We start from the raw sequence: 248,232 nt of genomic DNA on the forward strand, positions 1-248,232 counted from the left end.
GAATGAAAGGAGAAAACTCAGAGATACAAACCCACACCCCATGATATCAGTGCTATCAGTGGAAAAAATACAAATCTTAAAGAGATGTAGAATAAACCAAAACATCACTGTCACTTGACAGGGTCAGCCACAATGCATTCCATAAATATTGCTGCTTAATGGTCTACATTGGCTCCAAAGACTGTCAAGATAAATATAGTGAACATATTATCTTTAACATATTTTAGCATGAAAAATTGCCTGGATATTGTTTCTCAATCCCTCATGTTGACATGTGTAAATTAAATGAATTGAGTAATGGCCTTGAAGTAATGAGTGTCTGGTGACGTGCTATAAACAGAAACACTTAAGAGGGCATTGAAACCTTTAAACGCACTGTGTCAATTACTTTATATTTTATCTTTACAGATATCGGTCAGGATCCAAGAATATGGGTTTTGTAGTTTTTCTTTACTATTTCTTACAAAATATAAAATCTATGTGGGTTAGGTAAACTGTGGCTTAAGTTGTAGGTGCTTGCATAGAAATCATGGGTTTATTTTAGCCTCCACTATAAAGTGTGACTGTCATTTTACTAGTGTTCAAATCTGCTGGGTCCCAAAACCTTAGCTATTTTGAAAGTGTGACAAACCTTTCCAGGATTAGGTAAGCAGATGGGTCCTCCTAGAAAGAGGAGAGTGCACACTCTATACCAGGCAATCATAAACCATACATATATAGAAATCTCAATTGTTTGGTTTTGAGACTTTTTAAGTGTGGTTTGTCCGATATCTGACTGATAAAGAAAAAGGTAATTGAGGCCAATTGGAGCACTACAACCTCAGCATAAAACTGCAACTTTCTGGGCTGCGGGAGTTTACTGCTGCACTGGGATTCTCTTTAACCTTACTCACTAAATTATTGAAGCGCTTAAGACAAAGTTTCAACTACATGCATAAAATGTGCAGAATATGTTTACTCTCCTCATATTTGACCACTCTCTCTGTGCAGTTAGGTAGCAAGCTAATCAAGGTGCAATATTAATGGGGGGGGGGAGAGGGGGGTGTTTAGATCGATATTAGAATCCAAGTTGAGCAACACTTTTGGTGTTTATAAGTAATAATAATAATAGTAATAATAATAATCCTTATAATAATAATAATAATCCTTGCATTTGATATAGCGCTTCTCACGTCTTCTAGACGTCCCAAAGCGCTTCACAGAATATGCTGTAAAGTGAATTGACTGTATATTTGTGGGCGAAACGCAGCAGCGAATTGCACACAGGGGTGTCCCACAAACAGTCGTGGATTGAAAATGACCAATTTTTTTTTGCTTTTGTTTTTAGGAGGGATTATTATTAGGCGTGTGGAGTAAGGAAATTTGCCCAAGGTTTCGCCCTGCCTGGAATTGAACCCAGGTCTCTCGCTTGCAAGGCGAGTGCTCTAACCAATAAGCTACAGGACTCCACAAATAATAATAATAATATAATAATCCTTGCATTTGATATAGCGCTTTTCACGTCGGGAGGATGTCCCAAAGCGCTTCACAGAACACACTGTAAAGTGAATTGACTGTATATTTGTGGGTGAACGCGGCAGCCGATTGCGCACAGCAATGTCCCACAAACAGTCGTAGATTGAAAATGACCAATTTATTATTTTTTTTTTGGAGGGATTATTATTAGGCTCTGTGTGGAGTAAGGAAACTTGCCCAAGGTTTCGCGCTGCCTGGAATTGAACTCAGGTCTCTCGCTTGCAAAGCGAGTGCTCTAACCTCTGAGCTACAGGACTCCACAAGTGCAAATAAGTGCAAAAGAGACAGGTTCTTTGAGTTCTGAATAAGAATTGGTTGTCAAGCTATGTTCACCTACAAAGTACACAGTGACTGCTCTTTACAGAATATCCTGTACAGCATATTACAATGTCTTCCCCTGGGATTATTACAAAAGGACTTGTATTTCTTTAGAGGTCCTTATCAGATGGACTGGATAGGTTAGCACATTTTTTCACTGGAGAAGAGATGTTTAATAGAAGACTATAAAGGAAGTGGAGTCCTTTAGCTCAGTGGTTAGAGCACTCGCTTTGCAAGCAGGACATCTGGGTACAATTCCAGGCAGGGCGAAACCTTGGGCAAGTTTCTTTACTTCACAAGCCTAATAATGATCCCTCCAAAACAAAACAATAATAAATTGGTCATTTTCAATCCACTACTGTTTGTGGGACACTGCTGTGCGCAATTGGCTGCCGGGTTTCGCCCACAAATATACGGTCAATTCACTTTACATTCTATTCTGTGAAGCGCTTTGAGACGTCGAGAAGACGTGAAAAGCGCTATATCAAATGCAAGGATTATTATTATTATTGTGTTCAAAATTATAAAAGGGTTTGATGATATTAGCATAAATACTGTTCCCAATTGTTGGGGAGTCCGCAAGCAAGAGACACAAATATAAGATAGCAACTATGGGATCTGAAATAATTCAGGAGGAGCTTCACGTAAAGGAAATGGTGAACGTGGAACTTATTGCCCTATGGAGCGGTTGAATCAGAGAGTGTAGATGCATTTATGAGGAAGCTAGATATACACATGAGGGAGAAGGGAACAGAAGCGTAGGGAAAAAGGAGTGGGTGAGATATGGGAGGGAATAAGAAGTGATGGAGACTCATGTGGGTTATGAATACTGACATGGACTAATTGTGCTGAATGGCTTGTTTCTGTGCTGTAGTCTATGTAAATCTGTACAAACATTGAAATTTCCCAAAGTAATACTCAAGTAACCCTTCGCAAAATTTCTTGAATATTTGACAAAGTATTTAACTACCTTTTCACAGTTATAATTTATGATCAAGTTTTACCTTGGGATATCCAATTAAATCAGCAGGTGAAATGTAATTGGAATATCAATGTCATAGACAATGCATTTGAACATCAATATTTCAACACCATCATCCAAGTGGTCTAAATTAAGGTTTGTCTGAACATGTCCTTTTTTTTAGAGATTTTTCATTCCCCCATTGCCATCAATTTACGGAGTAAAGCATTTGAGGGTTCAAAATTAAATTAGAAACTTCCCTCCAGTAATGGCTTTAATGAAGAGTTAACTTTGGTTCACTAGTCAAGCTAAAATAGCCTCGAACTATTTACGTTGCTCAATTTTGAAAAATAATTATCAATCTTATTTCGGGGATTGTTGGGGTGGGAGGAGTGTTCACCCCTCTAGTCCAGTGATAACTATTGATTGTTTCAGATCACACCTGAAGACCTTCCTCTTTGACCGTGTCTATGGTCACCTCCCCTATCTCCCTGGCTCGGTGCCAAGCTCTTCCAATGTTAAGCACTCTGAGATACTAACTCACATGAAGGACATTATCTAAATCAAATTGTTTTTGTGGTTGTTTTGGTTAATGAGATTATTATTATGGGTGGTAAGCATCCCAGAGTGCTTATCACTCATGATAATATCAGTGGCGACATTGTATACCACAATTTTGACCTGATAATACTGATGCATAAAAATGAATATATAATATGTAATAATGACAATAATAACAAAGTATATTTCATTCACCCTCATTAATATCTCATTGGGATCAGCAAGGTTAATAATAATCTTTGCATTTTATATAATGTCTTATCATGTCTTTGAGACATCTCAAAGCCCTTCACAGAACATACTGTCAAGCAGCCAATTGCACACAGACAAATAGTCGTGGATTGAGTATGTAATTATAATAATAATAATCCTTGGATTTGATATAGCAATTTATCACATTGTTTAAACCTTTTAAAGTGCTTCACAGAATGTACTGTAAAGTGAATTGACTATATTTTGCAGGCAAAGCGTGGCAGCCATTGGCGCACAGCAGTATCCACAAACAATTGTGCCCCTGAAAAGCATCCGCCAATCGACTAACAACTAGGTTCCAACTTACTGCTAAGTAAACAGAGGCATGTGGAGTGAGGAAACTTGCTTAAGATTTTACCTGCCCAGCAATCGAACCTGGATCCTCTTGCTTGTGAGGCAACTGCTCTAACCAATACATTACAGGACTCCATGATTATTACTTAATTATTATTCTTCTAGGTGGCAATTGTAACTCCGAAACTGAAGCAAGAACATATTGTGGTGTAGAAACCAAACGTATTTACACTTAGTAAGTGGTGTGTTTGCTTGAACATCCACAATGAACTGTAAATGAAAACGCTGTCACAGGTACTTTGTTAATGTGACCCTTGGTGGAAATGAACACTTTAAATCGTGGCTTTATTTTCAAAACGATTTCCTAAATGAGATTAAACATGGTTCAGGTTGAGCAAACAAGGCTTTGGCATCAAATCTGAGAGTAATGTACTTCTGATGTGTGTTTATTGCAAATTAAAACCAGTTATTAGACAATTAGCAGGAGCTTTCACATAGCAGTGATCTTTGTATCAGAAAGAACCCATCAGAGCTAATATTGTAGTTTTAATTTGAAATGGCACACTTAGATTTAACATGCAGTTTACATTTGAAATTCCTAAAGTAAGAAATGGGAATAAATATTCGAATGTGCTAGAGGCACATCCAATATGTGAATATAGATATAGATTCAATATAGATTTGGCAGTAATGCAGACAGTGTTGGCCTGCAACTCTAATCTGTTGTGCCTTTGGACATATTAGATATTAATGGAATTTCCCTATTGTAATCGAGCATCGCCAAAGGCTCCCTATGTAATATTGACCAGAATTTCCATGCCCTCTTAAAGATGAAAGAGCTTTCACTCATTCTGCTCCCACTCTGTAGAATTTTATCACGAAGTCCCTCTGCCACTGCCCCCCCCCCCCCCCCGCTTTCCCCACTTTTAAAGCCCTCCTTAAGACTTATCTCTTCACGCACAATTTTGGTCATCTTTCCTTCCATCCTCACAGCCCTCCCCAGCTATGTGAAGCGCTTTGAGATATCCTCTGTATGTGAAAAGCATTGTATTTATGTACATTGTATTGTGTTGTGAGACAGGTTTACCATGTATTTCTGACAAGAACTGAGATTGATGTAACATTTTTCACACTGTCGATTTTAATTGCATTTTGTGTAGCCAAAGTATCATGCACTAAGATGCAGAAAAGGTTCAAAGTATCAAATTCTAATAACGCTGAGTAAATTGACACAATTTGCAAATTTACAATATCATATTGAAATTCTGGACACGTTTCTGTGCCACTAAAAAAGCTCATACAAGTCAATGTACGGTTCCATTGTTCAGCGATCATTGCCTTATTAATATCAAATGACAGAAAGATACACGGTTTCAGATATGTTTAACAACCAGAAAAAGTCATGTGCATGTATTCTCACTATAACATTACTTAAAGGTGTCAGTCTGACTGATTTAAGTATCAGTCTGGCTCAGTTGTTAGCACTTTCATCTCTGAGTCATTTACAATATTCAAAAGACCTGTTGTGATGAAGAAGGTCCTTTGACCCATTTGATCTCATTGTTCCAGAATACCCATTCACCTCAATCCAGTTTATGGGCCTTTTTAGCAAAAAATAGCAGCTAAATTTTCCTGCATAACAATTTAAAATAAATCAGTTGTTAGATATTTGACCTAATAGGATACTATAGCAATTGCAATTATTCTTATTTATTTCACAACTAACCTCACTGTGGGTACTTGTGAGTCAGCATTATAGTTCACATAAGATCGAACGTCATGACTGAATCACATTGATCGTGGGGCGACCTATTTTCTACTAACAGACCTGGTAGCAACTTAGCCCAGTACTATTGACGACCTTTCAAAAGCCAATTAAAACAAAATCCACTGGACCGCATTTCAATTTTACAGATTTGGGCCCTGGCTGTCTAACCTCTTTCCCAATCTACATTGCCCAGGAGTTTGCCCAGCAATTGGCTCACAAAATATACAGTCAATTCACTTTACAGTATATTCTGTGAAGCGCTTTGAGACGTCTCAAAGGCGTGATCAGGCGCTAAATCAAATGCAAGGGTTATTATTATTGTGTACACACAGACACACGCACACAACAGACATACACATACACCTGCACATATGTGCATATTGTAAATATACACACACACAGATGTACACATGCGTATTTGCTTGCTTCAGTCAGTTGCCCACTGGTAACAGATCCTCATTTGTACTATCCACTACCCACAACTTCAGTGCCTTTTCTGCACGACACAATTTACTACAATATCAGGCAGAAGCCTCGGCATTCTGTTTGAATGCTTGGTGATAATGCCTTTTCCTGGTCACTGTGATGCTCTGCATCAACAACACTTGCGGCACTTAGAAATATATGGTACATATACATAGTGATACAGCAGAGAAACAGGCCAGTCAGACCAACTAGTCCATGTCATGACATTCAAAATCTACGGCACACTTTGACAAGAGAACGTAGTTTTTCCCGGCCAACAATCCTCCACATAGAATTGGTTATTCACTTCATGGTGTTTGTGTGACATTGCCAGGTGTAAATTGCCTGCTGCCCTGTTCACCCAAAATGCAGTCACTACATTTACAGTAAAACCTGTGAAGCACTTTGAGATATCCTCCCAATGTGAAACACCCAATAACAAATGTAAGGATTGTTATTTAAGTTAGTAAGATTAATATGCCCTGAAGCTTTCTATGCCCTAATACAGCATCGATTACAACAATTGAGTTTTAAGTGCAGCTAAGTATTGGACAATAATGTAACTCAGTTCATATCCTTTAAGGCGGTACTCAAACTCAAGCTCCAGGGAAAAAAAGATGACCCAAATAGTTTTGAAACAAATTAAACCTTCAAATCAAATGATTGCAGTGAAGTTGATGGAAGTGATCACTTCCACAGACAGTCTTCACAGATGGACAGAAAACATTGATGATTCCTAACAGATTCAACAGGATAATTAACACAGTGAATCTGTTGCAATCATGCATTTTTTCATTACATAAGGTACACAACCTCTTGCCTTTAAAATTATTGACTTTCATTTTTGGTTAACTGAGTGCCTGAAACATGTGGAAGTTCATCACCATGCTTAAGAGAATCCGAACTGGACAGAGTGCACTACATATGTCTGCAGAGTGTGCCATGTATGCTACCGACACATCCCAAAATGATGCAATTTAGTCCCTCGCTCTCAGGTATTCTGTGAAAGTATGAGGCGTAATACAACTTCAGATTTGCACATTACTGTGTGGAAATTGACTGCCGAGCTCACCTGCAAAACAGTCACTACACTTTACAGTGAAATCCTGTGAGGTGCTTTGAGACATTCGAACAAGGTGATAAGGGGCAAGGATTATTATTATTATAACTATTTGTGGATACAGCTATTATTGAGTTTTTCCTAGAGTGCGGCTATCTTGTTTCAATGTAATCAAATATTTCACTCACAGGCAGTTTTTTATGCCAACACATCTGAATAACTTTCCCAATTAAAGCTGCATCAATTTTTTTTCTGGGTCTCTCGTGGCTTAGACCAGCATGAGCCCCATGCAAATGCAAAGTAGTTACAAGTGTGAATGGATTTTTCAAGGACTGAAGAAAACGTGGTGATGGTATTATGGAATATGGAGGTATATATCACCCAGAAGAGTGGGTCTAAACTTCCCTTGGGATTGTGGAACCATGTGTTTCTGCAGGGAAAAACTAGCTTTTATAAAGCACCCTTCAAATTGGATAATGTCTCAGCCAGAGCGCTTCACAATGATAACATTCATGGCTGTTGGGAGGAAGCAGGAGACCATAGGTGCTCTTGAACAGGTAGGTTATTAGTTGGGATTTAAAGACAGATGGAGAGGGTGTGAGGTGGAAAGGTAGAAGTAGTTTCAAAGAGTGCAAGTTGTATTGTCCTTCAACTGAAGAAAGTGTATGAATCTTATTCAAATCTTTAAATAGAACATAAATTGGAAGCTGAGTTCAGGTTACTGCTTTTTATGATTTCCTGTACTGCATTGCACGCCTTTAATGGTTTGTGACAGCTGTTAGGATGAACAGATGCACAGATGTCTTTTCAGACTCCTGGGCATCAATACTATCAGCACTCTCAGCAGGTGGAAAGATTGGCATCATACACTGTAAGCCGCTGTCCTCTAAACATGCTCAGTACAGTATATAATTTCACTTGTTGTCAATGTAGCTGACAGTATGTGAGGTCAGTCATCAAAAGACTCTGGTACATTGCGTTCCATTCACCATATTGCAATAAAATGTGAAGCACATTTGTTAAAGATCTCCAGCATATAGAAAATCCCACACAGTGAACATTTTTTATTTTGTAAAAAAAATGAAAGTATGAAAAAACGGAAATAAGAAAACAAAATATTAAAATTGGTCAAACGGTAATTTAAATATATACATGTACAACATATAAAAAAATCCTTGTATTTGATATAGTAACTTACCATGACATTAAGACGTCTCAAAGCTCTTCATAGGATTTTACTGTAAAGTGCAGTGACTGTGCATGAATGAAATTATGATTATGTCTCTGAGAAAAGTATTAATTAATATTCTATAATAATTGATATGCCCAAAAGAGGATCTTGGTCTAAAATGTGATGGTTTGCAACAAGATTTATTAAGAGCGACTATAAAGAACACACATTTTATTGGTTTTCTCTTTAATCCTGTTTGGCTGACGAAATGTCCACAAGCTTCACTCTGTATCTCCCCTCCCATGCTATGCTTGAGAACCCTTGATGCTGATACTGAGTACAGACATGAAAAAGGAATATGGGGGTGTAAAATGTGACATCAAATGCGATCATTATAACTGCAAACATGGTCATTAAAGAGCCTACGTGCACAGATGTCATGTCACAGTCATAGGTAACAACATTATCAGCAATCTCAACAGGTGGGAAGCTTCACATCTGAATGTTGTAAGCTGCCGTCCTTTAAACATGCCCAGTTCAGTATGTACTTTCATTTGTTATCATTGTAGATGACAGCAGGATGGCATCAATAATATACAGTCATTCCTTTCATTTAGACCACCATTGCAAATAATAATAATAATAATCCTTGCATTTGATATAGCGCTTTTCACGTCGGGAGGACGTCCCAAAGCGCTTCACAGAACACACTGTAAAGTGAACTGACTGTATATTTGTGGGCGAACGCGGCAGCCAATTGCGCACAGCAATGTCCCACAAACAGTCGTCTTTAAATTATAAAGAAATCTGCAATTTAATCTTCGGTGCTTTTAGATTAAAAGATTATTCCTGATCCATTCACAAAAGATCCGGGTGAAATTCTTTTTTGAGTATGTAGGACAAATAGTACTCTTTGAAGCAGCAATTAGGAAGGAGATAGCACATTGCAGTAGATTTTTTAGATTTTGCCTTAGGTCTCTTGTTTTCATTGCTCTTGTAGCTTAATCTACTACTGAGAAATGGGACAGATAAGATGAAAACTCAGAATAGCTCAGCTCATTAAATGATAAAGCCAACAGTATCAAGCCACGTACCAAATTTCAATCACCACGACCATAAATCCTTGTGGATTTTAATCTTGCTAAACGGACAGCGTTCAGAGATGAATTTGATACAATTTTTGTGCTGCCTTACACTGCAGTATGCCAATCAGGCTCAAATTTCATCTTTCTAAAAGTCAGGATCAGATAGTGCTTCGTGCATTGATTTTGGACAGGTTTGTGGACATGGTGCGATTACCATGCTGACAATTTAGTTATGAAGAGACTAAAGAATGTGTCACTGGACGTCTGCTTTCACTTACAGTATTGTTAATCATAGACAGGGAGGAAGAGACAGCTGCTATTGGACTTTATTAAAACCGCATGTCATCAGCGATGTCCATGACCCTTAAACGGGGTGAAAATTGTAATGTTTCTTAACAGACTTCATGTGTTCATTTTTCATTGGTCCAACTATTATGGATTCAAGGCCCATTTTAAGAGTTCAGCAGATGTTAAACGTCCAACGTTAAACTGAGGTCTTGTTTCCCAGTTCAGGTTGATGTTAAAGTTAATGACTCCACTTGAAAAGAAAAAGGAATTTTTCCAAGTGGCCTGGCTAACAACTACCCAGATAATTTGGCTATTCAATATATGGTTGCTTGTGGGACATTGGTGTACTCAAATTGGCTAGCTCATTTGATTACAAATGTACAATCAATTAAAGTTCTCAGCACTGCCATTGTTTTTACCGCTGTCTTTCACTGCCACACTTAACACAGTCTGAGTTAAATCAAAAATTGTAACATTTCTTAGATTTAATAGGTAAATTTTCTCATCAAATCTGAGTGGAATGACTCCCTGCCCTCAGTGACTGGTCTGCTCTTCCGGGTCCTGCCAATGAGCCAGGCTGGCTAATTGTCAGTACCTGATGGCTGTGCTGCCATCAGCAGTGCCCTGGAGTACTGCAGACCTGCATGGGTCAGGAACTGTTGAGTGGTGGAGAACAATGCTTTGGGGTTATTTTGGCCTCCAGAATGGCCTGGGAATAGAAAGCCAATGACCAATTTTATCTGGGGGATTGTTGGCTAGGACACCAGCAGAAACTCCCTTCTCTATTCGAGCATTGACATGAGATCTTGGATAGATAGAGTTCAGTATCTCATCTGAAGGACATCACGTTCGACAACGCAATGCTCCCCCAGCACTGCACTGAAGTGTCAGGCCTAGACTGTGAGCTCATACTCAACATGGGCTGGAATCCACAACTTTCTGACTGCGAGAGTGCTAGTAACCAACCAAGGCTGGTACCAATAAATGGATCATTTTCTGGATATCAGATCCTTTTTCTCCACAGAGAAACAATTGTTATAGGTAAGGGAGGCAACATGCAAAATGTCAAAATGCTTCCCTGTAAGCCAAAAGGAAATTAACTTCACATTTTGAAGAGCGTTAAATTCACTTGGACAAGCCAACGAAACAAGAATGACAGAAACAAAACCATTAGATTAGCCAGGTAGTGACATTCAATATTAACTGACTGAGTGCTTGAGTGTGTGGGTTATTGTTTGAACCTTAAACTCAGGGGATTCTGAAGTGACAGCAACAATTTAGCAAAAGAGAAAGATGTTTATTGTTGAAAAATGTTAGCAGATCTTCAAATGAGGAGAAGCTCCATTAAATTTCCCACAGCAGCTTGATATCCTATGTCATCTGGTTTCTATGGCATTCACCTAAGTAATTGGCTTGTGCCACAAATACACCTGCTGAACATGAAAGAAACATTTGCATTTTGAACTCAAAGTACCGGAGAGTGGCAGTAGCTGGAAGAAAAAAGTGAAGAGATATGTTCTAAAGGTGTCTTTATGAAAGGGAATCAAATGATATGTACTCAGATCTCTACACATTTCAAAGTTTAAAAAAAAATATCCTTTAGTTTGATATAGCGCCTTATCACATCATTGTGACGTCTCAAAGCGCCTCACAGAATATATTATAAAGTGGATTCACTGTGTATTTTGTGGATGAAACGTGGCAGCCAATTGCATGCAGCAACGTACCATGAACAGTTGTGGATTGAGTTGTGGACACTTTTTTCCCCCGATGTCCTGGCCAACATTCCCCCCGAACATAAAATTGTTCATTCACTTCAATGGCTAATTATGGGCATTGTTGTGCACAAATTGGCTACCATAATCGTCAGGTAAGGATTATTTCTACTTTTGATGTAGTGCCTTTCATATTGGGAAGTTATCCCAAAGTCTTCACAGGATTTACTTTAAAGTGTCTGTATTTTGTAACTGAAAGAGGCAGCCAATTTACACACAGAAATTTTCCCACAATCAGCCATGAAACAATTGATCAAGTTGAAGTGTGGGATTGTGGCCAGCATACCAGAAACTCTTTTCTGTTTTCAAATAGTGCCTTGGGATCTTTATCATCGACCTGAACAAGCAGACGGGACCTCGGTCTCATCCAAAGCCACAGACACTGGATTTTACCCTCTCATCCAAAGAATAAGCACGGTTTTAAGCAGTGTAGTCCTGCAGCACAGGGAGTTCAGGTTTAGATTTGGTAACGTGGAACATTGCATTGTGAGGAGGGGGGAAATTACAATATGCTTCACTGATAATTAACACAAATGGAGAGTTTGGGATCACTATGTCTGGTACTTAATGAATTGTTCAGGCAGAGCGCCCCATTGACTTCTCGAGAATGACTTTATTTGTCAGTGTGTTCAGCACTGCTTTTAAATAACGTAAATTATTTATAATTCTAGCTGCTGGAACAGCTTTTAATTTCATTTTTATTCGGCTACTACCTGAAACAAATGCAATTTTTCACATTGGAGGCTTTGGATGAGCCAAATTGTCACTGAAATGATAGCCTCTATGAGGTCACAGGTTCAAAGGAACCACTGCCTGGCTGAATAACTGGCTTTCGATATAAGTTACTATAAAGTTATCAAGTTGTCTGCTCCCTCCACTCCACAGGCACTGGCTGTGCTCCATGTCCCCTGCCCTGCCCGCTCCACCATCGGTATTCGGGCCTTCAGCCATTCTGCTCCCACCGTCCATCCCAGAACTCCATCCCAGAGCCCCTCCAACTTGCAGCTTTCATAGCTACACATTCTGTAATGACATCCATCAGAACAGTCTTTATACTGTATAATGTGGTCAGAATCCAAAGAATATTTTTTTTTGGTCAGCCATCACTCCCCCGCAGTATTATGAGTATTCGAACGAAACTGCATAAGCTTGGAAATTTATGTTTGTCAGGAATGCAATAGGCACTCTCTCCCAGAAGGATGTCCTTTGCTCATCTAATCCCAGGAAGTCTCAGGCACAGGTTAGCAAGAGCCAAGGCGTAAGGACTGTGCAATAGGTTACTGCTGGAGTTCGACCAGCTAAAACCATGCAGCAAAATAAAGCATTTCAGTAGTACCAAAGTAGAACTTGAACTTTCATTCAAGGCAGCAAAACACACTTAAATTGAGATTAGATCTTTATACCCCCTCCCCCTCCCTATACTGTGTCCAACACCTCCATTGTAAAATGCTTCAAGACATTATCTTATGTGAATGGCACCATATAAATGCAAATGTGTTAGCCTGGCTCAGTGATAACATTCTTACCTTTGAGTCAATAGGTTCTGAGTTCAAGCCCCACGTCAGGCCTTGCAATCATATACTTTAAGCTGACACTCCAATGCAGTGCTGGGGGTCTTTGTATTGCCGGAGGTACCATCCTTTGGATAAGATCTTAAACTGAGGTCCTGTCTGTCTATTCAGGTAGATTTTAAAGATCCGATGGCACTTTTCGAAAAGCGAAGGGAGTTCTACCTGGTGTCCTGGCCAATAATCCCCCAAATGAAAAGATTGGTCACTCACTTAAGGGAAGGAAAATTGGATAAGATATGAATAACCCAAGAGGAGGTACTAAAAAGGTTGTCGGTGCCCAAGATAGATAAGTCACCTGCTCCAGATGGGTTGCATCCTAGGTTACTGTGGAAAGTAAGGGTGGAAATAATGGAGGCTCTGGCCACAATCTTTCAATCCTCCTTGGACACTGCGGTGGTGCCAAAGGGCTGGAGGGTTGCAAACATTACTTTGCAGTACAAAAAGGCGCAGAAGGATAAACCCCGGAACTACAGGCCAGTCAGCCTAATGTCACTAGTCGGGGAACTTCTAGAGACTATAATCCGGGATAAAATAAATTTTCACTTAGAAAAATATGGGTTAATAAAGGATAGTCAACATGGTTTATGTTAAAGGCAAATTATGTCTAACAAACCTGATAGTTTTTTGATCAAGTAATGGAGAGGGTGGATGAAGGTAGTGCAGTTGATGTATTTTATATGGATTTTCAGAAGGCATTTGAAAAAGTGCCACATAAGATGACAACAACAACAAGATTACATTTGTATAGTACCTTTCACGTCGAGAGGAAGTCCTGACACTTTGAAAGACACTTGAAAGCAAAAGAGAAGCTCACAGTATTAAACATGGCAGCATGAACACAAAACTGGCTGGAGACAGAAAGCGGAGAGTGGTAGTGAATGGTTGTTTTTCTGACTGGAGGGAAGTATGCAGTGGTGTCCTCCAGGGGCCCATTGCTGTTTTTGATCTATATAAATGATCTGGACTTGGGTATAGGGAGTACAATTTCCAAGTTTGCAGATGATACTAAGATAGGAAAAGTAGTAAACAGTGAGGAGGATAGTAGCAGACTGTAAGAGGACATAGACCGCCTGGTAAACTGGATAGGCACGTGGCAGATAAAGTTTAATCTGTTTTTAGTTTTCAATGCGGATAAATGCAAAGTGATGCATGTTGGGAGGAAGAATGAGGAGAGGCAATATACGCTGATGGTAGAATCTTAAAAGGGGTGAAGGAACAGAGAGACCTGGGGTTCATATAAGTAAATCTTTGAAGGTAGCAGGACAGGTAGATAAAGCTGTTAAAAAAAGCACACGGGATAACAGCAACAACAACTTGCATTTACGTAGCACTCTTCACACTGGGCATCATCTTAGAGAGCTTAACAATGGCGGAGCCTGAGGCTGAGACAGGTGAGGATGGCCTTAGAGTAGTTCAGGCGAGAGGTGACAAAGGCATGGACAAGTGTTTCAGCAGCTTTTGGGGTGAGGCATTGTCGGATATGAACAAGGTGGTGGAGGTGGAAGAAAGTAGATGCTAGGCTTTATAAATAAGGGCATAGAATACAAAAATCAGGAAACTATGATTTATAAAGCACTGGTTAGGCCTCAGCGAGAGACTGTGTTCAGTTCTGGGCACCACACTTTAGGAAGGATGTCAAGGCATTGGAGAAGGTGCAAAGGAGATTTACCAGGATGGTACCAGGAATGAGGGACTTCAGTTATCAGGAGAGGCTAGAGAAGCTAGGATTATTCTCCTTGGAGTAGTGAAGATTAAGAAGAGATTGAATAGAAGTTTTCAAAGTTATGAGGAGATTCGATAGGGTGAACAAGGAGAAACTATTTGTGCGCGAAACCGGGCAGCCAATTGCGCACAGCAGTGTCCCACAAACAATCATGGACTGAAAATGACCAATTTATTATTGTCTTTTTTTGAAGGGATTATTATTAGGTGTGTGGAGTAAGGAAACTTGCACAAGGTTTCGTCCTGTTTGGAATTGAACCGAGCTGTCTCGCTTGCAAGGCGAGTGCTCTAACCACTGAGCTACAGGACTCTATTAAACTACAGGACTATTAATCTTTAGTTTCTGGTTCCTTTATGTATTATCTTAGATTTAGCCTTAGATCTAGAATGCATTGCCTGAAAGGGTGGTGGTATCTGATTTGATAACAACTTTTAAGAGAGAAGTAGATAATTATTTGGGGAGGACAAGTTTGCAGGGCTATGGGAAGAAAGCGGGGGAGTGGGATTGATTTGGATAGCTCTTTTCAGACACGATGGGCCAAATTGCCTCCTTCTGTGGTGTATAATTCTATGATTCTGTGTTTCACTCCACAGATGTTTGTGGGGCATTGCTGTGTACAAACTGGCTGCCGCATTTTACCCACAAAACACACGGTCAATTCACTTTACAGTATATCTTGTGAAGTGCTTTTAAACCACTCGACAATGTGTTAAGACGATGTATCAAATGCAAGGATTACTATTAATAAGTTGTTGTTAATAAGTGAAAATCCATCATTTAATTCAATAGATGATGCATTTGTTATCTCCATCTAGTTACACAATCACACAGTTTATTTAGAACGCCTTGGAAATAACCAATTGTAATCTGTGTAGAATAGATGAAAGAGTTAAACCTAAGTGAATCACTCTTTTATTTTGCTATAAAACTCTTTATGCTTGTACCAAGGAGCGAAGTTTGAGCAGTTTAGAAACATCAGCCCAGCCTAGACAAGGTGTTACACGTTAGACACATTTCCAAATGTTTTATTTTTATTATTCAATCATAAAGTGCCTGTAGTTTCCTGCAGCTTACAGGATATAGGTGCCACCTGAAGCAGCAAAAATCAAATTAAGCAAAGAAAACCCTGTGTGTTTGAATCCTAATCTATTGGATCTCAAACAGAAGCTGTAGTTGGGTCATTCTCATTGGCCTCAGTGACTTTGAGGTAAGGAGGGGAAATCAGACAGATTTCGTGCTCTTGATCTATGTCAACGATCTGGTGTGCTTATCTAGACATGAGGTGAAGAATTTGCTGTGGAGCACTCCCCTTTCCCCTCATTATCCTCTCTCTTCCCACTTTCCTCTCATTCCTCCCCCCCATGGTCACATAACGTGCTACCACTTACTGTAGAGAATGATACATAACTAATGACTGATTGGGTGAGATATCAAAGGATGACTGATGTTTACAGAACACTACAGTAGAGAACCCATTAGCTGGGATTGCAATCAGCTCCAGACTGGATGTAAAAACATTCCATTTGGAGTCAATTGCAATCACAATTACGAATATCAAATCACTTTTGCAAATATAAAATCACTTTGTGTGTCTTTCTTGCTTTCTCCTCTCTCTGTCCTCCACCTCCCTCCATCTGTCCCTCCCCTTCAAATTTTGGGGAATGTGACTTGATTTCCACCATCACCAAAGCATTATATACTGATGCTTCAACCCAATGTTCCACTGCAATGTCTACTTTTGCAAAGATAGCCTGCTAGTGCCAACAGATCTCTTTTCACCATGTTCCAGATTCATAATGTCACTCAGTGCCTCTTTTCAATCACATGAAAATGAGCTGGATAAGAAAAAATAGCACCAATAGCAGTCATAAGAGTGGAGGAAGTAACAATTAGAATAATAAAATCCTTGCTTGTGATATAGCGCTTTCATGTCTTCTAGTGCTCTGCCACTGAGTTACAGGACTCCTGTAAAATATAATACAATAGCAGGCTTAAGGGTAACAAGTACACGTAATACAATACAATGTACAGCGCTTTCAGTTGGGAGCAAGTCTCAATTGAAAGAAATTAGTACCTGTCGTGAAACTCCAGTGGAAAGCTCAGACGGTGCTATTAAAATTAATGATGTTTGGGACTTTGCTCCTTTTCTCCCATTTGCATAATGATTTTCTGGCAACACACAGTGACATACAAGCAAAGTAATCTAGTGGCCTCAAACAGGCTTCATGCTGTGGTTTCCATGTTGGTTCACCTTGATTTGATGCAGAATTTACACAAAATATCCACAATTGCTAACAGCAATGTCCCGCAAACCACCCTGAAATGAATGATAAATTTTATTTGGGGGATTGTTGTCCAGGAAACCGGGAGAAACTCTGTTCTTTTTTCGAATAGTGCCATGGTATATTTAAGATTTATCTCAACAGGCAAATAGTCGGAATCACCTCTGACAATGCAATCCCCCCACCCATCACTACATTGGAATGTCAGCTCAAACTAAGTGAGTTCAAGTCCCATTGTGGGGCTTGAACCCTCGACCTTCTGACTAACAATAATAATCCTTGCATTTGATATAGCACTTTATCACATCTTTGAGATGTCTCAAAATGCTCAAAGTGCTTCGTAGAATATAGTATAAAGTGAATTGACTGTATATTTTGTGGGTGAAACACAGCAGCCAATTGTCCACGGCAGTGTCACACAAACAGTCGTGGATTGAAGTGACCAATTTATTATTTTTTTTAAAGGACCTATTATCCCCGGAAAAGTGATTTGCCCATCGACTAATAACCGGGTTGCTGCTTACTGTTAGGTAAACAGAGGGGTGTGGAGTAAGGAAACTTGCCCATCATGTTGCCCCTGGGAATCAAATCCAGGTTTCTCGCTCGTGAGGTGAGTGCTCTAACCACTGAGTTACATGGCTCTGCATCTACAGGACTAAGAGGCAAGAGTGCTACCAACTGAGCCAGGCTGACACACGTGACAAGGGCAAGATATCAAAGCTATAAACAAAAGTAAGGATTATTATGATTGATGTTCCCCTCTCTCCTGCTTAACATCCAATCCTGTTTCTGTGAAGTGCTCTGAGATGTTATCCTATTTGAGGGGTACTGTATAGATGCAAGTTGTTGATTTCTGCACATATGGACACAGAGGCACAAATACAAGATGCTGTTAGTATTCTACTACACTGGCTTGTTTCTTTCAACCCCAGCTCTATACAATTTATTTTAATAAATGAAATCTCTATTCTGGACAAGTTGCAGTTAACTGGGAACAGTTGGCTAACACCGGAGTTATTTGCATGGAGTCAATAATGTTGATTTCTTAGTCAACTGGATGAAATGCAATCAATGAAAAAGAGAGGTCATTATTCTAGTCTCTTTTATATAACAGATGTTTTGTTGACTAGTTCTTCGTTTATGATCGATTTAATCTTGAAATATCAGTTAATTCTGGACGGGAGAAAATCAATAAACCACTCAACAACACATTTATCGTTAGGCAGTAACTATACATAAGTAGGTTCATTAAGGCTTTGCAGGTATATTTCTCTTTGGACTTTTCTCTTGGTCAACTTTGCTATGTGTTTTTTTGCCTTCCAGGTTCTCCTTATCATTGCCTTTGTTTTCTGATCTCTGGTAGTTTTTCTGTCTTTGTCCCTCAGAATTGGGCGAAGGTTGATAACTAAATCTAGGGTTGGTGAAGGAATTTCTCTCAACATCAACAATTTTGAATGTGTATAGCTCCTTTCACATGGGGAGGACAGCTCAAAGCTCTTTACAGAAATGATTGGGAGCTCGAGCTGGGGTGGGGGGAGGAGAAGATCATAGTCGAAAAGAAAGTCTTGAGGGCTTTACAGGAAGGGAGGGCAGTATCTTTCAATAGCAGCTTTGCAATCCCAGTCCACAACACAAAAGTGAGAGTAGTTACCACAACTTACAGTAAATCATCAACTTCCAAATAGAGGCCATGAGATTGGCTGGTTTAAGATAAGGACATTTCCTCTTTCGTGCAATAAATGGGTGTTTTACAATTACAGTCGAAAAAGTGAAAAATATTTCCACGCTTCAGTGCAGTCTTACTACAAGTACTAAAATTCAACAAAATCCACTTTGCGAAAAGATGCATGCTACCGTGACGCATTTCTGCTGTAACACACAATGTAATAGAAAGAGAAAAATTAAAATGGGCTCCTGTCGGTCGGGCCTTTAGTCTCTCCGCCCCATCCGTTGGAACTCCATCCCACAGTCCCTTCGCCTCTCTCCCTCCCTCGCATCCTTCAAGGTGGGTCTCAAGACCCTTCTCTTTGACTGTGCATTTGGCCACCCTCCTACTGCTACCCTCCCTGCCCTCCACCACCTCTAATCCCAACCACCCCTGCCCGGGTCCAAATCCCTGACTGTCCAGCGTCTTGGGATATCCTTTCGACATGAAAGGCGCTATACAAATGTAATTTGTTGTTGTTATTGTTGGTCTAGATCTCTGTCCATCAATTTCTTTTACGACATTTCAAGCTTGGACTCGGCATTGATGCCTAGCCTCAAACATGAGGAAAATGTATCTGGTTTACTGGTGTCCACAGAACTTCAGCAGGCTTCAGGAGATATTTGGAGCAAAATAATAATAATTCTTGCATTTGATACAGCGCTTTTCATATCTTCTAAACGTTGAGTAAGGAAACTTAGCCAAGGTTTCGCCCTGCTGGGAATCGAACCCAGGTCTCTCACTTGCGAGGCGAGTGCTCTAACTCCTGAGCTACAGGACTCCACTGATTGACACCCATGTTGTTGTGGTAATTGCTCCCCCCTACCTCTGTGACCCCTTAACCCCCTACCATCCCGTTCGCTCCCTCCGCTCTGCGGGCTTCAGCCTGCTTCACGTTCCCCGCCTTGCTTGCCCCACTATTGGCGGGTGGGCCTTCCATCACTCTGCCCCCACCCTCTGGAACTCCATCTCGCAGTCCCTCTACCTCGCCCCCTCCCTTGCCACCTTCAAGATCCATCTCAAGAACCACCCCCACTTCAATCGTGCTTTCGATCTCCCTGCTTCCCCCACTGCCCTCCATCCTCCCCCACCCTGACCCCCAGCTCAGGTCCATAATACTGTTTGTCCAGCACCTTGGAACGTCTTCCTGACGTGAAAGTTGCTATACAAATGTAATTTTGTTCTTGTTTTTCTTGGGTAATTAATTTACTTTTTGACTTTTTTTTCCATGGGGCCATGGGGTGTAAAAGGAGCAGCCAATAAGACATGTTTTGGACTACATAAAGAGAAAGAAAAGAAAGTTATCCTCATTCTGAAATTGCTCATACTGTATTGTCTCATACTTTCAAATATGCTTCAGGCTAATCTGGTATAAGATCACAAAGTACCCTATTATATTCCTTTCACATTAGTCAAAATCCATTTGGCTTTATTGATCACATATATCACGCTACCTTATACCACTGTGTGAGCTACACAACAATCACCATACTAATTTGCAGACAGGGAAAACAAATGATACTATCTATTTAATGCATTGGTTCAAATAAATATAAAACTATTGAACTTTTATTCAAATGCGTTTCCATTGGGAATTCCCACTGAGTATTCTGAGCTGGTAATTAGTTGAAGTCTTAAGACACAATAGCATCTGAGAAGTGAATAATTAGAGGGCATTATTCATTAGTGGCACCAATGAATTTAAACTAGTTTGGGCTGTAAGTTGAGAACATGAAATACATACTGAAATGAAGCCATAGGTAATGATCAGGAGATGGAAATTCAGTTTAACATAAGCGAGAGAAATAATAATTTTGCTTATATATAAATTATATATGAATTCATTTTACAATATATTCAGTGAAGCGCTTTGAGATATCTCAAAGAAGTGATAAGGCGCTATATCAAATGCAAGGATTATCATTTAACCCAGGAAGGAGGAAAACAGCAGATGAAAGGATTTAAGTGTGATTCTGTTTTAATAGTTAGAACTCTTGCATTGGTTCAACTCAGCTCATCATCTTGACTGACGCTCCAGTGCAATGTTGGGGATGTGATGCATTGTTGGAGGTGCCGTCCTTCAGATGAGATGTTAAATCAAGGTTTAATACGTTGAGTCCTGTAGGGTATTGGTTAGAGCACTTGTCTCACAATCGAGAGGATCTGTGTTCAATTCCTGGGCAGGGCAAAATGTTGGGCAAGTTTCCTTACTCCACACGCCTCTGTGTACCTAGCAGTAAGTAGGAACCTGGTTGTTCGTCAATTGGGGGGTTTCTTTTATGGGAGTAATAATCCATTCAAAAAAACTAACTAAATAAATAAAAATAATAATTTGTTCTGCCCCTGTTCCGATGAATGTTAAAAATCCCATTTCACTAGTTGAAAAGAAAAAGGAGTTTCTCCTAGTGTCCTGGCTAACAATCCCCTGATAAAATTGGTCATTCACTTCATAGCTGTTTGTGGGACATTGCTATGCGCAAATTATCTGCAATTTTGCCTACATAATAGTCATTAGAATTAATAGTAAGTCCAATGACCAGTTGGAGACATCTTGATGAATGGATAATGATTAAATATCAAATATATTGATTACTATTTGTTCCTTCATAATTTTAAGGAGGAAAGAATAGATATGTAAAAAATAAAGACAGAATAATCCTTCAAATTTGTACTGGTACTTTCTTCACTTGAGCTATGTTGTCTAATCCCATTTTCCTGCTTGCTCTCTGTAGCCTTTAATATTATTTTCTTCAAGCATCCAGCATCTAAAGCAATGTTTGGGACCACTTTTAATATTATGAAACAATCCCTCACTGATAGGTACAATAGATGTCAAATTTACCTTATATAGCGCCTTTCATGTTAGGAGGATGGCCCAACAACAACGTCAACAGCAAATTACACTTGTATAGTGCCCTTCACATCAGAAAGACGTCCCAGGGTGCTGGACAATCAGGGGTTTTGGACCCGAGCTGGGAGTAGGGTCAGAAGGGGAAGAGGCCGGGTGGGCTAGGGATGGGAGGCAAGAGAGGGGGTGAGGCGGAGGGATTGCAGGATAGAGTTCCAGAGTGTGGGGGCAGAGATGCTGAATGCCTGACCGCCAATGGTGTGGCGGGAAGTGCGGGGGAGCTGAAGCAGGCCGGTGTCTGCCGAGCTGAGGGAGTGGACAGGCTGATATGGGGTTATGAGGTTGGAGGGGTAGGGGGGAGCAAGATCGTGGAGGGCCTTGAAGGTAAGAACAAAGATTTTGTACTCGATTCTCTGAGGAATGGTGAGCCAGTGAAGCTGGTCAAGAACGGGGGTGATAGGTTCCTGGATTAGGGTCTTGGCAGCCTGCGGTGAGAGGCAGTGGCAGAGGCGGGCAATGTTGTAGAGGTGTGGAAAGGCAGAATGGGTCATGGCATGAATTTGGGGTTTGAAGGAGAGCTGAGGGATGAAAAGGACACCAAGGTTTCAGAATGGCTAGGTGAAGTGAAGAGTGCAGCCATGAATAGTGATAATGTCAGCGGCTGAGGTGAGGAGGCATTGCTGGGAGTCAAGCAGGAGGGCCTCTGTCTTACCAACATTGAGCTGGAGGAAGTTGGCTCTTATCCAGGACTTAATGTCAGACAGACAATTAAGCAGGACATCAACGGTCCTGGAGTCAAGGGTGAAGGCAGAGAGATAGAGTCAGGTGTCATCCGCATACATGTGGAAATTGATCCCATGCCTGCAGATGACATCGCCGAGCTGAAGCATGTATAGATTGAAAAGGAGGGGACCGAGGACAGAGCCCTGAGGGACGACACATGCGACATTCCCAAGGAACTTAACAGTACTGGCCGGACAGCTAAGTGAAAGGAGGGGTGGGAGTCAGTGAGGAGGGGAAATATTTGTAATCCAGGGTACAGTAGGTCATAGAACTAAAGATCTATAGAAATGTACAGCCCAGAAGAAGGCCATTTGGCCCATCAAGACTGCTGCCTATTTTAAGAGCAATCCTTACAGTCCTATTTACTTGCTCCTTCCCCATACCTCTGCAGTTGACTCCATTTTAGGTGACCCTCCTTTTTAGGAGACCCTCATCCACTTGTTCATCACATCCAGGCTGGACTACGCAAACTCCCTGCTTATCAGCCTCCCCAACTCCTCCCTCCACAGGCTGCAGATCATCCAGATCTCTGAAGCCCGTTTCCTCTTCCACACATGCTCCATGACCCTATCACCCCATCCTTGCCCGGCTCCATTGGCTCCCCATTACTCAGAGGATAAAATTCAAGATCCCGGTCCTCACCTTCAAAGCCTTGCTCCTCTGTACTGTGAACTCCTAACCACCTACCAAGCTGCCTGCTCCCTCCGCTCAGCGGGCTCCACCCTGCTTCACGTCCTCCGCATTGCCATCCCCACCATTGGCGGAGCCGGCCTTCAGCCTCTCTGCCTCCATCCTCTGGAACTCCATCCCACAGTCCCTCCACCTCGCCCCCTCCCTTGCCTCCTTTGAGACACCGTCTCAAGCTTCCTCTTTGGCCTGCAATCGGGCATTATTCTATCCCTACCCTCCCCGCCCTGCACCCCTCCTGATCCCAACTACCAGCTCGGATACAGATCACCGACTGTCCATCGCTTTGGGACGTCCTCCTGATGTGAAAAGCGCTGTACAAATGTAATTTTTCATTGTTGTTGTATTTATCTAGTCCCCTTTTATGAGCTTGCTAATTTGGTAACACTCTTGCCTGCAAGACAAAAGGTTGTTTGCATAGAGATCGTTGGCTAACATGACACTCTAATGCAGTGCAGAGGAAGCACTGCATTGTCAGAGGTGCCATCCTTCAGAAGTTAAATCGAGGTCTGGACGAGTTAAATATTAGTACTGTAAGGTGGAGTGACAGTGTTTTTGTGGGTGAACAAGTATTCTGTTATAGACTTGACTATGTCTTCAAATATGTATTCACACATTTCCCATGAGTTGAAATATTGGTGGAGTTTGTGTTCTTTGAGTTAAAAAAGAAACACATATGAAACATCATAAACTTTGCCCTTGAATTGAAGTTCCCAGGTTACAATTCATTAGAAACTTTCTCTTGGGAAATTAAAACTATTGGATAGTTGCCGATCATCTGTAATTGGATAAATGCAATCGTAACATTTGACACAATAAGGACATACAGAAAAGAGAACAGAAAATGTTTTCATGTCTAAAAACATCTTTACAACAAAGCACATTAAACAATGATGAAAGGAATGAAAAGGAAATTGCAGATACTTGTTCTCCCTCTACAGTTGTGTTATATTCCATTGGAATGGATAATGATGGTCTCAGCTCTTCTACACTAGAGATTAGTTTTCTCCAAAAAAATGTGATTTGCCTTTAATTCATACAATATTCATTTTGAATATAAGATGTTTGTGAAGATATTCTTGACTGATCCAGGATATTAACGAATATGAAGTAAAGGTGAATATGAGATAAAAAATGGTGAATTTGTATGGTTAATTTTTCTGTACTGCAGGTTAGCAATGAGCAACTGCTTACCGAGTCATATTCCACTGATATTTCAGTAATTGACCACCCTCTCAGCTCCCATCACCAGCTCAGGTGCCAAACCAAGATTGTTAAATGCTTGGGACATCCTCCTGACGTGAAAAGCGCTATAGAAATGTAAATGTAATATTGTATTTGTGTACATGAAAAGCAGATATTGCCAGTAGAAAGAAAAGGTTGTGGTAAGTCAGAGTCCTCTATTCAGTCCATCGTGCCTTTGCAGGCTCTGTGAAAAAGCTACCAACTAGCCCACAGCCCCGCAAATTTTCTTTCCTTTTAATGGCAAGTCCTTTCCATTGTTTAAGTGCAGGCACAGTGTGTGAAATGGGTTTATTTTGTATTCCCAAATTGGAAGCCAGACTCCACTGGCTCCCAATCACCAAACAGATGGATTTCAAGATCATCTCACTCATTTTCAAATCCCTTCATGCCCTCGTCCCTCCCAACCTATCCGACTTGCTTACCACGCCCTCCAAATCCGCTGCCTCCGCTCGGCTGGTTCTGACCTCCTATTTGTCCCTCATGCCCTCCGTTCCACCATCGGTGGCTGTGCCTTCAGCCACTACACCCACTACACACTCTGGGACGCTCTCCCTCAATCCCTCTGCCGAGACCCCTCCCTCCCCATCTTCAAATCCCATCTAAATCCCTAACGTTTTGATCATGCTGATGGTCACCGTTCCTTCCCTCTCCCCTTGGCTCACTGTTAGACTCTCTGTGAAGCGTTCTGGAAAGCTATCTCGTATGACAGGTGCTATATAAGTACAAGTTGTTGTTGTGTTTCCAAATAGTGCTTAAGTAGGTGGTGCAAGTTCTTGAGCCACTGAGGACAGGCCTTAATTCTGTGAAAAAAAATCTGTAATACAAAACCCCCCAAAAAAGTTTCAATTGCGTTATTATGTCATAAGACTAACTCAAGGTTTCCCCGGTCATCAGTGTCTTGTGAACTAAGTTCTGTGGTTACCAACCTGCCCTTTGAATCTTACCCCTTTCCCATGGTCACTCATTGCTTACCAGCATTGACACCAGTGAGACAAAGGACAAGGAGTGTGTGATTCATTCAATCAAGCCTGTTCTGCCCATTTTTTACAACAGGGTAAATCTTGGCAGACACCGTTGGAAAAATGATTTCAATAGCATCACTGAGTAAAATAGTCAACAATTCACAGTGAGCAGTGAGCACAACGCAGAGAAAAGTCAAGGGCAATTTGAATGGTTCATAATTTAACCATTCCATGCAGGGATTCCAGGTTGTATATCAAAATACTGTTACTTAATAATAATAATCCTTGCATTTGATATAGCACTTTTCACGTCTTCTAGACGTCCCAAAGCGCTTCACAGAACACACTGTAAAGTGAATTGACTGTATATTTGTGGGCGAACGCGGCAGCCAATTGCACACAGGAATGTCCCACAAACAGTCGTAGATTGAAAATGACCAATTTATTATTGTTCTTTGTTTTGGAGGGATTATTATTAGGCGTGTGGAGTAAGGAAACTTGCCCAAGGTTTCGCCCTGCCTGGAATTGAACTCAGGTCTCTCGCTTACTCTAACCACTGAGCTACAGGACCCCACTTGAAAATCATTGCATTGTGCATTCGTGTATTCTCAGTAATTGCTAGTGTACTTTAATTACCTCAAATGTCGACAGGATGAGTGATGCGTTAATAGGTGACTAGGTGATTGAGTGACTGACAAATAGGGTGAGTGATGGATGTGCAGGTCAGTACATTATTGGGCAAATTAGTAAAGTGAGAAGACGTGTCACTGAATGAGTGAGTAATTGGATGATTCGACGAATGATGGAATGATGACTGAGAGAGTACATTCCTTCAAATGTGCCATTATAGCATCCATCATTTCATGTGTCAACAGGAGTTTGCTTGCATTCTTTTCTTATCTTGCATCCATCCAGTTTAAAATAGAACAAAGGGTATGTCAACCATTAGACTGGTCATGCTCAAACAAAATAAGTGCTTCTAGGTCTATCTAATTTCAGAACTTCTCTCCGTCTGGGTTTATGATTCCAGTGGGTAAGGTGCCACCTATTTATTCCCACAAAAAGTGATATTTTTTAATCTCTACAGATCCCAAACTGATAGTTCCCTTCAAAACAACTCCAATGTACAGAGGTTCAGAATCCCAACAAAGGAATAATGAAGAGAGCATTCCTTCTACCTCAAGGGGTCTAATTTACAACATTCTTTACTAAGGAATCCCAATAGAATTCACATTGATCCACCAGAACGCTACTCGAGAAGTATTGCATATGGCATTGGAGAGGACTTCTTGAGAGTAGGCATGTCCTTCCGGTACTGTGCCCGTTTGCATAACTTAGATTCCTTATCAAGTAATTCCTTTAATAAATACTCTAAGTTAGACTCCAGCCATCATTTAGCCCGCCATAATGTTGGGGAAGATTTTGTAACTATCTGCTAACCTCCGTGATCCAGTTCACAAACTCCTCACCTCTGCCAACATTGATTGGTAACATCCTGGAGAACAGAAATTCATAAAGATTTTGCTTTTCCATTTCAAGGTCCATCATTAGCAGAATAGAGCTACGTCTTCATGTGAAATTCAAAATAGTTCAGGAAAGTTATTTCACTCTTTTCAGCTCAGGCTGCAGTCAGTGAATAACCAACTCACTCCTCTCTGCCAGCACCTTCAAACCCACCCACAAGACACCTCAATAAACAGTATGTTTCACCCACAAAATATACAGTCAATCCACTTGACAATATATATTGTGAAGCACTTTGAGACATCTCAACGACGTGATAAGGTGTTATATCAAGTGCAAGGATTATTCTCACTTGGCCACTCTCAAAATCTTCCAGGGAACATACCTATCTGTCACAACACAGATATCGCAAGAATGTAGTCATCTGAAACCAACCTAATTTGTTACACTGCAAGCTGAAGGTTCATTGTAATCTTAATAAAGGTTCTTGCTACCTCTAGAGACCAAGAGATGCATTTCACCGCTTCCTCAGAAGCCAGACTTAAAAAGGGCAATCTCATTGACTCATTATTGCATTTTATTCCATCTGTCTGTCAATTAATACCGCTTACTGTTGAGAGGTTCACTCCTCATCTTATCCCTGTAACAGTAAATAATAAACTTTACACTGCTGCAGCTATTAATGCAAAAGTGAGTTTTCCCCTTAGTGCAGCAAAATCTCAAACAGCCCGACAGATGGCTGATTTTATTTTACTTTGAGCAACAAAAGTGAAAACAAAATGTAAAGTGAACCCAGACAGGTACAGGTTGACCACACGTAACAAAGATTGAAATGGACACTGCAAAACACGGAATCTGCTGGCTGCTCATTCTTATATTTCAGCATTAGGTCTGCCAGCACTGAGCTGGTGGTGAATTTCAATCCAAGGCATTAATCAAACAGGCTTCTGCTCTCGTAACAATGCCAAATAGCTTGATCACTCTGGTTGATGCCTTAAAATGGTGCTTCCGGTCGCCTCCACCCTCCCTCCGTCTCGGAGTCAGACTCTGCCATTGTTAAGCGCTCTGAGATGCTCCCCCACATGAAGGGCGCTATATAAATGCAAGTTGTTGTTGTAGTATAAGACCCAATGAGGATTTGCCCGAAACGCCACATTATTATTATAAGATCATAAGAATTTGCTAGGCGAAAGTAGACCATCTAGTTGGCCTCCTGCCATTTGCTTGATATGTCGTCAGAGAGTCCCAAAATATATACTGCTTATGTACATTAATAATAATAATATTAATCCTTGCATTTGATATAGCGCTTTTCATGTCGGGAGAACGTCCCAAAGCGCTTCACAGAACACATTGTAAAGTGAATTGACTGTATATTTGTGGGCGAACGCGGCAGCCAATTGCGCACAGCAGTGTCCCACAAACAGTCATAGTTTGAAAATGACCAATTTATTATTGTTTTTTGGAGGGATTATTATTAGGCATGTGGAGTAAGGAAACTTGCCCAAGGTTTCGCCCTGCCTGGAATTGAACTCTGGTCTCTCGCTTGCAAAGCGAGTGCTCTAACCACTGAGCTACAGGACTCCATTGATTGTACATGAACTGCATTTTCTATCAATGGCATTTCTAACAGCTAAAAAGAAATGATCGTATTATTCTGGGACCAAGGTGTTTGTTTTGCCGTGCAAATGGTTGTTGAAGTTAAAAATATTAGCACAATTTGTTTGGCTGAAAATGCAACAAACCCTGTCCTTCCCATACCCTAGTGAATGCTGTCTCTGTTTGCAAACTTCCCCAATAACTCAATGGGTAAATGCATCTAGTGGTGTGTGCTGAGCTGGACCAGGGATATCTGAGGTTCGAGATCAGGGTCTTGGATGAATTACTGTTGTTAATATTTGCTGTGGAGATGAGATTGTGGTATGGTTAATGTTACTATAGCTGGCTACTTCCTTGTCCTAATAACTATTCAACAAGCTGCCCCCGATGAATGTCTGTTAATGTTGAGTGTTTTGTCTTTTACATTATCTGGACTGCAGCATTTGTTACTGACATCCATGGGTAATGTTAGTGAATTAGCCTCGGACTCCAGTTATTTAATTGGAGCTGAGTATGCACAGAACAAATGCCGCTGTGGGTCTCTTCGCAGTTGAATCCTAATTTTATTTCTACAGCAGTGTTTTGTATGAGGACAGGCACCATCACACAATCCCATCTTGTGGGAGGTTCACATTTCATCAAATGCTCCCATTCCAGTTAGACAATTAATTGGCTTCTTAAACATTGTTTATTGAGCCCTGCTCTGTGGAACTGGCTTCCAAAATGTCTCCACCTCACTTACCCTCTTCAAAATCCTCCAAAAAGCTTACATTTTGACCAACATCCCTAATTTTTCCTTTACTTCTCTCTACCATTGTTTGTTAATTGCTTTAAGGCATTCATGGTACTCGCTTTATAAATGCAACCTGTTGTTGCATAGAATTATACAGAATCACATAGACTGTGTTGCATGGAATTAGTCCACTTGGCCCAACTATTCCGTGCCAATGTATACACTCCACAAGAGCCTCAATCTCTCCTAATCCCCTCTCCCACACACCTCCCTTATACAGCAGATTTTTGCATATCTTTTAACTTCAATGTTCTGTCATTTCGCCATTCCACTTAATGCCATTATACTATCAAGTTCATAACAACTCATCATTTCAGATTATCCACCCTTCTCATTACAACACCAAGCTGTTGGTTACATTCAGTGTAAAGAAATACTTCCTGGCATCTGTTGTAAACGTGTAAATGTTCTACACAACCCTGAACCTATATCTTCTTGACCTACTGTTGTGGCTTGTGTGTCAGGCTGGCACACTTTCACCTCTGAATCAGAAGGTTGTGGGTTCAAGCCCCATGTCGAGACTTGGAATCACGTAGTCTAATGCAGTGCTGGGGGGGTGTTCCATTGTCGGTGGTGCCGTCCTGAGATGAGATGTTAAACCGAGGTCCCTTCTGCCTTATCAGGTGTATACTAAAGGTCCCATGGCACTATTTGGAAAGAGAAGGGAGTTTCTCCAGATGTCCTGGCCAACAATCCCCCAAATAAACTTGGTCATTCACTCCATGGCAGTTTGTGGAAAATTGCAAACTGGCTCCTGCGTTTTGCCCACAAAATACACAATTACTGTGCTTTTCAGTATATTCTGTGAAGCACTTTCAGACATCTCTACGACATGCTATATCACACTCAAGAATTATTATTATCTGAAAGTATTCTTTCCTGTTCAAAAAGGTTTATCAAGACCCAGGAAAAATAAATGAAAAATAAAGTGCACACATACTCCTGGGAACATGCATGTTATGTAAGTCAGGTCCCTGCGTGCTAGAATCCTGCAGTAGTGTATCTGTTCACCCTCTTTGTAACCTTGGGTACATTAATAATGTATAATAATTTCAACTTGATTTGAAAGGATTTTAGCATTGTTGTATTCCAATGGTAACCTCTTTCCCCCACTAGGAATTTGTCTGATTTTGTTTTATTCTGTTATGAAAAGAGCTGACTTGAGCTGATAAAACTGCAGCCACTCCAGTTTAGTTATACTGTAGTATACTGCAATGGCCAGTCAGTAGGAAACAGAACAAGAAGGGAGCCTATTAATGGAGCATTGGAGTTGAAATGAATAATCCTTCTATTTGATATAACACATTATCACATTGTCAAAAGGTCTCAAACTGCTTCTCAGCATTTTACTGTGGAGTGTAATGACTGTATGTATTGTAGGCAAACAGGGCAGTCAATTTGCATACAACAATATCCCACAAACAGCCATGAAGTGAATGATCAAGCACTTGTTGGGGAAATAAATACACATATACAGTCAGCACACTTGACACTAAAATCCTGTGAAGTGCTTTGAGACGTTGCGGCAAAGTGATAAGGCGCTATACCAAATGCAATGATGATGATGATTATTATTATTTTTATAAAACAGTGTGAATGGCACCTCACATCAAGAAAAATGCCTTAGAATGTAAAGTGAACCCTATGGAGGTTATGCCAACTTCAGATATATACGGTTCTCTGGAGGAGATGAACTTTATTTCCCAAAGTGCCTTTTCAAATGTGAGACATGCTTATGGTTCCATTTTCCAAACTGGTGTTTTTTCAACCCAATTCCCTTCATGGAAGAGTACTTGGCAAACCTTCGTTCGTTTGATCACAACCACGTAAAGCACATTATTTTGATCAGCTTCATGCTGACAACTCACACCTTCCTTGGCTCTCTTTTTTCAAACATTTTTACTTGGAGGTGGCATCCTTTTAGGTGAGGATCACAACTGTTTGGGGAATGACAAAGAGCCAAGCGGAGCTTGATATTTCATTACAAGTTTTGGTCTCTGTAGTCTGGTTCCTTAGGCAGGCGAGTCCACACTACTCCAGGTAGTGATGACAGACCAGCCAGTCTGGCTTATCAGTAGGACTTGGAAGGGAAGATGAGTCACTGGGGGCAGGGATTCCACCCACTCAGCTCCTGTTAACTTTGCACACCATCCTAGCCATCCCAGCACAGTAACCCGCTCTTGCCAACATACATCTCATACTCTTCAGAATTAGATAAGCAGCATGTGCATTCCACTAGAGATACAAATAAATTCACATGTGTAGGTGGCATTTAGTCTAATTTGCATACTTTTAAACATGGTGATGGGTTTCTGCATATGTCAGGCACCAAAAAAAATTAAACTCGCTCTACTTTTTTTAAAAAATTGAAGTTAACACCCCCCCACCCCAAAACAAAATCACTAATAAAAATGCATTGAAAGATTTCTGTTTTCCATGACAATCTTATCACAGTATATTCTGTGAAGCGGTTTGAGACATCTCGAAGATGTGATAAGGCGCTATATCAAATGTAAGGATTATTATTATTGACTTGTTCAGAGCCTGTCCAAAAAACTCCCCATTTCACCCACAAAATACATATATCATATCACTTAGTTTATAGAATATCCCACAAAGCACTGTGAGATGCTTTGACTACGTGATAAGGCACAATATCAAATGTAAGGATTATTATTATTCTCCTGTTAAACAGGCACTCTCTTCAAGTGCTTAGCAAGTCTCTTGTAAGATTTCTGGAATGCATGAGGGGTGCTATATAAATGCAAGTTATTGTTTGGGGAAGAGGGCAAAATGGAAAACAAGGAGAGGAAAACAATTAGATCCAGTACAAGTGATGGGATAAACATTCCATTGCGACTCATGTTAATTGCACCATGTATTTGCAAACAATTGTGATATCAACCTTTTGCGTACTGCAAAGGAGCCCCCAAATCTCAGAGATAGTGGAGTCCTGTAGCATATTGGGTAGAGCACTCGGCCACAAATTACGCAGTTCATTCACTTTACAGTATATTCTATGAAGCGCTTTGAGACATCTTAGCGAGTGATAAGGTGCTATATCAAATGCAACAATTATTATAGATAGGAGCCATTCATATTAAGAAGAGTTACTCTGCTGAGAGGCATTATACCCCAGCCCTCTCCACACAACCATTTGAGGTAACAAGATTTACTATAATCAGCCAAAAGAGCAGCAGCTGAAATGTTGTGAAAGTCTGCTGAAATGCATTACACCAGCATGTAGGTATGAGATGTGCAGGTCATTCAAAGTGAATTACGAACACATTTCCTTAGAAAATGTATGGGTCTGCTTGACATATAACCTCGCAGCATATTGTTACACCGCTAGGTACATTACTGCATCATAAATATTCTCTGCCAGCTCCGCTTCTTTAGATCTACTTTATAAAGGCTAATGAAGCCAGCAAGTAATTCACAAATGCAAATAACGATAAATCCTACGTGGCAGGAGGTCTAATCACTGTTGACCTGGCTTCTGTGGGATCCCATTAGTATTCCTCAGCACATTATGTTCAGAAGCTTTCACCCAGCCCACCAGCTGAGAAACTGCAGTGCTGGACACATACACACACATTGTGGAATATGTATTTATTGTCATTCTTTCCATTCCATCCACCCCTCGGCCTATGCTGAGCTGTGAGCCCCGCACAGCAGAGCACTCGCCTCGCAAGCAAGAGAACTTGGGTTTGATCCCCAGGCAGGGCGAAACCTTAGGCAAGTTTCTTCACTCCACACGCCTCTGTTTACCTAGCAGTAAGTCAGAACCTGGTTGTTAGTTGATTGGTGGATTGTTTTTCCGGGGGGGTAATATCCCTTCAGAAAAATATATTTTAAAAAAATAATAATTTAGTCACTTAATCCACGACTGTTTGTGGGACACTGCTGTGCACAATTGTCTGTGACATTTCGCACACAAAATATTTCAGTCAATTCACTTTACAGTATATTCTGTGAATTGCTTTGAGACATTTTGAAGACATGATACGGTGCTATATCAAATGCAAGGATTATTATTATAAGAAATAGAAATGACAAGTCAAAAGAAAGACAGTCTTCATTCACGAATAACCCGAATAAAATACTGGTATCAGAATTCCCCCAGGTCACTGCCCACTGTAACTGGACCCTTAATAGCCCTGCCTGATTGCAACAGCAGAGCCAGAGAAAAAAATCCTATAATTCACTTCAATTGGCCATAAGAGGTGTTTCATAACAACCAGCAGGTGGAGAAGTAACTTGCTACATGGCAAGAGAGGCTGCATTGGATGCAGTTTCCATTACAGAGCAGAACACAAGTACATAGCTACCAGCAGCAGAAGCTTTAGCCTACAGCAGCAGCAGCAGCAGACCCTCAGGAGTTAATGAACTTATACAGTGTGGACTTCTCTCCTCCCTTCATCTCTCTGATTCTCTCTCCCTCTACTTATTACCCGTGGGCAAAACTAACCTCTGTCAACTAAGTGCTCTGACGCCATCCTACTGGCAGCAGGGGACCATCTCATCAATTCTCTCTGTCTCAAATCAGAGCAGCAGGCTGAGCCTTGCTCTCCATCACTCTCTCTCTCTCTTTCTCTGAGCGTCTTCTCTCATTTGTTTTCAACCTGGGTTAAAGGATCCACAGCCTTTCATTAACTGGGCACTTGTATAAATGACTTATAAAGCCAGCCTGTGCACTCCACTCAAAGCCTCGAGTTGCATGGGAAATGAACGTTACAGGGAAGCACCTTCCACCACTGCTTGAACGCCCTGTCAGCCTTCTTGTACCGACTTGGGCAAGTACACTAATTTATCTCTTATTTGCATATATATCGTGCTGCGAGTTAGACATTGCAACCTTTGCAGATTAGCAAGGAATCTGCTTCAAATTTGATTCATTTCTTGTGTGGTCATTCATTTTCTTTCTCCCCCCCCCCTGTGCTTTATGTTGCTCACTAGATTTAACTCATATTCCTTGGTAGTAAGTGACTCGGTTTCCATGGCTGGATTTTGTTTTAATGTGAAGAGATGGCTCAGAGCTGACCTGTGTTGTCTGTGCCTGGCATCTGTTCATGTGAAATCTCTGCTTAATGTATTTTGTTTTTTTGCTGTTTGGTCAAGAGCAGAGGGCAGATCACTTTGAAATCAGATATTCAAGTGTTGTCTCATGACATGATTACTTTAATTTACTTTTTTTGTAATAACGAATCATTTGAATGAATGGTTAAAACCCAGGAGAAGAGGCAACATGAGAATAAAGTTGTTTTGTAACTCAATAGTCAGAAATCAGTTTTTTTTCTTAAGAGGTACTGTGTCACATTAACTCAAAATTGAGCTGACATAACTCAGAGAGAATTAAAATGTTAAGAAATTGACTTTCTGCTGTTTAAAGTCAGATCTTGCGCATTCGGGAGTGTGTATAGTCTGCGAGAAGCTGCAATGGATTAAGATTCTTCATGAAAACTCTCATGAAAAGCTTCTGTTAACTCTGAGGTCTGAGAGTAGATTTCAACACAGAAAGTAAACGAACAGTCTACAACAATAACAACTTGCACTTATACCCTCCCTGCTTTTTAAGGGCAAGTTGTTGTTGTGCAAATCTAGCCAAGTTTGCTCTGTGAGGACTTTTTTCAAAAAAAGACCAAACAAAAAGGACAAAAATTCTTGTGAATTTGTCTGATTTTTCTGTAAACACTCCACAGCAGAAACGTGCATTGTTAATTCTTCAAACGTTGACCTATGAAAACTGCAGTAAACGCCGTTTGTATGGAGACGCACAATCTTTCTGTACCGTTAGCAAGAGTTGCTGTAACTGTGTTTGATGGGCAGTAGTTTGATGTCTCTCTGGGTTTGTGTTTTTCTTCAAAAAAAAATCCCTGACAATTGCCTACGTGTACGTTCTCAGACAGATCATGGCAATGTTGCACACTACATCAAAAATCTGATGTGCTGGATGAATAGAGATGATGGATGGACTGTGGTGACTATTCAGTAAAGCTGATTCTCCCCCTCCCCCCTTTCTCCATGTTTGCTGAATGTGCTACAGGAGTAACGTGTTGATCCAGTTAACAGACAAAAAAAAAACTCAGCTTCTGCCCTCTCAAACCTCTTGCTGGTATCTTAAATAACCATGTCAATAGATGTGTTTTTTTTAAAAAAATAATTCACAGTTGCACTAATTCAGTGAGCAGAGCACTAGCAGGGGATTGACTGTTCAACTCCAATTGATGATCAGGAGTTTTATTTAAATAAATCTTTTCAATTTTCTAATGACTCAAATCTTTTCTTTTATTGGGAAGGGGATGGGTATGAAGCAGAATAAGGGAGGGAGCGAGAGAACTTGTGAATGGCTGCAATAAATTTAAACTAACTGCAAAACTGTTTGAAATATTGCAAGATGTCAGGCAGGCAGACAGATGTTGGGGACTTTGTCTTTCATAATAACAGTAATAATAATATTCTTGCATTTGATATAGCACCTTATCGCTATCATTCTTCTATATTTAGTGCATGTACGCTGTTTGTTGTGAGGGATACAGTATTTATATTTTAAAAAATACAGCTGGTAAAGTTGAGAGGATGAGATTGATTCTGTGCATTAGTTTTCAGTGCAAAATTCATTTCTGCCCAGGACTGTGACAGACTGATAGCAGTTTTAAAAAGACTGTTGCATGTAATATTTTGACATGCAAGTACTTAATCTGGAGCACAGCAGGGCTCTGCAGGGGGAAGGCAGACACTGTGTTGGAATCCCACTGCCAGTCTTTATTCATGTGTATCAACAGGGAGATTTTACTAATGAGATTTCTTTACCCTCCAAAGGATAACCTTGAAAACTGGTGCTCTTTAGCCAAATCCAATCGATATTGCCTCATTCATCACACACTTGTGAGTTATAAGGTGCAATGTGGTCACTGAGAAAGAAAAAAAACATTTCTGTAAAATGAGTGTTTTGGCAGAATTGAATACCTGACTTCTCCCCTCGAAAATAACCATTATTGCTAAAAGGAAAGTTTGCATGCAGAAACAATATATTCAAGCAAGGAAAGCTTCTGAGACTGATTAACTTTTTACCTGATTGACTTACTAACAATATTTCCTCTTGACTAAATGTCCATGGAAATGGGTATGGAACTTCACAGAGATTTATCTTATTGGGAATTCTACCAAATAAATGATGGCATATTTGAATAATCTGTAAAATGAATAAATTGTCATGGAATAAATGATTCAACAATTTATATAAGGCTTGTTATTGAGTTATAAGATCATGAACCGAGCATTGGTATTTGGATTTTTTTTAGATATTTTACATTGTTTCCACTTGTGCTATACATCTGTCTCCCAGCACCATGCAACACCTTGGACCCAATGTCCAATTGGCAACATAAATAAACTAATGCAATTCTATCATTCACCAGTAGGAGGTGCATAGGATCAGCATAGAGTGACCCACAATGAAGTGGTTGCCCTCCACTAGATGTGAAATATCATGAATTTAACCAAAATCTACCATCCTTTACGCTCACCTACAAAATACCGTCACTGCACTCCACAGTAAAACCTATAAAATGCCTTGAAATGTTTTGACGATATGATAAAGTGCTGTTTTGAATGCAAGGATTATTATTATACCAGTACAACAATAAGACTCAACATCTAACTGTTATTCAGAGAATTTGCTTTCAAAACATGCTTATAATGTGTAGTTAGCACTGTGTACATAGACAAACATTGCTGAAAATGCTTTGAAAGGGATGTTGACCAAATAACATGGGAATTGTTTGCCAGGACATCAGGAGAAACTCCTTTCTCTTGTCAAATAGTAACCATGGAATGTTAATGTTCATCTGAAGAAAATACACATGGAATTTTGGTTTAATACACTTTGGCTACCATCAATGTCATCTCTTTTGCGGATCTGAACTCCTCATCCTCCCCAAGCGCTTCCTCAGACTCACAGAACCTCTGCGTAACTTAGGCGTCCGGTTGAATCCCAGGGTTTTCCTTTCTACCCCACATCCGTTCCCTGACCAAGACCACTTTTTTCCACCTCCGTCACATTGTCCGCCTTCGTCTGTACCTCACAACCAAAGAAGCCCAAACCCTCATCCACTTCCTGTCTGGACTATTCCAATGTCCTCCTCACTCGTCTCCCCAGCTCCACCACATACAAAATCCTCTTACTCGTTTTCAAATCCCTTCATGCCCTCGCATCTCCCTACCTATCTGACTTGCTTACCCCCCCACTCCACCATCTGCTGTCTCCGCTCGGCTGGCTCCGGCCTCCTGTTTGTCCCTCGTCCACTCCGTTCCACCATCAGTGTCTGTCTGGAACTCTCTCCCTCAATCCCTCTGTCTTGCCCCGTCCCTCCCTATTTTCAAATGCAGCCTAAAGATCTTCCTTTTTGATTGTGCTTACGGTCACCTCCCGCCTTCCCTCTCCCCCTGGCTCGGTGTCGGACTCTGCCACTGTCAAGCGCTCAGGACACCTCCACGAAGGGTGCTATATAAATGCAAGTTGTTGTAAATGCCTCATATGAAAAAGAGGACATCCAACAATGCAACACTTTCCCAGACTCAAGCAGGTAATCGAACCTCCTGATCTAGAGGCAAGAATGCTATCAACTGAACCAAGCTGTGAGAGTTTGCTTAATGTTGCTTTAAGATGCTGAGAGGGAGAGATGCTATGCACAAAATCAGTTTTGACTCAGTCCATTTGCTCAGAACTAGAGAGTATACTTTCAAAATTAATCCAGTGAGACTAGAGTTTGGATACAATCAAACTCCTAAAAAGTATTTCACGTTGATGGTTTGATTTATTTAAAAAAAAGTGTGTGTGTGGCTATTGTTCAGGTCAAGACAATGTCAATAATTATTAAAACACTTTGGATTGTAATTTACAATGGTGCAATAATTACCATGCATTGCATTTTTCCTCGGCCAAATCTTTACTATCCAAGTTTTTAAATAATATAATAATCCTTGCATTTGATATGTCGCCTTATTGTTGAGATGTCTCAAAGTGCTTCACAGAATATATTATGAAGTGCACTGATAGTGTATTTTGTGGGCAAAATCATTCTTTGTTTACACAACCCAAACAATTTTACAATATGCATTTTGAGGGCAGTGAATTCCAAATCCTCACACCCCTTTGTGTGAAGAAATGATCTGACTATTGTCCAGTTTAAGTCTCATTTGTCGTCTTGTTTTTGCAACACTCCACCAGTGAGAAGAAGCCATCTCTCCATCCATTTTATTCCTCTTGTTATCTTAAACACATTAATCAGATCACTGCTTAGCCTGCTCGACTCTGGGAAATATAACTTATGAGCAGAAATACAATGGCAAGAGACAAAACCCTTCTGCATTTTTATATCTGTCTGTCTTAACCAAATGCTACCTATTTTCTAGCTGAATCAGCATTATATACAGTAAATATGTTATCTTGCCACGTATACAAAAAAAGGAAAAATGTTTATACATGAAACACTGTAACGAGAGCTGCACACTGATAGCATGTAAAGTTTTTTTGTTTATTTGTTTCTTTACCTTGTTTCAAGTAATTGTTTTGTCTCAGCTGCCGCAGTGGGGTCCATATGCTGTAACACAGTAGATTGGGAAAACTTTTCAAAGGGAGCAGGCATGGGATCGAGAGGGTGGATGTCAGATAAGCCTGCTTCGGCTCTTGTTAATTCACTATCACAAATTCAAGTGTGAATGTGAAACCTTGATATCATTTATTTAAAATTTGCTAAATTTCCAGTATTTCAATGTTTGCAAATGGGGAATTGTCTGATTTTGTTTGTGCTGACAGTTCAGCTCCCCTTTACTACTGTAAACATGGCATGTAAAGATTTTTTTACTTCCAATTTGATGTGAATATGAAATGACATCAAAATAGCTGTATCTATGTACCGTCTAGTGGTGAAATTCTTTTTTTCCCACAGATCTTAATCATTTATTTGCTTAGATTGTCATTTTATTTTGGTTAGATGGGTGTTTGACATACGAGGTGTTTAAGAGTTTCCAAACCAGACTGACAGTCCCACATAAGTATGTCACCTATACATGAACATTTCCCTGTGTCTGGAGAGGAATGCATACTCTCTCTCACTCTCTGGGGAGACGCACCCTATTATTTAAATCTGGAGAGTATTAGACACGGGTTAGTAAGAGTCATGGTTTGGGGAACCCAGAGTGTGCGTTGTGGTACTACTGGAGTCTGACTGGCTATAATCATCATATCCAGTCATAAATCAAAGTATGAAGCAACATAACAAGGAGCAAAAGCTACTTTCCCTTCAGTTTATCGAGTGTTGTCACATTATATAATGTGATGTCACCCCCTCCCCCTTTACCTTTGTTTCTAAAGAAAATAAGACTTCACAAATTCTGAAAACCTCCAGGAATGTCAATCACTTCCCACTGTGGAACCACCTGCACTAATTACAATTACATCGTCATATAACACAGGCTCACTTGTCTTCCTTCGGCTGAAGAAGCAAGTTGATTAGCAACATAGGAGTTTTTTTTATACTCAGTATCATAATGTACGTCATCCATGTTCACAGTTTATTGTAAAATCAACATTAACAGATTGAAGGATGTTATTACCTCAATAGGGGGTGGAGGTGGTAGTGGTGTTTCAGACGCACTTTGTTCCTGCTGCAATATTATGACATGTAAACCATGTAATGCACCCGTGTATGTCTCTATTACAGCAAACATTAGATCTATTGCAGTTAAACAATTAGGTGCAAAACATGAGGCAATGCTTATTTCACAATAGCCTACATTAATAAAACAGATTTTACGTGGAGTGTGTGGAGTAAGGAAACTTGCGTAAGATTTCGCTTGCCCAGGAATCAAACCCGGATCCTTTCCGCTAACACTGCGCTACAAGATTTCTGATTTGTACAATTAGCAAGCCCCCCCCACACACACACAATTAATGATTTTGATTGTGGACAATATACATTCTCAGTGTTCTCTACCTTTCTTCATCCAAACCACCTTATGAAATCTTTCTGGAAGATATACTCTGTAATGTTGGCAGTGAAAGGATATGGCTTGGTACCTGCAGTTCTCTACATATTAATAGCCTTCATCTTAATTCCACTAGCAGAGAGAGTCACAACATTGAGGAAGAACATCAAAGGGTGAGCCAATCTTATGCCCTCTCAGACCTAAATCAATATTGACTGTGAAAAGGTCGCCCTCTTAATACTGTACTTTGGCAGAATTAATTAAGAGGCACGATAATGGTGCAGATTTGAATCTCGGAAAAACATTATTGTACATTGCTGTATTTGATAATAGAACTATTATTTCTGCTATGCAAAACAAACTATTTTTCTAGTCCACTAGAGGGTGCTGATATCTACTCACTTGACCAAAGGAATGATCAACAGAAAAACAAATTATGGCTACTCATTGGCATATCAACTGGACCATGCTGCTACTTTCATTCAGTATTGCATTTGCTGGTTAAATTTCCTACATTTTATTTTCTTGAGCGAAACATAACATGTTTTATTGAAGGTGCACCTTTTTATAAACACTTCTGTTGCCAGTAGAAATAAGGAATGGCTGGCTGGGCATAAAGTTCATTTAGCAAATCTGCTAAATAACATGATGCAGTGCAAATGGTAAATTCATACAGAATGGTTTAAGGAGTTATTGTAATTACAGAATGGTTGTTCATTGTTCTGAGTGCAGTGTTTTGTTACTGAGAGAGGTAACTCAGTGAATCAGGAACATTTTCAAGTTAAGATGATTCTTTTATGTGCAATTTACCCTTACTTGTCTTCCACCAGATGTACTTGTGGAGTAAGTACTATTTCTAAGAGGTGATGGTTAGAAATGAGTCGAAGGAACTAGTGGCTTAGTTGTACTGACTGTTACAAAGTTCTATTACCTAATCTAATTTACCATCTCTAAATGCAACTTTACATATCATTTCATTGCATGTTAAAATTCTGTGAGTTGATCTGTTGCACAGTTTACTTCAAACCATCGTCATTGGGTTGCTATTCCCCAGTCTACTCTACCATCGTCATTATCCCTGCATATATAGTTTTTGCCTACTAAAATGCTGGGAATTGATCTGTTGCATAATTTACTTCAAATTGAATATCAAAACACTTCAAGTCCCATTGATTTGAATTCTCAATTCCCAGCTGTTTGTTCTTGTAAAGAGAAACGTGTTTTGCGATTTAGTTTTGACTGAATAAATAGCCTAGTTCATATCAATAAAATATTGTAGTTTCAGTCATTTATGCAATGTTGCTTTCTTTATTTGTTTCTTGGTATTCCTATCCTCACATTTGGGTGAAACATTTGGTTTATGTTCAACACTTACAACAGTAATAGCTGAATGTTCCTAATGAAAGCTTGTAAAAAGTACAGTGATCTTAATAATAATCTTTACACTTGACATAGCGCCTTTCACATTGGCAGGACCTCTCAAAGCCCTTCAGATGATTTACTGTAATGTGTAATCACTGCATATTTTGTAGGTGGCCGTCCGTTTCTCATTGAGTATCATTTATAGAGACTATCGTTACTAAATATTTTGTGAATTGGCTTGTAATCTTGAATTTAGTGACCTGAATACATTGTTTGAGAACAATCTATAGAAATTCATACATTTTGCATCAGCCTTCCAGAATCCTTTGATTATTTTGATACAGGACTACTGAACAACATTCCATCCATTAGCTGATCATTAATGTTTGCACTTGAACCTTAGTGTGTACTTTTAAGTTTGACATTCAAAGTATCAATGAGCATTCAGTCACGTGAGTCAACCTTTGCTCCTCCGGATCTGGCCTCCTCCTCGTCCCCCGAGTCCTCCAATCCACCCTCGGCGGCCATGCCTTCAGCCACTCCTCCTCGTCTCACACCCTCCCTTCCCATTTTCAGGTCTCTGCTGAAGACCTTTCTTTTCGTCCGCGCTTTTGGTCACCTTCCTCCCCCTCCCCGGGATCCATTACTGTGAAGCGCTCTGAAACGCCCGGCGTGGAGGGCGCTATATAAATCCAAATTGTTGTTGTTGAGGTGAGTACAATGAATATCAGATGGATATTGTCATGTATCACAATGGTGTTTAATTTGAGTCAAGCCCAATTGCTTTAGCCCTACATAACTCTTTGCTTATACCCTTGCTTATTTCATATTTAGAATATTGTGTCATTTTTGACACCCTGACTACTAAAGGATATTATACTTTGGAATGGATTCTGACAACAGTGTAAGGATGATTCATGGAATTTAACTTGGAATTGAGTGCAGAGAAGCAGATAAATTAATTTACTGGCATTTGGAAAGACTGAGGGGATACAATTCATGTCTTGAAAGCACACAAGACTTTGGATTAACATAGATGCAATTAAATGACATAATTAGGAAGCCTCGAGCCAGACTAGTGATCAGGAAAATGTATTTTCAAGAAAGTGGAGGGTATGTGAATGACTTCCCAGTAAAATAAGGTAATGAGGTATCAATTTTCTGTTTTACAAATCAGAATCAATGCTTCTAATGGATCAATACATAGTTAAGAACAGGATTGAAAATGATGAGTGTAGATGTCGCAGGTCAAATATCTATGGAATATGATTCTGTCTAAGTCAGTTGTTTGGAAATTGTGATTGGTTCAGAGGAAGAATTTTTCTCTAAACTTTCCAAAACAGCAATCCAACCATCACAGCATCCAGTTGTTTATTAAACGGGCTCCGCACCCTTCGATCAATCTTAATACTTTACTTGTGTCACAAACCTCCCTTAGGAGATTAAATAAATAAATTAAAGTGTTCGATAAAGCAAATTGATATGCAATATGTGGAAGGAAGAACCTTGATAGACTGAATGGTTTCTGGACATTCTCTTTTTTTAATCTTCATACAGTGAACCTGAGTCTAAATACCAGTCTTCACTCACAGGAACATCATTGCCTTGAAACTGACTTTCACAAGATTAAAGCTGGGTGGAATGTCAGACCTCTTCCAGGCTGATTGCTAGATGAAGCCACTCAAGATGGTGCAGGAGGAAAAGCAGCAAGCCAAAGTGCTGCCTCTCCTCTACAGAGATCACATCTCCGGTTCAGGCAATGAACATAGTCTTTGCTGTGAAGGTAAAAGGGTTCCAAAAACAGACGTTCAGGGAGAGCCAATAATAGAATGGATCCTTGCTATTCTGACCTGCAGATTGCCAGTCAAAATCTGTTGACAGCAGTTTCACTGCAGTAGTTTACCTCACAGCCATTCTATATGACCTATTTACAGTAACCCCTTTGTAAAATAAACAGTCATGTTTTGCAGTTATTGCTTGTGCAGCTGTGTGGAATTGATTGCCCGGTCCTTTACAGTAAAGTGCCAGCACTTCCAGTGTGACGTATTAAAGTACAAGCTCAGTACACAAATGAAAATTCTGTGTTAGAACAGTGAATAATTGGTAGAAGCTGGCAATAAAAAAGAATGTCATCAGTTTAAAGCTGCCATATTTTGCAATTGAAACAAGTCTAGTTGGGTACTGTACAAGCAAGAGGAATACACAATCTTTACAGTCTATTATTTTTAACAAGACAGTAACCTGCTAACTAAATATCTTTATAGTCAGCACTTTGAGATGCTATTCCCGGGTTTTGTGTGGGAGAGGACATGCAACTGGTGGAGGGCAAAAGTTGGGAAAGACGACAAGCAGGGAGTTAGCGTAGTTAAGCCTGGATGTGATGAATGCGTGGTTGAGGGTCTCAGCACTTGAGGGGAGAGGCAGTGATGGAACATCAGGAATATGTAGTTGAATTTTTTCTATTAATGTCTTCTCTCTTTGCTTCTCTGATTATTGTTAGTCAAAGTGGCAAAACTGAGGGAAAAGTTGAGCTCAGCAGCTTCCTGAAATTCACCTTACAGTACCTTCAGAATCGTCGCTCCCCTCGCTCAAGGCATGTCTCAAAACATACCTCTTTGACCACGTTTTTGGTCACCTTTCCAATCCTTGCTGCCTCCAGCTCTCAATCACCCCAGCTCAGATGCCCTGCCAGCAATCTCTATCGTTTGAGACACCCTCTTGAAAGGCGCTGCATGAATGCAAATTGTATTGTAATTGAATTGTGCTTGAAACAACATTGCTTTTAAAACAGGTAAGCTGCTTGGAAAATAATCCTGTAAGAATAGTTGGATACTGCAGTAGATTGTTTATTTTTTTACTGCATCCCCTGAACAATAGTGAGCAGACAGGGTTTCATACTTGGTCTGTTCTGTAAGCAGCTGTTGGGAACGATCTACTTTCCCTATGTCTCTGCACGTCCTCTGTTCATTTTCTCCTCAACAATACAGTTCAAATGAAAGTCAGATAATACCACAGTATGTGGGGAATATGCAGGAGGGATTTTACTGCCTGTCACTATGATAATAACCATAATAATAATAATCATTGCTGACATATAGTGCCTATACTATTGAAATGTCTCAAAGTACTTCAGATAATTTCTGGATTTGTGGACAAATGTTACGGCCAATTTGCACACACCAAGTTCCCATCTGCAACCATTAAAAGTGAAAGACCACATTTTTATTATCTGGAAGATTATTGGCCAGTAGACTGGGAGAAACTCCTTTTTTTTGACTAATGTCATGGGATCTTAACATTTATCCAATTGGCTGTCGCTTTCGCCTGCAAAATACACAGTGGCTCCACTTTGCAACGTGTCCTGTATCTCCTTTTTATCCTGGAACTCCCTGCCTCAATCCCTTCTCCTTGCCCCCTCTTTGCCAGTCTTGAAATAACATCAGAAGAATTCCCTCTTTGACCGTACCTTTGGCCACATTCCCTCTCTTTCTACCTTGATGGCAAACCACACCACTTTGAAATGCTCCAAAAATGCTACCCATGTGGAGGGCACAATGTAAAATGCAAGTTGTTGTTTTCATATGAAACACTGAGACATGCTGCTGACATGAACAGCACAATATCAAACGCAAGCATGAGGAGAAGGAAGAATGATTATCTGAACAGATGGATGGGACTTTAGTTTAACATCCCATGCAAAGGATAGCACTTTTGCCAATACAGAAACGCCTCCCGATGTGAAAGGTGCTATACCAATGTAATGTTGTTGTTGTCTACGAGAACTTAACACGGTGAGGTTTGGCGCCAAGCTGGCAAGAGAGGGGAGGTGACCGAATGCACAGTCAAAGAGGAAAGACTCAGGTGAGGGTTGAAGACTAACAAAGAAGGGGCAAGATGGAGGGACTGAGGCAAGGAATTCCACCCACAAATATACAGTCAATTAACTTTACAGTATATTCTGTGAAGCGCTTTGAGACGTCTCAACAATGTGATAAGGTGCTGTATCAAATGCAAGGATTATTATTATTACCCAATAGGTGCAAATCTGATACAAGAAGAAAAGTCTGTATCTCTTGAAATCTGGGAACAAAATATGATTGCCGAGGCTAACCAAACACAGCAATTAACTGCTGGGTGCAGATCACAGAACATTTCATTATTACCTCCCACATGCCTGCCTTCAGACTGCATGGTCCCTCTGAGTAACCGTTGGTTTTAAGTACCCTATTAAAATATTTTTTCTGAAGATACCCTTGAGCTAAATTGTCAAAGTGGGAGGTTCTGCACTGTACTAATGTTACCTGCACACAAACGTACTTGCAAAAGTAGCTAATCAAATAAAAATCCCAGGTTAGAATGTTTTGACCTTTGAGCATTGAGAAATGCTTTCACCATCTTTTTCCTTTAAATTTAGACATCAATGTTTGACATGATGACAATGAGGCAAGTGCTCTTTAATTTGTTTTTACCAACACAGAAAAATTAACCATGTCCAAGTACAGTTTTATGAACTAGTTTTACCTTGATGGTTTTTAGCTTTATTCAAATAAAACATTTTTATTGATTCATTTCTAATGGGCAATTCTGGAAAGAGTTGCTGTTTTCTGCTCATGATATAATCAGTAGAGCTCTACAACATTGCTCTCCTATCTCCATCATTGTTACCAATTTATATCCATTGTCGCATGATGAGCTCAGTATGTAACAGTAATGATAAAATAATAGTAATATTTGCATTTGCTGTGCCTTTCATGTCAGGAGAATGCTTCACAGGATGTACTGTAAAATGTAGTGACTGTATTTTGTAGGCAAACCCAGCAGCCAATTTGCACACAGCAATATCCCACAAAGAGCCATGACATTTTGTGGGTGAAGAAGTGAATGACCAACTTTATTTGGAGGATTGTTGGCCAGGAAATTGGGAGAAACTCCCTTCTCTCTTTGGATCTTTAACATCCAAAATTGAATGAGTAGACCAAATGTCAACCTAACGTCTCATTTGAAGGGAGACACCTCCAACAATGTAGCATATCCCCAGCAATGCCTGGAGCATATGAGATCAAAATCCCAATGTGGGACATGCACCCACAACCTTTCGATTCAGAGGCAAGAGAGCTACCAACTGAGCTAAGATGACACCTTAAATAATTTCCAGTATTTCTACAAGACTTTTTATAAGTTTATAATATGTTTGATGTTTTGCTATTATATCTAAATTTCCCTCTGAAATGCTGCATAGTCAGCAGTAAAGTTTGCTTAATTTAATAAAAACACTCCTTGATGTTTTACTCTTGGAATTGTACTCTTAGAATGAAACATCACAATAATAACAATAATTCTTGCATTTGATATAGCGCCTTATCACGTCTTCGAGACTATGTTCTGCAATAAAATGAGGCAGAGCCAGGAAACTGGGTGGAGTCACAGAACAGTACAAAATTACATCTATATAGCACCTTTCATGTTGGGAGGGCATCCCAAGACACTGGACAGTTAAGGATTTGAACCGTGGTGGAGGGTTTGGAATCAGGGATGGTGGAGGGCAATGAGGGTTAAAGGCTATGGAGATTCCCTTGTATCACCCAGTTTGCGCCCTAATACAATTTCTAGCTCTATCCCCATTGCTCAGTCGTCTTCTTGGGAGATGATTTTTCACTCTTCCAGTGGATTCCAGTTCTCACCTAAACAGCAGGGCTAGAACACTTCTGAATGATTCCTTCCAAGACAGCCCATCATTTGCAGAGTGGCTTAGCCAAGCTCCATACCGTTTTATCAAAGGAAGTAGAGGCGAAAAAAGCAGTGGCTCCATTAGGAAATAGGATTGTCTAAGCACTTTAATCCAAATTAGAAACTGGCCCTGCCAGCTAAAATCTCAAGCCTGCATTCTCTCCTACACAAGTGCCCCTTAGCTATCCTTGTTAAGATCCACTGGGTCTCATTTCCCTGCAGATAGATTCTTAAGATCCTCAAATTCTTCAAATGCCTGCACTACCTTGCCTCACCCTATCCTTGTGATCTCCTGTAGGTCTGCTCACCGCCAATTCAGGCCTGCTTCAAGCCCCCTACTACCTCCACCCCACTATTGGAGGGAAAGCCTTTAGCCACTTTACCCCATTTTGAACACTCTCCCTAAACCCCTTCAATTTGATTAGTTTCTCTCTGCTTTCGAAACCATCTAAAATTCATCTCTAAGAATAATAAATATAATAATCTTTGCACTTGATATAGTGCCTTATATCTTTGAGACATCTCAAAGCGCTTCACAGATTATACTGTGAAGTGATTTGACTGTATATTTTGTGGGCGAAATGGGGCAGCCGATTGCGTAGAGCAGTATCCCACAAACAGTCTTTGATTGAAGTAACCATTTTTTTTGAAGGATCCGCCAATGGACAAACAACTGGGTTCCTTCATGCAGCTAGGTAAATAGAGGCATGTGGAGTAAGGAAACTTACCCAACATTTCACCCTGCCGGGGATCAAACCCAGGTCTCTCACTTGCAAGGCAAGTGCTCTAACCACTGAGCTACAAGACTCGACTTTAACTATGCCTTCGGCCTCTTCCCACCTTTCAGCTTAGGCTCCCACTCTGTTTGTAAAATGAAAATTTAAGAATGGCCATGACTTGAGTCAGTGTAGGCCTTGGTGATTTTCTTCTATCTTCATCTGTCAGCAAAATACAGATAAGAAACTTCAGTGGACCAATTGGACTTATAATGAGGAAACTTCTAAGATAACCAGCAATACAATCATCTTTATGAAAGATGATACTGAGTGTCTCTGTGATTTTATTCAAAGGCTTAGTAATGTGATGAATCACTTTATGATTCCAAAATATCCCACGTAGGCACCTGAAAAGTAATTAAATGCATGAGGTGAGAGGGAAAAGGACATTTTGCTGGCGTTCAAGCAATAGGAGGTTATTTCTGGGTATGTGATAAACGAGGCTTTCCTGCTTATCTTCACATTGACAGTGCTTTGAAAAGGTAAATAGCATCAGTTAAAATCCAGACACAGTAACACAAGGTCCCATCTGCATGTTCAGACACTAAAGATAACTATGGCAATATTTAAAAGGAGGAGTTTCTCTGGTGTTCTTCTCATGACAAGTCCAGCGTTTTGGGATGTCCTCCGTGAAAGCCACTATACACATGTAATTTTGCTATTCTTGTTCCTGCCAACAATCCACCAGGTGAAATTTGTCATTCACTTAATGGTTGGTTGTGGGACATTGCAGTGTACAAATTGGCTGCCTCATAAGCCTACCAAATACAATCTCCATACACTTTACAGTGAATCCTATGAAGCTCTGTGAAACATTCTCCTAATATGAAGGACACAATATCAAATGCATGGATTATTATAATTGGAATGCACTGTATTGGAATTGGAAGAAGTCTCTCTTGTTTCACTCAAAGTTATGCTCAAATTTTTCTATATTCTCTGCAAATAGTCACCACACTTTGCAACAAAATTCTGTGAAGCGCTTTAATACTCTTTGATGACATTATAACGTGCTATATCAAGGTGTAAAAAAATATTATTTCTTATTACAACTAATGGACCTGCCAAATCAATGAGTAATAGCAGCAGTTTTTAATATATATTAAATATATATATATATATATATACTGGGTGAGAAAATGTAGTATGTGTTGTGATAATTATCACAGGTGATTTCTGTGTTTTGTAAGGGGAAAAAATTATTTTTGTTGTTTTTGTAATACTTGAAAGTTTAGTTAATAACATGGATTTGGAGCATGATTTTAAAAATAATTGTATGTAATAATAGTCATTCTTCCATTTAATACAACATTGAAGTGTCACAGGGAATTGCTGTCAAGTGTAGTGGCTGTATTTTGGATATTAACATCCACATATCAATGGTGTGATATACCTTAACGTCGAGAAATTTGAGTCCCAGTATGCCTGGGCTTGCAAGAAGCAAAAATACTTGTTCGGGTCTAAAACATGATCTTCTTAACAGGATTCCCAATGAGAGAGTTGAGTCGCAAATGGCCAATATCAGACCTGAAATGTAACTGAGTCGTAATCTTAGTCAAAGTCTTCAAGCCATTTTCACTTAAAATTTAAGATCTTGCAGAATTGTGGAAAATTCTTCCATATCGGTCTTAATTTAGAAGCTAGTTCTCTTTTCAAGGACTATGTTTAGTACGCGTGAGTATGCGGGCAGCAGAGTTTTGGATCAGCTGTGAAGTGAAATATCAATGAGTCAACACTGAATAAATAAACAATAATCAAAATGTACAGAGAACCAGAACTCCTCAGCAAGTATCTCAACCTGCCTAGTTCTATATATTAATGAGCCGTTGGTTGTGGATTAGCTCTTTAATAATAATCAGCTTCTAAATTAAGACTAAAATTAACTATTTCTGTGTGATCTTAAATTTTGAGACAAACTAGTCTCAGCAGGCTAACACCAGGTGGGATTTCTGACCTATTGAGTTTTAGACCAGATGATCCTGAAAATTGTGGTACATTCCATATCTATCCAACAACAATGACACATCACATTTGTATCCAGGTAGGACCACCCTTCCTGTAAGCACTTTGGATTGAAGAGTTAAGGAGTTAAGTCTGAAGTCCCTGCCCCCAGTGACTGGTCTGTCCTTCCAAGTCCTGCCGATGAGCCAGGCAGCCTGTGATGCCAATAACAGTGCCCTGGAATACTGTGGAACTGGCCTGCCACAGAGGGTGGACTTGATTCCAATATTCAGTTGTGAAACATGAGACCTTACTTACTTAATAGGATTAATATTATCTTCCTCCCCACAGTTTGGACACTCATCCCTTCCCATTGAGTAATGGTTCCACCAATTGGAATTAAGCACCAGCTACTTTCCTCTCTTTTAAAGAGCTTTCAAACATTATCAACATGATAAAGCATGATAATTTTGAACATCAAACCTTCAAAGGAATATTGAAGAGTGTTCAGAGAAAGGAAGGATAATAATAGTCCTTGCATTTGATATAATGCATTATCACATCTTCGAGATGTCTCAAAGTGTTTCACAGAATATCTGTAAAGTGTTCCCAGCGACTTCTCTTTTTGTTATCTGTAAAGTGAATTGACTGTATATTTTGTGGGTGAAACGCGGCAGCCAACTGTGCACAGTAATGTTTCATGAACAGTCGTGGATTGAGTGATCAATGTTCGAGGTTATAGAACTCAGTTGTGAAGAGTTATTGAATGGAATTTAGCTTTATTGGAGAAAAAGTGGTTTGACAGTGCATATTATCAAGGTCTTAACAGCTGAAAGGCGTGGGTAATGTAAATGCAAGGAACTTATTAAGATTGTACTGAGAATGTAGAACTAGATGAAATGAATGTAAAACTAACAAGCCTGAAGCAAGATGTGAAATTAGAAGGAACTTGTTTTCCTGCTTAGGGAGTGGAGATGCGAAATAGATTTGCAGTTGAAGAAGTTAATGGTGTGATTTGCATTCTAAAAAAATTCTGGAACATTTGGGTGAAGATACAATATGCGTGTATGCATTGCTGATGATTATCACATACTTTGCTGCATTTTTCACCTCAATCTATGGCTAGGAGTTTTGGTTGGCTAGGTTTGCAATATCTGAAATTTGACTAACGAATACATGGCACAGGTTTGTAAGGGCCATGGTTTAAGCCTCCAGAGAGAGTGTTGCATACTGGTAGAGTTTAACCAGGTTAAATGCCAATGTGACACTTTGCCCAATATTCATCCTTGATCTAAATTCATGTAACAAATAAAATTCATTTGATCCATATGATTGTTTGTATTATATTGCTTACACAGATTGGCTACCATTGTACAATAATGATTCTTTTAGATGAAAGACAAAATACAATGCAAAATTCAATTTGTATAGCACCTTTCACTTTGGGAGGACGACCCAAGACACTTTATAATGGTGAATTGCTATTCAAAGATTGGAATTAAAATGATAACTGAGATCAATTTGCAATATCTGAAATTTACTTGCCGAATACAGAGTCACTCTACATTATAGAAAATCCTTTGAAGTGTTTTGAGATGTAATCCTGACACGAAAAGTGCTATATCAAATGCAAGTATTGTTATTATTTATGAACATAGAAAGACAGAAATAGGAGGAAGCCATCTCACCCACTGTGTCTGTTCTACCACTTTATTAGATCTTAGCAGATTCTTTAATTTCAATGTCCCCGCCATTTGCACACCACTTAATAATTTTACTAATCAAGTAACTGTCCATCTCTCTTTTAATCCCTATTGATTCCACCTCTACAGGGACAAAGCATTCCATATCTTCACAACCCTCTGTGTGAAGAAATGCTTCCTGGCTTCAGTTCTATCTGTGTTGGTTCTGATGGTAAGACTTTGCCCCCATTGCAATGGATCCCTCTGTAAGGGAAAAGTGATGAGCTATCTAATCTATCCATTCTTTCATTATTTTACTTCAAACAAATCACCCCTAAACCGCCACTGCTCTAAGGAATATAATCCCAGTCTACCAATCCTCTCTTCATTGCACCGCAATATCTATTCAGTGATTAATACTGCATTAGGAGATGCCAGTCAGTGGAAAGCTGAAGAGACATTTGGGTATCTGTAACTTCCTAATTATTAAGTCCATAGATTCTCACTTGATTTATACTGAAGGTTAGAAGCCAGTACTATTCTCTATGATTCCAATATGAACACCCTATTAAACTTCCATTCAATTTTTGTTAGCCCTGAAATAATGTGAAGCAGTATCAGTTTTACACAACTGACAGTGCTTGTAAAATCCCCACATTAGGGTATTCTCCCATAAAATTCTGCGTGTCTGGTCAAAGAGATAAAGCAACCAGCTCTTACCTAATTCCCAATGAGCTGTAAATTCATTAGATTTATGAATAGGACAGAAGCACTGAAGTAATGGCCATTATAAAACCTTGGATTGAGAGACGCCAGTGGTCATTTATGTGAATATTTTTCATATTTAAAAATTTTTTGAGGCACATTATTGTGGTATTATGTCCCACTGAGCAAGTTACTGAAGATTCCTCCTGTCCATACATAGTGATTTTTCACGTTGCCAGAATTAAAGTAATGTACGGTGAACAAACCGAGCTCCTGTTCCAGTAATGGGAACTGCTCAGTCAACATATTTTAACTGTAGACCAAATACCTTAAGGGATTGTGATAATAGACAGCAATTTAAAACTGTGAATTGAATTCCCTGAACTCTGCTGAAAAGAACAGAAGAAGCTGATGAAAGCAAGATGCCTGTCCACTCCATACTGCTGCCTGAACAGCTTTTCAACTAGAGAGAATACTATGGTGACACTTGTGTGGTTTCAAAATGGTTAAATGGGATTATCAAATAATACACCACTTAGTTCCAACCGTGTCTAAAGAATACCCATATAACTAAACAATCCCCTCTTTCTCCCCCCCCTCACCCCCTCGACTTCTGTGGATGTGATGTATCCTTTCTACACTTTCGGGGGGAAAAAAATTTGCCTGCCACTGAGAAGCATCCAGAACAACTTTATTTTCATTTGTACAAGCAGCATTCATGTCCTGTGTCACAGAATTGAGTCGTTCGCCTTCCTTAGCTGCACTCACACACTCATCTCCACATTCAGGAGCCAGGTCTGAACAGAGAAATCCCATAGCTTCAGTATACAAGACCATTTACATTTATCTGGTGCGTTAAATGATTCCGCAAAGGATTTCTCTGGAAGAAGAAATATCCAATGATGTGATCATTATCACTGGTGTTATCAATCATAATAGCAATAGTCCTTGAATTTGATATAATACATAAATATTAACTTATAATAAAAAATAGAAATGTTGACAACATGGTAAGGTGTTAAATGCAAGTGCCTTATCATGTCAATATTTCTCAAAGTGCTTCACAGGATTTTACTGTAAAATGTAGTGACTGTATTTGTAGACAAACAGGGTAGACAATTTGTGCACAGAAGTATCCAACAAACAACCGTGAATTCAATGACCAGTCTTTACCTAGGGGATTGATGGTCAGGATATCAGGAGAAACTTACTCCTCATTGCAATTACAATATATAGTTTGGAACACTACATGTCAAGCAACTGCCAGGCTGGTGGAAGGCGAACTGGATAGACCTTGGTCTTCTTTCGCCAAGCAAATTCTTATGTTCTTATGAATAATGTTATGGAAACTTTAGCATTCACCTTAACTGGCATTGGTTGAACATCTCATCTGATGGGCAGCACTTCAAACAGTGAGGACCTCCAGTGCTATATTGATGTGTCAGCTTAGACTGCGAGTTCAAAGTCCCGACGTGGGGCTATCACAAAGAAAAACTCCATTATAACACACTTTGTTATAGCCCTGGTCCACTTATATCGCAAGTGTTGACTCCAACATCCACTTATCAAGAAGATCCAAAATATGCAGAGAAAGCCAGCCTGCTCCATTGGCGTGCATCAAATTTCAAATCACATCAAGAAACTCAACTGCATGAGAAGCACAATGATACATTGTGAAGTGTGGTGGAGTGGAGCTGGTTGGCTTTATGTGCTTATGTGCATTGATATCAGTGGTCACATCGTGAAAGAGTGATTGTCAGCCTCTCTTGAGCGACCACTTAAAAGACGAGTTGAAATGTAACTTTCAGCTGAAAATAATCCTTTTTGCTAATGTTTTGATTTGATCGTAACACGTCGAGCAATGTAATGCCAGCAGTTGAGTTTCTGAGCATTTATTTCATGTTAGTTTCACCTAATTAGACATCATGTCGAAGCTAAATACGGTACATTGGCTGCTATTTAATTTAGAGCTCCCGCATTCAGAAATAGGCCTTCAGCAAATTTTCATGCATGTATTATTTTATCAAATACATCTGAAACTCTGTTAACAAGTTGAGCATCTCATCTTTAGTTTTTCAATGACAGCAAAATTACAATTTCTTCTGGTGCTACAGTATCCACTCACTGATGGAAGATGTGAACTTTCCTCCAGGTTAAGTACAAAGGTTTGGCGGAAAGCCAATTTCAATTTTTAGTCCATCTGACACTTGCACATAGTGATAGAAATGTTGCTTCCATACCTGGAGCCAGAATTTCAGTGTTACTCGACAGGAGACTGAGCAAGTTAAGTTGATATTGAATTTTTAGCTGAACTACGATAATAAGGAGAGAGGGAAGGAAGGGAAGGAGAGAGGGAATAAGCTGCACTACGATAATAACCAAATTTTTTTTGCATGTGATAAAGTGCCTACACTGAAGCGTTTCCAAGTGTTTCCCAGGTAACTGCAGTAAAGTGATTATTATTGTAGGCAATGTGGCAGGAAAACATTGGATCGTCAAGTCCGGAGGTGACAAAGGTGAGGATGATGGCAGCCCCTTTGACGTAGTAAGGTCCCACAAACAATGATGAAGTGAATGGCCAATTTATCTGGGGAATTGTTAACCAGGACACTGGAAGAATCTTTCATTTTTGTGATAAAATCTTTAACATTGTTTACAAACGGTGTCTTCATTGGTGAACCATCATCTCGAGATTTGCAAAGTGGGTATTGTATATGTCTTGCATCGTTCTTGTTTAAAGAACATGCAACAACGTTTGTATTAGAGTATAAAATCTAACCTAGAAAGACTTCCACATTAAATGCAAGTCCATGGAACTAAAAATCCTTGCAGGCAAAGGTGTGGTGGGTGGGGGCGGGGGGTTATTTTCAGTGCTGGAATATTAAGGGCTGCATTTTTCTGATAAATTCTGTGGTGATAAAAAAGACTCCTGCTGTGCCCAGTGATAAAGATCCATGTCAAGACTAATGAAACCCTGATATGAAACTGCAAAAGTCACATGAAAATGATTAGTGAATATAAAATACTTGACACTCACGCCTGTCATTCTCAATTGGCTTCTGCCCAGACAGCAGCCTGGAGCACCTTTCAAGAATGTATGTAGCATTGCACCTCAGGCAGTGCAGCGTGACTTTGGCCCATCTCCCATTATGCAAAGCTTCTGTTCACTGGAGTGGAATAGAGGGTTGTGCCGAATCAACACACTGAAGCTGACCAAAGGTTAATGCCTGAAGGGAAAGAGTCAACCAGCTAAAGCGAAAAATGGGGTTATATAAAAAAGAGAAAGAAACTAAAATTATTGCTGTGGAGGTATTGCACATGTTTGCCTTTGACGCTTACAAATAATGATTTGGATAAATGTCTGCACTGCCCTATTTAACAAGGACCACCGCATTTGTGCCAATTACATTATTCCTTTATTCAGTGCAACCAAAACCATCATCCTCACCTTTGTCACTTCCAGACTTGGTGTCTCCAATGCCCTGCTTGCCGGAAATTTGGTTCTTCTGTTGACTCGCCTCAGTGACTGCATCGTCCCCAGCCTTGCCAGGCTCATTTGTCCCCAACAGAACAAGAACAAATTACATATTAATAGCGTCTTTCATGTCAGGCCGATCAACTTTTAAGATGTTTGTCCTTATCTTCAAATAACTTTCAAATAATTATTTTGTATAGCGTCTTTCATTTCAGGAAACATGTTAAAGTACTCCACGGGATATACTGTAAAATGGAATGACTGTATTTTGTTGCCTGACACAGCAGTCACTTTGCGTAAAGCAAGGTCCCACAAAAATGAGATGAAGATGATGACTAATTTTAAGTGGGAGATTGTTGGCCAGTGTTAGTTCCTCACAATGTAATACAAAGAGACTGACTAGCAGATTCTCAAATTAATGTTAGTACTTTATTCAATCAAGAACGAGTATTAAGGAGTTAAACCATGCATACACCTGAGACGTGCAGGTTAGATTAGAGGGTGATCAAGTCTTTCCACTGGGAGGGATGGTGACCGCTTAGTGGGTGTCCATCCCGTGTTGACGGATGATTTTTTCATCAGTCCTGTGTCTTGCTCTCCTACTGATGTATTGGGTTCACTACTTTATACTGTATTTGCATGCCAGCCCCTGACCAGGTCTTGCTTTCTACACATGACCAGTTCATGCTGGTTTCTTATCTCTGCTTTCCTTTCCGTACTGAAGGTTAATCCTTTTATATTCCTTCAGACCTCATGAAGCATCAGTGCTTTTAAATACTTTTATCAAAGCCCCTTGCTCATCCTGCTCTAAGAGCCATCTGTATCTGGAACAATAACATTCTACTTTTTCGAGGCTAAAAAACATGCGAGCTGCTTGAGATAATAATAATAATATTCCTTGCATTTGATATAGCGCTTTTCACGTCTTCTCAACATCTCAAAGCACTTTACAGAATAGACTTAAAGTGAATTGACTGTATATTTGTGGGCAAAATGCGGCAGCCAATTGCGAACAGAAGTGTCCCACAAACAGTCGTGGATTGAAAATTAGCAATTTATCATTGTTTTTGGAGGGATTATTATTAGGCGTGTGGAGTAAGGAAACTTGCCCAAAGTTTTGCCCTGCCTGGAATTGAACAAGGAGATGGTTTCAGCTGTACTTTTTGTCAGGATTTACTAAGTGTAATACAACATTATGTATAATAGCAATCAACAACAAGAATGTGTACTATACTACCTTCACGTGGGGTAGAGACTAGAGAGGAACTTAACACTGAGCCAGGATAGGATGTGCAGAAGGTCAGAGCAAGCTGAGCGAAGCAGGTGACAAACGGGATTAAAGTTGATTCACTGGGAAGAGATGTCTCTGAAAAGTTCTTTATAGAGATGTGTAACATTTTAAATATTGAGCACGTACACCCAGAACAATCCTTTTGGATGCACTGAGAGAAGGGAGACACAGTTGAAGAGGAAGTTCTTCGGGTGTTGTACAAGTAAATAATAGGGGAGAAGTTTTACCTCGTTCCTTTAGATTGTTTCCAATTCCCTGTTAGTGGGAATAGATTAAAGATTCCACGAAGATTGTGGGACTCTGGGATGGAGTTCCAGGGAGCAAGATCTGAATGGCTGGAAGCATGATGCTTTTCACCCCCCCTCCCCACTCCCACGAGATTTCAGAAAACACTAACTGACAACAGGATAAACAAATTATATTTATGAAATACAAGTTACAGTTACACACCTATCATTAATCAGGTGTTATATTTTAATGTGCAGAAGATTAAACTGGAAGAATCGAGCAGCTTTGTATTGTATTAAACCAGGAATAAACCTGTTAGTTTTCTGCTTTATTGGGATCATGAAGTTCCCACATTAGCTATATTTGTTCTTTCAGTCACCTTTCCCCTTTTCACCCTCTTCAGCTCCCACCCCCTTCAGCTCAGGCGCCTATCTAGCACTCCCGACATGGAAAGTGCTGTATCAATTATATTGTAAATACGAAGTATTTTCTCCTTGTAACAAAATATCTTCACGTTTTGCGATGGGCTGTCTGTCCTCTGTGTTTATTTTGCTCGAGTGACTTCCCAGGAGGGAAAATTTACTCGAGTCCCAAACTCATTTATTGGGGTGGTTATTCCTGACTGGACCTGAACCAGTACTGATGTGACTAGAACGGAGCAGTACCTCTTTGATAAATATACAGTCAATACACTTTGCAATATATCCTGTGAAGCGCTTTGAGAACGTCTCGAAGACACGATAAGGTGCAATATCAAATGCAAGGATTATTATTATAATATCACTGTCTACTGCTCTTCTCTCGGTTTTAATGCTGCTGCTTTCTCAGAAAATGAGAAAGAAAGGAGGGGAGGGAATTTCAGACACAAAGGAGTTAATTCTGTGAAAATTGAGGTTTTTTTGAATATCACCTTTTTTTAAAAAAAATCAAACTAAATACCAGTGAGGCCTCGTTATTGACATCCATATAAACCCTAATCTAATGTATACATAAGCTCGATGGTGAGGTGCAATAACTAGTTTCACTGTAGACGTGTATAGTGACTGGCTCATATCTTGCATTCTGGCTGTTTCCCAGCTTGATCCTGTGGTGGGAAGACAGTAAAGCGGGTGTTTTGGAGGGATGGGATGAAGGGCATTCTTCATCCAAACCAATCTTGTGATCTTAACAATGTGATATAGGCACTCGTTCCTGGAATTGCCTTCTCAGACTGTGCATATGTTGTCCCTGAATCCACTCACCTGTTCACAGATCAGTTGGGATCCCATACCCAGAGGCAGCAGTGCAGCAATGTGAGTTTTGGGAAGCATTCACACTGTCATGGAAACCAAACAAAATCACCAATTTTTAAAAAATTAAATTCAGGTGAAAATAGTGCTTTAAATTAAGATCCTTCAATGTGAAAAAAAATTATTCGTGTATTTCTTTTGAAAAAAATCTATTTTAATTAGTATCCTCTTGCCTTAGTTGGGAGCACTACCACCTCCGAGTTAGAGCTTTCTAGTTTCAAACCTCGCATCGATCTTTGAGCTCAAAATCGAGGCTGACCAAGGTTGACATTCCAGTGCAGCACTGGGGCAGCTCTGCATTGTCAGAAATGCCATCTTCCAATTAAACCAAGGCCTCTCTTCAGATAGAATGTGAAAAGCTACTTGTACTGTTTGAACAGAGTAGGCAATGATTTCTGACTATCTCGTGAACAGTAATCCTGCAGACTATTTGGTCAATCACAACAACAACCACAAATTACATTTGTATAGTGCCTTTCACAGCAGGAGGTCAGTCACCTCAGAGCTACTTGTGTGTGATGGACCTTTTTTGTGAGCAAAGGAGCTGCTTATTTGCCATCAAGAACACTTGCTAATCCTGACATTCAAGATCGTGAGGCATCTTGAGATGTGATAAGCAGCCATAAAAGTTCTATCTTAATGTGAAAATGGCAGAGGAGTGGAATGAACAGCTTGCTTCTGTTCTTATTTATTTTAACAATCCTCAAAACTCAAGGATATTACATTGTAGGTAGAATATTTTCATAATCTAATTTTTGTAGTAATCCTTGCATTTGATATAAGGAAGTTCTGTAGTTTAGTGATTAGAGCACTCGCCTCACAAGCGAGTGCTCTAATCACGAAAGCGGTTCGATTCCCGGGCAGGACGAAACGTTGGGCAAGTTTCCTTACTCCATTTGCCTCTGTTTACCTAGCAGTCACTAGTAACCTACTTGGTGGATCGCTTTTCCGAGAGTAATAATTCTTTCAAAATAAATAGAAAAATAAAAATTTGGTCACTCAATCCACGACTGTTTGTCAGACACTGCTGTGTGCAACTGGCTGCTGCTTTTTGCCCACAAAATATACAGTCAATTCACTTTACAGCATATTCTGTGAAGTGATTTGAGACATCTCGAAGAAGTGATAAGGCTCTATATCAAATACAAGGATTATTTTTATTAATAGCGCCTTAACATCTCAAAGCACTTCACAGAATATACTGTAAAGTGAATTGACTGTATATTATGTGGGCAAAACACAGCAGCCAATTGCACACAGCAGTGTCCTTCAAACAGTCATGGATTGAGTGACCATGTTTTTATTTTGTTTAAAAGGATTATTTTTCAACAAATCCAGGAGTTGGGGGAGAGGGAAGTTGAAGTTTGAATAGAATATACTCTGCTTAGATTTTCCTTCCTTTATAAGTGAAATGGCACATCTATTATTTCCATTGCAGTTATTGACAATTCTCATCTCCATGTTCATATTTCTGCCCAGCAATTTCTGATTTTTCTACCCAGTTTTGAAAATAAGTATTGCTGTTAGACAGGAGCCTGACAGTTCCTATTATGTAGATGTGTGTTGCCATCCACACAAATTGAGTGGGAGTCACATCCCAATTTATTTTAATCCAGAGAGAACAAAACTAAGATTAAACAGTTTTCCTGAAACCCACCAAAGATTTGCATGAATCATTGCACCTACGTTGTATAATTAATAATGCTGTGATCATTTGTTTGCACCTTTTGTAGTTCCACAAAATAAATCTTTATGAGAGGTGGGAAGGCTTGGCACAGGATAACGGTCTGTCACAGTTCCGCAGGAATCTGTCCTGAGCCTTCACTGTTCAAAACTAATAGGGGACTTGTAACAATATAATAATTATGTCCAGTGCCTTGGGATGTCCTCCCAACACGAAGTGTACTATATAAATACTAGCGATATGATTGCTGTCTTTAAGATTCTAAAGGGGCTAGACGATATAAATCATGACAGGCTGTTTCAACTTGTCCAGAATGGTAAGACCAAATTCAGAACGAATCTGCAGAAACACAATTTCAGTGAGCGAACAGTAAACCTGTGGAAAAGGCTCCCTAGTTGAAGCTGGAAGTGATGATTCCTTCAAACACAGATTCGATAGTTTTCTTTTAGGAAATAACATTATGGGATATAGTACATGGGTTGTTCAGGAGATATGTGCATGTGACTGCCAGGAAGGTGGAAGGCGAACTCGATGGGCTTTGGTCTTTTTTTTGTCTAACATTTCTTATGTTCTTATATAAATGCAATTTGTTGTTATAAAAACCACTGATGACAAAGTACACCTTGGCTATGCTGATCAGCTAGCATGGCTTTTGGCAGGACTTGGAGGAGCAGACCAGGTACTTAAGGCAGGGATTCTTCTGCAAACCAAAGCCCTAATGGGTAGGGATCTTCTAGCTGAGCAAGGACAAGCAGCAAGCTTGTCAGACAGTGTTTGCAGTAACAAGTTATGCGTTTTCATCAATGAACAATACAACGGCGCACAAACACTCTGTGGTACCCAAACCTTAGTTCTTGTCACCTGAGCCTAGTGGATTCCAGAATAAGGTAAGCAAGATGTGTGCTTCAGGGGAACAAATCTGCACAACGTTCCAGAGAGCAGATTGGAGAAGGAAACAGGGATATCTGTGCTCAATGAAAGATTATCCATTGAGAAAAGTAAACCAATTTTTGTGATTAATTCAAAAAACATTTGTCCCACAGAATGCAAATTTGTGTATCTATGAAGCAATATTTACATTAGCATTTTATAGCCTTTTATGTCCAAACACTGTAGAGCATTTTATGGTAATTATCGTCGGTAAGTGTGGTGACCACTTTTTGTGAAGAAGAGAGCCTGGATAAATAATTATGGTCACTTAATCCATGAGGGTTTGTGGACACTGTGTGCAATTGGTTGCCAGGTTTTGCCCACAAAACATACAGGCTATTCAGTTTACAATACTTTTTACAGAAGTGTTCCAACAGACTTCTGTTTTTATTTAACTTTACAATATTTTCTGCGAAGCGCTTTGAAACGTCTGGAAGATATGATAAGGCATTATATCAAATGCAAGGATTATTAGAAACCTGACTGAGGTTTTAATAGACAAACTTATTTCCACCAGTCAGTCATTAACTAGACAGCATAAATTATCAAAGGGGGAGATTAAGAGGACTTCTTTTTCCCACAGAGAGTTGTTAGGATGTTGAATATCCTGCTGGGAACAGGGGTCAAGGCAGGATCCATGTAATCTTTCTAAAGAAAATTAAAAATGAGTAATTTGCAGGGTTACGGAGAGAAAAAGTAAAATTGGACTCAGTGGATTGGCCTTTTACTAACATGAACACAAATGGCCGAATGTCTTGCTTCTCTGTTGTACTTTTCTATGTTACTATGTGTCAGCCTAGCTCAGTTCATGGCACTCTCACCTTTCAGTCAGAAGGTTGTGGGTTCAAGCCCCATGCCAGGACATTGAACTCACATATGTTGACATTCCATGACATGTGGGAGAACCACTTTGCTGGAGGTGTGTGGACCTTTGGATGAGATGGTTAAACCAAGGTCCCATCTGCCTGTTCAGGTGGACATCAAAGATTCAAAAAAGAGAAGGGAGTTTTTCTTCCCAGTGTTGGCCAATCTCTAAGTTGGTCATACACTTTATGGCTTTTGGAGGACATTGCTTTGCACAAATTGGTTGTTGGGTTCGCATACAAAAAACTCTTATCACTACATTCTACACTACATTTCACATCCTGTGAAATGTTTTTGAGACATCCTCCTGACACGAAAAGCGATATACCAAATGTAAGGATTATTAACATAACATGTAGGAGCAGGAGTAGGCCATTCGGCCCTTTGAGCCTGTCCCACCATTCAATCATGGCTGATCTTCTAATCTTACTTCAGCTAATACCATAACCCTGCCTTATTCCCATATCCCTTAATCCCTGTTGTTATTTGTTGTTAACAAATTATTGTTAATTTATTAGTGAGATTTCTATTTTTAAAAGTTTGTAATAAAAAGATGGCTATGTTCATCGATCAACGTCAGATGTACTGCACTCGTTAGGAGCTAACTAAATCGTTGATGTCTGCAAAAGTTTACAAAAATACTTACTTTGATGCCCTGTAAGTTGATGAAATAATGCATTACGCATTAAAATATCTTACTTCTGGCAAAAAGCCAGCAAAAAAATTGAGTGCAGTGAATAAATCTTATTCAGGTTATTGAAGATAGTTCATGTGTTGGTGACAGGCCAGTTTGATTTTCTGGTACATATTTGGGTGAAGATTTTTTTTCTTCCCTGACTTGAACGTGCAGTCAAATGTCAACAAGACAAGATCCTCCTGATTGTCTCCTGTCAATGCCTCCACACCTCAGGCGCTGACAGCGTCACCATCCATGGATGCATTCTACACCTCACTGAGCTAGTCCGTAACCTTGGCGTCTTGTTTGACCCTCAATTGATCGTTCTACCCCACATCTGTGCCATGACTCGCTCTGCTTTCCCCCACCTCCGCAACATTGCCCGGCTCTGTCACTGCCTCTCCCCTCAAGCCACCGAGCCGTTATCCATGCTTTCATTGCATCTATCATATCCAGGCTTGATTGTGCTAACTCCCTGCTTGTCGGTCTTTCCAAATCTTCCCTCCACAAGCTGCAGATCACCCAGAACTCTGAAGCTCACATCCTCTCCCGCACTAGGCTCCATGACCCTATCACCCCCATCCTCACCCGGCTCCACTGGCTTCAAAATCCTTGTCCTGGACTTCAAAGCCCTCCATGGCCTTGCTCCTCCTGATATCTGTGGCCTGGTAACTCCACAATATTGACCCACCCGCCCCATCATCGCCGGTCGGGCTTTCATCCTCTTTGCGCCCACCCTTTGGAACTCCATCCCACAATTCTGTCACTTGCCCCCTCCCTTGCCTCCTTCAAGGCCTGTCTCAAAACACTTCTCTTCGACTGTGCCTTCGGTCACCCTCTTATCCCTACCCTTCACGCTCGCCACGCCTCCTGATGCCAACCCCATCTTGGGTCCAAATTCCTAATTGTCCAGCGCCTTTGGATGCCCTCCCAATGTGAAAGGCGCTATACAAACGTAATGTGTTAGTGCAGCGCGCTTGCGCCCTGGACATCTAAGGGCATCAGAGACCTGTTATTGCTCAATCTCATGTGGTTGAATGCCACTTGTTTATCCCTCTAAGCAATTGGACTTCGACCATTGTTGTAACTTTAACTGTCAGATATGCTTCAGGTTTGAAAATCTTTGGATCAATATTGAGGTGAAATATTTTAATTATTTGTCGACCACTCCATTATCCTATAATGGATAATCTGATCTGAACCTATAGTTGACCTTTTTCATTTATAAGGCTTTTTTTGTGACATTGGAAGCATATTTGTTTTACTTTTTTCCCCCATTAAACTTATTTAGCCTGGCTCAGTTGGTGGTATTTTCGTCTCTGAATCAGAAGTGCTTCAATACAATAATATACCTATTACACTTAAATAGGGCTTCTCACGTCGGGAGGATGTCCCAAACCACTTGACAAGGAGCCTAATGTTTAGAGTTTAAGCTCACAGTCTAGGCAAACTATTAACTGCTGTTGATTGAATTTTCAATCAGTGTGATGATTATGACTGGTTGTTCCATGGATTGATATAATATGCAATAAAATATGTGAAAGAAATTCCACTTTATCAATGCAGGTTTGTTTAAAATTAAATACATCAATATATAGATTTTTAAAATCAACTGGTTAAATACCAAAGATGGATTATGGTGCTTTGAACCCAAGGCTTGCAAATCCTCAGCAGTGAAGCTGTATAATGCAGCCACATCTCTCTGTGAAAACAAATCTCTTGCTGATCCTATTGTATCTGCCTTAATGATGTTCTCTGGTAAATCACTTCAGAAGACCCCCCCCCCCCACCCACTCCTTTCACCCTCTCATCTGCCTACAAAAATATACAGTCAATTCACTTTACAGTATATTCTGTGAAGCGCTTTGAGACGTCTATAATCAATTGCAAGGCTTATTGTTATCCCCACTTTCCCAGATTGTTAATCAGGGTTTCTATTAAACTTCCTTTTTATGACCTTAATCACAGTTCCCAAAATGAATTGTGCCTGCTATTTTTATCATATTAATTTCAGTTTCCCATTTGGAACTATTACATTGATTTCCCCAAATGACATTTTCTTTGAAGAAATATTAAAACATGTCTCCATCTCAACTGTGGATAAAGTGAACATGTACAAGGCATACATAATATTGCTTCACACTGATGGTTTGTGTTCAAAAGAGGTAGTTTTATTTTTATATATATATATATATTTAAGAGATAGATTGAAAAGGGAGTGTAAGGGGAAAGCAGGCAAATAAGATGAAAGGACTCTTTTCTGGCTGTTTGTGGGATGCTGTTACATGCATATTGGCTGCATTGTTCGCCTACAAAATGCACAGACACTGTACATTGCAGTATATCATGTGAAGTGCTTTGAGACGTCCTGCCAATGTGAAATGTGCTGTATTAAATGCAAAGCTTATTATTTTTGCATCTAAAACTACTGCAAGCTATGCACACGTTATCACTTCAACAACTTTGTTCTGCTTGACACAACAAAACAAAATTAATGTGGTTAAGTGACCTTTTAATTTATGCCCAATTAAATCTCTCCTATGGGAAGACAATAGATGGTGGCTTGAAAGTGCATCCCACAGCTCTATTTTGTGATTAAAATGCAAGAAGCATCATTGCACTGAGAAATCCAGGCACATAATAATACACTTCACATCTTCCTCCCCAGTAAAACAATTATTGTAATCATTTCCTTCAGTTTTAAACCAGAGGTTCACAAATTCATTTTTGTTTAAAAAGTAGCATTCATTACACACTTGTGTATGTTGTACCAACTGGTCTTACACCGGCCATATTAAAGGTCAGGAAACCTGCCTGCTATCTCAATGCATCCAAAAGTATCATTCACTTTCGCAATCCCTTTGAAAATCTTGTATGTCTCAACAAGGTCCCCTCTGAGACTTCTCCTTTCAAGGCTGAAGAGCCCTTGCTTGTCTAATCGTTGCTTGTAGTTCATTCCTCTAACACTGGGACAAGATGACACGGGTAGATGATTGCAAAGGGCAGTTTCAAGAAATGCACTGCAAAATAATTCTTTACTCTATACAAATGTAATCTTGTTGTTATTTACCCAGTGGAATATAATTGATATTAAAAAAGAAGCAAAATGCTGCAGATGCTGGAAATCTGAAACAAAAACAGAAGTCACTGGGAACTCAGCAGGTCAGGCAGCATCTGTGGAGAAAGGAAAGTGAGTCAACATTTCGGGTCCACGAGCCTTAGTTAGAAGTCAATTTATAGTTGAGAATATAATTTATAGATCTTCTCACGTCAGAGAAAGTCTCAAAGCACTTCAGCTGGGGGTGCAAGCCGAAGGGTTTAGGAGGGGAAAGATGACTGAAAGCACCGTCAAAGAGGTGTGTCTTGAGAGTGGCCTTTAACAACTGGAGGGAGGGAGTCTGAGGGACTCTGGGAAGGAGTTCCAGAAAGTTTCACTGGGGGCAGATTGACTGAAAGCTGAGAAAGCTTCTCTCAGGAATGAAGAGAGGATAATAACAATGATACTATTCTGAAATGCTGAATTAAATGAGTTTCTAAATATGTTGCGTATACAGTAGTTAGCTTTTCAATGCTTTGTACTTTTTTTCAGTTCCTCCTACAACAAATTATTTTAAAAGGGTGCCAGTCACGGAATATCCATCACGATAATACTCCTTTGTGCGAGCAGAGTGGTACTTTCTCTGTCCTTTGTTAAACATGAAGTATAATTGCAATCATGTCGGTTATAAGGCAGAGATGTGCTTAGCATAAAACAAGCTTTTTGTACCAATGTGTCAAAGTGGGGTCTGGCACCTCTCCAGAGTGTATAGCTTTTACTGCCTTAAACATTGCCCATTATACATGTTTTTTTTCTTAACAGGTCTAGTAACATGAATATAATTCTATCCAGTACTTTATCATTATATAGAATTAGTTGTTGTTATTATATTTAGATGTTGTCCTATCAGATTGGAAGTTTAACAAAAGAAAATGGAACACCTTGATCATTAATACATTATTTTAAGTGGAGAAGTTGGTAGCACTCTCACTTCTGAGTCAGCAGGTTGCGAGTTCAAGCTCCATGCCAGGATTATGAACTTGTACGGGCTAGGCTGACATTCCAATGCAGCGTGGCATTGTTTGCGGCATCTTACTTTGGACAAGACACGGAAAACCAAGATCCTGTCTACCTTTTCAGGTGGACATTAAACATCCCATGGCTACTTGAAAGAGAAAGGAGTTTTTCTCAATGTCCTGGCCAACAATCCTCCAAATAAAATTGGTCATTCATTTCACCCTGTTTGTGGGAAAAATTCTGAAGCTGAAGGGTTGCAGAGGCTGTTTTGGGGCCAACGTCTTTGCTTTCCAATTTCTTATAAGGATTTGTGGGTCTTTTCTGTGCTTAGAAAGCAGACTCTCTAACCTCAGTGTGATGAATACAAACTAAGGACACTCACTCAATTTAATGAATAGCACTGTAATCCACAATTGTCCTGTCATGTTTCATTCAATTAAACCATACAAATGAGCAGCCGCAATGATATCAAAAGAAAAACGTTGATTTAAAACAAATGAATATTTAATAAAATAATTATCTTACTTTTTTTTGTTGCTGAGGCCTGAAACAAGGTTTAATTCAATGATTTGACCCAAATCAAAAGCTGAATAGTGGTCCCCTTATATTGTAGCTACTGAATATCTTTTAACTTGTACAATGGGTGGCACAGCAAACTAAGAATATCATTTTGCTTCCAGATACAAATTCAAATCCAATGGTTTCCTCTCTTTCGCTCCCCTTACCCCTCTCTTACCCAGCTTTTCAATGTGAAATAACATTGGACAGTTTTAACCCAGATCAAATAGCCGTAGTTCCAGATGAGAAAACTATTCATAATTCAATATCAGTTTCCATTCATATGGAGTACAGGATGAATAATTTCTCATAATAACGATAATCCTTGCTTTTGATAGAGTACCTTTCACGTTGGGAAGACATGACAGGATTCACCGTAAAGTGTAGTGACTGGGTTTTTTGTACATCACTGTTATTTCAACTGGCCTTTGAATGCAATGGGTGCAGTGTGTAGGTTCTTCCAATATATCCACCATGAACTCCCCATTGGGGCAGCTACCTTACCACATGCCACACATATGAATCTACCCAATTGCAAAAAAACCTCAAAATTCCAGTGATATTTTTTCTAAATTTTCAGATATCTCCACACTCAACTGTTATTCAGTGCACTTTGCCTTTGTGATCTGAATCTTCCCGAGCTAAAAGAGCAGTCACGGGTAAATGTATTCCCTGTCGCAAACCCCTTGAGCCCACACCAGACTTCAAGTCACAAGATGATGAATGATTAAAAAGGGAAGGGAGATTAGAGGCAGAGAAAATTAGATCAGGGATGGAGACATAGCTTTGGAGATGGCATTTTACCTTTAAACTTTAACAGAGCAAACAAAGGTTTCGACTGCAGTCTGCTTGGTAATTTCAGACCTACTTCATATTTGCAATACAATAAAATACTCTAGAGTCACATTCTACCCCACTCAATTATGAGAACTGGTATGAATTCCATTGTGCATTTGAAATTGGTTGATGTGTGTCTGGGGGACTTTGGCTATTAGTTATGGTTTGCACCGACATCACTGAGTCTATTCAAATGCAAAACTCTGGAAAAATAGATATTCTCCCCATCCCAGCCACCCTCCCCTCCAATTTTCCTTTGAGACGTCTTGAAGATGTGATAGGTGCTATATCAAATTCAAGGATTATTATTATTTCCCTCGTGTTCATGTGCGAAACCATATAGTGACTATCAGCTGGTTATTCAACTGCAGGTTTGGGGCATGAAAGGTGAGTGGACCCTATTCTATCCAACATCCACATGAATGAACTTCAGAGCTGAATAGTGAAGGTGGGGAGTGAAATTGCATCTGTCATTAGTATACGGTCATACTGTAAAATGTGTGTAATTTTAAACGTTGGTACTAAAAACTACTTTATTTTCATGCATGAGCAGTAATGAGGATTATTGTTGACTCCAAAATGTATAGTTGTTGTACAGTTTTGATAAATGAACGATTGTGCACAAGTTTAGGATGTGTTGCATTTCAGAGATTTGAATCTAATTCTTTTGGCATTGACATAGGTTCATATTTTAAGTACAGCAGTTAAATTTTTTTCAAATGTTTATGGGGCGTTGCTGTGCGCAATTCATTACTGTGTTTGCCCACAACATACACAGTGCATCTACTTTACAGTATATCCTGTGAAGTGCTTTGAGACTTCTCAACAATGTGATAAAGTGCTATATCGAATGCAAAGATTTGTCGATATTTCACCTCCTGATTTCATGCTGGTTACAGTTAATAGCAAAATTGCAAAATATTGTAGTTATTTGGTGTTAGCTATTTTATTACTTGTGCCATACAGTCTTGTGCTATTCTTCACATGCTAGTTCTTACTGTACGGATTTGCAATTCTTACCTTGCCCATTCCTATTGTTCAATACCCTTTTCTTGTGTACAAGCTTGGGATCAAAGGTAAGAGGGCTGAACGGGCTTCACCTGTACTATAAATTTCTATGTTTCTATGAGCAGAGGCAACAAACAGGTTGGTAAAGGTTTAGTAAGTCACAGAATAGGGAGGAGCAAGACCGTGGACGGTTTTAAAGCTGAGGATGAGGATCTTGAACTCGATTCTCTAGTGGATGGGGTGACAGTGAAGCCGGGCGAGAATGAGGGCAATCGGGTCACTGTGGGAGATGTGCAGGAGGTGAGTGAGGGAATGCCAATCAGATGAATGACGAAGGAGGTTTATTGGCCAGGAAGCTGGGAAAACTGCCTGCTTTATTCCATCTAGTGCTGCAGAATCTTTATCATTTACCTAAATCATCAGAACAGACTGGACCCTTGTTTAAGTTCCCATTGAGCAATGCAGAAGCATTCCCTCAGTGTCCTTCAGGCTCTGGTCTTAAGTGTCGGTCTAGATTAAGAGCTCAACACCTGCCATAGGTCTCAAACCTTTTGAACTCAGAGAGAGTGTTGCTAAATGAGTCTAACTGACAGAGCAGCAGCAGGAGAACTAACCTCTAGAGCGCTGAGAAGAATCCTGGATTCCTTATTTTTCTTATGCCCTTAAATCCTTCCTTACCATGGACAACAATTTAATTTCCTTTGGGTGTTGTGTCGATTTTCCCTCTTTTTGTTTTTCAGTTGGATTTGTGATTTTCACACCGTTAGCACTTTTATATAATATCCCCCATGTCAAAGAATTTACAAGGGTAGCTTAGATCCTGTAATCTTTCCTGCTTTTTCTGTTTGCACATTCCTTTATATTCTTACCATAGAAGTAGGTGTGAAACAACAATTGTCAGTCTGGCTCAATTACAGTTGTCTCGACTTTAGTTCAGAAGGTTTGGAATCAAGCCTTACATAAAACTTTAATCTTGGCTGATACTCTCGTTCAATGCTGGGTGAGCTCTAAATTGTTGGAGAAGCCATTCTTTCAACAAACTGTTAAACCAAGTCTCATCTGGCTGTTCAGATGGATGTTAAAGATCCTATGGCACTATTTAAAACGAGAAGTTTCTTCCAGTGTCAAGGCTACCAAACCTCCAGATAAACTTGGCCATTCACTTTGAAATTGTTTAGGGAATATTGTGTGTGAAAATTGGCTGTCATGTTTGCCCACAAATGCATAGTTATTTCACTTTACAAAATGTTCCCTGTGAAACTTTTTGAGACAGCACTAAGTCAAATATAAGGAATATTATCAATTGGTTGAAACAGCCTTGGTTCCTGTATAATGTGTCATTAACCTGTCATCAGGGATTCAAGTGAGGTGAGTGGCAATTGTACTCTTGGCATAAATTGGAATTAAATAACCAAGATCACTTAATGATCACTTATCAAACTATAGTTTTCCTTATAAAGATCCAATTATAGAGCTACAGTGTTGACAGTATATTTTGTTCAGTCAATCACTTTACAGTATATCCTGTGAAGTGCTTTGAGACATCTCAATGACATTGATAAGGTGCTATATCAAATGCAAGGACTATTATGTAGATGAAATTTGACAAATTATTAAATGTGAATTTAAGCCTCAAACCGATTTAAGAGAAACAACCCATGACATCTTTGTTTAACAAAGAGATGCAAGTTACATTAACATCCAATATAGAAATGAGGTTGAACCCCATTGTGTCCTTGGTGAAATCGTGATAATTATACGACAGAAGAAGGGCATTGGGCCCTGTGCAGTTTCAAGTTCGATGCTGCCCCGTGTGAAAGGCGCTATATAAATGTAAGTTGTTGTTGTCATTCTTTGGGTGCTAATTGTGACATGCTAATGTGTTAATTATCACAAATGATAATTATTACATTGCAAGAACATTCAACATTGCCAATGTCTGACCATGGATGTGATCCCCTCTCCCCCACCTCTCCATCAACTCTATTACAGAAGGTTGGATCCTCAGCGGCCAGTGGGTTTACCAGCTCACAGATCACAGCATTGGTGTATCAGTTTGCAGGATACAACAACAAAATTACATTTGTATAGCATAGCTTGACAATAAAATTATTGGACTTTTGATGTGATGATTATCATTGGTGATGATTAATACTTCACCATTTGACGATTTTCAGACAATATAATTACTTCAGTGGACACTTGGGATGAGGCATTCCAATGAACAACAGTCTAACTACTTCATGAACAATATTCTTCCAACCTCCTCTTCAATGTTCCAGTGATGATCATAAAATAAAAATTGCTCATGCGGTTACTGCAGTTTTTAGAAGTTGTCCTCACTCTTCACAAGTGAAGACAAATCATGCGTGAAAGTGAGATACTTGTAAATTAGTTCAGCACAATTTTACAAATTGATATTACAACTTCTTGTGTAAGACTTTCAGGTTATTAACCAAGCAGTACAAGTGTGGAATAATCCATTTCATCTGTTCAGGTTCCTTTATTCTCTTTCCCATCCTTGGTTAGATACTCATCATTCATTTTCAATGCCATCTGCAGCATAAGCACACTTTTTGATATCATGCTAATGTGAGCTGGCACCTGCCTAGACAGTTGTAGATCAACAGATGTCACATTACCAGCGAGCCTCACCGCCACAATCTCTCCGAGACATTATGTCCTTCTTGAGGCTACTCCAACTGTCGTATCCTTCCCCCAATGCCACATATTCATGTATTGATGCACCCTTCAGGATAGGGAAATGGGCTTTCAAAAAATAGTAAGCAAAGTGATATAAATGGAATGTGTTGTGGCTGTTCATAAGTTATGGAGTTGACCTTGTTAGGTGAAGTAAAGTCATGTTTCATATCCTCTAAATAATCAGACCATATCTATATATTGTACAAATTCAGAAATCGATTGGTATCTGAGTATGAATTGCAATCAGTGGAAATAATCTCTAAAGGTATCAGAAAAATATATTTTTTTTGTACAAGTACAAAAATAGCAACCTTTTTATGTGATAAAGCACCTATAACGCCATAAGTTTTAAACCAGCTTACAGTTAATCATTGTCAAATGAAGTAACTGAATTTAGAAGGACATTATGTGTGCATTTTATCCTTATATTTGACATAGCACCTTTCATGTCAGGTGCGCAACTCAAAGCATCACAGGATAGGTGCATAGGTGGTCTAATATACACATATAATAATAAAATAATAATAATAATAATCCTTGCATTTGATATAGCGCTTTTCATGTCGGGAGGACGTCCCAAAACGCTTCACAGAACACACTGTAAAGTGAATTGACTGTATATTTGTGGGCGAACGCGGCAGCCAATTGCGCACAGCAATGTCCCACAAACAGTCATAGATTGAATATGACCAATTTATTTTTGGTTTTGGAGGGATTATTATTAGGCGTGTGGAGTAGGGAAACTTGCCCAAGGTTTCGCCCTGCCTGGAATTGAACTCAGGTCTCTCGCTTGCAAAGTGAGTGCTCTAACCACTGAGCTACAGGACTCCATATATTAGTCCTATATTAGTACTACAAATCTTATTTGAGTTAAAGGAATTAACATAAATGTCTGCTTCAGTAAAAAGCTCATATTCAGGCTTGGTCAGGTGAAAATCCATGGATCACCAATCAGTTATAATTCCTGAGAACAGAATTCTTACTGCTCATCTGATGATCTTGCAAGTCAACACCTTTAAAGGGTTGGGTGGACCTCTCTGAGCTGTCAGAAGGTAAGCTGCATGGTTTCAGCTGATTAAACATTTCAGAACTGAGAAACAGATACTCTGCACCTTCCTGTGAGTTCTCAATGGCTGGAACTGAAAATTCATGAAGGGTTGGGGGTGGACAGAGTTTAAAAATGTCAGAATTCATGTCAAAATTCCCAGCCCACGGAAAATAAATCAAAATTCACCAAACAAATAAAATGATATTTGGTTATTAATTTTGTTATTGTTTGTGGGATACTAGTTGTTCATCCTTGTTCACTTGTTTGGTGTAATGTCTTATCCTTCAGGTGAGGCATTAAATCGAGGCCCTCTCTGTATGTTCAGTGGATGTTAAAGATCTCAGGGCACTATTCAAAAAGAGGAGGGAGTTTCTCCCAGTGTCTTGGTCAACAATTCCCCAAATTAAATTGGTCACTCAACTTGTGACTGTTTGTGGGAATTGACTGTATTGTTGACCCACAAAACATAGTCGTTTTATTTTACAGTATATTTTGTGAAGTGCTTTCAGACGTCCACCGGATGTGAAAAACACTCTACCAAATGTATTATTATTATAAGCTTTAATATTTTCCCATACAACATGTCCTATATTTCAAAGTCCCTCATTGTGTGAAGTGCTTCGAACTGTTTTAAAGTGAGCATCATCATATTAAATCCAAGCCTTTATACTGGTATTTCATAGAATGATTGTAATTGTTTTGAAGTTTACTGTCAGGTTATAGATTGGAAAAAAAGTGATATGTTAGGAGGAAAATCAAGTTTTGCCTCAGGTTTCACTGCATTTCCTTTGTCCTTGCCAAAGGGATTCACCGCATGGACCAGCAAATCCTGCAGAGAGATAGCGGGTGACATTCACAGTAACAGAACAACATCTGGCATTGGGAAAACAAACTCCAGCTATGTTCTTAGGTTTTCCATTGTGGTTAAAATCTCATATTCTCTTGGCTCATCAAGGGGAATTTTGCAAGTGCCAAGGCATGTTCCATTTCAAGTTACTATCACATTTTCATGTTGATAAATTTGAATATTTCTGTGCATTTTCAGTTTTAATTTTCCTTGGCAACTCCATCTGGGCCTCAGCCTCTGCTACAAATCATGAAACGGGGATAAGCTTTGCATGTTTAACAACAACTTGCATTGATATAGCGCCCCTCATGCAGGGCAGCGTCCAAGAGCACTTTGTTCAGGGAAATGGCGGGAGGGATGAGTGTTTGTTTGAACTGAAACAAAGGTGGTATGAGACCCACTTGAGAATAAATGATACATATCCCAAATTACACAGATTGAGTCACATTAGACGGTTCTGGAACTTAACAAGGTCTTGGTAATCTGGTTCCTGAGTCAGGCAGGCCAACAGTACTCCAAGCAGGGTTGATGATGAACCAGCCAGACTGGTTCATTAGCAGCACTTGGAGGAGCAGACCAGTTTCTGGGGGTCTGAGGTTTGTCCAACTTGGATCCTGTGAATCCTCTAAGCCAAATCCCTGAAGGTAGGGCAGTTGTAGATTGTCAACACCAAATTGCCAAACTTCTTGCTAGTTGTCGATTTGGAGATTAGATGAGTGGGGTGAGTCCCTCTGGGGAAAGTGTGCACTGCATCCCAGGCAAATAGAAATTTCCATACATATGTGAACCTCTCAATAGGCTAGTCTTCATACTCTTAAGCATGGTGCTAGGTAAGAGCTTTCAGTTATTTTGATGTTAAAGAACTATAATAAACGCAAGGGTTATTACTGTTATATTGATAGGGACAACAAGACTTATTGTTACCTCAGAGGATAGTGAGAATGTGAAACTTGTTACCTGAAGTGGTGATTGAATCCAATAATATAGATGCATTTAAGAGGAAGTTAGATATATGCATGAGAGAAAGGGGAATAGAAGGGTATGGGAGGGGAGTAAGGAGTGAGTGGAAACTCGTGTGGAGTATAAACACCAACAAGGACCTATTTGGGTTGAATGGCTTGTTTCCGTGCTGTACATTCTATATAATATATGTAAATATATTGGTAATCTTGGTCTTCTTTTCGTCTGGCATTTCTTGTGTTCTTATATAGGTAGTTTGGGACATATTTGCATGCAATCTCTAGGAAGGTGGAAGACGAACTAGATGGACCTTGGTCTTTTTTCGTCTAACATTTCTTATGTCCTTAAATAAGGATAAGTCAGAAAACAGCAATAAACTGAGAAATTCACTATCTGCTTCTTTTATAGAAGAGATGATTTTTCAGACGAGGTAGGAGAACCTAGAATAAACATTCACAATGAAGGAGTAGAACATTGACTGATACAGTGCTTCCTTGTATTGTGTTTCTTGGTTCATAAACTTTCCAAACTCAAACTTCAGCTTCAAATAAGTCAACTCAGTAAAACATGACAAGCTATAATGGTGTTTCTCCTCATGTCACTTGTGAGGTAATATTTCAAACCCATCAGATATCTTTATTCTATGAAAGTAATTGGTAATCTCACCTCTTACAAGATTAATATTTCAAATGCATGAAATTCAAAATGATGCTTCATTCATATGAATACTTAATGTTCAATAGAGGCACTTGGTATTGCAGAATTAATTTAAAGATACCCTCGAGGGTCTGTCAGGAACAGTGTGCCCACAGAACAAACCAAATATTTCAGCAGTGGCACTGAGTTCTATTTATTCATTCCCTAAATGTGAAAACCCATTTTAACTCACTCATGCTTGCAGTGACCACTTGGTCACTTTAGCTTTCATGAAATAAATGTCATAAAGTGCTGATCATTGGTGATATATATTCTATTGAACATGCTGTCATATACTTTTAAAAGGTGTTTTTAACAGAAATCATTAAATGGTTTTACATGTAATTTTTGCACATTGTAAAAATGTCTTTTTTAATATTCATACAAAATGAGGGAAGTTGAAGGTTTAATGTTAGTCCCATTGAAAAGTTTATTGCCCTTTTCAGCAATGCAAGCCTATTGCAGAAATTTAACTGATTAGTGTTGGAGATTAATTTCGCTGGGGCAAAAAAAGGATTATTTTCACATAATTCACAATAACAGTGTTTGCACTTGATATAGCACTGATCAACTGATCACGTTGTTAAAATATATCAGAGAGCTTCACTGCAATTACTGCCAAGTGTACTGACTGCATTTGTAAATGAAGATGGGGGCCAATTTGTGCACAGAAATGTCCATCAAACAACCATGAAATGAATAGCCAATTTTATCTCGGGGATTGCTGACCAGGACAGGACAAAGAGAAAAACATCTCTTTTTGAATAGTGCCATGAGATTGTTAACGTCCACCTGAACAGGCAGACAAGATCTTGGATTAATGTCTCATCCAAAGGGCGACACCTCTGGCAACACAACATTCCCAGCACTGTGCTGATCCACCAGAGCTCATGTCCTGGCGTGGAGGTTGAACCCATGGCCTTCACATTCAGGCATGAGTTCTCTCAACAAAGCCAATCTGGCACTTATAGTCATGTAGAAATTATTAATATTTCTTCAAAGGTTAAAGAGCAAGGCAAGGTCAGGTACAACAGAGTACCAGTCTTCGAAATTGAGGCATCTGTATGTGTGGCCCCTTTTAATGACTTTTTGCTAGAAGGAATCCCATTTAATAAAGCAAAGCACAACATATTCTAGAAATCATTATATCATTGTTGGCAGAAACTCAACCACACTATTGTATATCACTAGTTGTCATGTTAAGCACTGATATGCTCAATATTCAAATGACAAAATATCTAATCAATTATACAGACAAATTGCAGAAATCTGCCCGTTTGCCAAAGTACCTGAGAGCAGTTGCACACGAACCCGAACCACATGAAATACATCAATGTTGCTCCCTTAAAATTTGCAATGCTGCAACATAAATGAGGCTGCAGTATTCTCTCAACAACAACAAGATTCCATTTATAGAGCGCCTTTCACGTCGGGAGGCACCAGAGACACCGGGGTCTAATTTGTAGTTGGTTTAACTCACCATGTGAAAAATGTGCAGGCTGTGCTAACCATGTACAAACACATCTGTATAGAATAATAAGAATCCTTGATATAATATCTTTCGTGTCAGAAGGATGCCTCTGTGCGCTTCACAAGGACCGTTTTTATAGGTAAAGGAATCACAGGTGCTCTTAACTATGCTGTGTATATATAACAAGCTTTATATATTAGCTGTTAATGATATAATTATGAACCCTGCATGCCTTTTCCCATAATAAACCCAAGGTGCAAATTTTGCAAATAGGTTGTTAATCCAACATGCCAATTAGACCCGGAACAGATACCATTTCTAGAAGGTTTTTTTCTCCGGTTTATAATTGTGTTACGGTCCTCGAGTAAAGTATATATTGATATAATGCTTTATCATGTCTTTGAGGTGTCTCAAAGTGCATCACAGAATATACTGGAAAGTTAATTGACTTTGTATTTTGTGGGCAAAACACAGCAGTCAATTGTGCACAGCAGTGTCCCACAAACAGTCGTTAATTGACTGATCAAATTATTATTTTTTAAAATTTATTTATTGTTTTGAAGGGATTGTTACCCATGGAAAATCGATCCACCAATCGACTAACAACCAGGTTCCTACTTATTGCTAGATAAACAGAGGTGTGTGGAGTCTGGAAACGTGCCCAACATTTTGGCCTGCCCTGGAATGAAACCCAAGTCCTCTCGTTTGCGAATGCTCTAAACACTGAGCTCCAGGACTCCACAATGTCCGGTTCATAGATGATCAGAAGCCCTGAACAAGGCTTTGATCCAGGATCAACAACAGTGTTGGGAGGCTGAAGGAGCTGCAGGAGCCAACTGAACTTCACATTTTGTGTGAGGAACTGCAGTGAAGTTCCTTTTGGAGCCATTGCCAAATTGGTTCTGTTGAGATCAAGTAGGGATGAATGGATGGCCATCATGCACTGGATACATTATACCAATGAATCCAAACTCACATGCTTGAGGATTCAGACGACATACACAAAGTCTTGAGACTTCTTGAAATGTTGAGACTTTGAACAATTATTCCAGATTGACACCTCAATGCCGTAATGTGGAAGTATTGCATTGTCACAGGTACTGTTCTTCAGATGAGATGTAAAACCAAGAAAAGGGAATTTCTCCTGGTGTTCTGGCTAACAATCCCACAGATAAAATTGGTAAATCACTTCAAATCTGTTTATGGAACACTGCTTTGTGTAAATAGGCTGCCAGGATTGACTACCAATATACGTTGTTACACTCCACAGTAAAATGCTGCAAACAACTTTAAGACATCTCAATCGATTTGAAGCATTTGAACTGCATTTGTCTCAACCACATAAATATTTAACTTGCTTACCGTTATAGGTTCGTGGGAGATTGATGTGTGCAAATTTGGTCGGCACCGCATGTATGCAAAACATACATTCACTATGTGAAGCGATTTGGGATGTTGTGCTAATGTGAAAGGTACTATACCAAATGTAAGAATTATTATATTATCATCATTATTATAATGTGTCAGTTGTTTGTTTACTAACTGGATGGGTGTGAAATAGTCTTTCGTTATTTTGAACTTGAAAGTGGGTGGCTAAGAGCAATTAACCTCTTGTATATTAACATGGTGCACCACAAAATAAATTGTGATTTTCTTTTACACACAGTAGTAATAATACCAGAAATATTAATATAATAATCCTTGCATTTGATATAGCACTTTTCATGTCTTCTCGACTTCTCAAAGCGCTTCACAGAATAGACTGTAAAGTGAATTGACCATATATTTGTGGGCGAAACGCGGCAGCCATTTGCACACAGCAGTGTCCCACAAACAGTCATGGATTGAAAATGACCAATTTATTATTGTTTTTGTTTTGGACGGATTATTATTAGTTGTGTGGAGTAAGGAAACTTGCCCAAGGTTTCGCCCTGCCTGGAATTGAACCCAGGTGTCTAGCTTGCAAGGCGAGTGCTCTAACCACTGAGATACAGGACTCCATAACAGATTTCCCACAGTACAAATCAAAGCATAATGAAATTAGTCTCCTGGAAGGATTGTAAGACTGATTGGAAACCTAATGAGCAAGACATAAGCTGCTTTATTTTAGTTCACTGACTGTAAAGCAATTCTTCTCTGTAACATCGCCCGACTCCGCCACTACCTCATCCCTCAGGCCACTCAAACTCTTGTTCATGCCTTCATCACCTCCAAGCTCGACTATACAAATGCCCTGCTTGTCGGCCTTCCCAACTCCTCCTCCACAGGCTGCAGATAATACAGAACTCTGCAACCCGTATCCTCTCCCGCACCAAACTCCGTGACCCCATCTCCCCCACTCTCGCCCGACTCCACTGGCTCCCTTATCCTTCAGAGGATCCAGTTCAAGATCCTGGTCCTCACATACAAAGCTCTCCATGGCCTCGCCACACCCTACCTCTGTGACCTCCCTACCCCCCATCAACCCGCTCGCTCCCTCCGCTCAACCGGCTCTGGCCTGCTCCACGTCCCCCAACCCACCCGCCCCAGCATTGGCGGGAGAGCCTTCAGCCACTCTGCCCCCAACCTCTGGAATTCCATCCCCCAATCATTCTACCTCGCCCCCTCCTTAGCCTCCTTCAAGTCCTGCCTCAAAACTCTCCTCTTCGACCATGCCATCGGTCACGCCCCTCCCCTCCCTTCTTCCCCCTGACCCCAACTCAGGTCTGAAAGTACACTGTCCAGCACCTTGGGACGTTCTCCCGACGTGAAAGGCGCAATACAAATGTAATCTTGCTGTTGTTGTTACCGAATCTCATGTACTTCCTCACTTTTAATGTAGAGATCATGCATAGTCTGAACTTGAAATAATCCCTCCAAAAGCAAAACAATAATAAATTGGTCATTTTCAATCCACGACTGTTTGTGGGACACTGCTATGCGCAATTAGCTGCCACGTTTCGCCCATAAATATACGGTCAATTCATTTTACAGTCTATCCTGTGAAGCGCTTTGAGACATCGAGAAGACGTGGAAAAAGCGCTATATCAAATGCAAGGACTATTATTATTATAGCTTTCGTTACTTTGACTGCCATTAAAACTTTCTGCAATATCTTCCTTGGTGGAAGATTAGGAGGATTTCCATGCAGATGATCTGGTTTTAAGGTGACTTATTTGTCAACGGAATATAGGAATCGTGTCAACCATCTCGATAGTCTGGTCCCTGAGCCAGGTGGGTCCACAGTACTCCAAGGGAATGCCTATGACAGACCAGTCAGCATCGCTCATTTGCAGTGTTTGGAAGGACAGATTAATTGCTAGAGACGGGGATTCTTCCCACTAGGCTCCTGTTAACCTTGCAATTTTAAGCTCTAATGGGTAGGCTGGTCCTTGCTGGACAAGCAGCAGAAAAGATTGCTAGACAGTATTAGTAATGGCAAGCTATTGCTTTTAATTGGTTAAACTACAGCAGTACCAGAATGCATTCTCTGGAGTCCCAAAACAATGTTCTTGCCAAATTGCATATAATACTTTAGGATTAGGCAAACCGGGTGAGCATCTCTACCTCTCCAAGTCCTGCTGATGAGCCAGGCTGACTTGTCTGTCATCAGCAGTTCCCTGGAGTACTGTGCACCTGGCGGCACAAGAACCAGACTATCAAGGTAACAAATGAGGATTGACTTGATTCCTATATTCCATTGCCAGGCATGTCACCTTGAAGCCAGAATAATTTCAGAATACTCTCGTTCATTCCTATTCAAGCTATATACCACCCAGAATAGTATTTCTCATGGTTTCTTGGGTAACTCTCCTCAACAGAAAACTGTTATTCAGTTCATGATTTTATGTGGACATTGCTGAATGCAAATTGGCTGCTGTGTTTGCCTAAAAAATACATGGTCACTACACTTTACATGAAATACTGTGAAGCACTTTGAGACATCTTTCCAAAATGAGAAGCAGTATATCAAATAGAAGGATTATCTGTTAATTGTCTACAACAAATTTGTATCGCATTTTTTCTAATTGGGTTGCCAGCAGAATAACAGGAGGTGTGAGCCACATAGAACAGAGGACAAAAGCAGGACTGAGAAGGGAGGGTGAATTTTAATGCTGGTGATGAAGTAAGGAACAGATTTCCAGTACTCCTTAATAGATTCTCATGTTATTTATAGAAAGGGCAAGTCATCAACAAATAGGTTAAGGAACATTGCACATTTTACCTCATTATCTTCCATAGTGAAGCTCTGTGATAAAATATTTGAAAAGTTTCAGTTGTTTGCATCGTGCAAGAGTCGTTAGTCTCTTGTCTCTTTCTGGAGAAAATATGTTTTTAGAATCAGAATTATACAGCACAGAAGGAGGCCATTTAGCCCATCTTGTCTGTGCCGGCTCTTTGAAAAGAGCTATCCAAATCAATCCCGCTCTCTCCCCATAGCCCTGCAAACTTGTCCTCCCCAAATAATTATCTACTTCTCTCTTAAAAGTTGTTATCGAATCGACTTCCACCATCCTTTCAGGCAATACATTCCAGATCCGAACAACTCGCTGTGCGAAAATATTTCTCCTCACCTCCCCTCGGTTTCTATTAACAACTATTTTAAATCATTGTCCTCGGGTTACCGACCCACCCGCCAATAGAAAGTTTCTCCTTGTTTACCCTATCGAATCCTCTCATTATTTTGAAAACTTCAATTAAGTCTCCTCTTAACCTTCTCTGCTCCAAGAAGAATAATCCTAGCAGTTTAGGATTAATACGATTTTCTCCATTTGTATTCTCAATAATTAGGTTAGAGATTTATGATGTAACTTTGCAGCCTGTTACGATATCAGGCTAAGAGCTGGGATGGAATGCGTCACCATTTGCTTCTCGAGTCGTGCACTTTAACCTCGATGGATAGGGGGAACTTATTATTTGTATTACTGCACCGAAAAAAAATGTACTAATAATCCTAAACTGCAGACACTGCTGAGCTGTCAGCTCATATTTAACTATCTATTAAATGGGTATGGTATGTGCCCACCAAGGTTGGCTTGGTGCAGTTGGTAGCAGTCTTACCTCTAGGTCAACAGCTTATAGGTTCAAGCCTCGTGTCAGGACTTGAACTCTGGTCTAGGCTAGTGTGGTGTAGTACTGAGTGGGTGCAGTGTATAATATTAATTCTTGCATTTAATCTCATGCCGTTAACATCATTGAGATGTCTCAAAGTACTTCACAGTATATACTGTAAAGTGAATTGACTGTATATTTTGTGGGCGAAACACAGTAGCAATTGCGCACAATAGTGTCCCACAACCCGTTGTGGATTGACTGACCCCCTAGAAAGCGATCCAGAATCGACTAACTTACTTATTCCACATGCCTCTGTTCACCTAACAGTAAGGAAACTTGCCTACGATTTCACCCCGACAGGGAATCAAACCCGGATCCTCTCACTTGCAAGGCACACTAACCACTACACTACAAGACTGCAGTACTGGGTCCTGAGTATTCAAGTACAGTACTAAGCGGGGTGCAATGCTGAGGATGTACTCTATTGCTGGAGTTTTATTCATTTGGATGGGACATTAAACCGAGGTGCAGTCTGTCTGTTCAGATGCACATTGTGCTTTGAATTAATCATTTCTCTTATGACTGTAGGACTTTGCTATGCAGAAAATCATGGTTATGTTTGCCAACAAAAATGTTTTACTATACGTGACAGTAATTCTTATGAAGCACTTTGTGACATTTGACGTTATAAGTGCTTGGTTTGTCAAAATGTTGCTGATGTTGCTGCCTATCTACAGTGAGAAGCATAACTTCACCTGAAAATCTGTTCTCTCCGGAAAAGAACCTTAATGTGATCTGATTAAACCCTTCAAGGTTAAGCAGGGTTTTGATACAGACAAATTGTTCAGTACGTTCATGGATTCAAACATCAAAGGAAAAGCATCAGGAAGTTAGGGATGGTCAGGTGAACCATTTTCAAAGAATTAACTTGTAGAATACATTGCCAGGAAATGTCATTGAAGCAGTTAGTATAAATGGATTTGAGAGGCAACCAGAAGTATTTAATAATAATTATAATAATTCTTGCATTTGATATAGCACCTTATCACGTAATTGAGATGTATCAAAACACTTCACAGAATATACTGTAAAATGTATATTTCCTGGATGGAAAGAGATTGAGATATATAGTGAGAACACAGGAGGTATGGCTGGCTTTAAGAACGGATGATTTTGTTTGCTCCATGGCCTTAACTGGTGTTAAAATCTATGTTCCTATGACTTCTGCCATAAGTGGTGTAACAGAAGAAAAACCCTTTTCCAATTTCTCAACTTGATTTAAACCCACGCAACAATATTAAGATTAATGTCCTTGATTATGATGCTCTCCACCATTCCTGCAATAGAAAGTTCTGAAGGTGCAGATTGGCACAAACAAAATGTACCAAAAGTCTTATAGAAACATTATTGGAAAAATCTTTCACTGCTGACTCCTCAATCAGAATGCAAAGTGGCCAGACTTTCCTCGTTAATCTGAGCGCTAAATGATAATCAAATCTTTGAGGCATGGAAGTAGCAGTATTTAAAATGTATATTTTTATTGGATACTAAAGTTTAATGACAGCAACAGCCTATGTTGACCATAAATTGTTTCACAGTCATTACAAGATGCTGTGCCACAAAGTGACACTGTTTTGAAAATGCATTGTTTTCACAATTGAGATTAAATTGGGATTAAAGGTTTATACCTTGGATAATACTTCATTCTTGGCGATTAATGTATTAGGATTTCAATTAGTAGGAGCCCAAGGATACTTACATTGAAGTAAATTGTGTGATGTTGAAATTGTGTTAATTAACACAGATGTGCTAATCAACACTGTTATCCAATTACATAGAGTGATATGACATGGAAAACAACTCGTCCACAGAGGTATTTATGCTCCACACAAGCCCCTATCCTTACTCTCCCCCTCCTTTAACTCTCTATTCCCTTCTATCTCATATATACATGAAGATTTATCTTAAGTACATTGATGCGATTTGCTTTAAGTACTGTTTCCATTGTCACTAACTTCTGCATCAAGAAGTTCTTTATTCAAAATAATTATTTACTCAGAGCATAATTAAAAACTAGAATGTGTTACCAGGAAGGGCATCTGAGGTCAGGACACTGAACTCATTTAACAAAACAGCTTGAGACCTAATTGGAGGATGGCAGGGTGGGTAGTCTGAAAGGATGAGATCAAATGGACTTTTCATCCAAACTTCTTGTAATGCTGTGATATAGTATTGACTTTATAACTTTTTATTAAAATATGTTCATAATGCACTGAAAACTTAGCGCAGGACTTTGGTTGGGGTAAGAATTCAGGTTTATCTCTTGCTTCAGCTTCAGGATTGGTAATATTGAGCCTTAATTAACTCTGATCTCATTGTACATTTGGCTATTTCTAGATTAAGTACTCCTCACCTTTAATGGAAGTGCATTTGGTTGTGTGAATTTTGCAATATTTCTCAGTCAAAGTAAAAATGGAGACACAGGCATAGATTCGGGAATGCTGATCCAATTTGATCGATGTTTGGAGTGAGGTTCCCTGGAGTCGACGCAATGTTCTTGACGCAGTCCGGGCAACTGTGTTCTGGACGCTACCCTGCATGTGGCATGCTGTATAAATGTCAGTTATTGTTGGAAAGAGTGTTGCTTTCTGATTTTAAATGACAAAATCCTGTTTTTTTTTTAAAAAACTGCAAAATGGGCACCATCGATTTTGTTTTATTAGTCAGGAATGTTACCTTGCTTTTCTTCCCTGTATCAAATGTTCCAATTCACAAGAAGCTTGGTTTCTGTAGCAATCATTGTATCATGAAATTGGACAACATAAAGATCATAGAAAAAAAATACTCACCAGCTTGGAGTCTAATTTCCTGAATGCTGCTGAAACGTGCTCTGTCCAGGTTATTAAAATGTAGAACACATCAGAGGTCCATATCAACTTAGTTCCTGGAACAGAAGGCAAAATACTGCAGATGCTAGAAATCTGAAATAAAAACAGAATTTGCTGGGACACTCAGCAGGTCAGGCAGCATTTATGGAGAGAGGAAAGTGAGTTAACATTTCACGTCAATGGCCTTCATGCCTGACCTGCTGAATGTTCCCAGTGACTCCTGTTTTTATTTCCTGGAACAGGTTTAGCTCAGCCTATTTTCAGATAAACATTTGCAATAGTCAGTTTGGACTTCATTCAAATCATCAAGTTCGGCAGAAACATGTTCTGAATGTGCTCTTGATTCTTGACCGATCACACAATACATGTTTGTACAGGAAACACTGAGAAGTCACGTCTCGGTGAATTCTATGAGTTTAGGGTGAAACGAGTCAATTCACAGTGATCACTTAAATTCTTAAATCCAGCTAAGTGCAAAAGCGGTTTCCGTGCAACTTTTAAAAAGAACTATGAAAAAACAGCTTTTAAATTAAGAATGAATTTAAGAATTTTCCAAAACACTTAGATTTTACGACAGTGGTCTTAAGGCTAAGATCTAGTGATTTTTGACCCATAGATTCCTTGCGGCTCATCACAGCCCTTTTTAACTCGGTGAAAAATGGTACAAGCAATGTTTGCTGCATAATGCAAATCTCTGAACAGTAACAATCTTGCTGAAAATTGCTTTTTTAAAAATACCTTATATTTGGTTGTTGGGAGCAACCTTTATCAGGTGCCTTTATCTACCTTCCTCAGACCGAATGGGTTCAAGCAACCAACCTAACTCCGTGCTTGCAATCAAATTGCAATCGATTAATCTGATATAAAATTTTACTTTCTATTTAGGATGTCATGGTTAAATAAGATCACAAGGTCATTCCAAGGCATTTTTCTCCTGCTTTGTCATGGTCAGGAAAGAACATAAGAATTTGCTAGGCGAATGAAACCCAAGGTCCATCTAGTTCGCCTTCCAACCATACTGGCAGTTGCTTGACCTGTCGTGTCCCAAACTATGTACTGTATCCCGAGATATTATTTTCTAGCAGAAATCTATCTAATTTGTTCCTGAAACATGCAACATTTTCTGCTTCCAATGTCTCTGTAGGGAGCCTGTTCCATAAGTTTACTACTCGTTCACTGAATTAATGTTTCGGCAGATTTATTCTGAATTTATCTCCCTTTAATCGCAGGCTGTGTCCTCTGGTTCTACTGTTCAGTACAAGATAAAACAGCTTATCACGGTCTACATTATCTATTCCCTTCAGAATTTTAAAGACCAAAATCATATCACCCCCCCATCTTCTCTTCAGTGTGAACATGCTCAGTTTATCTAATAATAATAAAATACTGGTCACAAGGCAAGAACATTTTTGGAGGAATGATATGAAAAACATAGTTAACTATAACTATCTGGAAGGTCACACTGCCCTGCGATGTGTTTGCTGGGTGATAGCAATGGGAAGCATTTATTTCACTCTAGCTAGTATTTTTTAAAAAAAAGGGATTTGAGAGTGTGTACATTTCTAGGGGAGTGAAATAAAGACATTCTACTTGCTCGGCAGCCAATTTAATAACAAGTGAACACTATGCATTGCTTCCCCCCCAGTTTTCTTTCTTCCATTGTTTGTTTACATATTGTTTGCCTTCAAGTGGGAGATCTGGCCAGCGAGACCATTCACTTCAAACAAATCAATTTGTAGGCTTGGAACTGCACAAAAACAACCAACAATATTAAATGTATTATTTGGTTGCTGGGCGAATGGACCTATCATATCAATGAATGTTAGCATATTACAATAAATAATATATAATCCTTGCATTTTGTATCGTGTAATATCACTTCAATGAAACATCTCAAAGTGCTTCATAAGATTTTACTGTAAAATATACTGACTGTATCTGCAGATGAAGGCAGCAGCAAATTTGCATAAAGTAATATAATAATCCTAAATAATCCTTTCATTTGATATAGTGCCTCATCACATTGTTGAGACAAATCTCTTCAAAGGATATACTGTAAAGTGGAGTGACTGTATTTTGTGGGTGAAACGCAGCAGCTAGTTTGCGCACAGCAATGTCCCACACATAGCCATGGAGTGAGGAATTAACAGAGGAAATCAAGGCCAGGGTGCAAATTCTTCCCAAGACAGAGAAAAGTAAAAATGTTTATGGACAAATCGCTTACAAATATCCCACAAACAGCCATAAAATGAATGGTCAATTTTATCTGAGGGATTGTAGAAACCTGAACTGCATTGGATCAGCCTAGACTATGAGCATAAAGCCTGACATGATGTTTGAACCCACAGCCTTCTGATTCAGATAAGTGTGCTACCAACTGAGCCAGGTTGATAGCATTAAAAAGTACACTTTATAAATGTTTTCATACTTATTTAAATTTAATGAGATTGTGTTTCAAACTGAAAAGCAATTCCTCAAGAGCTGACCTTTAAATTTGTAAAACATTTTTCTTCCTATACTATTTAAACAATTTGTCAAAGTCACTGGGGCCACAGTTATTTTTTTTTGGCAATCTGCCTCGCATGAAACTAGCACAAGAGCAAAGGCCGGGTCAAAATCTTAGGCAAGTTTCCTAACTCTGCACGCCTCGGTTTACCTATCAGTAAACAGGAATCCGATTGTTAGTCGATTGGCGGATTGCTTTTCCTAGGGTAATAATTCCTCCAAAACAAATTTGGTCACTCAATCCACGACTGTTTGTAGGACATAGCTGTGCGCAATTGGCTGCCTCTTTGAGACGCAATAAGGCGCTGGGTTAAATGCAAGGATTTTTCTTATTTCAAACATCACCTACTGCTCTGCTCTCGCCTTGGCCAAATCATCCTTCTACTCCAGGTTAATCCTGGAGGTGAAGGGCAACCCCAGGCTCCTGTTCTCCACCACCAACCGGCTCCTCCGCCCGCCACGCCTCCCAGATTCTTTCCTCCGACTCCCAATGTGGGGAAATGTTGGACTTCCTCGAGTCTAAAATCGAGGGAATCCACTCAGCTGCCACTGCCCTCCCAACTTGCATCCTCCACTCCCTCATGCTCCGATCACTACCTATCCCTCCTTCCACACCTTTGAACCTGTCACCCCCTCCTCTATCATCACCACCATATCCTCCATGAAGCCCACCACCTGCTCCCTGGACCCCATCCCCACCCATCTCTTTAAATCGCAGCTCCACCTCCTTGCCCACTACTTGCCGACATCATCAACTTCTCCCTGTCATCTGGCACTGTTCCTACATCCCTCAAAACAGCCATTATCACTCCCACCTTGAAGAAACCTTCCCTCGACCCATCACAGCTATCCAGCTACCGGCCCATCTCCCACCTGTCTTTTCTGTCTAAGGTCCTTGAGAGAACTGTCGCCTCCCAGTTTCGCTCTTTCCTCTCCTCCCACTCCCTCCATGAGCCCCTCCAATCGGATTTTTGTGCTACCCGGTGGCCGGGCTTTCAGCCTTTCAGCCCTCACCCTCTGGAACTCCATCCCACAGTCCCTTCGCCTCGTTTCCTCCCTCGCCTCCTTCAAGGCCGGTCTCAAGACCCTCCTCTTCGATCCTGCCTTCGGTCATCCTCCCACCTCTCTGCCTTCCCTCACCCCTACCGTACCCCTGCCCCATGCTCGGGTTCTGACCAATGACTGTCCAGCGCCTTGGGACATCCTCCCGATGTGAAAGGCGCACTATAAATGTAATTTTGTTGTTATTTATTATTATTATTGGGCAGCTTTAGTTTAAAATTAGCAGAAAGGTTCAAAACCATTTGTGAATAGTAATCTTCGCCTTTGATATAGCATCTTATCACATCGTTGAGAAGTCTCAAAGCGCTTCATAGAATATACTGTAAAGTGAATTAACTGTATATTTTGTTGGCGAAATGCACATTTTTATTTTTGAAAATAGGCAATAGTTAAATACAAGTTGTAAGCGAGTTACCTCTAGATTGCTGACCTTCAGTGTGGTGTCTAATTAGAAACTTAGGAATATACAGAACCAGAAAAGACCTGTTCAGACTAAATTTATACAGAACCTTTGCCCAAAGACCCCTGTGCTATCTCTCACACATACTTATTTGAATTATTTGTCAAAGTAGCTCTAATTCCCTCCTGAGCAACGGTTAGACAAGATGAGGCTCGTCTATTTTTAAATGAAACATTTCGGAACGATCTTAGAGCATATAAGATTTTAAATGGATTCGAAAGGATAAACTCAAAGATATAGGTTTGGATTCACCAAGAAAGCAGAACACAGTGATATAGGTTTAGAGTTGGAAAAGGCAATTTCAGGACAGCAAGAAGGAAGTTGATGTGGAGTCCTGTAGCTCAGTGGTTAGAGGACTTGCCTCACAAACAAGAGACCTGGGTTTGATTCCCGGCAGGTCGAAATGTTGGGTAAGTTATTTTCCTCCACAGGTCTCTGTTTACCTAGCAGTAAGTACAACCAAAAAAGTCACCATGAATAGTAGAATGTCAGCAGTAAGTGAAGTTTCTCCTGCCCCTCAAAGATGAGAGTTAGTCGATTGGTGGATTGCTTTTCCAGAAGTAATGATTCCTTCAAAAAAAAATTGATCACTTCAATCCAAAATTGTTTGTTGGGCACTCCTGTGCACAATTGGCTTCAGCGTTTCGCCCACAAAAATATACAGTTAATTCACTTTACACTATATTCTGTGAAATGCTTTGAGACGTCTCAAGATGTGATAAAAGCGCTATATCAAATGCAAGGATTATCATTATTATTTATTATTCCGTGCAAAGCGCTTTGGGATGCCTCAACGACATGATGAAGCGCTACATCAAATGCAAGGATTATTATTACTACATAGGTTTTTCTTTACCCAGAAGATACTACATGGCTGGAACAGGTTAGGGAGGACTTTAGAACTTTGTTCTACACACTGCATTTTCACAATGTCCTGAAGATTATAGTGACCAGAAATGTATGCACTATCTCAGGTTACAGTTAAAATTATACTAGAAATCTGGCTATGAAGCCTCTTTCCCCTGACATCTCAACAAAACATTCACATTAAGTGATTATTAATATGCAAATAGAATTGTGTTGCAAACAAGATATTTCAGCTCAGAGTTCAAAGACAGTGAGCGTGTGATTCATAAAAGAAATGTCATGTTCATGGTTTTGAATTTCATTCTGTAAATTCACCATTTGAAGATAAACACTTATTTGATCCTTTTGGCCCTTCCAACATCCATTACACTCACTTAATTATCTTGGTTTTATTATTCAGCGTAGCATTACTTTCTGTCTCAATATCTAATAGATCCATTAATGATTTTACGCTTCTGCTAGATGCTTAGCAGTGAACGTGCTTGTGGAAAGTGAAGGGAATGAGTGCACAGGTCATGCCAATCAAAAAGTCACCATGAAACTTTAAATGTCAGAGATTTCTTATGAATAATTAAAACATGATAAAACTTTTTAAAATTAATTATAACTTGGAGCAGTAAAATAGCTCAGTGGTTTAGCTGATCAATGAAGGTTTTGTACCACCTGCGACAAAAACACAAATGCAATATAGATTATGCTGCTGACATTCTCCTGTGCGTGAGATGCTTTTCATGAAGTGTAGATATGCATAAAGAATAGTGGAATGGCGGGAATAAGTCAAGTTTCTCCTGCTCCTCAAAGACTAGAGTTAGCTGCCGTGTTCACTTACAAAAGGAATGTATTCACTACATTTTACAATGAATCCTGAAAAGCACTTTGAGACATCCTCCTGATGTAAAAGGCACTGTGTCAAATGCAAAGATTGTTATTATTGACATAGATTTTACTTAACGAGTGATATGTATTTGAATAATCTATCAGGCAAGGCAATAGAGGAAAAATCACTGGAGTTATTCAAATCATCATTATATGCCTTGACGGAGAGCTAATTGGGAGCAGTGGGAGGCATGAATTTCAGTGTTCCTAATGGCCTTTTCTCAATCCCCACTTTTCTCTTGTTATATTGATTATCTATCTGAAAACAGCTGTTTTCTCATTTTAAAAAAAATGCATTATTTGTGGTTTATTTGTGCATTATTTGTGCCACTGTGGTTCATATAGCTGCCCCAAAGTAAAAGCAATAACCCTACACTATTCTGTCTCTCGTGCGCCTCGTTTGATTTGTTTTGATACATAGATGTCCAATTCCTCCATGCTTCTATTACTTCCCTGCTCTTTATGTTGACCACTCCTTGTGTAAAAATAGTTAAATCTAATCCGGCTGTTCATCTCCCCTCTTCATTCTATCCACTTCCTTGTAGAGATTGTAACTATGTTAAACATATCATTAGAGTTCAGTTAATTTACACCTTTTAGGATCTTAATAATAATAATAATCCTTGCATTTCATATAGCATCTTATCACATTGTTGAGATGTCTCAAAGGACTTCACAGAATATACTGTAAAGTGGATTGATTGGATTCATTTTATATGCTCAATTACCATACATGTAACTCCCCCGAGCCTCCTGTCTGGGGTGGGGCTCAGGTCATTTCTAGCTGCCATAGCTTCTCCTTAGAACTGCCAACTTCTATGTATCAATGTGTTGCAACCAGAACCAATTTGGATAACCTTCTCATTCTAGCAGTTGATTTTCATTCCAAAAATGTATTCACAAGGATTAAAGACAGCTGCTATTTTCAAATAGGTGCTGGGATCATTTCCATTGGATTCAATAGCCATAAATCCTCACTTTCAAAACCATGTAAATGCTTGAAGTTACCCCCCCACCCGGTTCCAGCTAAGCTTTCCAGTAAAGTTACTTACAACTGTATCTTATGACGTAAGTGTCTTTATCCTGTGGTTTTCTTCATACTCGTCAATAATGTATGTTATCCTCTTGTGGGTCAGCCTGGCTCAGTTGGTACCACTCTTGACTCTGAATCAGAAGATTGCCGCTGAATTCAAGCCCCATATGGGACTTGATTTCACATCATATAAACTGATACTCCAATACAGAACTGGGGGCTAGGTGTTGTCATAGGTGCTGTCCTTCAGATCAGATGTTAAACCAATGTCCCATCTGACTGTCTTGGTTAAAGATCCCATGGCACTAGTTGAAAAGAGAAGGGAGATTTTTTTTTGGTGTCCTGGCCAACAATCCCCCAAATAAAATTCGTCATTCACGTCATGGCTGTTTCTGGGACATTGCTGTGTGATCTAGGCTGTCGGGTTTGCCTACAAATGCAGTCCGTGCCTGTCACAGTAAATCCTGTGAAGTGCTTTGAAAACATCCTCCCAGCGTGAAAGGCACTATATCAAATGCAAGAATTATTTATTTTAACGGGAAGGCACACTACAATCTTGTGCAATGTTCCTCTTAAAAGTTGTGCTTTATTTAAAAACTTTAAAAGTTTTGCATCTTTTACGATTTTTAATAATTTTTTTGATAAACTCATTTGCACCAAAGAACAGCATGTTTTTATACAATGCCAGCACTGGGCTGTGAGCTACTGCTTAATGTGTCTGCTGTCTTTACCATTGGGACTGAAGATAGTAATGACTGTTTCCATTCACACAAGAGGCCGATAGTATCATTTAAATTCATTCGGAAAACAAATCCTAACAGCTGTTGCACTAATATTAGTTAATTTTATAAATGATTTAACACAAGTTAAATCAGTCTCTCTGGGCACCAATTTGCCCACTCATCCTAGATCTTTGGATTGGTCTCTCTGTACTCAGAGATAGTTTGGCTTCCTGACAAATTCAAGCTGTACTCTTATATATAATACACACACACACTGATCACTCTGATGGAAAAGTAGCATCTGACCTGATTTAAAAGCTAACCCTGCATCCTCACTGCATCAGTAAATATTCATACCTACAGCTGCTAAAAGCAAATAAAGTTGCATTCTGATATCTTATAGGCTAAGACCATGAGTGTTCCGGGTCTTACTGATGCCTTAGAATTTGCTGTTGAAGAATTGGAGACATCATTTAGTGAGTCAGTGGCTCCTTTTCTCAGAGCTAAATTTATTCTTCAGTAACTCACGTTCAACAAACAATGGCCATCTCTGCATTTCAACTGATACTCCAGGTGGATGCTCCGTTCCAGTAATGGGAAGTGCTGCATTATTGCAAGCGCTATATTCTGGATGAGGTGTTGAACCTCAACAGGTGTTTAACAGGTGGATGGCACTGCTCAAAAAGAGAAGGGAGGTTTCCTGCTGTCCCGGACAGTATTCATCCAGATTTGTTTCTTCACCTCAAGGCTGGACTATGGGAACTCTCTCCTCGCCGGCCTTCCCGCCACCTCCCTACACAAGCTACAGGTCATTCAGAACTCTGCAGCTCATGTACTGTCCCGCACCAGGCTTCGGGACCACATCATACCCACCCTCGCTCGCCTCCACTGGCTCCCCATCCCCCAGAGGATTGATTTCAAGATCCATATCCTCACCTATAAGGCCATCCACGGCCTTGCTCCCTCCTACCTCTCTGACCTACTATCCCCCTACCTACCTGCCCATACCCTCCATTCCTCCGGCTCCGGTCTGCTCCACATCCCCCGCCCCAATCGCCCTACCATCGGTGGTCGGGCCTTCAGCCTCTCAGCCCCCAGGCTCTGGAACTCTATCCCCCAGTGCCTTCGCCTTGCTTCCTCCCTCTCCTCCTTCAAGGCCGGTCTCAAAACCTTTCTCTTTGACCGAGCCTTCAGCTCCCCTCTCGACTCTCTTCCCCCTCCTCGCTCCCTCCCTCCCTTCCCTCCCCTCACCATTTCCCCCCTCCTCGCTCCCTCCCTTCACTCCCCTCACCCTGACCATTTCCCCCCTGCTCGGGTCCTGACCCAACTGTGCAGCGCCTTGGGACGTCCTCCTGACGTGAAAGGCGCTTTATAAATGGAATCTTGTTGTTGTTGTTCTTTAGCTGGGGGTCTAACCATGCAGAAACCCACCACCGCCCTGAGGATTATTCAGATCAGTCTGAGAGCTCCATATAGGTATATCATCTACACATGAAAATTTCCCTGTGTGTGGAATGGAATGCCACTCTTTCTCTCTGGAGAGGAGAATAAGGTACAGGTTGGTGAAAGCCAAGGCTTAGGGATGCCAGAGTGTGTGTTGCAGTCCTGTTAGAGTTTAACCAGCTAAACCTGCATAGCTTGCCACTGTCTACCAAGCTTTCCATAGCTAAGATCACCACTCCCTGTTAGTGCTTTGGCTTGCAAGGTTAACCGGAGCCAAGTGGGATGAATCTCTGAGGATCAGTTTGCCATTCCAAGTCCTGCCGATGAGCCAGTTTGGTTGGTTTGTCATCAGCAGCGTCCTGGAGTTCTGTGGATCCACCTGACGCAGGAACCAGACTATCAACCCGCCACAGAGGGTTAACTAATTTCCCACATTCTATTGCCAAGCCTGTCACCTTGCAGGCAGCTCAGCTCCAAGGAGCCTCTGCTCAGTCTTCCCAAGGCAGATAGTCACTAGTTTGTCATTCTCCAGATAAGTAATCATCCACTTTATGGCAGCTTGTGAGACATTGTATGCAAATTGGCTGCTGTGCTGTGCCCACTTGTGTAGTGACGCCCTTGATCAGAGAAATGTACAGCACAGAAGAAGGTCTTTGAGTCTGTGCTGGCTCTTTGAAAGAACAATCCATTCAAACCCACTTGCCTTCACTTTCTCCATACCCATGCAAATTACTTCTTTCTAGAATATCTACCTTGTTCCCTTTTGAAAGCTAATCTGGATAGTGCCTTGATCACCACACATTGCAGGACATTCCACATCCTGGTACCTCTATGTGTGTGTGTGTGTACATATATATATATATAGTATATAAAAAAATCCTCCTAATCTCCCCCATTGCTGCCACTGATCTAAAATTGATTCTCTCCAGTCGCTGACTCACTGATTGTGTGGCCCAAGTGACATACATTATTATTAGATATTATATAAACTGCTGCACACATCAGAAGGAGGTCTAGGCATTCCCAATATAGGAGCAATGGTATACAAAGCTTCAAAATGGGTGCTTTCTGATGACTGAAGTACAACAACCCTCTTCATCAAGGCTGTCCATTTTTTATTTGTTTGTTTGCCCTGAAAGATTCTCTAAAGAGCTTATAATCTGATCTGTTTTGTTCTGGTCTGATTGAATGTGTTGCATTTTTAATCTGACTTGCCTTCCTTCCACAGGGAGGTCTGAATCATGCTTACTTTAGTTAGCTTGCTAACTTAGTTTAATTTGCTTAGTTAGTGCTTATGCTGGATTGCTTGCTTGCTTAGATATCACAATCATATGTGATTGTGTTATCCGAGACACTGAGGCCCTGGTAATCACCAGGTCGAGTGGGTGGCCAAGGACGTGGGTGGCAGAGTGGATGTGGGGGAAAGGTTGTGAAAGGAAATGAGAAAGAAGTCCGAGGAGATAGAGCAGGAGGGGGTGAAGTGAAGGTTGAAGCCAAAGTGGACTTGTGGGGCCCAGCAGGAGATCACCGTCAATTGACACCCAAGTACTACAACATCATTGACCTCCAATATAATCAAGTTGTTGATTCCATCCTGGAGTCCCTTCAACTCCCTCCCTCACTTTCAAGTTCCATGTCAAGACTTTCCTCTCTGTGCCTTCAGTCATCTTTTCTCTTCCCACCCTCCCTGGCCTGACACCCCCAGCTCAGATGCTAAGGTAGGACTGTTGAGGATCTTGGGACATCCTCCTGATGTGAAAGGTGCTATATAAATGTAAATTTGTGTTGTATTTGATTTCTTCATGTCACTTTCTCATAGTACTGTCAGTATGAGACAGAATTTTATCTGTAATTTATCAGCCCACTGCTGTGTGATGGTTTAAGAATTTGAAATTCATCTTACAACAACAAGATTTCATTTATAGAACGCCTTTCACGTCGGGAGGACTCCCTTACTGAGTTTATCATTCCAATCTTAACTCCTCTTGTGATTTTGGACTTGTGTTATTTGCTCAAACTCTGGATCTTTGCCAATCAACATAAACTTTCATGTCATTTGTTGTCAGGGTTTCTAAAAAAAAACTTGTTTCATACAAGTCAGTGAGCTCTTAGGTAAAATCTATTGATGAAAGTTGTCAAACAGCCAAATACACAATTTAGGTACTTTGACCAGTAAAACTATGAGTGCCATTGAAATAGCTGCCTGCTGTACAGAACATAATTATATTTAGTCAGACTCAAAGCTGTCTCTTACGTTTAGGCTATAAATTGCAATGTTTCTTAAGAGATTGTAAGCTAACACTGTTTATTTGGAGATTGTTTTTTTTGAGTGGCTGAAATCAATTATAAATATGCATCTTTCCCAAATCAGGGAGAACGATGGGAATGCTGAGAGGACACACATTATTGTGATATTGTCGAAATCTGTGGTGGAAAATAGCCTCTTAATAATCTTTCAAAAAAAAAAATAATAATAATTCGGTCACTCAATCTGATTGTTTGTGGGACACTGCTGTGCGCAATTGGCTGCCACGTTTCGCCCACAAATATACAGTCAATTCATGTTACAGTATACTCTGTGAAACGCTTTGAGACATCTGGAAGACGTGAAAAGCACTATATCAAATGCAAGGATTATTATTATATTAAAGAAGTGGAGTGAATATCTAGATTAAAGCCCATTAGGTTTTAACAGACGTAGACAATGAGAAGTATTTGGTGTGATTATTAACGCATCCTATCTATTAAGAAACAATACAATTTGCACCCCTCTATATTACAATTGCTTCACAACACTAATATAAAGAAATAAGTCTCTGGTGTACAAATGGGATCAGAATGCGCAATTGAAATGTCTGTACGCTGTGTTTTGCTTTTGTTGAAAATCATTCTTATCATCCTGTTTTGATTTTTTCAATGAAGTACACATGAAGGTTTGCAAGAAGTGGCATTGGCACATCTTAAAACACTTCACACAAATTAATGTAAAGTGTAGTAAGTTGTAGGCAAACTTGGCAAACTGTTTTGCAACACACAGCCATGAAGTGAATTTTACCTGAAATGTTCCCAAGTATAAAAGTGCAATTTAAGTGTGTGTTGTTTTATTTCACTCTTCTACTGTGATGCACTGGGTTGTGTTTCAGTTTGCAACAACAGAGTTCTCCTGTTTGTGCGTTTAGAATGATATCCCATTCTATTATCCAAACCTGCCTATGGCCCCAAGCAGACGTCATTAGGATTAGCTGAACTGATAAATGCAATTTAATTCAGAGCTTGCCCTTGGCTCAAAAATATCACTATTGCAATATTGTTTGCAAATCAGGAACATGCAACTTTCTGAAAAATACAGGAAAAAAGGATTTTAAAAGATTTCCATGAATACAGTTTCCATACAATTTATATTAAGTAGTTGTTAGTAATTAGTAAACAATCAGTGGTGCCAATGTTGATGACACAAATATCTGCAGACTAGTGCTCCGAGATTATATCCCACATGAAGAGCGGTATGCAAATTGTTGTCGTGGTTGCACTAATTTTGGGGGGTCAGCCAGGTGTCTCACACACAGGGAAGCCCATCATCATCCCCCACAAAAATACAAGTCAATTCACTTGACAGTATATTCTGTGAAGCTCTTTGAGACGTCTCTAAGATGTGAGAAGATGTTATATCAAATGTAAGGATTATTATTAAGGGTATCAAAATCAAACTGAAAATTCCATACATCCCACCTACACATGGAAATTCCAAAGATAAATTTGTTGAAATGGAATGTGCACTCTCTCGCTGGAGGGAAAGAGTGCACATTCCATTACTTAATTCCAGAGAGTATTAGGCACAGGTTGGCAAGAACCAAGGCTTGGGGTCCCCAGAGTGTGAGCTTGGGCCCTGCTGCAGTTTAACCAACTAAAACTGCATAGGCTCCCATTGAAAGCACTGTCTGGCAAACTTGCAGGTTAACGGAGGCTGAGTGGGATGACTCCCATTTGATTGTCACATGCCATGGATTGGTCATACTTTTGTATCAAGAATACTCTATCGGGTCCAAATTGTGATATTTCTCAAATGGTTTCCTTGATAAAAAGTTGTGTTGAACTGCAGTCATTCCAGTCAGAATCAGTGTTATAGACTTTCTGATACTGGAAGGAGTCACTGTTCATTTATGTAGATTCCTTATCAGAGGATCGCTTGAAGAAATATCGCTATTTCTAGAGCCCTATCTTATCTTCTTGCCAACCTATGCCTACTGCTCTCCAGAATTAGGTAAATAGTGTTCCCACATCAAATACCCAGCTGACCCAAAAAATTCCTCCTATCCATCCCAGAATAATTCTGTCCTCTTCTTAATAATAATCATTGCATTTGATATAGAGCCTTATCACATCTTCAAGATGTCTCAAAGCCCTTCATAGAATATAGTGTAAAATGAATTGACTGTATATTTTGTGGGCAAAACACAGCAGCCAACTGTGCACAGCAGTGTCCCATAAACAGTCGTAGATTGAGTGACCAAATTATTATTTTTTTAAATTTATTTTTGTTTTTTTAAACGTATTATTACCCCCTGGAAAAGCGATCCACCAACCAGGCTCCTGCTTACTGCTAGGCAAACAGAAGCATGTGGAATAAGGAAACTCACCTAACATTTCGCCCTGCCCAGGAATTGAACCTAGGTCCTCTCACTTGTGAGGCGAGTGCTCTAACCACCAAGCTACAGGCTCTGACTGATGCTGATGTGTGTTTTCCCAGGCACTTTACACCTCTCAAATGGATGTCATCATCTGTGAGGCTTGACAGCAAGATAGCAAGGATTTACAGAGGGAACATAAAAACTCCAAACTATTCGCGTATAGTAAACTCCTGAAAACTCATCACTCTAAGGGAAAAGGGCACCAGTTATATATATAATATATATCCATAAATGAAAGAGGCTGGGCTATTGACAACATCATGACTTAAGTGGTAGTGACAAGTTAATCAGGGCCAAGTTATCATGAGTTTATTGCTATACAATTGACACAAATTTTTTTCATTTATTTGGAATTGATTTTACTTGGAACTGTGCTCTTTTAAATATTTTCCATCCTGTATTGTAAATTTTCCAGTTGCTGTTGATTACATTTTCTTAACTAATTTCTGCGGTCACACAACGTCACAAGTTTAAAATCCAGTATTTCTGAATCACTATACTTCTCAGATAGCCCCAGGAGCATTTCAGACCTGATCATCGGCTAAATAATAAATAAATCCTTGCATTTGATGCCTATCATGGCGTGAAGTTGTATCAAAGCACTTCACATGATTTCTTATCAACTGTAGTGGCTGTGTACCTCTGCGACCTCCTAACCCCCGACCAACCTGCCCACTCCCTCCGCTCAGCGGGCTCTGGCCTGCTTCACATCCCTCGCCCAACCCCCTCCTTGCCTCCCTCAAGACCCATCTCAAAACCCTCCTCTTCAACCGTGCCTTTGGACACCCTCCTCCTCACCCCCCCCCCCGACCTCGCCCTCCACCCTCTCTGATCACACCCCCAGCTCGGGTCCCGAAACACTGATTGTCCAATGCCGTGGGAAGTCCTCCCGACATGAAAGGTACTATACAAATGCAATTTTGATGTTGTGGTGAGTAAACACAACAGGCAATTTGCACACATCAACATCCCACAAACGGTCATGGATCAAAGATGGTCCCTGATGATAAATAGTAAACTTGAGTTATTGTTGAACATTAGATCTAGTACATCCCCAGACCATATTGCCTGTTTGACAAACAGTATAAGCAAGCAGCACTTCTCAAAATATATCCCATTCATTTTTCTTACAAAGATTCTTCAAGAGTAATTGAAATCCCTATGATTAATGTTCTGTTTTTATTCAGGTTTCTGTTATCTGTAAAATTATTTCCCTGTTCACTCTCCTTCAATTTATGAGGTCCTCAACAACCAATATTAACCTCACGTTTACTATTATTCACCTTGATCTATATTGGCTCTGCTGATAGAACCAGTGCAGCTAAATCAGTTATTTCTGTGACTACTCTGTGACTTTTTCTCGCTCATCTTAACTCTCCACTACCTGCTTCATTCACTTTCAAAATAACCAGTCACTAAACTTTACAGTAAATGCCTTCTGCACATCACTCAAACCCTCCTCTCCACCATTCACAGCTATGCTTTCAGCCACTATGTCCCGACCCTCTGGAACTTCCTGCCTCAATCCTTCCACCGCACCCCCTCTTTGCTCACCTTCAGATCACACCTTTCCTCTTCAACTGTTTGGTCACCTTCCCCTTTTCCCTGGCTCTGCGTCAAACTACACCATTGTTAAGTCTCCAAGATGTTACGCCGTGTGAACAGCGCTATATAAATGGAAGTTGCTGTTATTAAATGCTATGAAGCGCCTTGAGATGTCTGACAAGTATTATAAGGATTATTATAATACTTATTATGCCTGTAGCTTCTGCAGACAACTGGAGTAAAATGTCACCCTATTCCATGGTCCCAGATCCACCCTGTAGGTTTACTCTTCACAACAACTTGCACTTATATAGCACCCTTCGCTTGGGGAACATTTTTCAATGTTACATTTCAGAATGTTCAGAATTTCAAACTCTTGAGTATTGCATTTAATTTTGATGTTGGTTTTCTGTAAGTTTCTTTTTAAAAACTGTGGAAAACGGGCTTCGAAGGTAAAACTGAATTCAGCAATTTACCAAATTTTGTACAATCTGGAAGCTATAGAAACAGCGTAAAACAGTAACCCTCTTAATGTTTATCTCGAGTATCCCATGAGCATTCTTGTTGACAGCCTTGAAGAGCTGATTCTGGATATTATCCACGAGTTCCACAGCGGTGGTTGTTGATCAGAATCAGCTCTCCTTACATTTGCTTCCTTCACATCTGTTGGGATGATTCTGGTATTTATTAAAAGATCATTATGCATATATTATGTAGTCATTAAATTTCATTGAAGACTGCTTTAGCTTATGGAACAGTTTCAATGGGCTGAATAGCCTCCTTCTGTTCCTGTGTTCCTATGATATCATAGAAATTTACAATGCAGAAGGACATCATTCAGCTCGAGTCAGAAATGCTAGAGAGTTAGAAGAAGTTCAGTATTCTTTCCTTTACTAGAACCAAACTTCACACGTATACAATACAGTGCCTTTCACAGTGGGTGGATATCTCAAATCACTTCACAGAGCTGACTGGGTGTTCAAACTGGGCTGTGGTGAGCTGAGCAAGGTTGGCAGGGGGAAAGGTGGCAAATGCAAAGTTGAAAAAGTGATGTTAAGGTCGGCTTTAAAAGTGGGAAGGAAAGCATAGTGTGACATTACTATAATAAGTTCTACATGGTGCAGGGAGAGAGACGGGAGAGATGCTGAGCCAGTTGTGCACATCATTCTAATGAGCCTTGCATTTGATAAAGCACCTTATCACAACGTTGAGATGTCATAAAGCATTTCACAGGATGTACTGTAAAGTGGGTTAACTGTATTTTATAGGCGAACAATGCAGCTAGTTTTGCGCACAACAATGGAGTGAGTGACCATTTTTATTTGGAGGGTTCATTGGCCAGGACACGGGGAGAAACTCCCTTCTCTTTTCAAGCAGTGTCATGGCATCTTTAACGTTCACCTGAACAGGCAGTTGGGACCTCGGTCTAACGCCAAAGGACAGCGCCTCCTTCAATGCAGCACACCCGCAACACTGCATTGGAGTATCAGCTTAGACTATGTGATTCCAAGTCCTGATGTTGGTCTTGATCCTATAACCTTTTGATTCAGAGGCAAGAGTGCTGATCCAGGACAAACACACTCTCACTTTATTAAGACCTGATCGCAGCCAGAATTTTGTGAATTCAAATCACGAGGTCTGAGTGGCGTGACGCTGACTCTGTGGCTTGGAGTATTTGAACAACACTGAGGTCTATCAGCCTCCTTTGCAAGAGTGACAAAACGAGCAACATATTTTCAGCATGTAGCAGTAATCTATTCATATTCTAAGCCTATTTTGTTCGGGAGCTGCCATAGAGTGCAGTCAGCAGTTTCCACGGTGAGCAAGAAATGTAGGGTGAAAGGTCTAAATGCTAAAACGATTTCCTTTTCGCATGTCGGCACATAGCAGTTTTTTTTTACGTGTTATCGTATATACAGCGTTATGCCATGAACTGTGATGAAAGCCCATAGTTATAAATACATTGCAAGGGTGCAGCTCGATAGGAAATGCACGGATCATACACAGCAAAGGATGCAGAGAAGGAATAAAGAATGAGCAAACCCTCCATTTCTCAAAAGAGTTATGGAAATAGCAGGTGGGAATTTGAATTCTCTTTTTCTTGCATAAAAGAAAAATTGTTGAATAGTTCTCAGAAGGTGGTGCATCCCTCTAAGTGAAATCTTTATCATTAAGCACTTTGAGACGCCTCAAAAATGTGATAAGACACTATATCAAATGCAAGGATTATTATTATTATCTACCTCATTTAGCTCTCTGGACCTCTTGTTTTGATGAATTTTTAATTGTAGTTTTAAGTCTTTAGGATGACTTGATCAGCTGAAGAAGGATGAAATCCACCCTCTATCCACATTAAACAAAAGGGTAACTTGGATATCCCTGTGTCTGAAATGAATTTTAGAAACAGTTGGTTCAAAAAGAAGAGTCTGAGTGAACTGGAAGAAAGTGATTTCGCTGACCAGGACAGGGGTGCTCCACATACTGGAGTTAAATAACAAAATAACATAGCATTTGATATAACACTTTTCAAGTTTGGATGACATCTCAAAGTGCTTCACAGGATATACAGTCAAGTGTAGTGATGGTATTGTGTTTTCAAATATTTCTTAATTAAAGTACTGCTCACTAAAAAAGACCATGAGATCTACTTTTCTGCTAAAGACAGTGAGAATACTTTTAACAAAACACCGCAGGCTTATAGTCTAAACTGGGGTGATTGGGGAAAGTGCAAAATAATCCTAGAAATTTAGGGATATATGAGATAATCACCTCTTTGCTTGGATTGAAAATAAAATAAAAGAGCCTTATTGCTAAGGCAGAAAGAAATCATTAGAATATATATTAGATATCCAGCTAGATCCTCTGGGATTTGTCTGGACCTGAAGTAAATACACAGTATGTCATATTTACTGGTGCACAAATCCTGAGACAAATTTAGATGATAGTAATATCTTTCTGAGCTGGTCAACAGCACCCAGGAGAGGTTCTCAATGTGCTTTCAATTCCTAGTCTTATAGAGCATGACATTTAAAGGCTCCAGAGAAGATAATGCATTTCTCTCTCTTGCGTGGCAGCAATTCCTGTGCACAGGCGAGCTTCCAGACTCACCTTTTTATTTAACGTTGCCTTTAATTCCAACACCCTTTTTGTATTCTTTAGGTGTCGGCACACTGGAGACAATTACCATCAATTATTTCTTGCCAGGTAATTGTCATGTCGAGATTCAGTGCAAGCTCTTAAATGTTTCCTTTCTCTATGTTGCTATAGCAAAGATGGGTTTTACAAGGTGAGATAACATATTGGAAGGCATCTGCTTCTTGACTAACCGGGTGTGGAGACATCCTGGATTAACTGCATAGCTCATGAATTCTATCAAAAGTTTCAAAATCACAGAATAGTCACAGATCAGTATTCATACAAAAAAAAACAACAAAGCGAATCCTTATGCAATGTATTGTTTTGGTGGCTTCTTGTTTTAATGTATGTCTATAGTCCACACTTACAAGAGAGATGATTCCTTGAGCAGTGGTGATATCAGTTTGTCACAAAAATGATTAGTGAGGCAAGGGTCAATTGGTGCCCCGGAGGATTAAACTTCAGAGTGAACATTTGTTTATGCTATAGATCCCAAAACAGATGCTTTAATTTGATTTTCAAATTAGGGCACTACAGTTAAAGTACAAAATGTAGTGATTGTAGGTGTTGGCTTGCAAGTACTCTTGGACGCTACTCTGCGTGAGGGCACCATATAAATGCAAGTTGTTGTTGGCTTATTTCTGGATCAGACCCGCTTGTTGTATGAAGGTCTTAATGTCAACAATGACACTAAAAAACATTACACACCTCATCATTATATTGTCTGCAATATTACTGACAAATAACCAGACATGGAAAGGATTGGTGTGAAAGCAACACTTATTGTATCTTCCTCTGAAAAATAACAACCATTTACTTTGGAATCTATAACAACAACTTGTATATATAAAGCATCCTTCATAGGAGTATTTCCCAGTCAGGCAGGCAGGCAGTCATGGTAACAAATAAAGGGAAACATAGGTGAGTTCTCAGCAAGATTATCCAAGTTGATGTCCAAAAATGTGTTTAAAAAGAGTAGAATTCCGAATTCAATTTCTTCAAGGGAACTTATCATCAGCAATGTTATAGAGACATGTTTTTAAATCATTTCCACTCTAGATTCCATTGGCTACTGTGACAGAATCCTAACCCATTCGCAAGCAACAACCAATAAGAACTGTTGTGTTAAGTACCTAAGAGAGCAGTGACTAGATTTTCTTGTGTCCTTGGTAACCTCACAACTGAATTTTTTTTATTACCATGAAGGTAATATTTTTGTACAGTCTAGGGTTAAAAACAGAGAAAAATAGAAATAGAGAGAAAAAGGGAGAATTTTAGAGAGGAAGGAAGGAAGAAGACTGCAGTATGTCGGAATTGAGTCTATCCTCTGGAGAGGTCTCGGTGGTTAGGTTCCTGAGAAAGAATGACCATAGACACAATCAAAGACTTCAGTAGTAGATGGCATTTGTTTGTTTCCAAGTCAGCTCCTGCATACCATAAACTAGGTGCACAGTGAACATGCTATAATAATAAAAATAATAATAATAATCCTTGCATTTGATATAACGCCTTTTCACATCTTCGAGACATCTCAAAGCGCTTTACAAAATTTACTATAAAGTGAATTGACGGTATATTTTGTAGGTGCAACGCGGCAACCAATTGCACACACCAGTATTCCTTAAACAGTCATGGATTGAGTGACCAATTTATTATAATTTTTTTTTGAAGGAATGATTATCCCCGAAAAGCAATCCACCAATCGACTAACAACCAGGTTCCTACTTACTGGTAGGTAAATAGAGGCGTGTGAAGTAAGGAAACTTGTCCAACATTTCGCCCTGCTGGGAATCGAACCCAGGTCTCTTGTTTGCGAGGCCAGTGCTCTAACCACTGAGCTACAGGACTCTGCTGTGGCAGAGAAGTTGACTTGGAAAACAGCCCTAACAATATTGATGACAAAGGAACCATTTGATGTTTCCATAAATAGCAAACCCCACCCCCCTCCCACCCTCCACCCACCAAACAGTGGATGTTGCTGGTACAACCAACGCCCATCTCCTGAATAATAACCACGGGAGTGTTAGCCTGCATTCAGTTTGTTTGGAGGAATAGTTATTATTAACTTTGCTTCACTGTATTCAAGCTGCTATTTTAATTAAATTGCCTGTGACCAACTATGAAACACATTCAAAAGGTTCCTAACAGCTATAGAACAGGAGTGTGGCATTGGTATGTGAGGGAAGTCTGAATATGATGTTGTTCTTTATGTCTGCATCCTTGCATCATGCCTAGGAGCTGAGCTGAAATTGCTAAGGGACTTTCTCAAGATGCATAAGGGTCAATGTATCCAGGTTTCTGTATGTGTGTGCGCATACACTGGGGAAAGAAATGATTCCTAACAAGTGCGCACAGCAGTGTAAAGGTCACCAGACCAGTGACATTTACTTAAGGAGCCTCCACTACTCGCTGATCTGGAGAGAAATGAACAACTCTAGTTTTTTATATGGATGAGTAGCAGATAATCAACAAAGCACTTATTTATTTCCCATCCAGTGCTCCCTCCAGAACAATCTAGTTAATTTGATAGAGCATTGTTTTTGCTTTCCAAGTTTTATTGCAGGTTCTAAACACATGCCTCAGGGAGATAGGCTGCATTTTCATAAAAAAAATATAATAAGAAACAGAAAACTTAGAGCGCTTGATAGGCTCTGGACTCTATCTCTCTCGCCTGAGAGGAAGTCAGACCCATTGAAAAATTAGCGGACAAAGGCAAGTAAGTAAGTAAAAATAAGTAAAGGATGTGTTCATTTCTAATTCCTGCAGGTATTTTAAATGCGAAATAAAAATTGGATCTAATTTACAATGTTAAGGCTGCACCTTAATAAGGTTTAAGGTGATGACAAAGAAGGTTATAGACCAGAAACATTCAAGTACTGGATTAAGATGTGAAACCAAGGTCCCGTCTGCTTATTCAGGTGGACATTAAAGATCTATGGCACTATTCGAAAAGAGAAGGGAATTTATTCTGGTGTCCTGGTGAACAACCCCCAGATAAAATTGGTCATTCACTTAGTGGCTGGTTATGGGACATTGCTGTGCACAAATTGGCTGCTGCACTCACCTGCGAAAAACACAGTTTTCGCACTTCAGTATGAAGCTCTTTGAGAAATCTTCTTGACTCCAAGGGCACTACATCAATTGGAAGGATTATTATTATTATGATTGGAAAAAAACGCTCACTACAATGAACTGAGGAATAATCAATTGGAGGTAGACTGGGGTGAAATATTATCAAATAAAGATGCTGAGCAACAATGGAAGGTATTTAAGCACCATATAAATGAGATGATAGGTGTAGAACAAATATATTCCACCGAGAAATCATGAAATAAAAGAATATTTAAGGATCACTTTGGGGAAAAGGAAATAAGTTCATAGGAGATAATAAAGACATGGCTAGAATACTAAACAAATACGTTTTCTCAGTTTTCATAAAGGAGACTAACAATGAAAATAAGGAATGTTGAAGGGAATGAAATAACAGCAGCTAAGATAGGGGATAACCACAACCAAAATTTATAATGCGCCCTTCACATGGTGTTTAAGATAATAATAATAATCATCCCTGCATTTGATATGGTGCCTTATCATGTCTTTGAGATGTCTCAAACGCTTCACAAAATATATTGTAACATGAATTGACTGTATTTTGTGGACAAAACGCAACAGCCAATTGCGCACAGCAGTCTCCCACAAACGGTGGATTGGGTGAACAAATTATTATTTTTTTTTTCAAAGGGATTATTACCTTGAAAAAGTGAATTGCCAATCGACTAACAACCAGGTTTCTACTTACTCCTAGGTAACAGACATCTGTGGAATAAGAAAGCTTGCCTAACATTTCGCCCTGCCCGGGAATCGAATCTAGGTCCATTCGCTTGTGAGGCTCTCACCAATATCCTACAGAACTCCATAAATAAATTAGACAAACACAAAGAGGACAAAGAACTAGGTCCAAATGGACTGCACACAAGGAACCTCAAAGAAACGAGGAAGGAGATAGCCGAGGCATGAAAAATACATATTATCAACTCTGTAGAGAAAAGAATCGTGCAAGAGTACTGGAGGTTGGCAAATGTGAGGCCCATTTTTAAATCCATTTTTAGCTTAATGTCTGTGTGTAGGGAAGATATTTGGAATCTATAATTAAGGATGAAACAACTGAACATCTCAAGTAAGAGTACAACTAAAAGCAGTTAGCATGCATTTACAAAAGGTAACGCTTGACAAACATATCAAATTATTTGAAGAAGTAACTGATAAAGTAGCTGAGAGAAATTCAGTGATTATGGATTTCCAGAAGGCTTTCATTAAAGTGCCACATAATCGACATGTGGCTAAAATAAGGGCCTGTGGAATCAGGGTAAAGGTTGCAGAAAAAGATTTAAAGATTACTAGAAAACAGAAACAAGGAGTAGAATAAAAGTGGCTTCTAAGACTTCCAGAGGCGTTCAGAGGGATCGGCACTCAGATTGCTACTGTTCACTATGTACATAAATAATTCAGACGTAGATGTAAAATGTATTGTGTCAAAATTTGCAGATGACACTAAACTAGAGGTACGGTGAATAATAAAAAGAACTTCAAAAGGTGCAAGTGGACATAATCAGGCTTGCAGAATGGGTAGATAGGTGGCAAGTAAACTTTAATATCGAGAAATGTGAAGTGATTCATTTTGGTAGAAGGAATAAAGAACCTAACTATATGCTAGATAGTATGAACCTGGAAGGGATCTAGGGATTCAGATACAAAATATAATAAAAGCAGCAACACAGGAGGACAAGACCATGGATATAATAAAATAATAATAATCATTACATTTGATATAGCACCTTTCATGTCTGTAGGATGTCTCAAAGCACTTTATAAGATTAATTGTAGACGAATGTGGCAATTTTGACTCATAAGTGAGAATGCTACCCAATTTTGACTCATAAGTGAGAATGCTACCCATTGGCTATGCAAACAGAGTCCTTGGATTTATGTCCAGAGAGTTAGAATACAAAAGTAGGGGAATCCTTTTAAATTAATATAAAATATATAAATTAAAGATATTGGGTGGACCATATTTGAAATACTTGTGTGTATTCTTGTTACCTTGAAACAGGAAAGATATTGTAGCAATGGCAAGTGTGCTGTCTACTGGGATATGACCAGGTATGAGAGGATATTTCTAAGGAAGGCTGGGCAGGTTAGAGCTTTTCTCTCTGGAGATGAGGCTTTTGAGAGGAGACCTAATAGAGGTGTTTAAAATTTTAAAAAGGGTTTGATGCGGTAGACATTAATAGACTATTTCCACTTGTTGGTGAGTCCATGAGAATGGTGCATAAATATAAGTTGGCCACAAGCAGATTTAAAAGACATTTTGGGAAGAACTTCTTTACACAGCGAGTGTTAAAGTTAGAATTTACTGCTACAAGTAGAAAGCAGAAAGTATCAATATATTTGGAGTCCGGTCTCTCAGTGGTTAGAGCACTCGCCTTGCAAACGAGACACCTGGGTTCAATTGCAGGCAGGGCGAAACCTTGGGCAAGTTTCCTTACTCCACACGCCTAATAATAATCCCTTCAAAAAACAATAATAAATTAGTCATTTTCAATCCATGACTGTTTGTGGGACACTGCTGTGCGCAATTGCCCACAAATATACGGTCAATTCACTTTAGAGCATATTCTGTGAAGCTCTTTGAGATGTCTAGAAGATGTGAAAAGCGCTACATCAAATGCAAGGATTATTATTTATTATTATTTAAGCGGATATTCATTCCACACCTGAAGGAGAAGGAAATAGAACTATATGAGAATGGAATAGGGAGAGAGGAATAGGAAAGGTGGAGGCTCATGTGCAGTATAAATACCAGCATAGCTGAGTTGAGCCAAAAACTCTGCTTCGGATGCAGTAGTCTGTGAAATTCTATATAATTCCCTACAATCCACCAGTCCAGCTCTGCTCTGGAAGTTGAACCCGTTGGAGCAGGGTTTCCGAAGAAGCATGGCACACAGGACTTCTGTTTACAATAAGAAGTCTGTATTTTCATAAGTCGATTCCCTATTAAGAGATTCCCCTTACAAAAATACCACATAAATTAGGCCAAAGATGATAATTTTGTGATGTCAATGTGATGGATGTAGCATGGCAGTATGGTTGGAATATTCTTGACAATCAAATGCCTTGAAGGGTCATAATTCCATAGAGAGACAAATGATAGTTAGCTTGTGGCTAGGTAATAATCCCAATTCAACTATACATCATGAAACGCACTAATTAGCAAAGAGCTGAATATCATCCCAAGGAATTTAGGGGTAGAAATTCCACCTAAGTCTAAGTGTACTTTATTTTCTCAGCACTTTATTATCATCCAGAATTTAAGTTCTTAAAGTCAATCTGAATTTTGAAGCCGATTTTGGGTAGTTCTTAACAAGAACTTACTGAAATAAAGGCTTCAAACTTCTATGATATTCTGCACATTCTGAAATGCTAAGAAAATAGAGCAAATCTAGACCCCAGTGGAATTTCTCCCCTTTACAATACAATTTGCATTTATATAACCCAATTCACATCGGGAGGATATCTCAATACACTTCACATTGCTGGCTGCTGCCCGAGCTGGGAGGCACAAGATTGGAAAAGGCCATAGAATTCCTTCGGGTCAGCCTCAGAGTAAATTTTTTAAAAATTCTAATGGTAATAATAATAATCCTTGCATTTGATATTATGCCTTATCACGTCTTTGAGATGTCTCAAACATTGACTGTATATTTTGTGAGTGAAATGCGGCAGTCAATTGCACAAAGCAGTGGTTTAATGATTATTATTAGTAGCTGTTTGAAAATAAAACATGATTGTTACGTTGCACTGAATTGCAGACGCTCATCATAAAATAAGGTGACAGGAAAGGCCAGGATCTATTTGTAGATATTGGTAATCCTGAGAATGAAATTTTACAGATTGTGCAGGTTTGAAATTGAAATAATGGCCTGGTTTGAAAGATAAGCCTTGTAGATTTTATCAATGGCGGATTTGAAATACAGCCTGACAGTGGCGTTTCTTTGTTTTAAGGAGCAGAGAATAGAAATAATGTTATTGTATGCGCTTCAGAGGAATGCTGTGGCAATGCAACCTCAGCAGTGCCTAAAGCATAGGTTTTATCAATGGTCCAGTTTGTAATCATATCTGACTGCACAGCACTGCCCCAGGAAACAGGGTAAAAACCTTCCATTGTTATTATTCAGCCACGTGACATTCTGCAGCTCCCCCTCACAACTCTGTGCTTATAAATATCTCCGGCTCAATACTGTATCCTTGAAAAATACAGCCTTAAATAACCATTTATATCTGTGAAAGAGCAACAAGCGATGAAATGTAATTCCCATCTGATTTAATTCCTGATGAATTGGCTGTCAGTGTGGATTCCAGGGAGATTACACTGACAACGTAGTTTGGACAGAGATAGCTGCAAGGATAAGTTACCTTAATTCAGAATTATTAGCACAGGATATTGTGATGTTGTGCATGATTCCTGCAAGTACATTTCAAGTACTTGCATTATGAATGATATACTGCATGCAATTTATTTCATATATTTCAAAGGCAAAGAGCTAAAGTACTGCTAATATTTCAAATATTACACCGCAATAGTGAGTCCATACTCTGAATATTCAGATAGAGCTGCCAAGGTTGTTGGTGGACAAACGTGGTGGGAGCGGGCTCATTTATCAAGTGATGAATTCACAATGCGAGTGTCTACATCTGGGTCAGGGACTGAGTGAAGATGAAACACTTCTTTGGAGTCAGGAGGAATGGGAGAATGAATTAAGTTAAGTTGCTTTCCTGTACATTACAGCAGCTGGTCATAGAGAAGCATTGTGCAAAGACTTGGAAAGAGGCAAACAAATAGCTTCAGAAATCTGTACTGATATCATTCACTAACAATTGAATAACCGCATCAAAAATAGCTGTTGAAACTGAATCCACAACAACATTTGAAAGGGAATTGGTTCAGTATTTGAAGAAAGATAACATTGAAAGGGATTAATATGAAAGTGAATGGGATTATTAATAATAAAAAACCTTGCATTTGATATAGTGCCTTATCACATTGTTGATATGTCTCAAAGCCCTTCACAGAATATACTGTAAAGTGAGTTGACTATATTTTGTGGGTGAAACGTGGCAGCCAATTGCGCACAGTAGGGAAACTTAACACCACCACAGACATGATGGGTGAAATGTCCTCCTTCTGTGCTACAAGCCTTCTGTGATTATATAACACAATACAATTTATATTTAAATAGAGCCTTTCACATGGAGAGGATGTCTCAAAGAGCTTCACACAGCTAAATTCCATGGATCTAATTACAGATTCTGGAGGATGCTCCAGTTATGTTACTGCAAATTAGAATATTATTAAAACATCCAAAATGGCAAATCTTGTTTCCCAATTATTTGTCTAGGAATTTGTTTTTTGGTCAGCCAGATATAGAAACCCATCAACGTGTTCAAGATTATTCAAACCCGACAAGAGTTCTATGTATGTACACCACCGACATTTGGAATGGAATGTGCACCTTCTAGAGGGATCACTTTACTTAATTCTAGGACGTATTCGGTGCAGGTTAGAAGAGCCAAGGCTTGGGGACCCCAGAGTGCACATTATAGTACTTATAGAGTTTTAAATCAGGCAAAACCCCATAGCTTCCCATTGAGAACACAAAATTCCCAATGCTTTTGCAACGAGGACCATACAAGCCCATTAGGCCATTGGCTTGGAATGCTAACAGGAGTCACGTGGGTAGAGTTCATTGCTCCATTGTCCTTCCAAGTCCTCCTGATAAGGCAAGTCAGCTGGTCGTTCATCTGCAGTGCCCTGAAGTATTGTGTACTGACCTGGCTTAGGAACCGGACTATCGAGTCTGCCAAAGAGAATTGATCCAATTCTGACATTCCATTGCCAGACGTGTCATCTTGGAGCCATCTCAGCTCCAAGGTGGTCCTATGTACCCCCCAACCCCCAGGATAATCACTACTTTGTCATTTAACAGCTGACAGGTAGAGGTTTGAGTCCTCACTAGTTGAGTAGCAGGTACAAGAAACTCCCCTGTGGGCGACAAAGCATGGGTTAGAAACATATTTCTACCCACTGAGCAATGGTTGCACCAGTTGGAGATGTGGATCTTGACCAGCAGCTGTTTACCCCTCTAAATATCAATCAACGTGGATTCCAAGCCCTGGATATATAAATGTGCGTTCACAAACCAAGACTTTCAAGTATTGCCTTTCAGTTGCTATCGTCCCAAGCCTCGGAGTTTCCTCTCCAGCTATTTGACGGACATTTGACTCGAATGCAGTACCGACTTAGGATGAAAATTGCAATTTTGCCCATATTTTCAATAGTGCTTTGAGATGCTATTCCACGTGAAAGGTGTTATATAAATGCAAGTTGTTGTTATTGTTTACCCCACCATTGGTGGTCGGACTCGCCCCATCAATAGTGGTCATTTCTGCCTCCACGCACTGGAACTCCATTCCGGATTCCCTCCACTTAGACCCTACCTTTGCTTCCTTTATTGCCCATCTCAAGATCTCTTTGACTGCACCTTCAATCATCTTCCCCCCCCTGCCCCCCCATCCTACCTCCAGTTTGGGTGCTAACCTTTGACTGTCCAGTGCCTTTGGACGTCCTCCTGACCTGAAAGACGTTATATAAATCCAAGAAAGCTGAACTTCTCTAGCAATTTCTTTAACCCCTGCCTTGTCCATGTCTATGCATGTAACTTTGAATCAGTTCTGCCTCCTGTGCATGAATTGCAAGCAGACTTTTAAATCCGGTAAGCTATTGGCACACTCCAACACGAGCAGCATTTCAAAGGTTTAGACTGCCTCTATTTTATTAGACCAGGTCTTTTCTCAGAGCTCAGGAGTGCTTAGTCATATGCGACAATTCAGTTAGGATTTAGAAATCTAAATGTGATGAGCATGTTTCTCATGTCCTGTAGGAACTAATGTAAATGAAACTCATTCCATCTGTAAAATGTTTAATTTGTATGTGATGGAATTTGTACTTATCAATTCAAGAGGAGGTCAGGGGTCTTCTTAACCACATTATAGGATTTTCCCTGAGAAGGTTTTCATTTGCCAGTGGAGAGGGCATTGGATAAACATTTGGATAAACGCACCAGGTTCCTGAGCCAATCGTCCCCATCCTCACTCGGCTCCATTGGCTTCCCATCCCGCAGCGGATTGATTTGAAGACCCCCATTGTCACCTTCAAATCCCTCCGTTGTCTTACCCCACCCTACCTCTGCGACCTTATCAACATGGCCGTTGCCTTCACACGGCAAGCCTTGACCTGCTTCATGTCCCCTAATCTATCCTCCCCACCATTGGCAAGCAGACTTTCAGCTTTTCTGCCATTGTCTAGAATTCCATCCCGGAATCCCTCTGACTCGCTCTCTCCTTCACCTTATTCAAGCCCTGTCTCAAGACTTACTTTTTGATGGCAATTCGGGCATCTTTTCCTTCTCAATACCCATCACCCCCCACCCTCCAGCCTGCTAAAGGGTCTTACAGGCTAAGACTAGATGGAATTTAAAATTATATATAAAAAATCCTTGCATTTTATATAGCACCTTTCATGTCGGGAGGATGTCTCAAAATGCTTCATTGGTAACCCAATTTGCACACTGCAATGTCCCACGAACAGACATGAAGTAAATGACTAGTGCAGAAGAACAATATAACAAGGCAAAGTGCAGTGAAGTAGGATCACAGCTTGGGTGGTCATCCAGCACTGTGAAGCACTTTGAGACATGTATTAAATTAGTTCTACAGAGGGATCGAGGGTGAGAGTTCCAGAATTTTGGGGCGTAGTGGCTGAAGGCATGGCCACCAATGGTGGAGTGGATGGGACAACAACAACAACAACTTGCACATATGCAAGGGACGAGGGACAATTAGGAGGCCTGAGGCAGCGGGTGGGTGGAGTGGGGGGGTTAACCTGAATGTATATCACCAAGAGGGGCAGATTAACAATGTGAGTTCCTTCACAAAATGAACCTGACTCCCTGGCATTGAATAAGAGCAAATTACACAATACAAATTTACATTTACATAGTGCCTTTCACATCGGAAGGATGTCCCAAGGTGCCGAGATGATGAAAAAATATACTGTGAAACCTGTATAGTGAGACAGACTGTTTATAATAACTGGTCAGTTAGTCTCAGTCATAAATAATGAATGACGTGAGCCTATTCTGAGAGACCACTGCCTATGAACAGAAACTAAACTTGGGCGCAAAGGTGTTCATTATAGAGTTGGTTGTAGTTGGGATAAAAATGGAAAACCTGACATATTTTGTCTCTGATATCAACTGTGCCCTAGTTGTGTTTTAATTAAATAGTGGATGTATACGTGACATCTTAAAGCTCTTGTCAACTGAATCCCTTCACCTGACAGGAGAGAGACCTGGGGATTTTAGTGATGGGTCTCTTAACAATGGCACAGTTAATTAAAAAGCAGCCAAAATGATGAGACGCAGAAACACAGTGAAGTGATTTAAAAGTTGTATGTGGCCTGGGTGAAATCATATCGGCAACTCTAATACTGAGTGCAGTTTCGGTCTTTGTATTTCAAGAAAGTTATTCAAATGGAGCATAGCCAAGGGTAGCTAGATTATTTCCAGAATTTAGGAGACAGTGCTTTGAGGAAGGATTAGCCACCTAAATACATTTCTCTCCTAAAAAAAAGTTGTAGGTGGTTAAAATTATGAAGGTTTGTGAAACATTTTGACAGAGAAAAGATTTTCTGTCATCTATAAAATTCAAGAACAATGAATCATAGCTCCAAAAAAAGCAAATAGCAAATGTGAAATCCAGAGGTTTCTGTATGTAATAAAAAGGTCCTGGATGTGGTAAACAAATTATTAGAGCAGTTGAGAGAGAAGGGAATGATAAAAGGGTTTTGAAAGAAAAGAAGACACATATCTGGAAATGACAAGGATTATTGGATGATGAAACACTGTAGATGTATCAAAGAAATCTTTTGAAACAATGCATGAGTCGGAGAGGAGTAATTGGCTGTACCTGCCAGAAGTTGTTACTATATTGCTTTCACAGTAAGGCTGCTAACCAACACTGATAACATTGATTATGTTATTTCAATATGTGAAGTGCCAGAAATTCAATGCATGTTGTATAAACAGAAAACTCGACCAAACTACTTTGACAATGGAAAATACATTGTTCCACCTATGAACAGGACTGAGTGACTTACTCAAATCTATTAATCCCTCTTGAGTTATTCAGTCTCCAGGTTTTGTGGAATAAATTCTACATTCAATAACTTACCATCAATTGTCTACTGTGTAACAATAAAATCTAAATAAAAAAATAATAGATAGAGCATCTTGTCACATCAACCCATCTGAAAGCACACAATGAAGTCAAATTTACGCAAGTGACAAAATCTTTTTCACCACAACTTGTACTTGGATATCCTATTTAAAATGTATTCACAGAAAACAATGTAGGTTCCTTTCCCATTTGATTAAAAGGATTGGGTAAATTCCACAAATAAATGAATTGTACATTGATACCTAAAATAGGATTCTTTAATAGGAACTCAGAGTGGGAAATAGGGATTCTTTCCTGTATCTGGGAGTAATGGAATCAGGGGAACACGTTGCTTTCAGGAACCTCTACCAGTTCGTAACCAGAGTTTACCAGATTAGTCTTTCAGTAGTTGTTGCCGCAGCAACCTTCCATAAGCTCCTTCCTAAGAATAACTCCACACTTAGTGGTATTTGTTGTCATTTAACAATGTACGTTATGCTAAGGTCTAGAAATGCCTTGTGCTTTGCCTAACATCTCCTTCCCTCTGTCTTCTCTCTCTCCCCTCCCCCTATCTCAGGCTCCCAGTCACTGGGAAGTGCTTTGAGAAACATCCTAATATATAAGGAGCTATATAAATGTAAATTATTGTTGGTTTTGTTGGTGGGAAAATGTGCCACACACAGTACTAAAACGCTTCAGAAAGTTAAAAGCTTCTAAACTAATTTGCAGTGTAGTATCTATTAGGAATCCATTATTCTATACCGCTTGTTTAATAATGCAGAGGTTGAAATGGTACGATCAATTTTGGTTGTACAAAGCATGCAAGTATGGTTTGCTTATTTTAAAACATCTTGCTTCATTTCTGATCAATTATATTTTGTAAAGTACTCTTGTTTTTACATGAAAGGTCCTGTAAAAATGCAAGTTGTTGGTAGATATAAATTTTATCAGAGAATCAACAAGCTGTTTTATATTAATTGGGACGTTCAAGTGCAATATTTAGCATAACTTAATTGGTAACACTCTCGCCTCTGAGTTGGAAGGTTGTGAGCTTAAACCCCACATTGGGACATGGAACCCACATGGTTTATGCTGACACACAATTGCAGTGCTAGGGGGTTGTTGCATTGTTGGAAGTCCTGCCCTTCATCTGAGGCGTTAAACTGAGGACCTCTCTGCCTGTTCAGATGGACGTTAAAGATCCCAGGGCACTATTCAAAAAAAGAAGGGAGTTTGCCCCGGTGTCCTGGTCAACAATCCATCAAAATAAAAGTAGTCTCTCGCTGTATAGCTGTTTGTGGAATGTTGTTGTGCACAAACTGGTTGCCATATTTATCCATAAGATATGCAGTAATTTTACTTTACAGTAAATCCAATGGAGCTCTTCGAGATGTCTTCCTGACGTGAAAGGTGCTAAATCAAATACAAACTTTTTTATCTATGTTTTATCCACCAAACCTATGTTGACTGCTCCTTATTGCAACTATGTTCTTCAAATAAGCAATGGCAGTATTTTTATTATTGCCTTTCTCTCCACTTCAAATGTTAGGCTAATATAAGGTGATCTATAATTTAGAGAATCATTTCTTGCTTCTTTTCCAGATTATCTTCCTGTTCATTGGATTGAGTCAGAGTCTACCATTCATCCTTTTTATTGCTTTTAGAGGCCTGTCTATGATTAAGCTTATAACTTCTTACTTGATTTCATCCAACACATTTCAGTGGTTAGAAATGTCTGATCACAGAACTACCTAATAACATTTCTGATCTAATATTCCCAATGAAATTACATTTTTTTCATACCAAATTGGTTTCACAGGATGCAAGTGTTTCATTGAAATTTTCTTATGTAGATGAATAATGAAAAATGTATCAGGCTAAAGTGTACCATTGCATGTAATTGCCGTGAATTTGTACAGTTACATCCCTGATAGTTTTAATTTAAAATTTGTCCTTTTTTCATTTCAATGCATTTTCTCTTATGAAAATGTGATGATTAATAAATCTCTACCGAGCTGGTTGAATTTTAACTTGGATAATGCAGAACAAGTTATTATTATTAAATAGAACCAGGGGCAAAAGCATTGTATTTACAGCAGGGATGTATGAACATACAATTTGAAGTTTTGATATTGAAATTTTAAAAAATCTATAGCCATCTGACTCAATAATCAACAAAGCCAATCCCCCAGTGTATGTGGCTGTACATACCTAAGTCATAAGACCTGAACGTCCCAGGTTAGATTCCCATTTTATCTTTGGTCTTCCAAGTATCTGACATGTGTCGACACCCATCATCATGCTAACCCAATAGTTGTTGATTTTTTTCCATTAATGGTATTAGTCTGCTGCAGGAGTGATTTACAGTAGCTTCTTGATCTATATGAGCCTGATCAGTAGAGGAAAAGCAATTGTGTCATGTTTCATTACTGTGTGGACAGTCTGACGATGCTTCATTAAATATGATTGATTATTTCAAAAATAAAACATCAAAGAAAAGGCCCACGGCATATCTTCTGGAATTAAAAAAAATCACACTGCTGAACTCTTTCAATTCTATCAGTCAGCCCTCTGCTGTCTCGACTGAGTTTTGGACCAGTGATTTTTGTTACAAAATGTAATAGACAGGTTACAAATGTAATCAGCTTCACGTAGAATTACAGATATAGGAAAAAAAGGTTTTTCTTTAGGATGACCGCTATCTAGAAAAAGACACCCAATAAAAGCTGAGTTGATTCAATTTCAAAATGTAAAGGAATGGAGGTTCCAGGGAGCTAACTGAGCTAACTTTTGGAAATACTGATCCCCAAAAATTTGCAATATTCATTTATCTTACTTCACTGTTTCATATTGGCCTGCTGTCTCCCTCCCTACCTCAAAGGGAAGTAATGGTTTTCTGTAGACAGAGAGAGAGCGAGATGGTGACCCAGTGTGAAATAGCGTAGATGTGAAATGGATGAATATTGCAAAATTTTGCTTGAATACCTTTGGGATTTATGAAGAACTTTCCCTATTAAATAAAAAGGTGGAATAGAGTCCATGATATGGCAGATTATACATGACTTTTAAGCAGCTGTGAAAGGAAAGGGGTTAGCCAATGAAGGGTTAAAATGAGACCCAAAGGAAATGAAGATGTATACTTGTAATGGGACTTAAGGATTTGGTATGTGCGCTGAATGGAGGAAAAGGTTGAAGTGGAGGTGAAGAGCCAATTTAATGATGTGAAGTGCAACAGTGTTGAAGACGCAGCATCAGCCAAGCATATATCAACAACTTTAAATATTGTCAGCCGAGGATATTTTTCATGCTTGCTTACAATATGGGAGCATGGACGCAAATTCAGAAGAGGGAAAGTGAAGAGTTTAGGTTGAATAACTTTACATGGAGAGTGCTGAATATGTGGAGTGGTGGAGGTAGATTGCAGCAGAAATTTCAAGAGGTAATTTCAAGAGGGAACTTCATGCTGGAGTTCCTTTGCCTCACTCCTTCCCTTGCCTTCTTCAAAATCTGGCTCAAGACCTTGCTCCTTGACTACAGTCATCTTTCCCCCACCACCCCCCAAACCCAAGCCCCAGCTCGGGTGCAATCCCTCAACTGTCCAGCGTCTTGGGATGTCCTCTTGGCCTTAAAGCCCCTATATAAATGCAATTTGTTGTTGTTGTTGATGGATGAGAGCTAATTTTCTTCAGTTGAACATCAACAAGACCGAGGCTCTCTTGATTGGGTCCCGTCAACACCTCCTCACCTCAGGCGCTGACAGCATCACCAACCACGGTTGCACACTCCATCTTGCTGAGTAAATCTGGAACCTTGGCATCTTGTTTGACCCTGAAGTATCCTTTCTACACCACATCTGCGCCATGACCCACTCTGCCTTCCCCCACCTCCGCAAAATCGCCTGGCTTCACCACTGTCTCACACCACAGGCTGACAAAACCCTCATACATGCTTTCATTACATCGAGGCTTGACTATGCAAACGCATTGCTTGTCGGCCTCCCCAACTAGTACCTCATCAGAACTCTGCAGCCTGCGTCCTCTCCTGCACTAGGCTCCGTGACCCTATCACCCCATCCTTGCCTGACTCCACTGGTTTCCCATCACACAGATGATACAGTTCAAGATCCTAGTCCTCACCATCAAAGCCCTCCATGGTCTTGTTCCTCCCTACCTCTGCGACCTCCTAATCCCTACCATCCTGCTCACTCCCTCCGCTCAGCGGGCTCCGGCCTGCTTCATGTCCCCCGCCTCGCTCACCCCACTATTGGCAGGTGGGCTTCTGCCACTCTGCCCCCACCCTCTGGAACTCCATCCCGCAGTCCCTCCACCTTGCCCCCTCCCTTGCTTCCTGCCAGAACCCACCTCAAGACCCTCCTGTTCGGCCGTGCTTTCGATCTTTCTGCTTCGCCGCCTGCCCTCCACCCTCCCTGACCCCAACCCCTGTCTTGAGTCAGACACTCTGTCTGTCCAGCGCCTTGGGACATCCTCCCAATGTGAAAGGCGCTAAACAAATGTAATTTTGTTGTTGATGGAATTCAATATTATTTTCGAGAAAAGTTAGATTGACGTTTTTACCCTGGGACTGTCCAGATGGACCGCAATGGTCTTTCCTGGTCCTGTACAAATGTGTGTGGTTCGACAAATTGATTTTAGGACAAATAGCACATGGCAGAGCTGACAGAATACCAATACTTTTGTCAGGGATCTATTCTCTGCCTCCTTTCTGTACACTAATCTTCCTAATGAATTGCACAAATGTCAGAAGATAATAAACTACACAATAGTCACAGGAGGCATTGGGAACGTGTGAATGTAATTAATATTTCATGACTTTCCAGAGCATCAAGGACATTTTTGGTTGGCAAAATTAGTTTACCTGAGCACTCACTTGTCCTGCAGATTAATAAAATCGTTGCTCTGGGAAAAGAGCAGAAAAGATCATACCCAGAATGAATACAAACTGTTCTTGTTAGCAAAGTTAAAAATAATTGTCATTCCGTCTGACATAATCAAAGCACACAGTCACAACTCAGTGGGTTTGGTGAATGAGAATAATTAGTTCCTTCACTTAGTTCACTTGCATTATAATAATTGTATCATTAGGCAAGACTGTTAGAGCGTATGATTATTCTGTCCTTCAATTTGATGGCTGAGACTAGATTTCAGGTTTGGTAAAATGGAGGATGCAAATAAAGAACTTCTTCCCGTAATGTAATCTTTGTCCCTCATCATGGTATAAGTTTATATCTCCTGCTGCAAGTGCAGTACTTGCTCTTCAGGGTTGTAGTTCAGTTAGTTGCTGGTTTAATATCAGCATAACTCCATTGTAAATCAAAAAGCAGATTAGGTTTATAAATCCCCACCTAAGTGGCTCTCATTGAGAAATCTGAGAATACTTAAGCAAATAGAGAGGATAGGCAGTAGGGCCCTGTGGGTGGTCTTATGTTTCCACCTTTACCCCAGTTTGTTCTTCTGAGTTGATTTTGAAATGATTTCAGGCTTTTATTTAGACCGAACCCAGCTCTCCCAAATTAACAACAACAACAAGATTCCATTTATAGAGCGCCTTTCACGTCAGGAGGACGTCCCAAGGCGCTGCACAGTTGGGTCATGACCCGAGCAGGGGGGAAATGGTCAGGGTGAGGGGAGGGAAGGGAGGGAGAGAGGAGGGGGAAATGGTCAGGGTGAGGGGAGGGAAGGGAGGGAGCGAGGAGGAGGAAGAGAGTCGAGAGGGGAGCTGAAGGCACGGTCAAAGAGAAAGGTTTTGAGACCGGCCTTGAAGGAGGAAAGGGAGGAAGCAAGGCGAAGGCACTGGGGGATGGAGTTCCAGAGCCTGGGGCTGAGAGGCTGAAGGCCCGACCACCGATAGTAGGGCGGTTGGGGCGGGGGACGTGGAGCAGACCAGAGCCAGAGGAACGGAGGGTACGGGCAGGTAGGTAGGGGGATAGTAGGTTGGAGAGGTAGGAGGGAGCAAGGCCGTGAATGGCCTTGTAGGTGAGGCCTACAAATTAACTTGGAGGAGGAAAGACAAATTCATGCTTGAATGTTCTAATATTGTTCCAGCTGTTTTTATTCCCCCAAATGTAAGTTTTGATTCTGTTTTCCAGAGCTGGTACATATATATTCCTGCAGCATCAAATGTGTAGATGCATTGTGCTGTGTGGTGTACAATCCAATAATAATAATAATAATAATAATAATAATCCTTGCATTTGATATAGCGCTTTTCACGTCGGAAGGACGTCCCAAAGCGCTTCACAGAACACACTGTAAAGTGAATTGACTGTAAATTTGTGGGCGAACGCGGCAGCCAATTGCGCACAGCAATGTCCCACAAACAGTCGTAGATTGAAAATGACCAATTTATTATTGTTTTTGGTTTTGGAGGGATTATTATTAGGCTCTGTGTGGAGTAAGGAAACTTGCCCAAGGTTTCGCCCTCTGCCTGGAATTGAACTCAGGTCTCTCACTTGCAAAGCGAGTGCTCTAACCACTGAGCTACAGGACTCCAGGGGGAATGAAGACAGGATGGTGTCACTTTTTACATTTACCATTTACAATACCATTTACATTTGAATTGCACCTTTCATGGCGGGAGGACGTTCCAAAGCACTTGACAATTCTGGCTGGGCATCGGAGCTGAGGGTTCTGAGTGGGAGAGCGGGGAGGGGAAAGATGACCAAAACCATGTTCAAAGAGGTATGTTTTGAGACGTACCTTGAAATAGAGGATGGAGGGAGGAACAGTGGGAGCAAGTCAGAGAGACCTGGGAATGGAGTTCCAGAGAGCATGTAAACACCCTAACTAGAAGCTGATCTTGGTTATACCTTGAACGATATTTGGATACAAGCAGGCTGCAGTTATGATTTAGGGAATAGCAATAAGAGAAGTTAGTTCCACTAATTTTTCCTCCTTCCATTAAATACCTTCTCTACAATAGAACACAGATTGCCAGGGACTTGCCATGCAGGGAACTGTGGTGTGAAGGATCTGAATCACATTCGTTTGTGACGAGGCACATTGGCACATCACTAATCTTTGTTAGCGGTGGGCCACTTTGACCATTTCATTTTAATATAGACTTGGATTTTGTCACTCAAATCTGCAGCAGACAGAACAATATTACAATAAGAGAAATTAACTGTTCTGAAAAATAATCTCAAGAGAAACAGTGACAAGTTGGATGCATTTAATTTAAGTAGAAGTAAGGGAAGGAGTCTTAGTTATGAAGCTCTTTAACCCCCTGGAGTTTGATAAAGTGTGGTATTGCATTACGTGTTAAAATCTAAGTTGGTTAAAATGCTCACACTTGCTGTTCAATAATTTCATCATAGACTTAGGGCCTCAACATAGTTTATGATCTCAATAATTAATAATAATAATCCTTGCATTTGATATAGTGCCTTATAATGTCACTAAGACTTCTCAAAGTTCTTCACATAATATATAGAAAAGTGAATTGATTGTATATTTTGGTGGGTGAAACGCAGCAGCCAATTATGCCCAACAGTGTCCCACAAACATGCATTGAGTGACCATTTTTTTGCGAGGATTTATTACCCCTGGAAAGTGATCTGCCATTTGACTAACACCAGGTTCCTACTTCCTGCGAGATAAACAGGCATCTGGAGTAAGGAAACTTGCCTAAGGTTTCGCTCTGCTTGAATCCGGGGCGAGATGAGCACGCTAACCACCACACTATAGGACTCCAGAAAAAAGCATTATCAGGGCTGGAGTGAATGTTAATTTCATTCTCTAAACAAATCCAGCCCAGGAAATAATAATAATAACAATAATCCTTGCATTTGATATAGCGCCTTATCACATCTACGAGACGTCTCAAAGCGCCTCACAGAATATACTATAAAGTGAATATACTGTAAAGTGTAAAGTATATTTTGTGGATGAAACGCAGGAGCCAATTGCACAGAGCGCACAGTCGTGGATTGAAGTGACCAATTTTTTTTAAGGAATTACTACCCCGGAAAAGCAATCTACCAAACGACTAACAAATGGGTTCCTACTTACTGTTAGGTAAACAGAGGTGTGTGGAGTAAGGAAACTTGCCCAACATTTTACCTGCCAGGAATCGAACCCAAGTCTCTCGCTTGCAAGGCAAGTGCTCTAACCACTGTGCTCTAGGACTCCACTTAATGACTAAAATGAGTAGAAATACTCACCACACATTTTAAGGATCAGAAACGTAGCAACAAAAAAAGTAAAAAGGAAAGATTTCAACGTTGGAAGAGTGTATGGGACTTTGCTACGCAGCCGCCAGTGCTATGTATCCCAGAAACTTCATTTTGAATCGAATAATGTTAGGTTTCATCATCAACATAATTCATCATGGTGATAATTAATGTCACTCTTAATCTAACACCGGCACTAATTCAGGAATACTGCAATTTTTACTCTAAGTTTTACAAATTCAATATTCACCCATTTTGTATTCAGAAATCAGTTAAGAAATATTGTCCTGTAACGTTTATTGGAATAATGCCACAAAAATTGAGCTCGCTTGTTTGCAGCTTCATATTGAAAAATCTGAAGGATATTTTGAGACCGTTTTAACCTGTTATGACTTTACAGTATACTTCATGAAGTGCTTTGAGACATTGTGAAAATGTGATAAGGCGCTATAACAAATTCAAGGATTATTATTTTTATATACAATTCAATACAAATTTACATTTACACAGCACTTTTCACTTGGGGAGGAAATCCCAAGGCACTTGAATTATATACTTTAGCCGAGATCCCTTGTCATGTCTGGTAAGAGATGCTCCTTTTTTCTGCGTCAATGAGACCTTGAATTTATAGCTTTGTAAAACACCATTAGTATTGTTATAGAGTACGTAGATTAGGAACATTTGAAAAGTGAATTTTAATTCATTGCTGTTGGGCAAGGTTTGACAATTACATATGTTGTTTATAAAGACATTGGAGCTGAAAGAAAACAAATGGCTCAGCTTATGTGTGAACTGAAATATTGAGTAAAGTTTACTACCAGAAGGAATGGAAGTAGATGAAACCAAAAAGCTGATGAAAAACTGCGAAAGGGAATCAGGACTCTTGTGTGAAAAAGTGGAGAATTTAAGACAAGAAAAAAGGCAAATAATAGCAGAGGTTTGCTATATATGTAAAATCTATCAGCTAGGTTGCTTATTATTATTATTAATCCTTGTCTTTTTAGATAGTGCCTTCAAATCTTCGAAATATTTCAAAGTGCTTTTAGCATTTATTGTAAAGATTTATTGCAAAACAACCTCAACAACAAAATTACATTTGAAAAGCGCCTTTCATGTCGGGAGGATGTCCCAAGGCACTGAACAGTTGGGGATCAGGATCTGAGGGTGGGGGGGAGCGTTAGGATGAGGGAGGGCAGAGAGGTAGAAGGGCGGCTGAAGGCATGGCTGAAAATCAGGGTCTTGAGTTGTACCTTGAAGGAGGCAAGAGAGGGATCAAGGGATTGTGGGATGGAGTTCCAAAGGGTGGGGGCAGAAATGCTGAAAGCCCGACCGCCGATGGTAGGGCCGGTTGGGCGGAACAACAACAACAACAACAAGATTCCATTTATAAAGCGCCTTTCACGTCAGGAGGACGTCCCATGGAAGACATGGAGCAGGCCGGAGCCTGCAGAGCGGAGGGAGTGGACAGGTTGATAAGGCATTAGCAGGTCAGAAAGCTAAGAGAGGGCAAGGCCATGGAGGGCTTTGAAAGTGAGGACGTGGATTTTGAATTCTATTCTCTGAGCGATGGAGAGCCAGTAGAGCCGGGCAAGGATGGATGTGATGGGGTCACAGAGACTGGTGTGGGAGAGGACCCAAGCTGCAGAGTTCTGGATGATCTGCAGCTTGTGGAGGGAAGAATTGGGGAGGCCGACAAGGAGGGAGCCTTGAGATGATGAATGCGTGTTTGAAGGTTTCAGCGGCCTGAAGGGTTAGGCAGTGGTGGAGTCGGGCAATGTTGCGGACGTGGGGGAAGGCAGAGCAGGTCAAACAAGACTCCCAGTTCCTGACTGGCTTGGTGAGATGGAGTGTGCATCCTTGGATGCTGATACTGCTAGTGCCTGAGGTGTGAAAGCGCTGGCGCAAGTCAATCAGGAAGGCCTCAGTCTTGCTGACATTCAGGTGTAGAAAGTTGGCTCTCATCCGGACTTGATGTCAACAGAGAATCTGTCTGGACATCAGTCACCTGGAATCAAGGGTGGAAGCAGAGAGATAGAGTTGGGTGCCATCTGCGTTTATGTGGAAGTTGACCCCATGTCTACGGATGATGTCACCAAGGGGGAGCATATAAATATTGAAGAGGATACCAAGGATAGAGCCCTGGGGAACGCCAGACGAGACTGTGCAGGGGCTGGAAGAGAAACCGTTTTTTGGCGGAGACAAATTGGAGATGATGTAAGATAAGACCTGGACCATTCAAGGACAGAGCCTTGAAGGTTGAAGTGAGAGGAGAGGCAGTGGAGGAGGATGGAGTGGTCCATGTTATCGAAGGCAGCAGAAAAGTCGAGGAGGTCGAGGAGGCAGAGGGAGCCCAGGTCACAGATGGACAGGATGTCATTTGTGACTTTGACCAGTACAGTTTCCATGTCTTGAGCAGCACAGAAACCCGATTGGAGGGGCTTATAAAGCAGGTGGTAGGAAAGAAAGGAGAGAAGCTGGGAAGGAACAACTCTTTCAAAGACCTTGGAAAGAAAAAGGAAGTTGGAGATGGGTTGGTCTTTAGAAAGCAGGGATGGGTCCAGGGAAGGTTTTTTCAGGTTGGGGGTGATTGTAGCTGTTTTGGGGGGATGGGAACTATCATTATAACAATTTCCCTATGATTTATTGCACCATTCAAAAGCTGAGAATTTTAAAAGTCTGAGATTTGAAACAGTACTTAAACAAATGACCAAACAAAACAATAAAATATTGTGGTTGAAAAAGTGACAATTTACTGTTACTATTAATTCAGGGGTGCTATTCACCATAAAACATTATTTTCAACCCTATTTGTGTTGGATTTAGTCCATGTACGATTTTTTATTAAAACTTTGAAACAATTTCCATAGAACAAGTATATATTTTCAGGATATTGTGAAAAATACAATTTAATCATATAAAAGAACATGATGCCAGCTGTATTTTCATGAATTACTCAAAGCGCCTTTGTGTCAGATGTATATATGTATTGTATTATGCCCTGCTGGAAGATGGGTGTGCGTAGCAGCATTTCATCTCCACTAAAGGTCAGATTACATTAAGGTCAATCGGGGGTATGTACCCAAAAGCTAAGAAATCGAAAGCAGAGGAATCAGTGAGATTGAAAATTATCTACCGTCAAAAGTGAGATTGCTTGTTTTTCTTTTGGCCAGCATGAAATTGGCTTTGTGTTTGTCATTTATTTCCAGTCACCCTTTGAGGTGAACAGCTCCTATCTCAAAGCTGCTGCTTCATTGTATTATTGACCCAGCTTTGCGCAAGTTTGGGGGCTTTTGGCTGGAATTACTCGATATAGATCTTTGTTTTTGGTCAATTACCCAGGCAAGCGATGGAGCAGCTATCTTTGGTCCAACTTAACATGCTGAAGATACAGAGGAATGACTGGCCCAAAGTAGATAGCTGTATCATTTTTATGTAGAGATACACTGGGGGGGAATAAGAATTTTTTACATCCTAGGGGCACATAAGCAATATTTTTGTGTTTCCCTTCCTGAAACAAAACATGATACTTACAGGTTATGGAGGGAGCAGATGGGCCAGATGAAATGGGGGGAGGGGAAGGGGGCTGAGTGCAGCCCACGGATTGCCAGTTGGATCACCCTTGCATGCTATCCAGAAACAGAAATGAACTGGACTGGAAAAGATCACCGAGTGCATTTGGCAAGCAGAATCATATCAACATTTAATTGATTTTTAATATCCTAGCTGAATTTTTAATGTTTTAAAACAGGTCTCAATAGTTGCTCGGATGAATTCTAAATAACGGATATTTACCACAAGATCTCATTTATATTCATGGAAGCACGGAGAGGGAAGACTTCCAGTCTTGAGACTTTTTTTCAATCTGTCTTCGCAGAAGGGAATTTGGCTTGCTTGGTTTTTTAAATCTGATTAATTTTTAGCCTTTAACATTGGGACAATTGCTATACTCTCTATTTAAGTGCACATCACTTCTTCCAGATATAAATGTAATAAAATGTTTTTTTTTGCTCATTTCAGATCACCCTGAGAGCAAGTCCCTGCAGTAAATTGCTCTGTGGAAACTCTGGTCATAAAATAGTTAGAAAAATTGTACAGGCTTGTTCTGGTGCTGGACAATCTGCCTGTCAGATACACAGAGCTTTGTCTTTTTCACAGATTTTATCTTCAAGTTGCTGCTGAATGGAAACGAAATCCATTTCTCAGACTGCAGGCAAAATGCCCATTGAAAGTAACTCAGCTCCACCTAAATTGCAGTAACATATATATGCTTACCCAAAGAATCTGCATATTACATACTGTATTTAGACCTATTACAAAATAGTAATGTTCTAAGATAATAATCTTTGCATGTTATACCGTGCCTTTTCACATTAGTCAAGACGTTTCAAAGTACTTCACAGGATTTACTGTAAAGTATAGTGACTGTGTTTTTATAGGCAGTCAATTTGCACACAGCAATATCCCACAAACAGCCTTGAAGTGATTGACCAATTTTATTTGAGAGAATGTGAGCCAGGACATTGGGAGAAACTCCCTTCTCTTTTCTAACAGTGCTGTGGAATCTTTAACTTCCACCCAAACATCTCATTTGAAGGACGGTGCCTCCCAACAATGCAACACAGCCCCAGGATTGCACTGGAGTATCAGCATAGATTTATGTGAGTTCAAAGTCCCCAAAAGGGCCTTGAACCCACAACCTTCTGACTCAGTGACGAGAGGGCTACCAACAGAGCCAGGTTGATACTATGTCCCTCAGTAAGTGTATATCGTTTGCTCCAGGAAATATAATCCATTCCTCAGCCAACAGGTAAAATGCCCATTGCGAGTATCTCAGCCGCTTCTAAATTGCAGTAAAATATATATGCTTGCACACCTGTGTACTTGGATTAGTTTCAGTGCACAGACTGGCCACATTTTTGGTCGACTGGTTGCTGTTTGTAACTTCCTTGAAGCCATTTATACACAGGAGCCAACACCAATGTCACTTCCTGTGTGTTGCACATGTGAAATGTTGTTTGATGTTGATCTGACAACCTGGAACCATTCTTTAGCACATGAAGTTAGCGCACATGGGTGCAACACGCAGGAAACAACATCAGCAGCAACCTAACAATTCAGATGTTGGTCATCTTTCCGTGCTTCATTATAATGCAGGGCCTGAGAGATTAATAACAACAATCACAACACGAAAATTACATTTGGATAGTGCCTTTCATGTCATGAGAGTGTCCCAAGGCTCTGGACAGACAGAGTTTCGGACCCGAGCTAGGGGTCCGGGTGGGGGAGGGCAGGGGGGAAGCAGGGAAATCGAAACCACGGTCGAAAAGGAGGGTCTTGAGATGGGTCTTGAAGGAGACAAAGGAGGGGGCGAGGAAGAGGGACTGCAGGATGGAGTTCTAGAGGGTGGGGGCAGAGTGGCAGAAGTCCCGTCCGCCAATAATGGGGCGAGCAAGGTGGGGGACGTGAAGCAAGCCAAAGCCCTGAGTGGAGGGAGCAAGCGGGATGGTAGGGAGGTTGCAGAGGAAGGAGGGAGCAAGACCCTGGAGGGCTTTGAAGGTGAGGACCAGGATCCTGAACCGTATCCTCTGGTGATGGGAAGCCAGTGGAGTCGGGCAAGGATGGGGTGATAGGGTCACAGAGTCTAGTGCGGGAGAGGACACAGGCTGCAGAGTTCTGGATGATCTGCAGCCTATGGAGGGAGGAATTGGGGAGGCCGACAAGCAATGAGTTTGCATAGTCAAGCGTCGATGTGATGAAAGTGTGTATGAGGGTTTTCAGCGGCCTGCGGTGTGAGACAGTGGCGGAGCCAGGCGATGTTGCGGAGGTGGTGGAAGGCAGAGTGGGTCATAGCGCAGATGTGGGGTAGAAAGGATAGTTGAGGGTCAAACAAGACACCAAGGTTCCGGACTGGCTTAGCAAGGTGGAGTGTGCAACCATGGATGGTGATGCTGTCAGCGCCTGAGGTGAGGAGGTGCTGACGGGGGTCAATCAGGAAAGTCTCGGTTTTGTTGACGTTAACATTAAACGTAACATCAAAATTCATATTCTATTACAATAAGCGGTTTATATTAAAGCCATTATATAAATTGAGCTATCGTAATTACAACAATAAATCCATTAGTTTAAAAAGAATTTCCCTTGGGCTTGCTGAGCATGCAGTTTACTGCAATAGAAAAATAAATCTAAATTCACAGCTTGCTTGAAACAAGATGAGAGACCAGTGTCAGTTTGATATACATCATTTAATGCCAGTTAAGTACCAATTGCGTGTCCATTAACGGCTAGAACTCTGAGGGCCATCTACATGATTATAGCCTATAAAGTATAAGTTACATAAGTAATGTGTTAACGAGCTTGACAAATAATTGAGTGCTTTCAACCAGAACCTTGAGTAGGTTATGCTAAATGCTGTGACACAAGAGCTTGCAAATTTTAACAAGATAACATCACATAACTCAACAACACTAGGCGCTTGACTGGCGGTTCCCTAGTAGCCATTGACAAATATGCACTTAAAACCATTCTTTTGTTCACGCTTGATTGGAAGCATTTGCCTTATTTTTTTTTCTCAAATCCAATTGGTTTGGAATTTAATTAACAGGTCTACTCAAAGGAATTTCTCTCAGTGTTTAATTAATTACTGGAATTGTTTTTGCCAATAAGCCTGGTTGAGACGGACTCATTTAAAAAAACAGCTTGATGATGTAATGGGAGGATGATAGTATGGGTATTCTGGAGGGTTGAGAGCAGATGGGCTGAAGGATCTCTTCCTCCAAACCTTATGAAACAACAGGTAGAGGGACATAACCTTCCCTTTGCCCCAACTTCTGGCACAGACCTGAAGGGTGAATCAATAAAATGTTCATTATAAATATAAGTACTGAATGTTTAGCCCAGCATAACAATTAATACTTGTTATTTGTGAACCCTGGTGGCAAAATCACAATCTTCAGTTTCATATAAACAAGGTTCTTTGGCCACTGTATGGTATCCAAAAATAGGTTTTTGGACTGGCAATGTGGAGGGCTGTTAAAACAATGAGACTACTCTTTGGGGGGGCCTTGCATTGTACCTGAAAGGAGAAGAGATGGAGCCTGGGGAAGGGAGAGGACATTGGTCGTCTCAGTAACATGCAATATGGCCTCACTCACATGGACAGCCTTGAGCAATGGTGAGAAGTTGCTGTGGATGTTGAGTATGGGGTCTGAGACACCATGTAGGTGTGTATAACTGATAAGGGGTGTAAACTGTAAGTGAGAGCAAGTTGTGAGAGGGCTGTAGAACACAAAATAATGATTTAATCAGTTGAGTTTAGTTCTCATTCGTCATACTCAAACTGGTGATCTGGTCAGACCACACCTCAAGTATTGCAATACAGTTTTGGGAAAACCAGGGCCTATAGGCAATGAAGAGGTGAGCGATCAAGATGATCCCCAGTGCTAGAGGAACGAGCTATGAGCAATGATTAGATAAGCTAGGGCTCTTCAGTTTTGAGAGAAGATGGCTTAGATGACCATATAGAGGTGTGTAACATTTTAAATGGGATTGAAACAGATACCAGGAAATCTTTACTCAGAGCTCAGAGGATAAGTAATAACTGGAACAGGAGGAGGAATGACGAGTTGGTGGAGGGTCCATGACTTCTATCAATCTTCTTCCTGTCCTCAACCATGAGGAAGGGTGGTTGGTTGAGGCCAGGTCTCAGGTGACATTTAAAAAAACAGCTTGATGCTGTGATGGGGAGGAGGGGAGCAGGGGCAATAGGTTAGGTGCTCTCCAAGGATGAGATCAGATGGGCTGAAGGGCTTTCTTCATCCAAACCAATCTTGTGGTCTTATGAAATGAGGCAGCCACACCTCAGCGTCTTTTAGGGGTAGCATTGTACTGTCAGGCCTACAGGGAATGGTGGAGGGCATTGAGGCCCTGTATTACTAAACCATTTATTTGTAAACCAAACATGTGTAGTGCATCTCAGTTCACTCTCGCCTCTGAGGTTTTCAAGCCCCATGCTCAAGACTTTGAGCTCATATTCTAAGCTAATGTCTAATGCAGTTATGGGATGTGCTGCATTGATGGAGGTACCGTTCTTTGGATGAGACATTAAACCCAAGTCCTATCTGCTTGTTCAGATGGACATTAAAGATGCCTTAGCACTACCCGAAAAGAGAAGTATCCTGACCATAAAATTGGTCATTCGCTTCATGGTTGTTTGTGGGACAAAATTGTGTGCAAATTGGCTGCTACATCAGTTTACAAAACACAGAGTCACTAAATCCAATAAATCCTGTTTTGAGATGTCCTCCCAATGTAAAGGACACTATGTCAAATGTTATCATTATAATAACTGTCTAGTTCTGGATATCTTTTATCAAGTGTGGGCCAGTATTAGGTGTGAATGTACTGAAGTGTTTATGAATAGACTGCTAATAGAAAAGCAGGTTAGGGTAGAAGACCAATTCTGTTGTTTCTATTTAAGAAATATTTTGATGCTGCGATGAAAAGAAGATAGGGTGGGTGTTCTGGTAGAAGATCAAATGAGTCGAAGTGTCCTTTTCATCACCTCTCTTGTGATCTTCTGACCTTATACAGGTGTATATCAGTCCAAGCAACCCCCTTTTAATATAGCCAGTGTCATAATAAAAGCCACAGGGGTCAAACATACTATAAAATGGAATAGCAGGTGAGTCCATTGGGTTAGTGGTTAGAGCATTCACATCGCAAGCGAGAGGACCTGGGTTCGATTCCCAGACAGGGTGAAACCTTAGGTAAGTTTCCTTATTCCACACACCTCTGTTTACCTAGCCGTAAGTAGGAACCCGGTTGTTAGTCGATTGGCGGATCACTTTTCCGGGAGTAATAATCCCTTCAAAAAAGAAATTCTGAAAAAAAAAATTTAGTCACTCAATCCACGACAGTTTGTGGTACACTAATACTGTGCAAAACTGATTGCCACGTTTCGTCCACAAAATATACAATCAATTCACTTTACAGTATATTCTGTGAATCGCTTTGAGACGTCTCGAAGACATGATAAGGCACTATATCAAATGCATTATTATTTATAGCATCTGGTCTTGGCACACAGCTTGGATTAATGTGTAATGCAGCAGTGATTATAATTAGATTTTGAGGAAGACACATCTGCTTTGGTCACCATTCGTCCCACGTTAGGCCAAGTAGTCCCCTTTATGTCTTCAGCAGAAAAGAGATGAATTGCAAGGATTATTATAAACGAAAATGTTGTACATTTGTACAAAAGTGAGGAAGATCTGAAGGAGAAAATATATCAGGGATATTGGAATAACTCTTCATTCGTAAATCTGAAACAGTGGCTGGAAACATTTTGATGGTTAAAGCAGAGCAACTCAGAAAGCTGCTAATCTTGGGCTGGTGACTGGCCAGCAGGTTTTCTTTTTACAGTCAATAAGTTTCGTAAGACTAACCCTCAATCCTTGCATTTGTTATGGTGCCTTTCATGTCGGGAAGACATCTCAAAGCTCTTACCAGGATTTTTATTGTAAAGTGCTGTGACTGTTTTGTAAGATTACGTATGAGATGATGGTACATTTTATTGTTTTATGACTGGGTGGTATTGTGTATAAATGTGCTGAAGTGGAAGTGTTTATTGGAGTATTAATTTAAAAGCAAGACATCTTTTGGTTTTGTTTTGCAGACAAAGACAGGTATAGCACGACTGTTTGATGAGGAATCTGAGAATGCCTATGACATCCGACTAAAGCTGTCCAAGGATGTTATAACAATTCAAAAACAAGATGTTATCTGTATCACTGGAAGTGAACCTCATTCACATGTAAGTAGTTCACATCATTGCAATGCTAACTGTCTGAAAAGTGGAATAGGTATTAAAGCTAAGTATTAAATGAGACTGAAGGCAGCTCTATTTTCTATTTGTTAATGATAATGAATGTAATAGTAGGAATCAAAAAGGTGCAATTTAAAAAGGATCAAATTGGGTAAAGCTGCCCAGGGGATGTAAACCTTGCTGATATAATGTAGAATAAACTATGCACAGGCAATGAGAAATTACCATTGTAACCATTTTAATTTGGGTAATTTAGTGAATGTAGTGAAGGTGGAACTGTTTTCTTTTTTCAGCAAGTAAATTAATTTGCATCTTATTAAATGCTTCATGCAATACTCCTGGCTAAAGGCTAACTCTCTACATCTTGAACCACTTTGCATTGTCACCTCTCTCCTTCATAAAATCATATCTCGTTGGTGCACTTTCCAAGTGGGAAGCACTAAAAGGTCTAAAAGCTGATCGAGAAATATCTTCTTTGTCATCTCACAATGTCTGGGAAGCTAATCACATTAACTATAGCTATAGAAATATACAACGTATTAATTACAATTCAACCCATTTTTTTTTCCTGTCAATGTCCCTTGCTCCAACAAGCCACCTATCCTAATCCCAATTCTGTGCTCTTTCCTTGTATCCTCTAATACCATTCCTCTACACGTGCTTGTCCAATTCTTGTTTAACTGCCCCAAGGAAGGAATGTGATAAATCCAGGAAGTAATAAGATTAGATTTGAGAACCCATAGCCTGTTTTTTATTAAAAAGGGTATTTTTCAGTGCTGTTATGTGTAGCTTTTGGCTGCCCGCGGAAGGAAAAATGCACAATTGTAAAAGGGACAATAATAATAATCCTTGAATTTGACATAGTGCTTGATCACGTCTTTGAGCATCTCAAAGCGCTTCACAGAACACACTGCAAAGATAATTGACTGCATATTTTGTGGGCGAAACGCAGCAGCCAATTGCCCGCAACAGTGTTCCACAAATAGTCGTGGATTAAATTGACCAATTCATTATTCTTACTTTTTTGAAGGAATTATTACCCCCGGAAATGTGATCTGCCAATCGACTAACAACCGGGTTCCTACTTACTGCTAGGTAAACAAAGGTGTGTGGAGTAAGGGAACTTGCTCAACACTTCGCCCTGCCGGGTATCAAACCCAGGTCTTTCTTGCGAGGCAAGTGCTCTAACCACTGAGCTATAGGACTCCACAATGAGATTTAAAGGTTAAGAGAATGGAATCTGATAATATTGGATGCGAGAACTTCATGACTACCTAATTTTTAGCGTAAGATATCAGTAATGTGCAATAATGATAATAATAATCCTTGCAGTTGATATTGCGCCTTTCATATCAGGAGGACTTCTCAAAGCATATTACAAGATTTGCTCTATTTTGCGGACAATTAGGCTGGGTAAAGAGAGGGATTAAATGACATCTGTGAAACCGTTTTGGGGCCAGTTTAGCAGCTTTGATGATTGGGTAAAATTATTTCTTAACAGCTACTGTGATATTATAAATTGTATCTGACTGCATGTGTCTGACACATGCAGAAACGCATTACCATTATTAGAATATCCAAACTAGACTGCGTTCCACATATGTACGCCACTTACACATGGAAATTTCCGTATCTGGAATGGAATGTGCACTCTGTTACCAGAAGGATAGTAATCTGCTTATCGAATTCTGGAGAGTATTGGGCACAGATTGGTGAGAGCCAAGATTTGAATAATAATGATAATCCTTCCATTTGATATAGCACCTTATCACGTCTTCGAGACGTCTCAAAGTGCCTCACGGAATATACTGTAGATTGACTTACTTGCTATAGCTTTTGTAACAGAGCACAACAAGGCAGTCTGAATAAATTACTGTATCAGAAGAATCAACTGGCAATTTTTCATTTGTACAAAGTGTTACTGTGTTATTATCTTAAATAAGGAACTCGGTATAAACGTTACAAAGGTGAAACGGAAGATATTAAAAGAAAGCAGATAACTGGCTATCATGACCAGTTGCTCATCAGCCAGGTCAGGCTGAATTAACATGGCAGCTCATATGTTTCAAAGAGAAGGAAAACAAAGGAAGTAAATGAGGACACAGATCAATGAGATAATGAATATTGCAATTGACTACTAGGAAGACAGGTTATTAAATCGCAAATGTCAGCCAATTAATGTTTTAATGAAAAAAATACTGTACTACTGCCAAATGTATTTTAAGTTTTAGAAAAAAATATGAATAGAATTTATTCTGTAACGAGAATCATTGAAAATTGTTTTATATCATAATTAATTTGGCATCTAATCAATATTCTGTCTACCGTTTTGTGGTGCACATTAAGATAGCATCCAGTGCAAGCAAATTGAGTAGCTGAAAGGGTCTATGTGGTGTACTTTTTTCCCTTTTGAGTAAGTTTTATTTTGAGTTCTCGGCTTGCTATTTTCTATTCATGTGGAGCAATAAGCTTACAATTTAGGAGAACATGGGACCCAAATCCCTCATGTTTTCTTTTTAGGTTGAAGAGCCTTGTCTTAAAATGTAAGATTATTCAGAATTTTGTTAGTCTAAAATTCAGTCTTAATTTAGGAGTAGATTTTCTGCAATTCTATTTCGATACTGCAGAAAAATCAGACTCTAATTACAAGACTGCACTCCAAAAGTTCTGCATAATCTTACATTTTAAAACAATAGTCTCAAGCATATTAGCTGAATGCAAATTAGATGGGTTTCTTTTAGAAAATAATATTTTGGGATACAGCATATGAGTAATTTGAGACATGACAGTTGTAGTATGCTTGGAAGAACTAGGCAATTTGGGATCTAAGGTTCCAAAAGCTTTCTACTGTGATGGTAGACTAATCCATACAGAATTAATTGCTATCAGCATCTCCATTAGTGCAGTATGCGACTACCAGGTTGGTAGAAGGTGGAGTAGATTGAAACTGGTCTTTTTTCGTCTCGTAATTCTTTGTTCCTATGCACATGAACTTGAGAAACGTTGTGTCCCTGGAACCTAGGGCCTGAAATATCTTAAAGTTTTAATCCATTTTGTCTTGCTTCAATTAAGTTTTAATTTGGAATCTGGTTTTCCTCGGGTCTTTATAAGAAATGCAAAGATGCATACTGAATTTACGAATTTTCCAAAATTCTCCACGATCTTAAATACCAAAATAATGGAGGATCTTAAGACTACAAATCCAATTTCTTATTCAGATTCAGACACTTGTTCTTCCTATTTGAACTGGAGCATGTTCGTTCCTAATAATTTCATAGGCCAATTACACTGCATGCACTTGTTGGAATCCATGCCTGGAGCAGAGCAATGCGAAACGACATCCTAGATTTGCCTGCTCTGTATTTAAGGTTTGAGTACAAGGAAGTCTGACCTCTGCACTTGCATGTAGACTGGCACCCAAATGCCAGGTCATTTTTTAAATGTCATGATTTTGGGGGGGTTAAAAGTTCACTTTGACTGCACTTGTATCACAACGGCAGCTGCCAAGCTGAATTATGTGAAATGGCTCTTCCAAGGAAAGGTCCAGGCTAAAGTTTGTGGCTCAAGTTCTGAGACTTGAAATGACCCCAAGCCATTCCCTGTGAAATAATTTTGTTTTAAAACTTACAATTGTGGAGAACTTCAATCTTAATTTTGCAGGTGCTTTCTGTCAGTTCTTGTGACAACTTGTGTTTATTTAGTGCTCTTCATGTAGGGTAATCTACTTATAAAGAACAATAACAGTACCATCAACAGCTTGTATTTATGTAGTGCCTTTCATGAATGTTAGCATCTCGGAACACTTAAAAGTGGCGGAGACTGACCCCAAGCCACATGGGGGTGGGGTGGGGGTTGTTGGGTGGTGGGAAGTGAAAGTAAGCACAATCGAAAAGGAAGGTCTTCAGGGGATGATCTGAAATAGGGGAAGGAAGTGGCAAGGCGGAGGGTTTGAGGGAAAGAATTCCAAAGTTTTAGGGCATAGTGGATGAGGGACAAGCAGGAGGCCAGAACCAGATGAGTGGAGGCGGCAGATAGTGGAGTTGGGAGTAGGCAAGGTCATAGAGATAGGGAGGAGCCAGGGTGTGAAGAGATTTGTAGCCAAGGATGAGGATCTTGAAGCCAATCCGTTCTGTGAAAGGGTGTCAGTGGATCTGACAAGGATTGCTGTGATAGGGATACGAGCAGGTGAGTATAGTGTGGGGGGGTGGGGGGAGTTCTGAATTAGTTAGATTTTGTGGATAGTGCAGCTGGGAAGACATGTGAGCAGGGCATTGGAATAATTGAGGTGGAAGAATTGTTTTATTAAGGCTGAATTTAGGAAGTTTCAAAATAATGTGCAATGTTAAATTTTAAGACAATGTGATGTGACAGGCTAATAAAAAATCAGATCAAGATTACAATGCCTGAATAAGAGAGTCAAAATGGCTTGAAAGGTAAGGAGAATTGTTTCAACAGACAATTAAAAAAAAGCTAGTGAAGATCAAGGTTAGTGAAATGTAATTACAATGTGTCTTCGAGTTAAACTAAAATGAGAAGTGAATCAGCTGGGAGATATTTCCAGCATTTGTTTTTTTTCTATTTAGGATGTGTTTAAGCTGCATGGAATAATAACCTCAGCAGGTTTTAAAGAGCTAGCTGGGCAGAATACTGCATAACAGAAACTTGTTTGTGTGTATAAATACATTTTTCACTAATGAAATTAAATTTATGGACAGTTTACAGATCGAATCAATCTAATTCAGAAATATTTGACATGTACAGATCAGCAAAGTCGTTTTTAGAGTATTGCAATGCAACCCAAAGCATCTCAGCCTGGCTCAGTTGGTAACATTCTAGCTTTTGAGTCAGAAGATTATGGGTTCAAGCCCCATGCAGGGACTTTGAGCTCAGTCTAGGCTGACACTCTAATACAGTTTTGGGGAGTCCTGCATTGTTGGAGGGGTCGTCCTTCAAATGAATCATTAAACTGAGATCCTGGCTCCTTGTTCAACTGGATGTTAAAGATCCTATAATATCATTCAAAAAGAGAAGGGAATTTCCCCCAGTGTCCTGGCCAACAATAAACTTGGTTATTCACTTCATGGCTGTTTGTGTGACATTGTGTGCAAATTGGCTGCCGCTTTTGCCTACAAAATGCAAAGTCACTGCCCTTGATAGTAAATCCGTAAAGTGGTTTGAAAAAGTCCTGAAGTAAAAGGAAAGGATTATATAAGATTATTAGTGAAGTAGTACAGGATGTCAGTAGCACATTGTATAGACCCTTGAATACTCAACAAAACAGGAAGCAAACTAGTGAGTTGTTTGTTAATTAATTTAGATGTTTCATTGTGAGTGGTTGTATCCAAGGGTTACTGCAAGATAGCTAATGAAAAACACAAATATATTTTTAAAGAACATGAGAATCAGGGAATTACAGACAAATGAGTCTGCCACCAGCAGTAGTAAAAATGCTCAAGAGCACTTGGTAGCAGGCTGTCAAAATTCATCTATGGACCTTTGGAGGTCATAAGAAGCACATCTAGCATGCCAATAGAAGTAGTGGGTTCACCAGTAACATGAAAAAGTGGTTTGACAATAGAAAGAAGATAATGATAACTGGGAAAGTCTCTGGCTGAGGAACAGTCACCAGCTCAAATTCCAGAGGGCTCTCTCTCAATGCATTGAGATGACATGTGGATGATAGATATTCGACCTTGGTCTATACGTAATCTATTAACGTAGTTTTTTTAGAAAGAACAGAATTTGTTAAATTCATAAGCACACTCTCAGTTTTCTGTCATTTTCTTTTAAGAACTACAGGAAACTGGCTTCACAATAAACAATTCAACAATTCACCATATTCTGGACACTCTGAACTGTTACAATAAGAGAGCAATAATAATAATCCTTGCATTTGATATAGCGGCATATCACGTCGTTGAAACATCTCAAAGCCCTTCAGAATATATTGTAAAGTGGATTGACTGTATAGTTTGTGGGTGAAATGCACACAGCAGTGACCCACAAACAGTAGTCAAGGTTTAAAGAAAAGAGATTTGGCTGTGATAATTGGCTATTTGAGTATCTAATCAAAGGAAGATTATTCAGGAAGAAATTCCACCTGGGTCTAAATGTACTCTAGTGTCTTCGCATTTCAAAGTGTCCAGAATTTGGAAAATATTCCAAATGAAGACTATTTAAGAATTTGCCAAATTTTTAATGCTCTGAAACGTTGCGTAGTGTAAATCTAGACCCAGGTAGAATTTTTCTCCCATGAGCAAAATTAGTACATATCAACATTTTTGATTAAAAGTTCAAAGTTGTACAGCTTTATGTAATGCCACATTCAAATATTTTTTGAATTGATCAGAACCTATTAAAACTCAATTTGCACACAGCAATGTCCCACATGGTGGCAATGACCAATTTAATCTGAGGCATTATTGGTCAGGACTCTGGGAGAAACTCGTTTCACAAACTCATTATCCAAATGACATATAGGCATCAAAGGGGCTCAGAGAAAAGCAACACTGCTTCCAGGACATGAAACTAGAATTATCAAGAGAATTGAAGCTATTTACATTTCAGAAAACTGATGGGTAAGAAGGATTATCAAAATGTAGAAAATACTCAGACTTATATATGTAGCTGTAAGCAGACTATTAAGTTAAATTGTGTTATCAGCCGTCTAAGCAATAAGAGACCTATATTTCCACACAGTATTAGAACGAGCAATTGATAGTTCAATGGCAACTAATTCTGTGCTGTTTTAACTATATTGGATAAATATCCTGTAGCTCAGTGGAGTCCTGTAGCTCAGTGGTTAGAGCACTTGCCTCACAAGCGAGAGACCTGGGTTTGATTCCTGACAGGGCGAAATCTTGGGCCAGTTTTCTTACTCCACATACCTAGCAGTAAGTAGGAACCTAGCTGTTTGTCGATTGGCAGATTGCTTTTCCAGGGATAATAATTCCTTCAATATAAAATAATAATAATAATTGGTCATTTCAATTCACGACTGTTTGTGGAACGCTGCTGTGCACAACTGGTGACCGCGTTTCGCCCACAAAGTATACAGTCAATTTACTTTATAGTATATTCTGTGAAGCGCTTTGAGACGTCTTGAAGACATGATAAAGTACTGTATCAAATGCAAGGATTATTATTATATTAAAGAAGTGGAGTGAATATCTAGATTAAAGCCCATTAGGTTTTAACAGACGTAGACAATGAGAAGTATTTGGTGTGATTATTAATCATTTACTGAAGATTTCTTAACAACGTGAATGTCTCATCAACAAAGCTGGTAAAATTCTGGGAAGTATCTAAAGGGACAGTTGATTAGAATTTGAAAGACGTTATTTTTAGCTTCTATCGATCACTGGTGAGTCCACAGTTGGAATATTTGGGTTTGCAAATCTGGGGATCCTATCTTCAAAGATGCATTGATAGGTCAGGCAGTTTGGAGAAGAGCAACAAGGATAATTCAGGGACTTATAGCTTTACAACAACTGGCATAAACACACAATCACTACACTTTACAGTATATCAGATGATGCTCTTTGGGACATCCTCCCGACATAAAAGGCAGTATACCAAATGTAAGGATTATTATTTTAATATCATTTGCATAACACCTTTCACGTGGGATGACATCTTGAAGTGCTTTGTAATAGTGATATGCATTGAGTAAGGTGTAGGAGGATTTTGAAGGTAGGAAAAGAAGGCACAAGGCAAAGGAATTTTGGGCGAAAGATAAAGAGGTGAGGCATAGTGGCTTAAATGGATGGGCAATCAGATGGATTAAGAAGCAGCAAATTAATAAATAAAATAATTCTTAATTGTGATATAGTGCTTTATATATCAGGAGGATGTCTCAGAGCATTTCACAGGCTTAACCGTAAAGTGCAGTGACAGTGTTTTGTAGGCAAATGCTGCAGCCAACTTGTGCATAGCAATGTCCCACAAATAGCCTTGAAGTGAGTGATCATTGTTGGTCAGGACACCAGGAGAAACTCCCTTCACTTTTTGAACGGCACCATGGGATCTTTAAAATTCACCTGAACAAACCAATGGGACTTTGGTTTAACATCTCATCTGAAGCATGGTGCCTTTGACAATTCAGTGCTCCCTTGGCACTGAATTCAACCTAAACTATGTGAGTTCTGCGTACCAACATGGGGCTTCAACCCATAACTTTCTGTCTCCCAAGATGAAAGCACTATCAACTGAAGCAAGCTGATCCCTTGATCCAACACAGCTGTCCAGCTACAGCTCATCTCCAACCTCTCTTTTCTGTCCAAGGTCCTTAAGAGATCCATCGCCTCCCAGCTTCGCTCTTTTCTCTCCTCTCACTCCCTCCATGAGCTCCTCCAATCGTGTTTCCATGCTGCCCATAGAACAGAAACTGCTCTGGTCAAAGTCACAAATGACATCCTGACCATGCGTGACCAGGGCTCCCTCTGCCTCCTCGTCCTCCTTGACCTCTCTGCCGCTTTTGACACTGTGGACTATTCAATCCATCATTCCCACCCTCGCCAGACTCCACTGTCTCCCTATCCCTCAGAGGATCCTCGTCCTCACTTTCAAGGCCATACATGGCCTTGCCCCCTCCTACCTCTCTGACCTGCTGACTCCCTACCAATCTGCCTGTTCCCTCCGTTCAGCGGGCTCCGGCCTGCTCCATGTCTCCCGCCCGACCTGCCCTACCATCAATGGTTGAGCGTTCAGCCTCTCTGCCCCCACACTCTGGAACTCCATTCCATAGTCCCTTTGCCTCGCTTTCTTCCTGGCCTCCTTCAAGGCTGGCCTCAAGACCCTCCTCTTTGATCGTGCCTTTGGTCACACTCCCACCTCTCTGCCTTCCCTCACCCCTACCCCACCCCTCTTCCATGCTCGGGTCCTGACCCCTGACTGTCCAGCACCTTGGGACGTTCTCCCGACGTGAAAGGGGCTCTATAAGTATACTTTTTTTTTGTTGTTGATCTTATCTAATCTTTTCTAATTGTAGCTTGTTTGAGGTGAATGGTAACCATAATTTAATACAACTTCAAATCATCAGTTCCAATTAATTTATAGAATGCTCAAATGTTATTGCAAATACAGAACAGTTTGAGTTGGTACCTATTAATTTTTTTTACGAAAAGCTAAGCCCAAACTTGAGGGAAAAGATATTCTCTTGAAATGCTTTATTTTTAATTCAACAGCTTCTGGGATTAGTTCTGGTTGCTCTCTTCTGGATGTTTGTTATTAAGGTGTTTGCTGCTAGACCATAGCTGATGTCCGAGGAACAACATACACCAGAAAGAGAAATTCTCCAGTAGTTTGAAAGTACTGAGTAGCTGATTCCCACGCTTGTGTTTTTTTCACTACCCTATAGATGTTACTTCATGTTGAAAGTTTTTCTTCTTGAACTGATGTAACCTTGTCAATTGTTGCCTATTTATTGGTTATTTGCACCATTCTGATTCATGGAAGGACTTTATGTTTACAATGCAGAAGGAGGCTAGTTGGCCCATTATGTTTGTGATGAAGCTAATTCTTTCATTGCTAATTTGTATCCAAAAGTGTAAACCTTTCAATACTTGTCTTTAAATATCTATCCCTTTCCCTTCTACCATTGGCAGGTGAGTTTTCCACCAATCTGCTCCTGTCCTTGAGTGGTTTAGGTCGTACCTCTCCCACCGTCTTCATTTTGTTTCCACAAACGGCTTTTCCTCCAGCCCCCGCACTGTCTCGTGCAGTGTCCCTCAGGGCTCTGTCCTCGGTCCCCTCCTCTTCACCCTCTATATGCTCCCCCTTGGTGACATCATCCGCAGACATGGGGTTAACTTCCACATGTATGTGAATGACACCCAACTCTACCTTTCCTCCTCTACCCTCAACTCCACGACCACCGATGTCCTGACAGCCTGCCTGTCCGACATCGAGTCCTGGACGAGAGACAACTTTCTTCAGCTCAACGTGCGCAAAACTGAGGCCCTCCTGATTGGCTCACGTCAGCGCCTCCGCACCTCAGGCGCTGACAGCATCAGCATCCAAGGCTGCACTGTCCACCTATCAAAGCCAGTCAGGAACCTTGGTGTTTTGTTCGACCCTGAGCTGTCCTTTCTTCCTCATATCTGCGCCACAACTGGCACCGCCTTCCATCATCTCCGAAACATCGCCAGACTACGGCACTACCTCACCCCTCACGCTGCTGAAACTCTGGTCCACGCCTTTATCACCTCAAGGCTGGACTATGGAAACTCTCTCCTCGCCGGCCTTCCCGGCAACTCCCTCCACAAGCTGCAGGTCATTCAGAACTTTGCAGCTCGTGTACTGTCCCGCACCAGGCTTCGGGACCACATCACTCCCACCCTCGCTCGCCTCCACTGGCTCCCCATCCCCCAGAGGATCGAATTCAAGATCCTCATCCTCAATTACAAGGCCATTCACGGCCTCGCTCCCTCCTACCTCTCCGACCTACTATCCCCCTACCTACCTGCCCGTACCCTCCATTCCTCTGGCTCCGGTCTGCTCCACATCCCCCGCCCCAACCGCCCTACCATCGGTGGCCGGGCCTTCAGCCTATCAGCCCCTAGGCTCTGGAACTCTGACCATGCCTTCAGCTCCTCTCTCGACTCTCTACCCCCTCCTCGCTCCCTCCCTTCCTCCCCTCACCCTGACCATTTCCCCACTGCTCGGGTCCTGACCCAACTGTCCAGCGCCTTGGGACGTCCTCCCGACGTGAAAGGCGCTCTATAAATGGAATGTTGTTATTCTCTGGATCTCCATCCGACTCCCTCTCCTCTTTTGAGCTATCTCAAAATGTATTTGACTGCTCTTCAGTCATCTTTCTCCTCCCCACCCCCTGTCCATGAGGCACTGTGAAATGTGTTGAGCCATCTCGCAATGTGAAAGGCACTATATAAATGTTAATTGTATTGTATAATTATTTATGAAGCATTTTCAGACGACTCAAATTGATGAAGTGTTATAAAAATGCAAGTTGTTTCTAGTCTTCTGGTGATGATCCTTAACTTACAGCAGATTGCAAAAAATGTCCATTTGCACTGATTGAAAATTCATACGGGCTAAATTTAGTGAAGTGCAAAATTCACAAAATATTGTCTTTTGTGAATAAAGTGACTATAGCCTGATCTGTCGTGAATAATAAACAGCCCTCGAGACAAAATAAATCAATTCTATCTTCAGACTACTTTAACTCTGAAAAGGTCTGCAATGAGCATAATTTTAACTTGATTTCCAGGTGTGAGAAATCATTTGGTGTAACTGGAGTGTGACAAGATGAAGGGGGAAGGGAAAGCAAGAAGATAACTATTTAAGAGACAGCTTGTCAGGTGCAGTTAATAATCATCTGTTGTGTAGGGAGTTTCTGCCTGGGAGTTTTGTGCTAGCATATTCTCATGATCAGCTTACTGCAAGTACGGGTAAAATGACAACTAAAATTCAAATTAAGAATCAGGGTTATAAGAAACAGACTGTGAAAAGACCATTTAATCTATCAAACCAACCTATAAATGCAAATTAACGTGCCATGGTTAAACTCTATCCAACTTAGAGTGATAATGAAGGACATCATTGTGATAACGGTTTTGTATTCAAAATTTTAGTAATAATTAGGCACTTTCTTTTTATAACTTTGGAAACCCAGGTTCTGATTTAAGAAGTGTAGGATTGTGTGCAGTTTTTGACAAAATGGTCTTACCTAATGGAAGAATGGTTGTTTGTGGCAGCTTTGATGTTACAAATCACCGTCATGTTCATCTTCAGCTTCGTTCAGTTGGTAGTACTTGCTTCTGAATCAGACGTTCAAGCCCCAAGTCTTGGGGAGATGGAGCTCATAGTCTAGGCTGACATTCCATGATATGAGAGGTGACATTGTTCAGTTGAAACATTAAACTGAGCCTCATGTGCCTGTACAAGGGGATGTTAACGATCCTATGACATTATTTGAAAAATGGGGTATTTCTCCCAGTGTCCTGATCAGCAGTTCTCCAGATAAGTTTAGTCAATCAACTCATAGTTGTTTGTGGGAAATTGCTTCGCACAAATTCAAGGACTGGATTCAAATACATGGATTATAAATTGGCTGCCGCATTATTTTATAGTCACTACACTAATGTTTTGTTATTACGGGCACTTTAAAATGTCCGCCCAATATGAAAGATGCCATATAAATGTAAATTGTATTGTATCAAATGCAAGGACTATTATTAAGTCACTCCATTTGCAAATCGTTGTCAAAGAGTTTTAAGACATTTTTTAAAAAATTTTCATTTAATTAATGTTGTTATAATGTAGAGTTTGGCCTTTATTTTGTTATTTTCTCTGCTCTGTGGAGGACTGAAATTGAGTTTGTTGCTTAAAATACCGACATTGTTGCTGATCTTGTAAACCTGCAAGATATCTGTGTATATCCTTATTACTGCATACAAGAAATCCTGTAAGTCATTTCACCATCCGAAAAATGTAGTAAATACACAGATGCTTTTTGTTTTGTTCTGTCCTGTTGTGTAGTTTTCTTGTAATACTACTAAACTTAGTGTTTGTACAATTTTTTAAAGCACAGAACTGTTACACTCTGCAGACAGCCTGTTGGAGGAATGGGTCTAAGTATTAAAGTAAGTGCCATCAGTGTTTAAATTTTATAACGATAGCCAACTGTGTGATGTGTAACGGCTTCTGACCAATGGTTTACTGTGTGATTTTTCAGGGTGGGGCTGAACATAGTGTACCGGTTGTCATTTCAAAAATTTTCAAAGATCAAGCAGGTAAGTCAAAAGTTTCATCCCACAAACAAAAAGTCTTCCTTCCTGTTCCTTGCAATGTTTTCTTTTATACTTCTATGAATATTTGCACATTTCTCCTTTTTTCTGTATGTGTGTGTGTGTCAAGCTCTCTGAGATGCTATCCTGCATGGAGGGTGCTATATAAGTGCAAGTTGTTGTTGTTGTGTGTGTGTAAGAGGGTGGATAACGTAATGATTTCTGTTCCGTGTCAAAATGTACTAAATTAAGAATGATTCGTGTTCTCCACTGGTTCGCCTCACCCTACCTTGAAGGGCAGTGTGATTTAATTGATCTCCTTGACATGTGAGCCTGTGCAGTCTAGATGGGCCAAATGGCCTTCTTCTATACACTGTGTATGTCTATCTTTCTACCTCTGCAACCCGACTGATCCAGCCGTTTCCTTTGCTAAGCCAACACCAGCCTGATTCATATCCCCGCATCCTATCTGCCCAATCTTGGTGAGCCAGCTTGTGGGCATTCTGCCCCCACTCCCTGGAACTCCATCCCAGAGTCCCTCTGACTCACTTCCTCCATCCCCATGTTCAAGGAAAGAGAGGGAAAGAGGGAAGCCTGAAAATGAACCTGTTTGACTTTGGGTCATCTTTCCCATACCACCTCCTTCAACTCCAACCTGCAACGTTGGTCCAGCCAGCATTGTCAAGCACGTTGAAACATCTTTTATATTGTATTGAACTATCTATTCTCTCTGGCATATTGCTGCATTGGAGTTTGCCTTCTTTCACTCTGCCACCAGAGAAGTTATAGTCTTTATATCACAGATGATGCCCGTTGTTACTCATTGCATAAGCTATGGATAAGCAAGGCCTTGAAAAGAGACCTCTTTTAGAGATATACAAGATGCTGCAGGGATAGAGCGTGAACCCAGAACAATGCTTTTTTGCCCGCAAAATATATAATTAATTCATTTTACAGTATATTCTGTGAAGCACTTTGAGACATCTCGAAGACTTGATAAAGCACTATATTAAATGCAAGGATTATTATTATTAATACTTCCAGATATGAGAACAGGTCAAGAAGTCATGGGTTCACAGATGTGAAGGACAGACAGCTTTTAGCTCTAAGCAACTCCGCATCTTTGGTCTGTAGAAGCTAGGAAAGGAGGTGGAAGTATTTTTTTACACAGTGGTTACTAGGGAGAGTGGTAGAGGCGAGGATGATAGGACTCATTTAAGATAAGGCTTTATGCTGTGATGCTGGGAAACTCTGGGAAAGATGCTATCAAATAGTCCGAGGGCTGTCTTTATCCAAACCTTTCCTGTGATGTGACACGATATTGTGTGATACACAAACATCTTTTACTGTCCCAGATTAGATAATATTTGCAGGTTGCGCCATTTTCCCTCTAACCTGCGGTGAAGTAAAATTTCTGATAATAAATAATCATAATCCTTGCATTTGATATAGCGCTTTTCACATCTTCTAGACGTCCCAAAGCGCTTCACAGAATATACTGTAAAGTGAATTGACTGTATATTTGTGGGCTAACGCGGCAGCCAATTGCGTACAGCAATGTCCCACAAACAGTCATGGATTGAAAATGACCAATTTATTATTGTTTTGTTTTTTTGGAGGGATTATTATTAGGCGAGTGGAGTAAGGAAACTTGCCCAAGGTTTCGCCCTCTGCCTGGAATTGAACTCAGGTCTCTCACTTGCAAAGCGAGTGCTCTATCGGTTCAATTTAAATCACTTGACTAGATTGCAGGACCCCACTGGCTATTGCTGTCTGCTACAATTCCTATCATTGACTGAAACAAAATGCATTTACAGAAAAGAGAAACAAACCGCCTCACATGAGTTGTGTCTCCACACAACATATAGAGTAACGCAGGTTCCAGTGGGTACAAACAATCAACTCTGTTTGCGCAGATCAGACAATGAGGCAAAATATCAATGATCTATCAGATGATAACAGTTTCCAATTATAACCCTTTTTAATTCAGAATTAGAATAAGTTAGTGAAAAGAAATACAGTCTAGAATGTAAAACATTAATTAAAAACCTAAAAATAAATGATTTACAAATAATAATAATAATAATCCTTGCATTTGATATAGCGCTTTTCACGTTGGGAGGACGTTCCAAAGCGCTTCACAGAACACACTGTAAAGTGAATTGACTGTATATTTGTGGGCGAACGCGGTAGCCAATTGCACACAGCAATGTCCCACAAACAGTCGTAGATTGAAAATGACCAATTTATTATTGTTTTGGGTTTTTGGAGGGATTATTATTAGGCGTGTGGAGTAAGGAAACTTGCCCAAGGTTTCGCCCTGCTTGGAATTGAACTCAGGTTCAAAGCGAGTGCTCTAACCACTGAGCTACAGGACTCCAAATAGGTGTTTATCAGTTTTTGAGTTGTTTCATAGAGTATCACAGATCAGGATTCTTTAAGCAGTCTTCCTCCCTCCCTCTCTCTCTCTCTCTTCTCCCACTCTCTCCTCTCCTCCCTCTCTCTTTTTCCTCTCTATCTCTCTCTGACTTACTTCTTTCTGGCTTGTCTGCCTCTGCTTTCTAGTTTTTGCAATTCAGCCTCTGTATTGCATCAAGTAATACTCGTCACTCATTCAATTTGAAATATGGGAACAGATTTTTTTCGACTTCTAGGAGAGTTGGTCTGTTCACATTAAACAGCAGGTAATGAACAAGCAAATAGGGAGATTAGGAGAAATGTTTTCAACACAGAGTAGGTATGATATAGAATTCCCTGTCAGGAGTACCAAGTTAGGTGGTCGAGGCAGAGTCCATTACAGGTTTCAATTGGGAAGTGGACAGGTATATATATATGAAAGATAAGTAACATGTTGTTTATTGTGCCACCTAGGGTTGATACAGAGTATATGGGGTTAACCGATTATTTAACTGCTCCACTCACACAATGCACACTTTATGCAAAACACTATTACTTACAGAAACTTGAACAGGAAAAATTTGCAGGGCTATGAGGAAAGAGCGGGGAAGTGGGATAGCTCTTTTAAAGAGCTAGCACAGGCACAATGAGCCAAATAGCCTTCTTTTGTTCTGTAAGATCCTATGACTTTATGATTCTATAATTTATGGCATGATTAAAAAAATATCTATTGACATTCGTTTGCTGGATTGTGAGGTGACAAATTTGATTCATGAGCGAGATCAGGAAGGTCACAGTGTGACTTGGAACTGTTCAGATTGCAAAAAACTTACAGCCATGGAACGGAAACTATTTTGCAGAAAGATAACAAAGTAAAACTAAAGGACTGCAAGTAAGGATTTTTTCATTTAGCAAAACTGCGACATAAGTCTACGGGCGAGGCATTTATCTGTGCAAACTGAAGCACTCCACGGATACTCTGCATCCCTAAGATTCAGGAAATCTGGTCATAAATATAGCTGTTTCTCAGTCATATCTATATATCATAGAACATCATAGTGTTCAGTGAATTTAGCCACAGAAATAGAGTTCTGAATAAGATGAAGTGATGGTTCACATAAAAATTCAGAAAGTGCACTTTGCAAAAATTCCATTAGAAAAGCATTGGGCCATACATTTAAATTTTTAAATTGGCTGGTCATGGGGTCCCAGCCAGTACTGTGTCTAGTTGCTTCTCTTATATACTTCATGATTCATTTCATTAAAAGGTCATTACAGTGCCTCAAAACCTCCAATGATGCTGAAATATTCATGCAGATTTAATTACGGAGCTGCAATGATAAAGAGAGATAACTCTGACATTAATTATTCTGGTTGAACCTCTGTGAAAGTGTGAAAGTTTGTTTCCTGCACAAGAAATTCTATTGGGTTTCATTCACAGTCATATAAAAAAAACAGCGTAAGAGAGATTTGCTGCTGCAGGTGTAAATTCAATGCAGAGGTCTGCGGAAATAGTTAGGGCTAATTTGCAGTAAGTTTAATAGGATTCCTTACTGAAGAATCTAAGTCTTACAATTGTAGACTCCAGGTATTGAATATACGTCATGCAAACCTGGGTGGGAATTCCACAGGATAGGAATCCTAATGTGCTTCTTTATTAAGAAATACCACAAATTAGACCTTGGTAGTATGAGAAAGGTAATGTTTCTTGCTGCCACATTCGATAATAACTTTATTGATATAATTGCACTTTGTGAAATCCTTAGCCAAGAAATCTAAAGTCTGTGAATGCTTTTTGAACAAAAATCATTTTAGTAAAGGTTCATGATGCTCTCATTGCAATCTCATATACATTAAGATTAGGGTCCAAATTGCCATATTCACAGACTGGATTTGATGTACGGAAGCAAGCTTCCAGTTTGTGACCACTGGGTTTGCAAACTTCCCACTGAAAACTAGGGGCCATGAAATATGAGTCACAAGTTAGCAAACTCCAAAATAAGCTGGCGGGCAAGTCAAACAATTGTTTCTTGCCTTCAGCTTTAATCGCTGGCCAATTTTTGCATTTTGCCAATTTGGTATCTGCGGGCTTTGAATGTTATTCACGTACAAGGGTTTTATTGGCAAAATCAATGTGAATGTGCCTACATTTTTTATCTCTCTGTCATGCCTTTCAATTTGTCCTCCCTTTCTAAGAGGAAGGGAGTTATACATACATGAAACAATGTTTGTCTGCAAATTCTTATTGATCTGTTGATGTTTTTATTTCCTATTATTCTCACTTACGGGAGGGAGAGGAAAATTGTGGTGGAGAAAAGCAATCCAGTCACGTTATTCGCACATCTCTTTGGTTCAATAGTGGCACGGGACAGTCAGGCTGCGGCATTCAAGATTTATGTTTTGCTTCCAAAGAGAATGCACAAGACAGAGTTTGCAAAACATAAGAGCAAAGAAGAAAACTTTGAGGGTTAAACTCACTGCCTCTGTAGAAAGAAAACAATACAAATTTAAATTTCTATAGTGCCTTTCATGTCGGGAGGGTGTCCAAAACTGTTTAACAATACTGGCTGGACACCCAACCCGAAGGACAGGGTCAAGGGGGGTGGGGAGGGGAAAGATGACCTGAAAATGTTGTCAAAGAGTTAGATCTTGAGGCGGATCTTGAACGAAGTGAGGAAGGAAGCTCATCGTTTTCTTTGCCAGTTGGCATTTGATTTTTGTATTGAAGACAAACACTGGTAATTTTACATTCATTTACGTTCCCTTCCGCTTGCTGAAAGTCTAAATAAGCCACCACTTCTCTCTCAACAATTTATTCATTTTGCTTTCGGGGTTTGCCCACAAATATACAGTCAATTCACTTTATAGTATATTCTGTGAAGCGCTTTGAGACGTCTAGAAGATGTGAAAAGCGCTATATCAAATGCAAGGATTATTATTACTATCTCAGCCAGATAACAAGGATAAAAGTATTCATAATTGTAACAGTCTACATCACCTATTGCCAGCTCTTCAAAAAGCTTATCAGCCTGATGCAGATCTATTATTTCCATCTCTGGTGGTTTGAGTGAGAAAGTGAACCTGCATCTTTACACAGACCCAATTAAATTCTTTATTAGATACCATTGGCATTTACTGCTTACAAGAAACAATTGATTTCCTCAGCCTCCAAAGTGACTCTGCCTTATGAATTAAGTGCCTACCTATGAAGTCAATTATTACGAGTAGATCACTTGATACAAGAAACTTGTGGCAATTCTCCAGAACAGGAAATTAACATTGGACTCGAACTGCTGTTCATTAACAAGCCTACCTGTTGTGTGAATCTCTGCCAAATGTTCTTATTTGTCCCTTTTTTCTTTTCCTTTGATGGACAGCGGACCAGACGGGGATGTTATTTGTAGGAGACGCCATGCTGCAAGTTAGTAAAATGTTTTGAACCTTGTATTGAATCCTAGTTTCTCCTTTGCTACTTTCAATGGTTGTGTGCCTAAATTCTGTGTTGTGAATGATTTATTTTGTAGGTAAATGGCATTAATGTTGAAAACTCTACTCATGAAGAAGTGGTGAGTTTCAACCATATTTTCCACTTTGATAGACTGTTAAATCCTATGATGAGTTTTCTTTTAAATGGTTGTAAGAGAAATTTGTATTGACTTAGGGGCAGGTAATGGATTTATTACAACCTGCATGTAAAGCACAGGAGTGAGCCAGGCTGAATGAGGTGGCAAGTGTAGTGCAAAATCCAACCAGGACTATCCCGGGGCAGAGGGGGTAAGCAGGATCTCCATGGAGCTGAATTGGCTTATTGTTTAGTTAACCCTCTGTGGTGGTCTCGATAGTCCAGTTCCTAACTCAGGCAGGTCTGCAGTACTCCAGGGCACTGATGATGACAGACCAGTCAGCCTCACCAATAAGACTTGGAAGGGCAGACCAGTCACTGGGAGCAGAGATTTTACTCCCTAAGCTCTTGTTCACCCTTGTAAACCCAACAAAAATATAAAAGTCATCTGCACAGTAGGGAAAAACACTACTGGATTTTCCAGTATCTGGGCTGTCACACTATATGTGTCATGTGCCATTGATTGGAAAGAGCCAATGTTTGAGAAGTTGCTTGGATTTAACCAAGTAAAACCACATAGTGCGCTTTTTATAAACCATTTCTGGCAAGTTTAATGAAGGAGGGCATTGGGAGAATCTCCTAAAGGAGGAAGGGTCCATAGAGCCAGCATGGGTGACCACCTTCAGGTGGGAGAAAATCCAAGACATTGTTTTATTACTCTAGCCTTTTTTTAAAAAGATTCCTGGTACCGCCTTAATAACATTGTTCAGTCAAATGTTCTTGGTTTTGTTCAGTCCCTGAATGCTAATACTGTATAGTAGATACTGTGTAGTTGACACATCAAGAGCATAAACCTAGTGACAGGCTCGCTATATTTTCTTTGTAATGAATGAATCTGCTGATTCCATTGCATTAAAGCTGATCTTATTTATCACACTGACAGGTAAATCTACTGCGAAATGCTGGAGATGAAGTTACTATCACCGTTCAGTACCTCAGGGAAGCCCCTTCCTTCCTTAAGCTCCCACTAGGTGAGAAAAAAAGAATAATAGGGAAAATTTCACTGTACTTTTCTGCTTCTTGATGCTTTCAAATGAGAACAGCATTAACAAATATTCCTGCACAGATTTTCTCGATGGATTTAACACTGGAGGGAGTTGGAAAAACAGCAGCACCTTTTGTTCCCTTCTGCACAGAGTGTAATCCTGTTACCTCAGTTATCCAACCACATTCATGCTTAATATGGAACATGTATATATTTGAACTGCAGGGCGTGTGTGTGTGTGTGTGAGTAAAATGTGGATGGAATTTCTTAATGGATTCCTTGGTGCTATAACTCCTTGCAACATGCAGGAATTTTAGTTTGGAAGTAGTTCATACTGGCACAGATTTCCTGCAAGTCATCATGTTATAGTTGTGGTTCATAGAAGGAGTCCCCATTCATTCATTAATTTCATTGTGGTCATTGCTGCTCTGAATATTCCACTCTTGCACCTTCCATGCTCCAACTGTAATGTTAATCCACCCAGACTTCAGCCTCTCTGCATCTTCGCTGTTTTGAAATGAAAAGACTCATTGCATTGGTTTCCCCTCTGCATTTTCCGGCCAGGCTTTGAGACAGGAGGAACGCTTATCTACCTCAGCTTTCCCTTCCTTGTTAAACTTCAAGATTTGATTAATCATGTTATGATTTCTCCATTCTTTTTGATTCCTTGATGGTGTCTCACTCGAGGGATCTTAGCCCTTTGATCTAGGTTTCTCATCTACCATCCCAAGCCAGCTGATCCCCATGATAAGCACCTGGAACTCCCTTTGTGTTTCCCGGTGGGCAACACAGCTCAATATGAAATGTGTGAGAGCATTGCCACCATCTTCCTGTCTACAGCCTGGACACCACATCCCTTCCTCATTTAGCAATGGTTCCACCAGATGGAGGTGCAGAGTTTAAGAGCAGCTCCTTACCTCGCTGCAAGCCAATCAAGATGGATTTCAAGCACTGGATGTATGAATGCATGTTCACAAACTCAGACTCCAGGAAATGCCTTTCAGCAGTTATCAGCTCAAGCTTCAGAGTTTTCTCATCAGCTATCTGACAGGCATCTGCTTCAGTGTGTTGGGAGGACCTTTACAGGACAACTTGTGACGTGCCAGCCACCTTGATGTTCTCGAGGTCGCAGTCCAATGCCTAGTAGCAGACATACTCAACACTAGCTGCTTCATCCAGATCCTCATGTGAGTTTGCCTTGGCAAATAGAATAGTAAAAACTTGCCCACTGTGAAGCCAACTCTGCCTCCAGGGTGCTCAGTGAGAGTCATCATAGGTCAGACCACTCCTTACCTGCAGCCACTTCCTGTTTTTGCCATAAACCCACCTCACTACTTGATCCTGGAGTTTCCAAATGGGCTGGAGGAATGCTCTCCACTGCATCCCCAAGAGTTCGGATCCATTAAGCAGCTGTTTTCTTTATGAGCAGGGGCTTGTGCCCTCCTTCACCATTCTTCCCAGCAAGTAGCAGGGGAGAAGGGAGAGGCAAGAGATGTGGCTTCTCCTAGCTCAGCAATGATGGAGTACAGACCTTGGGATTCTTGCAGGAACAACTAAGAACCGAACAAGACTATCCTCGATAATGATTTGAGAAGTTAATCACATATCCATGAAGATGAAATGACCTGAAGCGAGTCTTTGCTGAATTTTCTTTCCCATGTGGACAAACCAAGGACTTCGCAGGACACCTTCATGTTCATATTACACTGCACCCAGTCTTTCTCTCCAGTCACATATTTAGCAATATTAATATGCAAAGTCTTAAACTACAGAGGTGCTATAATTTTCCATAACAAACAAATGCGAGCAAAGCATCTTTTGTGCTGCACTGGAAGTTCCTAGCTGCATTTTATTACCTTTCATTGTATATTTAATATGATAAAATATGATGGAGGGAGGTGTCTGGTAACAGAGGACTCAGCCTGAAGAGGCTAGTCCTGTAGGTGTAGAGCTGCTCATTCTCTAATAACATCCAGCTTCCCGGCTTCCAACGATAAATCCTGGTTTTAGCTTCTCTCGTCGTTGCTAATGCTGGGCACTGTTGTTCAGCTCACCACCTAACCAGAGGAACCCTCAATCTATCAAGCTGTGTTTGGTCAGGAACCTTTCCACTTGCAGCAGAGAGCACGATCCACAGAATATTGCTTCTCTACTGAACTGGCACTAAAATAACCTTTACACTATATTTTACTCTTTAACCATTTGGCTAACAGAATTTCCCTTCTCCCCCCCCCCCACCCCCTATAGAAACAACAGAGACAAATCTTCACATCAGCCACTGTGCTGAAGCTAGAAAAGAGTCTGTTGGTTTAACCTTCTGAATTGAACACATTGGGCAGGCCCAGAACTAGTCCCAAAAGTTGTTGTTTCAGATCTCAGAACACACTGTTCCAGCACTCCTTCATACCAAATCGGCTTACCTCAGATTTAGCTTGTCCAGCAGAGCATGAAATGTCATTTTCATTTGCAATTGGAAACAAAGATTGTGGTTTGCCGGTGACACTGGCTGGCTTCAAGCCTAGCTATTGCATTGGGGGGACTTTAAACTATTCAATAAGTAAATGTATAAATATTAAATAAACTGCTGTGCACATTTGGCTGCTGTGTTTTGCTTTGAGACATCTCAACAACGTGATGCGGAGCTATATTGTGGAGTCTTATAGCTCAGTGGTTAGAGCACTCGCTTTGCAAGCGAGAGACCTGAGTTCAATTCTAGGCAGGGCGAAACCTTGGGCAAGTTTCCTTACTCCACACGCCTAATAATAATCCCTCCAAAAAAACAAAACAATAATAAATTGGTCATTTTCAATCCATGACTGTTTCTGGAACACTGCTGTGCGCAATTGGCTGCCGCGTTCGCCCACAAATATACAGTCAATTCACTTTACAGTATATTCTGTGAAGCGCTTTGGGACGTCTAGAAGACGTGAAAAGCACTATATCAAATGCAAGGATTATTTATTATTATATCAAATGCAAGCATTATTATAATAATTTTTCACTCCATTGTTTTTTCACTTAGACAATGAATAAACAGTGTGTCTGAGAAAATATTGTAACAAAATTAAACAAAAAATACCATAGTTCCTTTCCCCTTAAATCATGATGCTATTTGTTTTCACATGTGAACTCTTTTCCCCTCCTCATTCAAACACATAAATATTTTGACATTAATCCTTGCATTTGATGGAGTGATAGCACAATAATAATAATACTTGCTTTTGATATAGCGCTTTCACGTCTTCTAGACGTCTCAGAGCGCTTCACAGCATATACGGAAAGTGCTGTATATTTGTGGGTGAAGTGCAGCAGCCAATTGCATACAGCAATGTCCCACAATCAGTCGTGGATTGAGAGATCAAATTATTATTGTAATAAAATCAAAATGGCAAAGCTCTTCGTGAGTAATTGCTGAGAACCGTAGTCAATTTTGGGGGACAAAAGCTCAGCCCTTTGTACACAATACTATCTCAGAAGCGTCCATGATTAACCAAAATATCTGGAGGATTTGTTGGTCAGGATACTGGGGAAAAAAACACGCAAATCCTTCCTCAGTGCAAAGGTGTTCCAACAGGAAGCTACTGCTTGGGGAACAATGACCGAGACTTTTAGTTAGTCAGAATGATTGACGGGTGAGCCCATGACGAGCCAATACACCACAGCACACTGAGCACAGAACAGAAGCAAATTATGTTGCACATACTGAGCAATTTAATTAAAAACTGCACGAAATCTGATTGTCTTGACAGATGGCCCAAACCACATTATTTATATATTTTAATGACTGTGGAGCAGGGAGCTGAAGTCTGGCTTTCCTATATGTACTTAAATATTGTACTCAAAAAATATAAAATGTATCAAAACAGGATCAGCTCCAATGCAGCTGTAAACCCTGCATTGAGGTATATTTGAGTCTAATTTGTATCTGCTGTCAATAGTCTGATAATCCCTAAACAATGAGCACAACAACGATGGTTAAGGGTGTGAGAATCTCTAATTCTGCTGTCTGTTGGGTGCTTGATATGTTGCTAACTGGAGTGCCAGGAGAATGGAATAGCAGTCTGCTGTACACGGTTTGCAGGTTTAGATTTTAGCTAAGCTTTCACTGGCGAATTCACGTGGAATTTTTTTTAAAAAAAACTGGAGCGAAGCTGAGAAAGCTACCCACTGAACATGTCTCCCCAGATGACAAACCATCCCGCAGTATTCAGTGGAATATTTGGATTTCACCAGTGTTCCACTTTTCTGACTGCTTTTATTTTGCATTAGTTGTAAACTGAATATCAAAACCACTGAATTTTGTTAAAGAAAACACGAGAAAATGAGAATAATCAGATTAAAACGTTCACAGTTGAAGGACAGATCACAGCTATTGGGGTGAAAAATGTGATGTTTCATAACAGATATGATGTGTCAATTACCTAATCTGTTCTGAAACTTCACATTTTCTTCCAAAGTATTTCCAAAAACAAATTGAAAAGGAATCACAAAAATGGCATATTAACAGAGGTCTGATTTGTGCAAATTTTTTCACCAGATTCCTCAATGGAATCCCAGCTCGGATTACTGAAAGCCACCGTCATTGTGTGAATCAGATTCCTTATTAATCAATCCCTTTAAGAAATACAACAAATTAGACCCCAAAGTGTAGTTTGACTTTTCATTGCATTTGTGAGGTGATAAAAATGATTATGTTTTTATAAGGCAACGGAGACAAAATAAATGTACTTGCAGAGAAAATGATAGATTTATGTCGGTGTCTCGGATGTTATGTGAACATGTTTACAAAGATCACGAGAGGTTTGGATGAAGAAGTCCCTTTGGCACACTTGATCTCATCCTTCTACTACTGTACCATAATGTTAAAGCTATAAAATCTTTATGATTCCTCTAATGCTTTGACATTAAATGTCCTGAATGTAGTGCTAGTGTTAGCCTGGCTCAGCGAGTAGCATTCTCGTCTCTCAGTCAAAAGGTTTTGTGTTCAAGACTTTGAGCTCACATAGGATGACATTCCAATGCAGTAACTGGATGGGGATGTATTGCATTGTTGGAGGTGCTGTTTTCAGATGAAATATTAACCGACGTCCCATCTGTCTGTTCAGGGGATGTTAAACATAGCACTGTTTGAAAAAAGGACTTTCTTTCTCTCAGTTATCTTGCCAACAGTACCTCAGACAAAATTGTTCATTAACATCATGGCTTTTGCTGCATTTGCCTACAAAATACCCATTGTACTTTGAGATATTATCCTGAACTAAAAGGAGATGTATCAAATACAATTAACTTATTTATTTGTGTCCCTGTTATGTGCAGGCTCACCAGGACCGTCCAGTGACCACAGCAGTGAGGCGTCTTCTCCTCTATTCGACAGTGGCCTACACTTAAATGGAAACTCCACAAATACTGTAAGCCTTTTTGTTCACCCATCATCAATAAAATTTAAGAGTATTTATTTTAAAGTGTCAACCACAAAATAGTCTTTCTGTGTACAAGATGGAATCCAAGATAAGAAGTTTTTTTTTTAAACCATTCATTGTTTTTCTATTTCATGGTAAGGAAAGCTAGATGGTGTGATGAACTGTTTGATGACAACGCAGTAAGTGCTTGGCAAAACTAGCCATTTCTATCTGGAAAAGAAGTCCCAAGTTGAGACAAAAACACCATTCAGAACAAATGGAGTTTACAACAACAACTTGCAGTTATATAGCACACGGGATAGTGTCCCAGAGCATTTGACAGTGGTGGTGTCTGACCCTGAGCCAGGGATAGAGGGAGGGGGAGGTGACCATAAGCAGGATCAATAAGGAAGGTGGGATTTGAAAGTGGGGAGAGAGGGGGCAAGGTAGAGGGATTTAGGGAGGGAGTTCCAGAACTTCGGGGCATAGTGGCTGAAAGCACGGCCATTGATGGTGGAGCAGAGAGGGCAAGGAGGCCGGAACTGGCCAAGTATTAGTAGTGTCATGAAGGTGCAATAAGGCAATTGATGGAAAGAAACACCATCTCACATATACTGACTACAATGAGCATCAGAGGTTCACATGTCACAGATGTACTATCCCAAGGATAGCTTGCTGAGATGATGAGCTACTTGAGCATAAGAAAGATGCAATCTATTGGTTAGAGAAGGGTGATCATTGAGGTGTGGCAATGAAGGCCATGAAAACCTTCCTGCAAAGTGAGTTGACCATTACAACACATGCAAGGATGGGAAGGTTTGCCAATGTCTTTTACTTTTATGTCCCTAAGATCTTTAATTAATGCAAGAAATGCATTATGAAGAGTTGCACATATCCCAATATTCTGATATTAAATATATTGTCCACAGTCGCCAATTCAGTGTTGCACAATAGCTGGCTTATGAGCTAATCATGGTCCTCTAGGAATATTGGATGTCCTGATCACTTCTGTTGGCTTGGTTCCCTGCTTTTCCCAAGGCAGTCGTTGTCAGTTTCAGCAGCTTTCCAAGCTCGCAGTTTTTGAAAGGTCCTGTGGTGCTTTTGAGCATTCGGGTAAGTTTTTCCACCATATGGAGCTTACATCTACTTATTTCTGGAAAGCTCTCCCTGTGTGGCAGAAGCGCTCACCGGAAACAACAAAAAGATCTGGAGACGAGAGATACAGTGTACACACAGAAAGAATATGAAGATAAGAGGTACAAAAGCTTTGTAGCTCATTCGGACCTCTCATTTTAGGTCTATTTGAGTTAGTTGCTCAGGCCACTTTTATCTTTTTCTGTCCTTCCACCATGTCTACATCTGTCTGCTCTTCGTGAATTGGACTTTTGCACAAATTCACCATGTCTTTATTGAATATTCTCAGCACCTCAAGATAATAACTCCATGTGGAATTTGTTCATCTTTGTTAAAAGGAGCTTCATCTCTTTCTTCACAGAGGATAATACGGTCTAACATTGACTGAGTCTCAGCCTGTAAGACACTTCAAGCTGAAATTTAAAATTGTGCAGAACTGTTTTTAAATTCTTAAATTCACACTTTACTTGGAGAACAAATCTCTACAGCTTTCAATTTTGGAATGAGAGTATACAAATTTTCCACAAATCTGCCCAGTCTTACACTTCAAAACAAAATGGTCTTACATGATGCTAGGATCAATGGAATTTCAGACTTATATATATAGATTTTTTTGGTCAGTTGGAAATCCATCACCCTACTTAAGAGTATCCAAGCAAACTGATATTTCCATGCATCCCACCTACACATGGAAATCCCAGAGATAGATTGTTGGAATAGAATAGAGCGTTTACTTTAAGAAGAAGGACTAATAGCCCACTGTGTCTTTGCTGGTGTTATCTTCCCCCACTGGGGCTCTCTGCTGTAATTTCATATCACTTTCTTTCCCCAAATGTATCCCATTTCATCTTAATTCTCGTTCAGAACAAATAACGTCACATTAACACTATTAATTCACTTTATAATTTAACTGGTATCATGGGATCTCATTTATTTTATTTCTTAATGGGATTCCTTAATAAGGAATCCGAGTTGTCCAAATTAACTTTTTTCCAATAAATAAAAGTACTTTATGCTGACCCGTTATTGGTGATCCATTTCCAGAGTGGAGCTCCTTGAGGTAGACTGTAATTCTAATTCAGGCACTTTTTCCTGGTTGTTGCCATATAAATAATGGTAGTGGTACCACCAAAAAGAAGACAGATATTTTGGTAGCAGTCAATCATTTTCAAAGATCACATCATAAAGCAGGTGACGCCATAACTTCTGTACATGCATGAAATTAAAACCCCATTATAACCATCTATACATTTGACCCCTAGGTCATGTTACAGAGAAGCCTCCAGTCAATTTTTGTGCCAATAATCCTTGCATTTGGTACAGAAGGATGTCTCAAAACTTTTCACAGGATATATTGTGACATGTAGTGACTGTAAATTTGTAGGCAAATGCGTCAGCACAATTTCGCATAGCAATATTCCCCAAATAGCTCTGAAACGAATGACCAATTTTTACTTGGAGGATTGTTGGCCAAGACACCGTGAGAAACTTCCTTTTCTTTTCGAATAGTGCTCCGGATCTTTAATGTCTACCTGAACAGGCAGATGGGAAACATGTCGTTTGTTGAATTATTTTTCTAACTTTCTTACCACTGCTCCTGCTCTAATCTCCTCTAGCTAGTTGCAATTCTGTGGGCACTGGTTGCCCTCCCAAGTGGTCATTGTTCTTGTGTGAGCCTTGGCAGTGAGTGTCGCCAGAACATTTGAATGAAGAGAGCATCGCAGCAAAAGGAGATGTCTATCACTACCTCCAGGTATCGATAAGAATCAACAATTGGGACTGATGCCCTCGTATCTTTCAATCAGTTCCCTCAGTATATATTTCTGAGCTGTGCAGAACCATGATTCCACCCTTGGGGGCATCAAATATTAATTCCCACTGGATGGACCATTGTTCAAGATGGCGAGTGCATTGCGTAAGTTCACTTTGCAGCACTATTGGTATTATACTTACATGGCACAATTTTGTAGATCAGTGTCATTTCAAAGTGGCCCATGGTCCCAGTAATATCGCTTTGTTAATTTGAGCAGCTTTCGTTATTAATAACAAACTGTATACACTCACAACTTGTTAAAGGTTTCTGAGACATTGCTGTGTGCAATTAGCTGCCGCATTTCGCCCACAATATCCATAGTCAATTCACTTAACAATATAATCCGTGAAGCCCTTTGAGATGTCTCGAAGATATAAGATGCTATATCAAATGCAAGGATTATTAATAGCTGTTTGTCAGACATCGCTGTATGAAAATTGTTTGTTGCCTTCCCCTACAAATATACAACCATAACATTTGACAGTATGAACCATTTTGAGACACATCAAAGATGTGATAAGGTGATAAATCAAATGCAAGGATTATTATAATATTTGATATGGTGACAAATCGTTGAAAATGTGTCCTGTCAATTTATTGATTGATCCTTCTCAACTGTATCCCAAAGGTTGGGCTCAAAGTGATTCATAAAACCCTTTAAGCTGCCGGTTAATTAGCACTGGACTACTGGTTAGTGAGATACTGCCTTAATCATTGGAGTACTAGTTAGTGGTTACTTACTACTACTGGTTGATCCCGCCCTCCAAAAAAAAACAGTTAACTTAGTATCTAGTAAATCTGCAGTCCAATGCATAATGCAGCTAGCTTTGGGCCCAACCGCTGCGGCAGAGTTGGGAGAGATCGGTGTCACACCAGCAAACCAATCAATAAATTAAGACATCAACAGCAATACAGGTGGGGACTTGCGCACCCACTGTTGCATAACCTCAATGCAACTGCAAAGAAAAGAAACACTGACCATAGCCCCAGTCATCTTCAGGAACATTTCTCAGTACTGACGATCACTACACATTGGGTACTTTTCCCACCTATCTCTCATCTGTCTGTTTCTCCTACTTCTGCTATCAAGTCCATGCTGGGATTGCATTTGAGTTTATTTACTTTCAGACAGAAGATGTGTTACTAGCATTGGTTGATTTAGTGACTGCAACAATAATGTCCAGTATCTTTCACAGGTAGCTCACAACTGAAAGATCTGGGGATTCATTTTTCCTTTCAATTTTTTTTCTCATTATCCAAGTTTGTATCCACAGAATAATGATGGTATTATGAAATAACTGAACAAACATGTCTTGCTAGTAATTGGAATCAATGTATTGTCTGCACATTGCTTGCTGTAGGCACTGTTGCAATAGAAGTGAATATTTTTTTAAAGTGCATGTGGGGGAGGAATAGCCTAATGTCTGGAACACAACAAGATAATAATAATAACAATAATAATCCTTGCACTTGTTATAGCAGATCATCACATTGTTAAGACATCTGAAAGTGTTTCATGGGGAACATTGTAAAGTGCTGTGACTGTGCATTTTGTGTGTGAGTGCATCAGCCAGTTTGCACACAACAATATCTCATATACAGCCATGGAGTGAGTGATAATTTATTTGGGGAACAGTTAGCCAAGACACCGAGAGAAACTCCCTTCCCTTTTTCGAATATGCCATGGGATCTTTAACATCTTCCTGGACAAGCAGACAGAACCTGGTTTAACGTCTTATTCGAAGGACAGATAAAAATAGAAATCAAGGCGGGGGGATCATAATAATAATAATCCTTGTATTTGATATAACGCCTTATCATGAAGTCAAAATATTACAAGGGATTTATTGCAGTCACTGTATAATTGTAATTTTAATTCAAAGCGCTTCACAGAATATACAGTTAAATTAATTGACTGTGTAATTTGTGGGTGAAGTGCAGCAGCCAGTTGTGCACAGCAGTATTCCACAAACATTCATGGATTGAGTGACCAAATTTTTTTTTTTTAAATATTTTTTGAAGGGATTATTACCCCTGGAAAAGCGATCTGCCAATCGACTAATATCTAGGTAAACAGAGGCGTGTGGAGTAAGGAAACTTGCCTGAGGTTTTGCCCCGGGAATCAAACCCACGTTCTCTCACTTGCGAGGCAAATGCTCTAATTAATATTCGCAGGACTCCACAATGACAGGCTATCCGGAGCATTGAATCCTTGTTGTTTCAAGACTATTGTTTTTCAAGACTATTTATTATTGTGTTTTTCTAACTCAGGTTTTCTTGTTTGCGAGCCAAGTGCTCTAGCCAATGCACTGCAGGACTCCAGAATGACACACTATCAATAGCATTGAATCCTGTTTCTGTCAAAGCTTTTGCTTTTCCAGGTCAGGTTATGTAAAATCTAATTTCTATTGAAGCTCAGATCCTGAATTTAAAAATGAAATATTTTACATGGCTGTGGCAATTTGTCTTACAGCTGTTCAGTTGGCATCGTTGACCTGCCCTATAGTTTCTGACTAATGCTTTGCGTTTACTCTGGACCTCACCATATTGCAATGTTTTATTTTAAAAAATCAGGACATCTGTTGTGTCTTAGAATTTCGGAAACCCTCTACTACCTTGTGGATTTGCGAAACAAGTTTATCGCATGATCAACACTGCGGAAGCAGCTCTTGCTTGCAGTGCTGTGATCTGAACAAAGATCAAAGGAACAATTTGGGAAACAACAACTAGCGTTCTTAGAATGAAGGCAGCTCTGTATCTGTAAGCACTTTAAGGACAGGCCTCATTGTAACAACATTGATAGAGCATCTGTCCGTTTAAAAAAAGCATTCAATAGCTTTCAGATCCATGGGCTATATGAAAACAGGTTAAAAAATATTGGAGCTGCTGTTCCAGTTGCTTTGCGTAATCTGGCTCTTTTCTAATTGGCGTAAACTGACAAGGTTTCTGAATCCTGGGAGTCATCGTATGGAGAGAGGATTAAAGCCCTTTTGTTTAGCTCTTTATCCCAATAAAACCTTTTTCTCAACTGTGTATTCATGTAGTCCTCCAGGATAATGCTGCGGTTTAGCAGATTTTAAGAGATACTGGAGACTTTCTTAGTGTGCAAAGCTGCTCTGATCAGGGCTATATTTAGCTGGAGGGGTACTTTATCATAAAGGAGTAAGGGGAAAGGGAAGGGACTGAAAGGATTGTGCTTAAAAGAGCCTGTGCTGTAAATTTCACTGTGTGTATGGGTACAAAATGGGACATGCAATGTGATAACTGTCACTTCCTAGTTGCATGTATATGTCAGCCAGGCTCAGCTGGGAGTGCTTTCACTTCTGAGACACAGGTTGTGGGTTTAAGCCTTATATCCTTGGAAATTTTAGTTCACAGTCTGTGAGGTTCCAGTTCAGTACTAAGGGATCTGCTGCATTGTTGCAGATGAACTCTTTCGGATAAGACATTAAACCAAGGTTCCGTCTGCCTGTTCATGTGGATGTTAAATATCCCATAAAATGATTCAGAAAGAAAAGGGAGTTTCTCCTGGTGTCTCGGATAATCCTTTGGATATATTGATCATTCACTTCGTGGTGGTTTGAGATGTCTTGACAACATGATAAAGCACTATATCAAATGCAAGGATTATTTATTTATAGGAGAGGAAGAGTTGGGGGTCCATGTGGAGTACAAACACTGGCATGGACTAGCTGACCCGAACGGCCTGTTTCAGGCCCGATTCATTCTATGTGATTCCATGTAATTCTTTTCAGGAATGATTTTCCCCCCAAACTTTTCAATAATGATAAATACAAGCACTCATAACAGACATGGAAGGTTTCACATGATGTAAGGATGAAGAGCTTTACAGCAGGGAGTTTTGAATTGCTGCTACATTACACTGTTTGATGTTATTTTACATTAATGTCAGAATATGAACAAGTACAAGAGAATGACACCAGTCATTAGCCAAACCAATTTGTTCCTCCTTTGACTGCCACTCTTATCTGAAGATGGCACCATGAAGGCTTATGATTGTATTTGCTTTGGTTGGATTGAAACCATTATAGATGATAATATGTTTTCAATCATGGCAAATGGATTGACTGAGGCAGCAGGCAATAATTCATGACAAAATCCTGCATTTGCATTCCTGAAATGAGCATCAAGAGATCAAAGGTGGTTCTACTTAATTTGTTTGTGATGGTATCTGAGAAATGGGTCAGAGCTTTTGGTGGGATGGGGGAAAATGCAGCTTCCACTACACTAGCAAATGAAAATGTTTTCTAAATTGTGAAATGCTTTGAAGGGGCAAATCCCTCACTTGCTGCTAATAATAAACAGCATGTTTTATAGTTGTAATATACAGCCTCAGGGCCATTAAAGCAGCCAGCTTCGCATAATGCTTTGATCAGCTCCCATAGAATCATAAGGGCTGACATGCCACCCTGTCTTACCTTATAAGATCGATTTCTCTTCATCATACAAAAAAAAGCAGATTGCTTTTCTGGGGATAATAATTCTTTCAAAATAAATTTAAAAATAATTTGGTGACTGAATCCACAACTGTTTGTGGGAGACTGCTGTGAGCAGTTAGCCCCCACGATTTGCCCACAAAACAACCGTCACTACACTTCACGGTGTACTCTGTGAAGCGCTTTGAGATATCTCAAGTATGTGATAAGGCACTTTATCAAATGCAAGGATTATTATTATAAAGAATTGTGGAAATTCTTTCAATTCAATCTTAATCTGGAAGTCTTTTTTAAGAATGACGGAAAACTGTCCGAATTACAACCAAATTTATAAATTTTGACATCCAATTTTACTCTGGTATTTTTCCTCCACTTGTGCCACATAATCTAATCTCACATAATTTTTTTTACTGTTGAGGCTTGTAGCTCAGTGGTTAGAGCACTCGCCTCGCAAGCAAGAGACTTGGGTTCAATTCCAGGCAGGGCAAAATGTTAGGCAAGTTTCTTTACTCAACACGCCTTTGTTTACCTAGTAATAAGTATAGGAACCCGGTTGTCAGTCAATTAGCAGATTGCTTTTCTTGGGATAATAATTCCTTCAAAAAAAATAATAAATTGGTTATTTCAATCCACAACTGTTTGTGAGACACTGCTACGGCAATTGGCTGCTGTGTTTCGCCCACAAAATATACAGTCAGTTAGTTCACTTTGCAGTATATTCTGTGAAGCACTTTGAGACGTCTCTAAGATGTGATAAGGCACTATATCAAATGCAAGGATTATTATTATAATTTAATCTCAGTCTCTTGGTCGCTCCAATGTCTCCTCGATATTCCTCTTTTTCAAACACCTATCAGATTCCCTTTTAAAAGAAATTATGCACCCTGCCTAATCATAGAACTACACAGATGAGGCCATTCAGCCCAACTAGTCCATGCCGGTGTTTATATTTCACATGGGCTTCTAACCTTCATAATCTCCTCTCCCATACCCACCTTTTCCTTTCTCCTTCATATATGCATCAACCTTCCTCTTAAATATATATATATATGTATATATTTGCTTCAACTGTTCTGTGAAGCGCTTTGGAACGTCCTCCGGAAGTGAAAAGCGCTATATCAAATGCAAGGATTATTATTAACCATAGCTTCCATCAGTGAGTTCCACATTCTCACCACCCTCTGTGTAAAGAAGTTCCTTCTAAGTCTTTAGATCTGCTGCTGCCTATTAGATATTTATGCCCCTTGTTTTGAATTCACCAATAAGTGAAAGCGGTTGTTTGAGGGATTTCCCCCAATACTAACCATTGACCATGCAAGTGTTTTTTTTTCTAGCTTCCCTTGTTTATTTCAGTGTCCCAGTCCCACATAGAAATTTCTGCAATGTTCATCCCTGTTTGACTGTCAACTGAATAATAATAGGAGAAAATATTTTTTAACAATCTCCAAACTCCCCTGATGGTTTATTTGGGTAAAGGTATCGTCTAGTGGGGTTTGGAATCTAACAGATGAGAGGTTACCGGTCCAAACCCACTCTATTCCAAGTTAGCTAATCTCAGTGAACATCAGTTAGAGAGAAGAAAATCAGGCAACAACAACAATAACTTGGATTTATATAGTGCCCTCCACGCCGGACGGTGTCTCAGAGTGCTTAAATAGGCAGGGTTCCTGATCATACATTAAACCACACTGAAGGTAGTGTTAATGGAAAACAGCTAGGGTATGATCAGGCCCGGCTGTGTTTCCCCTTTGCTGACACTCATTGCCAAGATTCAGTGAAGAATGCACTCTTCCGTTACATAGCAGAGGATGATCGGTCCTAAATCTGGAACTCTCTTCCCCCAAAAGTCTGTGGTACTGGATTCATTCACATCTTCAAAACTGAGGTGGATAGCTATTTGTTATGTCAGGGTATTAAAGGATACGGGGCAAGGGCAGGTAATTTGACTTGAGGTACAGATCAGCGATAATCAGATAAGACTGGCAGAACAGACTCAAGAGGCTGAATGGCCTACTCCTGTTTCTATGTTTCTAACTGTACCATACAAAATATTTTTATGTTTCATAAAGAATACAGGCGGTTCACTTTACGGTATATTCTGTGAAGCACTTTGAGGTGTCTCGAAGATGTCATGAGGTGCTATATCAAATGCAAGGATTATTAAATGCAAGGATTATTATTATACCCAAGAAATTAGTCAAAATATTCAGGAGAGGAAGGGAGGAAACTGAACTTATTGCCCTATCTCCCCACTGGGCCATTAATGTCAAAGATTTTCATTCGTACACTGTAGTTCATTTTCTATGAAATAATATACAAATTAAATCAGTCATTGTTATTTGTCTCACGGACATGGAATGATTTCAACAAAATAGGATTGTATTCTCCTCAGCTTTAATACATCAAAGCTGTCATTGCATTAAATGGTTTCCCATTAAGGTGTTTTCAAGCCTATTGCAGACGGGTTGGTGATTGTGCTGCACTTGTGCTTCTCTTGTTGATGTATAGCATGATTGTTGTAGTGTATAAAGAACAATCGATCACAATGGGCTATGTTTGTTTCTAGGTATGGTTCTCATTTATTCCTTCTTTGCTCCTTGTCAAGGTCTAATATTGTATGGGATGTTACACATGTACTTATCTACTTGAGATGCGTCTATGGTGGGGCTGGGGGTGGAGGGAATGGGACATGTGATGTGATAATTATGATGATTGTTACATCAACCAAACACATTCTTCAAAATTGTCAATTATTATCACTGCTCTGGGGTAAATCCTGCTCTGCCCTCTCCCCAACTTTGCCATAATAGTTGGGTCTAAAGTCGCCTCAGTACTTCTGACTGGCTCTATGTTTGTCACTGATCATGGACCCAGTGTTGGTGGCTGTGGAGTGGGATGTTTCAGTGCCATTTCTCCTGATACCAATTTAAAACAAAACTGGAATGTCTTGAAGCAACTCTTACACACTGAACTATGTGACTGTCAGCAATGACTTTGGAATCACTGCAAATAAGGAGGGCAGCAGCTGTAAGAGGTTTAGGGCTCGTTTTAGGCCCAACCAATATAGCAAAATTGGTTGGTGGTGAGAGGTTTCAACCCCAAAGTCAATGATATCCTCTGACTCCTCTTGACTGTTGTTTCAGTCAATTTGACAATGTTAACCTGTGTTAATAACAACATCATTCCCTCCCCTCTCTCCATGGATATTTTTATTGTTATAGATCTGGAACAAAAATGCTGTACTTTGCTGTTTGTTTTATTATTGCCCTCTCTTTTTATTCAGACCTGGTAAAACATACTTTGAAGTTCAAATTGTTGGTATCGATGTACTTAAAATGTCATAGCATAAAAATACAATGTAAAATATTTGATAAAATAGTATGAAACTATATCCGCTTCATTATCAGAGTATTTCACTCTGATCCAAAGGTTAGATCATGTATAACGCTGTATATTAACTAGAAACAATTCTAGAAGGCAAAGAGTTTTGAGGGAAGAAGGTAACCTGGATTAAGAACATAGGAGAGAGGCAGCCCGAATTGGTGTAATGCATAGACCTGCAGTTTACAGGCCAGGAGCTGGTTTGAATTCAGGCCCCGTAACCCAAATGCTTCATGACCACCTGCTCTGCCCGCCCCACCATTGTCGGGTGGGCCTTCATCCTCTCTGCCCCCACCATCTGGAACTCCATCTCACAGTCCCTCCACTTTGCCCCCTCCCCTGCTTCCTTCAAGACCCGTCTCAAGACTCTCCTCTTCGACCCTGCCTTCGGTCACCCCCCTACCTGCCCTCCACCCCCCCTGATTCCAACCACTGGCTTGAGTGTGAATCTCTGACTGTCCAGGGTCATCCTCCTGACGTGACAGGCACTATACAAATGTAATTTGTTATTGCTCTCAGCCATAGCTGCGTGAAAAGGCCTTGTCCTTGACCCCTCCTAGGAGAGGAAAAACAGCCAGATTGTTGGTTCCTCCACAGCACCCTCAACTGGATGTGTGATTGTGGGGCAGGTGGATGAGGTGAGGTCAGGCTTGGATGCTACTAATCACTGGCAAGCATGAACAACAGTCACTTTTACCAGAGGGCAGCTGGTGTCCATTGAACTGCATCCCAGCATGAAGAAGCCAGACCGGGGACAGAGGCACAGGCAATGGGAAATGAAATAGAAAAAAAATTGAACACACTACATTTTTTTTAAAAAAAGTCATAGCAAGCAATTCAATCTTTCAAGCCTATTCTTCCACTTTGGCAGGTGGTGGCAGACTTTTTAATTCCATTTCCTGCCTCTTCCGCTTATCTCTTAACGCTCCATCCACTTATCTCCCTTTAAACATTCCAATTAATTCTGTACTGGGATGACAACTGTCAAAAAGGGACAGGCTTGTTTGCCTTTTTATGTCCAAAAGCCATTCATGTGTTATATATTACTGGACAAACTCGAAAGTCTGGTTGAAATGCATTTATGCATTTTAGTAATGTAATAGCCATCAATCATCCATAATCCCTGTAAGCTAGTCACTTTTTTATTTAATTTGAGTAGCTTGTCTTCATGAAATCCAGATATTATTATAAGACGCTGTAAATTATTCTGGACACAAACTGGTGTTAGATGCAACGTAACAGGTTTCACATAAAATGATGTTCTTGATGGGTTTCATTTATTCCGTGCAGGCACCATCATCACCTTCCTCACCTTCAGCTAATGAACCAAAATATGAGAAGCGTTGGCTGGACACCTTATCTGTCCCCTTGTCGATGGCTCGAATCTCAAGGTACAGAGCTGCAACAGATCAATTAAGGTTTGTAATCCATTGAGGATAGCTGAGAGTATTGGGATAGTCTTATATTGTTTGTGAACACATATTTAGGTATATCATGGAATTTTTCACGTACAAGAGAAATATAAAATGCCTTAGGAAAGCACGAAGCTTTCTCAATGTGCAGTTTATCCTGAATTGATCCACTTTGTTTTTGCTAATACAAAGACACACAGTGTGAAGTTACTAGAGAGACTCTGCTGCCTCCACAATCTTGTACGTGCCAATGCACAAGAGTTGTTTTTCACTGTTTTCCCCTGAATAAAGTGACTGTTTTAGTAGGAGTGTGAAATTGGGTCTAAGAACTTAGCCCCTTCTCAGCAGTGAATCCTTTAATGCCCAGAGCTCTGAATTGCCAGTCATATTCAGCACTGGTGACTAATGTTTGAATTTACCCTGTTTTTTTACAATGAAGGGAAGGCAGAGATCGAGATTTAACTGAGTTGCTTGACTTAAGAATGTTAGAGCAGAGAAATAGGTTTAACATTTATAAACCTCAATTGAGATTAGATTAAAAGATTTTTTTCTTCTCACGGAGTAGTGGATGTGTGCAACAGACTTACAACAAAGAGTCTCATGTTGTGTTCATTAATCTCTTTTAACAACACTACTAGATAAGCAGGGGCAGAGGATTACAGGTCAAAGGGATAGAATATATGGACACTGGGTAAAGATAAGTATTCAGATTTGTGTGAAAAGACCACATTCTTTCTCTGACCCTATCCTGATTCAAAGATTGAATGTTTTAACATTGGTTCATAAATACTTTTTGAACCACCTCAAGGGCAAAAATAAATTCAGTGCAACCCTACTCCCTCCCAAGAGAGTGTAAAGACCCTCATATACAACCATTGGAGCAAATCTTGTAATGGCTGTGAATTTTGCTGATGTTTATGTACTCAATGTTTGCGCTGCTAAGGCAAGCCAAAAACCCGAAAGGTATTTGATTCACTAGCTGCGTGCTTTCTTGATAATGAGGAAAAACAGGGTTTTTTAATGTGTAACCAGCGGCAGCAAACAATTAACAAATCACCATGGAGTCTACAAAATCCGCTGTAAAGCTTCTTTTTCCTAACCTGGCAATCCCAACCTGACAGATTACTGACTTAAGCAAAATTGACAATCCCTAATGTAAGCAAACATGACGTTGTTTAATGCGCAAAATTTAACTTCTTAGACAATGGTTGCTTCTCTCCACTGATAGCCTAACAGAAATAAAATAAACTCACAAAAGCACTTTAAAACCACTTTCTTTTTGGTTGTGACAATATGCATTTGACTGCCAGGATGGTTAACGATGAACTTGTATGGACCTTGATCTTTCCTTTTTTAGTATTTCCTATAGTGCTATGTGGTAAATATGCAGAAAAGCAGTGTTAGTCAGGAACTGGGTGTGAGGTAGGAAAGGGAGCTGAGGATTGAACAAAACCAACCAACTAATAAAGTTGCGCACTAGTTCAGGGCAGTGAGTTTGAGGGAAAGGTCGGGAAGATTGAGGTATGTCAGAGTTGAAAGCAATGGTGCATTGGTGGAAGTCAAGGAGGATGGGTTTCATCTTGTCTATGTCAACCTGAAGGGAGTTGAGGCTCATTCAGGTCTTGATGTCTGAAGCAGAGTCGATCAGAACATCAGTGAAGCTGGGATCAAGGGTAGAACAAAATAAATTCTTTCACACCTTTAATTAAAAAAAGGTTTTTAATAACATTCAAATGGTTATAATGGCTTTTTCGGAATAATTAGTTAAAATTATTGTTTTAATTTTACTAAACCAATTATTAACAGTAAAACATGTTATTAACAGCTGAAACCCTCAAAAAATGTTGATATTACAAGTAGCCGTGGAGTCCTGTAGCACAGTGGTTAGAGCACTCGCTTTGCAAGCGAGAGACCTGAGTTCAATTCCAGGCAGGGCGAAACCTTGGGCAAGTTTCCCTACTCCACACGCCTAATAATAATCCCTCCAAAACCCAAAACAATAATAAATTGGTCATTTTCAATCTACGACTGTTTGTGGGACATTGCTGTGCGCAATTGGCTGCCGCGTTCGCCCACAAATTTACAGTCAATTCACTTTGCAGTATGTTCTGTGAAGCGCTTTGGGACGTCCTCCCGACTGAAAGGCGCTATATCAAATGCAGGGATTATTATTATTATTCCCATTTGTTCTGAATTGTTTTAAATATTTAATAGTACCAATGTCAGGAATCGTGCTAACACCTTGCCCAGAACAATAATAATTGTAAAGAAAAATCCTTGCATTTGATACAGCGCCTTTCACATCAGGAGGATGGCTCATAGCAGTTACAAGATTTACTGTGACTATAGTGACTATTTTGTAGATGAACACAGAAGCCAATTTGCACATAGCAATGTCCCACAAACAGCCTAAAGGTAAATGCCCAATGAAATAAACCAATGTCCAATAAATATAATGAAATAAAAATGAAAATGTTTTTGGAAACATACAAAACTGTGCTTGTTTTAAAATGAGTCAAACCCTCCAGGGATGAGCAATTTTAAAATTTCAAACCCAAAACAATCTGAAATGGATATTATTATTGTGATTTTGGTCTAATTACTTTATCTGTAGTTTTGATGTTGTCAATTGGAAAAAGCACTTGTGTGGAAGTTTTGGCCATTTTATTCTGAATAATCTAACGTTAACAGTTCTCAACTTTACAAATGAATGAAACCCAACATGTCTCATGCTCTTAGTCTTTAAACTATTGCCTTAAAATATAAGATTGTGTAGACTCTTAGAAAATCCTTAAATTTCATCTTAATCTGGAAGCTATTTTTCCTATTTGTTTCTCATCAATTTGGAATTGCCAGTTGTGTTTGTTATGCCATGACATGATGTGATTGAATGTACTATTGTTATTGGGTGTGTGCTGCATTGTTGGAGGTGCTGTTCTTCAGATGAGACATTAAACCAAGGTTCCATCTGTCTGTCCCTATAGATGTTAAAGATCTTATGACACTATTCGAAAAGAGAATAGTGTCCTGGTGTCCTGGCCAACAATCCCTCACATAAAATTGGTTACTCACTCCATAGGTGTTTGTGGAACTCTGCTGTTTGCAAATTGGCTGCTGTGTTCGCATACAAAATATACACTGTTAACCATTGTGAAGTGCTATGAGATGTCTTGACAATATGATTAGGCATGATATCAATTGCAAGGAATTTTTTTCAGTATCAACGGTGTTTAAAAATAAATGGTTTTACATTAATTCAGGTATTATGGTCAATTGGTATTAGGCCAGTACGTTGCCAGATATGCAATAGATATGAAATCCTTGGAACTTGTATCGACAAGGAAGCCGGTGAGGTGGAAGGAAAAATCTACCTCTAACACTGGGGCAAACGAGCAGATGGTTGTTGTCATTGGGGATGAGATTATTAGACAGACAGACACAATCATCTGCAACCCTAACCAGAAGACCCGAAGGCTTTGTTGCCTCCCTGGGGCCGGGGTGAAGGATGTCTCAGCAGAGCTAGAGGATAATTTAAAATGCGAGGGTAAGGATCCGTTGGTGGTACGTTACATAGGTACCAATGACATCGGTAGAGTTGGCCAAGATGTCTTGAGAAGGGAATTCTAAGAGCTGGGGTCCAAATTGAAGTCAAGATCATCAAAGGTGGTAATATCGGGACTACTGCCTGTACCATACGACAATTGGTACCGGAACAAACAAATTAAGGACTTGAACGCATGGCTAAAAGAATGGTGCGGAATTCATAGGTTTCTTTCTATGAGCCATTGGCACGAGTACTGGGGGAAAAGAGAGCTCTTTCAGAGAAAAGGGCTGCATTTAAATCGGGCTGGGACAAATATCCTAGCTAAACAAATTAATAGGGAGGTAAATAGGAATTTAAACTAAGGGGGGGGAATATATAGGTAAGAGAAATCATAAGTTAACATTAGAAAAAGTAAAGATGACAGTGCAGAATAGCATGCCAGATAATAGGAATATGTTAACTAGGGGTAAGAAGCTTGGCAAAGCAGATAAGGAATCAGAGAGTAGAGGAAATGGTAGGAAATTAAAAATGTTATATCTGAATGCACGAAGCATTCGGAGTAAAACTGATGAACTAAAGCACAAATAGACACATGGGTACGATCTAGTAGCCATCACTGAAACATGGTTACAAGGAGATCTAGGGTGGGAGTTAAATATTCCAGGGTTCTCAGTTTACAGGAAAGATAGGCACTGTGGGAAATGAGGTGGGGGGTTAGGCCTGTTAATTAGAGATGAAATAAAAGCAGTGGAGAGGAAGGATCTGAATTCTGATGACCAGGCGGTAGAGACAATATGGGTGGAAATAAAAAAAAAGGGGCAGAAACTATTAATGGGAGTGGTTATAGACCCCCAAACAGCGATCACAATATAGCACAAGGTATTAATCAGGAAATCAGTGGAGCATGTAGGAAAGGTAAAGCGATAATAGTGAGTGAATTCAATCTCCACATAGATTGGGAAAACCAAATTGGCAAAAGAAGGTTAGAAGAACAGTTCATTGAGAGTATGAGAGATAACTTTTTAGAGCAGCATGCCGAGGAACCAACTAGCGGTCAGGCCATTCTCGACCTTGTTTTGTGTAACGAAACAGGGCTAGTCGGCAGTGTAGGTATTAAGACTCCTCTAGGACAGAGTGATCACAATATGATTGAATTTTGCATTAAGTTAGAGAGGGATATAGTTAAATCCGAGGCAAGTATTCTGAATTTAAATAAGGCTAATTTTGTAGGTATGAGGAAAGATTTAGGTAAAATAGAATGTAGAATAAGATTAAGAGGTAAAAATGTAGACCAACAGTGGCAAATATTTAAGGATGTAGTCCATAATTCTCAGCAGTCGCATAATCCCTTGCGGAATAAGAGCACCACAGGGAAAGCAATGTGTTAGCGTCCAGAGGGACTTGGGTGTCCTTGTACACCAATCACTGAAAGTTAGTCTGCAGGTGCAGCAGCAATTAGGAAGGTGAACGATATGTTAGCATTTATTATGAAAGGATTAGAGTATAAGAGTAGGGAAGTCTTGCTGCAAATGTATAGGGCCCTGGTGAGACCATACCTGGAATACAGTGTGCAGTTTTGGTCTCCTTATTTAAGAAAGGATGTACTTGCCTTGGAGGGGGTGCAGCGTAGGTTTAATAGGTTAGTACCAGGGATGAAGGGGTGAGCTACAAGGATAGGCTGACCAATTTGGGCCTATATTCTCTAGAATATAGAAGAATTAGAGGGGACCTTATAGAAACCTATAAGATCATCAAAGGGCATGATGGAGTAGATAGTGGGAGATGGTTTCCCCTGGTTGGAGAAACTAAAACCAGGAGTCACAACCTTAAAATCAGAGGCCAGCCCTTTCACACTGAGTTGAGGAAGAACTTCTTCACTCAAAGGGTGGTGAACGTATGGAACTCACTACCCCAAAGGGCTGTTGACGCTCAGTCCTTGAACATATTCAAGACTGAGATAGAAATATTTCTTATTGCAAAAGGGATTAAGGGATATGGAGATAAGGCAGGGTTATGGTATTAGCTGGAGTTAGATTAGAAGATCAGCCATGATTGAATGGCGGGGCAGGCTCGAAGGGCCGAATGGTTTACTCCTGCTCCTAATGTTTTGTTATGTTATGCCAACTCATCAGCTGCATCTAATGCAATGTATTTATTCAGAAAACTGCTTGGTGAAAAATGAAGGCAATTACATAAAATTGGATGAAAGTGATATCAACATTTCTGACATCAACATGCTTGTCCAAGTATCAGCAAATTATTTTGCAATGTTAACAAATATTTAAATTGCATGGGATTGTTTGCCATTGCCATTGACATGCATATCTAATAATCTAACAAACAACTGGGCATGTAGGAAATTTCGTTGGGTTTCCATGTTGCTGGGTACCAATTGAGATTAGCATCCCTTTCAGATCCTGATGTCAGCTTCGTAGAGTTGCCAGGTAATATTTCATTGACTGGCACTTTTGGAAATATTGCATTGTGGCCACTTGAGTGAACCTCATGTCAACATGTGAAGAAAAAATAGCATAAAGTAAGAGCCAAAGCCATTTCTAATCGCATTTTGACGTGTCATCCAGAGAAAATTTAGGTGGTTTTGTATATATTACTTAAACATTTACAGTCTCTGCATCTTACAGTAAATCTTGTGAAAACACTTTGAGATGTTTTGATTACGTGATAAGGTGCTATATATCTCCCCTCTTCGCAGTTCAGCATCGAGCTTCGACACTGTTTATTGATCCGAGATGCTACCCGGCGTGAAGAGTGCTATATAAATGCAAGTTGGTATATATCAAATGCAAGGATTATTATTGTAGGTTAAATTTGAGTTCAGCCTTCTACTCACACCCTCTGGAAATCTATCCCAGAGTCCCTTCACCTCGTCCTTTCCTTTGCCTCCTAAAGGCTATCTCAAGAACTTACTCTGACATTGGCTTTGGTTATCCTCCAATTCCCATTCCCAGTGATTCCAAACCCCAGCTCAGGTACAAACCCTTGACTTGGAAGTCCTGCTGATGTGAAAAGCACTACAAAAATGCAATTTGTTATTTTTCCAGTGCATTGAAGGATCAACATTAAACAATATCTTAAAGATCGTCTTAATGGGAGGAAACAACAACAACAAGATTTCATTTATAGAGTGCATTTCACGTCAGGAGGATGTCCCAAGGCGCTGGACAGTTGGGTCAGGACCCGAGCAGGGGGGAAATGGTCAGGGGGAAGGAAGGGAGGGAGCGAGGAGTGGGTAGAGAGTCGAGAGGAGAGCAGAAGGCAAGGTCAAAGAAAAAGGTCTTGAGACCGGCCTTGAAGGAGGAAAGGGAGGAAGGAAGGCGAAGGCACTGAGGGATGGAGTTCCCGAGCCTAGGGGCTGAGAAGCTGAAGGCCCGGCCACCGATGGTAGGGCGGTTGGGGCGGGGGACGTGGAGCAGACCGGAGCCAAAGGAATGGAGGGTACGGGCAGGTAAGTAGGGGGATAGTACGTCGGAGAGGTAGGAGGGAGCAAGACCATGAATGGCCTTGTAGGTGAGGATAAGGATCTTGAAACAACACCCTCTCTTGTGCATTAGAGGAATAATATTCCCTCCTAAATTTGTCATGAAAATAAGCATTTTTTTACCCCAAAGGGAATATTTTTTTTCTTCAAAGAGCACTTAAATTAGCTGACGAAGATGTAATGTTTAACATTTGTGAAAAAGAATGAAGAGCCCAAAGGAAAGGAAACAGCATATTCAAAAGGAAAAAGGAAAACAAATGATAAAGCATCTAGGGCATTGAATGTTCTTTACTTCTAAATGATAGTTTATTTTTCAAATTAGAATTAAAAAGGTTTATCATAACATTGAGACCTTGTTGAACTATGTTTATTTTATTTCAACTAACAAATCCTTTTACATAGATTGAACAGTGAGAACCTATGTAATTGGAATTCTAGGTACAGATAGATCCAGTGACGTCTTAATTGTACCATTATTTAACAACTACCACAGTTTAAATTTATTTTCATGTAGGGAGGTTTGTCAAAGCTCTTCACATAGTTGACTGGGAGCCTGAGCCGGGGAGGAGTGGGCATCGGGGGAAACCAAGTAGAGAGGGGAAGTGATTGAAAGTATGGTCAAAAGAATAGGTTTGAAGAAATTGGGATGGGAGGAACACTCGATCATTCTGTGAAGGTGGTCTTTTAACACATGTGCTTTGCTCTCTGATAGCTGCACTAGATGACATTTGCCAGTTTCCTAAGACATTATTTGCCAGAGAATAAGCATGTCGCTGTTTTGCATTCATAACATTATGATCTAGCCAAGTCAATAGATCTCCAAAGGTACAAAAATACAAATGACAATTTTTATGAGCATGATAGCATGATATCATGAGGTGTCAACATTGTTTTATATTACTCTTGACATATTACAATGTAATCAATTTTACTTTGAAAGTGCATTTTCCCTTATAAACAACAACAGGATTACATTTGTATAGCGCCTTTCACATCGGGAGGACATCCCAAGGGGCTGGACAGTGTAAAGCATTTCAGACCCGATCTGAGGTCAGGGAGGGAGAGGGCAGTGAAACAGGGGTGACCGATGGCATGGTCGAAGAGGAGGGTTTTGAGGCGGGACTTGAAGGAGGCTAAGGAGGGGGCGAGGCGGAGTGATTGGGGATGGAATTCCAGAGGTTGGAGGCAGAGTGGCTGAAAGCTCTCCCACCAATGGTGGGGCGGGTGGGTCAGGGAATGTGGAGCAGGCCGGAGCCGGCTGGGCAGAGGGAGCGGGCAGGTTGGTAGGGGGTTAGGAGGTTGCAGAAGTAGGGTGGGGTGAGGACATGGAGTTGAAAACAATAAAAAAAATTCTGAGAGAATGGTGCATTCTTGTTTAAGCATTCCCAATTGGGCAATCTAAAATATATGAGAATTCACATCTCATATATCTATGGTGCCTAGGGTCAACTTTCCCCTCCCCTGGCTCGGTGTCGGGCTCCTCCATTGATGAGCGCGGAGGGTACTATATAAATGCAAGTTGTTGTTGTTCTTGTAATATTGTCACACTTTGTGGCACAAGGACAAAGATTAATTGAGTACTTCCTGGGTCCCCATAATGAGAAATTGGTGTCAATGACGATAGATTTCAATATCTGTTATTCACAAATTTAACTTTTGTTGAAACAGAGTCCATAAATTATCTTAAAGGGAATAAGATGTTAAAAACAAAGGAATATTAAATGTTAAGGGGAGCGAACAGCTGTTTCAAACTCCTGGCAATCCAGGTAGCAACATTAAAAATAGCAACTTGTAAAGAGATTTCCTATTATAATCATACATTGGAAAAGTTATTACACAGAATGCTAACCGTAATTTCCACTCACTAGAAAGCAGGGATAAACCACCATCACAGATCTGATAGACTAAATGGACTCTTTCTGTTCTCTGGCATTCTATTAATGATCCCATCACGATTGTTAAATTGAGTTCAGGTCTAATGTTAAACTTATTGAATCCATGGTTTTATAAACTGAACATTGACATGTCCGATTCAAACTGTGTGGATTTTCTGTTAAAAGTTTGAAAACAAATGTCAGTATGAAAGCAGTATAATTTTATTTGTTTAGTGTTTTATCATTAGTAGTGATCGGATGCCTGCTTTAAAAAGTTGTGGACCAGCTTAATTGAACAGGGTTGTTCTTGATAATATAAGTTTTATGTTTAGAAACTCAGTAACAACTTGACTGAGGCAACATAACTGCCTTAAACTTAAGCAATCAGTAGTTATTCAATCAATCTGGAGTGACAATGTATCCCATGTTTATAGTAAAAGACAAAGGTTGGATTCAATCCAATAGCAACCAGAATTTGACCTATTGTTACCAGTGCATAGTATGAAGTTATGCTTTCATATTCAGTGTCAATTCAATCTAGACCTAACACTCAGATATGAAACACAGATGTCGCTGGAAACATCAGCAGGTCAGGCAGCATCTATGGATAAAGGAAAGTGAGCCAATGTTTCGGGTCCATAACCTTCATCAGAACGGACTCAGATTTGACTCTTGTTGCTTCAAATGGCCTCCAGTATAAATGATGCTGGCTAACATATTCCTCCTCTAATAATAAGGATAATAATAGATTGTATAATAATAATACCAATTGCTGAATGCCACTTATACCTTTTAATGGTCAATTTTGCTTCTGATTCTAAAGGAATGTATTTTACGAAAATGTACTTTGTATACAATTTTAGTAATCCTTACATTTAATGTAGCACCTTTCACTTCAGGAGTACATCTCTAAGTGTTTCACAGGATTTATTGTGAAGTGTAATAACTGTAATTTGTAGGTAAATTGTGGTGTCAATTTGTTCACCCCAATGTCCTACAGGCAACCATGAAATGAATAACAAATTTTATTTGGAGCATTGTTGGCCAGGCTACAGGGAGAAATAGTGCCATGAGATCTTTAATGTTTGCTTCAAGAGGCAGTACCTTGATTTAGTGCATCACTGAAGGACAGCACTTCTAACAATGCAGCACACCCCAGCAATTGTACTGTCAGCCAAAATTATGAGCTCAAAGTCCCAAATTGGGGTTTGAATCTACAACCTTCTGACTCAGAGGGCAGAGTGCCACCAACTGAACCAGTGTGGCACATATATATGCCACCTACAATGTTGCTCCTCAGGCTGGTGTTGAAAAAGATATATGAAAAAGAGAAGTTTTTCTTAGTCCCTTGACAAACAGTCTTTCAAATAATTGGTCATGTTCCACAAACAAGCAAACAACAAATTGCATTATACAGTGTCTTTCATGTCAGGAGGACATCCCAAGGTTGTATTCAGTGTCAATTCAATCCAGACCTAACACTCAGATAGGCCTCTTGCTGGTTTGGATGGGCTCCAGTACAAATGAGTGAACTAGTGACTAAATGTCCCATGCTAACTAATACATTCCGCTTCTTGCTGTGTATAAAATGGAAATCACACTTGCCTACAAAACGAGCCACTGCATTGGATAGTTTCAATATGATGAGGTGCTATATAAAAAAAAGTTTCTCTCCTTCAATAAAAACAAAGAAGAATAATGGGGTTGAAAAAACAGTGGTTTGGTAAAGGAATCTCTTAGAGAAACTCCAAGTTATCATTGTAGAATCTTGCCTGTTACTCTCAATACACATTGTGAGAGAAGAGTACATGAACAGCAACTTGCGTTATATAACTATATAACTATATATAACTATATAGTGCCCTTCATGCAAGGTAGCATGTTGAAGTGCTGAAGAATGGCATAGTTTGATGGGAACCAAGGAGAAAGGGGAGGTGACTGTGAGCACAGGTAAAGAGGAAAGTCTTCAGGTGCAATCTAGTGGACTGGATTACAATAGTACTTTGAAGAAATACACTAAAGCTAAGCCCAGCTAGCTGCATTTATGGTGGGGAGAGGCGACAATCTAGTCCGATGAGCCGGAATTTCTTGCTAAGGGGAATTGCAATGCCAGTAACTGCTTTTTTTTGTGCCGTCTTTTTTCAATACAGAAAAGTGCCATTATATGCTGGTACCGGCATTGTAATTGTTTGAATCCTGCGAGGAGAAGATAGCAAATAAGTGAGATTCAAACCGAGTCGAAGTCAGTACACCTGACCACTGAAAACTTGCAACTCTGTGAGTTGGGGGCATGTGCTAGGAGAGTGGGCTGGCGGGAGTCTATACCTGTGCCAGCCCAGGGGAATTTGGGGTCTACAGGAATGTTTTTATTTTTCTGTTTCAGGCCTGGAACAGCTAGGTATGAATTCCAGATTCCCAGAGTCCATTAAGCCAGGGTTTGCTCCAGTTGAAGTAAAATATATCTAGTAGTTAAAAATGTTTTATAGCAATAATATGGGAATTAGAATTGGAGGTCAGTAGCTCTAGTGCGGGGAACCAGCACAACACATGATTGCCTGAATGGCCTACTTCGTGCTATAAACTGTCCATTGTTCTAAGATGAGAGAATCTAATAATTTACAGTTACAGAGCGTGGTGCTAATCTATCATCAATTTTGACCTGAGCTCCCTTGCTGTTCAAATGTTTTGATTTTCTGAGATGAAGATGAATAGGGTCTCAGGATGAAATGACAGCTTCCGAGGCTAATTAATCAGGAGATTTAGACCTTACCTGATTTTCTAGGTCATTTAAACTTTTGGAAATTACTAGTGAACATTGTTCCAGCCTTTTCATTCCAACTGAATGTTCTTTAATTCCCACATGAAAACTTACCTCTTCGATCAAACTTATGGTCATCCAACCCCACCAATGAAAAGCACTCTGAGATGTTATCCTATGTGAAGGGCGCTATATAAACACAAATTGTTGTTGAATAAAACAGATTTTGAATTGGACAAATTAGGTTACGAGCCAAACATTTGATCTTGAAAACAAATTTCTGTAACTATTCTCTGATACAACTATAACAGCAAATTACATTTATAAAGCAATCTATATAGGTTTGTGTTGACACAGTAAATTTATTAAATTACTGAATGGTAATGGCAAGCCCAGCAAAAGAGTGAAGAGAATGAGACTTGGGAATTGAGTCACAAACATTACTCAGGATCTGAGATGAGCAATAGGTTGTAACAAGGGATTGGCACAGGTTTCTGATGATAGTCACAGACTGCCAGCTTTTGGAGAAGTTGCATGTCAGTTGGGATCTCAGAAAATCCAGTGAAGAATTGGAGATTTAGTTTTAGAAAAAGATAGGTCTTTTGGAAGTGTTGGATATGGAATATTGAATGGAAAGTTTCAGCTACGGTGGTACTGAGCTGTAGTCAAGATATTTTATTTCATTATAGAGCTTGGTAGCAAGACGCTATCCTGAGTGAAGACCCCTATGTAAATGCATGTTGTAGTGGAAGAAGCTTAACAATTATAACCTTATTATTTCTGTAGGCAGAGAGTCACCTCTCCCTCTCCCTTGCTCAGCACCTCTCTGGTATTTTACAGGCAGAGATCTGATTTTCAGATCATTTCTAATAACTTGAAAGCAAGTATTAAGCAGTATATCGTACCGCAAAATATGCCATGCATTGAGGTTTGCAGAAGCTATCTAACATTGCCTCTGTCCATAGACTGACAATTATTTGTATTCTATTTATTTTTACAAAGATACTGATTTTGGAACTGATAGTGTATGATATAAATGGCTGCAACTTAAAAGTACCTTTATGGATTATAAAATCATGGGTACTTTTTACCAGACATGTTAGAAATGCAGCAGCAAAAAAAATCACAATGGGGTTGAAAATGCACTTGGAAAAATGACAGTAGAAATGAATGAAGCTGCTGCAAAAAATCCTCAAAACATCAAGGTCATCTTCTGCATGTATGCCCAGGTCTTACATGCTGACCTGCAAGACCAACCTGTTCTGATCAGATCTCATGTTGGTGCAGAGCTGAGTTCTTGATAGATGATCTACATCTCCTGCTGGAGGACATTGGCAATGCAACTGTTAACAGTATATTTAATGGGGAATATGATACCACTGGAAGATATACTGGAGGTGCACTTCATATCCTGAAGTCTTTTTACTGGTGCGAAACAACGTTCACTTTTCCATTTTCCCGCAAACTAATTTATAGACACACAATCCTCACCACCTTCAAACCTATTCTTTAGCTGGTATTTACCTAATTCGTTTATATAAGGTTTATATGTCAACGTATTAACTATTTATACATGTCCACTGAGGTTTGTTGATTTTGTATATCTTCCGGTGCTATCATACTCCAAATTAAATCTCCCATTTACACTTGAAATACCATGCCCTCCAGGTCCAAATAGCGTTTAAGATTTGATAAGATTTAAATCAGGATCGAATCTTCCATGAAAAGAAATTTAGTTATGTAAGTCTTTATAATTTTGAAGCCTAAATCCTGGAATCATCTTTGATCACCTTTTATGGAATCTCTTTCACAGAATTTTAAATGTGCCTTACTTGTATTTGAAATCCTTGTATTTGATATAGCACCTTATTACATCACCAAGACATCTCAAAGCAATGTCTGGATTTTGCTGAAAATATAGTTACTGAATGTTTGCAGGCAAAAGCAGGAGCCAATTTGCACACACCAGTGTCTCACAAAGAACCATGAAATGAATGACCAATTTTATCCAGAGGATTATTATAAAACTAATCTCTGCATTTGTTATAGTGCCTTATCACATTGTTGAGATGTCTCATAGCACTACACAGAAAATATTGTAAAGTGAATTAACTGTATATCTTGTGGCCAAAATTGGCCAGAACACCAGGAGAAATCCCTTCTCTTGGAGCTGTGGGATTTTTTAACATCCACTTGAACAGGCAGACAGAACCTTAGTTTACATCTCATCTGAAGGGTGGCATCTCCAATGGTGTAGCCCTGTATTGTAGCGTCAATCTAGAATGACAATGAGTTCAAAGTACTGGCGTGAGAGTTCTACCAATTGAGTTAACAAGTAATAACCATGGTACTAGTGTAGCTAGGTGACTATCTGGAACTCCATTCCACAGTCCCTTTGCCTCTCTTCCTCCCTTGCCTCCTTCAAGGTCAGTCTCAAGGCCCTCCTCTTCGATCGTGCTTCAGTCATCCTCCCACCTCTCTGCCTTCCTTCACCCCTACCCCACCAACCCCCATGCTCGGGTCCCGACCCCTGACTGTCCAGCGCCTTGGGATGTCCTCCCGACGTGAAAGGTGCTCTATAAATGTAACTTTGTTGTTGTCTGTTGTTGTATCTAGAATAGTCTGTTAGAGTTTTTGAATGAAAGGTTGTTCAAACCTCAAAGACTCATTGTTGAGGCACCATACTGACCATTAACCACCGAGGGGCCTTGGATAATGATGGGCCTGACTAGTTTCATCAGGTGTGTTTTCTCAGAGTCAGTTTTACCTCAAGGAATCTTCGCTTTCTGAATTTTTTTTGACTAACAATCATATTATATTGGTTAGATTGTTGTGACCTGTAGAAATGTACCAGCTGTGGTACAAGCCACAATGTGACCTTTTCATCCTCTGAGGCTAATTTATAAGGAAGGGAACATGTTTTACTCTCTTACCATTTGTAACCAGTTTCCTAATGCCACAGGCATCCACACTTCCCTCGTCGAAGGCATTCCACTGAGTTGATACTCTCACTTTATACTTTCAATTGTGCATGTCTGCCCTTATTATAGAGAGCTTGTGTTTTGTAACCTCTCATTTCCAGTGTCAAACCATTTATCTTCATGCTTTAGCTCCTGTGCCACAAAACAATTCCAGTGATTCATCATCCTGTTTGATTCTTCACATATATTGCCATTGCACCGTTTCTCAGACTCCTGGCAACACTTTGTGGCACTAATTGATCACTGGCACACGTTTCGGTGAAATGCCCACCTTATTCACATCTCACATGTGCATGATGAATGCACATCAATTTAAAGGGAATCAAATAAGCACACACAGAGCACAGATTATGACTAATACAATGGGCTAAATATTCTCCTAATGATGTCAAAGATTAGGTATCAGACTGGCTCAGTTGATAGCACTCCTGCCTCTGAGTTAGACAGCTATGGGTTCAAGCCCACATTCGGAATTTGAACTCCATAATTTAGGTTGACACTCCAATGCAGAGGGTGGACTGCATTGTCAGAGGTACAATCCTTTGGATAAGATGTTAAACCAAAGTTTCCGTCTGCCTGAGTATATGTATGCAGTATTGATCCCATTTCTGTGGATGATGTCAACAAGAGGGAGCATATAGATATTTAAAAAGCTTTTTTTTGTTTGTTGATTATTGTTTTACACCTCAAGAAATAGAAAAAAAGACGATGTAAGTAAAGATTTTATCAGTCTCAATGGGCCCAATAGCCTCCTTCTGTGCTGTAAATTTCTATGAATATATATGTCAATATGGTTAGAATTATGGTCATTTCAAACAACTCGATTAAATATTGAAGCGATTGAGTCGGTGTAAAATGTCTCTATTTAACTCCAAAAGCCATTCCTGTGTTAACTTGATCGCATTTTGGAATTACCACTTGAATAGTGAAAGCCCTGTAGGATATCTAATAGGGGGCAGCCTTGAAGGAGTTGCCACTGAATATTTTCGAATGTTTTAATGAACACTTTACAATCTCCTGTCCTCTTCCTTTAGGCCCAATAGCTTTGAAGTCATGGCATTGGATGGAGTAAGCACTGGGATCTTTCAGTTTTACACTGCCCAGGAAAGCACTGACTGGCTGAGGGCAATATCAACCAACATCAACGATCTGACCCTGCAAAACGTAGGTTTGCTCGGAGCTGAATAGAACCTTAACAGAAAAATAATGCAATCACTGTGTGATCTTGAATATACATTATAAAATGTTTTCATAACTTCATTCCCACATGAGCTCTAACAAACTTGCCTGAAGCTTTGCCAGTTCTAATCCCTCACCTCTTCTCTGTCATTAACCGCAACAGGTTCCATTTAGCAATCTTAATGTGGATTTAAACATACTGCAGTGAAGTTTGAAGTGTTTCAAAACGCTATTGTGGACCATCATGTTGAAAAGCATGACGAACTGCCAGAAATTTCACCCCAATACTTTAGTTCTGTGACACCTTTATTGAAAATGTGCTAAAAATAATATTTCCCACAAAATATCAAATATTCCAAAAACTTTGTACTCTCCTGAAATATGGGCAGACTGTAGGCAATGAAACTTGGGCATGAAACTGTTTTTGTTCCACATAGAATTACACAGCATGTTATGGTATGGAAACAAACCATTAAGCCCAACCAGTCCATGCCATTGTGAAGTCCTGTAGCTCAGTGGCTAGAGCACCCGCCTCGCTAGCGAGAGACCTGGGTTGAATTCCCACTGGGCAAAACCTTAGGCAAGTTTCCTTGGAAGTTTCCTTGCAAGTTTCTCCGGAATATCGCCAGATTACGGCACTACCTCACCCCTCACGCTGCTGAAACCCTGGTTCACGCCTTTGTCACCTCAAGGCTGGACTATGGGAACTCTCTCCTCGCCGGCCTTCCCGCCACCTCCCTCCACAAGCTGCAGGTCATTCAGAACTCTGCAGCTCGTGTACTGTCCCGCACCAGGCTTCGGGACCACATCACTCCTACCCTCGCTCGCCTCCACTGGCTCCCCATCCCCCAGAGGATTGATTTCAAGATCCTCATCCTCACCTACAAGGCCATTCACGGCCTTGCTCCCTCCTACCTCTCCAACCTACTATCCCCCTACCTACCTGCCCGTACCCTCCGTTCCTCTGGCTCCGGTCTGCTCCACGTCCCCCGCCCCAACCGCCCTACTATCGGTGGTCGGGCCTTCAGCCTCTCAGCCCCGAGGCTCTGGAACTCCATCCCCAGTGCCTTCGCCTTGCTTCCTCCCTTTCCTCCTTCAAGGCCGGTCTCAAAACCTTTCTCTTTGACCGTGCCTTCAGCTCCCCTCTCGACTCTCTTCCTCTGCCTCGCTCCCTCCCTTCCCTCCCCTCACCCTGACCATTTCCCCCCTCCTCTCTCCTCCCTTCCCTCCCCTCACCCTGACCATTTCCCCCTCCTCGCTCCCTCCCTTCCCTCCCCTCACCCTGACCATTTCCCCCCAATGCTCGGGTCATGACCCAACTGTGCAGCGCCTTGGGACGTCCTCCTGACGTGAAAGGCGCTCTATAAATGGAATCTTGTTGTTGTTGTTGTTGTTGTTGCTCCACACACCTCTGTTTATGTAGCAGTAAATAGGAACCCAGTTGTTAGTTGATTGGCGGATCGTTTTTCTGGGGATAATAAATCCTTCAAAAAAAAAAATAATAATAAATTGGTCACTTGACTGCTGTGGGGCACTGCTATGCGCAATTAGTTGCTGCATTTGCCCACAAAATATACAGTCAAGTAACTTTACAGTATACTCCTGTGAAGCGCTTTGAGACGTCTTGAAGACATAAGGCGCTATATCAAATGCAACCATTATTATTTATACACCACACAGGCCTCCACCAATCCTATTCCCCTTGGATATATCCTTCTATTCCCTTCTCTCTCATGTATGCAACATATTTCTGAGAAGAAGTAACTTTGCATTGTATTTTACTTCCAACACAGATGAAAATGGCCAATAAATGCTGTTCTCCAAATGATCAGGTAAGATATATGACTTTATTTTCTTCTGTTGACCCTCAGATGATTTCTGTGCAACCTTTTTTTTAAAATTAAAAATGTGATCTCGATGCAAAGATCTTGAATTTTTAGTGAGTTTTATTAATTATCAAATTTGATCGGAAAAACAACTGACTCTACAACAAGAACTCATTCTGCTAATCACTAAGGCTCCCCCACACAGCATGCAGCATTCTATTTTGGGCTGATACTAAATTTGCTTGCTTGCTTCCTTCCTCTTATATATTGCAGCACCTTTTATTAGCTCATCTCCGGTGTCTGAACATATCCAAAATCCCAGGTATTGCCAGTGGTATCACGACTGTCTTTGGGAATAATTAAAGCATGATTGCAGTATAGTTAGATATTTGGATTCTTATAGCTATGGCCAAACCATTCTTATAGCCATAGTTTTCAACACAACCAAGGTGCTACAGTGAAATAAACCAGACCACTGTGTGCAAACTCAAATCTCTTGTGTATCAATTGAGTGCTGGGGTCCTGTCCTCTGGCAGCTGATAATGTAGAATTCTGTCACAGAAATTATTTGTGCAGTACAATGTTAAATGCAACCAGAGGGCCCTTTTCCTGGTGGGCGTGATTCATTTTGTTTCACCCCTTTGATACCACTCTGATTCACACTCGTCTTTTTATGTTGGAGGCATTCAAATCAATTTCAGGTTTTTCACTGAGTGTTTAATCCTTATTAGAAGTTTCACCTTTGTCCTTTTATTAATGTTTTCTTGATATGTAAAGATATCTCCTTTGTCCCTATCCCCAACTGCATTGAATTTTAATTTATTGTGAATGACTCAATCACACCTTCGGATTTTCTTATTCATTATTTCTATACAAAATGTGACTCTGGGCAACCATTGTTTCCCGAGCACATCAATCTTATGGTGAGCCTTTTAATAGGAAATATTAGTGGCAACCTGTCTTTCTGGAGGATCTATATAAACTTCTGCTGCAGAATGTGGACTGTGAAATAATTCAAAAACAATGCAATACATCAAATCACAAGTGTGTGTTTTGCTTTAGGTCACATTTGATACACAAAAGATACAATAACATAAAAGATGAAAGACAAAACAGCTGAAATCCCTTGAAAAAGTGAATAAAATTCAGACTGTGAATTCCTATTTTCAGTTCCTTCCCTCTCTCCTTAAACACATAAAACAGAAATGGAGAGGAACTGAACAGCATTCACGATGCCCTATTTACCGTAGGATGCTGTGCTGTTTGTTTCATGCAAACTCATTAACTACTGTAAGATTTCTCCTCCTGCACACTGCATGCCTGAGTGACTTTACTGCCCACTTGCTTGCATTGTGTCTCTCAAATCCCTTAGTTACCTACCATATTCCTCTGCAATTTATCATCTGCCAATCACCCACTCCATTTCTGTAAACCGGTTTCTCAGTATCCATGATTATTTTTTCCCTATGTTTCTGATTTTCTTTAGCTCAAATCAATTACTCCAAATATCAATTAGATTTCATAGTTCTTTAAAGCCACTCTCGGGTATGTTTGAAAATATTCAACTACAAGTTACATGTATGCACTGTGCACAATTGGCTGCTGTATTTTGGCCACAAAACACACAGTCAATCCACTTTACTATATATTCCGTGAAGCGCTTTGAGACGTGTCAATGATGTGATAAGGCACTATATCGAATGCAAGGATTATTATTATTATTTGTGTAGTGCCTTACGTGTAAAATGAAAGGTCTCAAAACACTTTACAGAATGAAATTAAACAAAGAAACAATGATACCTGCAGCCAGATCTTTGATGTTCGCGCTCCACCTTTCAGCAATGAATTTGTAGCAATATCCAACCAGTATTCAAGCAGTTTATACAAGGTTTGTGCTGGTCAAGATTGAGCTGTTCCACTCACAGAATCATGATTAGAATGATCGGCTGCAATAAACCTGCTAACCAAGGGGGACGTTTGAATTACTCACAGAAATTCAAACAAAAGTGCTACACTCAGCTTCGCAAATCAACAAGAAAAATAATCAGTTATGGGAGCCAGTGCAAATCCATGGTCTTAACAGATTCAGTGAGTTAATTAACACATTGAACCTGGTAAAACTATCAAAACATTAATCCCAGAATCTGAGGTATAATTGAATCCCCTCTAATCCCCCCTCACCCCACACAGTTAAACACCAAAGGAGATGATGTGCTCTTTGGCTATGTTTCCTTATGCTGCATCGTGCTTCACCAAAACCCTACCAATCTCCTGTCAATTTCCTATAAGTAGTTTTGAATACTAGATGAAACTTCAAACAGACATTGCACACAGTTCCACGTGTTGGGTAAAACTTTATTGAATATGGGACGAGGGTAAAGGATTTCTTAAATTTATGATAGGATCATATCCATTAATGGAAAAAAAGGAAAGAAAATTATTAACAGATAAAAATAACTTTCATGCATGAATATAATTTAATGTATATATGAAAGATCTTAAGAGTGTGAAACCTTAAGATTTAATACATTTATAAAAAATATATAAAAATGAAACGCTTAAAAAACATTTTAGACATAAAAATAGTTTATAACATTTTATAAAAACTAACAGTAAAGAGTAAACTGTGTCAATAAAGCCATTTGTACCCTCAAAAATCCTTATCATTACAAAGCATATTCAAGTCGTAGAATCATAGACTCCTACAGCACAGAAGGAGGCCATTCGGCCCCATCTTTGAAGCAGCTACCCAACTACAACAACTTACATTTATAAAGTAGGCTTTACGCAGGATAGTGTCCTGGAGCTATCCAACTAGTCCAACTCCCCCGCTCTTTCTCCATAAACTTGCAATTTTTTTTCTTTTCAAGTAATTATCCAATTCCCTTTTGAAAGTTATTCATAGAATCATAGAATAAGTTCTCCTTATCTCCCCTCTGGTTCCTTTGCCAATTAGGTTGAATCTGTATCCTCTGGTTACCAGCCAATGGAAACAGTTTCTCCTTATTTACGCTATTAAAAAACCCTTATTTTGAATCTTGTTACACAAATACATGTATAAAATGCTCCAGTAAATGACTGCAACCCTTTTAAGAATGAAAATAATGGAAAGCAATCACTGCCTAAAACACTTTGATAATTAATCTGCAATAGTTCTTTGAAGATGGAGGTTCTTTTTCTGTATGAAAAGCTGAAGAAAGATGTTTTGGGCGCTACTTTGCTTCCACGAGAGTCATAGAGCTATGTCCAAATCGTTCTGAAGTCAACAACAACGACAATTTGTATTTATATAGCATCCTTCAGATTGAGGTAGAGAATTCCAGAATCCTGGGGTGTAGTGACTAGAAGCACAGACGCTAATGGTGGAGCAGAGGGAATGAGGGACTAATAGGAGGCTGGAGCCATCTGATTGATGGGGGCAAGTATAGGAGTGGGTTGTAAGCAGAGAGGTGCCAGGGCATGAAGTGAATTGTACATGAATATGAGGATCTTGAAATCTATCCGTTCTGCAATTGGGAGCTAGTGGAGCCTAACCAGGATTCAGATGATGAGTGTGGTATTAATATAGGTGAAGATACAAGTGGCGGAGTTTTCAACTAATTGGAATTTATGAACAGTGAAGCTGGGGAAACCGGCAAGGAGGGCATTGGAAAAATCGCGGTGGAAAGTAATGAATACTGGATAAGAGTTTCAGCTGGCTATGAGGTGTTGAGTAATTAACTATAATGCTAATTGTAACTCAAATAAATGCAAAGGTAATCACAAGTGTGTGTCTGTGTAGGAGGAAGGGATGGTGTGTGTCATTATGAGGGAGGTTATGTTCTTGGTAAGCTTCTGGTTGCAAATAGCATCATACAACCATATAAATTTACAGCACAGAAGAAGTCTATCACATCTATGCTAAATCTTTTAAAGAGCAATCCTTTCAGTCCCATTTATTATTAATAATAATCATTGCTTTTGATATAGCGCCTTATTACATTGTTGAGACATCTCAAAGCGCTTCACAGAATATACTGTAAAGTGAATTGACTTTACAATTTAACTGCCTTTACATATACCCCTGTCACTGATTCCTTTTTAGATATTAATCTAGTTCCTCTTTGAAAGCTAATATAGAATATATTAACAGAATATATTGTAAAGTGAATTGACTGTATATTTTGTGGGTGAAATACGGCAGTCAATTGCACACAGCAGTGTCCCACAAACGGTCGTGGATTGAGTGAACAAATATTTATTATTTTTTTAAGGAATTATTACCCCTGGAAACACGATCCGCCAATCGACTAACAACCGGGTTCAAACTTATTGCCAGGTAAACAGAGTCATGTGGAGTAAGGAAGCTTGCCCAACATTTTGCCCTGCCGGGAATCAAACCCAGGTCTCTTGCTTGCAATGCAAATGCTCTAACCACTGGGCTACAGGACTCCACATGCCGGGGACGTTCAAAATGTTTCCACATGTCCAACCCAGGCAGGCCAGGGAGCCACCCCAGGGATCATGACAAAACCATTAGCTGCTAAGTGACTGCACACATTTTGAAAGAAATGTTCCACATGCTCATGTGCTTTTGTAAAGTCTCGGACTGCAAGGTCACCACATCCACAAATACGATTCAGGAGATTTGAAGGCTTCATTTTGTGTTGAAACAGATGAGCTGTTCTTGGCAAAACAACTATGCCAAAAAATGGCTTCTTGAAGAAGGTGTGAGTTTAAAGAAAGAAAGTTTAAAGAAAACATCCTTTTAGATTGTCAAGGTTTTGAAGGTCTTAAAGCTAGTGTCCTCCACTGCAATAAATTAGAATTTCTTGAATCCAGGAGCTTTCTTATCACTCGTAACCAGGCATATTAGCTCCAGCTCCTCCAGGCTTATCCCTTTTCAAGGCCAGTAAAGTCGTGTGGGATGATAGTCTTTGTGCAAAAAGAGGTTTGGGTAATGGATACAATGTGTGATGGTGTAGCAACCAGAATACAGAACTAACTCGTGTTTAAAGCAGAAATAGCTGAAAAGAAAGATTGTTTAAGTTAAAGGAACATGTTCCCCTTTGTACCTGCTGTCCAACACCAATACACCATCATGTTGGGCCGTTCTATAGGAGTCTGTTGCCTGCTTGTGCACTGAGACTCAAGAAATTCTCATTTAAATTCTCATGGTGGTCTGACCTGCTTGTACTCCACTCCTCTGCCTGCCTCCTTCGCTCAGATAGCACAGGCCTGCTGTGTGTCCCCAGACTTCTCCGTACCACCGTTGGTCACCCAATCCAAGACTGTTTATGGGACACTGCTGTGCGTAATTGGCTGCCGTGTTTCGTCCAAATATATGTATAGTCAATTCACTTTGCAATATATTCTGTGAAGCGCTTTGAGATGCCTCAACGACGCGATCAAATACAAGGTTTATCTTTTTTATTATTATTGGTGTCTATACCTTCAGCCACAACATGCCTAGCCTCTGGAATTCTCTGCCTAAATCTCTCTCCCTCACCCCCTCTTTACCCACCTTTAAATTCCCCTTTTCAAGACCTATCTCTTCAACTGCACCTATGGTCGCCTCCTCCACTTCCATGTTCAGCATCCAACCCCACCACTGTGCAGCACTCCAAGACGTTATCCTGTGTGAAGGTCGCTATATAAATTCCAGTATTTGTCTTAAAGCAGTCTAAAGTGATGGAATTTACCGAGTAAAAACTAACAGTGATCTAGAGCTCACCCATTAATGAGGGTTAACAAAAGTTTGTACATTGGTTACAGGGAATTTTTTACATTGAAAAAAGAATTTCACTAGGTTTTTGGACGAATTGCATTGTTTTACTCTCTAAATTCCAACATTAACCCTGCAAATGTTTGGATGGAATTTCCCCCCTCCCCCTGCTGTCGTAACTTTAAGATTACCCTAACAATACTATGTCTATTTCTGTGTCATGTGCAAGACGTAATACAAAGACATAAAGACATAATGCAAATGAGATGCCACTTAATCTGCAATACTGTATGCACAGGCTGTCTCTGTATGAACAGACTGGCAGGACTGATGTATTTTGTGCACTTGGTTTGCCTCTCCTTGTTATGACTTTGTAGCAGAGTGGGCTGTCAGTCTCAGTTGCAACGAAATCCTCATAATTCCTTTCAGAACACTTTTTAAGAAGAGATTCCCTGATAATCTAGTTCAGTAATTTCCTGTTTCATTTAGACATTATGATATGTACAGTGTTCTTGAAGTGTCATTGCAAAATTAATAGCATTTTGAGCAGGAGTAATAAAAATGCAGTGTTTTGATTTTGAGGATTGATTTTTCAATTTTCTAAGGTTTTCCTCTGCAGATAATTCACATGGGGTGGGTGAGTGAGAGACTTCTGGCATCTGATTCCTCTCAGCTTTACAAGTTCAAGTTTCTGGGACTGAAGAGCTCATTGCTTTACATTTTCAATACTCCACCGGTAAGAGATAGCGAATCATTATTTATCTAGCAGCTCTCGTTACTGACTCTTACATGTCTGTGAACTTTGTAATTCTAATTATGTTCCTCCTTCATCTTAAGCATGACTTAAAGCAGTTGTTTTAGCTGCCGCTTTAAAATAAAAAATATAAATGGAATCCCTGGCATTTTTGACATTTTCCTGACTTATGCCAGGTGTACCGCCTTCTAAATATTGCTCTTTGCATTCTACTCCTGTGGAAATCTGTTCAGCGTTACATTAGATTCACGATAATTAGAAGATTTTGTGTCTGTTTGTGACTGTCAGAGTCTAGATTTATTGAGTCTACCTTGAATTCGGCTACACTTAGTCCCATATTGTAAAAGTAATGGGGATGGTGCAGAGTGCACATCTGCTGTGCTGTCATTGTGAAACACATGTGTGGAGAGTCAATGTGTACATTTCCGCAGCAGCAATCTTTCACCCTCATGGCAAATAATCACTGTTTTCTGATGCTGCTGTCCCTAATAATAATTTAAAAATTAATAGTAATCATCAATAATGCTCGCGTTTAATATTATACCATATTATGTCGTCGAGTCGACTCAAAGCACTTTGCAGAATTTTATTGTGAAGTGTATTTCGTAGGCAAATAGGGCAGCCAATTTACACACAGCAATTCTCATTTTGAATAGTCCCATGGAATCTTTAACATCTACCTGAACAGGTAGAGGGTTAACAACAGGGGGTTAAATTCTCTTTATACTTTAAACTTGACCCTTTCAGTACAGTTGTGCCATTGTGTCCAGAATTGACTGAGAATCCAGTCTGATAATCTAAGTGATGAGATGAATTTATATTCTTTGGTATATGAACTCTATCTTTTCATGTACTGTGCAACAGTGCATTTAGTCTTCTATTATCTGAAGGGGTTCTTATGTGTCTCTCATCTCTGGCTATCTATTGATAGTCCACAGATGGTTATGGTGGACTAATAATTGTGTAACCTCAGATTTGGATTTCACAAAAAGACTAATTTGGAGGCTTTACCAGCTGAAACTAGATTAAGTAAACCTGATGCTCGTGAAAGGCGCTTAATAGCTGTCCTGTTCCTTGCAACATTTTAGTCTCTCAAAATCTACTCCATAAAATATAACTCTATTGTAGATTATACTGTTAAAAGAATTGGATCAATTCTTGCTCCCTTAATGTTCTATATATTAATGTCTCTAAGGTGTCCAGTTAATCAACTTCATTTCCGTTCAATTGGGGTTGAAAAGGTACTCGAACAAATTATCCAAATTTATAATTTACAAATGTATTTATAAAAAATAACACATAAATTATTATTAAAAATAATAATGATAATATTATCCATGTTAAGGCCAGATAAGGCAGCAGAGATATATAGTACCTTTTCTCCAGGGATCCTTCTGTACCTCACATATCCCTCGAGAAACCTCGGATCTGAGGATATCTGGAGCCCGGGACTCAAACACAGTGACACTAGTCAATGTGAGTTTCTTGTAGCTTGGTGGTTCGAGCACTTACCTCGCAAGCGAGATACCTGGGTTGGATTCCCGGCAGGACAAAATGTTGGGAAAGTTTGGTCAATTCACTTTACAATATATTCTGTGAAGCTCTTTGAGACGTCTCAAAGACGTGATAAGGTGCTATATCAAATGCAAGGATTAATATTATAAAATACTACAGTGTATATCACTTGCACTTTATTCAGTGGAAAATTCCCTGCTTGGGTTCTTTTTCAGCTCTTAAAAGTGCAGTTGAAAATGTCTGCTGGAGACTGTGAATGAAGTAAATAATTCTTGCAGTGTTCACAAACAATGCCAATCATGCTTGTGTTTAATAATCCCCACTGTGTTTGGTTGTAACCTTAGGGTTTAAATACTATTGCTGTGAAACACGATGATGTGTTAATGTCAGGACTGTGACAAACATTTCTGTTTGTGTTATGACAAATGTTTGTGTGCATAAACATACACTGGGAAAATACAATAAGAAAGCTTTGGTACGTGCATACTGTGCAGGAGCTTGTCAAGTGGTTAACATTTGATTTATTTTCTTCCTTACACTGTTTAAGATTTTGCTCTATATCAGTTGCTACTTAACAGATCACTTCACATTCTTCAGATTATAACATAAATTAGCACAGGTTGGGACGTCCTCCTGACGTGAAAGGCGCTATACAAATGTAATGTTGTTGTTGTTGCTATCACCAAACCTGTGGGTATCCTAGGCATCAGGTTAGATTCACCAACTGTCCTTCCTACCCCTTATCTGGTCCCTGACCAGGAATGTTTTCCTTCATCTTCTCCAGTTATCCCCCCTCCTAACATAGCACACATCCAAACCCTCATCAAGGCTTTCGTCACCTCCTCCCTTGATTATTCCAATGCCCTCCTCGACAGTTTCCCCAGCTCCACTATACACAAAATCTTACTAATTCAAAACTCTGAGGCCCATATCCTCACCCGCATTAAACTCCATACCCCCATTATCCCAATCCTTGCCAGACTCCACTGGCTCCCTATTACAGAAAGGATTGACTTCAATATCCTCACACTCATTTACAAATCGCTCCATTCACTGTCACCTCCCAGCTCTCTGACTTGTTTACTTCCCACTCCAATATCCACTGCCTCTTCTCGGCTGGCACCAGCCTCCTATATGACCCTCGTCCCCACCGCTCCAACATGAAAGTCTGTGCTTTCATTCACTATGCCCCGAAACTCTGGAACTCTCTTCCTCAATCCCTCCACCTTGCCTACTCCTTCCCCATCTGCAAATCACGCCTGAAGACCTTCCTCTATGATAGTGCCTGGTCACCTCCCCCCCGTGCTCAACGCCAAGCTCCGCCACTCTTGAACATTCCCAGCCACTACCCCATGTGAAGGCTGGTATATAAATCCAGGCTGTTGTTGTTAAATGTAGCTTTGTGTGAAACTATTGTTTTTCTGAATTGTAATTCCATTGTTTTTGTGACTGATGAGTGAAAATAATCTAATTGCTATCAGAACTCTCCATAATGTTGTGGACTTCAATCAAGTCACCCCCTAACCTCATCAGCTGTAGTGAAAACACCACTAACTTGTTTCATTAACAACTCATTTTCCTTCTCAAACAGCTAATCGGAGCTGTTCCAAAACACTTATATCTATCCAGCACTGACAGAATAATATAAATGTCCACAGATTATTTTTGCACTTTGGAGATGTAACCCCAAATCTCTGCATTCTGATTCTTTTACACACATCAAGATTGCCATTGTGGATAAATGAGTGCTGTAGATAAAGCACTCTGGTATGATCATTTTTTTCAATTACATGAGCGGCATGTTTTCTCCATCCACTATGATAAGGCCAGACCTTGGGACGAGACCCATTTCTTCGACAAAGTGTCAAGTTATTTGAGAACATTTGTAACATATCATTCTCAGCAGTCTGTAACGCGGTCAACAAATCTAAAAAAATTAATATCTCTGATCAAACCTTAAGCAATTGAATCAAAGTTCATATGGCTAGATGTCAAGGGATACCTGCACACACGTTAGTGGGGAATCAGATTTGCGGTCCCCAGGTGCTTCTAAAGAGGATGTAATTATCATTGCTGCTCTGTGTGGATTCATTCTCCTTGAGACGTCGGACAGAATGAAACCAAATCTGCAAGAGACGAGGAAGCCATGAATCATACGAGAAACAGTTATCACCTTTCCTGGTTGACTTTAAGTGTTCTTTACTGTTTATTATCTGACGGACTAACCCAGGTGCTTGTAAGACATAATTGATGGGCTCTAACATTTTCTCAATGGTGATTGACAGTGATTAAGTTTATAGGGAAATCTACTGGTGATTTGCTGTGAGAAGATTACTTCACTGCAACTTGACAAGATAGGAGGTGAATGTTATTCAATGTCGTTTCACAATTTGGAAAATAAGCTTTTGCCTTCTTTCCTTTCCATTCTATTCCCTTGGTATTTAATTATAGTTAAAGGTGTGCATTGGAGGTAACTTGTGCTTGGAAGAGATACATATTTTTATACTATCGAGTCTTCCAACAATTTGTGCATTCAATACTGTAATGTTTTGGGGATTTCAAGGCTGTTAGCAGTGAGTCATTACAGTGTTACCATTGGCAGTTTGATCAAGTGATTTGGGCAATTTATTTTTGTTCTCGGCTTGTGACTATCTCAAACAAATAATTCTTCATTATCTCTCCCTTTTGACTTTCATTTATCTTTGTTTTGTGGACATGGATTTAACATGCTCTCTAGTTAGTTTTACATCGTTTATATCCAGCATATATTTTTGTCTATAATAATAATAATCCTTGCATTTGATATAGTCTTATCACATCTTCAAGATATTTATATGCAACATTTTCTATTCCCAAAGATGCAGATCACCTGTTTAGAAAGAAAACAATTGTCACTCGGATGTTTGTATTGTATAAACCCAATTGAGGGCTGTGAAGGATTGAAAGCATTAGAAAATCAACCAGATTATAAAGATGTTACTAGGTTCTGGGTTTGTTTAGGAATGGGAAGGAGCATCAGAAAACAGAAACAGGAGGAAGCCAATAAGCCAGTCAAGCCTGTTACACAAGAGGATTTACTTTGTTCCACAAAAGGATTTGTGGAGGTTTTAGTTAGAACATTGGCCTCAAAAGCGAGAGGGCCTGGGTTTGATTCCTGGGCAGGGCAAAACCTTAGGCAAGTTTTCTTACTCCACATGCCTCAGTTTACCTAGGAGCAAGGAGGAACCCTGTTGTTAGTCGATTGGCGGATCGCTTTAAGGGGATAATAATCCCTTCAAAAATATTTTTAATAAATAAATAATAATTTGGTCACTCAATCCACGACTGTTTGTGGGACACTGCTGTGCTCAATTGGCTGCCACGATTCACTGACAAATACACAGTCAATTCACTTTTCAGTATATTCTGTTAAGTGCTTTGAGATATCTCAATGATGTGATAAGGCACTGTATCAAATATAAGGATTATTATATTATTACTTTTCGAATGACAGGATTAGCAAAACATAGTAGCTTCAGTCAGTCCTTAATAATTAGTGTTACAGATGTTGGGTTTGATACTGGAGTCGTTCTGTAAAGCCTCATGAGACAATTATTGATCTGTTCAGGAATTACGTTTCATTATACTGATATTAGTAAAGCTGTTCGAGTATCAATTTAATGGGATAATTGAACTAATAAAAGTAGCACCACTCAAAATAACTTGAAATCAGGGATCTGATGCAAAGTCAATATTTTCCATAAGGTTATGTTGGGTTAATAATAGCATGAACTCCCTATAGCTGTCAGGGCCCATGTTTTCTAAGTAAATTTTTATTCAATATAAAATTGACTTAAGTTTTAGGTCAAAAATAATCATTAGAAAAATTTACTTATGAAATTGACTATGTATTTTTAGTTTGCAAATATAATACTTCACTTGCAAATTTATAAATACAGTCATTACTCGTTATGGTAAATCTTGTGGTAAAGGCACAATATCAATATAAATAAAGTTCAAGATCCTCATTCTCAACTTTGAATTTCTCCATGGGATTTGAGAGAGGTGAGAGAGGTGAGGAAAGCTGTGCTTTCAGTCATCTTTCCCATCCTCACCTCTCTCAGCTCCCATCCCAGCTCAGTTGGGGTGCCACCCAATTCTGTTATGAGCTTTGAGAAGTCCTCCTGATGAATAATAATAATAATAATAATAATCCTTGCATTTGATATAGCGCTTTTCACGTCGGGAGGACGTCCCAAAGCGCTTCACAGAACACACTGTAAAGTGAATTGACTGCATATTTGTGGGCGAACGCGGCAGCCAATTGCGCACAGCAATGTCCCACAAACAGTCGTAGATTGAAAATGACCAATTTAATTATTGTTTTTGGTTTTTTGGAGGGATTATTATTATTATGAAAGGCACTATATAACTGTAAATTGGTATTGTTACTGTAAATATTATAATCAGGACTTTAAGCTCATTGTCCAGGCTCACACTCCAGTTCGATGCTGGAGGAGTGCTGCATTGTGACAGATGCTGTCTTTCATTTGAGATATTAAGCCAAAGCTCTATCTGCCTGTTCTCAGGTGGAATTAAAGATCCCATGTCACTTAAACAAAAGATGAGAGAGTCTTTCCCAGTGTCCTGGCCAACAATCCCCCAGATAAAGTTCCGTTCTGATGAAGGGGCGTGGACCCGAAACGTTGACTCACTTTCCTTTCTCCATAGATGCTGCCTGACCTGCTAAGTTTTCCCAGCTCTTTCTGTTTTTGCCCCGATAAAGTTGATTGTTTACTTCATGTCTGTTTGTGGAGCATTGATGTATGCAAACTGTGTGCATCATTTTGATGATATAAGGTACTATATCAAATTCAAGCATTATGATTATGTTGGTGTTTGCTCCTACAAGAAGACATGCATCCTAATCCCAATTCCCTGATGTTTCCTTATACTCTCATAACTTTCCTCTACATGTGCATAACCAATTCTCTTTTGAAAGCCCATTACATGTGTCTAGTCTCCAAAGTGGCTGAAGATTTGTGCATTGGTGATGGAGTGGAGGGCAAGGAACAGATCAGACTTAGCAGAGTGACATCAAAGTTGCTATGATATTGCAATGACTAACAATAAGAGCCCATAGTACAAATCCTGATCTAATGTATGTGCATCTTTACTGATCAATGAAGAAACTTAAACCCCTGTACATTGGAATATTTCTAAACTAGATTTGATTAATGTTACACATTTGTTCTGTATTCAAGAAAGTCTTATTATAACCTATTTTTACTTCTAAAATTCAGAACCATGTGATAGCTTGTCATTTCCAACTGTTCCTCGTGACCCTTTTTTAAAATAATGGAGTTATGATTGCTACCTTTTAATCCTGAAACATCTCTCAGAATTTAGTGAATGTACAAAACTATTAGTTGAACCATTAATTCTGTTCTTAGCTCCTTTCATGCCTTTCTTTACACTGCAGGAAATAATCAGAGCCTACTGCCATCAAGGTAGATATGTTTTAATGTCAAGCAGTGAATAATAAGTGCTCACTGTTAAAGATCAGTAGTTGATGGGCAAGGGCAGTAAAATACTGTGCTGTGATATTTCAAATTGTTTGAAAGAGTTTCATTGTAATTGATTCAGATGTAGATGGCTTTTCAGATCTAATTTTTCCAGAACATCCCCACCACCTCCAGACATCCTCCCATCACAGCGTCAAGCTATTTCTTAAATGATTTCAGAATTCTAGCCTCATTGACGCTCTGGGTAAAGAAATGTTTCCCATTGTCTGTCTTGAAACTGATTTGTGTCCTCTTGTTCTGCTCTCATGGCATATCTCGAAGTAATGTTTCAGGTTTACTTTATCAATCCCGTTTAAAATATTATACACATCATACACACCCATATTATACATACTGTACACAGATTCTAGATAATTGGCTAATGAATCAGTGAGGAGATGACGAGAATTTTTTTTACACAGCGAATTGTTACAATCTGGAATGCACTATCTGGAAAGGTGATGGAAGCAGATTCAATAATAATAATAATGATCCTTACATTTGATATAGCGCCTAATCACGTCTTGGAGACATCTCAAAGCACTTAGATTTTAAAAGGGAATTGGATATGTACTTGAAAAGAAAAATATTGGAGGGCTATGGAGAAAGAGTGGGGGACTAGTTGGATAGTTCTTTCAAAGAGCAGGGAGAGGCATGATGGGTTCTATGATTCTACCAGTATAAGATCCCCTGCGAGACCGCTCTTTTCAAGACTGTAGACTTCTAATCACTGCTCATAGTTCATTCCTTAAAACTGGTAATTATCCATGTTGCTCTCCTTTACTCTGTCTCTATGGCCTGATTAAACCTCTTATGTTGCGATGACCAGAACTGTGTCCAATATTCCAAGTACTGCCTGACCAGAGCTGTATACATCCTGAGCATGGATCAGGATCTGGGGATCTGAATTCAATAGATTTGAAATATAACCCAGCTTCCTATTTGCTTTGCTTATTGCTGCCTCACACTGTTTTAACATGGTGAGCGATCAGTCAACTAACACCCCAAGGTCTCTTTCAGCTTCTCCCTCAGGAAATTCTGACCCAAACATAGAGTCCATGACCCTCCTATTTTTATTTCTGATATGCACAACCATCTATGAGCTTGAAGTTTCCAGTTGTTTTTCGTGACCCTTTTTAAAATAATGGAGTTATGATTACTACATTTTAGACCTGACACATCTCTCCCAAGTTTAGTGAATGTACAAAGCTATTAGTTGAGCCATTAATTCCAGTTCTTAACTCCTTTAATGCCTTTACACTGCTGGAAGTATTTGGAGCTTCTCAGCAGCATTTTGAATGGCCTAATAGATTCTTTAACCTCTTATTTAAGGAAGCAAAACCCTTGCATTTCTACAGCACTTTATCACGTATTTATATGTCTCAAAGTCATCACGATCAAGTGCACTGACTGGTCTCAAAGACAAACAAGCAAGGAATATCCTGTGTCTGGCCGCTCTCACACTCAGCTTCTCTTATATGGTGGGAACCATAGCCTCCTACTACGACACAGTGTCTGTGTTAATCGCTCTGGGGAGCACCACCGCAGTATGTTTCGCTATTATCGTCTTTGCGAGTCAGGTGAGCCCTAACCTGTGGAGTCCTGTAGCTCAGTGGTTAGAGCACTCGCTTTGCAAGTGAGAGACCTGAGTCAATTCCAGGCAGAGGGCAAAACCTTGGGCAAGTTTCCTTACTCCACACAGAGCCTAATAATAATCCCTCCAAAAAACAAAAACAATAATTAAATTGGTCATTTTCAATCTATGAATGTTTGTGGGACATTGCTGTGCGCAATTGGCTGCCGCGTTCGCCCACAAATATACAGTCAACTCACTTTACAGTATATTCTGTGAAGCGCTTTGGGACGTCCTCCCGACGTGAAAAGCGCTATATCAAATGCAAGGATTATTATTATTATTATTATTCTGAATTGGTCAGATCTGTGAGGTAAATGATCAGTTAGTTACTCTGGATACCACTGGCCATTTGCTACCTGCCTATTTGGAAAGCCTCATTATCACTTACATGTAGTGTTTACCTTTGCTTCTCTGATTATGTTTCCTGCTTTTCTTTACCTCTAGTACAATCCTTGATAATATTATTAATAATAATCCTTGCATTTGATATAGAACTTTTCATGTCAGGAGCACATCTCAAAGTGCTCCACAAGGTTTAGTGTAATGTGTAGTGACTGTGTATTTTTGTAAGTGAATGCTTTATATCCCGACTTAATCATGAGGTTTCTTCAATGGTACCTTGCTCCTCAAACCATCTGGTTCTATAATACAATACAGTTTACATTATACAGCGCTTTTCACATCTTGCGGATGTCTCTAAGTATTATAGTTTGAGATTCTTGTAGAGTTATACCCAGGTGTACTATGAATGGTTTGAAAACAGGGTTTACATTTGACAAATAGCGAACAGCCCAGGACTGCCAGAGCAGATTTAGAATTCTAGTACATCCGGTTCAAAACAAGACTACATCTGGATCCACAAAGGAAGAAAATGTTTATGTTTTGTTAGGAAAGTGCAACTGAATAATTGTTTTATAAAAGAAATGACATTTTGAGACTTCAGCCTTTAACTGTTGCTTTGTAAGCCAGCTAATAATTGCTCAGCAAAACGTTGCAATTAGTATTCCCTCACATAGGGTTTGAAAAAGCACTTGCCAGGGAAATGGCAGTGTAAATAGTACTTTGATACAGGTAAGAGTGCCTCAGGACACAAAGTGCATCTCCTCCACAGAGTTCAGTGTATGTCTCACCCACTGACATGATTTTAGCTCTGAGATGATCGCAGGTCGAGCAGAGATTTCAGGGTCGGTATGAGGTACCTTGAGTTAACTGCAGGAGACTCGCTTTAGATTCCTGAGGACCATTATCTGGTGTAATGGCACTATTTTGTTCCTGATAATATTACAATACAATACCATTTTTTCCTCCATTTTATTCTGAATTTCAGTGTTACAAAATGTCAAAGCATCTCATTGCCCCTTCTTGTATAATTCTTTTGATGAGTGTTTGAATATGAGTTGAGACAGACTTTTCAGTTTATTTTTCAAAACAATGCATATTTGATCAGTAGCCATTTTAAATGTAGTTATTGTGAATGGGCAACATAACTGGAAATATAAAGGAATGTTTTCTTAAAGATGGTAATTCCTACTCAGACAGTGAAGATCAGATCTACAGGTCTCCACAATCACACAACCATCACAGTGATGCTTATTTTGATCAGCTTCGGAAATTGTCTATAAACGTAAATATAAATTGAGATTTATGCAGTGGTTTTCACATCGGGAGAATATCCTAAGGTGCTGACATTGACTCTTTGCTTTGCTTACCATAGGTTAGCATTCGCGACTGGCTACGAGCTGAGAAAATCTACAACCTCTGTGAGATTCTTTGTAAAGTTCATAAGGTAAATCTCTGTGTGACAGTGAAGCATTTCAGGTAGAAATGTTGAGCAGTAAACTACAGACGCCATGCAGAACGCACAGTAAAAACAGTAAATGACTGACTAACAATTGAAAGAAATAAACAGGAGTTTCTAGATGCACTGAACAATACCCATAGAATTATACAGTACAGAAAGAGTCCATTCAGCCCACAAGGTCTGCACTGTCTCTCAGAGCAAGGTGTCCATTCAATCCCACTGCCCTGCCATATCCTTGTAACCCTTCAAGCTTCTATCCTTCATAGGTCTGTCTACTTCACTCCTGAAACCCACAATGGTCCCTATCTCTGCCACCTTACTTGGCAGGGCATTCCACATCCCAACAACCTTGTAGGAAAAAACTCTCCATTCGCTGTTCTTGTGGTTATCTTCAATTCATATCCCTTAATCATTTGGCTACTGCACAAGTGGAAATAACTCCTAACTATTTACCCTGTCAAAATCCCTGATAATTTTCTACACTTCTACCACATGCGGCCATTTTTCCTCCATTTTCTTCTTGAACTTCAGTGTCGCAAAACTCATAGCAGCTCATTCCCCTTTTTGAATAATTCTGTTGATGAATTTTAATGAATGAGCTGAGACAGACTTTTCAGTTTATTTTTTATATACATTTTCCCAAACAATACATATTTGTTCAATGTAGTTATTGTGAATGGGCAACATAAATGTAAATATAAAGGAATGTTTTCTTAAAGATGATAATTCCTACTCAGACAATGAAGGTCAGATCTACATCAATAACAACAACAATAACAATATAGAGCTCTTCACATGGGGTAGATCCTGAAGAGCATCTACAGTCCACCACGATCACAGTAATATGCCTGTTTTGATCAGCTTCAGAAATTGTGTTTGACATTTTCAGTGCTTTTCAGATCCTTGTTTCTTTCTCTGAATGAGTTTGGCAAGGTTAATATGAATGGCAAAGCTTTCCTTACAGTAGAGCCTAGAATGCATTATACATCAATGAAACACGAGAAAAAAATGAACCACTTAAGAGAGTCATCTGAATCTAGATGTTCTTGACATTTCACCAAATATATTGATAACTGGTTGGATGCATAAATTCAATTTGTGAGTACCGTGTCAGTGCCTTCAGTTTCCCTGCTTGCGAAAATTGTTTTTCTCCCAAATAATATATAAATATTACATAGAATTTAACGTTAAAGGAATCTGTATATCTGAACTATTTTTATTTCACAATACTGTATCATGCTGCGATTTTCTTCAAAAAATCTTTAGCCTTTGATTTGTGGTTATCAGTAATGGCAAATTCACGTTGAGATGCTTTTACTTGGCACTGTCTGCCCGTAAAATTAAATGGCTCAAATGTAATCTACTGCAGAATATTTTACAGCTCTGGCTTGCTGATGAATGCTGGCTACAAGCAAACTTATATTTAGGTCTTCATCAGGACTGCGAACTTCAAGACCAGAGGCCGTATGGTTTCAGTATCCTGGCCGGACAAGGGAAGAGCCATTATTTCTACGTGGAGCTGGGCAGTGAGCTAGCCGTGTGGGAGAAAACCTTCCAGAGAGCAGTTTTCACGGAAGTACAGAGAACAGGGGTAAGCAGAAAACTTTTGAGTCTTTGTAGAGTTTTAATCAAGATGACAATCATAGATATGTTATGAAATGAACATTTCTTTGGGACTTAGCTGTAATGAATCCACACACATGATTGCATTAAGTTACCCATATTCAAAAACATGAATTGGTAAAAGTTGTAAGAAATATTTATAAATCAGGCTTATTTAAAAAGTTAAATATAGGCAATGCAATCATGTGCACAAACATGTCTATGTGTATTGTACAGTGGTTCTTTTTGTAATTCTTAATTCTTAAGAGATTAATAGTTCTCTCTGGGAATCTGTTTTGCATTAAATAATCTAATAAATAATATAATATATATAATAATCTTACCATTTGACATAGCTCCTTATCATGTCATATCTCAAAGCGCTTCACAGAATATACTGTAAAATGAATTGACTGTACATTTTATGGGTGAAACGCAGCAGCCAATTACATACATCAATGTCCCACAAACAGTCCTTTGGATGAGGTGTTTAACAGAAGTGAATAATCCAGTAAGGCCAACAATAAGATGAATACTAACAATACAATGTTCAATAATCTGGAATTATTTACTCCTTGAATTGAAAAACAAAAATGTATTTAATATAAATTTAAAAAATCCTTGCATTTTGCATAGTGCCTTTCACAATGGGAGGATGTCTCAAAGCACTTCAAAGGATTCAAGTCAGTTCAGCAACTCATCAAAGAGACATTTCTTTTTCAACATACTCTTTGCTGGTGTTGGCGTTACATACTTCTGATTATTGCAAGAGTTCTGACTTGCACAGTTCCTTATTAAGAAATTATATTTTAAATAATGCAAACTCATTTTCCAAATTATTGGGAAAAAGCAAGGGAAAAGTATCCACAGCAGCATAGAATAATGTGTGAGAACACTTCACAGGACAGTGTTGGTGCCAAGAATGGGGGAGAAGGGGGAGAGGACTATAGACATGGTTGAAGAAGCAGATTTTGAGAGAGAGACGATTCAAACAGAGGGATAAAGGGAGGGAGTCTGAAGGGTGGTGGGTTAAAGGTTCAGCCACCCACGATGGGGCAGAAGACGTATGTAGCAGAGAAGATAGCACCAAAGGACCTCCTTCATAATGGAAGGAGGGCATTCAGCTCACCACAATGAGCTGAATGGCCTCCTTCCATTATGAAATTCCTATGGTTCCTATCACAGAACACTCTAGATTGTAGTAAGTCTAGCCAAGGACAATCCAATCTATTCTAATTTGTGCTTTTCTATGTTTTGCATCTTCTAATACATGCATCCATTACAGCTATCTAACTGTGTGAGCTGAGTTCAACGGGGTCATCCTCTAATGGATAATGTATAGTTGATACAAAAAAGGATCAGTACAAAAAATAAACTTGGAAAGCTGCCATTAACTCAAACAATGTCAAAGTGGACAACTATGAATTCAGTGATGCATTCGATTTTACAATCCTAGTTAAATATTTTGACACAGTACCAAAATATAGCTGTGATAGAAATTTCACTGAGCTTTGATGGAAACGCTAATTATTCTTCAACTGCACATTCACCACAAGGCACCGCACTACATGCAGGAAGGTAATAATCTTGTAACAGATTTATTTCCATCTACTGTGGTGCAGTGTGAACAACAAAGATGACACACTTTGGTGATGCATTAGCGGAGAATGAGCAGACCTGAGTCGTGGCGAGAGAGGATACTGGGAGCATTAAAGAAAACTTCATCACTTCAAAAGAAAGCAGAAGAAAGGCAGAATACTATAAAGCATCAAATAATGGCTGGTGGAAAAATTGCTGATTTAACATAAGAGGCAACATGATCATTGATAAGTCCTGTAGCTGCTTGGGTAGAGCACTCGCCTCACAAGCAAGTGTATCCGGGTTCAATTCTCGGGCAGGGTGCAATGTTAGGCAAGTTTCCTTACTAGACAAGCCTCTGTTTACTCAGTAGTAACCCGGTTATTTGTCAATTGGCGGATCGCTTTACCGGGAGGAATAATCCCTTCAAAAAGAAATAATTTGGTCACTCAATCCACAACAGTTTGTGGCACAGTTCAATTGGCTTCCGTGTTTCGCTCACAAAACATACTTTACAGTAAATTTTGTGAAGTGCTTTGAGATGTTTTGAAGACGTGATGAGGCGCTATTTCAAATGCAAGGATTATTATTATTATAGCCTGCTGTAACATTGTACTCTGAGTAGAAAGTTTAGTGCAGTGTCATTCATTCATGAACAGTTCTGCCCAGAACACCAATAATTGTTGTATTAGTTGCTAGCTACTCTGGAAAATTTAAATCATTCATAATTTAGCAGGGGTTGCAGATTTAATAAATGGTTTGGAGAATGTTAGTGCCCTCATATTTATTGCCTTTAGCTTTTGTTTGATGTTGATTAACCTCCTTTCTCTGAGGTAGTGGATTATTTTGAGCTAGAATCTGTTTGTTGATACTTTTAACATTGCTCTGTTGCTATCCATGGCCAGAGTTACATTCATCCCCAAAGTGAACATGTTTAGTGATGTGCACAGTAACGTTTTGATTTTGCCTGCATTGTTTTGAAAAAAAAGGAACTTAACTTTCAATCTAATGGATTGCTGGTGGAAGAAATATGTTAAATAATGGATGAGCGACTGAATCAGAAAATGGTTCAACAGGCAGTACAAGCCAAATATGAAAAACCTGTAGTGCAGCCAATTAAAATTGTATAATTTATGTAATTGAGTATTTTGTACTTAATATAAAACAAAGTATTTTAATTGACAGTTAATCACTGTCCTCCTTGGGGATGGGTGGGTGGGGGAAGAGATATAAGCGGGGTCTCCTTGCAGCTGTGCTGGTTCCATGATGACATGCCTGGCAATGAATCAAACGTTGGAATCGAGTCAACCCTCTGTGGTGGTCTTGATAGTCTTGTACCTGAGCCAGGTAGGTCTCCGGTATTCCAGGGCACTGCTGATGACAGCACAGCCCAGCCTGGCTCATTGGCAAGACTTGGAGTGAAAGACAATAACAACAACTTGCATTTATATATTGCCCTTCATGTACAATAATGTCTCGGTATGCTGTACAATGACGGGGCGGATGCAGAGCTGGGGCTGGGGGAGAAAGGAGACAGAAAGAAGTTGACCGTAGGCTCAGTTGAAGAGGTAGGTTTTGAGATAGGACTTGCAGATAGAAAGAGAGAGAGGAAGGCAGAGGGGGAAGAAGGAGGGAGATTAGAGGTGCAGAATTGGAAAACTCAGCCACTAATGGTGGCACAGATAAGGTGGGAACATGCAGCAAGCATGAGTTAGCTGATCAGAAGGGGTAAACAGAGGAGATGGGTAGAAGGAGAAGGTAGGGATTTGGGAAGCAGGATGTATCTCTCTAGGGAGAGTGTGCATTCCATTCCAGATACATTTCAATGTGTAGGTGGGATACATATTAAAAACTCTCAATCTGATTTGGATATTCCTAATCATGGTGATGGGAATGTGCATGTGTTGGACCCGGCTGACGAAATAAAATTAATCACTGTTTGAGGCAATAACAACCCTTTTTTTAAAAAAATCACCACAATTATAAATTTTGAAGGAACCCACAACAGGATATATTGTAGGTAACGCAGTCCTCTAACAGAACACTTTTCTCCTGTGTGTCTCATTTTGCAGTCAGCTACTGGATCATGATTCATAGTCCACATTAAATGCAAATTATGTTCCGTCTCTGCACTTGACATGTAGCCTCTGTAATAAATTAGTCCAATTAAGAACACAAATTGCTTGCGCTGTGAATGTGGAACAATGAGCGTTGGTAGTTTCTTTTTTTCCTGCGTTCATTCTTTCGGGACTTTTATTATTTCTCTTATCAAAATTGGTTCTGTTTCCCAGAGGTATTCTGCTCCGTGCCCTAATATGGTGCATTTGTTGATGTGGGTAACTTTGCAGATTTCTCTCTACACGTTTATAAATGACTCTAATGCAATTTTAATGTATAAATACCAAGGTAGTAAAAAAATAAAATTAAATTATACTCTTAAAATCGCATTAGAGTTGTTTAGAAGTGCTCAGGGACAAATTTGCAGAAGCTATCAAACAACAAACACCACTTAGTCCTATATCAGCTGATCTGCTACAAAGTATGGATGGGCAGAAGAACTCCATGAGAGGCAGAGGCAAGCCCAGTTTTCTCCGTGTATATTAGAGCTTTGTTACAAAACATACATCAACTCAACACAAATTAACCTAATTATTGTTTTAATCTTCTTCAAATACCATGCAAGCATCAACCAGCACCTTATCTCTCAGGGGGCTGCTATTGAGTGATGTGACAGTGGTCATTCATAATAAAATACAACTTACATTTGTATAGTATCTCTCACATTGGGGAGGCTGACAAGCAAGGAGTTTTCATAGGCAAGCCTCAATGTAATGAATGCGTGTATGAAGATTTCGGCGTCCTGCGGTGTGAGACAGGCGATGTTGCGGAGATGGGGGAAGGCAGAGTGGGTTGTAGTACGAGATTTGGGGTAAAAAGAACAGTTGAGGGTCAAACAAGATGCCAAGGTTCTGGACTGGCTTACGTGCACTTGTGGACAAACAAAGACTGATATTCATCTGGATTGAAGGTGTCTGTGAGTGTAGAAAGTGGTCACAAGGCAGCTATCCAGATAAAAGGAGACAAGAAAGTCTGCCTTGAGATCCTTGGTTGAGTAACAGTATGTAGAAAAGATAGAAAGTATCAACAGTGCGGTGGGAATAAATGAAGGGACATCCTCTATGGATATAGGAGAAAGTGCCCGGAGAAGAATAGTTTACCGTGTTTCACTAAGATTGAACAGAATTATATAGAACGTTGTACACAGACTGTTTCATTCAGTGTTTATACTCCACATGAGCCTCCACCATACTCCTGTATTCCCCATTCCTATTCCCTTCTCCATTGCAATAGCTTGTAGAGAAACTAATCAATGATGTGAAACGGTGTGGCTTCCTTCAGATCAGCACACAAAATAGATCATCTTCGTTGCAAAAAGAATCTGTCACATACACGCTCCAACTGAACAAAATTATTTATATGGACAGAAAATGTGGTTACAAATGTTTACAATCTTGTACCCAAGGATCCAATTTTCCTTTGATGCCCTTGAATGTGATAAGTGGGATGTTCTTTTTAAAATTCCTCTTAATTCAAAAAGAGTGTGGTGAAAATTGCAATATGTGATATGATAATTATCACCAGTGACAATCAAACTATCGCTCACTGCATTTTTCACACTGTTAGAACACCAGATTTGTAATTTGTTTTGTCTGGTGTTCTTGTCTTTAACAATCAGTAAAGCCAAACTAATCCAGTGTATATAATCATTGGGGTCTAGTTGGTGATGTTCACAAACCAAATAATGGTAAACTCGTTAATTCAGTTTATCGAATTCATTCTGTCATCCCTGTACAGATGTGTCAGGCTTAATAATAATAATAATAATCCTTGCATTTGATATAGCGCTTTTCACATCGGGAGGACGACCCAAAGCGCTTCACAAAACACACTGTAAAGTGAATTGACTGTATATTTGTGGGCGAACGCGGCAGCCAATTGCGCACAGCAATGTCCCACAAACAGTCGTAGATTGAAAATGAACAATTTTTGTTATTGTTTTTTATTTTGGAGGGATTATTATTAGGCGTGTGGAGTAAGGAAACTTGTCCAAGGTTTCGCCCTGCCTGGAATTGAACTCTGGTCTCTCGCTTGCAAAGCGAGTGCTCTAACCATTTTGTTTTTAACAGGCTCTGCAGTAACCTCACCATTTATATTTTAGTAGGAGAAAGTGCCCCCAATCAGAAGGTGGCTGTTAGAGAGAGAGACACTCATAACCCAAAGGCATAGATGTGGGCTTCAATATGGTGGTTGTGCTATTGAGTCTTGGGAGGACTTTGCATGGTGGCTCAAAGCTCTGCTATCTTGGGATACAAGCCAGAACATCTAATTAAACAGTTGTAGTATAATAATAATCCTTGCATTTGATATAGCGCTTTTCACGTCTTCTAGAGGTCTCAAAGTGCTTCACAGAATAGACTGTAAAATGAATTGACTGTATATTTGTGGGCGAAACACAGCAGCCAATTGCCCACAGCAGTGTCCCATAAACAGTCGTGGATTGAAGTGACCAAATTATTTTTTTTCTTGAGGGATTACCATCATGCACGTGGTGTAAGGAAACTTGCCCAAGGTTTCAGCCTGCCGGGAATCGAACCCAGGTCTCTCACTTGCAAGCCAAGTACTCTAACCACTGAGCCTCAGGGCTCCACAGTAGTATCATATCCAGTACATATCATGGGATCATTGAAGTCCACCTGAACAGGCAGTCAGTTTAACATCTCATCCAACACATATTATATCAAAGTGACAAATGACATTCTGTCCATCTGCGACGAGGGTTCCCTATGCCTTCTCATCCTCCTTGACCTCTCTGCTGCATTCAACACCCTCGATCACTCTATCCTCATCCACCGCCTCTCTTCTCACCTCAATCTTCATGGCTCTGTCCTTGATTGGTTCAGATTGTACCTCTCACACTGCCTGTTAACGTTAGCTGTAAAGGTTATGTCTCAGTGTGATGTTCTGAGCTAAAATTGTTGAGGACTGTGAAAACAGCTATTAGCCTGCAGTTCCTCAGGGCTCTGTGCTTGGTCCCCTCCTCTTCAATATCTATATGCTCCCTCTTGGTGACATCATCCACAGACATGGGGTCAACTTCTACACGTATGTGGATGAAACCCAACTGTTTCTACCGTTGGCTCCAGGACCACTGCTGTGCTGACAGAATGTCTGTCAGACATCAAGTCCTGGATGAGAGCTAACTTTCTTCAGTTGAACGTCAATAAGACCGAGGCTCTCTTGATTGACTTTCATCAGCGTCTTTACACCTCAGGTGTTGGCAGCATCACCAACCATGGATGAACACTCCATCTTAATAAGCCAGTGAGGAACCTTGGCGTCTTGTTTGACCCTCAACTATCCTTTCTATCCCACATCCATGCCATCACCCGCTCTGCTTTCCCCCACCTCCGCAACATTGCCCGTCTCCGCCACTGTCTCACACCGCAGGCCGTTGAAACCCTCATACATGCATTCATTACATCGAGGCTCGACTATGCAAACTCCTTGCTTGTCGGCCTCCCCAACTCCTCCCTCCATAGGCTGCAGATCATCCAGAACTCTACAACCCGTGTCCTTTCCCACACCAGGCTCCGTGACCCTATCACCCCAATCCTCGCCCGATTCCATTGGCTTCCCATCACACAGAGGACACAGTTCAAGATCCTGATCCTCATCTTCAAAGCCCTCCATGGTCTTGCCCCCACTACCTCTGTGACCTCCCAAACCCTTACTATCCTGCCCGCTCCCTCTGCTCAGTAGGATCCAGCCTACTTCACATACTCGCTCGCCCTACCATTAGCGGGTGGGTCGTCTGCCACTTTGCCCCTCCCCTCTGGAACTCCATCCCGCAGTCCCTCTGCATCGCTCCCCCGCTTGCCTCCTTCAAGAACCATCTGAAAACCCTCCTCTTCAACCATGCCTTTGACCCTCCTTCCCCCCTGCCCTCCACCCTCCCCTACCTCGATCCCCAGCTCGGGTCCAAAACACTGATTGTCCAGAGCTTTGGGATGTCCTCCCGATGCGAAAGGCGCTATGCAAATGTAATTTTGTTGTTGTATATGATCTCTCCCCCTGGCTCGGAGTCAGACTCCTCCACTATCAACTGCTCCAGGATGCAATTCTGCCTGAAAAGCGCTATATAAATGCAAGTTGTTGTTGTTTGCTGTACGTATTGCTTAACTTAATTTTGTGAGGATTATTACGAATCCAACACTCACATGAAAATACTGGTGAGCTGAGAAACATAAAGAATACTACAACATATGCTTAAAACTTCATAACCAGCTTGTTCAATAGACCTGATCCCCTAGTGGCTTATAAATGGCAATCCTTGAAACTGAACCACATTCTACACTACCTAATATGATGCTAGCAACCCAATTAATAATGAACTTCTCAGCCTGGCACTGGATGGGATAAAATTGTTCTACTCCACAATTTTGTAAGAGGCTACTATGTATGAGCATTGTAGTGGCAGAAATAATAGCTATTTTCACAGTCCTCAACAATTTTAGCTCGGAACATCACACTGAGACATAACCTTTACAGCTAACGTTAACAGATTGGTAGAAAATTGCCCCACCAAGTTTAATTTAAAAATAATGTGATAAATGAAACGGTTCCTGAAGATAATTCATTGTTTTTACAATATTCTGGACTGTTTTGAGCAAAAACAATGAAGATAAGTCTCTCATTTAAAAAAAAGGTTGCAGTGCTTTCTGTTAAGGTTTTACCCCAGAGGGCTTAAAACAAGCTGTGCATTGATGAATATCGCCTTTCTTTCAAGTCAATAGAAAATTCAATCTGACAAGACAAATGCTTGTAAATGAGCTTGCAGTGGAGGCTTCATTTTCAATTTGGTAATTTATTATCAGTTACACGTAATGGGATTGTTACCAATACGTTTCAGTACACAAGAGGATATTGTTTACCCGATAACGAATCTGAGGGCTGAAATTTCTCATGGTCTTAGCCTCAAGACTGTTGCTTCAAAATTTAAGATTGTGCAAACTTTTGGAAAATTCTTAAATTCACTGTTGATCTCCGAGGTCTGGTTTCCGCAGTTCTGTTTAAGCACTTCTCAAAGATGATGGGGAAGGGGGTAGAAATTATCAAGCATCACCAAGGAACTTGAAAATGTTGTCCTACATATTTAAGGTAGGGAGAGAGGTGGAAGGTGGAGGGAATTCAGGATAGAGAGCTCCAGCTTCTGTGGTAGAGGAGGAGGTGCGAAAGAGCAGGAGGCCAGAGTAGGAAGAGCACAGGGCACAGCCAGGAGAATAGAGATGGAGGAGATTTTTAAGGCGAGGACAACAGCATGAAGGGATTTGAAGGAGAGCATGTGGACCAATACTGCAGCATTTATTGCAATTAACCAAAGGGCGTGTCTGCTCCATGATATACAACCTTGCTGCAGTTTCCAAATGTGATGGATGCACAACTCATTAACTCTTTAAACTGCTGAGAGCTCCAGGGAGACCTATCAGCTACCACAGATAGCTTTGTATTTTACTATTTTTAAAAATGTCAGTTCACGTACTATGATAATGAAACAAACACTATGTAGTAATAGTATCACATTTATTACTGTAATATTGAACTCAAATAACTCAAATAAACACATTTTAGCTAAAAGCATGCTATTTTTTGCCTACCCACGATGCAAATATTACTAAATATTATTATAAGGAGTTTAAATATTTTATCACACTGTGTCGCTTGTCATATTAGTAATGAAAACATTGGTCAGTCACTTCATGGTTTGTGGGACACTTCTGTATGCAAATTTACATACAAAAAATACACTGTTCAGTAAATTGGGTGAAGCGCTTTGAGTTGTTTCAATGATATAAGTTGCTTTATCAAATGCAACAATTATTATTAGTTTTTCTTATAGTTACACCACGGACAGCTAGGATTTAAATTTGACATTTTTTAAGGGTAGAATTTGACAATTTTAGTTATAAATTAGGAACATTAAAGAAAGGTCAGAATTTTTCATGGTAAGAATCAATGTTTTACCAGTTTGGCAACAATAATCAGAATGTGGGGGAAATAGAAACGGCTCTTATTGTGACAGTAACATATGGAGTTCCACAGGAATCTGTCATTGGTTTCCTACTATTCACAGTCCCTACTATTAATATTTGTGAATCACTGTATCTGTTGTTTAAGATGGTGAAAGGATTCAGTAAGGTGGACTGGTTACTGATGTTTCCATATGTTGGTGAGTCCAATACAACAGGGCATAATTATAAAGTAGCCAGTAGCAGATCTAAAAGAGATCTTAGGAAGAATTTATTTCTGCACAAAATGGTGAGAATGTTGAACTCACTGTTTAAAGCTGTGGTTGAAGCAAAAAGCATCAATGTATTTTAAGTGGAAACTTGATGCATACATGAGAGAATAGATACCAGAAGGATATAAGAAAGGGGATAGGAAGGGTAGGGGCTCACCAGTATCAACTAGTCGGGTTGAATATATTGCATCTATTATTAAAATATATAATTAGATGAAAAATAATTGTTAATAATAATAATATATTTGGTGTATCGCCTTTCATGTCAAGAGGACATCCCAAAGAGCTTCACATGACATATTGTAAAGTTGTTCTTTGTAGGAGTGTTAGCATACCTTCACATCACCTCCTCGTTACAGTGCAGAACTGAAGTACTCCATGTGGACATAGAGCTAACACAATAATAAATCTATTGCAACATGATATGACAGGCATAGTTTGAATGGTAGTTAATGAAGTTGCACACTGCATAACTTGGATCAGCATTAATCTTGAGTGATCCCATTTTGCCTGAGGAGAAGTAGTATTTAGCAGCACGATCCAGTGGGATTTTTTTTGTTTGAATTACACCACAATTGAAAAAAATGATACCGCATGTCTGTCTGTTGTATTAATCTCCCAAATTATATGTAATCCAAATGAATCGGTTGATTTTCACAGTTGGCAGTTGCCCAAGGCGTTGTAGCTCCACCAGGCATTTTCTCACTCATTCTCCTGCCTTTTCTCTGCTCCTGACAGAGCTCACAGGCATGAAGGAAGATCACGCTGGCTTCTAATTATCTGATCTCCTGCACATGGCTACATTAGCTCTGCAGTGCAGATGAATCCCAAAGAGACTTCTTTCTTACTGTTTAACATATCACTTGGATTGTTGAAGTATATATCGTGCCCGGTAGCAAACAAATGGGTAAATTCCCTGTGGAACATATATACATTCTGCACATGATATTTGAGCTTTTATTTCATTGTGTACAACATTGCAGTACCGTAGAGGCAGCAGACAACAACAACAAAATTTAATTTGCTTTTCACATCAGGAGGACGTCCCAAGGTGCTGGACAGACAGAGTTACAGTACCTGCATCTTAATCAGTTACTGAAGCCTTTTGTGTGAGACTTATTTTAACCTTTCACCTCTGTCTTGGTCTTGTGGCTCTGTATCATTTAGTTAGGGTGGCTGCATTAGCTTCAAGGCTTCACTCGGCCATTGTGTTTCACTGAAGTAACATTTCTGTGTCAGCTCAGCTCAATGGCATTCTCACCTCTGAATCAGAAGGTTGTGGGTTCCAGCCATATTATCTAAGCTGACACTCCAATGCAGTTCTGGGGGTATGCTGCATTGTCAGAGATGCCGTCGTTTGGATTAGATGTTAAAACAAGGTCACATCTGTCTGTTCAAGTGAATGTTAAAGATCTTATGGCACTATTGAAAAAGAGTTTTTCCTGGTTTCCTGAGCAACAATCTCCCAGGTAAAATTCATCATTCACTACATGGGACATTGATGTATACAAACTGCCTGCTGTATTCACCAACAAAATATACAGTTTCTACACTTTACAATATATCCTGTGAAATGCTTTGAAAACTCTTCCTGTGAAAAGTGCTATATAAAATGTAAGGATTTATAAAATGATTTTTATTTTAGTGTAAAAATCATATTTCTGCACCAGTGAGATGTGAGAAATGACTTATTTTATTAATTGGGTTATTTTCGATGTACTGTATTTGTAGAATGTTTCCTCCATTTGTGTCTCTTAGGAACTCTTCCCAGGCAATTAAGTTTGCACTTGTATTTACTGTGAGCTTTGTTACAATGCAATGTATTCCTAACTAGTCCCTGGCACTGAGTATTTCATGCGTGGAATTCTATGTGGGTTAATTATTTTGGACTATTTATGTAGCATAACAGACACCAATGTATCACAGTTATTTGGGAAAGAGTTTGTCTCATTTTGACAACCATAGAAACATGCAAACTTTCAGCACTGAAGGAGGCTGTTTGGCACATTATTTGTCTGTCAAGTTTTATATAGTTACAAATACAATACAATACAAAATTAGATTTGTACAGTGCCTTTCACATTGGGAGGACGCCCCAAGGCACTGGATAGTCAGGGATTTGGACCCAAGTGGATGGAGGTGTTAAAATCAGGGAGGATAGAAGGTCGGAAGGTGGCCAAAAGCGCAGTTGAAAACGAGGGTCCTCTAGAGGCGCACCTTGAAGGAGGCAAGGGAGGGAGAGAGGCAAAGGGAATTTGGGATAGAGTTCCAAAGGGTGGGAGCAGAGAGGCTGAAGGCCCAACCGCCAATGGTGGGGCAGGCCAGGTGGGGGACATGGAGTAGACCAGAGGCTACTGAGCGGAGTGAGCGAATAGGTTAATGTGGGGTCAGAAGGTCACGGAGGTAAGAAGGGGCAAGGCTGTGGAAAGGATGAAAATTCACCATTTGGAAAGGTTTTCATGGGGTAACTTCAGTGGCTATTGAACTGTGTCTAATTAGTTGTAAGATATTTGGGGTTTGGACACATTTAGAATATGCAATTTCCATCTAATGTCCATTCTGTTTGGGTTTCTCCTTCAAGCATTCCTCGTCACATCAACACAAAATGTACCATGGTGGATTTTCTATAAGAATCAATATTTTTGCAGATCCCCTCATCCTAGTTAACAATTGGGAACAATTAGGTTCCTGTGAATGTTGTTGAGTTTGACGTGATATTGTAATTAAGGCAAAGGCCAAGCAAGTCAATATGTGAAAGCCAACTTCAAAAACGACTGTATTTGCAGAAATCAACAAACTTCCTATTGCAATAATTCCCAAATCAAATAGATTTTATAGCAGTTGTTTCTGGAGTGCTAACACATTATGTATTAAATGTTACTCTGTGCAACAACAGCACATTGCAATTATATAGTGCCTTTCACATAGAGAGGACGTCCCAAGGAGCTGGACAGTGAAGGGTTAGCACCCAAGCTTGGGGTTGGAATCAAGAGGGGTGGAGGGTTAGCGGGATAGAAGTGGGAAGATGACCGAAGGTACGGTCAAGGAGGAAGGTTCTGAGATGGGCCTTGAAGGAGGCAAGGGAGGACGTGAGGCGGAGGAGTTCTGCGTTGGAGTTCCAGAGGGTGGGCGCAGAAAGCCTCAAAGACCAACCGTTGATGGTGGAGCTTGCAGGGCAGAGAACATGGGAGCAAACAGTTTGGTAAAGTTTTAATAGGTCAATGCTTTTATTTATTTTATACTGTGCCAGGTATCAGAGTGATGGCTTTTGTCCTGACTTGGGACACAAAAAGCCTTTTAGCCTGTTTTATTACATTGTGTTTGTGTTCTGTTCAATTCTTTTGTATCACAGCTTTGAGAGCTAATCTTATATGTTTCTGTTATTTATTCTGCAATGGAATTTGTAAGCAACAAAATTCCACCATCCTAACATAAAGACCATTTTGTCTTAAAATTTCAAATTGTGATTTATTGTGGAAAATTCTTCAATTGAGTTTTAATTTGGAAGCCAAATCTTTTAAGAACTGAAGAACAACAACAAAATTATCTTTATAGAGTGCCTTTCACGTCAGAAGCACATCCCAAAGCGATGAACAGTCAGGTGTCGGGGCCCGATCATGGGGGAGGGGTGGTGTAGGGGTTAGAGAAGACAGAGAGGTGGGAGGGAGACCAAAGGCACGGTCGAAGAGAAGGGTCTTGAGACCGGCTTTGAAGGAGGCGAGGGAGGAAGCGAGGCGAAGGGACTGTGGGGTGGAGTTTCAGAGTGTGGGGGCAGAAAGGCTGAAAGCCCGACCACCGATGGTAGGGCGGGTCGGGCGGGAGTCATGGACAGACCGGAGCCTGATGAACGGAGGGAGCGGGCAGATTAGTGGGGAGTCAGCAGGTCAGAGAGGTAGGTAAGAAACTGACTCTTCAAATTGAGGCTGAATTTAAGAATATTCCACAATTTTGTGTGATCTTACATTTTAAGTCAAAATGTATAGGCTAAGTAGAATGACAAATTATTATTTTTAAAGATCTTGTTTTGAGAAACTGCAGCAGTAAAATATCTTACTCGCCTGTTTATCTAATAGTGAGTCTAAAATGCAGTATTCTCAAACCAAAGTTTACTGCCTTAATAATAACAATAATCCTTGCATTTGATATAGCACTTTTCACGTTTTCTAGAAGTCTTAAAGCACTTCACAGAATATGCTGTAAGATGAATTGACTGTATAGTTTGTGGATGAAACTCGGCAGCCAATTGCAGACAGCAGTGTCCCACAAACATTCGTGGATTGAGTGACCAAATTATTATTCCTTTCTTTTCTTGAGCGATTATTAATGATGACATCTGACTTTTTGTCTGAAAATACGGAATTTAAATACATATTTACTAAACAATCATGCAAATCTAATCCAAAATGGGATCTAAAATAGTCTTGCGGTCAGCATTTTGCTTCATGATTTTTGTAGGATTTACCCCCCAGCTTCTGGAACTCTCTGTCTCAATCCTTCCACCTCAACCCAATAATTATATTATTATTATTATTATAACCCCTCTATGTTTCAACATTACCTTCAGACCTATTTATTCAACCGCAAACTATGGTCATCCTCTTCCTGCGCTTCTCCAACGCTCAGCATTAAACCCCGCCACTGTACAGCATTCCAAGACGCTATCCTGTGTGAAGGGAATTAAATAAACTGGTTTTGATATCAGCCTTTTCTTGGTTGAAGAACAATCTGTAAACAAACACAAGCTGCTACAATTGTAGATCCCTCTGTTTTGGCAGGATTTTTAATCCTTAAACAAATAAATATTTTTAGAGCCATATTTATTTGATTTATATGATATTTGGTATCAACTTCTCAGTTGAGTAGATAACGGCCAGAAATTAGCCTTGCAGTGTGCCTGTAAATAGTCAAAGAAATTGGTGCATTCTGGTGCGAAGAGGCTATGTGATATCTTTCATCATCAGCAATGTCCAAAAAAAATCATAATGGAAATGAACGAAAAAGAACTTGCATATTGCCTTAAGAAACAAAGACAATCTACTAACTGAGATTTATCTACATTGGTGTTAGCTAGGATTGTAACACAGTTGGTGGATTCATTGCATCAATAATTCACTGAATGCAAACCAATGTAAAATCAAAAAAGAGAGATTAGGTAGAAAGTGAGAGCAGAGCAAAATAACAACGTTACAAAGGGAATTATTATTATTTTTAATATTATTGTGAGTTTCACAATATCATCTGAATCTCTCAGTGCTCTCTTTCTTGTATTTTATATATATATATATATGTTGTTGAAGGAGTTTGAGATTGCAGCTATTGACCTGGATGATTAGAAGTGTAAATTAGAGTTAACCGCAATTAAAGGTTAAATAGCGCTTGGAGCTCAGGGCTACAGTAAACAATTAAGTTGAGATTATTTACAATTATCTGCAAGGTTAAGTCTGGAGGTAGAATAGTGGATAGTGGGGACGGTTGGGTGAATGTTCTCTTGCTTGGTTGCTTTTGGAGATCAGGAAGTGTCTTTGCAGTTTCCCTTTGGGAGATTTAGGGCTTGGGGTTGAGTCTGCAAACAGTTTTATGTGATCCTTAATAAGAGTGATGATTTGACAGTATGAGTTGAAGCTAGAAGCAATGTCTCCCAATTTGTGCAGTGTCTCCTATGCTTTGTGAGGGGTAAAACTATTGGATTGTCCTGTGGCACAGCAGGCTGAAGAGTAATTAATGAACAAGCGCAAATATACTCCCCCGATACCTGCCATTGTTGCTTCAAGTCTTGTTTAATGTTGCGAACTCAGGATAAATAATAATAATAATAATCCTTGCATTCGATAAAGTTCCTTATCATGTTGTCAACAACAACAACAACAACAAGATTCCATTTATAGAGTGCTTTTCACGTCGGGATTATGTTCCAAGGCGCTGGGCAGTTGGGTCAGGACCCGACTGGGGGGAAATGGTGAGGGGAGGGTAGGGAGGGAGCGAGGAAGAATGAAATAGTCAGGGTGAGGGAAGGGAAGGGAGGGGGTGAGGAGGGGGGGTAATGGTCAGCGTGAGGGAAGGGAAGGGAGGGGGCGAGGAGGGGGTAGAGAGTTGAGAGGGGAGCTGAAGGCACGGTCAAAGATGAAGGTCTTGAGACCGGCTTTGAAGGAGGAAAGGGAGGAAGCAAGGCGAAGGCACTGGGGGATAGAGTCAAGACATCTCACAGCGCTTCACAGGATACACTGTAAAGTGTAGAGACAGTATATTTTGTGGGCGAAACACGGCAGCCAATTGAACACAGCAGTGTCCCAAAAACAGTTGAGGATTCAATGACCATATTATTATTTTTTTTGCGGGGAAGGGTTATTATCCCTCAGAAAGTGATCCACTAATCGACTAACACGCAGGTTCCTACTTACTTCTGGGTAAACAGAGATGTGTGTGGTAATAAGGAAACTTGCCTAAGGTTTCACCCCAACCTGGCTGGGAATCGAACCATGGTCCTCTCACTTGCGAGGCAAGCTTCAGATCATATACAGCACAACATTAAATCTACATTCTTTAACCACATTTATTCTAATACATTTCTTAATAATAATAATCCTTGCATTTGATATAACGCCTTACCACATCGTTGAGAGGTCACACAACAGGATATACTGAAACCCAGCAAACAACTTTGCTGATCCTTCATATAGGTTTGGGCTCTAGGAACAATTAATGTTGAACACCTACTTACCCTAAAGGCAGTCATTTGCCTGGTTCAGTTGGTAGCACTTTTACCTCTGAATTAGAAAGTTGTGGATTTATGCCTCCCATCAGCACTCTGAATTTGTACAGTCTAGGCTGACATTACACTGCACTGCTGGGGGAATACAGCATTGTTGGAGTTGCTGTCCTTTGGATGAGACATTAAACCTAGGTCCTGTCTCCTTGTTTGGGTGGGCGTTAAAGATCTCATGGCACTATTTGAAAAGAGAAGACAATTTATCTCAGTATCTTGGCCAACAACCCCCAAATAAAATTGGTCATTCACTTTGTGGGACATTTCAGTGTGCAAATCGGTTGCTGTGGTTTCCTACAAATCACACAAATTATCCTGTGAAGTGCTTTGAGATATCCTCAAATCACTTCAAAGAAAGAAAGATAACATGTCTTATCTTTCTTTTCCTTTGAGACATCCTCAAAGCACTTGAGGTGTTTTGCTGTGAATGTGCTCACATACAGTCTACTTAGCTAATTCAACAGATTATTATGTGTAGATTTCCACAAAGGGATTGGGTTACTAAAGGAGTTTAACCAGCTAAAACCACATAGCTTTCCATTCAGAACACTGGCAAGTTTCCCACTGCTTGCCCAGCTAGGACCATCTTACCCATTAGGGCTTTGGCTCATCTGGTTAACAGGAGCCAAGGGAGAAGTGTCTCTGCCCCTAGTGAACAATCACTGCTGATAAACCAGGCTGACTGGGCTATCATCAGTGGTACTCTGGAGTATATTGTGGAATCGTATATATAATATATATATAGCTAGGTCTTGTGTTTTGTTTTAAACATTTCTTATCTGTCTTTCTTTTCTAGTCTAAGACGTATGGATGCACCTGGCAAGGCCAAGCATTGTCCTTCACAATAGACTTTGCTGTCGGATTTTTGTGTGTCGATAATAACACTAAGGTAAGAATATATCATGTTGTTTATGATGTTTGAAGTTCAATTGAAAAACATATGAGGCTGAAAATTGCAAACTGTGATGTGTGATCACTAATGATAAGTAGGACTTCATTGATTTATCGTTGCTAAATGTAGTCAATGTGGCCATTTGATAGCTAACGACAATCTAGATTCCCTGAGGTGTGAATCCTCTCCATCAAAATGGTTGGGCCCAAGCCATTGGATTTTCCACGCATGCATCATTCTATTGAACTGCCAGGTAATGGGACAACAGCTTACCTGCACATCAGAAATTAGGGTTAAGACGGGTTGCCGCTATCTGACAGGCTAATATCTGCCTCGACCAAATTCGATCCAGCCACATAACAGATTGGGGGAGTAGGTTTACTGGGCTGTAGTCACTGACTGACTTTGGTCATCGACTGTCCTCGTTGACCATATTAACTGTCAGCAGTGCCAATTAACACAACAACAACAACAAAATTACATTTATAGAGCGCCTTCGGGAGGACGTCCCAAAGCGCTGGAATCACAGGTCACGTTTTACCACATATAAAACCCGAAACCTCTCTTGAACAGCCTTACATTTGTAGATTGACAATATTGATGGGTTTACTGTGGGGTTCTTTCAGACCACATGAATAAAGACGTTTGACAGAATGATAAAAACTGCGCTGAGGTAAAAAGGGTGAAGCATTGCTGAGAATGGCGTTTGAAATGTATATAACAATCCCTGCATTTGATATAGTAGTTGTAACCAAAAAAAAGCAACTAAATTTGGTAATGAACAATTGATATGTTTTTGATGTCCTCATTGTTGCTCACAGCTTGAGGCTCGCAGAATGCTTTCCTTTAAAATCAATGATGCGTGTCAGATATCACTTGCTTATTCGGTCTGTCAGGAGATAACTGATGGCACTCTTAAGACTTTATTACCTTACAGAATGTTCTCTGGAGATTCAAGTTCTCGCAGCTCAAAGGATCATCTGATGATGGGAAAACTCGAGTGAAACTGCTTTTTCAGAATACAGATACCAGGCAGATTGAGATGAAGGTACACGAAAAACATGGAACACAAGCCTTGTGACTCGAATGCACTGGATACAAAAAAATGTTCCCACCTCTAGTCTTTACTAATAAGCAAACATCGCAGGGTTCATGGGGATTACATATCCCCTTTAATTTAAGGTTCCCATTTGTAAAGTGCTTGTTAACTGACATGATGTAATTTGCAACATTTGTGAAGAAAATACAAGGTAACTCCAAGGCATATGCACAATATGTGCAGGAAGTGCCAGTGGTATGAATTTCTTCACAAAGTGATATCAGTGGTGTTTCCTGCACATTATCAGCTGCTACATAAATGGAAATTGTGTTGTATATCACACATGATCAGTGTGCAGGAATTTCTTGGAAATACAGCCAGTCCATGCGGTCCAGACTAATAACAGACAGACCAGACTGCAGAGTTTCACACAAATTACAATGTACGTCCTTAAAGTCCAATGTTTGACCTGGCTTCAGAGCTGTTACCATTGTGAACAGTAATGATGGAGATGGTGGGGGTGAACATGGCACATCCTGGCAATTCCAAAAGGATAAATGTGTAAATTTAGCACACAAGTTAGAGCCCATTATCACTAATTATTATAACAAAAATAATTTGCACCTTTCATCTAGGATCGTGTTTTGAAATGCTTTACAAAGATGAGTTGGATCAACAACTAGTTTATCAGATCAGAGGCCTGAAATTCAAAACTGGTTTTAACATCTCAAGACCATTTTTCCTTAAAATTGAAGGTGGTGGAGAATTGTAGAAAATTCTTAAATTTAGTCTTAATTTGGAAGCTATTTTTTTTAAGAAATGCAGAAACCTGGCTCCCAAAATACAACTGAATATGCACATGTTTTGGTCAGCCAGGTGTCTGACACATGCGGAAACCCATCACCATGCTTAAGAGTATCCAAACCAAACTGAGAATTCCATGTATGCTGCCTATACATGGAAATTTGGAGATATTTATTGGAATGCACATTCTCTTCCTGGAGGGACACATCTGCTTACTTAATTCCGGAGAGAATTAAGAACAGGTTGGCAAGAGCTAAAGCTTGAGGACCCCAGAGTGCGCATTGGGGTACTGCTGGTGTCTAACCAACTGATACTGCATAGTTTGCCATTGAATATACTTCTCAAGCTTTTGCACTGCACTACCCTACCTGTCAGGGATTTGCCTTGCAGGGTTAACGGGAGCTGAGTGGGAAGATTCCCTGTCCTCAGTGACTAGTCTCCCCTTCCAAATCCTGCCAGGATGGCTCGGCTATCAACAGCAGTGCTCTGGGGTACTGCAGACCCACTTAGCTCAGAAACTTGACTGCTGAGAGCGCCACAGACAGTTAGTTCGAGTTTGACATACCTTTGCCCCCTTTGACCAGTTCAGCTCGAAGGAGATTCCTGCTTACCTCCCTTCCAAGGAAAGTAGTCATCAGTTGGCCATACTTTGTGTCCACATTGTGACAGCAAGAGAAAGGGACAGTTCAGGGTTAGTGATAATATGATAATATTATTTTACAGTGACAATATCTAAAAAAAAGGGTATTGAGGTATATTCTATTATATAGAGTCCTGTAGCTCAGTGCTTAGAGCACTCGCTTTGTTGGGAGGGAGAGGCTTTTAACGGCTAACAGAGAGGGGAGAGGCAGGGCAAGGAAGACAAAGGAGAAAATGGGGGTAGAGGACAGGGGATGATGGGTTCAAGAGGTGTTAATGATGCAAAACAAAGTGGGGGTTTGCAACAAAGCGGGGGAATAGAGGTGCTAATAATGCAAAACCAAGTGGGGGGGGCGGGGAATTTGCAACAAAAAAGGCAGACCAGAGAGTGGGGTCTGAGACTCAGATGATGTGGTAATGGTCACAGAAGAGGGGGAGGGGGAAGGTGAGCTGTTATTTGTGGGCCGTGGAGTCCTGTAGCTCAGTGGTTAGAGCACTCGCTTTGCAAGCGAGAGACCTGAGTTCAATTCCAGGCAGGGCGAAACCTTGGGCAAGTTTCCTTACTCCACACGCCTAATAATAATCCCTCCAAAACCAAAAACAATAATAAATTGGTCATTTTCAATCTACGACTGTTTGTGGGACATTGCTGTGCGCAATTGGCTGCCGCGTTCGCCCACAAATATACAGTCAATTCACTTTACAGTGTGTTCTGTGAAGCACTTTGGGACTTCCTCCCGATGTGAAAAGCGCTATATCAAATGCAAGGATTATTATTATTAAATTACAAAGCAACCCATTCTATTCCAGTCTGACAAATCAGACACACATTTATGATGATCTGCCTTTCAAATTAACTCCAGGAAAAATGGTAACTCAGGAAAATGACTTTTCTAAGAATTCATCAGGTACAAAAATAAGAAAAGTACGCTTTTGTAGCAAAAGTTATTCAAGAATCCTTCATGTGCAATGATTGACCTGGTTGCAAGCCTTAAATCACTTCAAATTTGAATAGGAGAAAATCCTTTTGGTCTCCTTGCAGTGATTCGAAACAGTACGTGGTTTGTGACAGTAAGGTTCACAGTATTGAGCTAAAAGTAATTTTTCTTTGAAGAAATATTGCAACTAGGTTGTGAGCAAATTTATTTCTGAGACAGAGCAGATGCTGCTGAAAGCTCAAAAACGATTTAGTAAGATCATTACTCTTATATTTCTGACTGCATTCAAAGTCATTCAGGCCGTTCTTCACTGTGTGGGGGAGGGGGTCACTTCCCTGGTAGTCATTTGGGTACATTTCATTTTGTTAAGACAATATCATACATTAATTGATGTGATTTATTTACTCTTCAGTTTCATAAGAGCTGAAGGGTAGTATATGGTAAGTATATGGGGAAAGGAATACGGTAGAAATCGGGAAACGACAGCTTCTTAGGAAATAGGACACAGCAGTGAGGACAGAGTGTTGTGTTTAAAGTTGACATGACAATCCTTACATTACTTCAACTCATAAATTTTAGAGGCAGCTTTAAATTATTAGGCATAATAAGAAGAGCCCACATTTGTTATGAGAAAAAATCCAACAATAATTATGTATCTGGGTCAACGCTTACTCTATTTGTTTAGCATTTCGAAGAGTGTGGGATTTGATAAATTGTTAAATTCAGTCTTAACTGTAATGTTTTCTGTCAAATTCTCTTAAAAGAACTTAACAGAAAACTGGCTTCAAATTTTTTACTATATTTAAGAATTTGCCAAATTCTGGACACTCTGAATTGCTAAATAATAATAATGAAATAATAATCCTTGCATTTGATATAGCACTTTTCACGTCTTCTAGACCTCTCAAAGCGCTTCACAGAATATGCTGTAAAGTGAATTGACTGAATATTTGTGGGCAAAACCTGGCAGCCAATTGCACACAGCAGTGTCCCACAAACAGTCGTGGATTGAAAATGACCAATTTATTATTGTTTTTTTAAATTTTTTTGCTCCATTGCTTGTGAATAAATAGAGTAAATCTAGGCTTTAGTGAATTTCTCCCCTTATCGGTACCATTATTGTGGAATAGTCTCCTATCTGCTCATTCGTGTACCCTGTTACCCAAGATCGTTGCATGTGGGAAAGTGACTTTAGATCTGGGACTTCAATAAATCTTTGCAAAGCACACATAGGCAACAGTGGGACTGTCTTTACCTATTGGTAAAGCTCAACTAGATCTGGCCTCCTGCTTGTCCCTCGTATCTTCTGTTCCACCACCAGTGGCTGCTTTCCAGCGACTACGCCCGAAAATCTGGAACATGCTCCCTCTGTCTCTCCTCCTTGCCCCCTTCCTTCAGCTCGCGCCTGAAGATCTTCTTCTTCAACCGTGGCTGTGGTCACCTCCCCTTTCCCCTGGTTCGATGTTGTGATCTGCTACTGCCAAGACCTCTGGAATGCTATCCTGGGTGAAGGGCGCTATATACATGCAAGTTGGTGTTGAAAACGTTGCTCATTTTATCAATATTAAAAGAGCTAGAAGGCTGAGCTGTCCAATAGGGAATCAAATCCAAATCTGGAGATAACGTTGCTTAGTTACCTGAGATGTTACTGGAAAACAATGTTAACAAGGATTTCTGAAACCAGGATCTCCTTTTCCAGTTTAGATGAATATTCCTTAATGAATGAACATCTACTACTATGGTACAAAAAACAAAAGAAAATAAGAAATAAAACTTTGAATGAGGAAACCTCTTGTGATATAACAGTCCTTTCCCACCACTGCTTATGGATGATCATCAAATTATACAGAGTGGATATTTTGAGAGGATGAGATCAAATGGCACAAAAGGCCTTCTTCATCCAAACTAATCTTGTAGTCTTGTACAATGATATCAACAATCACAGGCGTGCCTGACACCTTGATGATGCTCTAATAAAGCTGGGCCTATTTCTAAATAACATTGGCAGAGGTTGAGAACTGCACTTGATTGCCACACACTTCCGTGTTAAATTTTTTTATTTTATTTCAGTCTTTTCCATTATTTAGCTACAGGTATAGTACCTTAGCGACTCAAGCAGAGTTCCTCAAATTCACATAACCCAACCTTGGGTACCACAACAACTTGCATTTATATAGTGCCCTTCACACAGGATCATATCTCGGAGCTCTTCCACCTGGTTCAAGCTAAGTGAGCAACTAGGGATGTTGATAGAATCAGAGCCAGGAAGGACAAGCAAGGTGCCTTGTTAACTTTCACCTGCAGAAAGTAGCAGCTCATCCAGAACTCAATATTGCCCATGCAGTTAACCAGATCAGCAGCTATACTGGAATTCAAGGTGGTTGGAGAGAGGTGGAATTGAGTCTCATCAGCATATAAATGGGAACCATCACAATGATCGCGGATGACACTCCAAGACCTGCATGAAGGATATTATATAAATGGAAGTTGTTGTTGTTGCCAAAAGGCAAAGGAGAGGACTAAGGATAGACTCCTAGAACAGAGGTGCCCCTTTGGGCTTGGATGGGAGAAGCAGTTGGAGTAGATGTAATGGTAGCATTGGGATAGGTAGGAATCGAACTATGTAAGTATTGTACCATGAAGACTGGTTATGAATTAAAAGACAGTGCAGGAGATTTGAGTGGTCAACAGTGACAAAGGCAGTTGAGAGGTTGAGGAGGATTATGAGGGACAGTAAGCCCTGGTTGCAGTGTATTATTGCTGACTTTGGTGAGTGTGGTCTCAGGGTAGTTGAATAGTGCGACAGGTTTTATAATGTCCAGACGAACAGCCAGATTGATCTTCAGTTTAACGTGTTATCCAAAGTACGGCACCTCCAACAATGCAGTACTCCCAAGCACTGTATTGGAGTGTCAGCCTAAATTCTGAGCTCAAAGTCCCAACTTTTGTACTTGAAACCACAACCTTCTGACTCAAGAGTGCTACCAACTAAGGCAGGCTGTTAACAGGATGTACTTCGAGAGGAGTAATCCCAGTACATTTGAAATATTGCTGAAGATAGGGAAAGTTTACCAGTGTCAGCTAGTCTAGGGCCTCTTGGGTTGTCGGAAGCTGTGTATTCAAGTCTGCTCCTTCCACAGTTCATCAATATTTAATGTATCAATTTGTTACAGAGTATTAGAATGTGGAATGACTTACTAGAAATGGCTTTTAAACCTGGTTCCATAACAGCATTTAAAATGAAAATTATTGTGGGAAAATAATATTGAAGATAAACTGCAGAGGAATTCGATTAGAGGCAACGGCACCATTGGAAGGGAGCTAACACTAACACAAACACATTGAGCCAAGTGGCCTCCTGTGCTGTAAATTGTTTCTGACTTCTATGAATTCACTATTGAACCTTAAACATTTCCTATCCTCACTTCAGTCGCAATCGAGCACTCTTAATATTCATCCATCCTATAATCCACTTTCTGATTGACCCAGAATCAACTACTTTATCATAGACTAATACATACCTGTAGATAAGAATATTCTTCTAACCTCTCACTCTAATGACCTAGGATATATAATGCTCCTTCTATCTAATGCCTAATAAGATCATTTCTGTTTTGTTCTAGGAGCTAGAATTTCCTGATCTAACGGCAGTATTGCACTGCATACACTCTTTCATCGCAGCAAAAGTGGCAGCAGTGGATCCAGTGTTCGTGGACAGCCAGAGTGTTGCACGGAAGTACATGTACAGCAGCTGAGGTCTGGATTTCAACCCAAGGGAAAGTATTCTGTTATTTAGCTTAAAATAATCACTTAATTGTACGTGCTGCTGTGTGGCAGTGGGGAATGGAGTTGGAATGAGCTTGTGTTCTTGGATAGAAATGGTTAAGACATCTGTCAGAAGGTGTCTTCAACACAAATATTTTACAGTGAAGGTGACCCCTATTCTTAATGTGCACAACACTGTACTGTGTTGCCTTCTTGTACAAAATGCTGTCTGCTGCCTGCCCTCTCCACTCTGCAATAATGAAATCTCAAACTCCAAAGCATTATCTGTCATTGTAAAATTCCTAATTCACATCGACAAAATATTCTGATGCAAAGTGAGTGCTTTTGCCTTTTTACAATTTGTTTTCTTCTTTTACTGCTCTCTTTTGCTCGTACCCTTCGCTTTCATATGTTTAGGCGTTCTCGTCATTAATTTTGGACATGATGTATTGTGTATTGAATTGGATACAAAGATTTTTTTAAAATTCTCTATTAGCCAAAGGCACATGTTACAGTAGAGCTGCTCTGAATTAAATTTTTATCAAAACCGTTAGCTTTTCTTTAACAGAAGACCAGACCTTACCTTGCGCAGGAAGGTTTGTTTTGAAATGAGATTGTAAGAGTTTATTTTATCATCCAATTGATGAACAAGTAAACCATTTTCTATCTAGTGCAGTGAACTGGAGAAAACATGTAAATGTTGGTTATTTTCGTGGAAGAGTTCAGATTGAACATACTTCCAATGAAGCAATTGATGGTCAAACAGTTGCTTCAAAAAACATAACTAGATAATGGTCTGCTTGAGAGTAGTATTAGACAGTATGAGGACAGTTGGAAATTGTGCAAACTAAGATATATATTTCTTTTGGAGTTAGAATTTATATGATTCATATGCTGCTAGGTAGGGGGGAGCAGCAATCCTGTAGAAATACAGTGTGTGAGAATATAAATATATTAGCTGCCCCCTTTGCAGCTTCGCTTGCAACCAAGGGCTCCAATATGGAATTGGAATGTAAATTGACGCAGACAGATATTTCATCTTTATCCATACTCAGCTGGGCAGATTCCTCTTTGGGAGGGCTCAGTGGGAGGACTCCTTTTATATATTTTCTCTCCCAGTCTCTCTCAGTCTCTCTCCCAGTCTCATCCTCTCTTTCTTTCATTCTCACTCTCGCTCAGTCTCTCGCTCAGCCTCTCTGCCAGCCTCCTGCTCTCTCAGTCTCTCTGTCTCTATCTCAATTTCTCCCTCTCAGTGTCTTTCTCTCTCTCTCTCTCTCTCTCTCTCAGTGTCTCTCTCACTCAGTCTTTCTCTGTCTCTCCAACAAAACACACAGTCACTATACTTTATAATATAGTCTCTCTCACTCTCTGTGTCTATTTCAGTCTCTCTGTCTCCCTCACTATCTCAGTCTCTCTCTGCGTCTGTTCCACATAGGAGGATTCTAGCTCCCATGACAACATGAGAAAAAAAGTGCCATTCATTTGTTTACAGAATATAGATGTATCTCTTTGAATGGTGTGTGCTTTCGTCTGTTGCTACATAGTTGCAGAAAACGATGCATACCTCATATTTTGGGGCAGAATTAAAACATTTTTTAATATAGCTCATCAGCAATAAGGGATCCCCCCAAAAAAAAATATGCCCATGACACTGCCAGTTGCAAGACCTTTCTGATGAGGTATAAATCATGTCTCTGTGTCAATCGGTTATTGCACGAGTGTCAGCTACACAGACAGACACTTCGTCTTTATTAGTATAGATTATACAGATTTTACTTCATTGACTTTAGGATCAGACAGTATTTGCACAGAGATCTTTTGTTGACGGGTTAGATTTGCACAGTCCATGGAAGGAATGAGTTTGATGGCAGAATGGCTTTTTCTTATAAGATTTTGTTCTTCTCTGTGTGCTTTATGAATGGAAAGATAGAATGGGGTGTTGAATGTTACTGTAGAATGATGGAGCCTCAACAAACTTGGGATAATCTGAATCAAATTTTGGAAACTTAGATTTGATATGACTTGATTATTCTCTTTGGTGGAGAGGTAAACAGTGTCTCCTTGGAGTTGAGTTGTCTCCAAGTGATATTCTTGGCAATGGAATTGATTCAACCCTTTGTGGCCGTGATGGTAATCCACTTTCTGAGCCAGGCGAGTCCAGTGTAATCCAGGGCATGGCTGATCACAGACCAGTCAGCTCGCTTCATCGGTAGGATTTCGAGGGGCAGACTAGTCACTTGGGTGGTGGACATCCTCCACTGAGAGAATGCGCATTGCATTCCAAACACGGGGAATTTTCCATGTTATAGTGGCATTCCTATGTTGAACTCGATCTGGATTTGATAATCAGCATGTTGATGGATGCCACCATGTGTCAGATAATCGGCTGACCAAAATAAATTTTAGAATGAATACAGCAGAAAGAGAAATCATTCAGCCCATCTTGTGTGTACTGGTGCTCACTGCCCAAAAGGAACAGTCTAATTTTATCCCATTTCTACAATTTAAATTTTGATATTTTGTCTCAAATCTTTATTCAACGTGCTGCTGTAGTCCAGTCTCTGCTTTAACAGTTGTATTTAGAATGTAATATCCATCAGTACTAAAACGATCATTAAGAATATAAAACGCAAAGTCTACATAATGCAACTAAACTAATTCGGCAATTGTAAAATTAGTCTATAGTTACAAGGATAGGATTGAAAAAAAATGAGTTGTTTCCATTGGTTAGCAGGGGATGTAAAGGCATTGTAAAAATTCTGCAAGTTTTTCCTAAGGATTTAAAAATAATTGATCAGCCAGGTATCTGACCCATGCGGAAACCCATCATCATGCCGAAGAGTATCCAAACTAAACTGAGATTTCCATTCATCCACCTACTCATGGAAATTGCAGAGATAGATTGTTGCATCCCGTTTACCTAATTCCGGAAAGTATTTGGTGCAGATTGGTAAGAGCCAAGGCTTGAGAACCTCAGAGTGTGCGTTGGAGTAACTGCTGGAGTCTAACCAGCTAAAACCGCATAGCTTGCCATTGATATTGCTGACCGGCAAGCTTTTCCACTGCTTATCCAGCTTGGACCACCCTACCCATTAGGGCTTTGGTTTGCAGGCGTAACAGGAGCTGAGTGGGATGACTTCCTGCACCTCGTGACTGGTCTGCTCTTCCAGGTCCTGCCAATGAGACAGTCTGGTTGTGCACATCAGCACATCAGCAGTGCCCTGAAATACTGCGGACCCGTCTGGCTCACGAACCCAGACCCCAACGTAGAGCTGGTTCGAATCCGACATTCCGCTGCCAGGCATGTCACCTTGGAGCCCGTTCAGCTCCAAGGAAACGCCGCTTAATTCCAAATGATAGACAGTGAACGATTATTCCCACAAGTTAAGGGAGATGTTACAGGTCATTTTTTCACACAGAGGGTTAACATATTATGGAATGCTTTGCCTCATACGGCTCTTGAGAATGTGAAAATTAGAACACTTAAATGAATAAGGATTTGAAGAGGAGGAATATGGAAAGGAGTGGGAATAGAACAGATTATTAGGTTTAGTGTAGGTTAGCTCCAGTGAAGGAGGTAAGACCTTCACTCTATTGGCCTTTCCTATGCTTTAATTTCTCTAATTCTGGTTGCTGTACTGCCAGATCTCCAACAATACTCCCAGCGATATAAGTGCCCCCAAAATGTATGTGTCAGCATAAATAAACCAAATGTTCTCACCACCAAAGTTCATAAATTTATAACTTTTCAAATGCTTAGACTGAGAGGAAAATGTTACTAAATAGGCGATCATTAATTAGAACTAAGCATGGCTTTTATATATGACTGGATAAACTATTCACCTCTTACTCCCAAAACTTCCATTTTCTTTCTGTTCCATGCAATTTTGGTGATAGAAGGAAAATGAGCTTCAAAAATACAAAAGGTGTTCGAGTATATTTTGTTCTATACAGAATTATTTCAGGATGAGTATTCATTTTCTGAAGCATTACAATTCACCCATTTGAAGAAAGCTATTAACTCGGACGTTTGTCCTATTAAAATAAATGGACTCTAATGGTTACCCACCTACAAAATGTTCTGTCCTGTTCTTCTCACTAAATCCTGCTTGGTTCTGGAGCCATTATGCTTATAATGCCCTTTGTTAAAATATATTGTAATCTAAACTAGAACCGGAGTGACATTTGCAAATTTATTTTTCTTATTTAATTCTTTTGCAGCTCAATGGTGATCACATTTCCTGTTGAAAATATTTCTCCAGGATTGAGTGGATGCTAGTGAATTACTGTACTATCATCGCTTAGCTGGGGAAATATTAGAAATCATTATTTTGGCCATTAAGAATATAAGAAATGTCTCACATGGAATGCTTATCATGAAGGAAACTAATCATGGATCAGACTGCACACCACTTGCACTGGTGCTGTGATGATCAAACTAATCAGTTGAAGAAGAGAATATTACACAGTTAACATCTTACTCATGGTGACTGGATGGTCTCTCTGGACTGAGATTAAAAAAAAGAATATTTATTAATGAGATTTCTTAATAAAGAACTCTTACAATTCTCATGAACCACACTCCTGAAGATGTAAATTTGGCTCAGTTGGTAGCACTTTTGGCTCTGAGTCAGAAAGTGGTGCGTTTAAGACCCTACGGTGGGACTTTGAGCTCATAGTCTGGTGTTGTCCATCGGATGAAATTTTAAACTGAAGTACGTTGTCTGTTTAGGTGGATGTTAAAGATCCCATGACACTATTCAAAAAGGGAATGGCATTCCTCTCAGTATCCTGGCCAACGATCCCCAGATAAAATTAATCATTAACTTCATAGCTGTTTGCGGGATATTGTTATGTGAAAATTGGCTGCAATATTCGCCTAAATATAGACAGTCACTACACTTTACAATAAAACCTTGTGAAGTACTTTGAGACTCCTTGATGATCAAATGCAAGTATTATTCTTATAAAAGCTACAGCATCAAAATATTCTCTCTGAATCCTAACTGGAACAACATCTAAATCCATGTAAATAGCATAATTAAGAGCTAAATGACTAATTAAGATTTAATAGAATCTTGACGATCATGGTACAAAATGAGCAACTTATTAATGAAACTGGACACAGCCATCAACATTAGGACAGTGATGGAAAATCTTACCATTCAATCGGTTAATTAGACTGGTTCAACTAATCCCCGGTTGAGGCTTACAATTTCAGTTACAAAGCAATGCTGTACGCTTTCAGAATTCATCTTGTACAATATGTGGTCTTGCAGTTGCGTTTTAAAAATGAGTCCGCCAGGTGTCTGATACATATAGAGACCATTACCATACTTTAAAATATCCAAACCAGACTGAGAGTTCCATATGCTTGCCATCCACTCATGGAAGTTTTAACTACTCCTCTCCCGCCCCCCCCCCCCCCCCCCCCCCACCCCCCCAACCGCAGGGTAGCATTGCGATTCTCAAAATGATTCTTAAAGTTGTGAAAACACAAAATCTAAACAAAACAGAAGCAGAAATTGCACAGGTTTTTTTTCATAGGTGCTAAATGCATGTGATGAAAGTTGGGCAGCTTCTTCATGACAACTAGCACTTAAAAACAGTCTTTTTTTCACCTGGGTGAATGTCTCGAAGCATTTCACAAAGTTGATGGAGATGGGCTTACCAAGCAGGGAATAAAGGAGGAGGAATTTGAATTTGAAGGTGTCAGCCAAAGAGACAACTCTTTTAAGAGGGTTTTGATGAGTGGGAGAAAAGCCACACAATGAAGATTGCTGTTTTTGATCAGTACACATTTGATATAACCTTTCAAGGCAAGAGGATGCCTAAATGCGCTTCACAAGATTTATTGAGGGGATGGGGGACATACAGCAAAGGTGTATAAACATTAAACACCAGAACACCAACCTCTGAATTAAACCATTGATATAAAGCGTTTCTTTAAGACTCCATCAGCTCTATTCACACAGAGATCTGCTGCACATTTTGATGTGGTAGCAGTAGGAGCTCAAGATATGTAATTTAAACTCAAATGATGAAAAATTAATTCAACCTGTTGGAGCTCAGCTGGGATTTAATTTTAAAGCACTCATTTTAAACAGGATTGTTTGAATTGCAGTGAAAGAAAATGGCTTTGTGAATGAAATGTTAAAATAAAGGAATGGGATTTGCAATTCCTAGAACAAACTTCAGTTACATTGCAGTTAATTTTGACTGATGTTTACCATTTATTAATGAACCATGTGTGACCATCATGAGACTGAATGTCCATTAAACTTGTACTTAAAAAGATAGATTTAAGAATATAAGAATTCCTAAATCAGTTTAGCTAAGAATCGATTAGATACCGATGCAGTATCTTGCCATTTTTTAAAAATTTCAGTTAATTCTGAGTATTATATTCTGCATTTGTAGCTCTCTCATTGAGTTTTAGAATATGAATCAGATCTACACAATGTTTAAGTCCATTTGATCGTGCACCTTTTCTGTGTTTTTTTTATTATTGCTGAAGCACTTTGAAATTAATTGGTGTAGGTAATTTTTGATTTCATGTGATGTATGATCCAGTAGTTTTAGACTAAATTCCATGCTTGTTTTTTCATTTAACTGTGAATTAAAAAACAATTGATGTAAATGTATTGTAACCCTGAATAACATCTACAGGATTTAAATCCATTAGTAGCAATAGGTAAATGCTTAATTCTGAATGTACATAAATCGGAGTAGGGGCATGATACTTCATTTATTTGCTAACATTTGCAATAGTTTCTGAAAGTGACTGTGACACTTGCCACTTTGAAAATAGTTATGACATAGATTTCGATAATATTATTTAGTAGCTTTGTAATGTCAGTGAATACATGCAGCAACTCTGCATGATTTTTAATGGGTATCCTTCATTAAATTATTTCCTTGAGAGTAACAGAAAAGTTGGCATGGCTGGAACACTCACTTACAAATTTGAACATAATTTCCTCCTGCAGAATCAGCATAGGAACCATATATTTTTGGGGTTTCCACTACAACACAGTACAGAAGCTTCTCAGAATCAATATTTGCATACAACAATATCACTTTTCACTGCGCTTGCAAGACCTTGAATATTGTTTGATGTTATTATTTGTTGTCACACTGTCCTATTAAAACACATGTCCTATTAAAAGCATTTCAACCAGCAATCCATTAATTTGACCATGGAATGTGACTTTGCTCAGCAAACCAACCCCTGCACTTTAGCACATCGCTAATTTAAATCAATAATTAGATTAAATGGTCCTATTCTACACACATCCCCACTGACATTAAAGCAAATAAGCTGTATTCTTTTGATTGAAACATTGGATATACATTTGAATGGTGTTTTGTGACTCAGTCTTTTATATTTACATTCTGTAGAAAGTAATCGAGTCATTGCTTGAGGTCTGAATAGTAAACGTTACAACACATCAGATGTTATTTTTAAGCATTCATTCTACAGAATATTATGTGTAAATTCAGTGGAAAGATATATAATTTTTTGTATGAAAACTTTTATATAGTTCAGACGGTGTGTGTATAGTGTAAATTAAAATATCCATTAATAAATGGCTTGTACTTTTTGAAATTTAAAAACAGCTTTGGTGCTCATAAAAGAGCATTACTTTTGTACAAATGTTTTTTCAATAAAGTGAATTTTATAAAAAGTGTTTTTAATGCAGTTTTATTGCTTATTGTGAGTGTAAAATAATTAATTTCTCTTACAAATTATTTAACATAGAATTATGGCACATAGTGAGGGAATTTCTCTCATTGTCATAGCTAACAATCCGTCAAATAAAATTGGTCTCTCAATCCATGACTGTTTGTGGGACACTGCTGTGGACAATCCGTAATATTGCCCGTCTCCGACAATACCTCACCCCAAAAGTGCCGAAACTGCCGCCCACATTCTCACCTGCACCAAGCTTCGTACCCCAATTACTCCAGTCCTTGCCAAACTCCACTGGCTCCCTGTCACAGAGCGGATCGACTTCAAGATCCTCACTCTAGTGTTTAAATCCCTCCATTCCTTGCCCCCCCCCATCTCTCTAACCTCCTCTTCCCAAAGCAATACCCACTGTCTCCGCTCTACTGGGTCCGGCCTCCTCCGCGTCTCCCCAATCTTCCGCTCCACCATCAACGACTGTGCCTTCAGCCACTATGCCCCGAAACTTTGGATCTTTCTCCCTCAACCCTTTTGCCTCACCCCGTCCTTCCCCATCTTCAGGTCACACCTGAAGACCTTTATTTTCAACCGAGCCTACGGTCACCTTCCCCCTCGCCCTGGCTCGGCCTTGGGGTGCACCATTGTTTAGCGCTCTGAGACTCCGCTCATCATGGAGGGTACTCGAAGTACCCTCCATGATGAGTGCAAATTGTTGTTGTTGACTGAACATTTCACCCACAAAACATACAGTCAATTCACTTTACAGTATATCCTGTAAAGTACTTTGAGACGTCTACACTGATGTGATAAGACGCTATATCAAAGGCAAGGATTATTATTCCAATAAATTGTCATGATCACATACGACACATTTTCCCCTAGGTTCAAATAGCCTTATTAATGAGATAAAGCAATCGTCAGATGCCTCATCAGCTAGAGCGTTGAATCAGAAAATGCGAACATCCACTGTATTTTATCAGGATATTTGCATTGTTATTTTACATTTATTTTACATAAGCATTTCATGAAGATTGGGATGATGGGCTATAAAATCTGTTGAAAATGTCACAGAATGAATAATTGGAATATTGAAAGCTAAGAGAAACGCAGGATATATTAAATAAAATTAAATGGTGGATTGAAGTGCACAATTCCATTTTGGTTTAATTCTGAAGAATGAGCCTATGATAGGATTACAAATCCATCATCATTATTCTTAGGGATCATGTAGCAGTGCATTTTTAACTCCTTAGAGACAATCTGTTTGAACATAATGAGAGCAGGATTTTCACTGCGGTTTGTTATAATATTTTCCCAGGTGACATTTAATGTTGGTTGCAGTTGGTTGCAACCCGATTTGATTGAGGGCAGATATTTCAACGTATGAGTGAGTTACAACAATCCAATGGTGATCACAGCACCCACAAAATACACAGTTACTGCACTTGTATATCCTGTGAAGTGCTTACAGATGTCTCAATGACTTGATAAGATGCCATATCAATGTTAAAGATTATTATTATCTTGGCAGCATGGAGATGAGGAAGAAGAGTAGAGAGTTCACAGTGGAGGTTTGGATGAAGACCTATCAGCCCATTTGGTCTCATCCTTTTAGTGTCAGTGTCAACCTCAGTGTCTTCCCACTACAATAAGTTGTTTCTTAAATGAGTTGCTTGGCAATGGAATGTCGAAACCGAGCCAACCCTCTGTGGCGGTCTTGGTAGTTCGGTTCTTGAGCCAGGCGGTCCGCAGTATTCCAGGGCACTGCTGCTGACAGGACAGCCAGCCTGGCTCATCAGCAGGACCTGGAAAGGCAGACCCTCTCTTTCATATGTCTGTCTACTTCCCACTTGAAAACCACAACAGACTCTATCTCCACCATCCGACTAGGCAGGGCATTCCATAGCCCAAGAACTCTCTGGGTGAAACGTTTCCTCCTAAGTTCTCCTTTTGCTGTTTTTGTGGCTATCATATAATTACGTGCCCTAATCACTGACTCCCCTATCAATGGAAATATCTTTTCCCTATTTACTTTAACTAATCCCCTCATGATTTGTACATTTCTATCATGTCCCACTTAAACCTCTGCTCTGATGAAAACAGACCCAGCCTCTGCAATCTCTTCTCATAACGGTATCCCTTTCATCCCTGGAATCATTCTTATATGCCTCTTCTTCATCTCCTCCAAGGCCATAACATATTTTCTGAAGTGAAGCAACTGAATGCAGCACTCCAGTTGTGGTCTAAGCAATGCTTCTTGGCGATGTCATTCGCAGACATGGGGTAAACTTCTACATGCTTGCAAATGACACACAAATCTACTTCTCCTGCAGCTGCGATTCCAGGTTCTCTCAGCTTGTCTGGCGGACATCAGGACCTGGATGAGCGAAAACTTCCTACAGCTGAATGTTGACATGACGGAAGCCATACTCATTAGCTGCCGTCAACTGGCTCTGATCTCCTCAACCTTCCTGGCCTTTCCCTCATTCTTGCCGAACCAGTGCGCAAACAAGGCATCAGTTTCAATCCACAGCTGTCCTTCTTTCCCCATATCTGGTCCCTGACCAGGACCTCTTTCCTCCATCTCTGCAACATTGCCCGCCTCTATCCGTACCTTACCCCATACGTAGTCGAAACACTCGTCCATGCTTTTGCCACCTCCCGCCTCTACTTCTCAAATGCCCTCTTTGCCAATCTCCCCAGCAACACCTTGCACAGGATCCAGCTGATCCAAAATTCTGCCACCCACATACTCACCTATACTAAACTCCGTACCCCCATCACACCAGTTCTAGCCATATTCCACTGGTTCCCTATTGTCGAACAAATCTATTTCAAGATCCTCACACTCATTTTCAAATCCCTCATGCCCTGGCACCTCCCTTTCTCTCCGACCTGCTTACCCCCAACCCACAACCTGCTGCCTCTACTCGACTGGCTCTGGTATTCTACATGCCCTTCATGCCATCTGTTCCACCATTGGTGGCCATGCTTTCAGCTACTAGGCCCCAAAACTGTGGAACACTCTTCCTCTATCCCTCTGCCTTATCCCTTCCTTCCCCATCCTTAGGTCACATCTGAAGACCTTCCTATTCAACGGTGCCTATAGTTACCTCCACTTCTCCCTGGCTCGGGGTCGTGCTCCATCACTGTAAAGCGCTCTGGGATGCTACCCTGAGGGAGGCGCACTACATAAATGCAAGTTGTTGTTGATTCGTACAAACTTATATAGACCTTAGCATTGGTTTCTGACAACCAAGGATATCCCATGAGACCATGCAGAATGTTTCCCTTTTAGACAGATTTAGCTGTCATTCACATAGTAAGTGCACATGCACTCAATCCAAAATCACACTGCTTGAGAAAAGGGTAAGCGCTTGAATGGGTTTACGTAACATCTACTTTGCTGACTCATTATCTCCATGTGCCAGGTAACAGCATAACTCAAGTACACAATCACATTAATCACCTGAATTTAGGTAAGCATTTCATATTCCAGTTGTGGCTGGTGTCATTCGAATGCAGGTAGCACTTTTAAGGATCTAACTTATAATAATAAGCTATTGTATTATTTTTATTGTATTAATAAGGAAATGGAGCAGGCAAACTGAAAGTAAGTCATACTAATCCATGAGAAGTTTTCTCCAATGCGATCTATTTCTATTTCTATTCAAAACTCTGCCGTCCGCATTCTCACCCGCACCAAACTCCACTCCCTGATCACCCCAATCCTTGCCAGACTGCACTGGCTGCTTGTCCCAGAGAGGATCGATTTCAAGATCCTCACCCTTGTATTCAAATCGCTCCATTCCTCTGCACCCTCCTATCTCGCTGACCTCCTCTCTCCTCATAACAGTACCCGTTGCCTTCGTTCCTCCGGGTCTGGCCTCCTCCTCATCCCCCGAGTCCTCCGCTCCACCCTCGGCGGCCGTGCCTTCAGTCACTATGCCCCAAGGCTCTGGAACTCCCTTCCTCACTTCCTTCGTCTCGTCCCCTCTCTTCCTAATTTCAGGTCTCTGCTGAAGACCTTCCTCCCCCTCCCCCTGGCTCGGTGCTGGGATCTGTTACTGTAAAGCGCTCTGAGATGCCGTCCAGCATGGAGAGCGCTATATAAATCCAAGTTGTAATTGTTGTTGTAGGAGGTTTTACTTCACATGGGGCAAATTGGAACAGATTGCCAGGAAGCATGTTTGAGTCCAGGATACTGGACTAATTTTAAAAAGTTTGATGCTATGATGGGGGTGTTCTGGTAAGATGAGATCAGGACTTCTTCATTCAAACCAATAATCCAATCTTGTGATCTCGTGGGTCACCAGGAAAAGTGACAGAGGTCAAAAAGTTGGACTTTGAACCAAATTATTGTGCTAATTTTGAAGGATGGGGAATCACAAGAGAAATTTGGATGAAGAATGCCATCCAGCCCTTTTGGTCTCATCCCTTCAGAATACCTCCCCCCATCACCACCCTCCCATCACAGCATCAAGCTGTTTCTTAAATGAGTCCAGCATCCTGGCCTCATTCATCCTTGTTGCTAACCTGTTGCAGTTGTTAAGCATTTTTGTGACCAGGACTCAGTCCTGAAATTACCCTTTGCAACACTAAACCTACATCCTTCGTTCTTGTTCAGTTCCATGGCCAGTCTTCAGGAACAGTTGGACAAATGCAATGTTTCACATAGATTCAGTATAATAATGAGCACATAAAATCTGTCACAAAATATCGTATTTAGGAACCCAGTGCTTTTTTTCTTCAACAGCCAAAATAGTGGCGCTTAATGCCTACATTATGTGTAATTTCATTCAATTTAATGGGATTTGCTGCAGCTATATGCTGCTCAGATTGAAATTTGCCCCTTACGGATATGAATACTGAACTCCATTCAGAAAAACTTACACTCAAGGTTAATTTGTTTATGTTATTTTTCCCCTTAACTAAATATCTTCCACAAATTACTGTCCACATATGTCCTTTTTAATCTAGCACAGACGCCTGAAAATTAACAAGGAAGGCAGAAGAAGGCCTTGAGACAGAATAGTATGTAATTTTGTTGAACACTCTTAGGCTGGATGTACTACTCACGCTTTCCCATTGATTGCCAAGTGGAGTTTTCCATTTGGAAAAAGAAAAGTGTGTACTTTAAGTGCCATGCTTAACCTTTTCTTTCTTTATTTTCAAACGTAAATTTGTGCTGAATGCCACTTATTTAGAAAGGCTGATTACTTTTCAGGAATCAGGAATAATTTATTGACCTTTTCACTTTACAACTGTGCAGTCACCAAAAGTTTCCAGGGGAAGATAACATTTCTAGTCTATTAAATACCTACATAATACAAAATACTGAGATGATGCTATCTTGGGAACATTTCTTCCAAGGTACTGTATTGCATTATTTGGTTTTGCCTGTTGTTTTACTACTATATAGCATCTTCTCTGAATTCCTTGAATAAAAATGTGTTCTCAACCTGTAAAACGTGCTTATACTATACATCCAGTCAGGGCGAAACCTTGGGCAAGTTTCCTTACTCCACACGCCTAATAATAATCCCTCCAAAACCAAAAACAATAATAAATTGGTCATTTTCAATCCATGACTGTTTGTGGGACATTGCTGTGCGCAATTGGCTGCCGCGTTCGCCCACAAATATACAGTCAATTCACTTTACAGTGTGTTCTGTGAAGCGCTTTGGGACGTCCTCCCGACGTGAAAAGCGCTATATCAAAATGCAAGGATTATTATTATGTGATATCTACCATAGCTACCTGTGAAATCCTGTAGCTCAGTGGTTAGAGCACTTGCCTTGCAAGTTAGAAACCTGGATTTGATTCCTGGCAGGGCAGCATGTTGGGCAAGTTTCCTTACTCCACATGTCTCTGTTTACCCAGCAGTAAGTAGGAACACAGTTGTTCAAGCCCTCTGAGATGCTGCCCGGAGTGGGAGGCCCTATATAAATGCAAGTTGTTGGTGTTCTTAGCCGATTGACAGATCGCTTTTCCTAGGGTAATAAATTCTTTAAAAAAAATTGGTCACTCAATCTATGACTGTTTGTGGGACACTGTTGTGTGCAATTGGCTGCTGCATTTCGCCCACAAAAAATACAGTCAATTCATTTTAGAGTATATTCTGTGAATCATTTTGAGACATCTTGAAGATGTGATAAGGGTTATTATTATTATTATTAGACATTGTCATGGTATCATGACTTTTTGGTTACGCTGTACCTGCATAATCCACAGACCTCAGAAACTCATGACCATACCTCCATTGAGAGGAAGATCATATGATCAAACAAGTTATGGTCATTCAATTGACTCTGTTACCCAGGTTCTGTTTCAGGAGACCATTTTTTTACCCCAGCCTACATGTTATTTTTCGCAAGGAAATTGATCCAATTAATTTTTAAACACTGCAGATAAGTATACAGTCCAGTAAGACACTTATTTCCACATGTTTGAAAAGACATAGGTATCTTGGGGGTGGTACATTAAGAAACATTGAAGTTGTGAAGAGTTATTGGAAGATCTTTCACATGGAGCATCACTCCTTAAGGTAATGCCAGTTTACTCCACATGTCAATAACACTAAGTGCATCAGCAGCTTTCTTCATAAGTTAATAACACTAAGTGCATTGGCATTCTACTCCACAGATCAATGGCGCCAGGAAAACTGTCTGTCTGCTCCACAAGTCGATGATCTTAAGTGTGTTGACAGTCCACTCCACAAGTCAATGTCACTGAATGTAATGGCAGTCTACTCCACAAGCCAATAATAATAATCCTTGCAAAACACAAAATATTGCAGATGCTGGAAATCTGAAATAAAAACAGAAGTCACTGGGAACACTCAGCCAGTCAGGCAGCATCTATGGAGAAAGGAAAGTGAGTCAATGTTTCGGATCCACGACCCTTCGTCAGAACTCGGGCATGTTGGGAGGGAGAGGCTTTTAACGGCTAACAGAGAGAGGAGAGGCAAGGCAAGGAAGACAAAGGAGAAAATGGAGGTAGAGGACAGCGGATGATGGGTTCAAGAGGTGTTAATGATGCATAACAAAGTGGGGGTTTGCAACAAAGCGGGGGAATAGAGGTGTTAATAATGCAAAAGAAAGGGGGGGGCGGGGAATTTGCAACAAAAAAGGCAGACCAGAGAGTGGGGTCTGAGACTCAGATGATGTGGTAATGGTCACAGAAGAGGGGGAGGGGGAAGGTGAGCTGTTATTTGTGGGCCGTGGAGTCCTGTAGCTCAGTGGTTAGAGCACTCGCTTTGCAAGCGAGAGACCTGAGTTTAATTCCAAGCAGGGCGAAACCTTGGGCAAGTTTCCTTACTCCACACGCCTAATAATAATCCCTCCAAAACCAAAAACAATAATAAATTGGTCATTTTCAATCTACGACTGTTTCTCTTTGACCGAGCCTTCAGCTCCCCTCTCGACTCTCTTCCCCCTCCTCGCTCCCTCCCTTCCCTCCCCTCACCCTGACCATTTCCCCCTTGCTCGGGTCATGACCCAACTGTGCAGCGCCTTGGGATGTCCTCCTGACGTGAAAGGCGCTTTATAAATGGAATCTTGTTGTTGTTGTGGGACATTGCTGTGCGCAATTGGCTGCCGCGTTCGCCCACAAATATACAGTCAATTCACTTTACAGTGTGTTCTGTGAAGCGCTTTGGGACGTCCTCCCGACATGAAAAGCGCTATATCAAATGCAAGGATTATTATTATTATTGTCTGAAATTATTTAAATCAGTATTGAGGTTAGAGGGCTGTAAGTTCCCTAGCAGATAAATGAGGTGCTGTTCCTAGAGCTTGTGATGTGAAAATAATAGTAATAATAGAAAATAATAATCCTTGCCTTTGCTTTAGTAGCTTTCTCATCTCCTAGCCCTTCCCAAGATATATTATACAGTGTAGTGACTGTGTAATTTGTAGGCGAAGCGACAATGACACTGAGTGTTATGCCAGTCTACTCCACAAGTCAATGACACTTCTCACCTCAGGTGCTAACCATATCAATCTGCATGGATGCCCACTTAACCTCACAAAGCTGGTAAGGAACCTCAGGGTTTTGTTTGACTCCTAACTGATCTTCAAACCCTACATCCAGAGTCTCACATGATCAGCGTTATGAGTTGCATGAATGTTAATACGACTTGTGAAGATAAATATAAGTGGATTTAGTAGGAAATTTGATGGGACTTGAGCAGATTTACAACTTAGGCGATTATACAATTTATACAGATCAGACGTATTTACCTTTATTTATAAAATCTAGGTTTCCATTTGCTTTCTTGATAGTTTTGTCTATCTGCCTTCCCACCTTTAAGGATTTATGTATGTTAACCCCTAGGTTCCTTGGCTCTTCCACACCTTTCAATACTTTACTATCTAACATATATTTGTTCTCCTTATTCTTCCTCCCAACATGTGTAGCTCTGCATTGGTCTGCATTAAATTTAATTTGCCATTTCTCTGTCCAATCAACTAACATGTCAATGTACCCTGAAGTGCCTTACAATCTTCTTCATTGTTAATTATATTTCCTATCTTTGTGTCATCTGCAAATTTAGAAATTGTGCCCCTTATAGCCCCTACTATTTACATCTCTCCATTGTGAATAACAATCTTGTAC

The 248,232-nt window shown here is 40.0% G+C and overlaps 1 protein-coding gene across 1 annotated transcript; it reads left to right on the forward strand.

The window, feature by feature from the left end:
• Nucleotides 1-33,902: 33,902 nt before the first annotated feature.
• Nucleotides 33,903-232,056, forward strand: sntg2 (syntrophin, gamma 2). The gene is made up of 17 exons (XM_042333369.1): nt 33,903-33,971; nt 133,432-133,569; nt 146,130-146,186; nt 146,279-146,336; nt 152,105-152,148; nt 152,252-152,293; nt 153,233-153,320; nt 158,651-158,742; nt 170,809-170,936; nt 186,621-186,750; nt 188,559-188,597; nt 194,915-195,031; nt 205,458-205,529; nt 206,926-207,135; nt 224,643-224,735; nt 225,676-225,786; nt 231,782-232,056. The coding sequence occupies exons 1-17, from the start codon at nt 33,903-33,905 to the stop codon at nt 231,911-231,913; spliced, it is 1,620 nt and encodes a 539-aa protein (XP_042189303.1). The 3' UTR covers nt 231,914-232,056.
• Nucleotides 232,057-248,232: the final 16,176 nt, after the last annotated feature.

This window comes from Callorhinchus milii, unplaced genomic scaffold (assembly GCF_018977255.1).
Source record: "Callorhinchus milii isolate IMCB2004 unplaced genomic scaffold, IMCB_Cmil_1.0 Scaffold3, whole genome shotgun sequence".
NCBI classification, from domain to species: Eukaryota; Metazoa; Chordata; class Chondrichthyes; order Chimaeriformes; family Callorhinchidae; genus Callorhinchus; species Callorhinchus milii.

Coding starts and splice junctions, on each gene's coding strand:
- sntg2 (XM_042333369.1), top strand. CDS start 33,903: ATGAACGTTACAGGGAAGCACCTTCCACCACTGCTTGAACGCCCTGTC. Junction 33,972..133,431: donor GCCTTCTTGTACCGACTTGG/GCAAGTACACTA, acceptor TTTGTTTTGCAG/ACAAAGACAGGTATAGCACG. Junction 207,136..224,642: donor CGGAAGTACAGAGAACAGGG/GTAAGCAGAAAA, acceptor TTTCTTTTCTAG/TCTAAGACGTATGGATGCAC.